General features: G+C 43.8%; 6 protein-coding genes and 24 non-coding genes across 41 annotated transcripts; 9 read left to right on the top strand and 21 right to left on the bottom strand.

The window, feature by feature from the left end:
- Positions 1–8,925: 8,925 nt before the first annotated feature.
- TRNAK-UUU (transfer RNA lysine (anticodon UUU)) lies at positions 8,926–8,998 on the bottom strand. Its single transcript has one exon. It is a non-coding gene; the product is annotated as a tRNA-Lys (tRNA).
- A 2,744-nt stretch (positions 8,999–11,742) lies between these two features.
- Positions 11,743–11,815, bottom strand: TRNAK-UUU (transfer RNA lysine (anticodon UUU)). Its single transcript has one exon. It is a non-coding gene; the product is annotated as a tRNA-Lys (tRNA).
- A 2,483-nt stretch (positions 11,816–14,298) lies between these two features.
- TRNAK-UUU (transfer RNA lysine (anticodon UUU)) lies at positions 14,299–14,371 on the bottom strand. The gene has a single exon. It is a non-coding gene; the product is annotated as a tRNA-Lys (tRNA).
- Positions 14,372–16,402: 2,031 nt separating this feature from the next.
- On the bottom strand, positions 16,403–16,475 carry TRNAK-UUU (transfer RNA lysine (anticodon UUU)). The gene has a single exon. It is a non-coding gene; the product is annotated as a tRNA-Lys (tRNA).
- Positions 16,476–19,221: 2,746 nt separating this feature from the next.
- TRNAK-UUU (transfer RNA lysine (anticodon UUU)) lies at positions 19,222–19,294 on the bottom strand. The gene has a single exon. It is a non-coding gene; the product is annotated as a tRNA-Lys (tRNA).
- A 1,770-nt stretch (positions 19,295–21,064) lies between these two features.
- TRNAK-UUU (transfer RNA lysine (anticodon UUU)) lies at positions 21,065–21,137 on the bottom strand. The gene has a single exon. It is a non-coding gene; the product is annotated as a tRNA-Lys (tRNA).
- A 2,687-nt stretch (positions 21,138–23,824) lies between these two features.
- On the bottom strand, positions 23,825–23,897 carry TRNAK-UUU (transfer RNA lysine (anticodon UUU)). The gene has a single exon. It is a non-coding gene; the product is annotated as a tRNA-Lys (tRNA).
- Positions 23,898–29,793: 5,896 nt separating this feature from the next.
- On the top strand, positions 29,794–45,970 carry ATG4D (autophagy related 4D cysteine peptidase). Of its 2 annotated transcripts, none has more exons than XM_075206820.1 (11): positions 29,794–29,814; positions 38,156–38,400; positions 39,255–39,338; positions 40,732–40,905; positions 42,043–42,331; positions 43,091–43,155; positions 43,237–43,379; positions 43,540–43,618; positions 43,693–43,769; positions 44,584–44,703; positions 45,117–45,970. In XM_075206820.1, the coding sequence occupies exons 2-11, from the start codon at positions 38,205–38,207 to the stop codon at positions 45,288–45,290; spliced, it is 1,401 nt and encodes a 466-aa protein (XP_075062921.1). In that variant the 5' UTR covers positions 29,794–29,814; positions 38,156–38,204; the 3' UTR covers positions 45,291–45,970. The 2 variants fall into 2 exon arrangements, with proteins under 2 accessions (XP_075062921.1, XP_075062920.1); XM_075206819.1 differs by lacking the exon at positions 29,794–29,814 and adding an exon at positions 35,871–36,075.
- On the bottom strand, positions 35,285–35,425 carry LOC142155857 (U4 spliceosomal RNA). Its single transcript, XR_012691943.1, has one exon. It is a non-coding gene; the product is annotated as a U4 spliceosomal RNA (small nuclear RNA).
- KRI1 (KRI1 homolog) lies at positions 45,915–60,497 on the bottom strand. Of its 2 annotated transcripts, none has more exons than XM_075206816.1 (19): positions 60,380–60,497; positions 59,002–59,078; positions 58,804–58,909; positions 58,502–58,592; positions 58,333–58,387; positions 57,939–57,988; positions 56,605–56,698; positions 56,027–56,104; positions 52,899–53,014; positions 52,165–52,291; positions 51,533–51,628; positions 51,274–51,444; positions 51,090–51,165; positions 50,860–50,972; positions 50,545–50,695; positions 48,367–48,497; positions 48,086–48,150; positions 47,340–47,450; positions 45,915–46,571 (listed from the first exon to the last, which is right to left on the bottom strand). In XM_075206816.1, the coding sequence occupies exons 1-19, from the start codon at positions 60,453–60,455 to the stop codon at positions 46,034–46,036; spliced, it is 2,322 nt and encodes a 773-aa protein (XP_075062917.1). In that variant the 5' UTR covers positions 60,456–60,497; the 3' UTR covers positions 45,915–46,033. The 2 variants fall into 2 exon arrangements, with proteins under 2 accessions (XP_075062917.1, XP_075062918.1); XM_075206817.1 differs by having other exon boundaries at positions 47,340–47,435.
- Positions 60,498–65,817: 5,320 nt separating this feature from the next.
- TRNAH-GUG (transfer RNA histidin (anticodon GUG)) lies at positions 65,818–65,889 on the top strand. The gene has a single exon. It is a non-coding gene; the product is annotated as a tRNA-His (tRNA).
- Positions 65,890–69,064: 3,175 nt separating this feature from the next.
- Positions 69,065–69,137, bottom strand: TRNAK-CUU (transfer RNA lysine (anticodon CUU)). The gene has a single exon. It is a non-coding gene; the product is annotated as a tRNA-Lys (tRNA).
- Positions 69,138–69,678: 541 nt separating this feature from the next.
- Positions 69,679–69,750, top strand: TRNAH-GUG (transfer RNA histidin (anticodon GUG)). The gene has a single exon. It is a non-coding gene; the product is annotated as a tRNA-His (tRNA).
- A 1,667-nt stretch (positions 69,751–71,417) lies between these two features.
- On the top strand, positions 71,418–71,489 carry TRNAH-GUG (transfer RNA histidin (anticodon GUG)). Its single transcript has one exon. It is a non-coding gene; the product is annotated as a tRNA-His (tRNA).
- A 2,325-nt stretch (positions 71,490–73,814) lies between these two features.
- TRNAK-CUU (transfer RNA lysine (anticodon CUU)) lies at positions 73,815–73,887 on the bottom strand. Its single transcript has one exon. It is a non-coding gene; the product is annotated as a tRNA-Lys (tRNA).
- A 9,275-nt stretch (positions 73,888–83,162) lies between these two features.
- TRNAK-CUU (transfer RNA lysine (anticodon CUU)) lies at positions 83,163–83,235 on the bottom strand. Its single transcript has one exon. It is a non-coding gene; the product is annotated as a tRNA-Lys (tRNA).
- A 3,997-nt stretch (positions 83,236–87,232) lies between these two features.
- TRNAK-CUU (transfer RNA lysine (anticodon CUU)) lies at positions 87,233–87,305 on the bottom strand. The gene has a single exon. It is a non-coding gene; the product is annotated as a tRNA-Lys (tRNA).
- A 1,517-nt stretch (positions 87,306–88,822) lies between these two features.
- Positions 88,823–88,894, top strand: TRNAH-GUG (transfer RNA histidin (anticodon GUG)). The gene has a single exon. It is a non-coding gene; the product is annotated as a tRNA-His (tRNA).
- A 1,398-nt stretch (positions 88,895–90,292) lies between these two features.
- TRNAK-CUU (transfer RNA lysine (anticodon CUU)) lies at positions 90,293–90,365 on the bottom strand. Its single transcript has one exon. It is a non-coding gene; the product is annotated as a tRNA-Lys (tRNA).
- A 1,331-nt stretch (positions 90,366–91,696) lies between these two features.
- Positions 91,697–91,768, top strand: TRNAH-GUG (transfer RNA histidin (anticodon GUG)). Its single transcript has one exon. It is a non-coding gene; the product is annotated as a tRNA-His (tRNA).
- Positions 91,769–93,166: 1,398 nt separating this feature from the next.
- TRNAK-CUU (transfer RNA lysine (anticodon CUU)) lies at positions 93,167–93,239 on the bottom strand. Its single transcript has one exon. It is a non-coding gene; the product is annotated as a tRNA-Lys (tRNA).
- A 1,329-nt stretch (positions 93,240–94,568) lies between these two features.
- Positions 94,569–94,640, top strand: TRNAH-GUG (transfer RNA histidin (anticodon GUG)). Its single transcript has one exon. It is a non-coding gene; the product is annotated as a tRNA-His (tRNA).
- A 2,423-nt stretch (positions 94,641–97,063) lies between these two features.
- Positions 97,064–97,136, bottom strand: TRNAK-CUU (transfer RNA lysine (anticodon CUU)). Its single transcript has one exon. It is a non-coding gene; the product is annotated as a tRNA-Lys (tRNA).
- A 1,702-nt stretch (positions 97,137–98,838) lies between these two features.
- Positions 98,839–98,910, top strand: TRNAH-GUG (transfer RNA histidin (anticodon GUG)). Its single transcript has one exon. It is a non-coding gene; the product is annotated as a tRNA-His (tRNA).
- Positions 98,911–108,124: 9,214 nt separating this feature from the next.
- TRNAK-CUU (transfer RNA lysine (anticodon CUU)) lies at positions 108,125–108,197 on the bottom strand. Its single transcript has one exon. It is a non-coding gene; the product is annotated as a tRNA-Lys (tRNA).
- Positions 108,198–112,102: 3,905 nt separating this feature from the next.
- Positions 112,103–112,175, bottom strand: TRNAK-CUU (transfer RNA lysine (anticodon CUU)). The gene has a single exon. It is a non-coding gene; the product is annotated as a tRNA-Lys (tRNA).
- Positions 112,176–118,865: 6,690 nt separating this feature from the next.
- On the bottom strand, positions 118,866–131,501 carry CDKN2D (cyclin dependent kinase inhibitor 2D). Its single transcript, XM_075206815.1, has 3 exons — positions 131,291–131,501; positions 126,620–126,788; positions 118,866–121,941 (listed from the first exon to the last, which is right to left on the bottom strand). The coding sequence occupies exons 2-3, from the start codon at positions 126,758–126,760 to the stop codon at positions 121,597–121,599; spliced, it is 486 nt and encodes a 161-aa protein (XP_075062916.1). The 5' UTR covers positions 126,761–126,788; positions 131,291–131,501; the 3' UTR covers positions 118,866–121,596.
- A 9,791-nt stretch (positions 131,502–141,292) lies between these two features.
- On the bottom strand, positions 141,293–155,942 carry AP1M2 (adaptor related protein complex 1 subunit mu 2). The gene is made up of 12 exons (XM_075206814.1): positions 155,766–155,942; positions 151,800–151,956; positions 151,039–151,106; positions 150,669–150,799; positions 149,603–149,750; positions 147,683–147,809; positions 147,189–147,331; positions 146,575–146,646; positions 145,338–145,496; positions 144,967–145,092; positions 144,156–144,231; positions 141,293–142,412 (listed from the first exon to the last, which is right to left on the bottom strand). The coding sequence occupies exons 1-12, from the start codon at positions 155,805–155,807 to the stop codon at positions 142,390–142,392; spliced, it is 1,272 nt and encodes a 423-aa protein (XP_075062915.1). The 5' UTR covers positions 155,808–155,942; the 3' UTR covers positions 141,293–142,389.
- Positions 155,943–178,325: 22,383 nt separating this feature from the next.
- Positions 178,326–230,074, bottom strand: SLC44A2 (solute carrier family 44 member 2 (CTL2 blood group)). 3 transcript variants are annotated; one of them, XM_075206812.1, is made up of 22 exons: positions 229,806–230,071; positions 205,391–205,439; positions 196,054–196,127; positions 195,723–195,807; positions 193,714–193,798; positions 192,830–192,946; positions 191,184–191,244; positions 190,530–190,656; positions 190,335–190,418; positions 190,132–190,244; positions 189,757–189,888; positions 188,692–188,791; positions 188,209–188,301; positions 187,306–187,390; positions 183,933–184,195; positions 183,425–183,519; positions 182,747–182,850; positions 182,253–182,326; positions 181,857–181,927; positions 180,579–180,667; positions 180,360–180,444; positions 178,326–179,002 (listed from the first exon to the last, which is right to left on the bottom strand). In XM_075206812.1, the coding sequence occupies exons 1-22, from the start codon at positions 229,846–229,848 to the stop codon at positions 178,896–178,898; spliced, it is 2,136 nt and encodes a 711-aa protein (XP_075062913.1). In that variant the 5' UTR covers positions 229,849–230,071; the 3' UTR covers positions 178,326–178,895. The 3 variants fall into 3 exon arrangements, with proteins under 3 accessions (XP_075062913.1, XP_075062911.1, XP_075062912.1); XM_075206810.1 differs by lacking the exon at positions 178,326–179,002 and adding an exon at positions 179,009–179,532 and having other exon boundaries at positions 229,806–230,074; XM_075206811.1 differs by lacking the exons at positions 178,326–179,002; positions 229,806–230,071 and adding exons at positions 179,009–179,532; positions 215,685–215,841.
- A 30,927-nt stretch (positions 230,075–261,001) lies between these two features.
- Positions 261,002–280,061, top strand: ILF3 (interleukin enhancer binding factor 3). Of its 8 annotated transcripts, none has more exons than XM_075206804.1 (20): positions 261,002–261,147; positions 262,821–262,881; positions 263,008–263,237; positions 263,998–264,181; positions 264,261–264,417; positions 265,658–265,749; positions 266,155–266,250; positions 267,309–267,420; positions 267,542–267,660; positions 268,102–268,213; positions 268,306–268,416; positions 268,953–269,152; positions 269,227–269,370; positions 269,451–269,588; positions 269,749–269,925; positions 270,093–270,228; positions 270,457–270,516; positions 277,251–277,631; positions 278,250–278,366; positions 278,770–280,061. In XM_075206804.1, exons 2-20 carry the CDS (start codon positions 262,879–262,881, stop codon positions 278,904–278,906), a joined length of 2,706 nt encoding a protein of 901 aa, XP_075062905.1. In that variant the 5' UTR covers positions 261,002–261,147; positions 262,821–262,878; the 3' UTR covers positions 278,907–280,061. The 8 variants fall into 8 exon arrangements, with proteins under 8 accessions (XP_075062905.1, XP_075062908.1, XP_075062906.1 ...); XM_075206807.1 differs by having other exon boundaries at positions 263,995–264,181; positions 264,261–264,408; positions 267,563–267,660; XM_075206805.1 differs by having other exon boundaries at positions 263,995–264,181; positions 264,261–264,408.
- Positions 280,062–288,358: the final 8,297 nt, after the last annotated feature.

Raw genomic sequence — 288,358 nt, 5'->3', positions numbered from 1 at the left:
ATCACTTTTCCTACTGAATATCAGTATAGATCATGAATAATGATAACAAATAACATGCAGACTGTTTTAAATAACGGGAATGCGATAAGCTGGATCTCTCCTGCTGTTATAATATCAGCAGGAAATGGCTGATGAAATATGCCTTCCATAGTGTTAAGTTGTCAAAGTAATATTACTTGGCAGATCAGAAAATCTATATAGGGAAAACCCTTCTAAGTGTGATATAAGAGAAAGAGGGCATCAAACTGGAGGAATAAAATATGTACATTCTTGATGCACTTGGATTAAATAGCAGATCAAATAGAACAGGTATACATGTGACAACTGGGATTGTACTGACAAAAGATAGTACTTGTGACAGTTCATATAGTCACAGACCTGTCTGAAATTTTTTTTTTTTTTTTTTTTTTTTAAGATATCAAGAATGCTTATAATAAATTCCAGAAATGCCACCAGGAAAGTTGGAACTGTTGCTGGATTGCCCAAGAGAGAATGATAAAATGTTTCTCCTTTTCATAGGCCATTCTGGCCAGTAATTAGGACAATAATCTTCTGAAGCAGTAACACTTGATGAATATCATAGAAAGCAGGCATAGCTGTTATTTTCATTGAGGCCGAGAGGTTGTACAGAATTAAGCATAAATATCTATTTGTTTTCTGTCTGCAGGAGTATTCTGTCTTGGTCTCCGCCTCTAATGCCCATTTTTATGCTTTCAATTCCTGTGACAGTGAGCAAACGAAAGTCACCGTTGTGTGTCAGATGAAAATGTTTGGCAATAGGTGTTATGTTTCTCATTCGTTCCTTATCACGTGTAAAGTTCCGAATGCAGCCAACATGTTCTAAAATGCGCTGTTTCAGTGGGCGATTGGTCTTCCCCACATACTGTTTATTACATGGACAGGAGAGTAGGTACACCACTCCCTGAGTATCACACGTTATGAAGTTGTCTATCATATGTGTAGAACCATACCTATCTATGACTGTATAGGTTTTTTTCATATAAGGACAAGCTTTACACCTGCCACATTTATGTGAACCTTTGAATTTATTTTCAGGTTTTTTGCTGGTAAAGTGGCTGTGTACTAATCTGTCCTTTAAGTTCTGTGCCCGTCGCCAACTGAAATTAGGTCTATTATTTAGAGCTTTGCACAACACTTCATCTGTCCTGAGGATGTGCCAGTGTTGCTGTATTATGCTCTGTATAGAGCGCCATTCTTGGCACAGATCCCCCACGAATCTGATAGTGGTGGGATTAGCCTCTTTCTTCTTTTTATATATAATCTCATTGCGGGATTTTCCCTTGCTCTCTGCCCAGGCCTTGGAGACCACTTTGTTACTGTATCCTCGGTCTCGTAGGCGTTGACCAAGTTCTTTTGCGCGAATGTTAAAATCAAAAGCATCAGAACAGTTCCTGCGCATTCTCAAAAACTCTCCTTTGGGGATATTCCTTAAAGTGGGTGGAAAGTGGAAACTGGAATTGTGTAAGATGCTGTTGGTCGCAGTGGATTTCCTGTAAACATCTGTTGATAATCTTCCACAGGAGTCTTTCTTGATAATGAGATCAAGAAAGCAGATTTCATTTCTGTCAATAGAGTGTGTAAGTTTGAGATTAGTATCATTATCATTAAGGCAATTGATGAATTGTACGAAGTTGTCATGGGTACCACTCCATATAATCAGAATATCATCTATATACCTAATCCACAAGGTAATAGATTCGGTGTAATGATTATAGTTTTCCTGGAAGACAGTTTCCCGTTCCCATTGGCCCAGGTAGAGGTTTGCAAACGTCGGAGCACAAGCCGCTCCCATGGCTGTGCCCCGCGTTTGCAAATAAAATCTGTCCCCAAAAACAAAGAAGTTATGATTCAAAACGAAATCTAAAAGTGATAGTAGAAAGATATTGAACTGTGTGTTATCTTCTGATCTTAAAAAATATTCAACAGCATTCAAGCCGTTTTGATGTATAATGCTCGTATATAATGATTCTACATCACATGTAGCTAAGAATGTCTCCTCATCCAATACTATGCCATCAAGGATCTTGAGGACATCCGTTGTGTCTTGAACATAAGAAGGAAGAGTCATCACATGTTTACGCAGATGTTTATCAAGGAAAACACTCGCTTGTTCTGTAAGGGAGCCATTCCCAGAAACAATAGGTCGACCTGGGGGATTCTCCTTATTTTTGTGTACCTTAGGGAGGAGGTAGAAGGTTGGGATGCGTGGGTGTTCAACGGTTAGAAACGCATGTTCTGTTTTGAGTATGGTTCCTTCATCTAAAGCTTTTCTGATTAGAGTGTCATATTTTTTCTTAAAATCGTGAATGGGATTGTTAAAAAGGAGTTGATAGCAGGACTGATCATTCAGTTGTCTCATGGACTCCTTTTTATACATCTCAACAGGCCAGATCACAATGTTGCCCCCTTTATCAGAGGGTTTGAAAATTACATCAGACCACTTCTCTATTTCTGCAAGAGAGGATCTCTCTTGTTTAGTAAGATTATCCATGTTGATTTTGGATTTTCTACGCGCGAGTTGGTCCAAATCTCGTGACACTAAGTTTTCGAAGACAGTTATTTGTGGACTGATTTGCTCCTGGGGCCAAAATTTGGATTTGGGCTTGCAAATATATCTAGATGAAGAGAGTTGTTGACTTAAATCTATTTCTTGTTCTGATGATAGATGTGCTAGATTATCTAAGGCATCCATTTCTTCTGCTGTAGTTAGCAACGTGTTAGGATTAACAGGTCCACCTTCATCTTCTTTGTCAAAGAACCTCCTCAATCTAAGTTTCCTTGTGAACAGATTGAGATCTTTCTCCCACCTGTATCTATTGAATCGTTTGGAGGGAGAGAAGGATAGGCCCTTAGAAAGTAATTTGATATGTGTTTCGTCTAGGGTTCTATTTGATAAATTAATAATTTGGAGGGATCCCGTGGTAGTTATCGCCTCCTTCCCGAGCGTTTGTTCGGTGGGCGATGGGTCTGCCATCCCCATTGTTCCCGATCCCGCAGGCTTCTTCCGCCCCCTGCGGGTGGGTTTGGTCCGCCTGTTCCTCCTGGATCTTGTACTGGTTGAATATTCTCTAAAAAATCCCCTGTAGTTGATGGTAAGTTTTTGAATGATCTACCCTTTGACCGCGAGCTGTTATGTTTTTCAACATCAGATATATCAGTATCTGAAGAATCACAGCTAGTAGAGACTTGAAATCTATTGTGATTTCGTTTAAATTGTCTCGGATTTTTGGTCCACTTAAATACAGTACCATCCAAGAAATCTTTTGAATCTCTAGTAAACTTACTTCTCTTTTTAGAGATAATAAATTGTTCGAAATCATCTAGTTCTTTCTTATCATTTTCGTATGCTGAGAGAAAGATATCATCCTTCTCAAACTCTTTTAGTTTTTGACTCACCGATTCGATTTCTTTGGTAAGAGAGTCATATACTAAGGTATTGTGTTTCAAAGTCAGTTCTAAAAGGTCTTTGGAGCATTTTAAGAGAATATTATCCCATTGGGTTTTCAAATCCTCGGTTGCCAGCTCGTATGTAGGAAACAATTTAGGACGTAGTCCCCTAGGGGTGATGGCTTTTTTGATATAACTCTGGGTAGTTGTCATTTCCCACCATACTTTCATTTGTTTTTGCATCAATTTTTTAAGATCTAGTAAATCATTTTTCCAAATGTCTCGTTGGGATGTTCCCAGACCTGATCCATCATTGGAAAAAATATCGTCTAAATCATTTCGTCTTCTCTCCTGCCTCTTAGTGATGTCTGCAGTGAGGCTGAAACCTGCCATATTAGACTGCGAGGTTTGAGGTTTACACAGTTCTACACTTTACAGGATTCAGATTCATGCCTGAATTATTTTTATTATCTCTCTGATTCTCACAGGGCAGAACGGGATTAAATTTAAATTCTGGAAATTTTGTTCCTGTTCCCAAAATAACCGGGGAATGTTGAGAATATATGGTACTCAAGTGTTAGTATCCCGTGCTAAAGAATGAAACCGGATGTAATTCCGGATTAAGATAATTAAAGTGACTAAAGGCGGAAATGCTCTGCACAGGGATTAGAAGAAAACATCCACATGCAATGTATGTCAAGATATAAATCTATAGCGTATAGCTTGTGGGGGTGCTGGTCCTGTTATATTTGGACAGAACGAATAATGAACAGAGGTTCATGTTAGAAGGACAAATTAGCACTCCTTATGTTATTTAAAATATAACTTTTAATGGTTATTGTTTAATAATGACATCCTCCCGGAAAACAAGGTGAAATATATTAAAATAACTTACAAATACACACATACACACGTGTGATAAAAACAAAAACACCAACTGATAGGGATCTATTATATAAGGAAATAGTCTGGTGGATACAACGAGTATCTTGTATAAAACCTTTTTTAGCAAACCATTTACTGGTAAGTGGTGGTTGGTAAGAAGACAAAAATGATTTAAAGAGTAATTGAGAACCGTGTCTCTTATTGTGTTGGTGTTACAAGCCTTCTAGTCACCACTATAACAAATGTAGCAGGCAGATAACGGAGTAAGGTACTGGATCTTGGTGAATTTAATAAGGGGAACCCCCTAGCTCAAAAAGGTCTTAGCTTGTGTGATGCTATTGGTAAGTTTGAAATACAAGGCTTAATCTGGATTATTGGCAGTATGAAGCACTACACCATAGCACATCTATACTGAGGCTGGTGTGCTTCCTGCACTGTGTAATATTGTCAGCAATGATAAAGGCAGATAACTTATTGCCAGTAATGGCTCTATGTTACCAGAAAAAGTCCCTGATGTAAAACAAATGACAGTCTCTATAGTAGATACTGTTCACAGCAATTATACATTCAGGTGCATCTATGATAAGGCTGGTGCAATTCCTGCAATGTATGACCTTGTCAGCTATACCACATGTAATTAGCTCATTACCAGTAACAGCTCTGTGGTACTGAAAGAGTTCCCTGATATGAGTGAGCTTATGTGTAGTCTCTGTGAAAGACACTAGTCTCAGCAGCTGAGCTATTTTTATCTGGCTAATAAAAGATCCCCTATTGTAGCTAAAAAACGTTTTTTTCTGCCTGCCACTAAATGGAAGCTATCACTGAAGTTATCTGCCTTTATCATTGCTGACAATATTACACAGTGCAGGAAGCACACCAGCCTCAGTATAGATGTGCTATGGTGTAGTGCTTCATACTGCCAATAATCCAGATTAAGCCTTGTATTTCAAACTTACCAATAGCATCACACAAGCTAAGACCTTTTTGAGCTAGGGGGTTCCCCTTATTAAATTCACCAAGATCCAGTACCTTACTCCGTTATCTGCCTGCTACATTTGTTATAGTGGTGACTAGAAGGCTTGTAACACCAACACAATAAGAGACACGGTTCTCAATTACTCTTTAAATCATTTTTGTCTTCTTACCAACCACCACTTACCAGTAAATGGTTTGCTAAAAAAGGTTTTATACAAGATACTCGTTGTATCCACCAGACTATTTCCTTATATAATAGATCCCTATCAGTTGGTGTTTTTGTTTTTATCACACGTGTGTATGTGTGTATTTGTAAGTTATTTTAATATATTTCACCTTGTTTTCCGGGAGGATGTCATTATTAAACAATAACCATTAAAAGTTATATTTTAAATAACATAAGGAGTGCTAATTTGTCCTTCTAACATGAACCTCTGTTCATTATTCGTTCTGTCCTATGATAATTAGAGCAAGAGATTTGCATATTTAGTCAGTCATCTCCAATCAAGAAGAAGTAAATAGATATTAAGTTAAAAAAAGAGAATGTCAAACGGTAGAAAGGGGTGGTTCTGCTTCATTAAAGGATGTCCAGGGGTTCCACACAGCTTTGAATTGAATTGGAGTATCGTTGAGGGTGGCGGTTTTACTTTCCAAGCGATATGTTGACCATACAAAATTTATGGTCGCAGTAAGTGAGGGTGGGATCGAGCTCTTCCAGTGCGAAGCAATCAGGCAGTTAGCTGCATTAAGAATATGTCTAATTAGTTTTTGGGTTGGGCGGGATATATTAGGGAGAGGTCTAGGGAGTAATGAAAAGAGCGGTGTGTCAGGAATTTGGATGTGAGTAATGGAGGATATCAACTTATGGACTTGCTGCCAGAATGAGACTATCTTGGGGCATGACCACCAAACGTGCAGCAGGGAGCCTCTACAACCACACTCCCTCCAACATCTGTCTGAAGAGGCTGGGAATATAGTATGAAGACGCGATGGGACCAAGTACCATCTACTATATATTTTGAATGAATTTTCTTTGATTCGAACAGAGATAGAGGTTTTAGCCAGATTAGTTCTAATCTTGGTCCACTCTTTAGGATCTATAATCTCTCCTGTGTCTTTTTTCCACGCAAGTTCATGTGGTTCTTTAGATGGAAGGCCATAATTATTTAATAGTTGGTATAATGAGGATATGAGGCCTCTCGTTGAATTTGGGTACTTGCAGAATGATTCTAGGGGAGAGCACTGATATGTGAGGGCTGGTTTAGGTAGGGAGTTGTCTAATTTGTAGGTACTGATAAAAAATTGAATTGGGAAAATTGTATCTTTTTTTTAGCTTCGCAAATGTAGGGAAGATATTCATGCGAGATGGTGGTGAGTCCAGTAATGGAAGGCTTTATGATTTATCCCTGGGGGGAAATCAGGAGAGTTCCATAATGGGACGAGCAGCGGATATTGGGAACGAAGTTCATAGATACGTGTCACTCGATCCCAGATAGCTAATGAGAATTTAGCTGTGGGGATATGGTTCAAGAGTTTGGTTCTGTGCTGGGGCTTGGTCCAAATCAACGAGGAGGGTGAGTATAGGTTAAGTAAATAAGCTTCTATATGTGTCCAGACACGCCGATCTGGGGGAGAGTGCCAAAGGACGCATTGTACTAGTTGAGTGGCTTGATAGTATTTTATTAAATTTGGTAAACCCAGGCCTACTATAATTTGGTGTTTGAATGAAAGCCAAAGTCGAATTCTTGGTTTACGACCGGCCCATATGAATTTTGACAGGGATTGCTGTAAGTTTTTAAGTACATGCATGGGGACATGTATGGGGAGGGTCTGCCATAAATAAAGGAGGCGGGGTAATATATTCATTTTTATAGTGGCTATACGACCAAACCAGGAGACCGTAAGTTTAGACCACTGTGTAGGGTCAGCTTTTATTGTGTTAATGAGCTTTTGGAAATTAGCAGCATAAAGTTGGGAATAAGATTTAGTTAGATATACACCTAGATATTTGAGTTGCTTGGATTGCCACCTAAATTTGAAGTTAGTTTTAAGTGCCTGAGTTTCCGCGGGCGCAATATTTAAACTCAAAATCTCGGATTTGTCATCGTTAATCTTATAGTTAGAAAGGGAGCTGTATGTGTCAATTTCTTTAATAAGATTTGGGAGCGTAATATGAGGGTTAGTCAGTGACAAGATGACATCATCAGCGTACAAAGCAATTTTATGGTCCCTAGTGGAGGTTGGTATACCCGTAATATCAGGGTTGTTTCGTATGCGCGCTGCAAGGGGCTCCATAATGAGGGCAAATATAAGGGGGGAAAGAGGGCATCCCTGTCTGGTGCCATTGTGTATAGTAAAAGGAGTAGAGGTGAAGCCATTGGCTAATACTGAGGCTGTTGGGTTATGGTATAAAGCTGAGATACCACGACAGAAGTCTCCCTGAATTCCCATAGAAACTAATGTTTGTTGCATGAAAGGCCAAGCGACCCTATAAGAGGTGGGTTTTTAAGACCCGTTTGAAGCTGGATAAGTTGGGTGATGTTCTGATTCTATAAAAGAATGGTTTGCACGCATAGACTTCTACATGTCAATGGATGAGATAATTTATTCTGCGGCTGACAAATATAGCAAATAATACCTGTTGTGGTCGGAATGGATAGAGAACCGAAGAAAATGTAGAAAAAAAATCAGTCAGATTGTTTGAAAAGACCACCGACTCAGTGTTTGAATGATAGCTGAATCCGTGAACATTGACAAAGACGGCATACTGAAAATTTTGCGTGATGATCTTAACATGATGAAAGTTTGTGCAAAGATGGTCCCAATGGGTCTCACACCAGAGCAAAAAGAACGTTGCAAGGAATGTTGTGTTCACAATCTGCAGCAACTTGACACAGATCCAAACCTGTTTCATAAAGTAATCACTTGTGATGAGACCTGGATCTTCCAGTACGATCCTGAAACCAAAAGACAGTCAATGCACTGGAAAACACCGTCATCAACAAGAATGAAAAAAGCTTGTCAAAGCAAGTCAAAATTCAAAGCAATGCTCCTTGTTTTTTTCCATATCAGGGGTATAATTTTGGAAGAATGGGTTCCAGAAGGCACAACAGTTAATCAGCATTATTATAAGGAAGTTTTTCAAAAGCTGAGAGAAAGAGTCACAAGGAAACGGCCGCAACTGTGGGAAAATGGTTTCTTTCTTCACCAGGACAATACGCCTGCTCACACAACACTTTCTGTGAAGCAGTTTTTGACTGACAAACACATTACTACACTTGAACATCCTCCATATTCGCCCGATTTAGCACCTTGCGATTTTCATCTTTTCCCAAAAGTTAAATCGGTGCTTAAAGGGACACATTTTGAGTCAGTTGATGCTGTAAATAAGAAAACAGCAGATATGTTGAAACAAGTGACAGAAATTGATTTGCTCCATGCCCTCGACCAGTGGAAAACAAGACTACAGCGATGTATTGGTGCAAATGGGGAATATATTGAAGGGGACAAACAATAAATTTGTAATAATAAATAAAGGTGAGTTATTTAATCATTCTTTAATAGACATACCTCGTACTATTTCTGGATTTATCTGTGATTTAATTTTAAGATACGTGAGGGTTTGTCTCATTCCTATAAATATAAACTAAAGGTTAACGCCCGAACAGGGACTTGAACCCTGGACCCTCAGATTAAAAGTCTGATGCTCTACCGACTGAGCTATCCGGGCTCTGGTTTACCTGTCTAAAGTAAACAGCAGCTGGTGAAAGACAATTTCAGTAATCTGATACTCACTGCTTTTCATTATCCCCATTTCCGTGATTTCAGTTTTTGAGTTTGTTTTCTGTGTAATAACTTAGAGCATGTAGTTGTTTATCTGAGATGAAGAGTGTGTCCAGCCAATATGTGGTTTTGCTATATATATTATTGTTTTGGTACAATAGGAAACTACATCTGCAAGTTCACATTCCTAGCGCTCTATACACCGATCAGCCACAACATTAAAACTACCTGCCTGATATTTTTTTATTGAAAAAGTTCAGTTTTACAAAATGAAAACCAATTGAATTACATATGAAAAGAATTGTGTTTTACCAAAACAGAATATAGAATGATTTTGAAACATTTACAGAATTGTACGTAATAATTAGGTATATCAAAACTACAATAATTCAAGCTTACAATCATGAGTATTATAAAACGTATGTAACGGCTGTAATATTTGTTATTGGATAATAAAGTATATATTTTTCAAGGAAAATCAAGGCAGTAATTCTTATTGATTTGTATGGTGCAGGGAGACCGGAAGTGGAAGAATAGTCTGAAGGACAAGGTGTAACACCAAAAAAGTACCCCAAGATGCAGCAAACTTCATAAATAAATTATTGCTAAGTGATCACGTCCTCATGGCGGAGATATTTAAAAAACATTCCCGCCCAGCCATAAAGTCGAAGCAAATTTCACTGCTTTTTTTATTGAAAAATGTATACGTTATTATGCATAAATATACAAAAGAACCCAGACATAGTACATTATATTCAAGTGTGCTGCATTGCAGCTGAAAGCACCATACACCATGAAACATAAATCAGACATATTTTATAGTACAATAAAAGACATATGAAAAACTATAAGACATCCAACACTTCACATTAAATACTGCACTATTCATGCATCACTTCAACAAGACAACTGTTTATTATTATTATTATTATTATTATTTATTTATAAGGCACCACAAGGTTTCTGTAGTGCCGAACACAGTACAAACAATGGACAGTACAGGGAATAACAGTACAGAACAATAAACAACTAGGACCAAAATTTCAGAGGCTCCAGGCAAAGCAGATGTAATGGAGTAGGAGCAGAAGAGAAGGTAGAGAGACAGGAGGGAGAAGGGCCCTGCTCAAAAGAGCTTACATCCTAAAGGGAGGGGAAACAGACAGCCGGAACAAAGGGAGTCAGAGGGGGGGAGCAAGCGTGCACCCCAACAGAGGAGGAGCAAGGGGATGGGAGCGAGCATGGAGAGAGGGTTAGGTGGAAGGCTGGTAGGCTTTAAGGAAGAGATGGGTTTTGAGTGCCCGTTTGAAGGAGCACAAGTTAGGGGACAAACGGATGGAGCGTGGGAGGTCATTCCAGTGGAGGGGGGCAGCTCGGGAGAAGTCTTGAATTCTAGAGTGGGATGAGGTGATCAGAGTGGACGAGAGGCGACAGTCATTGGCCGAACGCAGGGACCGGGAGGGAGTGTGGATGGAGAGAAGGTTGGAGATATAGGGGGCAGTAGAGTGGGAGAGGGCCTTGTAGGTGAGGGTAAGAAGTTTGAAAAGGATACGGTAGGGGAAGGGGAGCCAGTGAAGGACAAGGCAGAGAGGTGAGGCAGAAGAGGAGCGGCGAGAAAGGAAGAAGAGCCTCGCAGCTGCATTGAGTATAGCACGGAGGGGGGCGAGGCGAGAGCGGGGGAGGCCGGTGAGGAGAAGGTTGCAGTAGTCCAGCCTGGAGATGATAAGAGCATGGATAATGGTTTTGGTTGCTTCATGAGAAAGGAAGAGCCGGATGCGGGCGATATTGCGAAGTTGGAAATTACAGGATTGGGCAAGGGATTGAATGTGGGGGGCAAAAGAGAGCAAGGAGTCGAGGGTGACGCCCAGGCAGCGGAGTTGGGGAACAGAGGAGATGGTGGAGTTATTAACAGTTATGGAGAGATCCAGATGGGATGAGGATTTAGATGGAGGGAAAACAATGAGTTCGGTTTTAGCGATGTTAACAAACAATGGATGTAAGAGAATGTAGGTTAAGGGAGGGTGTTCAAAGGCCCAAAGCTTTATTGGTAGACAGAAACATATAAGGTGAGAGTGCATAAATAGGCAAGACAATCAACAAAGTTCAAGCACTGGGATGGGGGAATGGGATGGAGGGGGAACCGCAGGTCCAAGTCTTTATCGAAAAACAGGGAACAAAGGGAGAAGGAGAAGTGTTCAGTCCACTTCTTGTTCCTCGGGACTGTCCACGATAGAGTAGCCTCTGTATAGACATCTTCTCCCTATTGAAAATGAGATTCCTGGCCATCCAAATAGTGTCCTTAACACTGATCATAAGGTGCCAGGCCTCCTGGATTGCTCCATATGTGGGTACGTACGATAGGCAGTTCCTGACCACATTGTCTCAGAGTTCATGTTCCAGGGCATTCAGCAATGCCTGTGCTGATGCTCACTCCCAAAAAGAGATGCTTGGATGTGTCCTCATGGATAAAGCACCAAGCACAGTGTCTGTATCTGCCAGACAAACTTTGCAGTTGCGGCAGAGTAAACAAATATGTGTAAAGAGTGTGTCCTGTCACAAGGTGATATTACTATATGTCTCCCTAAACCAAACCTACAAACCCTCTGCAATATTTGTTGGAATTATCTGTGATTTTTTTTTTTATTTAATACAGATGAGGGCTTTTTTTTCCTTATTATATGAACTAAAAGCTTACGCCCGAACAGGGACTTGAACCCTGGACCCTCAGATTAAAAGTCTGATGCTCTACCGACTGAGCTATCCGGGCTCTGGTTTTCCACTCAGAGTAAGCACCAACAACTGAAAAATCCCCATTCCAGCCTTCTTCATTTCCACCGCATTTCATTATTCACATTTCAATTACAATAATAAATATTCTATGTAAGAAAGGAAATACCCAATATTTATATAAGCTGTTTCCCCTGGGATCCACTGAAGCTTCACCTGGGGACAAGAAAATTGGGCTTTAGATGGGTTAGGGGAGTGGGAGCCCCTGTATAGACAACCATTCCAAGTCTTTGCATCTGTTAGTGAGCCACGCAGGTTCCCTAAGCCCAACCTATAACTGGAACCTACAAACCCTATACCAGTGGTTCCCAAACTTTTGCAGTTCGCTGCACCCTTAGAGTCTCCATAATTTTTTTCAAGGCACCCCTCCAAAATAATTACTGAGCAGTCCTGTTTTATAAGCAGTTGGGTCAAAAAAAACGTAATAAGTATTTAAGTCAGGACAGAAATACTTATTTAGTTGTATGCAAAGATACACATAAATCCAAGAGAAAAGAATATTTTTATATAGTTTTTTTCAATTATATTTCTGTCAGAATTATTTACAGCTAACTCACACTGTGCTCCTTCATCCACACACTATGCCCTCCTTCATCTCCACACACTCTGTGCCCTCCTTCATCTTCACACACTCTGTGCCCTCCTTCATCTTCACACACTCTGTGCCCTCCTTCATCTCCACACACTGTGCCCTCCTTCCTCTCCTCACACTCTGTGTCCTCCTTAATCTCCTCACACTCTGTGCCCTCCTTCATCTCCTCACACTCTGTGCCCTCCTTCATCTCCTCACACTCTGTGCCCTCCTTCATCTGTGCCCTCCTTCATCTCCACACACTCTGCGCCCTCCTTCATCTCCACAAACTCTGTGCTTTCCTTCCTCTCCTCACACTCTGTGCCCTCCTTCATCTCCACACACTGTGCCCTCCTTCCTCTCCTCACACTCTGTGCCCTCCTTCATCTCCTCACACTCTGTGCCCTCCTTCATCTCCACACACTCTGTGCCCTCCTTCATCTCCACAAACTCTGTGCTTTCCTTCCTCTCCTCACACTCTGTGCCCTCCTTCATCTCCTCACACTCTGTGCCCTCCTTCATCTCCTCACACTCTGTGCCCTCCTTCATCTCCACACACTCTGCGCCCTCCTTCATCTCCACAAACTCTGTGCTTTCCTTCCTCTCCTCACACTCTGTGCCCTCCTTCATCTCCTCACACTCTGTGCCCTCCTTCATCTCCACACACTCTGCGCCCTCCTTCATCTCCACAAACTCTGTGCTTTCCTTCCTCTCCTCACACTCTGTGCCCTCCTTCATCTCCACACACTGTGCCCTCCTTCCTCTCCTCACACTCTGTGCCCTCCTTCATCTCCTCACACTCTGTGCCCTCCTTCATCTCCACACACTCTGTGCCCTCCTTCATCTCCACAAACTCTGTGCTTTCCTTCCTCTCCTCACACTCTGTGCCCTCCTTCATCTCCTCACACTCTGTGCCCTCCTTCATCTCCACACACTCTGCGCCCTCCTTCATCTCCACAAACTCTGTGCTTTCCTTCCTCTCCTCACACTCTGTGCCCTCCTTCATCTCCACACACTGTGCCCTCCTTCCTCTCCTCACACTCTGTGCCCTCCTTCATCTCCTCACACTCTGTGCCCTCCTTCATATCCACATCCTCTGTGCCCTTCTTCATATCCACATACTCTGTGCCCCTGCATCCACTCACTCTGCCCCCTCTGCATCCCGGGGGCCAGAAAGAGAAAAAAAAAACTTGCCAATCCGGCGGCGCCCAGGACCCAGCATCCTCCTCTCTCCAGTCACTTGTCACTGAATGTCGGGCATGATGACGTTACGCCCGACATTCAGTGAGAAGTGAGGAGGGAAGATGCTGGGTCCTGGGCGCTGCTGAATTGTTAAGTTTTTTGTTTAGTTTATTTTCTCTTCCTGGCTGCGGAACCCCTGTGACAGCGCACACTTTGGGAAACGCTGCCCTATACAATGATTGTTGGATTTATCTGTGATTTTTTTAATTTAATACAGATGACAGCTTTTCTATTCCCTATAGTAACTAAAAGCAAACACCCGAACAGGGACTTGAACCCTGGACCCTCAGACCCCCATATGTGGGTATGTACGATAGGCAGTTTCTGGCCACACTGTCTCAGAGTCCATGTTCCAGGGCATTCAGCACTGCCTGTGCTGATGCTCACTCCCAAAAAGAGATGCTTGGATGTTTCCTCATGGATAAGGCACCAAGCACAGTGCCTGTATCTGCCAGACAAACTTTGCAGTTGCGACAGAGTAGACAAATATGTGTAAAGAGTGTGTCCTGCCACTAGGTGATATTACTATATGTCTCCCTAAACCAAACCTACAAACCCTCTGCAATATTTGTTGGAATTATCTGTGATTTTTTTTTTTATTTAATACAGATGAGGGCTTTTTTTTCCTTATTATATGAACTAAAAGCTTACGCCCGAACAGGGACTTGAACCCTGGACCCTCAGATTAAAAGTCTGATGCTCTACCGACTGAGCTATCCGGGCTCTGATTTTCTACTCTACTTTTCTAAGCACCAGCAACTGAAAAATTATCATTCCAGCCTCCTGCATTCCCTCTGCATCTCATTATTCATATTTCAATTAAAATAATAAATTCTTAAATAATAATAAATATTCTATGTAAGAAAGGAAATACCCAATATTTATATATGCCATTTCCCCTGGGATAAAGCACTGGTACTGCGCAACGAGATCCTTCCCATTCTGCAGTACATTGCCCAAGCTTGGCCACCTCTTGCTACCATCTGCAAGACCATCACGAGGACAGTCTTCCACTTCATTCAGGGCTCCAAAATGGACAGATTGAAGCGGTCGCTTATGTACAATAAGATTTGGGAGCGTAATATGAGGGTTAGTCAGTGACAAGATGACATCATCAGCGTACAAAGCAATTTTATGGTCCCTAGTGGAGGTTGGTATACCCGTAATATCAGGGTTGTTTCGTATGCGCGCTGCAAGGGGCTCCATAATGAGGGCAAATATAAGGGGGGAAAGAGGGCATCCCTGTCTGGTGCCATTGTGTATAGTAAAAGGAGTAGAGGTGAAGCCATTGGCTAATACTGAGGCTGTTGGGTTATGGTATAACGCTGAGATACCACGACAGAAGTCTCCCTGAATTCCCATAGAAACTAATGTTTGTTGCATGAAAGGCCAAGCGACCCTATAAGAGGTGGGTTTTTAAGACCCGTTTGAAGCTGGATAAGTTGGGTGATGTTCTGATTCTATAAAAGAATGGTTTGCACGCATAGACTTCTACATGTCAATGGATGAGATAATTTATTCTGCGGCTGACAAATATAGCAAATAATACCTGTTGTGGTCGGAATGGATAGAGAACCGAAGAAAATGTAGAAAAAAATCAGTCAGATTGTTTGAAAAGACCGCCGACTCAGTGTTTGAATGATAGCTGAATCTGTGAACATTGACAAAGACGGCATACTGAAAATTTTGCGTGATGATCTTAACATGATGAAAGTTTGTGCAAAGATGGTCCCAATGGGTCTCACACCAGAGCAAAAAGAGCGTTGCAAGGAATGTTGTGTTCACAATCTGCAGCAACTTGACACAGATCCAAACCTGTTTCATAAAGTAATCACTTGTGATAAGACCTGGATCTTCCAGTACGATCCTGAAACCAAAAGACAGTCAATGCACTGGAAAACACCGTCATCAACAAGAATGAAAAAAGCTTGTCAAAGCAAGTCAAAATTCAAAGCAATGCTCCTTGTTTTTTTCCATATCAGGGGTATAATTTTGGAAGAATGGGTTCCAGAAGGCACAACAGTTAATCAGCATTATTATAAGGAAGTTTTTCAAAAGCTGAGAGAAAGAGTCACAAGGAAACGGCCGCAACTGTGGAAAAATGGTTTCTTTCTTCACTAGGACAATGCGCCCGCTCACACAACACTTTCTGTGAAGCAGTTTTTGACTGACAAACACATTACTACACTTGAACATCCTCCATATTCGCCCGATTTAGCACCTTGCGATTTTTATCTTTTCCCAAAAGTTAAATCGGTGCTTAAAGGGACACATTTTGAGTCAGTTGATGCTGTAAAGAAGAAAACAGAATGAATGAATATATATATATGAATGAATATAGCACATTTATTATTATTATGCTTTAATGTAATCATGTAAATTCCGTCATTTAATTCCGATATGTATGCGATTGTTTTTCTTTTCTTTTTGTTGTTTAGTATGTTTATATCTTAAAAAATTTCAATAAAAGTACTGGATTTAAAAAAAAACAAAAAACAGCAGATATGTTGAAACAAGTGACAGAAATTGATTTGCTCCATGCCTTCGACCAGTGGAAAACAAGACTACAGTAATGTATTAGTGCAAATGGGGAATATATTGTAGGGGACAAACAATAAATTTGTAATAATAAATAAAGGTGAGTTATTTAATCATTCTTTAATAGACATACCTCGTACTATTTCTGGATTTATCTGTGATTTAATTTTAAGATATAGGTTTGTCTCATTCCTATAAATATAAACTAAAGGTTAACGCCCGAACAGGGACTTGAACCCTGGACCCTCAGATTAAAAGTCTGATGCTCTACCGACTGAGCTATCCGGGCTCTGGTTTACCTGTCTAAAGTAAACAGCAGCTGGTGAAAGACAATTTCAGTAATCTGATACTCACTGCTTTTCATTATCCACATTTCCGTGATTTCAGTTTTTGAGTTTGTTTTCTGTGTAATAACTTAGAGCATGTAGTTGTTTATCTGAGATGAAGAGTGTGTCCAGCCAATATGTGGTTTTGCTATATATATTATTGTTTTGGTACAATAGGAAACTACAAATGCAAGTTCACATTCCTAGCGCTCTATACACCGATCAGTCACAACATTAAAACTACCTGCCTAATATTTTTTTATTGAAGAAGTTCAGTTTTACAAAATGAAAAAAGAACAATTGAATTACATATGAAAAGAATTGTGTTTTACCAAAGTAGAATATAGAATGATTTTGAAACATTTACAGAATTGTACGTAATAATTAGGTATATCAAAACTACAATTATTTAAGCTTACAATCATGAGTATTATAAAACGTATGTAACGGCTGTAATATTTGTTATTGGATAATAAAGTATATATTTTTCAAGGAAAATCAAGGCAGTAATTCTTATTGATTTGTATGGTGCAGGAAGACCAAAAGTGGAAGAATAGTCTGAAGGACAAGGTGTAACACCAAAAAAGTACCCCAAGATGCAGCAAACTTCATAAATAAATTATTGCTAAGTGATCACGTCCTCATGGCGGAGATATTTAAAAAACATTCCCGCCCAGCCATAAAGTCGAAGCAAATTTCACTGTTTTTTTTATTGAAAAATGTATACGTTATTATGCATAAATATACAAAAGAACCCAGACATAATACATTATATTCAAGTGTGCTGCATTGCAGCTGAAAGCACCATACACCATGAAACATAAATCAGACATATTTTATAGTACAATAAAAGACATATGAAAAACTATAAGACATCCAACACTTCCCATTAAATACTGCACTATTCATGCATCACTTCAACAAGACAACTGTTTATTATTATTATTATTTATTTATAAGGCGCCACAAGGTTTCCGTAGTGCCGAACACAGTACAAACAATGGACAGTACAGGGAATAACAGTACAGAACAATAAACAACTAGGACCAAAACTTCAGAGGCTCCAGGCAAAGCAGATGTAATGGAGTAGGAGCAGAAGAGAAGGTAGAGAGACAGGAGGGAGAAGGGCCCTGCTCAAAAGAGCTTACATCCTAAAGGGAGGGGAAACAGACAGCCGGAACAAAGGGAGTCAGAGGTGGGGAGCAAGCGTGCACCCCAACAGAGGAGGAGCAAGGGGATGGGAGCGAGCATGGAGAGAGGGTTAGGTGGAAGGCTGGTAGGCTTTAAGGAAGAGATGGGTTTTGAGTGCCCGTTTGAAGGAGCACAAGTTAGGGGACAAACGGATGGAGCATGGGAGGTCATTCCAGTGGAGGGGGGCAGCTCGGGAGAAGTCTTGAATTCTAGAGTGGGATGAGGTGATCAGAGTGGACGAGAGGCGACGGTCATTGGCCGAATGCAGGGACCGGGAGGGAGTGTGGATGGAGAGAAGGTTGGAGATATAGGGGGCAGTAGAGTGGGAGAGGGCCTTGTAGGTGAGGGTAAGAAGTTTGAAAAGGATACGGTAGGGGAAAGGGAGCCAGTGAAGGACAAGGCAGAGAGGTGAGGCAGAAGAGGAGCGGCGAGAAAGGAAGATGAGCCTCGCAGCTGCATTGAGTATAGCACGGAGGGGGGCGAGGCGAGAGCGGGGGAGGCCGGTGAGGAGAAGGTTGCAGTAGTCCAGCCTGGAGATGATAAGAGCATGGATAATGGTTTTGGTTGCTTCATGAGAAAGTAAGAGCCGGATGCGGGCGATATTGCGAAGTTGGAAATTACAGGATTGGGCAAGGAATTGAATGTGGGGGGCAAAAGAGAGCGAGGAGTCGAGGGTGACGCCCAGGCAGCGGAGTTGGGGAACAGAGGAGATGGTGGAGTTATTAACAGTTATGGAGAGATCCAGATGGGATGAGGATTTAGATGGAGGGAAAACAATGAGTTCGGTTTTAGCGATGTTAACAAACAATGGATGTAAGAGAATGTAGGTTAAGGGGGTAAGGGAGGGTGTTCAAAGGCCCAAAGCTTTATTGGTAGACAGAAACATATAAGGTGAGAGTGCATAAATAGGCAAGACAATCAACAAAGTTCAAGCACTGGGATGGGGGAATGGGATGGAGGGGGAACCGCAGGTCCAAGTCTTTATCGAAAAACAGGGAACAAGGGGAGAAGGATAAGTGTTTAGTCCACTTCTTGTTCCTCGGGACTGTTCACGATAGAGTAGCCTCTGTATAGACACCTTCTCCCTATTGAAAATGAGATTCCTGGCCATCCAAATAGTGTCCTTAACACTGATCATAAGGTGCCAGGCCTCCTGGATTGCTCCATATGTGGGTACGTACGACAGGCAGTTCCTGACCACATTGTCTCAGAGTTCATGTTCCAGGGCATTCAGCAATGCCTGTGCTGATGCTCACTCCCAAAAAGAGATGCTTGGATGTGTCCTCATGGATAAAGCACCAAACACAGTGTCTGTATCTGCCAGACAAACTTTGCAGTTGCGGCAGAGTAAACAAATATGTGTAAAGAGTGTGTCCTGTCACAAGGTGATATTACTATATGTCTCCCTAAACCAAACCTACAAACCCTATTCAATATTTGTTGGAATTATCTGTGATTTTTTTTTATTTGATATGGATGAGGGCTTTTTATTCCCTATAAATATGAACTAAAAGCTTACGCCCGAACAGGGACTTGAACCCTGGACCCTCAGATTAAAAGTCTGATGCTCTACCGACTGAGCTATCCGGGCTCTGATTTTCCACTCAGTGTAAGCACCAGCAACTAAAAAATCCCCATTCCAGCCTTCTTCATTTCCACTGCATTTCATTATTCACATTTCAATTACAATAATAAATATTCTATGTAAGAAAGGAAATACCCAATATTTATATAAGCTATTTCCCCTGGGATCCACTGAAGTTTCATCTGGGGACAAGAAACTTGGGCTTTAGATGGGTTAGGGGAGTGGGAGCCCCTGTATAGACAACCATTCTAAGTCTTTGCATCTGTTAGTGAGCCACGCAGGTTCCCTAAGCCCAACCTATAACTGGAACCGACAAACCCTACACCAGTGGTTCCCAAACTTTTGCAGTTGGCGGCACCCTTAGAGTCTCCATAATTTTTTTCAAGGCACCCCTCCAAAATAATTACTGAGCAGTCCTGTTTTATAAGCAGTTGGGTCAAAAAAAACGTAATAAGTATTTAGGTCAGGACAGAAATACTTATTTAGTTGTATGCAAAGATACACATAAATCCAAGAGAAAAGAATATTTTTATATAGCTTTTTTCAATTATATTTCTGTCAGAATTATTTACAGCTAACTCACACTGTGCTCCTTCATCCACACACTATGCCCTCCTTCATCTCCACACACTCTGTGCCCTCCTTCATCTCCACACACTCTGTGCCCGCCTTCATCTCCACACACTCTGTGCCCTCCTTCATCTCCACACACTCTGCGCCCTCCTTCATCTCCACACACTCTGCGCCCTCCTTCATCTCCACAAACTCTGTGCTTTCCTTCCTCTCCTCACACTCTGTGCCCTCCTTCATCTCCACACACTGTGCCCTCCTTCCTCTCCTCACACTCTGTGCCCTCCTTCATCTCCACACACTCTGTGCCCTCCTTCATCTCCACACAATGTGCCCTCCTTCCTCTCCTCACACTCTGTGCCCTCCTTCATCTCCTCACACTCTGTGCCCTCCTTCATATCCACATCCTCTGTGCCCTTCTTCATATCCACATACTCTGTGCCCCTGCATCCACTCACTCTGCCCCCTCTGCATCCCGGGGGCCAGAAAGAGAAAAAAAAAACTTGCCAATCCGGCGGCGCCCAGGACCCAGCATCCTCCTCTCTCCAGTCACTTGTCACTGAATGTCGGGCATGATGACGTCACGCCCGACATTCAGTGATAAGTGAGAAGGGAAGATGCTGGGTCCTGGGCGCTGCTGAATTGTTAAGTTTTTTGTTTAGTTTTTTTTCTCTTCCTGGCTGCGGAACCCCTGTGACAGCGCACACTTTGGGAAACGCTGCCCTATACAATAATTGTTGGATTTATCTGTGATTTTTTTAATTTAATACAGATGACAGCTTTTCTATTCCCTATAGTAACTAAAAGCAAACACCCGAACAGGGACTTGAACCCTGGACCCTCAGACCCCCATATGTGGGTATGTACGATAGGCAGTTTCTGGCCACATTGTCTCAGAGTCCATGTTCCAGGGCATTCAGCAATGCCTGTGCTGATGCTCACTCCCAAAAAGAGATGCTTGGATGTTTCCTCATGGATAAGGCACCAAGCACAGTGCCTGTATCTGCCAGACAAACTTTGCAGTTGCGACAGAGTAGGCAAATATGTGTAAAGAGTGTGTCCTGCCACTAGGTGATATTACTATATGTCTCCCTAAACCAAACCTACAAACCCTCTGCAATATTTGTTGAAATTATCTGTGATTTATTTTTTTTATTTAATACAGATGAGGGCTTTTTTTTCCTTATTATATGAACTAAAAGCTTACGCCCGAACAGGGACTTGAACCCTGGACCCTCAGATTAAAAGTCTGATGCTCTACCGACTGAGCTATCCGGGCTCTGATTTTCCACTTAGAGTAAGCACCAGCAACTGAAAAATCCCCATTCCAGCCTTCTTCATTATACCCCCATTTGTTTTGGGTTGTTGGAGTTTAAGAAGACTGATCGAAGGGTGCTTTTTTTTCCATATAAATTTGCGGAACAGATAGTTAATTTGTTGTGTATGTTTTTGTGTTAAAAGGAGTATCAATGTTTGCAAAGGGTGCAATAGGCGAGAAAACAATATCATCTTCAGGAGTTTTGCCCAGCCCAAGTAAGAAAGATTAAGTCATTCCCAACCATCCAGTTCCTTTTAAATATCAGTTATGGCTTTGCCAATATTAAGATTGTAGAGAGTGGCCATGTTCTTCGAGAGCCGGACCCCCAAATATGGTATTGACTTAGCAACCCCTTGTAACCTAAGGGATTGGGCCCATGGAGGTTCTACTGGACTTCTACCTAGGAAAATAGCCATTGATTTTTCAAGGTTCACTTCAAATCCTGATACTGATCGAATTTCCCCAATTTTCTCCATTAATGCGCTCAGGCAAGACTCTGGGTTTGAAATATGAAGTAGAATATCGTCTGCAAACGCTGTAATCTTGGTACATTTTAACTTATGATGTTCAGGCGTACTGAGCATCCCCCACCACTAAGTGGCGGCAGAGTCACAGCACGTTTGTGTATCATCCTGTTCAAAACCACTTAGCAAAGTTCTATCGCATACAAGTATTAATACAGTTAAGAAAAAATTTGACAGGTATGCAAGATGTTAAATCTTATGAGCCAGCTACTCAATTTTAAATGAACAGTATTGGTCATTAATTATGTTAACTGTATGAAATAATTAGTTAACTTGAGAGTCCTGAAGGCAAACAATATATGGCATCACTATCAGCTGAGAACGTTGCCCAGAGAAAATAGATAAATACTTGTCTAATGAGCCATAGACCGTTTTACCCCCGATGTTAAATAATGCCAAGAATGGGCAGTCTAGTCAAAATTTGTCAGTGTATCAGATAAAAAAAAAAGAAAGGGAAAAAACGTAATAAAACTTATTACGATTATAAACCTACTTCATTACGGCTGAATAGAGAGTCTCAAGAGAATCTTGTAGAAAGGCGTATGAGGCCAATTGTAGAAGGTTTGCCAGCAGAGGTGTAAGAGGAAGATGTAGAGGTGTCCAGTGCTTCTAGCTTGTTCTGTGCATTTGCCTCCCTGGAAGCTCGATGCGCTGAAAGATATTAAATACCAAGACCTCCTGCAGCAGGGTATTATTATTATTATTATTATTAATTTTTATTTATAGGGGGCCACAAAGTATCCGTAGCGCCGTACAAGGACAAACAATGGCACAGTACAAGGTGAAAAAGCACAGTACAAGTAACAGTAAGCACTATAACTCTGGGGGCTCAGGCACAGCATGAAAGAGAGGGAGGGAGGGGAAAAGTGAGTATAGGCAGGTAACTATGGCCCAAGAGGGTGGGCACGGATGACAGGTTGAGAGTCACTGAGGGGAGCGGAGAGAAGCGAGAGGAGACAGAGGGCAGAGGGACTGAGAGGAGGTGAGCTGAGCAGCTGGAGAGCGCAGTTAAAAGTGATGGAAACAGAAGGTAGGAGAGCCCTGCTCAAAGGAGCGAACAATCTAAAGGGGGGGGGAGACAGACAGACACATGGATGAGACGGAGAGATGGGAGAAACGGAGACGGAGTCGAGGAAGGGGGAGAAGGGAAGAAGGGATGAGAAAGAGAGGTAGCCGACCGGTGAACGGCAGTTCCCTGCATCCACGATACCGGGCACAATCCAGGCGCGACTCGGGCTCTATTCTCCACTCACCTCTACTCGATTCCGGTGTGCAGCTAAGAGCAAGCGAAGCCTCCGCAATATCTGTTGCACCCACTGCAAGAAGCAGCTCTTCGCTCCACAGTCCGCCGTTCAAGGTGATTCCGTGCTTCAGCTCTCTTCAAGCACCAGGAGTCTCGTTGGGCGCTCCTCTCACACCCACCTCCCGCAGTCCTCCGCAGGGACAGGACCTTCCGATAAGGTTACCAGGTAAGTGTCAGCACTTTCAGCTTCGCGGCGACTCTCTGTCGGGTCGGCGCTATTCTCTGCTGGAGAAATTAAAGGGATTAGTTTGGCTTTCACTCCGACTCGATTTGCTTTAGGTGGTCATAGTATTCTTCTCCACTTAGATGATGTTCGAATAGGCAAGGGCTTTCACTTCAGCCTGTGAAGTTGTCTTTGCCGAGTGGCGGGAAAACCGGCGTGGCTCTCACACAGAGCCAGACTTTGGGGAAATGAAACAGATGAGCTCCGTGATGTTATATGGACCTCAAGCATGTCCTCACACTCCTCGGCTTGAGATGAGTCAGATATTGTTTTATTAGTGTGCCGGTCCACTAATGTTAATAGATAACAAGTAGCTGCATGGAGGCGGTCTAAAAAGCGGCCATTCCAGATACCCCTCCCCCACGGGAAGTTGTTATATTATTTTTACTTTTCAAGTAACTTTTTTTTTATTGAATGCCTGGGATCGGTGCTGTCGGGAGGTCCCCTTCCCCCGTGATCCCCAGAAGCTGATCTATTGTTCTTCTAGAAAATTATCCTTGTAATAAAATCATCTAAAAATTCTATGTATGAAAGAAAATACCCAACATTCATTTAACTTAATAGAGACAGGTGTTTTTTTTCTATGAACAAAAACATCCGCCCGAACAGGGACTTGAACCCTGGACCCTCAGATTAAAAGTCTGATGCTCTACCGACTGAGCTATCCGGGCTCTGAGCATGTACCTCAAGGTATAAATCACCTGTTGGTAGTTGACCACTTCAGTCATTAAATCATTACGTATTTGTTAACATACAGTTTCATTATTTAACTTTTTGGTTTTGGTTCAAAGTGTAAATGTGTTGAAATTGCCTGTCTGACGTAAAGAGTGTGTCCAGCCACTAGGTGGCATTTCTATAGATCTTTTCTTTTTCTTTTCATTTAGATCAACATTTTGGTTTCAGCATATTTAGAAGACATTGTGGACAAAATATTTTTCCTCCACAGTTTTGTTTGCTACATTTTTAATTTTAGAATAATAAATACTTACATTTAATATTAAACCTGCACCAAATGTTTTTATATCTCTCCAAATATTAAGCCACTCTCAAGTCAATACCAAGCCCCTCAAAATTAAAGAGAACCTGTCACCAGCTAAGGAAACTGCTATTTAGTGCATTAAGTAAACTAATGGAAAAACTTGAGTCGCTTCTCTGCCTTTTGGGTAAGATCAAGTGTAGTTCCTGTCCTAGAAGCCGTGACCGAACGCCCTGGAAGGGATGGGGCTCCTTGGTCTGATGCCAGAAGGCAGGTGGTGACTTGGCGGCTCGGGGTGTCTGTGCCTCCGGGGGACAGGGCCTGGAGGTGACCTGAAAATGCACGGGTGGTGGTGGCCCCACAATCACGTGTAGAGAGTAAGGCACAGAGCACAATACACTGAGAGCGAACCCTGCACCACTATTTACTTTCTTGGTCCCAGCCTTATGGCTGGGCCAGAAAAAAATTTACACCCTTGTGGGCACTTTTTTATTTTTAATTTATTGAATATGCACATTTAGCACTTTTTTATGCACGGATTTCAGTTGGTTTGATTTTTGTTTGCACGTTTTTGGGTTTGGGTTTGACCCTAACGGGAACCCCTCTCCCTCAGTCATCTGAGACTCTCTCCTTATGGGGAGAGTTGAAGAACTAGTCCACCGGGGAAAGCTTTGGCTGACCCTGGGGTAAAGGGGGGGGGGGGCCTTTTGGCTCCGGGAGTCAGGGATGTAAAGGGGCACTCCCTAGCTTCAGCGAAGAGGTGTCTGAAGAATCTTCTCCTAAGGGGCCTTTTGGTTTTGGGGGATAGGAAGCAACGGGGCCCTTTCCTTTTTGGGAAGGGTCTAAAGTCCCAAGCCCCCAGCACTGTTTTTGCACGGCACTGGGTGATTGGAGCACGCACCTCGAGCTTCATTAAAACTGAAAAAATCTTTAGTTGAGCTTCAGACTGTTCTATAATCCCAGGCTGGCCTACTGGATACTTCACAGATCAGCTGCCTTACTAGCGCTGGCAAGGTATGGAGGAAGCTGAGAGAGCGTATAGTGCTGCCTGATGCTTGTCTTGGAAGTCAGATCAAGCAATTAGCATACACAGGTCATAGGCAGGAGGGGGACAGAAGTTATTCTGAGAAATCAACATTACTGTAACACAAACATTTCTCCACATTGCCCCTTCATTCCTCCACTCACTCCAAGTTAACACTCACTTTTGTTCTATTTATTTTCTCTAACTGGAACTGCCAACTTCTCCCGTCAGAAAATAAAAGGTCGCACATTTTACAATCCTCTCAACTAATTGTCCAGCATATAAAATATCTCCCACTTTGCAGCGCTGCAAAGTGGAGTATACAGCTAAACACGTGGGAGAATGTGGCCTCTAAGAGGCCGACTAATAGACACAAAGGGCCTGAGTCATTAAGGGACGTATGTCCCTTTTCAGCGCGTACCTTACACAAAAGTGTTGTACGCATGCTCAGTAGCCGAGCTTACACTTTTCCGAACGTGAAAGGTGTACGGGTGCGAACGCAATTGGCATTTGCGACGACCTACGACTTTTGGGCGTGAACAGGGTGGTACTGGGGCGTGGTGCCGTAGTCAATTCACAATGGGGGCGTTCCCGTCTAACCACGTCAAAGGCAGACTTGTGCGAACGCATGCAATCGCGTGTTTGGTGGCGTATTCTATGCACCTGCTCGGTGTCTAGTTTATCTAGCATTGCTGAACCACTAACACACAGAAATTGGCCTCAGGATCGCCATGTGATCATGACGTATGCTGACTCTCGCCTGCATACTCTAAGCAAATTAAACACTGCTATAAAGCTCTGAGTACAACATGTGCCCTGGTCACTGCTGACTGATTTACTGGTATGTTTGCATGATATATTTTAAGATATTACTAGGGTTTATTTGGTTGATTTATTTTGAAAGTGTCTGTTTACTGCTAGCCTATTGTTTATCATTTTATTATTTTTTGGGGGGCTTTCCCTCTAACTTATGTATTATTTTGGGTGTAATACTTTGTTTCATGTAATAGTTTCCTTGTTTGGGGCTGTTTACTAGTTTTTTAATTTTTTCTATCTTTTCTTTAGTTTGCCATTGACATTTGTGTAAATCAGCACAGGATAACCCTGCTCCATTTTGAGGTAAGTAACATGGGCCTAGGTCTGCAACCTGACATAGCATAGAAGGAGAAGGAATAATTCTTCTACTTTCTACTTCTTATTATGGTCATTTTGTTTCAAACGTTACCCATTTCATTTACTTGACATGACTGGCATTTACCATTGAAAGCTACCATTAGCTGCAGGTTTGTGTATGTTGAAGAAAATAAAAAATTAAAAGTAAGATAACACATCATGCTCTCCAACAGGACGCCAACGCAGCTCCCGACACCACCGCCGCAATGATCAAGAGGTGGTCACACAGGAGGTGGCAGGTGAAAGAGAGGAGCCACAGGAGGAGTCAGCGGTGGCGGAGGAGTCGCTGGTGGAGGAGGAGTTGGCGGTTGGTGATGACCCCACCACTTCACCACTACTCTTCCAGAGCTAGCCTGAACCCCCCTCTCAGCAGCCACAGGTGCTGGTGGAAGAAAGTAAGTACATGGTCATTTTCATATAGTTGAGTTTGGAATTTTTTTATTTTTTTTTACGAGATAGACGTAGGACATGGGAAACAGTTTTCCCTGCCCATTCACAGTACAGGCCATCCTAAGTTCCCCCAATGGGGAAACTGTCCCCCCCCCCCCCTCCCTCCCAACTTCTTGTCTTGTGCACAGCTGGCTGGCTTAAAAATGCACCCTAGAGGGTGAGACTCTGCTTGCCAACATTTGCAAGGAAGTAAATGTATAAAAAAAAGCAACACACAATTATACTATATACTTCGTATTACTTGTGTCCTCCCCTTCCCTTTAGGATGTAAGCTCTCATGAGCAGGGCCTTCTTTCCTTGTGTGCTCCTTCTACTATTCCATCACCCTCTGTACCTCTTAGCCTGCTTCCCTAGCCCTGTTTTCCCTGTTTTCTTAAGCTTCGGCCTACTTCTTGCTGATTTCTACTATCCCTTTCACTGTCTGTCAGATATAATCTGATTTGCTTTACCCTGTCACTTGTGTTTGTATATATTTGTGTATTATGTTGTGTCTTGGTTCTGTTTTCTGTATATGTAATGTACGGCGCTGCGGACCCTTATTTTAATAATAATAATTACTCCTACATTCATCAGAATTAAAGAAATGGGGCCAGTTTTTGGGTAACATCCATTTCTGCACTATACCGAGCTTGAAAAATGCATATGTACAGGAACCTAGACCTAGCATTTTACCACATGAATGTATTAAGAGTGCATTAACTAAATTGTTGTCTTTCGTTTTTTTGCAGCTGATGAGGAGTTGATGGGTCCTGCCAAACCACACAGCTAGAGGCTGCTGAGAGAAATTAAAAAAGAAGAAAAAAATATATAAAAAATATAAACAAAAGCCAAAAAAAGTAAAAAAAACAACAAATATCTTAAAGAAATCTTAATTTTTTTTTATTGACTTTGGCAATGTTCCATGTTTCAGATTGTTTTAGTTTCTACACAAAAATTGTTTAGTTAAACGATAGGAACATTTACACCACAAGTCATTAAGCTGTGTATGTGACAATACGCGTCTTGATGACTTTGGCCGTTCGCAGCCACGATATACGTGCATCAATGCACGTATGTGCGCTGCGCGCAGTATGCGTCCCTTAATGACTCAGGCCCAAAGACCCTGCATGGATGGCTATCTGCCTCTCAGGACATTCATGCACTCCCGGAACCTGTGCAGATATGTTCACTGCCCCTTCTGTGTAATCAGAAGGGAAACAGCACAGCATGTTTTTTGGGACTGCCCCACTGCACAGGCACTGTTGGATGCCTTGGAACACGAACTTAAGGACAGTGTGCCCAGGACTTGCCTTTCATACCATTCGTTATTTTACAGATTATTTCCTGGGACCCACACTATTGGGGCAATCCAGGAGCCTTATAAACTGCTTTAAGGACGCTATATGGCTTGCAAGGAATTTCCTCATTTTGAAAAGGGAGAAGATGACCATCCAGGACTGTCGCAGGCTGATCCACAGCCTACTAAGAGACTATAACACCATAGACAGTCCTGAGAAAGAGGAAGATGATTGATTGTTTTCTCCCTCTTCTCCTCCCCCCATGTGTCTGTTTATTCAATAAAGCTTTGGGATTGTATCTCCTCCTCCTCTACCTCCTCCAACTCATCCCCCATCACTGTTTGAAGTTATGCTAAATTTCATGCCTTAATTTATGCACCCTTCCTTATATTTGTGTCTGTCTCTCAATAAAGCTTCGGGCTTGTGAGCCCCACCCTTACCCTCTCATCTACCTTCCCGTCCCATCCATTGTTTGTTTGAATGTTATGTTGTTTAAGTTTTGTACGGTTAATGCAGTACTTGATGTGTAGTGTACAGCTGAATGTAATGAATCGTGTGTTTTTTTTACTTTTATTCAAATAAAGATACTTTTTCAATCAAAAAATTGGGGAATGCAGAGTCCAGAAGGACCTACTGCACCCTTTCCATTCTAGTGAAAACAACACAAAAATAAAAGTGCAGTGACAAAACAGGTTGGTGTAATAAATATATTAGTAGTGAGTGAGTAAAGCCACAAGGCCAAGGCAAATTTCATTTCTGAAGCTCTAGACCCCACGACCTTACCCCATCAAAGCACTCATCCGTTACTGCACACACCAGTGCCAGGTGCGTGCAGCACCCGTTTACCCCACTGTACCGCTAGGCAGAGCAGCGGTGAGCGGGACAAACAACTTTCCAATCTTTTGGAAAAGCCCTCACATCCGAACTGTCCTGACTAAATTGTTATAGTTGAGAGGTTTGGATTTAACAATGAGATTCAGTGACATATTTATCTTGCAGGAACAAAATCTTCACTACAAGAAAATGTTATCCATTCACTAGCACACAGATGGAAGTCATTACTTATTCTTCTCTTAAGGGGTTCCTGGAGATAAGTGGCTTTTGTTCTACACAGAGAATATTAGAGTGAGTTTCAGCTCTAGATCTATACTGTATACAGAATATTGCTTTATTTACACTGAGGTATTTACCAGGAACAGGTGTGCTACAAGAAAATGGCCTCCTACACTGAGGACAGATGTTATGACATGATGCCAGACCGTGCATTGAGCAGGCTCTGGTACTGTGTGTGACGTTAGCACAAGGTGTACTATATTATTGTGTAGGTATATGGAGGCAGGGAGATAAGGCAGAATTTAAAAAAGAACTTAATAAATGCAAGAATAATAATATTAGTTACTCCTTTGTGCTGGAGTACCCTGGATGTTGTGTATATACATGATATAGATATAGTAATACAGCTTACAGGCTTACCACATGGCACTGAGAGAGAGGGTTAGGCTGCAATCAGCAGTCATTAGCAGGCTGTCTATGAGAAGCAGAACACAATCTGTGATCATTAAGGCTTGGATCTAGGAAGTAGCTAGAAGGGACGTGGGAGGAGTCACAGACTTTAAAAGAAGGCATGGATGGTGTGGGCAGGGTGATCAATGCTGGACTAGCTGACTGAAGCAACTAAGGCCGGACAGGTATGACTTGTATCTGGAATGTGCTACATTAGCGTGATTCTTATTTTTATTTTATTCATTTAAATTTTTTATTTCTTATTATATTGGGGCATTTTTTATTTTTATTTTATTGGTTTTTTAATTTCTTATTACATTGTTCCTTTCTTATTTTGTGTGTAATCAAGTCTGTCCTATATGTACTTTTTGTTAAAATCAATGTAATCTAATACATTCACTCAGCTTTGCACTTATGACCCTTGCACAATGCTTTTTACACTGTACACTCCTTATTAATACAAACAATGGTATTCATCTGCTCAGCATAAACTCCATACATTCCCTGCACTCTCCATATACACTCCCCTGGTTCTTTATACCAGCTGGCTCCCTGATGTGCGGGGTCAACATTAAAACCATCTGCCTAATATTGTGTATGTCCCCCTCCTGCTGCCAATACAGCTCTGACCTGTTGAGGAATGGAATCAACAAGACCTCTGAAGGTGTCCTGTGGTATCTGGGACCAAGACGTTAGCAGCAGATCCATTAAGTCCTGTAAGTTGTGAGGTGGGGCCTTCATGGCTCGCTTTTTTTGCCATCAGGGAATACCATTGCCATGAAGGGATGTACTTGGTCTGCAACAACGTTTAGGTAGGTGGTACGTGTCAAAGTCACATCCAGACGAATGCTAGAACCCAAGGTTTTCCTTCAGAACACTTCCTAGAGCATCACACTGCCTCCAAAGTGCATCCAGGTGCCATCTCTTCCCCAGGTAAACTATGCACTCGCACCCAGCTGTCCACTTTATGTAATAGAAAATGTCATTGATCAGACCAGGTCACTTTCTTTCATTGCTCTATGGTCTAGTTCTGGAGTTCACTTGCTAATTGTATGTGCTTTTGGCAGTGGACAGGGATCAGCATGGACACTCTGACTGGTTTGCGGGTACGCAGCACCACACGCTGCAAGCTGTGATACACTGTGTGTTCTGACACCTTTCTATCATCGCCAGCATAATATTTTTCAGCAATTTGTGCTACAGTAGCTCCTCTGTGGGATTGGACCAGATGGGCTAGCGTTTACTCCCCACGTGCTTCAATGAGGCTAGGGTGAACCTTGGGTGCCCATGACCCAGTCTCCGTTTCACAGGTTTTTCTTTATTGGCCTACTTTTGGTAGCTACTAACCACTGCATACTGGGAACACCCCACAAGTTTTGGAGATGGTCTGTCCCAGTCGCCCACCCACTACAATTTGGCCCTTGTCAATCTTGCTCAGATCCTTACGCTTGCCCATTTTACCTGCTTCCAACACATCAACCTCAAGATCTGACTATTGTTGCCTAATATATCCCACCCCATTATAACAAGATACATTATGTTATTCACTTCACTTCTCAGTGGTTTTAATGTTGGGGCTGATTGGTGCATACAGACAACATCCAACTGACTGATGTAGAGAGCATCCTAGTGATCGATATAGAATGTAATGAGCTTTCTGTTGACTAGTATATATTGCAGTGTGCTTTCTAGTGTTCAATATATACAATGCAGAGAGCTGTGTATTGAGCTTCTAGTGACATATACAATACATGATATACATCATAATGACAGGTACACAATACAGAGAGCATCTAAATAAACAGTATACAATACAGACAACATTCTAGTTATCGCTATTAAAATACTGAGCATTCTAGTGCACTTGACACAATACAGAGAGCATTCTCATGACCACTTGTAAAAACACAATGCATATTTGTGGCTACTGTTTAATGACAGCCCTATTCTGATGGCAACTATAAAATACAAACCCTCAAACCTCTGGTTTTACAAAGTAGGGTCCCTAAATCATTGTTGGCTTTTCAATGCAGGCTCCCCATATCTCGGGTGTACACAGATCCCATGCCCACGGTGTCTTTACTCTTCAGACCTCAGACTGATTGATTTATAATGAAGACACCTCCCCTCAATCTCTGTTGGAGACAAAATCAATCCCCAGATCTTTGGTGGTGAACCAAATGGATAAAATCCACCTCCCATGGTCCAACACTGTGTCCCTGCGCACATCAGAACAATTATGGCTCTGATTGGATGCTGTCATACACTGTAGCCAGCTTCCTGCACTCTGATTGGTGGATGGTTAAATCCATCCACCAATCATTGTGTGGGGAACTTCAAACATTCTGGTGAATTGCCAGCTCCATCCACCAACCGGATTGCTAGCAGCTGTCTACTGGGTATGACAGTATATCCAGTAACTGTTTGGCTGCACAGGTTATGGTCACAATAGACAGCAGTGAGGCAGGTAGAGGATTCTCCAGAACAACTACATATGTGACATACACAATCTGAAGAGCCGAGTTGCATCCTGTGCCTGCCTCAAGGCCATTGGCTCCAGCCTGAACTACCCAGACATAGGCAGCCTGGCCCAAAACTGTACCGGGCCAGCCCGCCCCTGCAACCCAGACTAGACCAGCACCCAAACACAAGGTTAAATATAATAATATTAAGTGTAAATATGTGTGCGTGTGTATATATGTGTGTGTGTGTATGTATATATATATATATATATATATATATATATATATATATATATATATATATATATAATCTCCATGTAGAAAGCATACATGAGAAAAATCTATGGCACTTAATATTAATCCAAAGCCTTTAAACAGTAGCTGTAAACACATAAATTGAAACCAGACAAGTACAGTTTGGAGCATATACTGACATATGTCCACCACCTTTGCAGTAGGTTGCTGTGTTAAGAGAAAGGTGCTTCTTTGTCTTGCATCACTTTCAGTCAGCAACATTGTTGCTGACTTGATCTGCAGGAATTGACTGTCTGGATTTATACAAGGGCTTGAAGAGTGCTGTTAACTGACAGGCTCTGCTTTGAAATGTCAGGTTTTAATACTCTTATTGGATCCTGTTGTTTGTTTTTTTTTTTCAATTTTTATTGAAAGCCTGGGATTGGTGCTTTCCTGTTTCAAGTGCAAAAAACAAAGTGCAAAAGGGTGCAGTACCTTCAGGCTCTCCTCAAAAGAGGAAGGGCTTCTCTGTCCTCGATCCCCAAGACCAGAAGGTTCCTAAAGGAGCAAAAGTCTTCAGACCCCCTTAGGCAAGAATTTCCTACATTTTATAACCAAAGTGTAAAATGAAGTTGATACTGAATAAGTTATGTTATCATGTTACTACACATCAGTCCCTGCCCCATTAGGGCTTACAGTCTAAATTCCATAATATAGACACACTCACACACAGACACAGACAGACAGAGAGGGAGAGACTAGGGTCAATTTTGATGGCAGCCAATGAACCTACCAGTATGTTTTGTGAGTGTGGGAGGAAACGGGAGCACCCGGAGGAAACCCACGCAAACACAGGGAGAACATACAAACTCCACACAGTTTCAGATATTAATCTGATAAACATAGAATTTTTAGTAAAAATACACTTTATTTACATAATATATATATATATATATATATACACACTGATTAATGTCAACAGACGGTCAAACATACACTGTGTCACAGAGCAGCTGAAATACATATAAATTATGTGTACATTCTAACACTATACATGACATTTAGTACGATATATAATATATTCATCATACATTGTGCTATTCAAACCTTACTGAGCAGGGTTGCAGGGAGGATTAAAAAAAAAACAACAAAGAAAAAAAACAGAGAGCTGCTGTGCAGAAGCTCCGTTTAGGCAGCACTGTACTATACAGCAGCCGCGGCGCTGTCAAAGAAGCGTCCACCGCGGACGCTTCTTTGACAGCGTCATGGCTGCTGTATAGTACAGCGCCGCTATGTAGGGGCACGTCTTGAGGGGAGGGGTTTCTGGAGACCCAGAAACCCCCCCTGCGTGCGCCCCTGCTGAGAAGGAAAACAGAGTATATAATGGGGGCAAAAATCACATATAGGTCCAAAAACTTAAAGACAGACACATACAGCAGATGAGTCCTTGCAAGCCCCAAAAGTGTACCCACTGGTATCGCACTACATGGTTTTACAAGCTGACATTGAGACTCCCTGTGCTGTCAGGAACCACTGCCTAATTGATTTTTTTTGTGTTCCTGACCACAAGTACAAGCACTTGTTAAACGCCATGTGTCAAATGCATTCATGTTCAACACATACGTCCCAGCTGTCCCGATTTGAGGGTCTTGATGTACAGATAAGGAACAGCTTTGACCAGTGGATATATCCACCGATCATTGGAGCAGTGTAATGCATAGTGTTAGGCAAGTGAGCGAGGCCCCCAGGGGGAATGTCTTAGTGTAATGAGGCTAGGGCCACATTACAGCAAGGAGCCAGTGATATGGGCAACTCCATCACCGCCACTGGGCAAAGTTCAGCAGCGCAAAAGCACCAGTGCTGGCTTTAGCTAGCTCACATAGGGGGCCTCAGTCTATAAAAACTCTGCTTCTCACACAACTTAGTAGAGAATAGCCATTGTTAAGCCAGGACCTGGGGACGTATGTGTTTGGTACTGGGTCCCCGACAGAGGGGTGTATGTGCGTCGGGTTCCACGGGGCCATGTATTGGAGACTCCACTAGAAAGTCAAAGCCTCCAGGAGTACAAGACTACTATAGTAAAAGGGGGATGCATGGAAGATGTCACACCTACCATGTGTTTGACCCCATTAGGGGGTGTCTTCAGACCCCAACTAACAGGAGGCACCAGAGCGGTGTTCCCCAAAGCCTGGGATGACCCCAATACATGGAAAAGGGCTGCCACGATCCAGACATAATTACTGGGGTTCTCTTCTCCTCTAATCTAAGATGCCAAACAGTTTAATAAAGCAGGGGGATCCTCACCTTCAAGGGTAACCCAGAAATACCACCACAGCAGACACAGGATGGCACTACAAGGGAAAGAGACAGTAAGAGTCTGAGACCCCACAGACTGACCCCCTTAGAAATACCCCCATACCTTGAGGGGGGATTCGCTGCACGGTGCTTCACGGCTAATTAGGAGTGCGGCTGGTATGGAGGTTGAAGACTGCATGGCAGAGCAGATCCTGAGGACCTGTAATTGTACATCTGCATGCATGCGACTGGGTGAGATTAAATATTTTGAAGAGCCTGTGTGATGCACCTGTGGTCTGTGGAACCACTTCTGCCAGCAGCAGCAGCTGGTATGTAACATGTGAGTGTGGAGAGGAGATAGTAATAACATCTACTGAAGAAAATGTACAGAAGGAGAAGAGGTTTATATTATCAATATTCTTGCAATCATTATGGTTTTCTGCGCTGGAAGCTGAAAAATTGATGTATAGTTTGTATGTCATGTCTTCAATTGAGACGGCTTGGTAACCAAATTTCATTGAACACACCTGTGATAGACAACCATGTATTCGATAGTAAATCATTGTTATACATATGTTTACCGCATTTATTTTTAATACAAACTCTACTTCTCAGGATATTGAAATTAAAACCAATCACATCTATTATTCAACGTCTTATTCAGTCTCCTGGGAGACTGTCAAAAATTGCCAATGCTGACTATATTTCAAGTCATCATGGCGGGGTATTGGGAAAAGTTTTCAATAAGCAATAATCACGCCTCGGATAAACCTCATTGGCTATGATACTGCCACTGCGCAAAGCTAACATAGCATGAATTCAGGGAGGACCAGACTCCTAGCTGTACTGATTGAGCTCATGGAGAGATACTGCATCATTTTATGTTGCCGCTGAGGCTCACGGGAGTAAATATGCTAATAACGCAGCCACAAACATTCATGTTTGATGAAGCCGTTCATTACATTCACTATAAGCACAGATGATGTAAGGTTGTCTCTGAATGTGAGTACTATGAACAAACATTACATTGATCAATAAACATTCGAAGCCAAATCTCCGTGGTTATTTTATCTATCTGCCCGTCATTTGAAGAACGTAATGGAAAATCCTGTGTCACAAGTATTCTATTTATAAAGGTGCTATAGTGTCCACGGTTTTAAATTGGAACACTGGCTGTGCGGTGTTCGTTTGTCACAACTATAAGTCGCAAATAAAGCTATTCAATATTTTTTTTTTTTACCAATCACAATATGGCTCCCAATGAACGCACTGAGTCAGGGAGGATAAGATGCCAACCAGGCTCAGGGATGCTTTGACAAGAGCCTTTCTGACGTCACTGGTATCCAGGAAGTGTCCTTAGGGTGCGTCTGCTCGATATTGGGGTTGAAGGGCGGAAGTTCTGCTGGCTGAGTGTGGTATCTGACTTCCTGATGGCTTCCTGCTGGGAGAGATGAGGTGAGAGTACTGGGCCTGGGCAGTAAGACTACTTCTATGAGTCTTGAATATATATATATATATAATTGAATTTTTTTTTCAGGGGTGTTTGTGATATGTGTCAGTACATTGGTGATTAGGATATAACATAAATGTAGTTATTTCCCCCGATACACTTAGTGACCAGACAACTCCTTCCTTTATATGCTATGGTTGTCATCATGTCTTTTTTGCTTTGGTAACAGAAATTACCACATAACCACCATTAGTTCTGTGACTACCTGTCTGCCCCTCTAAACAGTCACTCTCTTAAAAGACAGGTGCATGTTATGGTTTGAATGGGAAAACCCTGTCACCATTGGGATCAATGATCCCTTTGTCATTACTCAGTTTGCTTGCAGTCAGTGCGCAAGCTTGTGTGAAATAAGGCCACTTTTACGCCATGAATGTTGGTAAGACACTAGCAAAATAACAGTAGCCATGGTCAAGTTAATGTAAAAAAAAAAACCCAACCAGATTTAAACCAATACTGTGTGCAAGTTTGTATACTACAACATAGGTCTCTCTCTCTCTTTCTTTCTTTCATATATATATATATATATATATATATATATAATATATATCTCCACAGTAAAGACATGGTTTAATTCCCATAGGGAATTCACAGCTTACCCATTCTGGGAAGTGACAGGGCTGCGGGATAGAGACCTGCCCCTTAGCTCTCTGTAGGTCCAGATTCCTGCTCTGCTGGTCTTTATTGAGAAAGTGAAGACCTACCATTTGGTCCAGCACCCTGTTCACCAGTGGGACTTTCGTTTGATCCTGTCTGCTTTTCGGGTGGAACTGTTCAATCCTCTCTCAGAACTTTAGATATTTGTTTAGTGTGGCAGAGCTGGAAGCACATCCCTATGTCCTGTTTGCACAAAGATATGGTTATGTTACATACACATCAGACCTTGGTGACCTGTAGGATGTATTCCTAGGTGATGTGTTAAAGGTCTTGCAAATTTACCTAATCATCCTGCAGGTACTCTGACTTGCTCCTGGTCCAGTTTCGTGATCAGGGGGTAAGGAGAGGCTCCATCCATCTAGAGATGGTTATATGAAGCCAATTCAGGACGGTCTGCTCTTTTTCAGGATAGGCCGTTCCAGCGGTGTAGATGGCTCCTCTTGGGCATGGAAACGTGCATGTTGTCTGTTCTGTGGAAGTGAGCTTTGGAGGGAAGGTGCAGAAGGCAATGGTTTCCATAAGGACCTCCCCTTCTCCCTCCCGTAACAGGATCCTTTGGGACATCCCCATGGTCTTTCTGTGTCTGCCAGATGGGTGCAGTAGAAAATGGTACTTTGTTCTTACCATTAAATTTATTTCTCTGAGTCCAATGGCGGATGCAGATACCCCTCCTTGGGGATGGATATTCTGCTTCCTGTTTTCTTAGTTGGTAAGTAAGCCTTCCTGGGTACATAAACTGTGTGTCTCATGGAGGATTCCAAATCTTCTTTTGTTTAAGGGCCCAGCTACTTGTGTCTGCAGGTTAACCCCATTGTCAATCTGTGTCCTCTCTTGTCAGTCTAATCACAATATATCAGATTACAGTTCCTTGTGGGTGTGGCCTAGTGCCAAGGTACAAATGTAACATTGAGAGAGGGATATAAAGTCATTTACGTGTGACCAGCTCTTAAAAGGGACCAAAAACCTTGCAGAGAGTAGGCAGAGGTAGGAGATACAATCCTATTTTGTATGCTCATAGTCTGAACAAAAGGATAACCTATAAAACCATATCTAGCATATACTATTGTGCTAAGCACAATTGGGAAATACCATCCTTTGAGTTTACAGCCCTTTTAAAGTAAGATGAAACAAAATTTCAAGACTGTCCTCCTTCTACAAGTGTCATAAGGAAACTCTCCTAAATGATAGGCCGGATGCCTCATAGAGATGATTATAAGCCGAAAAAACATGCAGTAATACACAGAGTGCACTATGTCAGGGCGTAATACAGATATAAATATGTCTCCAATAAAGCTGCTGTGCTGCCGTAAGATATGTCCAAACCGAATGGCGACAGAATATATCTTATTGATGGACTCTTCTTCTCCCCAGAGTGACTTCGGTCATGCTGTCCCCCTCTTTGGGAAGCCAGAGCGGATAAATGAATTCCGTTTCTCCAGCGGGCACTCAGTATGGCAGCCCCCAGGGTCGACGACGGGCAAACGCCCTCAGGAGCCTGAGCGAAAGCCCTGATCAGCCTAAGATGGGTTACCAAGGAGCAAGCCGAGATGGGGAGATAGATGAGGTGGATAAATTGAAGAGCAAGCTACAGACTGCATGGAACAATGTCAAGTATGGTAAGAAAAAGAGGACTATGTGATCATGGGCAGCAATCACGGAGGTGGGATTTTTAACATTTACAGAGTGTTTTTATTATTTAATTTTATTTAGAATTGGTCTATTCTACGGAAGGGTTACACATTTATCCTCACACTGCTCCCGGCATTCCTTTCTTCATTATATTGTTTAGCAGAGCTCCTCATAGTGCCTCCAGGAACTTGCTCATTGTGTGTGTGTGTGTGTGTGTGTGTGTGTCTGTCACAAATGCAGAAAATCATCAGCAATAGATCACAATTTAGGGTAAATGTATCAAACCTTCTAAAAATGAGAAGTGGCGGTGTTGCTCATAGCAACCAATCAGATTCTAGGTATCATTCTCTAGAATGTACTAGATAAATTATAGCTAGAATTGTATTGGTTGCTATGGGCAACAACTCCACATTTCCTTTTCAGGTGGTTTGATACCCCAAAATGTGATCTATTCTAGATTAAGTCGGACAATACAGACAAATTTCAGGTTAGCTATATAATACATATGTATTAACGAATAATAATAATATGCTCAAAATGCTTGGCTATCCTATAGAGTTAACAGTTAATGGTATTTATTTTATTTTGGGTAGTGATATTTTACCCACTTCAGTGTTACTAGGCAGGCAGACAGGCACTGCTAGTCTTGTGCTTTGGTGAACCATTGATGCTGCATTTGTTACAGCAGTTCTCTCTTAGTGGAGAGATGCTTATAACGTCAACCTGTCTTTAGTCAATGCAGCAAAACAAATTCTAAGTGTTTGTAAAAGATCATATTACTGGCTGGGAGATATGAATTAGGAGTGTGCCATGTCCTCTGACCTAGTGTTTTGTTTGACAGGCTGGACAATAAAGGTGAAGACAAATTTCAACAGAGCATCACCCTTATATTTGTTGGGCAAACCCTATCAGTGCGGGCGTGAAGGTGAGAACCATCGCTAGGTGGTGTGGTTTATCTGTTGTAGAGTTTGAACTGCAAATTAAAAGAGGGTAATCCCAACATTTAGAAGTTATTGTAAAAATCCGTTCTTGCAGTGCACCGTCCTCTCCACTAGAGGCTACCTCTGTGTCTTGGTGGGGGGCAGTTTCCAGATAAGCTATTTACATTGCCAGCTACACCTGTTTGTGCTATAGACAATGGAATCGCAGCTTGGCTGATTTCTTTATTGGGCCGCTTCCACATTTAAGCCAAAATATATCTTATGTAGGATTCGTGTTTATATCATCTCGCCCTCTGCGTTCGGTCAATGACCGTCGCCTCTCTTCCCCCCTGGTTACCTCCTCCCACGCTCGCATCCAAGATTGCTCCCGCGTGGCCCCCCTCCACTGGAACCAGCTCCCCCGCTCCATCAGAACATCCCCCAACTTGTCCAGCTTCAAACGGGCCTTAAAAACCCACCTCTTCCTTAAAGCCTTCCAGTCCCCCACTAAACTGCCCTTCTTCCAGTCTCCCACCTACCCCCCACCCACTCCTGCCCTCCTTCCTGTCCCCCTCTTCCCCCCCCCCCCCCCCCTCTCCGTTCTCCCCCTTTCCTCCTCCTTCCCTTGCGTTTCTGTCCGTCCTACCCTGCCCCTAGATTGTACGCTCCTTCGAGCAGGGCCTCCTGTTCTCCAAGACCTTAACTCTGCTCTCCAGCTCCTTGTCTCTTCCGTGAGGTCCTTCTGCCCTTCTACCCCTTGTAGAAGGGCAGTGTCTATGCCTTCATTCATTCATCTGATCTATTTGGGGCAATACCTTAAAATACTCATCCCTGGACTCCAGTGGTACATTCCCTTTGTTTACATTTCTCATTAAAACCACAGAATCGTGGCTTGGCTTTACTGGTAAATAATGTTAACCAAATGTTCCGCAGATATGTGTATACCATTGTTTTAATCTCGACAGTCCTACACGTATATTAGGTGGCCTTTAATTTAAAAAAAAAATTAAAAAATGTTTACAGTGTTGTCCCTGGAATTATCTACCTACATTTAAAGTGGACATCATGACTTAATAAAATGGAGGCATACGTTGTGTCTAAGCAGCTTATCCATTTATTAGGAACCAGTCACCTGACCCAGACACAATATTCATGAGGTAGTGGTTCCAAGTGGTTTCATCCACTATATTCTTGTGACTTAAGCACACAATGGCTGCCTCCGCTCTGTGTAGGTGAAAGGTCCACCGTACAGTGACTGTACACTAGAGCGATGCATACTTAAAAATTATATATTTCGTAGCTTTCATCTAGCTGAAGTAAAGAGGGACTCTGTCATGTCTGAGAGAAATTCAGCCTTTTATTTCTTTGCTTAGTCCGGCTCTTCTCCTGTGTTGACAGCTGACATAGAACAGTTCCAGAAGGATTTCGTGTCTCGGGTTTGGCTGACGTACAGACGGGATTTTCCGGCTCTGGAAGGGACCCAGCTGACTACAGATTGTGGATGGGGCTGTATGATCAGGAGCGCTCAGATGTTACTGGCTCAGGCTCTGCTGGTTCATCTTCTAACCAGAGGTCAGAATCGCCCCTTCCCACCACGGGGGTGAATGTCTTATGTTTTGGGGTAAAAATGTTGCTGCCATCAGTGTTACATCTCTGCTTTAGAAAGCCATTTACCAGTATGTCCCTTTCTATCTGCAAATATACACCAACTTTCTCATGCCTCTCCAACCACGTCCTGCAATTGTTTGAGGCACTGGGACAATGCAAAGGAACATGGCAGTGAGTTGGAACTGAACTCTAGAGAAGGGGGAGTATGATGGAAGTGAGGTGGACCCTAGAGACCAAGGGGAAATCTGATGCAACACATCGGTGAGATCCAGGGACAAGGTGCAGTCTTAGAAACTGAAGGAGCGTCTGTAACCTTAGATGCTGGGGAACAGTGTGGCTGTCAGAGACTGGGGGAGACTCTGATGAACATGACTGACTTCCTGGTGTGAGGGGATTAAGGTAAGAAGCTGATGGGGCGAGATAGTGAGCTGTAAAGATGAGGTGTAGCCATGGAGCATGGCCCACATTAAGATGGCGTGAGGCATAGAGCTCCATAGGTAAGCTAAAGACCTAGAGACGGAACTAGAGTGATAGAGGCAGGCTTAGCATGCCATTGGTGAGATGAGCGCATCTTGAAGGGATGCATGGGAGGTGATGATGGAGGTGAAACGCAACAGGTTCACTTTCCTGTTGAATATAGCATCTTCTTAGCAGTGATTGACAGGTCAGCTATTTACCAAATAGAAGATATCTTTTCCATATTTTTTTATGCGTTGGAACTGCCAGTTGCTTGCCAAGTCTAGTTGTTCAACTCCAATTATAGTGACCCATTTGATTATGGAAAACGGTGTTTGCTATAAGATGGAGTAGAGCATGAAGGGCTAGAATTACTAAGCTGCGGGTTTGAAAAAGTGGGGATGTTGCCTATAGCAACCAATCAGATTCTAGATGTCATTTTGTAGAAAGCACTAAATAAATGAAAGCTAGAATCTGATTGGTTGCTATAGGCAACATTCCCACTTTTTCAAACCCGCAGCTTAGTAAATCTAGCCCAAAGTGTCTCTGCTGTGTGGATACCTATGTCAGTTTTATAGCACAGGAGGGAATTATGGGACATACAGTCTTCTGATCTGTCTTGCTCTTCTTATTTTGGTCACTCAGATTGGTTCTGGCCGGAAGCATCAAACTTAATTGAAATGGAATCCCTCCAGTCATCTTCCCCATCCAACTTGAATCCATTTCAGGTCAAGTCCTCAACTCCCTGTCAATCAAGGTCCCTCCCACGCCAACATCTTTCACCGCAAGAGCTGATCCACAGGGACATCCTGCGCTGGCTGTCAGACAATCCTGATGCCCCCTTTGGTCTGCACCACATGGTTAAATTAGGGGAAAGCCTGGGCAAAAAGGGTGGAGACTGGTATGGCCCAAGTATTGTGGCTCACATCTTGAGGTGAGATATATGTTCTAGAGCAGATCTGGTGTGATGTGTGGGGGATAGATCTCGCGTTACATCATTTATCCTAACAATTTCTGCTACTTAGCCTTTCGATTGCACTTGCATACTACAAGGGTATATAAATATTTGTGCATATAACAGAGGTGGGAGAATACTTGATCTTTTATGGATGAGATGTGATCAGTGCTTATACCAACACCACAAGGTGCTCAGTCATTGCGACTTTCAGGGCTCGTCCACATGAGCTGATTACTTGAGTTGCACTTGGTATGTGGTACAAGTATAGCGCCAGCAAGTGATCTATAAATCCCTATCCTGTGTGGCATACGTTGTCCACATGGACAGCAGTCCCAGGAATCGAACTCTAGTCTCCCATACACCAAATCTGTCATTTTTGGTGGTGCATCCCAGATACGTCTGGTGCAGATCCCCAGTTTTAAAGCCAAGTCAGAAAATATACAGTAGATATAAACATATACATTTGTGTTAACTACGTTGCCTTATACCTAACCAGGAAATCGGTGAAGATCTCAAACCTATTCCTGAAATGCGGCATCGCTGCCTGAAAAGTAATTTAGTGTAGAATCCATCTGACATATGATGTGGTGACAGAATTTAGAATGTTGACCTTGGTGACGTCACATTGTAACTGACCAATAGCAGAAGGCCATCAGTTATTGACATCACAGTTCCCAGCAGGGCATCACAGGTGCTGTCTCTGCCCTCACGTGTCTTGTATTTTTGGTCCATCAGAAAAGCATTGGAAACAGCATGTGAAGTCCCGGAGCTATCTGTCTATGTGTCTCAGGACTGTACAGGTAAGACGAGCAGTGTTGGCTCAGTACATGTTGTGATATGGGGGAACTAGACTGAACTGGTAACCTGTGTATGCTGCTCAGTGTACAGGGCAGATGTGGAGCGGTTGCTGGATGCATCGGATTGTGCGCCGGGGATGAGCAGCGCTGGGAGGGCGGTTATCATCCTCGTACCTGTACGTCTCGGTGGAGAGCACTTCAACCCAGTATATAAGCAGTGTATTCAGGTAATGGGACCTGTGACCCAGAGGGAGGAAGAGGTGGAGAGAAACTTGGGTCATTTGTTAAGACCACTAAACTACAAGATTTATAAAAGTACCATTGAGCAATAGTGACTGTGTGAACAAGGCCCCAGAGCCTCCATCCTGATCGGTTTTTCTTTTTCAGGAGTTCCTGCAGATGACATCTTGCCTAGGCATTATAGGAGGAAAACCCAAACATTCGCTGTATTTCATCGGCTACCAAGGTTAGCGTTGACGTAATGGGGCTATTCCTTTATTGCCATTGTACTCTTCTCATTTATCATTCTTATTTTGTCAGATAATGATCTGTTATACCTGGATCCACATTATTGCCAGAACTACATTGATACCAGTAAAGAGAACTTTGGTTTAGAAGTAAGTAGGTTTGTGTCCTCAATAAAATGCATTTTAAACATGTGCGTGTGTGTGTCCCGATGTCTGGGTATTAGGAGGAGGAGAGAGGTCTGTGTCCTGATCTCTGGGTATTAGGAGGAGAGAGGTCTGTGTCCTGATCTCTGGGTATTAGGAGGAGGAGAGAGGTCTGTGTCCTGATCTCTGGGTATTAGGAGGAGGAGAGAGGTCTGTGTCCTGATCTCTGGGTATTAGGAGGAGGAGAGAGGTCTGTGTCCCGATGTCTGGGTATTAGGAGGAGGAGAGAGGTCTGTGTCCTGATCTCTGGGTATTAGGAGGAGGAGAGAGGTCTGTGTCTCGATATTAGGAGGAGAGAGGTCTGTGTCCTGATCTCTGGGTATTAGGAGGAGGAGAGAGGTCTGTGTCCTGATCTCTGTGTATTAGGAGGAGGGGGGAGAGGTCTGTGTCCTGATCTCTGTGTATTAGGAGGAGGGGAGAGAGGTCTGTGTCCTGATCTCTGGGTATTAGGAGGAGGAGAGAGGTCTGTGTCCTGATCTCTGGGTATTAGGAGGAGGAGAGAGGTCTGTATCCTGATCTCTGGGTATTAGGAGGAGGAGAGAGGTCTGTGTCCTGATCTCTGGGTATTAGGAGGAGGAGAGAGGTCTGTGTCCTGATCTCTGGGTATTAAGAGGAGGGGAGAGAGGTCTGTGTATTAGGAGGAGGGGAGAGAGGTCTGTGTATTAGGAGGAGGGGAGAGAGGTCTCTGTCCCGATGTCTCCTAGTGGAGTAGAGCGCCTTTCTAACAGTTGTGCTTTGTGTCTTTTCTTACTATCTGCAGACTTTTCATTGCAAATTCCCACGGAAATTGCCCATCATGAAGATGGACCCTAGCTGTACATTTGCTTTTTACGCTAAAAATCGGGATCATTTTGGAACACTTTGCGATCTGCTAGTAAAGGTACAACATATGGCTTCTATCACCCATTTGTTTGACCTACATATGTTTGAGATATACATGTACAGTGTTGTACTATAGAGAAGTGTTGTCACAGAAGCGGCCATGTTTATCACTGCTAGAGGGATAGTAGATCTAGGAGCCAAGGGAGGACTCTAGGTTGGATTGTGACATTACAGTATAAAGATATCCGGTTTTCCTCAGAAAAACTATATTGTACATTATATGTATTGTATCTACTTTTAGTGCTAGCTTTTTGGTTTCTGTTCTTGGTAGACTGGCAGCTCCCGAAGCCCTTATCTCTCTTCAGTTCCAAAAATTCACTGCAACGTTTATCGATATAATTTTGAATATTAAGTAAGTGTCTGGTTGCTACTGTGAATTTCTAACTAATCTTAATCTCTTTCGTCCTGTAGGTGTTGAGCTCTCAGTCAGGGGAGGAGAAGTACCCAGTGTTTAGTATCTCAGATGGCCATGCTCAGGAATTCTTCAAGGCAGATGGACTGGCACTCTCCTCTAGTGCCCTTGCCCGCAGTAAGAGGGGGACAATGGCTAAGAGACCCAGCTCAGACGAGTTTGAGTTTCTATAACTGGGGGGAGATGGTGGATTTCCCCCAGTGTGGTACTCCCACCACTTTAATGACCTGCTGTTTAGGAGATAGGCGAATCAGTCCTTCATAGGAGAAGTTACGCTGATGTCCCAACCTTGCTGTCCTACTGAGCTTTTTACTTAAGGCACTTGCTGGACTAAAGAGTCATGGCTGTGTGCGTCTGTCACCTTTAACCTTCTGGCCACGGCTATAGGCCGGAGAACAAAAGAAAGTCTTGTGACATTTTTAAATCTTCAGAGACTATGATCTCTGAGACAACTAGGCAGCTTAAGACCCCATTGACAATGGGCTCTCCCTTTGCTCTGTACAATATATATGGTCTGTGTGCACTGATGGCCCTCCCACTTCTTTTAAAATGACGCTGGTAAAATTAAACGTGGCTCAGACTTTATTGCCAGTTTGCTCACTGGAGTAGAGAAAAGCCACGTTCCCGTGAGATCTTGTGGAACATTTATATACTGCTAGCTCTAGTTTATTTTAAAGAAAGTGCGGTATTCTCAGGATTGAACTGCTGCAGATGATCTACAGGTAATACACTGTATACATGTGAGTGTGTCTTCATGTATGTTTTAAACTGGAACAAAAACAAACATTAAATCTGTATATTGTGAAAAACATGCTTTATTTATGTAGAGAAATAAAGCTTTTTTTTTATTGGGCTTATTTATTGTGAAAGTCCCTTTTATTGGATTGTAGTCCTCACTACACGAATTGGTGAATGCTCATGTAGATTTCGCCTTATTTTTCTTCTTGGCCTGTTCCTCTTTTTTCCGTCTCTCCCGTCCAAGTTGCCTATACCGCAACCTCTTGGGGTTCAAGCCATAGGCCCACAACCTCTGCCCACTAAACTCTCGCCCGCCCAGTCGCAGTTTGGTACCCAGCAAGCGACCACCCTTTCGTTTTAGTTTCTTCTTCTCGACTTTCAAACACAAGTCCGTAACCATGGCCTCTGTAGTCGGGACCGCCGTTGTGTCTTTTTCCATCCTTGGTACGTTATTGGCAGTTAGCTTGTCCTGCCCATCGGCCACTTTAGAGAGCGCCTTCTTTACAGCTGGCAGTTGATCTACAATTGCAGCCTTCACTTGGAGCGGAGGCTCGGCAGCTGGAGAAAGTTTGTGGTCCGGTTCCACCTGCGTTTCTGGTTCCGGTGCAACAGATTCTGGAGCCAAGTTACTGTTCTCTGTTTGGTTCTTTAATCTGTCCCTTCGTTTCTTTCCTACTTTAGACATGGATGAGGTGGAAGTCTCGGGGTTGTCATCACTGAGGAAAGAATCAAACAATTATACTAAACACATGTACAAATGACACAACGGGCACAGGATACCCCCATAAATAAGCCCGGCCAACTGATGGACACAGGAGAAGGAGTTACGCAACCAATGCCTTTATTAATCAGTTTAATACCTTTATGTATTATTTAGTTGTTACACAGTGCAGCTCGGAGGCAGAGGATTTTGGCACACATGCTATATAGTAACGATTAATCTTTAACATGCACACGTGCCCTAGCTCTGTCCCACCACAACCCCCTCCTCTGGGCACACCCCTGGTGGACAGCCACTGAAAACAGTCAAGAGCCCACATTGAAATTGATAAATTGCCCAGTCTTGTCCTGCTCTACAACACTTTTATTCCGCTGGTCAGTTGCTGGCACAGGGTGGGAGACGAGCTTTCATCACCCACTTAGTGTCACTGCACCACGTAAAAGTGTCCAAACACCTAACAGAACCACATCAGCGGTGCCTGCTGTTCCTGTATGACCATTGTGCCATGTAGGTGGCTCTTCTGTCCCCAACTGCACAGAGTAACATTTTTTGGTCTCTCCGGAGAATGCAGATGGGGTTTGGCAGAAAGGCCTCATATAGCGCTCTAAGCTGTGCCAGCACTAACAGAATTGTAGCTCTTCCAAATACAGAAGTGGTCTAACCTAGCTAAACCCCACAAACCATAACGACTAAACAAGTACGGTAACAACTCAATCTATCACACCACCGTTATCAGAGATACTCTTGTGTACAAGGAGCTCACCTCTGGGACAAAGACTTCAAGATATGCTGTTTCTTCCATGAATTCTGTCCTTTCTGGGTGTAGATGGTTTGATCGAAAAGCTCCTCTTTTTCAGACCTGTAACAGCCAATCCTGACACATCACTATCAGACACAAGCAGTCTGTCCCAGTACAGGCTAAACAGGCTCTAACTCGGTCTTTTAGTTTCTTTTTCTTTGGCAGCAATGTATTCACCTAGATTCTATAACTGTATATACACAAGTGTTATTGCACTCCATTGCTGTATGTTAACCCCTTCCATGCACTTTTGGTCCTTTTAGGTAAATAAAACAAGTTAAGTGGGAAGGGGGGTAATGATTACTCAAGCAAAATGTTGCTTGAGTGCTGCAGGACATAATAGTTAATTATTTTGCCGAGCCCATCGTTCAGTAGAGTTGCTGTTGTTTGTCTTCTTTCCCCATGATCCCTCTACCACCTTACAGAGTTATTTTAATAGATTTATTTAGACATTGTATTCCTCTTACAATAAAATAGGCATGGACTTGTCTACCCTGTCATATTTTTATTCTTTAGCACAACTCCCTGTTTGCTCATAGTTTTACTATACCTCTGTCATATTAGCATATAAATGTTGGATGCTGGCACAATAGAAGGCTGCTGTCTGTACTGATTGCTCAATGCTCAGGCTTAAATCTACCATGACCGCTGCTAAGTTACATTCGCCATTCTCAGCTCTGAGCACGACTTGCACCAGTACCCGGACTCACCTGTACATACAAGTCTTCCTTAGGGAGCACCACCTGTTCAAGTCCTTATCATCTGCTTTCAAGATCTACGGCAAAAGAGGAAACTCTTCAGTTATATCATAGCGTTTAAAGTTGTCATGGGGACATAACGTGTGTGCACCACCACCAGAAGAGGTGTAGCCATCCCATGTAACACATTTCATCTCCCTCACCTCTGCAGTAATACACCCCTCTCTATCACAAGATTAACTTACAATCTATAACAGGCAGATCATAGACCTACATCAGTTACACATCCATACCTCTTCTGTGGCCAGTCCAAAGTCACAGGGAACCACCTGACGGTACTTGAATCGACATGGCAGATCATCCACTATGTCCTCATAGTCCAACTTGTAATACTCCTCCACATATTCCTGGAATGTATTATCATCTGCAGGAGACATGAGGCTTAGTATTCAGTCATCAGAGTCATCCACGAGACATGGCATTTGGCATCTCCGTAGGAAAGATCGTTTAGAGAACAACAAAACACAAAAAGTGACTTTTCACCAAACAAAATGTGCAATTCACATCCACTGCAGTCCTGTCTACAGGTGGAGCGAGTTTCATTATTCCTCCCCCCTTCACCACAGACAGCAAATCCATATTCCACAGCTTGTATGTATGCCTCAGAGGAGGGCGATTCAGTGACAAAACGGAAAGAATAGAATGTCAGTATTGCCTTGGTTTGTCTCCAATCTAGGATAAGTATATCTGTTACCTATGAGGCAGCAAGCCTATCACAGAAATTAAGAGTGATGCAAGATGCTTTAATCTCCAAGCACCTTTTTGCGACATGCAGGACACATAAAGTGAAGCAGTCGCTCACACTCACCAGATATGGCCAGATTTCTTACCTAAACCGATATGAATTACAAGCATACCGCATTTCAAAACTTATTTTATAAAAGCAAGAAATACCTTTTAGCTACTGCCCAATGTTGTATGTTCATATTGAAAGTGGTTACCCACCACAAGTTGAGTAGGGTATCGGGTAGTACAGTCCTGCATACGTTTACTACAAAACATTCTTCTATATCATCAGCTATTTATATAGCGCCACTAATTCCGCAGCGCTGTACAGAGAACTCACTCACATCAATCCCTGCCCCACTGGGGCTTACAGTCTAAATTCCCTAACATACAGACACGGACAGACAGATCGTTATAGCTTTCCTTTTACACCTCAATACAACAGTTGTGGTAGATCATGGTATTATTATTATTATCCTTTATATAGAGCTTACATATTACGCTTTAGAGACCATTCATTCACGTCAGTCACTGCCTCAGTGGCGCTCACAATCTATGTTTCTAATCATTATATAATCTATTTAGTCAGCAGTCAATTAACCTACCAGTATGTTTTGGGGAGGTGGGAGGAAACCCGAGCACCCGGCGGAAACCCAACGCAAACACAGGGAGAAGATACAAACTCCACACCGACAGAGCCCTGGTTGGAATCAAACTCATGGCCCCAGAGTCAGCAATGCTAACCACTGTGCTAAAACCTCACTTCCCAAAAACTCCTTATACCATTGTATTATCCTGTAAACTTAATGAAGGAAATTCCCTCTTGCTGCCTAAATGCACTACCCAATAGACTGAAGGACTTTCATAATCATAATCACTTTTTCGTTTTGTACAAAGATTTATGTATTCTTTACTGGTGGTTGAAATATGTATCTTATCGTAACTGCATTATTGCAGAAGAAATTGGCAAAATATATCACTATTTCCCACCATTACAATCACACTCCCAAAAATCTATGCAAAAATAAATCTGCTAATGTTTTTAACTATATGAATACTAAGTGTTTGTTACTCCAGGTCTGATGCAGTAATAAAGCATGGACAAGTGACCTACTTCCAGTACAATCTGAATCTAATAGGAGTCAACATGTTATATCTCTGGCATTTATAGATCCAGTGTAACCTGGATCTAAGTTTTGAATCTTTTTCTAGTACTTCCAATGAACAGCACAATCAAGTAATTTAATTTTCCTGTAACAAGGTCCATCAATCTAAACATTAATTTAAAGCAGTGTCATTTAGGGAAAGAAAGAAAGTCCTTTAACCATTAAACATTCCTCTAAGGTGGGCTTGTTCTAAGTCAGTGTTGGCTAACCTGTGACACTCCAGGTGTTGTGAAACTACAAGTCCCAGCATGCTTTGCCAATACATAGCAGCTTATTGCTGGAAGGGTATGCTGGGACTTGTAGTTTCACAACACCTGGAGTGTCACAGGTTAGCCAACACGGTTCTAAGTCTTACCCTGTAAAATTGCTCTTGCATGTCCCCAGTAGTAGTAAGTAGGTGACCCATGAGTCTCAGACTGTTGTGGACCCGCATATCCCAGCCTGAGGCATGGGTTGACTAGTCCTGCTGATCAGAAGTTTGGACCCAGTCTCCAGCGTGACACGATCGTTCCTACTGACCTGGGTTAAAAAGGGGCTTCTTTCTGCTCACAGCCTCTGCAAATTTAGATTTCCTCCTCTTCTTAGCGCTCTTCTCTTGCTCTAGTCGCAGCCTCTTCTTTCCCTTACGCGATGGGCCAGGAGGTGCCTGGGGGTCATATTCTGCATCCATCTGAGAGGAAGAGAGGAATTATTTTGGCAGGTTCCCATGTAATTTCTGGCAACTACAACTAGCTCCGCCACGGGCCACAATGAGATAAATATATGAGCTGCCATTGCAGGTAATCACACAGGCCCCGCACGGAAACACCAGGAGAGGAGAGAAAGCTATTTTACCACAAAGTTTGGGTCATCGCAGTGAGGCTGGTAATGCCCGTCTTCTCCCCCCTCCTTATCCTCAGGCTCGCCCTCCTCTTCAGCTCCAGTCCAGGTGTCCCAGTTCCACTCCTCTGTGAGACACAAGTGGTATACATCGGAGTGTGACGTGAACAGTGTGTAGCCGTAGAGGTGCACAGTGTAAGCAGACTGCGAGGTAGTTGAGGGAATATAGGAAATAGCTGACTCACCTTCCAGTTCATCTTCATCCTCAAACTGCGGCTTCTGATCGTCTTCTATCCCATAATAATCATCACCAAAGCATTTCTGTCACAGAGAAGGGTCGCTGGTTAACCATGTAATATGCAAATCTCTCTCTTCGCAGCAGCCGCCTGTACCCATTGAACCAGCCATAAGTATCTGGCAGACATTTACCTGCATAATTTGATCATGTTTCTCCGGGTCAAAATCTTCCATCAGATCCTCCTCAGTCACGCCCAGGTGCTGCTCTCCCGTCAGCTTGTGCAGCTTCTGCAGCTTTTCCTGCAGCTCTCTCCGCTTCAGGTTCTTCAGCTGCTTCATCTCCTCCTGCTTCCTCTCTTTCTCCTGCGGACAGAATAAGTTGGCTGCTTCAGCTCTGCCACCTAACACCCCATCCATGCCGCTCTGATAGAAACCAGTGTCTGGTTCTCACCTTAGTTTTCCTCTCCTTGATCTCTTCTCGCTTCCTCTTCCTTCGATCATCCTTTCTTCTCACCGAATGAGCAATGGTTCTGGGAAAGGTCTTGATCTGGGAATGGATACACAAGGTACATGACAATTAGCCATACTGCATTAAAAGTGCACACCCATACACAATGCACACAGCTTGGGGAGAGGGAAGGTATAGGTGGAATTCCTCGAATTAGGTACGGATGACCAATAGAGTCCACTAACCAGCTTGCCCAATATTTCAATTCCTTAATTAGCGCTTTGTCTTATACCCCTTTCTCTATATTAGTACTTCTTACTAGAGAGGCCCAGAGCACTGCCAATTAATTGCTGCTCATGCTACTGGGCAGATCCTTTCTAGTGAAACGGATGGAAGTTTGAAGGTTTTGTTAAAAAGATTTTAGCAGCATCTGTGTAATTAAAAACTTTCCATCCCATGGGTGACAGGACCTTCTTAAATGCTTCCATGCTGCAGACAGTGATTGAGGGGGACAAGCCCTTATCGTACCCTGGAGCACGCACACAGAACATGGTAGAGATGATCATACATGACACACACATAGGCACCTGTAAGAGTCACACACACGTATGCAGGGCAGTGACAGATATACATACCAAATCGGCATTCGGTTCCTCAAATCTAAAATTGTATTTTCTCTCAAAATCTTCCTGTTTCTTCAAGAAAAGCTCCCCCTCGTTCTCCGAATCAGAGACTTGTGGTGCTTCCTCCAACGCTGGAGGGCTGATGGAAACAAAGAACATTATTTCTCTATGTAATGTTACACAAATCAACTCTGTACTAACACAGGAGACAAAGGCTTTATTGTCCTATGCCCAAATGCACGTCCTACAGTATGTTCAGGCTGGCTGCAAGCACGAAATACATTATGGTTTCTTATGCAGGACATTCCTAAAGACAATCTATTTAAAAAAGCTTCATTTACACAAGGTATAAATTGTCATTAGTCAAATGGCATAAATAACTCCTCATGAATACAAATTATTTAAAAAAAATTAAAAGCATTATTGAAGTACAAGACGCATGTTTTATTACGGTTTAGAATGAACACCCTTTCGCCACAATAAGCAGAGCCCAGCGGCTAAGGAGAGACTGGTACCCGCCACTGCCTGCTGTCCCAGGATGCCCCAGGGAGTATCCAGTCTGCAGTGTGACTATGAATGGCTGCCGATGAAGGTTAATGTGGCTTGTCCCACAGACCTACCTGCAGTTTATAGTCACACTTCAGCTTGAAAGCCCTGGAGCATCACAGGTAAGTTTCTTTCGATTGCTTGGATTTTTAGGATTGGTTTATAAAGATCAGTATGATTACGGATACGGAGCATCTCACCATTCCTCATCATCACCAGACTCCTCTTCCACGTACTCTTTGTTCAGTATGTAATTTCTCAGGAACTTCTCTCCTTCATCCAGAGCGGGGTCAGTCCAGTATTCTTTCAGATAACTCTGTACAGACAGAACACTGTGATCACTGCTACACCCGGCATCATTGCTGTAGTCACTGTACTGTACAACCCAGGCACACACTGTACAGCACAATGGCACTGCGATCACTGCTACACCCGGCATCATTGCTGTAGTCACTGTACTGTACAACCCAGGCACGCGCTGTACAGAGCAATGACACTGATCACTGCTACGCCCGCATCATTGCTGTAGTCACTGTACTGTACAACCCAGGCACACACTGTACAGCACAATGGCACTGCGATCACTGCTACACTCGGCATCATTGCTGTAGTCACTGTACTGTACAACCCAGGCACACACTGTACAGAGCAATGACACTGTGATCACTGCTACACCCGGCATCATTGCTGTAGTCACTGTACTCTGCACAACCCAGGCACGCGCTGTACAGAGCAATGACACTGCGATCACTGCTACACCCGACATCACTGCTGTAGTCACTGTACTCTGCATAACCCAGGCACGCACTGTACAGCACAATGACACTGCGATCACTGCTACACCCAGCATCATTGCTGTAGTCACTGTACTGTACAACCCAGGCACACACTGTACAGAGCAATGACACTGCAATCACTGCTACACCCGGCATCACTGCTGTAGTCACTGTACTCTGCACAACCCAGGCACACACTGTACAGCACAATGACACTGCGATCACTGCTACACCCGGCATCATTGCTGTAGTCACTGTACTCTGCACAACCCAGGCACACACTGTACAGAGCAATGATACTGCGATCACTGCTACACCCGGCATCATTGCTGTAGTCACTGTACTGTACAACCCAGGCACACACTGTACAGCACAATGGCACTGCGATCACTGCTACACCCGGCATCATTGCTGTAGTCACTGTACTGTACAACCCAGGCACACACTGTACAGCACAATGACACTGTGATCACTGCTACACCCGGCATAATTGCTGTAGTCACTGTACTGTACAACCCAGGCACACACTGTACAGCACAATGGCACTGCGATCACTGCTACACCCGGCATCATTGCCGTAGTCACTGTGATCTGCACAACCCAGGCACACACTGTACAGCACAATGGCACTGCGATCACTGCTACACCCAGCATCATTGCTGTAGTCACTGTACTGTACAACCCAGGCACACACTGTACAGAGCAATGACACTGCAATCACTGCTACACCCGGCATCCCTGCTGTAGTCACTGTACTGTACAACCCAGGCACACACTGTACAGCACAATGACACTGCGATCACTGCTACACCCAGCATCATTGCTGTAGTCACTGTACTGTACAACCCAGGCACACACTGTACAGAGCAATGACACTGCAATCACTGCTACACCCGGCATCACTGCTGTAGTCACTGTACTCTGCACAACCCAGGCACACACTGTACAGCACAATGACACTGCGATCACTGCTACACCCGGCATCATTGCTGTAGTCACTGTACTCTGCACAACCCAGGCACACACTGTACAGAGCAATGATACTGCGATCACTGCTACACCCGGCATCATTGCTGTAGTCACTGTACTGTACAACCCAGGCACACACTGTACAGCACAATGGCACTGCGATCACTGCTACACCCGGCATCATTGCTGTAGTCACTGTACTCTGCACAACCCAGGCACACACTGTACAGCACAATGACACTGCGATCACTGCTACACCTGGCATCATTGCTGTAGTCACTGTACTGTACAACCCAGGCACACACTGTACAGCACAATGGCACTGCGATCACTGCTACACCCGGCATCATTGCTGTAGTCACTGTACTCTGCACAACCCAGGCACGCGCTGTACAGCACAATGACACTGAGATCACTGCTACACCCGGCATCATTGCTGTAGTCACTGTACTCTGCACAACCCAGGCACACACTGTACAGCACAATGGCACTGCGATCACTGCTGTAGTCACTGTACTCTGCACAACCCAGGCACACACTGTACAGCACAATGACACTGCGATCACTGCTACACCCGGCATCATTGCTGTAGTCACTGTACTCTGCACAACCCAGGCACACACTGTACAGCACAATGGCACTGCGATCACTGCTACACCCGGCATCACTGCTGTAGTCACTGTACTATACAACCCAGGCACACACTGTACAGAGCAATGGCACTGCGATCACTGCTACACCCGGCATCACTGCTGTAGTCACTGTACTCTGCACAACCCAGGCACACACTGTACAGAGCAATGGCACTGCGATCACTGCTACACCCGGCATCACTGCTGTAGTCACTGTACTCTGCACAACCCAGGCACACACTGTACAGCACAATGGCACTGTGATCACTGCTACACCCGGCATCATTGCCGTAGTCACTGTGATCTGCACAACCCAGGCACACACTGTACAGCACAATGGCACTGCGATCACTGCTACACCCGGCATCATTGCTGTAGTCACTGTGATCTGCACAACCCAGGCACACACTGTACAGAGCATTGACACTGCAGCACAAGCACCAAATCATAGAGGATCCAGGAGACAGACTTACTCCATGTACATTACACATCCAATTAGTATATTGATGCGTTATTCTTTACTACGGAGTGTTAGTGCTATTGTGCGTTATATGTAACAGATTAACGCACCACCCCAATCTGGGGAGGTCTGCAGACCTGGCCACGGACACCAGGGTTTATGCTGCGGTGGCCTCTGTAATGTTCCATCTCACAGATACTTTGTGGCCTTTGCCATTCCCTGTGAGTTGGCAGACGGAGAAGACCGTGGTACTTAAGCAATCGTAGGGTAAACAAGCATGAAACATACAGGTACCATCCCGACTGCGCTCCGCACAATTAGTTACAATCTCATAGAAGTCTGTCTGTCTCCTGCAAATTTTATTCCTAACGTGCAGTATTATTGTGCTTTTAGTTGCGATTACTTTAAACCATTGTAGCCCCGATTAATTTGTTTCCTATCATACAATACATTTACTTGCACTTTTTATTTCTTGTGCTACAAATACCCACCATTTCCTTCACATCATCTTTTTCGTCTACGTCCTTCTGGCCTTTGAGCCATGAAATGTAGTCATCCTCTTCCTTATCCTGCAGGAAAATCATGTAACATGTTACACACTTGTATAGGTAGTCATAATCCAGAGCCACAGTGAGTACATTGCTTTCAGGGAACACTGGCGCCCCCTAGTGATTGTGTGTAAGGAAACCTTGCTGAGAATAGTTTAATGAAAGCGATAATAAGACAGAGGTCCAGCTGATTAAAGATTGCAAATAAATAAATAAACGTTTCATGGCCAAGTGCATCTTGGATAATACATCCAATTAAGTGGTATCACAAGGAGCCTGATGTCCTGAGATTGAAGCCTGCTACTCAGAAAGAACATATAGGGGTAAATGTATTATAGTTCGGTTTTGTCAACTCGCGGGAGTTCGGCGAGTTTGCCTTTACAAGCCAGCGCCGCTTTAAATTTTAGCTGTCAACTCGCCGAACTCCCGCGAGTTGATAAAACCGGACCATAATACATTTACCCCATAAAGTACTAAATAACTGGATAAAAATGAAATATACATTGTATATTGTTACCCACTTGCTCTTTCTTGGTTTTCGAGCGTTTTGTTAATAGATTTGATGTAGTTTCATCATCTTCATCATTGTCACTGTCTGCAACAAACTTGGAAAGACTGCAAATGCAAAACATACACAATTACACTAGTGTTATACATGTGTGTAGTTCCATAACGTATAATAATTATGTACAAAAATGTTCCTAACATCACTCTGTGATGGAGGTGGGAGGGACAGGCGCCATGTCACACAGCTCCCTCCTGTCTGTGTCACCCTGTGGTGGGAGGGACAGACTCCACGTCACATAGCTCCATCCTGTCTGTCACCCTGTGGTGGGAGGGACAGACTCCACGTCACATAGCTCCCTCCTGTCTGTGTCACCCTGTGGTGGGAGGGACAGACTCCATGTCAATGTCACCATGTGGTGGGAGGGACAGACTCCATGTCACATAGCTCCCTCCTGTCTGTGTCACCCTGTGGTGGGAGGGACAGACTCCATGTCACATAGCTCCCTCCTGTCTGTGTCACCCTGTGGTGGGAGGGACAGACGTGTCAACCTGTGGTGGGAGGGACACATGCTACAAACATACCAGACAGATAACAAGAAAAGTGCCTTGGCATCAAAAGATAGAAAGTCTTTTCTCTGAACTAGAAGAGGAAGAGGGTTTGCTTAATGTAAATGAAAAAGGACAGTCATAGAGCCACACATCATAGATAGTAAGCTCATTTGGGCAGAGCCATCTTTACTTTCTGTTTTATGTAGTTATACATAATGGGCCAGATTCATTCAAGAATTTTAAGTTTTCTTACTTAAGTTTTCTGGTCAAATCATGTTTTTTCATGTAGCACACAAATACTTGATAGCTTATTTGTACACTAAAATATAAAGTTGATATTTGTGTGCTACATTGAAAAAACAGCCAGTATTTAACTTATATGAAAAATAATAAACTAATTTACACCCCTTGCATTGTAACATGGTTTTGACCAGAAAGCTTAAATAAGAAAACTTACTCAAATTCTTGCCTAAGTTCTTTATAGTATGATCCCCTCAAGGTACAGCATAATAAGTCACCACTTTATAGATTAAGGATAATAATAAAAATAGTTCCCTCCTCTATTTATCTTCCTGTCGCTGGAGGGAGACCATATTTCTGCCCTAAAAACGACTTTGTCCCACCTCTCTTAACAAACAAAATATAACTTTACAGCAATCATCCACCATATCCTAAGTTACACTTACAAATGGATTTTTTTAATAGCTATTAAAAAAGGGGGAACAAAAAAGAAAGTTAAAAAGTTCCTTATATTAATTCTTATGTAATTTGAATGAATACAACGCAACGTCTTATTCACCTTTCTTGGATCTGTCTCTGTTCCTCTAGATACGTTGGGGATCGAGCTCTCTGTGGAATAGAAAAAGGGGTTAACAGAGGAATCCACTCCCAAAAAAGGGTTTCCTATCTTTATTTTTAAGTGTAGCCGTCATCATGAAGACTACTGGCGCGGTTTGTGGTTCAGGGATGCTTATAGGATGCTAGTTTAGTTTTATTGAGGATCAATCTTAGACAGACTAGAACTTTAAAAGGTACCCGCTGCCAAATCACGGTGGAGGCAGCCATGGTGTTAGCTAAAATAAACTGACGACTATTCCCCTAAGAGATGGTGACACCACGGACACATTCAACCTCCACTGTAATAAAATCACTGTACTTCTATTACGAGATGACAACCCTGCCCTCATCTCTACCTGATCCCGTAGAAACCCTTCTTCTCCATCCGAACTTTCCTCATCCTCGTATTTCCTACAGGAAAAAAAGGAACAATATTGTCATTTGGCCACGTGATTAAGTAACACGTGCGGAATCATTTACGGGCGCGACGATCACTATGATCATGCTGTTGTGCGTTGTACTCACCCTTCCTTCTCCAGGATCACTTTCCGTTCATAGTCTTTCAGATACATAGGCTTCTCCTTGGAGGAATTACTCTGACTGGCCACAGGGGAACCTGAAAAGCAAAAGTGGTATCTGTAGAACCGAGATATGCATGACAATATAGGAATGAGTGTAACTTTGAGGTCATTTATATCACAATATAGGAATGAGTGTAAAAGAGACTTTGAGGTTATTAATATCATACAGCAGATCTGAGGAGTGGGTGAGCTGTGAGGTACTACGTTAGGTTAGTACAGTAATACATCCAAGGTGCCCAGTGGTACCTGTTTCATTGTAAAATGTAACGTCCTCTTGGTATATCCTTGGATCTTTCTTTTTGAGCAGAGAGAGGGTCCGATAAAAGTCTTTGTCCAGCTGTGGATCAATCGCCTAGTGAGACAGTATGTAAACAATCAGAATCTTCATCTCAAACGTGTCACAAAACAGACAGAACAAAGGTAGTGGAAAGGTGGAGAACTCACCAATTCATCTTCACTGCCTGACTCTGAGCTTGAAGAACCACTGTCGTCGTCTTCTTTATCCCCATACCGATCCTTCACTATGAGAGACAGAATTCCCCTAAACATTAGCCACACAACACAAACATTAAAAAAAAAAAAGTTGGCGATATCTTACACAGATACACAATATCCAGATGTTTCCAAGAACAGGAAAGGATACATCATGAATTATTACAGCTGTTCAGTGTGAACGTCCTAGACACAGATGATTACCAAGAGGAATCTAGTACAGACACTGAGAGGAGAACTGCTAAACCTTAAGATGAGGTGAAGGCCGAGAGTGGTTTAGGGCAGATGGAGGTAATTTTTTTTATATATAACCAAAGCTTCATTCACACTTCAATATCCCAGTTATATGAACCCGGGATATTGCTGGTTGACAGAGCCTCCCACCCCAGCAAATTCCCTGGTCGACCAGGTTCACATTGAACCCGGGTCTCCCTGGTAACTTCACAAGAGGAGCTTTGATTGTCTCCTCTTGTGATTTTTTTGTTTTTTTTCGGGGAGACTCGAGTTGCTGAGGTTCGCCCCCGGCAATAACCCAGGATTCTGAGGCAATGTGAACGGGGTATAAGTGTACATTACCTCATCAGTAGCGCAAAGAAATTTAAATATACCCCAATAGGGATGTAGAAAAAAAAACTTTAAGGATTTATTCTGAATCATTAACCAAATACAAACTAATTTGCATATTAAAATAAACAGAACCAAAATTATTAAATCAAATTTAGCAACTACAAGCAAGACATCCCTGTTCTGTATACTAGACAGGAAATTAGGATTCAATGGGACGAATCCTAGGGTAAAGAAAAAATCCTTAACAGATGTTTAACTGAATCCTAATGGAATCCTGAAGTCTCAGTATTTATGATAAAACCCTTGTGTGTGGGGCCTGTAACAGCCATATGGCAGAGATACTTGTGGAAGATCAAGACTAGGCAGGTCAGAGGGTGGAAGGGCATGCTGGTACTTGTAGTTCCACAAGAGCTGGACAGTCACAGGCTCCTAAGCCTAACAGATTAAGCTGTTAAATGGAAAATAACGACCAGTAATCACTACTAGTATATTTATTTGCTGTGCACCAATTATAAACCAATATATGAATTACTACAGACCAATCTGTGGCTCTCCAACTGGTGTGGAACCACAAGTCTCAGCATACCCGTACAGCCTCTGGCTTGCTGGGACTTATAGTTCGACAGCACATGGAGAGCAGCAGCAGGTCCCCACCTCTGCTAGAGATATACTGGTAGGCCTGAGCCTGGGCATGTAGTAATGGGCTCTACCACTAAGGGTTACATGGCAGGGTCCGGCTGGGCACCCGCCGGAGGTGACTTACGCCGCTGCAGCTCCTCCTTCTCCCGGTACCGGTCATACTGCTCGGCGAACTTTCGGTTAATCCTGAGCTCGGCCATGCTGCTCCCGACCAGGAAAGGGTTACACCGCAGGATACGCCCACCTCCACGTGACGTCATGCGGTTCAGCTGATTCAAGAGCCAATCAGCTGAGCGCTCTCTGCGGTTCAGCCGTGGCAGCCAATCGTCAGCGGGTGGGCGTGGTCACGTGGTGTCCCAGTTACTTATGGACACATTGATGATGGAAACTGTGGCTGGAATGTTCCTCAGAGAAATATATGTAATTATGGCAGTTTTCCTGGCTCTGTGTTATATGCTCTCTGATACTCACTTATACCCTCTATATATGTCTCCCTTTAAGGGTCATTTACACACACACATATATATATATATATATATATATATATATATATATATATATATATATACATATATATATGAATATATATGCTAAATGGGTGCTACACCTTTATTATTATTTACATAGTACCAATCAAGTTAGGCAGTATACACTTGCCATTATTGTCATAAGATAAAAGCTAAATCTGTTCAGTGCAAGTTTTGACTGTAGGTGCCATGTTAGTAAATGAACCAACTACTAATACCCCTTTCATACTGCCTAAAAGACCTGGGTTTTTGCCAGGGTGAGCCCTGGCGGCCCGGGTCTAGGCTTAGTGTGAAAGGGGGTCCCTGCATCTACCTGTATTTGGCCAGGTCGGAGGATCTGTCCCCTGGCAATATCCCGGGTTCATATACCCGGGTGGAAATCTGAAAGTGGTATTAGAGAGGGAAGGGGATACGCAGATCAGCTGTGAAATACTGGTTATGAAGGTGCCAATGGAAAAAGGGATTAGAAAGTTTTAAACTAAATGAATAAAGGATTATAGGGTAAAATTGTTTTTCAGAAGTCCCCTCCACCCACACTACAAAAGTTTTATAGGTTATATTGTATCCCAACGTACTTTATTTGCAGACGAGGCACTGCAGGCAGTGGTCTTGGGGATACCGTCCTTTGAAAGTGTGGCTGAAATTATTATTATTATTATCATTTATTTGTTAGGCGCCACAAGGTATCCGCAGCGCTGCACACAGTACTAACAGTAGACGATACAGGGTGAAACCATAAAGAACAATGAACAAAAAGTACCAATACTTCAGAAACTCCGGCCAGTTATATGCAGTAAAGACGGAGCGGAAGAACAGGTATGGAGACAGGAGGGGAGGGGGCCCTGCTCATACGAGCTTACATCCTAAGGGAGGGTAAACAGACCAGGCACAAGAGGAGCCAGTTGAGGCAAGAGGTAGAGAAGGGAGGACGAGCTAAATGGAGGAGATGAGGGTTAAGTAGATGGTTCTATCCTGGTTCTCATCCTACCTCTCTAATCGCTCTTTCACTGTTAATTTCTCTGGAGCCACCTCTGCTCCGCTTCCCTTATCAGTTGGAGTACCACAAGGCTCGGTGCTAGGTCCTCTGCTGTTCTCTATCTATACCGCTTCTCTTGGAAATCTAATAAGTTCCTTTGGCTTTCAGTATCATCTCTATGCGGATGATACCCAAATCTATCTATCCTCTCCTGATATCTCGACATCTGTGTTGTCCCGTGTAACTGACTGTCTTTCTGCCATATCATCTTGGATGTCCTCTCGTCAACTCAAACTTAATCTTTCTAAAACAGAGTTAATAATATTCCCACCCGCCAACAAGAGCATACCTGACATTTCTATCTCTGTTGATAACATGACCATAAATCCCACCCCACAAGCTCGCTGCCTAGGTGTAATCCTTGATTCACGCCTATCCTTTGTTCCCCACATTGACTCTATATCTAAATCATGTTACATACATCTAAAGAACATTTCCAGAATCCGCACATATCTCACACAAGACACTGCTAAAACCTTAATTCATGCACTAATCATCTCCCGCATTGACTATTGCAATTCCCTCCTTACTGGTCTTCCCAAAAACAGACTCAAACCCCTAAAATCTATTTTGCATGCTTTGGCAAGACTGATTTTCCTTGCAAATAGCTATTCCTCTGTTGAATCACTCTGTATATCTCTACACTGGCTGCCTGTCTTCTACCGAATCCAATATAAAATACTTTTACTAACCTACAAGGCCATCAACAAAGCTGCACCAACATACATCTCCTCTCTTGTCTCAAAATATCTCCCAACTCGGCAACTCCGTTCTGCAAAAGATCTGCGTCTCTCATCCACCCTCATTACATCCTCCCATTCCCGGTTACAGGACTTTTTTCGGGCTGCACCCACTCTATGAAACTCTCTCCCTCGCACAATAAGACTCTCCTCTGGTCTACAAACTTTCAAGCGTTCTCTGAAAACCTACCTATTCAGACAAGCTTATAATATTCCTCAACCACCCTCTTAACCTCACTACCTTTAGCCTGTTACACACTTTCACAGAAGACAACTACCCCCGGACCAACATTGTTGTGTGATAGGATCATTTTTAGCTTATGAGTCACCTTACCTTTGCAGTCTGGCTGGGCCATGATGCAAAATGTATACTTAACCTCATGTGTCAATCTCCCATTGTCCCATAGATTGTAAGCTTGCGAGCAGGGCCTTCTCACCTCTTTGTCTGTTTTACCCAGTTTGTTTATTAGTTTTACGTTTGTCCCCAATTGTAAAGCGCTACGGAATATGTTGGCGCTATATAAATAAATGATGATGATGATGATGATGGTTGGTAGGCTTTGAGGAAGAGGTGAGTTTTGAGTGCACGTTTGAAGGAGCACAGAGTAGGAGAGAGACGGATGGAACGAGGGCAGTCGTTCCAGAGAAGGGGGGCAGCGCGGGAAAAGTCTTGGATTCTGGAGTGGGAAGAGGTGATAAGAGTGGAGGAGAGGCGGCGGTCGTTGGCTGAGCGCAGGGAGCGGGCAGGAGTGTGAATGGAGAGGAGGTTAGAGATATAAGGGGCAGTAGAGTTGGAGAGAGCCTTGTATGTGGTGGTGAGGAGTTTGAAAAGGATTCTGTAGGGGAAGGGGAGCCAGTGTAAGGCAAGGCAGAGAGGGGAGGCAGAGGAGGAACGGCGTGAGAGGTAGATGAGTCTTGCGGCCGCATTGAGTATAGAGCGGAGGGGGGAGAGACGGGAGTGGGGGAGGCCGGTGAGGAGGAGGTTACAATAATCGAGGCGGGAGACGATGAGTGCGTGGATGATAGTTTTGGTGGCATGCTGAGAGAGAAAAGGACGGATGCGGGTGATGTTGCGTAGTTGAAAGTGACAGGCTTGGGCAAGGGAATGAATGTGGGGGGCAAAAGAGAGAGAGGAGTCGAGGGTGACACCCAGGCAGCGAAGTTGGGTGACAGAGGAGATGGTGGTGTTATTGACGACAATAGAGAGGTCATGGTGGGATGGCAGTCTGGATGGAGGAAAGACAATGAGTTCAGTTTTAGAGATACTGATTTTGAGAAAGCGCTCGGACATCCAGGAGGAGATGGCGGAGAGGTAGTCGGATACCCGAGCGAGGAGGGTGGAGGAAAGATCAGGAGAGGAGATATAGAGTTGAATGTCGTCAGCATAAAGGTGATATTGAAGACCGAAGGAGGAGATGAGAGCACCAAGGGAGGAAGTGTAGAGCGAAAAGAGTAGAGGGCCAAGAACAGAGCCCTGCGGGACTCCTACGGGGAGAGGGTAGGGGGAAGAGGAAGAACCAGACGTGGATACAGAGAAGGAGCGATTAGCGAGGTATGAGGCGAACCAGGCGATGGCTGGAGTGCTGTTTTCTTTGCCTCCTTTCAAAAGATTGATTTTAAAATAAAGCTGTGACCTTTTTCGCCAAACACATATGTCTTTGTTTCAAGAAAAAAATGGGGGCATCAGTCATTAAGCAGTATATGTCCAACAACCAGTCTCCTCCACCTCAGAGGAATACCCTCATCAAATGAGCAGTCTCCACCTCTTGATGTTCATTTAAATATTTTGTCCCAGAAATCAAAATATAATTTTTTAATTTGGGGCATATAATCAGGTGGCCTGCAGCAGTTATCAGACACAAACACCCCAAAAAATGGAATATGATGCCACAACATAAAAAAAAAGAAGCATTTAATTGAAGACCACTTCCAACTGAAATACAAGATGAAAGAACAAATATAATGAAAGATTGTTAACTGAACATTAATTATATCTAGTATATTTAATTGCCCGACTCAGATCTCTCCGAGTGCTTCTCTGCCTTTTGTCTAAGATCAAGTGCAGTTGGGTTTGAGCTGTACTTTGTCCTCTGGCCAGAGGGCTGGGAAGCTGCGTTGAAAGACCAGACTAATGGGCCCTCAGAGTGGCGACCCGGGGCTGCCATAAATCACTAGTTCACCAGAAACATGTGATTTTGTTGGCACCTTGCACGTTAGACCACTTTCTCGCCTTCTTTTTTGTTCGCCTTATGGCTGGGCGGGAACATTTTTGTAATAGCCCAGCCATGAGGATATTTTTGAATTTTCTACTTGTTACACCTTTTGTTTGTCACCTTTACTTTTATGTTTCTTTCGTTTCACAGATTCTTCGGGGGGCGGGTAGGCCCTTATGGGCTCTGCATCCCCGAAGATCTAAGGGGGGACTGTGTGGCCCTTAGGTTATGGCCCTCCCTTCTGAGGATGGCTAAGTTTGTTGTGCCCTGGGTAAAGCTTCTGCAGATTCCTGGGGCAAAAGGGCCCCCCTAGCCTTGCTGTGAAATTGGTCTGAAGTCCCTTGCCCCCTGAGGAACCTTGTGGTTCCGTGGGTCGAGGATTAGGGCCTTTATTCTTTAGAGGAGGGATAGTTCCGTACGTTTTTGGTTTTCACACCTTTTTTCGGCACTTGAGGCACGAAAGCACTGTTCAGGAAAAAAATAAGTGCTATTAACAGGTGACATTAGTTGAATAAGTTTTTTTTATTCTGTCCTTTTGTAATTTTATATTGCACAAATGTATTTTATGTATCCTTCAGTGTCCCATCTAGCAGAGCACACTCATATTCATCACCACATGTATCTTCACATTGGCTTCTTGTTGAATTTGGGAGTACGCACATTGTGCTAAGTTTGTGTCCCTTAATATATCAGGCCTACTGTGTCTTGAGAACCCCTCACACCCATATAGGCACCATTCATGCTCTGGTCAGCCTGGGGTCATTTTTCAATATGGCAGGGGACCCCATTCTGCTTATAGAGATAACTATAGTGAAAAATGGATTCTGAAAGTTAACGTAAATCAAACAAAACACAGCATACAAAAGAACATAATTTACATATTTTCTATATATCGGAATCTGAAGATTCCTTATCCCTGAGGAGCGGTTGAGCATCCAGAATAACATAACTATTCAGCCTGGATATTTTCTTTCATGTGTGCTGTGTCTGGGATACAATCAGAAAGGGAGTAGTCACAAGTTTAGGACACATCCTTTGGGTGGCTCGCCGTGATCGTATAGTGGTTAGTACTCTGCGTTGTGGCCGCAGCAACCCCGGTTCGAATCCGGGTCACGGCACTTCCTTTTTTTTTTTTTTTTTTCATACTTAATAATTCTTCTTTAAATTATGTCCAGGTAAATACTATTGAAACCAATTCAATGCTCACTTTTCCTTCCAAATTCACTAATTTTAGTAACTCTTTTCCAAGGTGCATATTTGTCTCATTTACATGCATAGTAAGTCATGCTGAAATCAGTAAAATTCACCCATTAAATAAAATATATATAAATAAATATATATTAAATGAAATATATAATTGCATTTTGTCTCTTCTGTTCTAATTACTGCGTGTGGATGATAGCTTACTATTGAAACGCTACATAAGTGAAATAGCGGTGACTGTTTTGGTAACGATAACTCAGGCTGCTGTAATATTCGATTATAGTTTTGAGATTCTCTGCCATTCTCGATGTGCATCATACAGAACCAAGAGGTAAGCGGCCAAATGCTGTGGAGAGGAGGCGGCCCTGAAGTGTTATGAAGAGAGACTGGCGACAGTCAGACAGAAAGTGGGTTTGCGGAGCCTCAGAGACCTCACCATCGAATGGTAAGCGCTGGTGCTACACAACGAGATTCTCCCTGTTCTGCAGTACTGTTAGGGTCACCAGGAACCTTCTACCAGTCTGACCTTCCTAAGGCGAGGAGTCTAAAGAACCTCCCGGTCTTTACCAAGAATGGGATGGATTTTGCTGTCAGAGGCCCGCAGGTCTCAGCCCTTAGGTTGGTCCCCTGACATGGTAGAGGAGTGATGGATGGCATAGGCAACAGTAGCAGATCAGAACCAGGAATATTGATCCGGAGGAATGCCAGTTAGTAGCAGCTAGTAGTGAAGTATACAGGATATTCCTTAGCCGTAGTCCGTATGGGAACACCAGGACTGGTACACAGAAGTGGTGGCGGAACACAGGGAGAGAACGGAAAACTTAGAAGAAATGCCGGAACTGGTACACAGAAGATTAGCAGCACAAGGGATGTCCAGTCGCAGAGTCAGACGAAGCCAAGATCATACACAGGGAGACAGAATGCATGTAGTATCAGCAGATGTAGGGAGCCAGACGCTGAGGATGTGAACATGTTGCTCTGACACGAATTCAAATTCCCCGCCCCAGTGTCACATGACCAAAGCCATGTTGCCTGCACGAATGTTAACAGCGGGCGTCCGAGAGCGGGAGCAGGAGCGAGGATCAGGTAAGTCTCTTATAAGTACACGGACCAAGCTTGGCCACTTCTTGCTGCTGTCTGCACGACCATCTCAAGGACAGTCTTGCACTTCATCTGGAGCTCCAAAACGGACAGAGTGAAGTGGTCAGTTATGTACAAGGATCCCCTCTAATGTGGGTAAGGGATATCTGATATCCCCACCATGCTGCGAGTCTTCCTTGTTTGTAACTGTATCCACAGGACTCTGATTGAAAAGAACATTTGCTCTGCTGGGAAGTCCATGTCTCGCTTTTTCTTCCTGCCTCTTTAAAGGTCCCTTGGTTGGGACAAGTGGGACAGCTCCTTCCCTTACAACTGGACTACACCTTGGTTATACCTGGAAGCTGGACAATTTATGAGGGAGCACCATCTGGAGGCACTAAAACCAGACTTGTGGAAGCCAAAAACTCATCAGAGCTAAAGATGTTCCAGTGCTCCCCGTTGCTACAGTAAAACAAGTCTGGGAGAATGTGGGCTCTAAGAGGCTGACTAATAGACATAAGGACATTGCATGGGTGGCTATCCAGGGGGGTCTGCCTCTCAGGAGATTCATGCTCTCCCGGAACCTGTGCAGATATGTTCACTGCCCCTTTTGTATCACCAGAAGGGAAACAGCACAGCGTATTTTTGGGGACTGCCCCACTGCACAGGCACTGTTGGATGCCTTGGAACATGAACTTAAGGACAGTGTGCCCAGGACTTGCCTTTCATACCATTCGGTATTATATGGATTATTTCCTGGGACCCACACTATTGGGGCAATCCAGGAGGCCTGGAGCCTTATGAGCTGTTTAAGGACGCTATGTGGTTTGCCATGAATTGCCTCATTTTGAAAAGGGAGAAGATGACCATCCAGGACTGTCGCAGGCTGATCCACAGCCTGCTTAGAGGCTATAACACCATTGACAGTCAAGAGGAAGATGATTGATTGTTGTCCCCCCTCTTCTCCTTCTCCCCCCATGTGTGTGTTTTTTCAATAAAGATTTGGGCCTGTTTCCCCTTTCAACCCCCTTCCCCATCACTGTTTGAAGTTTTGTTGATATCTTGCCTTTAATTTATGCACACACATTATATATATATATATATATATATATATATATATATCTATCTATCTATATTTGTTCTTCAATAAAGCTTACGGCCTATGGTCCCTCCCTCCATCCCCTTCACCTACCTCCCCCCTCACATCCATTGCTCATTTTAATCTATTGTGTTGCTTAAGTCATGCATGGTTAGTGCAGTACTTGATGTATATTGTAGGGTGTCATATATTGTACCTCATGTTGTGTACTAAAAAGTATGTCTGATTATGTTTCATGGTGTATTGTGCTTACAGCTGCAAGGCAGTACACTTGAATGTAATGTATTGTACGCTGTTTGTACCTTTATACAAAATAAATATACTTTTTCAATGAAAAAGGCACTCTTGAAACAAACCTTTGCGGTGGCTGTTTTTGAATTAATAATGAGCCTGTGATATAAAAAGGGGATTTAAATATTTTTAGACAATGTAGGTGGTTCTTTGTCACACACAGACATCACATCGGCACAGGTGAGTGCTATTTGTCACAACTTAAGTCAAACAAAAACAGCATTCAAAAAAATATTTATATACATTTTACTCACTTGAGATTTAATATCCCTTAGGAGCAGTTCTGCATCCAGAAAAACAGCCTATTGTGCCGTCATCGATATTAAAAAAAAAAAAGTGAAAATATTATATTACAATATATTTTAATTAAATAAAACAATTATTATAAGCAAGTAAACATTGAATTTAAGTTAAAAAGCTTTACTAAAAAATAGTACATACACATAGAATGTAATGTAAGCTTGCGAGCAGGGCCCTCTTACCTCTCTGTCTGTAAGTATTACCCAGTATTGTTTTATTAATGTTTGTTCCCAATTGTAAAGCGCAACGGAATTTTCTGGTGCTATATAATGATGATGATGATACACTGAAGACTAACTAACATACAAACAAAACATGACCGCCCAATGTGGGGCTCGAACCCACGACCCTGAGATTAAGAGTCTCATGCTCTACCGACTGAGCTAGCCGGGCAGATAAGACCTTTGGTGAACACTTCCTGCTGAAATCCAAAATGACCAATTTAGATGAAAAGCAAATTTGTTGACTGTTAAAATGAACATAAATTATATCTATTATACTTAATTACCTGATTTAGGCAGCTCTCTGAGTGCCAGTGCTTTTCAGTGTGGTGCTGAAAGCCTCTGGGAGAGCAACAAACACACTGTTTTTTGAGAACCCCTCATCCCCATATAGACACCAGCCATGCTCTGGCCAACCTGGGGTCATTCTTCAATATGACCGGGGGGCCCCATTCTGTTTATAGAGATAACCATAGTGAAAATGGATTCTGAAAGTTAACGTAAATCAAACAAACAAACACAGCATACAGGAGAACACTATTTAAATATTTTCTATACATCGTAATCTGAAGATTCCTTATCCCTTAGGAGCAGTTGAGCATCCAGAATAACATAACTAATCAGCCTGGATATTCTCTTTCATGTGTGCTGTGTCTGGGTTACAATCAGAAAGGGAGTATTCAGGACTCTTGGACACATCCTTTGGGTGGCTCGCCGTGATCGTATAGTGGTTAGTACTCTGCGTTGTGGCCGCAGCAACCCCGGTTCGAATCCGGGTCACGGCACTCATTTTTTTTTTTGTTTCAATACTTTAAATTGGTTTTAATAGTATTTGTTATGATTCTTCTATAAATAATGTTCATCTAATGTCCACTTTTCCTTGCATATTTGTGTCATCTACATGTATACTAAGCCATATTTAAATCAGTAAAATTCACCTATTAAATAAAATTATATGTATATATACCTATATCTATAGTTGATTAAGGAAATAATTACATAATCCATAAATAAATAATTGAAAATTGATGTATAAAAATATTTTGAAATTATTTTCTGAAAATATAAAATCACTGTTGCCACAGAAATCTTTCAAATAAGGAGTTTCTTTATGAGCAACACATTTTTATATGCTGCATGATGGAATTAAATAAATAAAAGCGTCATACATCAGAAAACAATTTAAATATTTCCTGCTGACCTCAATTTCAAGATTCCTTATACTTTGTGAGCAGTAATGCTCAAGGGAACTGTCTTTCATAATATTACTGTATGTCATTTTGTTAGCTTGTTCTGTATACCTGAAGCATTGTGGTTATTTTGACACATTTAATTTGATTTAATAATGTCCCAGTCACTGTGGTAATTGGATCCGTGTAGCCTGTCTGACTAGGAGTTACTTAGCCCAGAGGTGCAGAGTCCAACAAGGCAGATGGTTTTCACCAGCGACCCCAGCATGGAGTTTTGGACTTTGCGGCCTCTGCCCCGCAGGTCGTAGTCCTCTGAGTGAGTGCCAGATGAGACCAGTAGAGAGAACCCAGAGACTGGAAAAAGTGATGATCCAATAGAGACTGAGGAAGGCCTGGTGGTCTGCAGAGTTGCTGGAGCCAAGGAGCAATAGTCTGCAGCAGGTGTGGTGCAAGAGCACAAACGGAGCCACATCTGCATATTAAAGAGCTCTGATTCAAATAACAGGCACCTTACCTGTGGAACAGGTGCCTTAAATATCCTGAGGGATAATTAGTCTCCCAATGAATGGGAGCAGGAGGTGATAAAAGCTGAGATGGCACATGTGCAGTCCAGGAAAGTAGACCAGTGTTGTGAGTTGCTCAGGGAGCGAGGGCAGGTGAGTGCGCCAGATACCAGGTGTTAGGCTCGCGGGTCCGATGTGACAGGCAACATTCTGTGTTTGTGATCTAACTAATTCATGTGCTAGATACCTTGATTATTGAAATGCTACATAAGTAAAATAGTTATCTGTGTTTGGGCAATGATAATTTGGGCTGATGCAACTTTTGATTATAATTTTGGGATAGGGCAGGGAGTGACCAAAGGCTTCCTGTAAGAGTGTGCGCTCCTGAAACAAACCTTTGTGGTGGCTGTTTTGAATTAATCATCAATATTAAGAAAATATTAAAGTGTAAATAAAATAATAAAGCAAAGTTATTATAAGAAAGCAAACATTTAATTTATTAACGTAAAAATCTTAACTTAAAAACAAAATGCTTACACTGTGTGCGTGAGGGGCCAGTGTATTGTGTGGCCTGTGTATTGTGTGTGAGAGAGGGGTCCAGTATATGAATATAATGTGTGAGGGAAGGAGGTCTTAATTTAATGGTGGAGTGTAGGTGGGGGCTAATTATGGATGCTATTCGCTTTCATGTGTGCTGTGTCTGGGTTACAATCAGAAAGGGAGTATTCAGAACCCTTAGACACATCCTTTGGGTGGCTTGCCGTGATCGTATAGTGGTTAGTACTCTGCGTTGTGGCCGCAGCAACCCCGGTTCGAATCCGGGTCACGGCACTTCCTTTTTTTTTTTTATTTCTTTTAATAATTTGTTGTGATTCTTCTATAATTTATTTTCATCTAAATACTATTAAAACCAATCAAATGTCCAATTTTCATTCCAAACTCACTAATCTGAGTAACTCTTTTTCAAGGTACATATTCGTCTCATTTACATGCATTCCTACCTCTCCAAACACTCCCTCCTTGATCCTCTCCAGTCTGGCTTCCGCCCCCTTCACTCCACTGAAACGGCCCTAGCTAAAGTCACCAACGATCTCTTCTCTGCTAAAGCCAGGGGCCACTTCTCCCTTCACATCCTCCTCGATCTCTCTGCAGCCTTTGACACCGTCGACCACCCCCTCCTCCTCCACACCCTCCAGTCCTTTGGCCTCTCCGGCCCAGACTTGTCCTGGTTCACCTCTTACCTTGCTGACCGATCCTTCTCTGTCACCCCCTCTGGATCTCTCTCCCCCCCGTCCACCCTTCCAGTCGGAGTCCCCCAGGGCTCTGTCCTGGGACCCTTACTCTTCTCTCTCTACACCTCTACCCTGGGTGAACTCATCAGCTCCTATGGCCTCAACTACCACCTCTACGCTGACGACACTCAACTTTACCTCTCCTCTCCTGATCTCTCTCCCTCCCTCCTCTCTAGGGTGTCCGCCTGCCTCTCTGCCATCTCATCCTGGATGTCCTCTCGATTCCTCAAACTTAACCTTGCCAAAACTGAACTCATAGTCTTTCCTCCCTCTCACACCTCGCCCCCTTCTGATCTCTCTATCACTGTCGACAACACCTCTATCTCCCCTGTCCCCCAACTTCGCTGCCTCGGTGTCATCCTCGACTCCTCTCTCTCTTTTGGCCCCCACATTCTCTCTCTCGCTAAATCCTGCCGCTTCCAGCTGCGTAACATCGCTCACATCCGGCCCTTCCTCTCCCAAGATGCCACTAAATGTCTTATTCACTCTCTGATCATTTCCCGCTTGGACTACTGCAACGTCCTCCTTACTGGCCTCCCCCACTCTCATCTCGCTCCCCTTCGATCTGTCCTCAACGCGGCCGCTAGGCTTATCTTCCATTCTCGCCGCTCCTCATCTGTCTCCCCCCTCTACCTATCCCTTCATTGGCTCCCCTTCCCCTACAGAATCCTCTTCAAGCTCCTCACTCTTACATACAAGGCCCTCGCCAACTCCACTGCACCCTACATCTCCACCCTCCTCTCTATTCATGCTCCATCCCGCCCGCTCCGATCTGCCAATGACCGTCGCCTCTCTTCCCCCCTGATCACCTCCTCCCATGCGCGTATCCAAGACTTCTGCCCCCCTCCACTGGAACAAGCTCCCTCCCTCTATCAGAACTTCCCCTAATCTGTCCAGTTTCAAACGGGCTCTAAAAACCCACCTTTTTCTTAAAGCCTTCCAGTCTCCCACTTAATTTCCCACCTTTTCTTCTACCTCTTCCCCTTCCCTTATCCTTATCTCTCCCTCTCTCCCCTGTGTCTCTCTGTCTGTCTACCCCACCCCTTAGATTGTACGCTCCTCTGAGCAGGGTCATCTCTCCTCCTGTCCTCACCACTCTTACTCGGCTCTCCAGCTACTTTGCCCTCCTCCTCGAGGACCCTCTTCACCCCCCGTCCCCTCTCGCTCCTTCCTCTCCCCTCTGGGGGTTTCCCTATCATCCGGGCCCTCCCTCTCGGGCTCAGACGTATGCAGAACCTTCCCCTCTCCCACCCCTCTAGCTGTGCTTTGAGCTCACCGAGTTACTGTGCTTATTGTTTACTGTACTGTGCTGTCTCACCTTGTATTGTAACTTTGTTTGTCCCTGTACGGCGCTACGGACGCCTAGTGGCGCCCTAGAAATAAAAATTAATAATAATAATAATAATAATGCATAGTAAGTAATTCTGAAATCATTAAAATTCACCCATTAAAAAAAGATATAGTTGATTAAGTTTCCTTAATACATAACTACATACCCCATAACTAAATGAATAATGGAAAATTGATGGATAGAAATATTTTGTGATTATTTTCTGAAAATATAAAACACCTAAAACATTATATATCGCCAGAAAAAACTTAATTCATCTACCTGGCCATTATATGTATACGTGTGCCATGCCTGGACTACTAATACTGGCCTTTTATGTGCAATAAAAATTTAGATAAAAAACAAACTAATTGTGCCATCATCAATATTAAGAGAATATGAAAATATCAAAGTGTAATTAAAATAAAAAACAAATTTATAAGAAAGCAAACATTAAATTTATCAAGGTAAAAATCTTGACTTAAAAACAAAACGCTTGCACTCAAGACTAACATCATATATACAAAACATGACCGCCCAACGTGGGGCTCGAACCCACGACCCTGAGATTAAGAGTCTCATGCTCTACCGACTGAGCTAGCCGGGCAGATGAATTAAATCCCCTCATCCGGGCAGGCTGGCTCGGGGGAACACATGCCCCTGGGGTCCGAACAAAAAAACCTATTTGGGCCTGTGCTATTCCTAATAATTACTTGGTGGCTGGCCCCTCGTTCGGGACCAGCCACCTTCTCCCATTGGCTGCAGATCCTCAGCCGACCGCCCTCCCTCCTTTCCACTAATTGTCACCGACTATTGCTGTCACATGGGTCACGCACCACGTCATAGGTGCCGTCCCATGTCTGAAGACTGCAGAGCATGAGGCGCAGATGGAACTAGGTAAGTGCGAGGGGTGTGTGTGGGGGGGGGGTGGGGGTATATTAATATAGCATGTTTGTGTGTATGTGTGTGTGACAGCATATTGTATATGTGAGTGAGGGGCCAGTGTATTGTGTGTTAGTGAGGGGCCAGTGAATTGTGTGTTGGTGAGGGACCAGTGTATTGTGTGTGCGAGTGCAGGGCCAGAGTATTGTGTGTGCAAGTGCAGGGCCAGAGTATTGTGTGTGCGAGTGCAGGGCCAGAGTATTGTGTGTGCGAGTGCAGGGCCAGAGTATTGTGTGTGCGACTGAGAGGTCAGTGTATTGTGTGTGTGAGTGAGGGGCCAGTGTATTGTGTGTGTGAGTGAGGGGCCAGTGTATTGTGTGTGTGAGTGAGGGGCCAGTGTATTGTGTGTGTGAGTGAGGGGCCAGTGTATTGTGTGTGCGAGTTAAGAGCCAGAGTATTGTGTGTGCGAGTTAAGAGCCAGTGTATTGTGTGTGCGAGTGAGGGGCCAGTGTATTGTGTGTGCGACTGAGGGGCCAGTGTATTGTGTGTGCGACTGAGGGGCCAGTGTATTGTGTGTGAGTGAGGGGCCAATGTATTGTGTGTGTGAGTGAGGGGCCAGTGTATTGTGTCGAAGTCAGCAAATTGGATAAAGTCATTTCAATTAAAATCGAGCAAACTTGGTTGTCTTTGTTTGAAAAAGATGCGTACGGTACGCTACGGCGTACAAGGGCACGCTACGGCGTGGAAGGGCGCACGCAGCTTCAACACGTGGCAACAACTATTTAGTCTTTTACATACATTCGCACAAACATGCACACTTGTAAAATAGTACACATTAATGGTAGTTGCAACACATAGTCATTTATGTCGAAATATAGTAGTATTTATATGTAATATTATAAGTTATAGGCATATCAGTAAAACATATGGTACACGTTGAAGGAATCTAGTGTTGTGTGGTATCATACTAATCCTCTTCGCATTTGCAACTGTCCGGTTCACTCTGCGAAGGGATCGCAGAGTGCATACGCAAGTTATTAATGTTAAGGAATTATGGACTATTATGATGAGTAATCTTGGCGGGAAGATCAGAGCTCATCCCCTGGAGAGATGACCCCCTCCTTTGGATTCCTGAGCTTAAACTAGCCTATGATCTGCAACCCCCTGGACCCTCCTGATGCCTGGACCAATAGAAGCAAGCCACACCTTTGCATTGTTTTACTGTATCTCTGTTTGCATATAAGCAGCAGCTCCTCATCCAGAGTTCAGTCATCTAGACCACAGACTTCAGGACTGGATCCAGAGCGCCTGCGATAAGTAACTGCTGTACTTACTATTATTTCGCTAATATATATCTACTGCTGCATTTTGAGAATAAATCTTTGTGCGTTGGAAACACAAATCGAGATTCGACAATCGTTATTGGATAGCGAGAAAACGCTCTTAACAATTTGGGGGCTCGTGAGTTTGGAAGTTTCGTTGCCGGATAATACGCAAGACCAACGGATTTCGGTTCCCCAACAAAGGGTGGAGACGCGTCATATACGGGTAAGAACGCAATGTGTTCAAAACCTGAATTTTACTCTGTGTTGTGAAACCGAATGTCCGTTTTGCATTATCTAAGGTACGCTAACTGAATCTAGGGACAAAAGAGAAAACTGTTTCTTTTTACTGTCATATTGCGTTTTGATGTATTGTATTGCTGTGCGTATGTGTACTTCCTGCTTTGCGTACGCGAACTTCCGGTAGATTTTCCACGTGGTTAAACAATCATTTTGATAGTTATACATGCATAGTATAATTACTTGTTAAAACCTCTGGGACATTATTACTATTGTTGGGAACTTTGATTTTCTGCGCAGAAAAGGTGTATGTCGTGTGATTTGTTGACTTTCAATACACTAAGGTTTGATCTATTGTTAAATAGAGTGTCAGTTGCTGTTTGACGAGACAGGTGCCCAACTGGTGTACGGTATACAAGGCAGGTATACCGGGGGCGGAAACTAAGCGATTTTTCGCGACGTGCACCCAAGGGTAATCGCATCGCTTACTGATAACCTTTAAGCATTGCGATTGCACCGCACGGCAAGGAAAGCCGTGATTGTGACTTGGAAGTAACGGGGAGGAATTACGTTGCTAAGGCTGGTAATTGACTTTACCGGGTGCTACCAGTTGTAATAAACTCAACAGATTTTGTTGGAGAGTCAGGGGTGATCAGGGAGCTGATAACTCTTTAGTCCGCATTGATAGTTCTGTATTAGGGGTCCTCGTTCAATACGAGAGGAAGCGAGTGGACGCGGCTTGTAGCAAATACGTTCACGGGCCGGTAAAATATCTCTAGCGGTAGTGTTGAAATTAGTGACAGGATATTGTGTTATTTCTGGAACCCTATTTTGTGGCAGGATATTGTGATATTTCTGGGATCCTATTGTTCAACATGGGTGCTAAGCAAACGCTAAAGAAGGCCAAAGTACTACCTAAGGGAGGGCCTATTGGTTCAGCGAGATTTCTCATGTGTAAGAAATATGGTGCATACGCAACTGCGTATTGCGACACGTGGGTCAAGATGACCAAAGATTGTGATAGGCCTTTCCCAACAATAGGGAGTTTTAATGCAGAGGTACTAAATACTGTAAAAGATAAAGTATGGTTGATTAAGTCAACGAAAGTGAGGAATAAAAATAATGATTGTTTGAAATTGTGGCAAATGGAAGGTAACACGTGGCAGAGTAGCGAATGCACAGCGGAAGTAGGCGTGGCAAAAAGCGCTCGTGCGGTGGAAGTGGCCGTTGAGAAGCGTGGCGAACTCAGCGCAAGCGCGCCCCCGCCACCTTATGTGGCGGGAGGGTTAAGTACAGCCGTTATTAAAACTGAAAAGAGAGAAATTGCTACGTTATATCCTGTTTTAAGTCAGTTTAAAACAAGTGTATCAGAAGACGAAGATGAACCCACTGTAATTTCAGCCATTGCTCATGCTGTTAATATGCTAGAGGTTCAGCGTAAGTATGGGAAAGGAGCAATGGCTGAGATAGGTGAGAGTAGTGTGACCACTAGAAGTGATAGCATTCAAAATACTGAAACAGCAAACCCTGTAGTGTCTTCTGAAGACAGTGAACCAGTGGGTGCGTATCCAGTCCGCACAATGTCAGTTCCCAATGGGAAGGCGGACAAGGATGGTGTAGTTCCTTTAAAGAATGTTACAATGCATTGTCCCTGGACTAGATCAGAATTACGTTCCATTATGACTGAATTCCTAGATCCTAGAAAAGAGTTGGCAAAGTGTCAGAAATTTGTTAAAGACTTAGGAAATGCACACAAACCAACTAATAAGGATTGGTGTGTAGTGTTGAGGGCGTGTCTTCCTCCCAATACCGACATACAAAAATTTGTAGATGACACCTTGACTGATGAGATTAACCAAAAGAATATAGAACAAATTGTCAAACATTTAGCCATCTATTTTCCAGTAGTGGTAAACTGGAGTTAGATTTTCACCATAAAACAAAAAGATAGTGCAGCGGACTATTTTGGTAGAGCTCTTGCATCAATAACACGGTTCACTGGGATATCAAACATAGGAGAGGACCCACATCACAGGGAAGTAGCTGTAGGAGTACTGATGGATGGTTTAAAGGAAAATCTAAAAACAAGAGTACAAACCTCAACCCCTGGTTGGAGGGGCAGCACGGTAGATTCTCTTAGAGAAATTGCTGTGGAACATGACAAAAATATTTTTAGGAAAAGGGAAGAAAAGAGTGACAAGTTAATGACGGTGAGAATACAAGCATTAGAGGGAATGCATACACGACCACCAGCCTATAACCCACATAACAGGAAACGCAGAATGTTGAGATGTTATAATTGTAAAGAAGAAGGACATATGAGAAAAGATTGTACAAAGGGAAGGTATAATCCTAATGAAGGGTCACATAGATATCCTCCAAGGAGGGATCCACATAGACTAGAAGACTCACACCTGCCTGCGCATATTACAGCAGCAAATGCTGTGCGGGAAAGCAATAGTCAGCGCTAGGGGTCAGGTCATACCTGTAGTCTACAGCCAGTGAGGTTAACTGAGAGTCAGAGAGAAGAACCAACAATGATAGTTGACATAGCTGGTAGGAAACAAACTTTTCTAGTAGATACAGGGGCGGCCAGATCTGTGATAACCTCTCCTTTTAATCTACAGGTGACCAGTAAAACTGTTCCAGCTATGGGGGTAACGGGAAGAGTGTTACATTATCCTCTAACTAAACCCGCTGATGTTACTATCGGGCCCCTGCATACTAAGCATTCGTTTCTCTTGGCTGCAGCGGCTCCTACTAACTTGCTAGGGAGAGACTTGTTATGTAAAATGGGATGTGTCATATACTGTACTTCAGATGGTGTGTTCCTAGATATACCCGAGAAGGTCGCTCATGAGGTACAGGACATATTGGACACCCCTCAAAGGTTAATGTTACACTCTACTGTTATAGAACAAAGTCCATCTCAAGTAAAGGGGATGTTGCTGGAAATACCAGGTTCACTATGGACCAGAGATGGACAGGACACTGGACTGATGGCAAACGTAGCCCCTGTCATGGTAAATCTAAAAAGTGGTAGGATAGCTCCAAAAATCCCACAGTATCCATTAAAACCAGAGGTGGAACTAGGGGTATATCCTGTTATTGAAAGGCTGTTGCAACAGGGGATTTTAATTCGTACATCAAGCACAGCAAATAGTCCCATTTTCCCTGTGAAGAAGAGTGGGGGGAGGGGCTATAGATTAGTCCAGGACTTAAGGGGAATTAATAAAGTTGTTGAGAGCCAATTCCCCGTAGTGCCGAATTCAGCTGTCATCCTCATGCAGATTCCACCGTCTGCTAGTTATTTTACTGTCATTGACCTATGTTCTGCTTTCTTCTCAGTCCCTCTTCACCCTGACTGTCAATACCTATTTGCATTCTCCTACAGGGGATTGCAATACACATGGACCAGACTGCCCCAGGGGTTCATTGACAGCCCCAGTATTTTCTCCCAAGCCTTACATGACTGTTTGCAATCCTTTCAACCCCGCAATGGGTCTGTTCTAATTCAATATGTGGACGATTTGTTGCTGTGCTCTGATTCTTTTATGTCATGTTTACATGATACTAAATTGTTGTTGCTTCATCTCTCACAAACAGGGCACAAGGTGGCAAAGGATAAATTACAGCCATGTCAGACTAAGGTCAAATACTTAGGACACTGCCTCACCAAGGGGCTAAGACACCTGACAACCGACAGGATTGAGGCCATACAACACATGACTCTGCCGCAGAGCCAGAAGCAGATTCGTACTTTCCTGGGGATGTGTGGATATTGTAGATCCTGGATCCCAGGTTTTTCTATTCTGGCATTACCACTGCAGGAGCTAGTCTCTTCCTCAAAACCAGAACGTGTCGTACACACAGAGGAGTCAGAGCAAGCGTTCTTTAATCTTAAAGATAGTCTGACTAGAGCACCTGCATTGGGAATACCTGATTATGAAAAGCCTTTTGAGCTATACTGTACAGAAGCTGATGGTTGTGTAGCAGGTGTCCTCACACAGAAACATGGTGATGCTAGCAGACCAGTAGCATACTACAGTGCACAATTGGACACTGTGGCTAGATCACTCCCAACATGTCTCAGAAGTGTAGCAGCAACTGCTCTTCTGGTAAGTAAGAGCGAGGACGTAGTATTAGGACATAATTCCACTGTCTATACACCCCATGCTGTATCAACTCTGTTAAATTCAGCTCAAACCAGACATGTTTCTTCAGCTAGATTCACAAAGTGGGAACTAGCCCTGATGGCACCCTCAAACATCACCATCAAACGATGTAGCACCTTAAATCCAGCTACATACATTCCATATGTGTCTCTAGAGACACAAAGGGTGGGAGGTGAGGAGACCCTGGTTGATGATGAGTTAGGCAAGAGTACTGACACGCATTATTGTATGGAACACCTGAACCAGACCTTTACTGCAAGGCCCGACATACGTGACACCCCCTTAGAAAATGTAGATTTTACGTTTTATACAGACGGGAGTTGTCATAGACAGACAGAGACGGGAGAGCTATGTACTGGTTACGCTGTTGTAGATGATCAGGATGTGGTAGAAGCTGAACCCCTTGGCCCACCTCACTCAGCCCAAGTGGCGGAACTAGTAGCATTAAGGAGAGCGTGTGAGTTGGCAGAGGGTAAATCAGCCAATATATATATACTGACTCTAGGTACGCCTTCGGGGTAGTGCACGATTTTGGGGTCCTTTGGCGTCTTAGAAACTTTACGACAGCAGCAGGTACGCCAGTGGCACACTCACAACACATAAAAGGACTTCTGACAGCGATACAGTTACCCAGAATAGTAGCCGTCATAAAGAGCAAAGCCCATACCTTTGAAGAAGACCAAGTGTCATTGGGCAACAACAGGGCAGACGAAGCTGCTAAATGGGCAGCAGGGCAACCTATGACTGTATCGACCGAGACTATGATGGTTTTTCAGACATTAGACATGCAGAAATTAATTGAAATACAAAATGTTGTGTTCCCTGCAGGAAAAGGCGGTCTGGAAGGCGAAGGGATGTGGTCAAGAGTCCTCAGGACTCTGGAGGGATGGACAAGGTAAGCCTGTAGCTCCCCGAACATACTATCCGAGCCTGGCTGAAGCAGCACATGGTCTGACTCACCTGGGTAAAGAAGGTATGTGCAAACTGGTGAGAGCATACTGGTGTGCTCCTGGATTTTCCTCTCAGGCTGGTAAGAAAGCAATGTTATGTCTTGTTTGAGGAAAAATGTCGGGAAAACTATTCCAACTGAGCCATCCCACATCCCTCCTACAGACGGACCTTTTCAGGTAATACAAATTGACTATATCCAATTACCACCGTACAGGAATCTAAAGTATGTGTTAGTGTGTATTGATGTGTTTTCCGGTTGGGTAGAAGCATATCCGGCAGCCACTAATACTGCTGTGTTCACTGCAAAGAAAATTGTACAAGATTTTGTGTGTAGGTTCGGTATCCCTAGAATCATTGAAAGTGATAGGGGTACCCACTTTACTGGTGATATCTTCCAGAATATGTGTAAGATCATGGGAATCAGTAGCAGACTTCACACCCCTTACCGACCACAAGCCAGTGGTAAGGTGGAAAGAGTAAACGGTACTATAAAGAACAAGCTTAGTAAGATAATGGCTGAAACTGGGTTGGCATGGCCTGAGGCTTTGCCATTGGTCCTCCATAGCATTCGAACCACTCCTAGACCTCCTCTTAATCTGTCCCCCTTTGAGATACTGTTCGGATGACAACCTCATTTGATCGTGAGTCCGCAAGACGACTTAAAGTGTAATTATGAAGTGACTGTGCAATATCTTATAAAAATGAGCAGACAGCTGAAACAACAACAACAAAAACTCAAAATGCTGTCACCTAGTATGCCAGAAACGAATTGTCATGATGTTGAACCTGGGGACTATGTTATGATCCGTAATTTCTTACGTTCAGGTTGTTTAACAGACCGTTGAGAAGGCCCGTACCAAGTGCTGCTGACCAGTACCACATCACTGAAGGTTGCAGAGAGAGACACTTGGGTCCATTCCACCCACTGCAGGAGAGTCAATAACCCGGAGAAAGTGCAAGATAAAACTGAGACCGACGACACCGATCTGTCACTCGTAAATCTGTTCCGGGAGACCTAAAGCCTGCAGCCAAGACACCTGAGCCAGAGACGTTGCATCAGAACTATCTTTCCAGCTATGGAGTGGCGGTTTTTGTTTTTCTTTTGTTCCAGGATTTTCCTTGTTTTTACTTTTTCTAGGACATTCTATTTTTGTGAAGGAGGATGGAGGATAGAGGAAGGCTCTGGCAGTGATACGGATGAAATGGAGGTTGAGGAAAAGTTATTAAAATACCCAGAGCAGTCCATCATCAAGCTTGGTCCAGGGATTATGAAAAGGTCTGCTAGCTCGGGAACTCGGAGACAGTGTGAGGGGCTATTGTCTGATGAGTATTGTATCTGCAAGTTCTGTGACTCCCTAGTTGAAGAGAGACGCATCCAGCGTCGCTGTTGCCACAAAAAATATTTTAAATATGATACGTTTTTAGATGCTGCATAATGGAATCAAACAAATAAAAGCATCATACATCAGAAAACAATTTAAATATTTCCTGCTCACCTCAATTTCCAGATTCCTTATACCTTATGAGCAGTTGTGTTTACAGAAACTGTTTTGCATGATATTACTGTATTTCATTTTCTTAGCTTGTTTTGTATACCTGAAACATTGTGGCTATTTTGCCATATTTAATTTGATTTAATAACATTCTGTGTCTGTGTTCTAACTAATTCATGTGCTAGATAGCTTGGCTATTGAAACGCTACATAAGTGAAATAGTGGTGACTGGGTAATGATAACTTGGGCTGATGCAACTTTTGATTATAATTTAGTGACCAAAGGCTTCCTGTAAGAGTGTGCGCTCTTGAAACAAACCTTAGTGGTGGCTGTTTTGAATTAATTGTGAGCTTGTGATACTAAAAGGGGATTTAAACATTTTTAGACAAACCTGGTGGTTCTTTGTCTTACACAGACATCACACAGGCTCAGGTGAGCGCTGTTTGTCTCAACCCAAGTCAAACAAAAACAGCATACAATGGAAAAATATTTAAATATGTTTAACTCACTTAATATTTAATATCTCTTAGGAGCAGATATGAATCCAGGAAAAAATTAATTCATCTGCCTGGCCATTATAAGTATACGTTTGCCATGCCTGGACTACTAATACTGGCTTTTCATGTGCAATAAAAATTTAGATAAAATAAAGATAATTGTGTCATCATCAATATTAAGAAAGTATGAAAATATTACAGTGTTATTAAAATAAAAAACAAATTTATAAGAAATAAAACATTTAATTTATCAAGTTAATAATCTTGACTTAAGAACAAAACCCTTGCACTGAAGACTAACATCATATATACAAAACATGACCGCCCAACGTGGGGCTCGAACCCACGACCCTGAGATTAAGAGTCTCATGCTCTACCGACTGAGCTAGCCGGGCAGATGAGTTTATTTCCCTCACCTGGGTAGGCTGGCTCGGGGGGGGGGGGGGGGGGGGGACATGCCTCTGGGGTCGGAAACACAAAAACCTATTTGGGCCTGTGCAATTCCTAATAATTACTTGGTGGCTGGCCCCTCATTCGGGACCAGTCACCTTCTCCCATTAGCTGCAGATCCTCAGCCGACCACCCTCCCTCCTTTCCACTAATTGTCACCGACTATTGCTGTCACATGGGTCACGCACCACGTCATAGGTGCCGTCCCATGTCTGAAGACTGCAGAGCATGCGGCGCAGATAGAATAAGGTATGAGCGAGGGGTGTGTGTGTGCATTAATATAGCATGTTTGTGTGTATGTGTGTGTGACAGCATATTGTATATGTGAGTGAGGGGCCGGTGTATTGTGTGTTAGTGAGGGGCCAGTGAATTGTGTGTTGGTGAGGGGCCAGTGTAATGTGTGTGTGAGTGTTAAATATGATTTTTTGTTAAAGCCTCATAAGGCCTATGTTCAGCCATTTTATTGTAACTTGCATAGAAATATTATTTGCTAGAAGAGATTATTCACTTTTCTGCTGACTTGCAGTTTTGCAATATGTGGGCCTATGGCCTTGAAGTTGAACTAATAGAGAACACCAAAATAAATGTATCAAGGTATGAAACAATGAACATTTTCATACCCAGCTGGCAGTATGGGAGCTGTGCCCCTGATGTTGCACATAGCATATCTCCAACTCCCCTTGAGATAAGAAACAATAGGCTCATCTGTCCTTAGAAGGAGGAGACTAATAAACGCTTCAAGAATACGTGAGAAAGTTAATCAGTAGTGCCTCTCATAGACTAATGGTATAGAATTGTATGCATATGACGTAGGATTCATTTATTCAGTAGCCTATAAAAACTTGTATCTTTGTATCAATAAACTAGAGAATATTCCTTGTATACAGAACTTTATCTGTGTCAATTCTCTCCAGCTGATTGAAGCGCTTACAGATATACTTGACACCACAGGCAGACTTGGGTCAGAATTTTAGATCTAACAGTGAGTGAGGGGCCAGTGTATTGTGTGTGCAAGTGAGGGGCCAGTGTATTGTGTGGGAGTGAGGGGCCAGTGTATTGTGTGGGAGTGAGGGGCCAGTGTATTGTGTGGGAGTGAGGGGCCAGTGTATTGTGCGTGTGAGGGGCCAGTGTATTGTGTGGGAGTGAGGGGCCAGTGTATTGTGTGCGAGTGAGGAGCCAGTGTATTGTGCGTGTGAGTGAGGGGCCAGTGTATTGTGCGTGTGAGTGAGGGGCCAGTGTATTGTGCGTGTGAGTGAGGGGCCAGTGTATTGTGTGGCCTGTGTATTGTGTGTGAGAGAGGGGGCCAGTATATGAATATAATGTGTGAGGGAAGGAGGTCTTAATTTAATGGTGGAGTGTAGGTGAGGGCTAATTATGGATGCTATTCGCTTTCATGTGTGCTGTGTCTGGGTTACAATCAGAAAGGGAGTATTCAGAACCCTTAGACACATCCTTTGGGTGGCTCGCCGTGATCGTATAGTGGTTAGTACTCTGCGTTGTGGCCGCAGCAACCCCGGTTCGAATCCGAGTCACGGCACTTACTTTTTTTTTTAATAATTTGTTGTGATTTTTCTATAATTTATTTTCATCTAAATACTATTAAAACCAATCAAATGTCTACTTTTCATTCCAAACTCACTAATCTGAGTAACTTTTTTTCAAGGTACATATTTGTCTCATTTACATGTATAGTAAGTAATACTGAAATCATTAAAATTCACCCATTAAAAAAATATATAGTTGATTACACCTCGCCCCCTTCTGACCTCTCTATCACTGTCGACAGCACCTCTATCTCCCCTGTCCCCCAACTTCGCTGCCTCGGTGTCATCCTCGACTCCTCTCTCTCCTTTGGCCCCCACATTCTCTCTCTTGCTAAATCCTGCCGCTTCCAGCTGCACAACATCGCTCGCATCCGGCCCTTCCTCTCCCAAGATGCCACCAAATGTCTTATTCACTCTCTGATTATCTCCCGCATGGACTACTGTAACCTCCTCCTTACTGGCCTCCCCCACTCTCATCTCGCTCCCCTTCGATCTGTACTTAACGCAGCCGCTAGGCTCGTCTTCCTTTCTCGCCGCTCCTCTTCTGTCTCCCCCATCTACCAATCTTTTCACTGGCTCCCCTTCCCCTACAGAATCCTCTTCAAGCTCCTCACTCTTACATACAGGGCCTTCGCCAACTCCACTGCACCCTACATCTCCACCCTCCTCTCTATTCATGCTCCATCCCGCCCTCTCCGTTCTGCCAATGACCGTCGCCTCTCTTCCCCCCTGATCACCTCCTCACACTCGCGTATCCAAGACTTCGCCCGTGCTGCCCCCCTCCACTGGAACAAGCTCCCTCCCTCCATCTGTCCAGTTTCAAACGGGCTTTAAAAACCCACCTTTTTCATAAAACCTTCTACTCTCCCACTTAACTTCCTACCTTTTCTTCTGCCTCTTCCTCCCCCCTTATCCTTATCCTCCGTTCCTCCATCTCTCCCCCGTGTCTCTCTGTCTGTCTACCCCACCCCTTAGATTGTACGCTCCTTTGAGCAGGGTATTCTCTCCTCCTGTCTTCACCACTGTAAACTCTGCTCTCCAGCTACTTAGCCCTCCTCCTTGAGGACCCTCTTTCCCGCGTCCCCTCTCGTTCCCTCCTCTCCCCTCTAGGGGTCTCCCTGTCATCAGTGCCTTCCCTCTTGGACTCCGTCATTGGTGGACCTTCCCCTCTCCCCTCCTCCGCCCCTCTAGCTGTGCTTTGAGCTCACTGAGTTACTGTGATTATTGTTTACTGTACTGTGCTGTCTCACCTCGTATTGTAATCTCGTTTGTCCCTGTATGGCGTTACGGACACCTAGTGGCGCCCTATAAATAAAAATTTAATAATAATAATTAAGTTTCCTTAATACATAACTACATACCCCATAAATAAATGAATAATGGAAAATTGATGTATAGAAATATTTTGTGATTATTTTCTGAAAATATAAAACACCTAAATCATTATATATCGCTGTTGCCACAAAAAATATTTTAAATATGAAGATTGTTTGTGGACAACACGTTTTTAGATGCTGCATAATGGAATCAAACAAATAAAAGCATCATACATCAGAAAACAATTCAAATATTTCCTGCTCACCTCAATTTCCAGATTCCTTATACCTTGTGAGCAGTTGTGTTTACAGAAATTGTTTTGCATGATATTACTGTATTTCATTTTGTTAGCTTGTTTTGTATACCTGAAACATTGTGGCTATTTTGCCATATTTAATTTGGTTTAATAGCATTCTGTATCTGTGTTCTAACTAATTCATGTGCTAGATAGCTTGGCTATTGAAACGCTACATAAGTGAAATAGTGGTGACTGGGTAATGATAACTCGGGCTGATGCAACTTTTGATTATAATTTAGTGACCAAAGGCTTCCTGTAAGAGTGTACGCTCTTGAAACAAACCTTTGTGGTGGCTGTTTTGAATTAATTGTGAGCTTGTGATACTAAAAGGGGATTTAAACATTTTTAGACAAACCTGGTGGTTCTTTGTCTCACACAGACATCACACAGGCTCAGGTGAGCGCTGTTTGTCTCAACCCAAGTCAAACAAAAACAGCATACAATGGAAAAATATTTAAATATGTTTAACTCACTTAATATTTAATATCTCTTAGGAGCAGATATGAATACAGAAAAAAATTAATTCATCTGCCTGGCCATTATAAGTATACGTGTGCCATGCCTGGACTACTAATACTGGCTTTTCATGTGCAATAAAAATTTAGATAAAATAAAGATAATTGTGTCATCATCAATATTAAGAAAGTATGAAAATATTACAGTGTTATTAAAATAAAAAACAAATTTATAAGAAATAAAACATTTAATTTATCAAGTTAATAATCTTGACTTAAGAACAAAACCCTTGCACTGAAGACTAACATCATATATACAAAACATGACCGCCCAACGTGGGGCTCGAACCCACGACCCTGAGATTAAGAGTCTCATGCTCTACTGACTGAGCTAGCCGGGCAGATGAGTTTATTTCCCTCACCTGGGTAGGCTGGCTCGGGGGGGGGGGGGGACATGCCTCTGGGGTCGGAAACACAAAAACCTATTTGGGCCTGTGCAATTCCTAATAATTACTTGGTGGCTGGCCCCTCATTCGGGACCAGTCACCTTCTCCCATTAGCTGCAGATCCTCAGCCGACCGCCCTCCCTCCTTTCCACTAATTGTCACCGACTATTGCTGTCACATGGGTCACGCACCACGTCATAGGTGCCGTCCCATGTCTGAAGACTGCAGAGCATGCGGCGCAGATAGAACAAGGTATGAGCGAGGGGTGTGTGTGTGCATTAATATAGCATGTTTGTGTGTATGTGTGTGTGACAGCATATTGTATATGTGAGTGAGGGGCCGGTGTATTGTGTGTTAGTGAGGGGCCAGTGAATTGTGTGTTGGTGAGGGGCCAGTGTAATGTGTGTGTGAGTGTTAAATATGATTTTTTGTTAAAGCCTCATAAGGCCTATGTTCAGCCATTTTATTGTAACTTGCATAGAAATATTATTTGCTAGAAGAGATTATTCACTTTTCTGCTGACTTGCAGTTTTGCAATATGTGGGCCTATGGCCTTGAAGTTGAACTAATAGAGAACACCAAAATAAATGTATCAAGGTATGAAACAATGAACATTTTCATACCCAGCTGGCAGTATGGGAGCTGTGCCCCTGATGTTGCACATAGCATATCTCCAACTCCCCTTGAGATAAGAAACAATAGGCTCATCTGTCCTTAGAAGGAGGAGACTAATAAACGCTTCAAGAATACGTGAGAAAGTTAATCAGTAGTGCCTCTCATAGACTAATGGTATAGAATTGTATGCATATGACGTAGGATTCATTTATTCAGTAGCCTATAAAAACTTGTATCTTTGTATCAATAAACTAGAGAATATTCCTTGTATACAGAACTTTATCTGTGTCAATTCTCTCCAGCTGATTGAAGCGCTTACAGATATACTTGACACCACAGGCAGACTTGGGTCAGAATTTTAGATCTAACAGTGAGTGAGGGGCCAGTGTATTGTGTGTGCAAGTGAGGGGCCAGTGTATTGTGTGGGAGTGAGGGGCCAGTGTATTGTGTGGGAGTGAGGGGCCAGTGTATTGTGTGGGAGTGAGGGGCCAGTGTATTGTGCGTGTGAGTGAGGGGCCAGTGTATTGTGTGGGAGTGAGGGGCCAGTGTATTGTGTGCGAGTGAGGAGCCAGTGTATTGTGCGTGTGAGTGAGGGGCCAGTGTATTGTGCATGTGAGTGAGGGGCCAGTGTATTGTGCGTGTGAGTGAGGGGCCAGTGTATTGTGTGGCCTGTGTATTGTGTGTGAGAGAGGGGGCCAGTATATGAATATAATGTGTGAGGGAAGGAGGTCTTAATTTAATGGTGGAGTGTAGGTGAGGGCTAATTATGGATGCTATTCGCTTTCATGTGTGCTGTGTCTGGGTTACAATCAGAAAGGGAGTATTCAGAACCCTTAGACACATCCTTTGGGTGGCTCGCCGTGATCGTATAGTGGTTAGTACTCTGCGTTGTGGCCGCAGCAACCCCGGTTCGAATCCGGGTCACGGCACTTACTTTTTTTTTTAATAATTTGTTGTGATTTTTCTATAATTTATTTTCATCTAAATACTATTAAAACCAATCAAATGTCTACTTTTCATTCCAAACTCACTAATCTGAGTAACTTTTTTTCAAGGTACATATTTGTCTCATTTACATGTATAGTAAGTAATACTGAAATTATTAAAATTCACCCATTAAAAAAATATATAGTTGATTACACCTCGCCCCCTTCTGACCTCTCTATCACTGTCGACAGCACCTCTATCTCCCCTGTCCCCCAACTTCGCTGCCTCGGTGTCATCCTCGACTCCTCTCTCTCCTTTGGCCCCCACATTCTCTCTCTTGCTAAATCCTGCCGCTTCCAGCTGCACAACATCGCTCGCATCCGGCCCTTCCTCTCCCAAGATGCCACCAAATGTCTTATTCACTCTCTGATTATCTCCCGCATGGACTACTGTAACCTCCTCCTTACTGGCCTCCCCCACTCTCATCTCGCTCCCCTTCGATCTGTACTTAACGCAGCCGCTAGGCTCGTCTTCCTTTCTCGCCGCTCCTCTTCTGTCTCCCCCATCTACCAATCTTTTCACTGGCTCCCCTTCCCCTACAGAATCCTCTTCAAGCTCCTCACTCTTACATACAGGGCCTTCGCCAACTCCACTGCACCCTACATCTCCACCCTCCTCTCTATTCATGCTCCATCCCGCCCTCTCCGTTCTGCCAATGACCGTCGCCTCTCTTCCCCCCTGATCACCTCCTCACACTCGCGTATCCAAGACTTCGCCCGTGCTGCCCCCCTCCACTGGAACAAGCTCCCTCCCTCCATCAGGACTTCCCCTAATCTGTCCAGTTTCAAACGGGCTTTAAAAACCCACCTTTTTCATAAAACCTTCTACTCTCCCACTTAACTTCCTACCTTTTCTTCTGCCTCTTCCTCCCCCCTTATCCTTATCCTCCGTTCCTCCATCTCTCCCCCGTGTCTCTCTGTCTGTCTACCCCACCCCTTAGATTGTACGCTCCTTTGAGCAGGGTATTCTCTCCTCCTGTCTTCACCACTGTTAACTCTTCTCTCCAGCTACTTAGCCCTCCTCCTTGAGGACCCTCTTTCCCGCGTCCCCTCTCGTTCCCTCCTCTCCCCTCTAGGGGTCTCCCTGTCATCAGTGCCTTCCCTCTTGGACTCCGTCGTTGGTGGACCTTCCCCTCTCCCCTCCTCCGCCCCTCTAGCTGTGCTTTGAGCTCACTGAGTTACTGTGATTATTGTTTACTGTACTGTGCTGTCTCACCTCGTATTGTAATCTCGTTTGTCCCTGTATGGCGTTACGGACACATTAATTTATCAAGTTAATAATCTTGACTTAAGAACAAAACCCTTGCACTGAAGACTAACATCATATATACAAAACATGACCGCCCAACGTGGGGCTCGAACCCACGACCCTGAGATTAAGAGTCTCATGCTCTACCGACTGAGCTAGCCGGGCAGATGAGTTTATATCCCTCACCTGGGTAGGCTGGCTCGGGGGGGGGGGGGACATGCCTCTGGGGTCGGAAACACAAAAACCTATTTGGGCCTGTGCAATTCCTAATAATTACTTGGTGGCTGGCCCCTCGTTCGGGACCAGTCACCTTCTCCCATTAGCTGCAGATCCTCAGCCGACTGCCCTCCCTCCTTTCCACTAATTGTCACCGACTATTGCTGTCACATGGGTCACGCACCACGTCACAGGTGCCGTCCCATGTCTGAAGACTGCAGAGCATGCGGCGCAGATAGAACAAGGTATGAGCGAGGGGTGTGTGTGTGCATTAATATAGCATGTTTGTGTGTATGTGTGTGTGACAGCATATTGTATTTGTGAGTGAGGGGCCGGTGTATTGTGTGTTAGTGAGGGGCCAGTGAATTGTGTGTTGGTGATGGGCCAGTGTAATGTGTGTGTGAGTGTTAAATATGATTTTTTGTTAAGGCCTCATAAGGCCTATGTTCAGCCATTTTATTGTAACTTGCATAGAAATATTATTTGCTAGAAGAGATTATTCACTTTTCTGCTGACTTGCAGTTTTGCAATATGTGGGCCTATGGCCTTGAAGTTGAACTAATAGAGAACACCAAAATAAATGTATCAAGGTATGAAACAATGAACATTTTCATACCCAGCTGGCAGTATGGGAGCTGTGCCCCTGATGTTGCACATAGCAAATCTCCAACTCCCCTTGAGATAAGAAACAATAGGCTCATCTGTCCTTAAAAGGAGGAGACTAATAAACGCTTCAAGAATACGTGAGAAAGTTAATCAGTAGTGCCTCTCATAGACTAATGGTATAGAATTGTATGCATATGACGTAGGATTCATTTATTCAGTAGCCTATAAAAACTTGTATCTTTGTATCAATAAACTAGAGAATATTCCTTGTATACAGAACTTGATCTGTGTCAATTCTCTCCAGCTGATTGAAGCGCTTACAGATATACTTGACACCACAGGCAGACTTGGGTCAGAATTTTAGATCTAACAGTGAGTGAGGGGCCAGTGTATTGTGTGTGCAAGTGAGGGGCCAGTGTATTGTGTGTGCAAGTGAGGGGCCAGTGTATTGTGCGTGTGAGTGAGGGGCCAGTGTATTGTGTGGCCTGTGTATTGTGTGTGAGAGAAGGGGGCCAGTATATGAATATAATGTGTGAGGGAAGGAGGTCTTAATTTAATGGTGGAGTGTAGGTGAGGGCTAATTATGGATGCTATTCACTTTCATGTGTGCTGTGTCTGGGTTACAATCAGAAAGGGAGTATTCAGAACCCTTAGACACATCCTTTGGGTGGCTCGCCGTGATCGTATAGTGGTTAGTACTCTGCGTTGTGGCCGCAGCAACCCCGGTTCGAATCCGGGTCACGGCACTTACTTTTTTTTTTAATAATTTGTTGTGATTTTTCTATAATTTATTTTCATCTAAATACTATTAAAACCAATCAAATGTCTACTTTTCATTCCAAACTCACTAATCTGAGTAACTTTTTTTCAAGGTACATATTTGTCTCATTTACATGTATAGTAAGTAATACTGAAATTATTAAAATTCACCCATTAAAAAAATATATAGTTGATTACACCTCGCCCCCTTCTGACCTCTCTATCACTGTCGACAGCACCTCTATCTCCCCTGTCCCCCAACTTCGCTGCCTCGGTGTCATCCTCGACTCCTCTCTCTCCTTTGGCCCCCACATTCTCTCTCTTGCTAAATCCTGCCGCTTCCAGCTGCACAACATCGCTCGCATCCGGCCCTTCCTCTCCCAAGATGCCACCAAATGTCTTATTCACTCTCTGATTATCTCCCGCATGGACTACTGTAACCTCCTCCTTACTGGCCTCCCCCACTCTCATCTCGCTCCCCTTCGATCTGTACTTAACGCAGCCGCTAGGCTCGTCTTCCTTTCTCGCCGCTCCTCTTCTGTCTCCCCCATCTACCAATCTTTTCACTGGCTCCCCTTCCCCTACAGAATCCTCTTCAAGCTCCTCACTCTTACATACAGGGCCTTCGCCAACTCCACTGCACCCTACATCTCCACCCTCCTCTCTATTCATGCTCCATCCCGCCCTCTCCGTTCTGCCAATGACCGTCGCCTCTCTTCCCCCCTGATCACCTCCTCACACTCGCGTATCCAAGACTTCGCCCGTGCTGCCCCCCTCCACTGGAACAAGCTCCCTCCCTCCATCAGGACTTCCCCTAATCTGTCCAGTTTCAAACGGGCTTTAAAAACCCACCTTTTTCATAAAACCTTCTACTCTCCCACTTAACTTCCTACCTTTTCTTCTGCCTCTTCCTCCCCCCTTATCCTTATCCTCCGTTCCTCCATCTCTCCCCCGTGTCTCTCTGTCTGTCTACCCCACCCCTTAGATTGTACGCTCCTTTGAGCAGGGTATTCTCTCCTCCTGTCTTCACCACTGTTAACTCTTCTCTCCAGCTACTTAGCCCTCCTCCTTGAGGACCCTCTTTCCCGCGTCCCCTCTCGTTCCCTCCTCTCCCCTCTAGGGGTCTCCCTGTCATCAGTGCCTTCCCTCTTGGACTCCGTCGTTGGTGGACCTTCCCCTCTCCCCTCCTCCGCCCCTCTAGCTGTGCTTTGAGCTCACTGAGTTACTGTGATTATTGTTTACTGTACTGTGCTGTCTCACCTCGTATTGTAATCTCGTTTGTCCCTGTATGGCGTTACGGACACATTAATTTATCAAGTTAATAATCTTGACTTAAGAACAAAACCCTTGCACTGAAGACTAACATCATATATACAAAACATGACCGCCCAACGTGGGGCTCGAACCCACGACCCTGAGATTAAGAGTCTCATGCTCTACCGACTGAGCTAGCCGGGCAGATGAGTTTATATCCCTCACCTGGGTAGGCTGGCTCGGGGGGGGGGGACATGCCTCTGGGGTCGGAAACACAAAAACCTATTTGGGCCTGTGCAATTCCTAATAATTACTTGGTGGCTGGCCCCTCGTTCGGGACCAGTCACCTTCTCCCATTAGCTGCAGATCCTCAGCCGACTGCCCTCCCTCCTTTCCACTAATTGTCACCGACTATTGCTGTCACATGGGTCACGCACCACGTCACAGGTGCCGTCCCATGTCTGAAGACTGCAGAGCATGCGGCGCAGATAGAACAAGGTATGAGCGAGGGGTGTGTGTGTGCATTAATATAGCATGTTTGTGTGTATGTGTGTGTGACAGCATATTGTATTTGTGAGTGAGGGGCCGGTGTATTGTGTGTTAGTGAGGGGCCAGTGAATTGTGTGTTGGTGATGGGCCAGTGTAATGTGTGTGTGAGTGTTAAATATGATTTTTTGTTAAGGCCTCATAAGGCCTATGTTCAGCCATTTTATTGTAACTTGCATAGAAATATTATTTGCTAGAAGAGATTATTCACTTTTCTGCTGACTTGCAGTTTTGCAATATGTGGGCCTATGGCCTTGAAGTTGAACTAATAGAGAACACCAAAATAAATGTATCAAGGTATGAAACAATGAACATTTTCATACCCAGCTGGCAGTATGGGAGCTGTGCCCCTGATGTTGCACATAGCAAATCTCCAACTCCCCTTGAGATAAGAAACAATAGGCTCATCTGTCCTTAAAAGGAGGAGACTAATAAACGCTTCAAGAATACGTGAGAAAGTTAATCAGTAGTGCCTCTCATAGACTAATGGTATAGAATTGTATGCATATGACGTAGGATTCATTTATTCAGTAGCCTATAAAAACTTGTATCTTTGTATCAATAAACTAGAGAATATTCCTTGTATACAGAACTTGATCTGTGTCAATTCTCTCCAGCTGATTGAAGCGCTTACAGATATACTTGACACCACAGGCAGACTTGGGTCAGAATTTTAGATCTAACAGTGAGTGAGGGGCCAGTGTATTGTGTGTGCAAGTGAGGGGCCAGTGTATTGTGTGTGCAAGTGAGGGGCCAGTGTATTGTGCGTGTGAGTGAGGGGCCAGTGTATTGTGTGGCCTGTGTATTGTGTGTGAGAGAAGGGGGCCAGTATATGAATATAATGTGTGAGGGAAGGAGGTCTTAATTTAATGGTGGAGTGTAGGTGAGGGCTAATTATGGATGCTATTCACTTTCATGTGTGCTGTGTCTGGGTTACAATCAGAAAGGGAGTATTCAGAACCCTTAGACACATCCTTTGGGTGGCTCGCCGTGATCGTATAGTGGTTAGTACTCTGCGTTGTGGCCGCAGCAACCCCGGTTCGAATCCGGGTCACGGCACTTACTTTTTTTTTTTAATAATTTGTTGTGATTTTTCTATAATTTATTTTCATCTAAATACTATTAAAACCAATCAAATGTCTACTTTTCATTCCAAACTCACTAATCTGAGTAACTTTTTTTCAAGGTACATATTTGTCTCATTTACATATATAGTAAGTAATACTGAAATCATTAAAATTCACCCATTAAAAAAATATATAGTTGATTACACCTCGCCCCCTTCTGACCTCTCTATCACTGTCGACAGCACCTCTATCTCCCCTGTCCCCCAACTTCGCTGCCTCGGTGTCATCTTCGACTCCTCTCTCTCCTTTGGCCCCCACATTCTCTCTCTTGCTAAATCCTGCCGCTTCCAGCTGCACAACATCGCTCGCATCCGGCCCTTCCTCTCCCAAGATGCCACCAAATGTCTTATTCACTCTCTGATTATCTCCCGCATGGACTACTGTAACCTCCTCCTTACTGGCCTCCCCCACTCTCATCTCGCTCCCCTTCGATCTGTACTTAACGCAGCCGCTAGGCTCGTCTTCCTTTCTCGCCGCTCCTCTTCTGTCTCCCCCATCTACCAATCTTTTCACTGGCTCCCCTTCCCCTACAGAATCCTCTTCAAGCTCCTCACTCTTACATACAGGGCCTTCGCCAACTCCACTGCACCCTACATCTCCACCCTCCTCTCTATTCATGCTCCATCCCGCCCTCTCCGTTCTGCCAATGACCGTCGCCTCTCTTCCCCCCTGATCACCTCCTCCCACTCGCGTATCCAAGACTTCGCCCGTGCTGCCCCCCTCCACTGGAACAAGCTCCCTCCCTCCATCAGGACTTCCCCTAATCTGTCCAGTTTCAAACAGGCTTTAAAAACCCACCTTTTTCATAAAACCTTCTACTCTCCCACTTAACTTCCTACCTTTTCTTCTGCCTCTTCCTCCCCCCTTATCCTTATCCTCCGTTCCTCCATCTCTCCCCCGTGTCTCTCTGTCTGTCTACCCCACCCCTTAGATTGTACGCTCCTTTGAGCAGGGTATTCTCTCCTCCTGTCTTCACCACTGTTAACTCTGCTCTCCAGCTACTTAGCCCTCCTCCTTGAGGACCCTCTTTCCCGCGTCCCCTCTCGTTCCCTCCTCTCCCCTCTAGGGGTTTCCCTGTCATCAGTGCCTTCCCTCTTGGACTCCGTCGTTGGCGGACCTTCCCCTCTCCCCTCCTCTGCCCCTCTAGCTGTGCTTTGAGCTCACTGAGTTACTGTGATTATTGTTTACTGTACTGTGCTGTCTCACCTCGTATTGTAATCTCGTTTGTCCCTGTATGGCGTTACGGACACCTAGTGGCGCCCTATAAATAAAAATTTAATAATAATAATTAAGTTTCCTTAATACATAACTACATACCCCATAAATAAATGAATAATGGAAAATTGATGTATAGAAATATTTTGTGATTATTTTCTGAAAATATAAAACACCTAAAACATTATATATCGCTGTTGCCACAAAAAATATTTTAAATATGAATATTGTTTGTGGACAACACGTTTTTAGATGCTGCATAATGGAATCAAACAAATAAAAGCATCATACATCAAAAAACAATTCAAATATTTCCTGCTCACCTCAATTTCCAGATTCCTTATACCTTGTGAGCAGTTGTGTTTACAGAAATTGTTTTGCATGATATTACTGTATTTCATTTTGTTAGCTTGTTTTGTATACCTGAAACATTGTGGCTATTTTGCCATATTTAATTTGGTTTAATAACATTCTGTATCTGTGTTCTAACTAATTCATGTGCTAGATAGCTTGGCTATTGAAACGCTACATAAGTGAAATAGTGGTGACTGGGTAATGATAACTCGGGCTGATGCAACTTTTGATTATAATTTAGTGACCAAAGGCTTCCTGTAAGAGTGTACGCTCTTGAAACAAACCTTTGTGGTGGCTGTTTTGAATTAATTGTGAGCTTGTGATACTAAAAGGGGATTTAAACATTTTTAGACAAACCTGGTGGTTCTTTGTCTCACACAGACATCACACAGGCTCAGGTGAGCGCTGTTTGTCGCAACCCAAGTCAAACAAAAACAGCATACAATGGAAAAATATTTAAATATGTTTAACTCACTTAATATTTAATATCTCTTAGGAGCAGATATGAATCCAGAAAAAAATTAATTCATCTGCCTGGCCATTATAAGTATACGTGTGCCATGCCTGGACTACTAATACTGGCTTTTCATGTGCAATAAAAATTTAGATAAAAAAAAGATAATTGTGTCATCATCAATATTAAGAAAGTATGAAAATATTACAGTGTAATGAAAATAAAAAACAAATTTATAAGAAAGAAAACATTTAATTTATCAAGTTAATAATCTTGACTTAAGAACAAAACCCTAGCACTGAAGACTAACATCATATATACAACACATGTCCCGCCCAACGTGGGGCTCGAACCCACGACCCTGAGATTAAGAGTCTCATGCTCTACCGACTGAGCTAGCCGGGCAGATGAGTTAATTTCCCTCACCTGGGCAGGCTGGCTCAGGGACAGACATGCCTCTGGGGTCGGAACAAAAAAAAACCTATTTGGCCTGTGCGATTCCTAATAATTACTTGGCCCCTCGTTCGGGACCAGCCACCTTCTCCCATTGGCTGCAGATCCTCAGCCGACCGCCCTCCCTCCTTTCCACTAATTGTCACCGGCTATTGCTGTCACATGGGTCGCGCACCACATCATAGGTGCCGTCCCATGTCTGAAGACTGCAGAGCATGAGGCGCAGATTAATTAAATTCCCTCACCCTGGCAGGCTGGCTCGGGGGGGGACATGCCTCTGGGGTCGGAAACAAAAAAACCTATTTTGGCCTGTGCGATTCCTAATAATTAATGGTGGCTGGCCCCTCATTCGGGACCAGCCACCTTCTCCCATTGGCTGCAGGTGTGTGTGTGGGGGGGTATATTAATATAGCATGTTTGTGTGTATGTGTGTGTGACAGCATATTGTATATGTGAGGGGCCAGTGTATTGTGTGTTAGTGAGGGGCCAGTGAATTGTGTGTTGGTGAGGGGCCAGTGTATTGTGTGTGTGAGTGTTAAATATGATTTTTTGTTAAGGCCTCATAAGGCCTTTGTTCAGCCATTTTATTGTAACTTGCATAGAAATATTATTTGCTAGAAGAGATTATTAATTTTTCTGCTGACTTGCAGTTTTGCAATATGTGGGCCTATGGCCTTGAAGTTGAACTAATAGAGAACAGCAAAATAAATGTATCAAGGTATGAAACAATGAACATTTTCATACCCAGCTGGCAGTATGGGAGCTGTGCCCCTGATGTTGCACATAGCATATCTCCAACTCCTCTTGAGATAAGAAACAATAGGCTCATCTGTCCTTAGAAGGGGGAGACTAATAAACGCTTCAAGAATACGTGAGAAAGTTAATCAGTAGTGCCTCTCATAGACTAATGGTATAGAATTGTATGCATATGAAGTAGGATTCATTTATTCAATAGCCTATAAAAACTTGTATCGTATCAATAAACTAGAGAATATTCCTTGTATACAGAACTTGATCTGTGTCAATTCTCTCCAACTGATTGAAGCGCTTACAGATATACTTGACACCACAGGCAGACTTGGGTCAGAATTTTAGATCTAACAGTGAGTGAGGGGCCAGTGTATTGTGTGTGCGAGTGAGGGGCCAGTGTATTGTGTGTGAGTGAGGGGTCAGTGTATTGTGTGTGCGAGTGAGGGGCCAGTGTATTGTGTGTGCGAGTGAGGGGCCAGTGTATTGTGTGTGCGAGTGAAGGGCCAGTGTATTGTGTGTGTGAGTGAGGGGCCAGTGTATTGTGTGTGTGTGAGTAAAGGGCCAGTGTATTGTGTGTGCGAGTGAGGGGCCAGTGTATTGTGCGTGTGAGTGAGGGGCCAGTGTATTGTGTGGGAGTGAGGGGCCAGTGTATTGTGCGTGTGAGTGAGGGGCCAGTGTATTGTGCATGTGAGTGAGGGGCCAGTGTATTGTGTGGCCTGTGTATTGTGTGTGTGAGAGGGGGCCAGTATATGAATATAATGTGTGAGGGAAGGAGGTCTTAATTTAATGGTGGAGTGTAGGTGGGGGCTAATTATGTATGCTATTCGCTTTCATGTGTGCTGTGTCTGGGTTACAATCAGAAAGGGAGTATTCAGAACCCTTAGACACATCCTTTGGGTGGCTCGCCGTGATCGTATAGTGGTTAGTACTCTGCGTTGTGGCCGCAGCAACCCCGGTTCGAATCCGGGTCACGGCATGTTACTTTTTTTTAAAATTTATTTTAATAATTTGTAGTGATTTTTCTATAATTTATTTTCATCTAAATACTATTAAAACCAATCAAATGTCTACTTTTCATTCCAAACTCACTAATCTGAGTAACTCTTTTTCAAGGTACATATTTGTCTCATTTACATGTATAGTAAGTAATACTGAAATCATTAAAATTCACCCATTAAAAAAATATATAGTTGATTACACCTCGCCCCCTTCTGACCTCTCTATCACTGTCGACAACACCTCTATCTCCCCTGTCCCCCAACTTCGCTGCCTCGGTGTCATCCTCGACTCCTCTCTCTTCTTTGGCCCCCACATTCTCTCTCTTGCTAAATCCTGCTGCTTCCAGCTGCGCAACATCGCTCGCATTCGGCCCTTCCTCTCCCAAGATGCCACCAAATGTCTTATTCACTCTCTGATTATCTCCCGCATGGACTACTGTAACCTCCTCCTTACTGGCCTCCCCCACTCTCATCTCGCTCCCCTTCGATCTGTACTTAACGCAGCCGCTAGGCTTATCTTCCTTTCCCGCCGCTCCTCTTCTGTCTCCCCCCTCTACCAATCTCTTCACTGGCTCCCCTTCCCCTACAGAATCCTGTTCAAGCTCCTCACTCTTACATACAAGGCCTTCGCCAACTCCACTGCACCCTACATCTCCACCCTCCTCTCTATTCATGCTCCATCCCGCCCTCTCCGTTCTGCCAATGACCGTCGCCTCTCTTCCCCCCTGATCACCTCCTCCCACTCGCGTATCCAAGACTTCGAATGTGCTGCCCCCCTCCACTGGAACAAGCTCCCTCCCTCCATCAGGACTTCCCCTAATCTGTCCAGTTTCAAACGGGCTTTAAAAACCCACCTTTTTCTTAAAACCTTCTACTCTCCCACTTAACTTCCTACCTTTTCTTCTCCCTCTCCCTCCCCCCTTATCCTTATCCTCCGTTCCTCCATCTCTCCCCCGTGTCTCTCTGTCTGTCTACCCCACCCCTTAGATTGTACGCTCCTTTGAGCAGGGTATTCTCTCCTCCTGTCTTCACCACTGTTAACTCTGCTCTCCAGCTACTTAGCCCTCCTCCTGGAGGACCCTCTTTCCCGCGTCCTCTCGTTCCCTCCTCTCCTCTCTAGGGGTCTCCCTGTCATCCGTGCCTCCCCTCTTGGACTCCGTCGTTGGCGGACCTTCCCCTCTCCTCTCCTCCGCCCCTCTAGCTGTGCTTTGAGCTCACTGAGTTACTGTGATTATTGTTTACTGTACTGTGCTGTCTCACCTCGTATTGTAATCTCGTTTGTCCCTGTATGGCGCTACTGTTACGATCTTGATGCCTTAGTCAGTATTAGCACAGGCTTACCTAGGGCGCGGAGTCTAACGGCCTTCCGGTCTTCACCAAGAACCACCGCAAGGTAGTGTGGGCTTAGCTGCCGAAGAACCGCAGGTCGCGGCCCCCAGGTTAGCCGTGAATTCCAGGCGTAGTAGGTCTGGAACAGTAACCGGTAGATGCACGGAGGCAATGGGTGCGTGGCAGGATCCAGAGAATAGTCAATAACACAGCCGGGTCGGTACACAGAAGGTATCAGGTATACGGTGCCAGAGGGAGATCCAGAGAATAGTCGGTAACACAGCCGGGTCGGTACACAGAAGGTGGAGGAATAGAGGGGTAAACAGGGAGCAGGATCACAGGAGTCAGGACACAGGAACTGTAGCCAGGAACAGGAAACACATTGCTCTGACACAGGCAGCGTGTCAGAGCAGGGAAGATATAGTAGTTTGAATTCCCCGCCCAGGAGTCACATGATCAGCAGCAGAGAGAAGCAGGAAGTGCGGCAGCACTAACAGAAGCAGCGCTGAAGATATGGACACCGCTGTCAGCTCCCGCTGACAGCGCAGCGGAACGGGGACAAGGTAAGTTCCTAACAGTACCCCCCCTTCAGGGGTGGCCTCCGGACAACCTATAAGGCTTTAGAGGGAACTTGGTATGGAATTTCTTCAACAAACTCGGAGCATGAAGGTCTCGTGCAGGAATCCAAGAACGCTCTTCAGGACCGTAACCTTTCCAGTCAACCAGGAACTGCAAGGAACCTCTGGAAATCCGAGAATCTAGAATCTCCTTCACCTCAAATTCCTGATCTGGTGCAGAAATAGCAGCAGGAGGTCTTCTTGAAGAGAAGAATTTGTTAACAACAAGTGGTTTGAGAAGGGAAATGTGGAAGACATTGGGAATCCTCAAGGTAGGGGGTAATTTTAATCTAAAGGCCACCGGATTAATGACCTCAATGATCTTGAAGGGACCGATAAATCGAGGAGCGAATTTCCTAGAAGGAACCAACAGGCGAAGATTCTTTGTAGACAACCACACTTTGTCACCAGGAGTGAGTAGTGGAGACGGTCTTCTTCTTTTGTCAAATGCTTTTTTACTGATGGCAGAGGTGTGAAGTAATTTGCGTTTGATAAGATCCCACCTAGACGAGAAGTCCGATAGAAGGGAATCCACTGCAGGAACCCCAGAAGCGGTTAACTCTTTGAAGGGTGGAACTTTAGGATGAAATCCCTGAAGAGCAAAAAAGGGAGAAATGGAGGTAGAGTCATGTGAATTATTATTGTGGGCGAATTCTGCCCAAGGTAATAAATCAACCCAATCATCATGTTTAGCTGAAATGAAACATCTGAGGAATTTCTCCAATTCTTGATTCGTTCTTTCCGTGAGACCATTACTTTGCGGATGATATGCAGAAGAGAAATTTAACTTAATTCCACAAAGACGAGAAAAGGCCCTCCAAAATCTTGCCACAAACTGAGTTCCTCGATCAGAAACGATAATATCTGGACAGCCGTGTAGGCGGAAAATTTCTTTAATGAAGAGTTGAGCCAGAACAGGAGCAGAAGGGAGACCTTTTAATGCCACAAAATGAGCGGCTCGGGAAAGGCGATCGGTGACCACCCACACTACTGAGAACCCTCTGGAGGAGGGTAAATCTGTGATAAAATCCATGGAGAGATGACTCCAAGGTCGATCCGGAATTGGCAGAGGCTGCAGCAGACCGTATGGAGCTTGACGAGGAACTTTATTCTGAGCGCAAGTGGAACACGCCGTCACAAACTGTCGAACGTCCGAACGGATAGCCGGCCACCAATAACTACGGGAGATAAATTCCAAGGTCTTCTTTATACCGGCATGACCAGAAAAACGGGAGGCATGAGCCCATTTAAAGGAGTTTACTTTGGAGATGTGGAGGAACCAAAGTCTTCCCGTGAGGAATGATCACCCGAGTAGGAGTAGTAGCCAAAATACATTCTGGATCTAGAATAGGCCTAACACTCTCTTCTTCGGTATCCATAGAATCAAAGGAACGAGAGAGGGCATCAGCCTTCTTGTTCTTGGACCCTGGTCTGAAGGTAATGATCATATTGAATCGTGAAAAAAATAACGACCATCTGGCCTGACGGGGATTGAGGCAGGATGCAGTTTGTAGATAAAGCAGGTTCTTGTGATCCGTAAAAATAGTAACAGGAAATCTGGCTCCCTCCAAATGATGTCTCCAGGCCTCCAAGGCCAATTTGATAGCAAGTAGTTCTCTGTCTCCAATGCCGTAGTTTTTTTCGGTGGATGAGAATTTACGAGAAAAGAAGCCACAGGGAGAAAACTTTCCAGTAGAATTCTTCTGAGACAAAATAGCTCCTACTCCAGTGGAGGATGCGTCAACTTCGAGAAAAAAGGGGAAGGAAGAATCTGGCTGTTGAAGAATAGGTGCCGATATGAAGGCTTCTTTAAGATACTTGAAGGCCTCTACCGCCTCTGGTGGCCAGGTCTTAGCGTTGGCAGATTTCTTGGTCAGGGAAGTGATGGGTGCAATAACAGACGAAAACCCTTTGATAAAGTGGCGGTAATAATTAGAGAACCCAATAAAACGCTGGATGGCCTTAAGTCCAACCGGTTGGGGCCAATCAGAAATCGCCTTTAATTTCTCAGGGTCCATACGTAATCCGGAGCCAGAAACCACGTGACCAAGAAAAGGAAGATGTGTTTTTTCAAAGACACACTTGTCCACATTACAGTACAGATGATGCGACCGAAGGCGTTGAAGAATCAAGGAGACATGATGGCGATGAGTAATAATATCAGGTGAAAAAATAAGAATATCGTCAAGGTAGATGACAACAAATTGATACAGGAAATCCTGAAAGACTTCGTTAATAAAATTTTGAAAAACCGCAGGAGCGTTACAAAGTCCAAATGGCATGACAAGATACTCAAAATGCCCATCGTGCGTATTGAACGCCGTCTTCCATTCATCCCCTTGTTTAATACGGATAAGGTTGTAGGCCCCTTTCAAATCCAGTTTAGAAAAAATTGAAGCTCCCTTGATCCTATCAAAGAGTTCAGAGATTAATGGTAAGGGGTACCTATTCTTTTTCGTTATGGCGTTGAGGCCACGGTAGTCTATGCAAGGACGCAATCCGCCGTCCTTCTTTTTTACGAAAAAGAAACCTGCTCCTGCTGGTGACGAGGATTTCCGGATAAAACCCCTGTTTAAATTCTCCTTAATATATAGGGACATGGCCTCTGATTCGGGTAGAGATAATGGAAATACCCGTCCTCTAGGTGGTATCTTATCCGGCAACAATTCAATGGAGCAATCCCAAGGTCTATGAATCCTGGGAAGACATCGGGAATGACACTCTGAACCCCATGCAAGAACTTCCGGTTTCTGCCAATCTAAAATGGGGGAGTGAAGTCTGAGCCAAGGTAGGCCTAAGATCAACGGGTTGATAGCCTTTGGAATGACTAAGAAGGAGATTTCCTCAGTGTGCAAGGCTCCAATGCGTAGAGACATGTTAACAGTTCTGTTCTTAATGGATCCTCCAATGATACGACTGCCATCTATAGCTGTAATGGCAATAGGTGGATCTAAGGGTTGCCTAGGCAATGATAACCGCTCTACAATGTCAGCTCGTAAAAAGTTCCCCGCTGCACCGGAGTCAATAAGCGCTGGAAGAGACAATAAGGAAATAATATAGGCGACTTTAGTTTTCTGTGTGGGAAAGTTCCCGGGCAAAAGTTCGAATTGAATAGCACACTGGTTCAAGAAGCCTCGGCATTCCTTAGGATCCCCACTGAACTTGGGTGGGTTAGGTATGCGGAGTTGAGAGGTGGTGGGAGCAGATACAGCTGAACCGCTTGGAGCGGGGGCAGGCTGTGGGGCCGGAGCAGGTGGAGGATTAGGAGCTGCCACCTGAGCTGCTTGGAGCGTATCCAACCTGTTAGACAGAGTCTGCAAAATCTGTAATAACTGTTCTTGATTTTTCCCCTGTTCCTCAACCTGAGCCGCTAAGTTATCCAGTAGTACTCTCGCAGTGGGATTCCCTGTCGCTTCCATCAGTTAGATAAGGGGTCAGAGCAAACTGTTACGATCTTGATGCCTTAGTCAGTATTAGCACAGGCTTACCTAGGGCGCGGAGTCTAACGGCCTTCCGGTCTTCACCAAGAACCACCGCAAGGTAGTGTGGGCTTAGCTGCCGAAGAACCGCAGGTCGCGGCCCCCAGGTTAGCCGTGAATTCCAGGCGTAGTAGGTCTGGAACAGTAACCGGTAGATGCACGGAGGCAATGGGTGCGTGGCAGGATCCAGAGAATAGTCGGTAACACAGCCGGGTCGGTACACAGAAGGTATCAGGTATACGGTGCCAGAGGGAGATCCAGAGAATAGTCGGTAACACAGCCGGGTCGGTACACAGAAGGTGGAGGAATAGAGGGGTAAACAGGGAGCAGGATCACAGGAGTCAGGACACAGGAACTGTAGCCAGGAACAGGAAACACATTGCTCTGACACAGGCAGCGTGTCAGAGCAGGGAAGATATAGTAGTTTGAATTCCCCGCCCAGGAGTCACATGATCAGCAGCAGAGAGAAGCAGGAAGTGCGGCAGCGCTAACAGAAGCAGCGCTGAAGATATGGACACCGCTGTCAGCTCCCGCTGACAGCGCAGCGGAACGGGGACAAGGTAAGTTCCTAACAGCTACGGACACCTAGTGGCGCCCTATAAATAAAAAATGAATAATAATAATTAAGTTTCCTTAATACATAACTACATACCCAATAAATAAATGAATAATGGAAAATTGATGTATAGAAATATTTTGTGATTATTTTCTGAAAATATAAAACACCTAAAACATTATATATCGCTGTTGCCACAAAAAAATATTTTAAATATGAAGATTGTTTGTGGACAACACGTTTTTAGATGCTGCATAATGGAATCAAACAAATAAAAGCATCATACATCAGAAAACAATTCAAATATTTCCTGCTCACCTCAATTTCCAGATTCCTTATACCTTGTGAGCAGTTGTGTTTACAGAAATTGTTTTGCATGATATTACTGTATTTCATTTTGTTAGCTTGTTTTGTATACCTGAAACATTGTGGCTATTTTGCCATATTTAATTTGGTTTAATAACATTCTGTGTCTGTGTTCTAACTAATTCATGTGCTAGATAGCTTGGCTATTGAAACGCTACATAAGTTAAATAGTGGTGACTGGGTAATGATAACTCGGGCTGATGCAACTTTTGATTATAATTTAGTGACCAAAGGCTTCCTGTAAGCATAGCCGGATTAAGGGGGGGGCACAGGGGGCACGTGCCCCGGGCCCCCCTCTCTCCAAGGGCCCCCCGCTGCCGCATGAACTTTCCTGCTGTCATTTTATAACTGACAGCAACCGCTCCGGGCCCCCCTCTCTCCGCGACTTCCCCCCGTCGCCCGTATGACCTAACCTGCCCCCGCTGTCAGTTGCTGTCTGACAGCTCTGGGCATGATTTATTTATTTTTTTGCGGGGGGGGGTTGGGGGTTTTGCCGGCAGGTTCTGGGCTTCTCCTCGTTTGTGGGGGGAGCAGGGTAGCAAAAAAAAAAAAGATTTACTCACCTGATCTCAGCGCCGGCGTGCCTCCTTCCTCTCTGCTCTGTTAATGTTGAATGACAGGCGTGACGTCATCAAGTCACGCCTGTCATTCAGTGAGGAGCAGCGCGGAGAGGAAGCAAGAAGAGAGAAGACAGAAGAGAGGAGAAGAAAAGAAAAGCTAATAGAAAGGTAAGTGAAGAAAGGCAATTAAGCAGAAAGGCGAACTATGAGGAAAAAGGAGATGAGAGAGGCACTATGAGGAAAAAGGAGATGAGAGAGGCACTATGAGGAAAAAGGAGATGAGAGAGGCACTATGAGGAAAAAGGAGATGAGAGAGGCACTATGAGGAAAAAGGAGATGAGAGAGGCACAGTAAGGGAAAAGGGGAGAGAGGCGCAGCAAGGAAAAAGGGGAGAGAGGCGCAGTAAGGAAAAAGGGGAGAGAGGCGCAGTAAGGAAAAAGGGGAGAGAGGCGCAGAAAGGAAAAAGGGGAGAGAGGCGCAGTAAGGAAAAGGGGAGAGAGGCACAGTAAGGAAAAGGGGGAGAGAGGCACAGTAAGGAAAAGGGGGAGAGAGGCACAGTAAGGAAAAGAGGAGAGGCACATTAAGGAAAAGGGGGGGAGAGGCACATTAAGGAAAAGGGGGGGGGAGAGGCACAGTAAGGAAAAAGGGGGGGCACATCATGAGAAAAAAGGGGGGAGAGGCACAGATTGAGGAAAAACGGGGAAACAGGTACAGTATGAGGAAAAAGTGTGGGAGAGAGGCACAGTATATAGAAAAAGGGGGGAGAGAGTCACAATAGTGGGGACTATTAATTTAAGATGGGGTAGTTTGGGGGTGAGTTTGGGGAGAATGTGCCTATGAATTATTTAATGGCAGTGACAGGTTCGAGAAATAGGTATATTTCTGAAATGCAAATACTATTAATTTATTGCTGGGGCTGTTTGTAGGGAGGGAAATAGGTTTATTTATTAAATATGAATACTATTATTTTAATGTTGGGGCTGGAGGAAGGCTTAATTATTAATCATGGGTGGTATTGATTTAACGCCAGGGCTGGCTGTAATTTTCTAAATGTCCCCATTTTTTTTCCAAATAGGTCCTCCAACATTCCAGAATCCAGACAAGCCGCAACTAAGGAAACCTGCAGCACAGGTGGTGAAAGTGAGAAGAACAGGTAGGAGAGAGCAGCAGAGTCTGTGAAACGTTGTTATTCTAGTGGGACAATCCTAATTTTTGGTGACCGTTCAATGGTGTACACAACAATGCAGGTCTTTTTGTCTGTAGGAGGGTGCATCAACACATCCATTAGCAATTTTGAATAAATATTGAATAAAATTGTAGTACATTATATATATATATATATATATATATATATATATATATATATATATATATAATTAGTCAAAATTGGCGTTATGTTATCAATGTTTATTTTTTGTGTTAGTTTTAATGTGCGGTATCATTGCTAGTTTTAATGTGCATTATCAACGGAATTTTTAATATGCGGTATCATTGCTAGTTTTATTGTGTGGTGTCAATACCAATTTTAATGTGGTGTTTTGATGATTGTTTTAATGTACAGTATTTTAGTTTGTGGAAACAATGATTTTTCTTATGCAGACAACCTAGGCGAGCCTTCTGGGAGAGCTGTAAGTGTCATACTGTGGGCTGTAGGTGATGTAATGCAGGATGTGTCACTATGCCCTTAATTTTAGATCTTAGGGGCCCCCCTGTCTTAAGTGCCCCGGGCCCCCCAAAGCCTTAATCCAGCTCTGCCTGTAAGAGTGTGCGCTCTTGAAACAAACCTTTGTAGTGGCTGTTTTGAATTAATTGTGAGCTTGTAATACTAAATGGGGATTTAAACATTTTTAGACAAACCTGGTGGTTCTTTGTCTCACACAGACATCACACAGGCTCAGGTGAGCGCTGTTTGTCGCAACCCAAGTCAAACAAAAACAGCATACAATGGAAAAATATTTAAATATGTTTAACTCACTTAATATTTAATATCTCTTAGGAGCAGATATGAATCCAGAAAAAAATTAATTCATCTGCCTGGCCATTATAAGTATACGTGTGCCATGCCTGGACTACTAATACTGGCTTTTCATGTGCAATAAAAATTTAGATAAAAAAAAGATAATTGTGTCGTCATCAATATTAAGAAAGTATGAAAATATTACAGTGTAATTAAAATAAAAAACAAATTTCTAAGAAAGAAAACATTTAATTTATCAAGTAAAAAATCTTGACTTAAGAACAAAACCCTTGCACTGAATACTAACATCATATATACAAAACATAACCGCCCAACGTGGGGCTCGAACCCACGATCCTGAGATTAAGAGTCTCATGCTCTACCGACTGAGCTAGCCGGGCAGATGAGTTAATTTCCCTCACCCGGGCAGGCTGGCTCGGGGGGGGGACATGCCTCTGTGGTCCGAACAAAAAAACCTATTTGGGCCTGTGCGATTCCTAATAATTACTTGGTGGCTGGCCCCTCGTTCGGGACCAGCCACCTTCTCCCATTGGCTGCAGATCCTCAGCCGACCGCCCTCCCTCCTTTCCACTAATTGTCACCGGCTATTGCTGTCACATGGGTCATGCACCACGTCACAGGTGCCGTCCCATGTCTGAAGACTGCAGAGCATGCAGTGCAGATAGAACAAGGTAAGTGCGAGGGGTGTGTGTGTGTGTGGGGGGGGTATATTAATATAGCATGTTTGTGTGTATGTGTGTGTGACAGCATATTGTATATGTGAGTGAGGGGCCAGTGTATTGTGTGTGTGAGTGAAGGGCCAGTGTATTGTGTGTGTGAGTGAGGGGCCAGTGTATTGTGTGTGTGACTGAGGGGCCAGTGTTTTGTGTGTGTGAGTGAGGGGCCAGTGTATTGTGTGTGTGACTGAGGGGCCAGTGTATTGTGTGTTAGTGAGGGGCCAGTTTATTGTGTGTGCGAGTGAAGGGCCAGTGTATTGTGTGTGCGAGTGAGGGGCCAGTGTATTGTGTGTTAGTGAGGGGCCAGTGTATTGTGTGTTAGTGAGGGGCCAGTGTATTGTGTGTGCGAGTGAAGGGCCAATGTATTGTGTGTGCGAGTGAAGGGCCAGTGTATTGTGTGTGCGAGTGAGGGGCCAGTGTATTGTGTGTGAGTGAGGGGCCAGTGTATTGTGTGTGAGTGAGGGGCCAGTGTATTGTGTGTGCGAGTGAGGGGCCAGTGTATTGTGTGTGCGAGTGAAGGGCCAGTGTATTGTGTGTGTGAGTGAGGGGCCAGTGTATTGTGTGTGTGCGAGTGAAGGGCCAGTGTATTGTGTGTGCGAGTGAGGGGCCAGTGTATTGTGTGTTAGTGAGGGGTCAGTGTATTGTGTGTTAGTGAGGGGCCAGTGTATTGTGTGTGCGAGTGAGGGGCCAGTGTATTGTGTGTGCGAGTGAAGGGCCAGTGTATTGTGTGTGCGAGTGAGGGGCCAGTGTATTGTGTGTTAGTGAGGGGCCAGTGTATTGTGTGTGCGAGTGAGGGGCCAGTGTATTGTGTGTGCGAGTGAAGGGCCAGTGTATTGTGTGTGCGAGTGAAGGGCCAGTGTATTGTGTGTGCGAGTGAGGGGCCAGTGTATTGTGTGTGCGAGTGAGGGGCCAGTGTATTGTGTGTGCGAGTGAGGGGCCAGTGTATTGTGTGTGCGAGTGAGGGGCCAGTGTATTGTGTGTGAGTGAGGGGCCAGTGTATTGTGTGTGCAAGTGAGGGGCCAGTGTATTGTGTGTGCAAGTGAGGGACCAGTGTATTGTGTGTGCGAGTGAGGGGCCAGTGTATTGTGTGTGTGAGTGAGGGGCCAGTGTATTGTGTGTGAGTGAGGGGCCAGTGTATTGTGTGTTAGTGAGGGGCCAGTGTATTGTGTGTTAGTGAGGGGCCAGTGTATTGTGTGTGCGAGTGAAGGGCCAGTGTATTGTGTGTGCGAGTGAGGGGCCAGTGTATTGTGTGTTAGTGAGGGGTCAGTGTATTGTGTGTTAGTGAGGGGCCAGTGTATTGTGTGTGCGAGTGAGGGGCCAGTGTATTGTGTGTGCGAGTGAAGGGCCAGTGTATTGTGTGTGCGAGTGAGGGGCCAGTGTATTGTGTGTTAGTGAGGGGCCAGTGTATTGTGTGTGCGAGTGAGGGGCCAGTGTATTGTGTGTGCGAGTGAAGGGCCAGTGTATTGTGTGTGCGAGTGAAGGGCCAGTGTATTGTGTGTGCGAGTGAGGGGCCAGTGTATTGTGTGTGCGAGTGAGGGGCCAGTGTATTGTGTGTGCGAGTGAGGGGCCAGTGTATTGTGTGTGCGAGTGAGGGGCCAGTGTATTGTGTGTGAGTGAGGGGCCAGTGTATTGTGTGTGCAAGTGAGGGGCCAGTGTATTGTGTGTGCAAGTGAGGGACCAGTGTATTGTGTGTGCGAGTGAGGGGCCAGTGTATTGTGTGTGTGAGTGAGGGGCCAGTGTATTGTGTGTGAGTGAGGGGCCAGTGTATTGTGTGTTAGTGAGGGGCCAGTGTATTGTGTGTTAGTGAGGGGCCAGTGTATTGTGTGTGCGAGTGAAGGGCCAGTGTATTGTGTGTGCGAGTGAGGGGCCAGTGTATTGTGTGTTAGTGAGGGGCCAGTGTATTGTGTGTGCGAGTGAGGGGCCAGTGTATTGTGTGTGCGAGTGAAGGGCCAGTGTATTGTGTGTGCAAGTGAAGGGCCAGTGTATTGTGCGTGTGAGTGAGGGGCCAGTGTATTGTGTGTGAGTGAGGGGCCAGTGTATTGTGTGTGCAAGTGAGGGGCCAGTGTATTGTGTGTGCAAGTGAGGGGCCAGTGTATTGTGTGTGCAAGTGAGGGGCCAGTGTATTGTGTGTGCAAGTGAGGGGCCAGTGTATTGTGTGTGCAAGTGAGGGGCCAGTGTATTGTGCGTGCGAGTGAGGGGCCAGTGTATTGTGTGTGAGTGAGGGGCCAGTGTATTGTGTGTGTGCGAGTGAAGGGCCAGTGTATTGTGTGTGTGCGAGTGAAGGGCCAGTGTATTGTGTGTGCGAGTGAAGGGCCAGTGTATTGTGTGTGCGAGTGAAGGGCCAGTGTATTGTGTGTTAGTGAGGGGTCAGTGTATTGTGTGTGAGTGAGGGGCCAGTGTATTGTGTGTGTGCGAGTGAAGGGCCAGTGTATTGTGTGTGCGAGTGAAGGGCCAGTGTATTGTGTGTGCGAGTGAGGGGCCAGTGTATTGTGTGTTAGTGAGGGGTCAGTGTATTGTGTGTGCGAGTGAGGGGCCAGTGTATTGTGTGTGCGAGTGAAGGGCCAGTGTATTGTGTGTGCGAGTGAGGGGCCAGTGTATTGTGTGTGAGTGAGGGGCCAGTGTATTGTGTGTGAGTGAGGGGCCAGTGTATTGTGTGTGCAAGTGAGGGGCCAGTGTATTGTGTGTGAGGGGCCAGTGTATTGTGTGGCCAGTGTATTGTGTGTGCGAGTGAGGGGCCAGTTTATTGTGTGTGAGTGAGGGGCCAGTGTATTGTGTGTGCAAGTGAGGGGCCAGTGTATTGTGTGTGTGCAAGTGAGGAGCCAGTGTATTGTGCGTGTGAGGGGCCAGTGTATTGTGTGTGTGAGTGAGGGGCCAGTGTATTGTGTGGCCTGTGTATTGTGTATGAGAGGGGGGGCCACTAATTCACGTGCTAGATAGCTTGGCTATTGAAACGCTACATAAGTGAAATAGTGGTGACTGGGTAATGATAACTCGGGCTGATGCAACTTTTGATTATAATTTAGTGACCAAAGGCTTCCTGTAAGAGTGTGCGCTCTTGAAACAAACCTTTGTGGTGGCTGTTTTGAATTAATTGTGAGCTTGTGATACTAAAAGGGGATTTAAACATTTTTAGACAAACCTGGTGGTTCTTTGTCTCACACAGACATCACACAGGCTCAGGTGAGCGCTGTTTGTCTCAACCCAAGTCAAACAAAAACAGCATACAATGGAAAAATATTTAAATATGTTTAACTCACTTAATATTTAATATCCCTTAGGAGCAGATATGAATCCAGAAAAAAAATCATTCATCTGCCTGGCCATTATACGTATACGTTTGCCATGCCTGGACTACTAATACTGGCTTTTCATGTGCAATAAAAATTTAGATAAAAAAACAGATAATTGTGCCATCATCCATATTAAGAAAGTATGAAAAAAATTACAGTGTAATTAAAATAAACAAAATATTTATAAGAAAGAAAACATTTAATTTATCAAGTTAATAATCTTGACTTAAGAACAAAACCCTTGCACTGAAGACTAACATCATATATACAAAACATGACCGCCCAACGTGGGGCTCGAACCCACGACCCTGAGATTAAGAGTCTCATGCTCTACCGACTGAGCTAGCCGGGCAGATGATTTAAACACCTCACTAGGGGCAGGCTGGGTTGAGGGTGCACATGTCTCCGGGGTTCGGAACAAAAAAAACCTATCCCTAATAATTACTTGGTGGCTGGCCCCTCTTTCGGGACCAGCCACCTTCTCCCATTGGCTGCAGATGCTCAGCCAACCGCCCTCCCTCCTTTCCACTAATTGTCGCCGGCTATTGCTGTCACATGGGTCATGCACCACGTCATAGGTGTATTAATATAGTATGTATGTATGTGTGGCAACATATTGTATATGTGAGTGAGGGGCCAATGTATTGTGTGTGAGGGGCCAGTGTATTGTGTGTGCGAGTGAGGGGCCAGTGTATTGTGTGTGCGAGTGAGGGGCCAGTGTATTGTGTGTGCGAGTGAGGGGCATGTGTATTGTGTGTGCGAGTGAGGGGCCAGTGTATTGTGTGTGCGAGTGAGGGGCCAGTGTATTGTGTGTGCGAGTGAGCGGCCAGTGTATTGTGTGTGCGAGTGAGGGGCCAGTGTATTGTGTGTGCGAGTTAGGGGCCAGTGTAATGTGTGTGCGAGTGAGGGGCCAGTGTATTGTGTGTTCGAGTGAGGGGCCACTGACCAAATTGTTTTCGAATATCCCTTGGGACTGCAGTACCATCCGCCCCCTTCTTCATCCCACTACCCCTCTTCACTTACCTTAAACACACAGGGCCTGACTCACATTTGGCTATATCCCCACTTACATAGCGTATCTTACGTGACATAGCTCTGCACTTGCTCAGAAACAGGCTTCACGCTAATGAACCCAAATGACCTGACTATGACTTGAGAAGAGTAACAGGAGAGGGAAGAGGCAGCGTAACGTATGCAATGTACAGTAAGGGCATGCCAAGGGCGTTGTTACGGAGATGCGGCTGATTCAAGTCCTGGGTTACACGTAAGTACGCTTGGTTCAACTGTATCATTTGCCCACTGATAAAGTCATGACGCGGCTTTGATTTAAAAAGTTACACTAATGCGTGCCAAAAACTTGCACACAATATGTGTATGTAAGTAATATAGACTCTAAAAATGAATTGTATGTACAGTATGCACTGAAAGCATCATTATGTATTTAATGTAAAAAAAAAGAAGTAAAAAACGAATTGTAAGATCCGCTTTAATTTTGTTACGGTCGGAATTATGCTGAAATTCTGTGCGTTTTTTTTTTGTTTTTTTGAAATGCAACTTGTGTGCAAGTTGCGTTCGGACTTAAATCCAGCATATATTGGTTAAAAGAGTCTTGTCCTCTTCCCAACGCTTCTCTCTCATAGGACATTAGAAGAGCTGAATCATTGCACCAGATCATGTGATAAGGTGGCTCTCAGGCACTGATAGGTGGGGAGTATGCAGGGCTGTGATGAAGGCTAATTAACAACATATACACAAAACATGGGTTCAAGCCTAACGTGTTGAAAAGCCTCTGGGAGGGAAACAAACACACTGTTTTTTGAGAACCCCTCACCCCCATATAGACACCATTCATGCTCTGGTCAACCTGGGGTCATTCTTCAATATGACCGGGGGACCCCATTCTGTTTATAGAGATAACTATAGTGAAAATGGATTCTGAAAGTTAATGCAAATCAAACAAACAAAAACAGCATACAGGAGAACACTATTTAAATATTTTCTATACATCCTTATCCCTTAGGAGCGGTTGAGCATCCAGAATAACATAACTAATCAGCCTGGATGTTCTCTTTCATGTGTGCTGTGTCTGGGTTACAATCAGAAAGGGAGTATTCAGAGCCATTGGACACATCCTTTGGGTGGCTCGCCGTGATCGTATAGTGGTTAGTACTCTGCGTTGTGGCCGCAGCAACCCCAGTTCGAATCCGGGTCACGGCACTTACTTTTTTTTTTATATATATTTTGTTATGATTCTTCTTTAAATTAGGTCCATGTAAATACTATTGAAACCAATCCAATGCTCACTTTTCCTTCCAAATTCACTAATCTGAGTAACTCTTTTCCAAGGTGCATTTTTGTCTCACTTACATGCATAGTAAGTCATACTGAAATCAGCAGCACAGGAGTGTGGAGCAGCAAGTTTTGTGACACCCACCAGGCACAATGTTTCTTATGGCACGTTCCACCTTTCAATTTGGGTCACGATTGAATCAGAGGTTATCAAATATCATTCGATTCTCACTTTATTAAGAGTCCATCCCCCACTACACAACTCCATGCTCCAAATTGTTCGACTATACCTCTACAGTTCCATGTAGGACTCTGGTACCAGACAGTTGAACTTGCTTTTGGCGAACTAACAAATTTTCCCAATATGGGACAGTCTACCCTTCCCCCAGCCCTAGAACCCCCGATGGGACAACTCCTCTCACTACTTCTGTGAACCCACGTCTAATGCAGGGGTCAGGGAACTTTTTTACCTTTTACCCCCAAATATATTTAGATACGCCGACGTTACCCTCTTGATTTGAAAGGAAGGAAATCATATATTATTAATTATTGGAATTCAAAATTTTATTGAATCTATTAAAAAAATTCTTTGAAAGCTTCAACTTCAAAACTTCAGGTTTTGGAGAAATGATGTTGCTTCATTTTTGATACGAGAGCATCAATATTGGGGCATTTTGATGTCAGAGCAATTTGGATACAGTCTTCAGCGTCCAATCGATTTCTCCGCTTTGTTTTTATGTTCGTTACAGTGGAAAATCCTTGTTCGCAAAGGTAGGTTGTTGCAAAAAGGCAGCAACTTTTTGACTGCCTCCTCATGTGCAATTTTGATGCCTTTGCAGCTGTTGACATCCAAAAATATGACAGATCTGCTTTGTTTTCAAATGCAATACGTGCTTCATTATTACATAGAAGCTCAAGAAGTGCCTCTGCCAACCCTTAAGGCTCTTCTGGTACAACAGCAATTTCACATTTAAAAGGGTCTACAATCCAACTGACAGCATGTGAATCGGCAGCATTACCCCCAGGAATTTTATTTTTACCCCATTTGGGGTAATTTACCCCTGTTCCCTGACCACTGGTCTAATGCATGTATTCAACTTGCCTCTCAATAGCATTATGTACTTGTCTGGCATAGATGTACTCAGATTATTATGTTAAACTGTAATCCCACTTTCCCTGTGCTGTGCCCTCCCCCCCCCCCCCCCACTCTCCTAGGAAATCAATAATAATATATTGGGCAAAAAACAAAAAACAAAAAAAAACCAAAACTCTAAGGGGCATATTCAATTACAATTCCAGTCCGCAAACTCAATCCACGCTACCGCAATAACGTGGATTTTCGTTCGCAGCCCAGAGCCGGATTTAGACCTCATAAGGCCCTAGGCAGGATACTGTTTTTGGGCCCCCTCCCTGAAACAATCCATAGCACTATATTTTTGCAGCCTACCATATACCCCTATAGTTACGTAGAAGTGAAAGCATGTGCCACCGCATGCCTACCACATACCCCTATAGTTAAGTAGATATGAAAGCATGTGCCGCCGCCACCAAAGGAGGTGGGGGTGTGGCTTGCCTCTTTGGGGGCGTACCTAACATGTGAAAAGAGCAAGGCCACCCTGCTGCAGAAAAAGGCACCCCTAAATAATTACCGAGCAGTCCCGTTTTTTTAAGTAGTTGGGTCAAAACAACCTAATAAGTATTTAAGTCAGAACAGAAATATTAAATATTAATATTAAATTAAGTTGTTTGCAAAAATAATACGCATAAATCCAAGGATGTGCCCTTGTCACTTTTGTCCCTCAATCATCACACTATGCCCATTTATTGCCACTTTTGTCCCTTCACAATATCACCTCTGTGCCCTCTCACTGTCACCTCTGTGCCCCCTCACTGTGTCACCTCTGTGCCCTCTCACTGTGTCACCTCTGTGCCCTCTCACTGTGTCACCTCTGTGCCCCCTCACTGTGTCACCTCTGTGCCCCTTCACTGTGTCACCTCTATGCCCCTTCACTGTGTCACCTCTGTGCCCTCTCACTGTGTCACCTCTGTTCCCTCTCACTGTGTCAACTCTGTGCCCCTTCACTGTGTCACCTCTGTGCCCTCTCACTGTGTCACCTCTGTGCCCCTTCACTGTGTCACCTCTGTGCCCCCTCACTGTGTCACCTCTGTGCCCCTTCACTGTGTCACCTCTGTGTCCCTCTCACTGTGTCACCTCTGTGCCCCTTCACTGTGTCACCTCTGTGTCCCTCTCACTGTGTCACCTCTGTGCCCCTTCACTGTGTCACCTCTGTGCCCCCTCACTGTGTCACCTCTGTGTCCTCTCACTGTCACCTCTGTGTCCCTCTCACTGTGTCACCTCTGTGTCCCTCTCACTGTGTCACCTCTGTGTCCTCTCACTGTGTCACCTCTGTGTCCCTCTCACTGTGTCACCTCTGTGCCCCTCTCACTGTGTCACCTCTGTGCCCTCTCACTGTCACCTCTGTGCCCCCTCACTGTGTCACCTCTGTGCCCCCTCACTGTGTCACCTCTGTGCCCCTTCACTGTGTCACCTCTGTGTCCCTCTCACTGTGTCACCTCTGTGCCCCTTCACTGTGTCACCTCTGTGCCCTCTCACTGTGTCACCTCTGTGCCCTCTCACTGTCACCTCTGTGCCCCCTCACTGTGTCACCTCTGTGCCCCCTCACTGTGTCACCTCTGTGCCCCTTCACTGTGTCACCTGTGTCCCTCTCACTGTGTCACCTCTGTGCCCCTTCACTGTGTCACCTCTGTGCCCCCTCACTGTGTCACCTCTGTGCCCCCTCACTGTGTCACCTCTGTGCCCTCTCACTGTGTCACCTCTGTGCCCCTTCACTGTGTCACCTCTGTGTCCCTCTCACTGTGTCACCTCTGTGTCCCTTCACTGTGTCACCTCTGTGCCCTCTCACTGTGTCACCTCTGTGTCCCTCTCACTGTGTCACCTCTGTGTCCCTCTCACTGTGTCACCTCTGTGTCCCTTCACTGTGTCACCTCTGTGTCCCTTCACTGTGTCACCTCTGTGTCCCTCTCACTGTGTCACCTCTGTGTCCCTTCACTGTGTCACCTCTGTGCCCTCTCACTGTGTCACCTCTGTGTCCCTCTCACTGTGTCACCTGTGTCCCTCTCACTGTCACCTCTGTGCCCCCTCACTGTGTCACCTCTGTGTCCCTCTCTCTGTGTCACCTCTGTGTCCCTCTCACTGTGTCACCTCTGTGTCCCTCTCTCTGTGTCACCTCTGTGCCCCTTCACTGTGTCACCTCTGTGTCCCTCTCACTGTGTCACCTCTGTGTCCCTCTCACTGTGTCACCTCTGTGTCCCTCTCTCTGTGTCACCTCTGTGCCCCTTCACTGTGTCACCTCTGTGTCCCTCTCACTGTGTCACCTCAGTGCCCCTTCATTATCACCTCACACTATGTGCCTCCGTTTTACTTACCTGTCTTTTTCTCTTTTGTATTCCACTTTTCTGTCTTCTGGTCTTCTTGTCTTCCTGTCTTCTTTTTTCTCCACCACGCAGCTCCTCGGTTAGTCCTCACACAGTGGCCGGAAACAGACTTTAAAAAAAGAATGAGGAGGAGAGACTGCCGGGACCTATCATGCGATCACGTGACTGTTTTTTTTTTTTTTAAAGTCTGTTTCCGTCCGCAGTCTCTTTTACTATGTCGGCGGACAGAGAAGTATGGCAGGCGGAGGGGAGCACTTCTCCGCCTTGCCTACCCTGCTCACCGCCAGTCCTGACTGGGCCCTCTGGGGACCGCTAGGCCCTAGGCAGTTGCCTAGGTTGCCTAGCGGGAAATCCGGCCCTGTCGCAGCCCATAGGGTTGCGTACGAAAATCTGCGTTATTGCGGTACCGTAATACCGGCAATGACGCACACTTTCCGCGGTAAGACCGGAACCCTAATTGAATATGCCCCTAAATCTATAATGAAGGACACCAAAGCACTGGTAGGATTCTCTCTTCATTATTTTGTTTCTACTTTGTTTTGTTTGTTAGAGCTGTTTACTGAGACAATCATTCGCATAAACTTACTGCTTTATATATCTATATCCCTCTTAGTGGCTATAGTTTAATTCAGGCATGCCTGACAGAGATTAGACTACTAATAAGTTTTTCTTGCAGGCACTGAATGGGATAATCTTAGAAATCCTATTGAACAAGCTCAACTAATTTTCAACGGAATCCTGAATTGTTCTGGAGTCAAAGTGCAACGACACAAAAGACCTAACACGTGAAAGTGGTAAGATTGTAGTACATACAGATTTATCTGTGTTAACTGTACCAACCCACAGCTTTAAGCCATCTATGGCCGTAACATGCAATCCGTGTAAAACTCCCCGGGGGCTCAGTGTGGTGAATAGACATCGTCAAGCCCTTCCCCAAATTTTCTGCCCCGTCAATTACTTATGAGGTCTTTTCACAAACCCAGGTCTGCTACAATAACTCAGGTTTGGTTATAAGCAGTGGAGAGCTGCTATGTTGATATCTGTCAGAGTTGACCGTACTGTTCTGGATATACAGAGAGCAAAGCACATTATTATATGTTACAGAGAGGCTTTGTTCTGATTGTCTGTGTGATAACCTATGTTACATCATAATGCAACTTCTGAATGCAGAGCACCGACTTAGGTACAGAATAAACACACTACATCAGCGACAGCCAGGGGTAAATTGGACTCCTCAGAAAAGAGCAAACAACATATAGAATAAAATTTTATTTTATTTTTTTAAAGTTAAGCCAGATATAGAAAATGAAAATACTTCTATTGAAACCATTGAAACCAGTATTAGAATTCAGTAACTATTTGCAGACAGACATTTGCCTCAACCTTTCTGTGCATGGTGAGAAAGAATATATTTCCAATCAAATCTTGGGAACGATAAAAAGGAAAAAAAAAAAGTGACAGATGTGATCGCCAAATAAATAATTTGTTGAAAAACCAGAATGTTTAACCATACATTGTGATGCAGCGATCAGGACAAAGCTGTGTGCAGTTGCCTCCCACACCATACCAAACATTCATCTAAACCTACTACATCCCCAAACTACAGACTTCCCGCATTTAATGAAATTCAGGCAAGCAGACTTGTATTACTTTTCTTGTATTTATTTCAATCATGTTTTAACATTGGGTAGTGTCAACACTTAAAATAGTACAAGAATTTCACAGGCTGCTCTTTAAAGTTAAAAACACCAAGCGAAAACATTCAAGTCATACAAGTATTAATTTAATAGTTAAAAACATATCACAAGAATAAACAATTCCTTCAAGTGTTTAATAAATAGAATTCATATATATATATTATATATATTTTTTTTTTTCAAAACAGCTCTAGGGAAAGACTTAAGGGAGAAAAATTCATATTAAAAAGTATTGAAAGTCATTAAATACAGCTTGTAATGTATGTGCCCTGCATGGAACATACGTGAGCTGATATTTCCTGTATATCTTCTACAGTGAAACAACAAAAAAAACAAAAAAAAAAAAATTGGTCATGGAAAGCCAGAGGTTTCTTAGGAAATAATTACATTTAATATGGTTATCCCCACAAAAGAAATGGATGTTCACACCGCTTTCCAAATGAGCATAGGTGTTCAGTAACTCTTAGCAACCCCATTATAGCAGTAATTTTTCAAACCGCAGGTCAGAAAACGCAAGTTAACTTCTGATTTGTGGCTGTACGTTACATTACCATTAAGTTATTTACCAAGACCCAGGGGTAAATGTATCAAGCTGAGAGTTTTCCGGCGGGTTTGAAAAGTGGAGATGTTGCCTATAGCAACCAATCAGATTCTAGCTGTCATTTTGTAGAATGTACTAAATAAATGATAGCTAGAATCCACTGCCGGAAAACTCTCAGCTTGATACATTTACCCCCCAATGTGCTTTAAAATATCAAATTAAGATGTATAATTAGGTTAATAAACGGACAGGAACAGTCTTAACAGCCCTCACCCTGAAGATGAAGCAGGAAGGATAGTGTCCTTTTCAAATAAAAATTTATGAATGTGTTCTCCTTATTTGCATAGAAAGCCACTGGCACCAGATAGGCATTACCAGCAAGAGAAAGAGTAACCAAAAAAAACAAATATAAAAATCTAAAAAAAAAACAAACCCCCCAAAAAAAACAAGAGACCAGCTTGCTAAATACAGTAAGTAGTTTGCATGTACTATTACATGAAAAACAATGTAATCCATGAAGACATGCTGTTGAATAATAATAAATAGACTGATTATGGGGCACACTATAAGCTAATCATTTCATAAGATCGGAAAGATTTCAATGTCCAAAGTCTATTTGGACCACTGGACTTTACGCAGTATTTTCTTAAAGTGCAGTTGGAATGGAAAGAACATTTAAAGCTTAAATGGCAACGGTGGATTTACTATGTGTAGAAGAAAGTCAAGTATGCTTGGTAAAGCAGATGTTTATTCTGAATTCTTTATCTTAGTTTCTACGAGCATGGCTTACGCGAATAGATCAGATCTCTCTGGTGCACAAAGGGTTATACGTTATAGAACATTCAGGATTCCTATTGTCCAGAAAACACTGTATAAGCAGTCTGGACATAATAACGCTCTCCCACACTGGGATACCGGGATCTATGGAGTTTATCTGTGCAAGCAAATCTCAGAATGGCATTTAGTGGGAGGATTGAGAAGAAAAATTCTTTGTTTCTCAGGCCCGCCTACCCCAGATTTTAAACCCTTTGTCCGATTAGGAAATAGCAGTAAAAAACGAAAAATGTTCCCCCTGTAAGGTGACTTTTTTTTCGTGGGATCAAGAGATGCAATATATTATTAATTGCTGTTTATATATTATAAAGAAGTAATGACTGCATTAAAACCTTATATACAGTCATTGTATACATAAATATTTAGTGAGGAATAGATAACTTCAATTTTAATGTACTTCCGTAGGGAAAGATGTAGTACTTGAAAGAACGAAAAAAAAAAAAAGTTAAAATGCAAAGATTTACGTATTACCTGAGTATTAAAATGAAAACACAACACCTAGACATAACTGGCCATACATAAAATATATACAAACATATACAAGGAATGTACACCTGCACCCTGACTGAAGTGTACTGATAAACTCTGACAAGAATGGATGGTATTGGTATTATAAGTACATCTCTTACCTACACAGTGTATGGAAAAAAATACAACCAATCAAATCACTGGGAACTAGTGACATCACATCATGTCATCAGTGTTGTCACTTGCTCATAGTCATCGGATTGGCTGTAGTCTCCTAAATGACTCCGCCCATAAAATGGCTGCCTATACTGTGGTTAGGCAGCAGGTGCAGGTTTTAAAGCTGCGTTGCACACCGATGAGCAGATTACGTCTACCACTGCACTATATAATGAGGCAGAGCCGCTGCACAATACTGAACATGCTGCATTATGTAAACTGAGGCACTGCACCGATTGTTCATATGGCCCATTCTACATAAGGCGTCTTTCCTACGTATGCAGTGCCAAAATGGCTGCAAGGCAAGGATCCAGTATGGCAGCCAGATGTGCAGGCGTTCGCCCCTCTCGGTCACGATGCTGCAAGTTAGAACGCGGGGCGAGGTAGACAATGACAGGAATATGACCTTCACGGAGAGCCAGGTGGACGGGGAGAGAGCCGGAGGAATCGGGAACGTTGACGTCTGCTCCGTACTGAACCAGGACCTGCAAGGTGTCTAGGAAACCTGTGCGTGCAGCGTCATGAGCAGGGGAAATGCCAAACGAGTCCTGAATGTTGGGAGAGGCTCCCTGTTTCAGAAGCTCCGACGCCACCAGTGTGCTGCCAAACATCATGACCTGGAAGAAAAACACAGGCGTCATTGGTGTGTGTGTGGGGGGGGGTCACAAATATACAACGGGGAAGAATAAGACATTGGTTGTGACAGGGACGGCTAGCAACATGAAATGATAGTTGATTGAGCTCTCATTCTGGTAGGGAAAGTGCCTGATCGTTTTAACAGTCATCCTACTCACGTCCTGATCCCTGGTCCCCAGTTCATCTAAAGTCACTTACAGTCGTCCTACCCACGTCCTGATCCCTGGTCCCCAGTTCATCTAAAGTCACTAACAGTCGTTCTACCCATGTCCTGATCTCTGGTCCCCAGTTCATCTAAAGTCACTTACAGTCGTTCTACCCATGTCCTGATCTCTGGTCCCCAGTTCATCTAAAGTCACTTACAGTCATCCTACTCACATCCTGATCCCTGGTCCCCAGCTCATCTAAAGTCACTTACAGTCGTCCTACCCATGTCCTGATCTCTGGTCCCCAGTTCATCTAAAGTCACTAACAGTCACCCTACCCACGTCCTGATCTCTGGTCCCCAGTTCATCTAAACTCACTTACAGTCGTCCTACCCACGTCCTGATCTCTGGTCCCCAGTTCATCTAAAGTCACTAACAGTCGTCCTACCCATGTCCTGATCCCTGGTCCCCAGCTCATCTAAAGTCACTTACAGTCGTCCTACTCACGTCCTGATCCCTGGTCCCCAGCTCATCTAAAGTCACTTACAGTCGTCCTACCCACGTCCTGATCTCTGGTCCCCAGTTCATCTAAAGTCACTAACAGTCGTCCTACCCACGTCCTGATCCCTGGTCCCCAGCTCATCTAAAGTCACTAACAGTCATCCTACTCACGTCCTGATCCCTGGTCCCCAGCTCATCTAAAGTCACTAACAGTCGTCCTACTCACGTCCTGATCCCTGGTCCCCAGCTCATCTAAAGTCACTAACAGTCGTCCTACCCATGTCCTGATCTCTGGTCCCCAGTTCATCTAAAGTCACTTACAGTCATCCTACTCACATCCTGATCCCTGGTCCCCAGCTCATCTAAAGTCACTTACAGTCGTCCTACCCATGTCCTGATCTCTGGTCCCCAGTTCATCTAAAGTCACTTACAGTCGTCCTACCCATGTCCTGATCTCTGGTCCCCAGTTCATCTAAAGTCACTTACAGTCATCCTACCCATGTCCTGATCTCTGGTCCCCAGTTCATCTAAAGTCACTTACAGTCATCCTACCCATGTCCTGATCCCTGGTCCCCAGTTCATCTAAAGTCACTTACAGTCGTCCTACCCACGTCCTGATCCCTGGTCCCCAGTTCATCTAAAGTCACTTACAGTCGTCCTACCCATGTCCTGATCTCTGGTCCCCAGTTCATCTAAAGTCACTTACAGTCATCCTACCCATGTCCTGATCTCTGGTCCCCAGTTCATCTAAAGTCACTTACAGTCATCCTACCCATGTCCTGATCTCTGGTCCCCAGTTCATCTAAAGTCACTTACAGTCGTCCTACCCATGTCCTGATCTCTGGTCCCCAGTTCATCTAAAGTCACTTACAGTCGTCCTACCCACATCCTGATCCCTGGTCCCCAGTTCATCTAAAGTCACTAACAGTCGTCCTACCCATGTCCTGATCTCTGGTCCCCAGTTCATCTAAAGTCACTTACAGTCGTCCTACGCATGTCCTGATCTCTGGTCCCCAGTTCATCTAAAGTCACTTACAGTCGTCCTACCCATGTCCTGATCTCTGGTCCCCAGTTCATCTAAAGTCACTTACAGTCGTCTTACCCATGTCCTGATCTCTGGTCCCCAGTTCATCTAAAGTCACTTACAGTCGTCCTACCCATGTCCTGATCCCTGGTGCCCAGCTCATCTAAAGTCACTTACAGTCGTCCTACCCATGTCCTGATCTCTGGTCCCCAGTTCATCTAAAGTCACTTACAGTCATCCTACCCATGTCCTGATCTCTGGTCCCCAGTTCATCTAAAGTCACTTACAGTCATCCTACCCATGTCCTGATCCCTGGTGCCCAGCTCATCTAAAGTCACTTACAGTCGTCCTACCCATGTCCTGATCTCTGGTCCCCAGTTCATCTAAAGTCACTTACAGTCGTCCTACCCACGTCCTGATCCCTGGTCCCCAGTTCATCTAAAGTCACTTACAGTCATCCTACCCATGTCCTGATCTCTGGTCCCCAGTTCATCTAAAGTCACTTACAGTCGTCCTACCCATGTCCTGATCTCTGGTCCCCAGTTCATCTAAAGTCACTAACAGTCGTCCTACCCATGTCCTGATCTCTGGTCCCCAGTTCATCTAAAGTCACTTACAGTCCTCCTACCCATGTCCTGATCTCTGGTCCCCAGTTCATCTAAAGTCACTTACAGTCGTCCTACCCATGTCCTGATCTCTGGTCCCCAGTTCATCTAAAGTCACTTACAGTCGTCCTACCCATGTCCTGATCCCTGGTCCCCAGTACATCTAAAGTCACTTACAGTCGTCCTACCCATGTCCTGATCTCTGGTCCCCAGTTCATCTAAAGTCACTTACAGTCGTCCTACCCATGTCCTGATCTCTGGTCCCCAGTTCATCTAAAGTCACTTACAGTCGTCCTACCCATGTCCTGATCCCTGGTCCCCAGTTCATCTAAAGTCACTTACAGTCGTCCTACCCATGTCCTGATCTCTGGTCCCCAGTTCATCTAAAGTCACTTACAGTCGTCCTACCCATGTCCTGATCTCTGGTCCCCAGTTCATCTAAAGTCACTTACAGTCGTCCTACCCATGTCCTGATCTCTGGTCCCCAGTTCATCTAAAGTCACTTACAGTCGTCCTACCCATGTCCTGATCCCTGGTGCCCAGCTCATCTAAAGTCACTTACAGTCGTCCTACCCATGTCCTGATCTCTGGTCCCCAGTTCATCTAAAGTCACTTACAGTCATCCTACCCATGTCCTGATCTCTGGTCCCCAGTTCATCTAAAGTCACTTACAGTCGTCCTACCCATGTCCTGATCCCTGGTGCCCAGCTCATCTAAAGTCACTTACAGTCGTCCTACCCATGTCCTGATCTCTGGTCCCCAGTTCATCTAAAGTCACTTACAGTCGTCCTACCCACGTCCTGATCCCTGGTCCCCAGTTCATCTAAAGTCACTTACAGTCATCCTACCCATGTCCTGATCTCTGGTCCCCAGTTCATCTAAAGTCACTTACAGTCGTCCTACCCATGTCCTGATCTCTGGTCCCCAGTTCATCTAAAGTCACTAACAGTCGAAGTTAAATGAAATTTTCAGGAAAGTGTTATTAAATGAAACAGTTCAACTAAATAAATGTTCTATACTATAATACCACTCAAAGATTACTACATTAACAAAGCCCAAACATGAAATGTAGGAGTCCAATGCCAAGAACCCCTTCGACAGCCAGTGGTGGTACGCCCCTTCTCAGTCACATAATAAATGGGCAGCGCTCAAGTGCTGTAAGGTGATGTTACTCACAAAACATTTAATAATTATTTTATTGGGTGGAATAACCCTTTCAATGCTTCTTGGTAAAAGGAAAACATTGGCTAAAACACAGTCTGGTAAAAAGAGGTTAATTTTAAAACTGGCACGACATGGAGCATACATGTATGCACTGGAATTAAAATGTTCAAGGGCTGCAAAGTGGGAATCAGTGGTGGGCATCTGCCTGGTAGGAATATAACACATGCTTATTCCAATGCAGACGTAATGGTTACCTGCATTGTGTGACTGTACTCTGGGTGTGTGGATAATTAGCAGAGTGCAGGGAGTGGTGCCACATCAGTGATAATCACCTGTTCCACTGCAATGGATTAAACAAGCCGTCTCAGGCACTGAACTCCTTGACACATGGAGAGGCTAGTTACAGTTCCTGCCCCAATGTATTGTTATCATGCAGAATGAGAACAGTCACAAACGCACACAGAATTAGAGGAGTGGCACTGTGCCCTCGTTCATGCATGTAGAATTACAACCAATAGACAAGATAATACAGTGGTACTGTGCACTTGTTCATATCTACTGAAGAGAACAAATGCTGAGATTTGCACACAGAATAATAGAAGTTGGACCTTGCACGTGTCATAAGAACAGTGAGAATTACGTCCACTATACAGTACAACAAACCTGGCACAGCATTGTGGCATTTATGGGCAACAGGCAGCCCTCCGAATCTTCACCTGCAGATTCCCCGCCCCACCAGCCCTAACTCTTATTCTTTGCTCTATGTCCCACAGAACCTGCGGCCCTGGCTATAGTGCCGAGACTAAAAGGAACTAGGTTAGAGGGCCGTACATCTGGCCCTTGAGGGGATAACTGGTTGCCCATTACCGACCTACAGAACACAAATAATTACTGAAAGTTGCATCGTCACAAAAGCGATAAAGCGACAGGGGCTGAGTATAACATGCAGCATACAGATAGTAATACTGCGATACTGATAAATATAAACAGAACATGGAGAGGAAAAACGTACAAGGAGAAGACTGCACCTAGTGACCAGGGGCTGGTGGTAATAAAGGTTCCTTTGTCTGTTACTTCTAAAGAGTGAAATCTAAATGTTGGTAGTTTGTCGGAATTCCCTCCCATGCTCATTCAATTGGGCCTCCTAAACAGATTGCAAGCTCTAAAGTCCGCTCTATTTTTCTGTGTGTTTATAGAGAGTGTAAGGTCTCAGTCGCACCTGCAAGGCAGTCTTTCCAAAACGGTTTAGACAGTCGGGATGAATCCTTTCCTGGTGGAGCAGTCTCTTCACCTCCTCAAGGTCTCCCTGAGCCGCTGCCCGTGTCAGGAGGTCCCCTGCCCCCGTCTCTTGTACCAACATGGGGTGGTGTAGAAGGGAGCAGTCAGTGCTGTGGATGTACAGAAATATACATACGGACATCAGTCACTGTACCCTACATGCAACATCTCACATTAATAGTCTTCTACTCTGCTCAGTGCAAGTTATTTAGAAGCAAATAAGTTGTAATTAAGTTCAGTTAACAAGATATGACCAGGACTGTAGGACATGAAGGTCCACCAAGATGATGTTGTCTATGGCGAAGGCTAAATGCTCCTAATTGGCAGCACTTATATTAAAGTGTTTTTAAGTATGATAATACAACTTCAGTAAAAACCTAAATGCAATGTAGTTAGTAACACAATCAACTATAAAACTGTATTCCGATCTCTTGTCTTGTACTTTGTGCTATGATCAATGTGGGCTGTCCTGTGGACTGAAGATCCACCAGCACTAATCTCATGTGATAGGCTCCTGATTGGCTCTGAACCATTTTCAAACTTTTCCTTACTGTTCTATGAAGTTACAGATAGATTTTCAAAACACAGCAATCGTATTCCTGCCAATACACGGAATGATCACGTCCTCATTAATACTCATGAATATTCATAAATCTGCCCAGGCGGCTATCTGCATGCAGACAACTACGCTGAATGTAACATTTTTATATATGGTGTCTGTTTGGATATCAACATTTGAATACACTTTACACACATCTGCTGCTAAACACTCCCATTTAGTTTTGTCTAGGTAAACGCTGGTGCACTACAAAGCCCATCATGTCCTGCTTTCTGACTGCAGATTTTTTTCTTAATTTATATTTTAAATACAAATTTGTTTCTAGAAAGTGTACTGCACATTTGGTCAGAATTTCAAAACTGAGACATTATCAGTCCTTATAACATGGGACTATCCCTAGAAATGAATGACAGCTGGTAATTACAATTCAGTTGTATTGATCATACATAGTTCCAAGATAACATTGAAGATTACTGTATTTGCATACAGTCAGACGGACTATGCGACAACTCATGAGTTACAGTATTGACTTTCTAACCATACAGCTGTGCAAGAGAGGACAACTCTCCGCAGAGTATACAAACAGAGAACATTACGGAAAACCAGATGTCATCTCAGCCTGCTGAGAAATGAGGAAATACATTGTGGTTTTTGTACAGAGAAAGCAGAGGTGAATACCCTGTGATTTATTGTAGCTGCCTGTGTTTACTAGTACCCTAGTGGCTTACCCAGAAAACAGCATAAATACAGATTCCTATAGAAAGTACAGACAGCACCTGTGCATCTGGCGACTATTTTTCAATCCGCAACCGCAGGATGTCAGAAAACAAAACACTTCAGTCATGTTTTGCAAATGTCTAGTAAGAATTTATACTGAATACACTTTTTTTTTTAAATTGTATTAAAGGAAATATGAAAATTAGTTTGCCTTCAATTTCAACTAAGTGCTCGCAACATGGGCTGTACCGTTACATACGTGACATCATCATCATCATCATTTATTTATATAGCGCCACTGATTCCGCAGCGCTGTACAGAGAACTCACTCACATCAGTCCCTGCCCCATTGGGGCTTACAGTCTAAATTCCCTAACACACACTGACAGACTAGGGTCAATTTTGTTAGCAGCCAATTAACCTACCAGTATGTTTTTGGAGTGTGGGAGGAAAAACCCACGCAAACAGAGGGAGAACATACAAACTCCTCACAGATAAGGCCATAGTCGGGAATTGAACTCATTACCCCAGTGCTGTAAGGCAGAAGTGCTAACCACTGAGCTACCGTGCTGCTCTAACATTTTTGTATGTGATGAATGCAAGAAATCATTCAAAATCAGCTGTTTTAGGACAGCTCCCATGTAAATCCACTTTAACTCTTCCATTCGTACCCAGGCGCATACTTTTGGGCTTCTGTGTCTGACCAGTGGGGCGACAGAAGCCCTAGGGTAGTGGAAGACTTGTGATTTCTGCGCTGTAGATCAGCCACCGCAGACGATTAAAAATTTGTGGTTCCCGACATTCTACTCAGATAAGCGCCAATGACATTTACAAAATGCTCGTTAAAGGTAAGCAAAAAAAAATAGAATATAAAATCCACGTTGGGGCAACTTAAAATCCATACATTTCTTTCTATAGAATATCTCTAGACGCGAGCTAGAAACGCGTTATGTGAGCAGTTTTAGAAAGTGAAATAAGAAAAATATGTATTTCTTATTTCACTTTCTAAATCTATAGTTTAAATATTTCACCATGATGGATCTTGTGACAGCTGGAATGTGAATATATCATCTGAGGTATTTAAAGAATTTTTAAATTGCGAAAACAATAAAAGGGTTTTATTATTAGGTACTTTGAACAGGAGTGCCGTCAGTAGTTCCAGAGCCGTAATTTAGAATTCTAGCGCCTGGGGCGAGAAAAACAAACGCCGCCCCTCTAGCCCTCAATTTTAATCAAATGAACCTAAAACATTCCTAAACTGCGCCCCCCTTCTGCGTTGCGTCCTGGGCGGTCGCCCCTATCGCACAGCCCTGAGTAGTTCTTCTTTTCTGTGACTTCGGTCCTTAGGTTTGGATACCTTTCTATCATAGACAGCATTAACGTTTGCGCTACAATAGATCTTCTGTGGGATTGGACCAGCCGGGCTAGCCTTGGCTCCCAACGTGCCTCAGCAAGCCTTGGCTCCCGACGCGCCTCAGCGAGCCTTAGCCCCCCGACGCGCCTCAGCAAGCCTTAGCCCCCCGACGCGCCTCAGCAAGCCTTAGCCCCCCGACGCGCCTCAGCAAGCCTTAGGTGCCAATGACCCTGTCGCCAGTTCACTGGCTGTCCTTCCATGGACCACTTTTGGTAGCTACACTCCACTGCGTACCGGGAACAAGACCTGCTGTTTTGGCTATGATCTAACCCAGTTGTCTAACCATCACAATTTGGCCATTGCCAAAGTCGCTCAGATCCTTACACTTGTCCATTGTTCCTGCTTCCAACACATCAACTTCAAGAACTGACTGTTCACTTACACCTTAATATATACCACACTGCCATTGTAACGAGATAATCAATGTTTTTCACTTTACTTGTCAGTGATTTTAATGTTGTATCTGATCAGTATATATACTGTATTACTGTATGTGTATAGACATATGTCACTAATTATATATATATATATATATATATATATATGTTGTGTGTATGTTTGTATAGGAAAATGTATATAAATGTGTCTATATGTACGCATCACGTATTGTATACACATCTATAGTAGTATAAGGATATGTATATAAATATGTGTGTGTGTGTACGCATCACGTATTGTATAGACATCTATAGTAGTATAAGGATATGTATATAAATATGTCTGTGTGTACACATCACGTATTGTATAGACATCTATAGTAGTATAAGGATATGTATATAAATATGTCTGTGTGTACACATCACGTATTGTATAGACATCTATAGTAGTATAAGAAAATGTATATAAGTATGTGTCTGTGTGTACACATCACGTATTGTATAGACATCTATAGTAGTATAAGGATATGTATATAAATATGTCTGTGTATATGCATCACGTATTGTATAGACATCTATAGTAGTATAAGGATATGTATATAAATATGTCTGTGTATATGCATCACGTATTGTATAGACATCTATAGTAGTATAAGGATATGTATATAAATATGTCTGTGTGTACACATCACGTATTGTATAGACATCTATAGTAGTATAAGGATATGTATATAAATATGTCTGTGTATATGCATCACGTATTGTATAGACATCTATAGTAGTATAAGGATATGTATATAAATATGTGTGTCTGTGTACACGCATCACGTATTGTATAGACATCTATAGTAGTATAAGGATATGTATATAAATGTCTGTGTGTACACATCACGTATTGTATAGACATCTATAGTAGTATAAGGATATGTATATAAATATGTCTGTGTGTACACATCACGTATTGTATAGACATCTATAGCAGTATAAGGATATGTATATACATATGTCTGTGTATACGCATCACGTATTGTATAGACATCTATAGTAGTATAAGGATATGTATATAAATATGTCTGTGTGTACACATCACGTATTGTATAGACATCTATAGTAGTATAAGGATATGTATATACATATGTCTGTGTATACGCATCACGTATTGTATAGACATCTATAGTAGTATAAGGATATGTATATAAATGTCTGTGTGTACACATCACGTATAGACATCTATAGTAGTATAAGGATATGTATATAAATATGTCTGTGTGTACACATCACGTATTGTATAGACATCTATAGTAGTATAAGGATATGTATATAAATATGTCTGTGTGTACACATCACGTATTGTATAGACATCTATAGTAGTATAAGGATATGTATATAAATATGTCTGTGTATACGCATCACGTATTGTATAGACATCTACAGTGGTGCCTATCTCCCAGTGTTGTTGTGGCTGTGACAGGAGTAACGCCCAATGACAGCTGCTCCCCACTGCTGCCCGTCTCCTCCACAGCCAGCTCACACACTGCTGCTCACCTCCTTTTATAGTCCGCTTTCCCGCCTCTGCCACCGGGTGACCAGCTCGCGACAGGTTGCCTCAGGTGTCCGCGCGGGGCTGACCAACGGCCGCAGCTCTCTCTCGCGACTGGCCGGCTCGCGATCTCTCCCAACCGGTTATGTTTCTCTTTCGGGTCTTTGACGTCACCGACCCACGTGGTACGAGTGTGTTTTATTTTAAAAAAAGCAACTGTGTATCCTCATCCAGGGGCAACCATAGGTCGCTGTCTGTCAACCTCTGGACACGCCCATCCTCGGCACGTCAGCGAATGGGCAGACGCTTCGCCAGAGGGCTCGCCGTTGCTAGGAGGTAACCCGCATTACACTCAAAGGTAAATACAACTGGAGCTGCGCCCATTAGGCAAGCAGCATCCAATCGGAGGACGCGGATTGGCGTGGGCGGGGCTTATGTTGCTTTTTTAAAACCAGAGAGGGCGGGGCTCACATTAGTTCCCTGAGGTAAAGAGGTCACAAGCGCATGGTCACCTTTATGTAACCTCAGGAGACAGGAGAACTGTAGTCCTGTATAGTGACCCCTGCCACGTATACCTCAAGTTATATAAACTAAAGTAATCACGTCACATAAATCAATGTTATTTGAACAAAATGCACATAAATCTCCTTAAAAAAAAAAAAAAGCAAGCATGCTTGCTGAGACTTGTAGTTCCCCAACAGCAGGAAAGCCACAGGCTGCCTAACTGTTCCCTATCAGGCTGCCTAACTGTTCCCTATCAGGCTGCCTAGTCTCCTCCTTTTTTTTTTATACTGCTGCTGGACCATGTTAGAAAACAAGACAAGAAGGCTTCCATCTTGTTTATGTTTTTGTTTTTTTTTTACAAGGGGGTGGGGTGTGTATATTTTGTGTAAATACAAATTATGTAATGGTTTGGGTGTGATTAATTTATATAACTTAAATATTAAGTTATACTGGACAGGGGTCATGTTCCTTATCCATGGACCACGATAAGGGGGGGTGAAATGCTGGTAACCTGGGGGTTTTGACATTTTTTTATTATACCTAAAGTATAAGTTTGAATAAACATTTCCATGGCATTTATATTAATACATTTCAACTGAACAAATAAGCACCCCCCCCCCTTTAAAAAAAAAAAATCATAAGAAAAATATATATATATGTTACGGTTTCCTGTTTTGGATCCATTGGAGCCTGGCCCTGACTGTGCTGGTGTCCGACTCAAGGCTGACGGGGAATGGATAAACAAATCCTGATAATAATAGTAAAAATAACCAAAAAGCTGTAAAAACAGCAATCTCGATAAACAACATGGGCACTCTTAATGACTCTCAGTTTAAACGACTGGACCAGCTGACCAATCAGAAACTGTGCCGTACATTAAACTAACGCAGACATGAAAACAGAGGGTATGGAGGACCCTGCTCATTAGGGGTTGGGTATGGTATCCCGACACCGACTATACATCATCAACATTTATTTATATAGCACCAGCAAATTCCGTGGCGCTTTACAATTGGGAATAGACATTAATAAAACAATGTATACCTTAAAAAAAAACACGAACAGTGAAATAATGGAATAATTAAAATGTGCACTTCCCTTGACACCAATTGAGGACATTACCAAAAGACCTGCTATGCGACTGCTTTAAAATCCGTAGATGCTGGATGCCGGCGCTTCATTGTGACGTGACCGACAACAGCGACGTTTGACACAGTGTAACCCTAACCCTAATTCTAACCCTCACTTTAGCATATTCTTTAAATGTACATGCTGCTGACTTCGGTGACATCACAATGAAGCGCCGGCATCCAGCATCTTTGGACTTTACAGCGCTCGCAGAGCAGGTCTTTCGGTAATGTCCTCCGTCATTTTCAAGGGAAGTGTACATTTTAATTATGCCGTGATTTCACGGTTCGTGTTTTTTTTGTAGGCATAGTTGATGTCTGTATCCCAAACATCGGTATACCAATTACCACCGCTCATTTGAGAGCTTACGTTCTAAGTGGAAGAGAGCACAACTGAAACAAGAGGAGCAAATGTGGAGATTGGGACCGCTGTGAGGGTGTATTAGTATTATCAGGGATAAGATAAGCTCTAAAATGGGACAAGTTTTCAGAGAGCATCTACAGATTTGAAGGCTGTGGGAAAGTCCGATTGGGCGTGGTAGAGAACTCCATAAGTGTGGAGCAGCACGGGAGAAGTCTTGTAGGTGAGACTATTAGAACACGATGACAAGCACTGAAACTGGAGGGAAGTAGGTTTGAGGAAAGTAGAGGAAAGATAACTTCACAGAAAGGGTAGTGGATAAGTGGAAAAGCCTCCCATCAGAGGTGGTAGAGGCTAATATAGTAGAGCAAATTAAGAATGCTTGGGATAGACATAAGGATATCCTTTACAAAGAACTAAGGATCAAATAGGGTTTAAGGTTAACATAGGTTAAAAAAAATTGCAGACTAGATGGGTCAAGCGGATCTTATCTGCTGTCAAATTCTATGTTTCTATGAGAGAGGTGGTTACTAGAGATGAGACAAGGCACAGGTCAGCAGTAGATCAAGGGGGGCGGGAGGGAGAGTATTTTGATATAAAATTTGAGATGTATGCAGGGGTGTTGTTGAGGGCTTTTGTAGGTAACTGTGAGTCATTTGATTTGTATTCTGGAGGACACAGGGAGCCAGTGTAGGGATTTGCAAAGTGGTGGAGCAGTGAGAGGGGAATATCAGTCTTGCAGCAGCATTTAGGATGGATTGAAGTGTGGATATATGGGTGTCAGGAATGCCAGATAGCAGGAGGTTGCAGTAGTCAAGACAGGAGATAAGGAGAGAATGGATAAGACTTTTGGTAGCATGTTGAGTATTCTGGCAATGTTTCTAAGGTGGAGTCAACGGGATTGGGAGAGAGTCTGGATGTGAGGAATAAAGCAGAGGACGTAGTTAAATGTGACATCAGGGCTTGGGAAACAGGAAATTATGGTGTTATTGACAGTGAGGGAGATCTGAGAGCAGGTGGTGATTCTGGCAGGAGAGACGGCCTGATTATGACAGGACAATGCAGTCATTGGAGAAAATAGTTGTTTCAGTAAACATGAGTAGTGGATCGGGTTAAGACTACTTAGGTTCCGTTGTGTATGTGTGGATTTGGGTGCAGGCGGAATGGCATGAGGTAAGGTGAGGCTGAAGGAAAGGAGGTTGTGGTCGGAGAGTGGGAAGGATAAATTGAAGAAACTAGAGATGGAGCAGTAGTGGGAGGAGTCAAGAGAGTGTCCATCACAGTGAGAAGGAGATGAGGTCCACTGGGAGAGACCAGAGGAGGAAGTAAGTGAAAGAAGTTTAGTGGCAGATGAGACAGTGGGATTATCAATGGGAATATTCAAATGGCGTAGTATGATAGGTCAAAGGATCGGAAATAAGTGATCCAGGCTGCAAAGTTGTCAAGGAATTTGGAAGCTGGACCTGGGGGGCGATAAATGATAGCAACACGAAGGTGGAGAGGATAAAATAGACGGATATTGTGGACTTCAAAGGAAGAGAATGGGAGGGAGGGTTTAGAGGGTATGACTTGGAAGGTGCAGCTTGGAGAGAGTAGATTGCCTACTCCACCACCTTGTCTGTTTCTGGGTGTGAGAGTGTGGCTGAGGGAGAGTCCTCCATAAGAGAGAGCTGCAGGGGATGTAATGTCAGATGAGGTGAGCCAGGTTTCTGTATATGGCAAGAAGATTGAGGAATTTAGAAATTAATAGATCATGAATGGATGTAAGTTTATTACAAACAGATCTGGCGTTCCATAGCGCACAGGAGAAGGGAAGAGAGGATAGTGGAGATATGTGGATAAGTTTGATGGGATTGCATGTACTGGGTGGATGAAAAGGTTTGGGGTGGAGGGAGGAGTGTGGTCAGATAGTGGGAACTGTACCAGCAGCCATGAGAAGGAGAAGGAGGACATGCGAGGAGGATTTGTGTGTGTGTGAAATTTATTTCTGTCTATGTAGGCTGGTAAGTGTGGTGGGTGCAGGAGACAAAACAGTTCATGTGAGCAGACTAATGAGAAGGGAATTAGTGAAGGGGAGATCACAATAGGGGAGAGAGAAATAGCATGATGGAGAAAGAGAAGGGTTTGGAGAGAAATCTGGTGACAGTCAATAGGAGAGAGTGTAAATGGAGTAGGTGCACAATGGAGATATGTGAGAGATGCGAATGAATGTGTATTAGCCAGATTAAGTAATGATAGAGTGAAAAGGAACAAAAGGATCCAAAGTGTGCAGATCAATGGAAGAGATGAAGGATACTTTTGTGGTAGTGTTTCTTTAACCAGGCCAAATATCTAGTATTTAGCGCAGGTGTATGATTACATCATCTACACATGTTTAATTTTTCAGTAGTATCCAACGGTTTTTAAATAGGTACCCTGTCTGCTCCTGTTTTCCATTGATCTGAAGTCCTGGGTACAAATATAACTGTATGGACATCAAAAAACTCTCCCACTGTTACTTTAGATCAATTCAAGTCAAACATGGCATAATGGGTCTTCAGAGATTAATCTTTCCACTGCGAGTGGGGTGGAACGAGCCCTCTTCACTTCAACTTGGCACTACAAGAGATAGAACACTCTAAATATTATCACAGTGGTAGAGTTCCAAGCGCCCATGTGTCACCACTCTAGGACTCGCGCAACACAGGCCTTTTGTGTGCCCACATATTCCTAACCAACGACATACATTTAGAAGCTTGGTTATTGGCACATGATGTTCGACAGGAAATGTTCAATTCCAATCTCTGAAGACTCAGGAAGATTGTGACAGACAGATCTCCTAATAAGCAGTGCACAAGCACTCACAAGGATCACCAACTATATAAAGGTTCAATCTGAAACAGAGGTATTCAGACCACACTAAACAGTGCAGATCACTGCTGCTTTGTTTAAATGTAGTCACATTCAGATAGGAGCACTTCAATCACTTTTACAGTGACTCAGTGATTAGCACATCTGCCTCACAGCGCCGGTGTTGGGTCTTATCTGTGTGGAGTTAGTATGTTCTCCCTGTGTTTACGTGGGTTTCGTCCAGGCACTCCGGTTTCCTCCCACACTCCAAAAACATACTGGTAGGTTAATTAGCTGATGGCAAAATTAACCCTAGTGTGTGTTTATACATTAGGGAATTTAGACTGTAAGCTCCAATAAAGCAGGGACTGATGTGAATGACAAATATTCTTTGTTCAGCGCTGCGGCATTCGTGGCGCTATATAGATGGTGATGATGATTAATCCTCCACAGTCAGCCTTGAAGACATGCACACAAGTGTGAGAAGCGGACTACTGAGGATTAATAAGTAACTCCAAATAAACACTAATTTCCTCCCTCACCCATAGTCTTTACATTTCATGTACAGGGCTGATTGCAATTAGCAGAGGAGAGCAGACAACTTCCGGTTGTCCTCTGCCTAAGGATGCTATGATGCTGCCGGCTATCCCTGCCTCAATATACCACTATAATACCAGTAGTCAAAATGGAAATATAGAAGTGGTATGGAAAATGTAATGGGATTGTAAGTGATGTGGAATGTGATAGTGTTGTAACGCCTGCGGGGGAACAGAACAGACGCACACAGATGTCTTACCTTCTAAACAATGACCACAAACCGTCCACTTAGGATTCTTGCCAGCCGCTCTCCGTCTCTGCACCGTCTCCAGTGAAGGACTGACTCCTGGACCCTGCAGAGGACTACACTAAAGGCAACAGGTGAGTACAAATAACAAACGGTTGGATATGTCACTAGCCAATGGCCACCATCTACTTACCGGGAAACAGATCATTACCTGCTCTAATCCACCCGTGTCCGCTGGAACACAGCTGCCCCGCAGGCCTCCGCCAATGGCCGGAACCTCGGCTCAGTGTACTGCTAAACCAAGGCTTATCGCCTGCTATCAACTATAAGGGCCTACTGCTCTGCTAACAACCAGGACCTACTGTCCCTGTAACCACAAGGATCTAATGTCCTTCTAACAATCAGGGCTGCTGCCCTGCTACACTATCAGGAGCCTCACGCCCCACTATCTTAGAGGCCTGTGCGCCCTATTCAAACTCAAGGGCTCTTGCACCCACTCTACTTCTAAGGGCCTTGTGCCCTGTCTCTACTATTGGGCCTTGTGCCCAAATAACTACTGCTTATACTCCCTCCCTAACTATGGGCCCTAGTGCCCAGATCTACCAAATGAGCCTACTGCCCACAGAAACCCTGCCTATACCATAACTGCGCCAGGGCCTTGTGCCCACTACTGGTGCCACGGGCTTAGTGTCTGAATTCTGCCCACGGGCCTTGTGCCCGACCTAACCAGAATATTTATACTCACCTGCTCCGCGCAGGATACTCTGCTTGCCCCGGCGTCTTCGGATCTTCCAGACCCTCCAGCTGGCAGCGCTGCTTCTCCTCTTTGGCACTGGGGTCCCTGCTGACTTCTTGGCGGGGCGCTCTTAGCTCTTAGAAGGACTCTCCGCCGTTGATCTCTTCTTTTTCTTGTTCTCTGCGTCTTTTGACTTGCGCTCCGTCTTTCCCGTCGTATTGTCGTGGCAGGGTAGCTCCTAGCCCTTACACGGGCTGCCTGCCACTTCCACCAGCGTCCGCATCTTCTTTTCTTCTGGACATCCCACAACGTCCTCCTCCATCGACTCCGCCACCGCACTGACCAGAAAATAGCAGCGCCCGGCGGCTTAAATAGCCGCAGGTACGCTCACGTCACTCGACGTTTCCGCAAGCCCTGATTGGCTCGCCGTGGCGCCAACAATTCAAATGGATGGAGGTGAGCCGATTGGCCAGCAGGGGAAGGTGAGCCCTGATTGGCTCACTCACCGTCTGCTGCCGGGACCTGCAGGAGAAGAAGAGAAGTACTCACAGCTGGAACGCAAGACTGGTGAGTAATTTCCAATCTCTTCCTTCTTCACGGGCACGTCCTCGGGCGCATCTTCTTCGCCCTCTTCCTGGGCATGGCAGCTGCAGGGCACATCTCCACAGTGTTACAGGGAAGGCTGTAGGAGAAGTGGCAGTATGGAGACTGTAAGTGAATGGAATCTTGATAGTGTTACAATGAAGGCAGTAGGAGAAGTGGTGGTATGGAGGATGTAAGTGAATGGAATGTGATAGTGTTACAATGAAGGCAGTAGGAGAAGTGGTGGTATGGAGGATGTAAGTGAATGGAATGTGATAGTGTTACAATGAAGGCAGTAGGAGAAGTGGTGGTATGGAGGATGTAAGTGAACGGAATCTTGATAGTGTTACAATGAAAGCAGTAGAAGTGGCGGTATGGCATACCACCGTATACACCCCCACTTCCACCACTGTATAATACTATACTATATTGTGTTATCACATATAGACATTGAGGAGTTTGGGCTGAGTTTGGAGTACGCCCATTTGTTTGCCAGGTGTACGCCTACATTTGTATGCAGATTTGTGCACATCTGCCACTCCTTACGCTTGTAGAGCAGGAATTGGAGAGGGAAGGAACAGTCACAGTACAGTAAAGGCGTGTTCACGTAATTGTGAACTGAGGCAGTCGTGTACAGGGACACAGGTGCGCCTGTCAATAGCAGTACTACTTGAGTGTACCTGAGGGCTGGTGTAAATACACCTTGAGGATGATTACAGTGATACCCCTTTCAGATTGCCGCCCCTGAAATATCCCGGGTGTATGAACCCGGGATATTGCCGGGGGACAGAGCCTCCCACCCTAGCAAATTCCCGGGTCTGCCCGAGTCTCCCTGGTTCTCATTGGCTCCTCTTGTGATGATGATTTTTTTTTTTTTTTTTTTAAACTTTTCAATGGTGCTCGGTGAGACCAGAGTTAAAAAAAAACCTGGGTCTTAATGTTCACACTGGCGGTTACCTGGGTCGGACCCGAGAAAAACCCTCCAAAAGACCTGGGTCTAATTCCCAGGTCATCCTACCCATACACACTAAGCCTCGCCCCGGCAAAAGCCCAGGGGCTAGATTTACTAAGCTGCGGGTTTGAAAAAGTGGGGATGTTGCCTATAGCAACCAATCAGATTCTAGCTGTCATTTTGTAGAAAGCACTAAATAAATGAAAGCTAGAATCTGATTGGTTGCTATAGGCAACATCCCCACTTTTTCAAACCCGCAGCTTAGTAAATCTAGCCCCAGGTCTTTTAGGCAGGGGAATGGGGTATTAGCAACACTAACTAACCCTTTCTTGCAGACACACCATTGAAACGGATAGTTGCTTTCTTCATTGATCGTGCCTATATTGTATGTTTTGTGGCCGTATGCTAGAATGTATTTAACGCTACTTTCTTTTGCACACCGGATATTATATCTGCTGTATTTTAGAGGTTTGTTATTACATCAAACCTAATAGGGGATGTGTTTTTTTGCTATCAAAATAAATGCTAATTCTATAATAATAACATCTAAAAAGTAGTGGGGAGAAATTTGCTTTTATTTATGAAAGTTACTATTTAATACAAGGTGAAATTGATTAAACATAGCATTGATAACAGAATAGATCCTATAGTTCCATCAAGTCTGTCCATTTTGTGTGGTTTTTTTAATCATTTTGTGTTGGTCTTATAGGTATGTCCCAGGCATTCTTGAATTATCTTTACTGTACGAGTTCTCTCCACTATTGCTGGGAGACTATTCTGTGGCTCTGATCACTCTTTCTGTAACACACGTCTTTCTTATGTCTTTCTCCCTTTAGTTTTATAGTGTGTCTCATTGCTCTAGAGGTTTTATGAACTATAAACTTTTGTCTATCTGTACTCAAATAATACTTATGCAGCCCATGCACCATTGTGATAGCCCCTCTCTGATTTTTTTTCCTTTGCATTAATGTATTTTTGGAGATGCGGCCTCCAGAACTGTACACAGTACTCTAGGTGAGGTCTAACCAGTGAGCTATAAAGTGTCAATATAATCTCCAACTTTCCGTTACGAATACATCTTCCTCTACAGCCAATTATTCTACTGGCTCCTGCCACTGCTTGCTGACCTTCATACCATCTGATATTGTTGTTACTACATCACCATTCATTATGTATTCTATTGGCTCCTGCCACTGCTTGCTGACCTTCATACCATCTGATATTGTTGTTGCTACATGACCATTTATTATGTATTCTACTTCTGAATTTTTGTTTCCCCGCGTACATTGTTCTACATTTTGAAGCGGCCCCCGATTGTATGTTTCACATATGGACAGTTGACCAACCATTGTAAGATAGTTGAAAATACAACTGCATATCTAATCTAACACCCAAAAGTTTTTGAAACGCACATCTCATTATGGGAGGTTTACGCCTTTTTAATATGAAGGTACAGTGACCAACAAGGTGTATGTTCAGGATTATGGGGCCTTTTAGTATCATATGACTCAGAAATCAACACGGACTACAAAGAACTGAATTGGCAGCACGGTGGCTTAGTGATTAGCACTTCTGCCTCACAGCGCTGGGGTCATGAATTCAATTCCCGACCATGGCCTTATCTGTGTGGAGTTTGCATGTTCCCCCCCGTGTTTGCGTGGGTTTTCGCCCACATTCCAAAAACATACTGGTAGGTTAAATGGCTGCTATAAAATTGACCCTAGTCAATTTGAACGGTGGTCAGTAAAGACCAAGTATTGAATAAAACACAAATCTACTTATATAGCCATTAAAATGACTTTTAGCTTTAGAGCCTGTTTAAAAATATAAACTCAGAGACTTAACATTTCATTATGCTGCAAAAGTAAAACATGGCAATAGGAATTAATATTTCATAGCCTGAGAAACAGACACTGATGAGATACTTTTCTAAAAGAGTGATTTTAATTCCAGCATACCAAATCAGGTTAGGAGAAAATAAACTAATCAATAGAACTAGTCTTTTCATGTGTCACCTCACTGGACTTTGGGAGTCAATAGATCCGCTAAGCTGGCGTTAGTAAGTTATCCTCTACATGCCTCATACAATGGTCACAATACATAATATAAAATAGATAGACATAATACAAATATATAGAATATCATTTTAATCATAAGTACCATTTATTTCCCTTTATAAATTGACAGAAAACATAGAACATGGATTTCTTTTCTGTAATATATTATTACATATACACATCACGCTGGGAGCTGCCATTTTGACAATTCATCTGTTTTGTCAGAGCAAAAAAAGAATCAAACAATTAGCTCTAAATAAAATAGCAAAAGCGTCCACAATGTCAACCAATGAAGAGCGCTAAAAAAAACCAAACAAACACCACACAAACCTAAAGCGGGCCAATCACACAGACACACAACGATGGCAGCCAGTCCTAGAAAGTTCATCAACTACAATCCTGTGAATGTTGTCTCAGCCACAGAATGGCTGCCTGCATTGTGTGTGGGCAACAGGCCCACTTTAAAGGAAACACAAGAAAACAAGGCAAACGAAAAAAATAATGACAAACAATTTTTGGAAAAACAAAAATACCTATTACTGCAACTGCATACATTTTTCCATTATTTTTACCTCACATTCAAATATTTCTAAAAAGAAATAACAGAATTATATTGTTCTAACTTTGAAAAGGAGGACATTTTCTATTTTGCTTTATAACATATGTGTACGGACTAAATAAAATCACGTTGGGATTTGATATTCGGGGGAGACATTTTGATAAAACGCAATGAGATTTATAATTAGTTGATTTAGCAGCTTGGGTGTTTATGTACAGGGCTGTCCTTTGTGTGTGTGACCAGCAGAGGGCATCATTCAGTTTATGACTGTGATAAATGACACCAGCAATGACTTGCCCTGACTACAAAACAATATGAAGACTTCAATGTAGAAACTATTTCCGTGGAGAATCATACGAAATATCAGATTAAAAGACATAATTTAACTGAGTTTAGAAGTATGTCACTGCAGGCACACAGTCTTTCAAAATCAATAAAATATATTACTTAAAAAAGTATTGTAACAATCTAACTTTCAATGCAACATCTTCCATACGTCTCACAAATATTAGATTTTTTTGTTTTTTTATGTATTCTTGTACAAATTTAGTTTAAGATGACAGGAGTATTTCACACACATGCTAAAAATGGATTCTTAGGTGCAAGTGTTGCGTCAGTTTGTTCGAAGCTGGTAATCTGTAAAGGAAAAGAGAAATTGTTCAGTGTTTGTACAAGAAATGTCCAAAGAACGCGACATAAAACCTGAAGTTCTGCTGTGATGTCATAAATAATGTATTTGTGGACAATGCATCTCCTTGTACAGAAGCCGAGTCTGGAATACATGGCACAGTGCAGAAAGACTACATTCTGCTTAGGAGTATGGTGGACCTATAAGTGTTCCTAGCCGCTTTGGAATATGCACAATGATGGTCTTACTGTGCACTCGCTCGGCAAAAATTAGACTTTGTTTTGGATGAGATATTTTTATCGCCTGCTGTGATATTTTCTCCCAACCTTCCATCCACTTCTGTCTCGCAAAGGATGATACCTCATGGCAGCAATCATCTTTTATTTATATAGCACCAACATATTCCGTAGCGCTTTACAATTGGGGACAAACACAGTAAACTAATAAACAAACTGGGTAAAACAGACAAAGAGGTGAGAAGGCCCTGCTCGCAAGCTTACAATCTATTGGACAATGGGAGTTTGACACATGAGGTTAAGTCTACATTTTGCATTTCGGCCCAGCCAGGCTGCAAAGGTAAAAGTGACTCATAAGCTAAATGATCCTGTCACACAACAATGTTGGTCAGGGGGTAGTTGTCTTGTGTGAAATTGTGTAACGGGTGGTAATAGGATAATGTAGTGAGGTTAAAAGGGGTGGTTGAGGAATATTATAAGCTTGTCTGAAGAGGTAGGTTTTCAGAGAACGCTTGAAAGTTTGTAGACCAGAGGAGAGTTATTGTGCGAGGGAGAGAATTCCATAGAGTGGGTGCAGCCCAAAAAAAGTCCTGTAACCGGGAATGGGAGGATGTAATGAGGGCGGCACAAAGCACTGGCCATGTAAACCAGTAAGCTAAAGACAACAGTAGAGAAATATAACCAGCCCCTGATGTCCGGTACTGTCAGGATTTATCATTGAACTGGAGTGTGTTGCAGACGCCTGTTCAGCAGTTTCATGGTTCAGCTGCAGGTCAGTAACAGCTATCAGGACAGACTACAGGGGCACTTACAGTAAACACAGGTCTCAACAAATATGCTCAAAATCTAGGACACAGCTGCAAAAGCTCTGCTGCCCAGTATACAGAGCTAAACCATATCCGATCCCAAGTACAGCCATATACAGTGCCCTGTCTACTATGAAACCTCTGAACCCCGGGTAATATGGAGATCCATACCTGGTACCCAGGAACCTGACAAGCTGACAGTCAGCTCCATCACTGGTAGTTCAGAAGACAGTGGAGGGCACAACGATGCAAGAAGAATGATCAGAAGCGGCTCCAAGAAAGGAGGTGACAGATGGCAGATGTAGAACTAGCGAGTCTCTGTATCTGCCGCCATCGTCATTTTGCCTTATAGTGCAGAAAATTGGAGCAATTGTGCAATACAGAAACGTTCAGAACACAAAGGCTGCTCTTTGTAAATTACCGCAGTGTCTTCATTGTGTGTAACATTACCCTGTCACTAGACAGGGCAACAAGCTTGTTGGGCACAGGACTGATCACATGGTTACAAATGACAGCATTTCCCTGACTGATTAAGAGATGCACCTTATCCGACAGGTAATGAGACAGTAACAGACTTCTCGGACGTTGGGTAACCTGCAGCATTTGTAAATGTTATTTATCTTCTGACAATGTTTATTGTGCTACAAATCAATGTTTAGTATTAATTCCTTATATAGATATGCAGTATCCTTCCATTTGTGTCACTTACCTCCACTTTGAGTGATATATCTAACCCATGGAAGTGCCTGATAACCACTTTTCTCAATAATTTTCATGTATCGAACCTTAAAAATAAATAAAAAGAAAGAAGGAATGAGAGAAGTCTCACATACGGATCAACACATCAGATGTCTCAATAGTCAGGTCACTTTCACCCATTACATATGAATCATGTCACCCATGACAGTGGATTGTACATGACCTAGTATAAAGAATAAAAATATATTACATCCCCTATTCTACAAGGACTATATTGTATGTACAAACTTTGAGAGAGAGATGGGTTAAACACCTAAACTGTGCTGCTGGGGACCCCACTCCTTCCACTATATAACTCTCAGTCTGTGGCTTCCTCCTGCCTCCATTCCTGTCCTCACATTATGTTACTGCCCCTGTCACATGCAGCTCTGTTCTCACTAACACATCACTAATCTCCTGCCATACTCTGTGCTGCTGTGGGAACCCTGCTCCTTCCACTAATCACACCAGTGGACAGGTCACTGGCTCCCATGAGATAGACAGCTTCTGAAATGCTCTGTGCCGCTGTGAACATTCTACAGGGCATTCTATTCCTGCGCACTTCGCAGCTGGGTACACTCGGACATGCGGTAGATGACTGATACTGCAAAGTGCTCGGTCATTGGCGAGACGCATCTTGGAAAGGCCACTTGTATATGACAGACAGGGAACTTATTGATAGTTATTATTATGACAGCCGTACAGTGATAACGGATTACATTACTAGTATCTTCTCATCACAGTACAATGTTTCCTGTGCATCATTCAGTTATTGGACTTACTTGGATTCCAGAAACTGTGAAATAGGGGATTTCGAACTTGACGCTAATTGGAGGTTTTCCTTCCAGCTCCTCTCTCTCCACACTGGGCAGTCCAAAGTGGGCCCTCATCAGGTACTCCTTACCCCCCTATGGGACCAAAAGCGGATGTTTACCTGACAATCTCATGCTTGGACAGTTTTATAAACGTTTACGGACAAACATATTTTAGAAGCTGACAACCTAGCTGAGAGGGAAAGCAGTGATGTGTGAGATGTACATGGGAGAGGATTGGTGCCCACGTTGAATTGTGTATCTCCTGAAGACAGATTATAACATGACTGTATAAGTGGTTCACTGAACGAAGGCCAAACAACGGTCTATGTCTCGCTCACCGGAAATGATTTGATAGTCCAGATGACCACATTCTTCTCCGGGACGTATTTTGCACTACCCACGCTGGTTTTAAATTTCGGAGAATCGGCATCGCTCGGAACAGGGACTGCAATTTCCACGTTATTCGCTACAGATTGTTTCTTAAATTGACCCTTTGCCTGGTGAAAGAGAAGTCCGTTCAGTAGTCAGACAGAGACAATGATACCAAAGACGAGAGGAGGTCTCGGCTCTGAAGGACAGCTATGTGCGACACTGAACAAGTCACAATTAGGATTGTAAGAAGAAAGATATATAACCTGTGCCTGAAATGTCAGTAAGAATACAAAGGTTAGCACAATAGTACAATTACAGGAAAATAGAGAATGTGATGTGGTACAAATAATACTACACAACATAAAAGTGCAACAGACCCACTTTCTGATCCCATCCACTTGTGTGTTGAGAGGAAGACAAATCCCAGTTATGGCAACAGCTCCCTCCTGTCTGTGTCACCCTGTGGTGGGAGGGACAGACCCCATGTCACATAGCTCCCCCTCCTGTCTGTGTCACCCTGTGGTGGGAGGGACAGACTCCATGTCACATAGCTCCCTCCTGTCTGTGTCACCCTGTGGTGGGAGGGACAGACTCCATGTCACATAGCTCCCTCCTGTCTGTGTCACCCAGTGGTGGGAGGGACAGACTCCATGTCACATAGCTCATCCTGTCTGTGTCACCCTGTGGTGGGAAGGACAGACTCCATGTCACATAGCCCCCTCCTGTCTGTGTCACCCTGTGGTGGGAGGGACAGACTCCATGTCACATAGCTCCCTCCTGTCTGTGTCACCCTGTGGTCAGAGGGACAGACTCCATGTCACATAGCCCCCTTCTGTCTGTGTCACCCTGTGGTGGGAGGGACAGACCCCATGTCACATAGCCCCCTTCTGTCTGTGTCACCCTGTGGTGGGAGGGACAGACCCCATGTCACATAGCTCCCTCCTGTCTGTGTCACCCTGTGGTGGGAGGGACAGACTCCATGTCACATAGCTCCCTCCTGTCTGTGTCACCCTGTGGTGGGAGGGACAGACTCCATGTCACATAGCTCCCTCCTGTCTGTGTCACCCTGTGGTGGGAGGGACAGACTCCATGTCACATAGCCCCCTTCTGTCTGTGTCACCCTGTGGTGGGAGGGACAGACTCCATGTCACATAGCTCCCTCCTGTCCATGACTCTACATGTTATAACTCTATATCATGTTACCTTCACCATGATCTCCAGTCGACTATGGGTGAATTTCTCAATCACTGATTCAATCCAGATTAAAGGCTTCACCTGTATGATTTTCAACAAAATTAAAAGTTAGCCAACACTAGAACTGTAAACAAATTCACAGTATAGATTTCCTAGATTTATGATTAGAACCCAGATTATGCAAATAAATATATAAACCCTTTGGCATGAATGAAAATTATTTGAGTTTATGAGCAAAATAAATTATTTTCTTTATTGACTCCTCAACAGAGGGCAGTTTCCAATGGTCTTTATATATTTTTTTAAGCATTTTAATCAAAAGTATTTATTTGCTCTCCATTTTATGACTAAAATGCCGATTTTCATGGATACATACATACATACACATTATATATATATATATATATACACATACATATACACATACATATACACACACACACACACCAAGGCTAGCATATCTTCCTTATGCAATACCCATATACTTTAAATAACAGCCATCTACATTCTACAGTGGTATATTATCTAATTTTCTACCATATGCCCAGAAACTATGAGTAATAAAATTGCAGACTCTGGTGCCCTCAATCTGCCGCCCTCTGGTATTTTATTCAGACTGGTACCTGTGTATTCAGCCGGTAAGACATTAACTCAAAGTCCCCGTCCGGAGGAATAAATGAGATGGTGCGATCGTTCTCAAAGCGGGAGAGACGGACGCACTGGTGAAATTTCACATCTTCGAGCTCCACGGTCTTATTCTTGGTACCTGCATATTAAACCAGGGTATGCCAGTCACATGGTCTAGTTCAAGGTCTCAAAATCATTAAGGGGGTTTACATTGGTATTAGCCCAGTGATTAGTGTTGCTGTATCACATGTCTGGGGCCACTGGTTGTATTCTGACCACGGCCCTATCTGTGTGGAGTTTGTATGTTCTCCCTATGTTGGCGTGGGTTGATTTCGGGTGCTCCCGTTTCCTCCCACACTCCAGTAGATTAATGTTAGTGTGTGGTGAGGAACTGGAAAGTCCACTAGGGCAGGGACTGATGTGAATGATTAAACATTCTCTTTAGAACACTAGGTATTATCCCCTTCCTATTGCATTGACCGGTACTTACGTCCTGTTAGCTCGAAGAGGACTCTGTCATTCAGTCCAAGGCGTAGCTCGGGCATCCCCGAGAGGAAGACTTTCAGCTTCACGCTTCCCACTATCTCACTTAGCAGTACACTGCCGTTAGTGTTCACCTGAAATACACACCTGTATTATACACTGCATTGCGTTTTATGAGCCGACTGGTGCTACATACTATAGATTAGCAGATACAAACCTGAAAACCACTGTTCACTTCAAGATATCCACTGGGGACTTTTATTGTGCTCCCAACTGAGATATTTGGTTCCTATCTTAGTGCTACATTGTTACTTCACAGACAAAGCAGCGTACAAATCCGGCATGGACACAGGTGTTAAGAAAATGCAGCAACTAAATCGATGATAAAAGGATCATATCAAATGTCACATTCCTGTCGGTCGCTGGGTGCATGCATAGGATGTCTCTGATCCTGGGACTCCAGCTTGAAATGGGTCTCACTTTGCAATTAGTACGCAAGAGTGTTCCTTCAACTGTGCTCCCTGATATCTACAGCTCCATCCTACACTACAAGAATCCCTCCTCTCTCTCCTCCATCAGTCACGGTTCCTGTAACATTAGCCGTAAGAGGAAGAGCAGAGTGACAATAATCACCTGCACTTCCTCCTGCAGTCAGTGGCAGTGCGGCCACCTACGGTTCAGGTATAGTTAACAGGGTGGGAAGGAGCAGTCCCGATTGGCATTGGCTAGAAGGCCCTGTGTGCTTGAGTGCATTAATACAGTGCGCTTTGTCAGCCTTGATGGCAATAGATGGGCACAATCGCCAATCGGGAATTACATTGTGGAATGGGCTATGTACATGAATGTGGGCTGTTATGTCTTATATGTCATGGCTGCTTTCTAGTCTCAATCCTGCCCTTGAAGAAACCCCTCTGTATGGATGCATGAGAGTGGGATACTGTCTTAAGGGGGAAGGGGGTCAATTTCACTAGTTTCCAATGAATTCATAGACTGCATCCTCATATAATGATTGCATAAAAATAATAATATGCTGTCCTATAGATATGAAAAGATTCTGCCTAGAGGGTGTCAAAGAATATGTTCTGCTCTCACAGCTACTAAAAAGCTGTAAGCAGCATATGGAGAAAAAAAACAAACCAAAAAAAATTACTCAAAGAGAAAATTCTGCACATAATTGGTTTTCCTGGTCCTATATTGATCAATTACTGGTCCAACAATCAAAATTTTATTTCATTGCACCCACTTCTAATTTCAAATACCCCGAAACTTGATTGATAAGTTAATTAAGCATTTATGCAATGCAGCGTGCTGTCAACGAGCTGCTTCCTGGAGGAGCTCAGACCCTCCTGCTCTGGCTTTAGGTCTCCGCAGGATAAATTATATGTATAGTATGATGTGTAAAGAATCTTTCAGGACCCACCCTCCTCTTTTTAGAAAATCTGTGATCCTTGGTTGAATCACTTGAAAGCTTAGTCACTATTCTAATTGGCATGATGAATTAATAAATTCTGCTCTTCTTTGCTTATCTTTTATGTGCCCAACCGATGGCGATAGTTGGTTTTTGGAGATGGTGCACGTCTCTTGGCCCCTGTCCCTCGCACCCTCCTCTTGCCTCATACTTGTTCACCTAAATACTCCCTTGCACAATTTTCCTTAAACGTGAGACATCTATTACATGCTATATATGTAATCTGGTACATTGGGGATGTATACAGAGTGTATAATGCATATTGTATTCTGTATTTTCACATGCGTCAAGTAAAAGGAGATTCAATTACAAAAAAAACAAAATAAAAAAAAATAATGGCTGAATTGCTCAACTTTTCTTGAAAACAGACATTTCACAAATAGAATTTATTTGTTTGTTTCCAAAACAAGGTTTTCGGCAATTAAAACTCAATGGAAACGGACAAGCCATGGCACTCACCAGCAAGTTAACAGACTCTATCACATCAATGAAGACCTCATTCTTCTTGTATTTCAGCCCCTCGGACCTCCAGGATACTGCATTTGTCACTGTGGTGGGGACACGAGACTTGGCCGTTTCCAGCTTGTTACTTTGCTGTGTGATGTACCTGTGTCGGACAAGACGGAGGTGAAGAATTAATATGACCGTCTCTGTGAACAATCCATGGCTCATCTCATGGAGAGCCATCATCCTGAGTGGCCTAGCGTTGTCCTCAAGGGATTAAGCACCATAATTACAGAATGACACAGGGGGTTTCAATCATCAATAGAACTGGATAGTGAAGGCGATAACCAAGCCATGGAGTCCAGGACGTGACCTTTTCTGGCAGTATTTTAGGACATGGACCCCTGTTGTTCACAGTTTTACGAGAGTGGAAACAGTATTGGGGGACCTTAAGGTTATGTTTTTGTCTGCAAAGATGATATGATTGACCATTTATTTAAGACACATCTTCCTGGGCATGGTCTGACTTGTTAAAGGGGATTAGAAAATAATATAATAGTTTACAATTAGCACATGTTCTGCAGCCTTGCTGGACAAAGTCCTTTTATAGCGCTACAATAGAGCTCTATTAAAAAGAGCCCCAGTATGGATGGCATGCAGTGCACTGATTTAGCCTGCAGCCTTCAGTTTTCAGAGAAGGACCCGGCAGGGGCTGGGGTGTTCTATTGAGAAAGAGTTTCCCAAACGTTCCTCCTCTTCATTATCTATGACTGCTGCTCACCAGCTACACTGTGCACTTCCTCTTTATGTTCTCTGCCCCCTAACCCACCCCCCATTGTCATCACACCTATATCAGTGGCTCTGTGCTGAATATAACCCTTGCACCTTCATTGCCCATTTAAGCCATTTGAGCTGTGCTGAGACTTGTATTGATATTTGTTTACTGTTATGTCCTCTGATACCACGTACTGTTTGATGTTTGCCCTCTGTAGGGTGCTGTGGACCATTTCTGGCACCCTATAAATAAGGTTGATAATAATTATCCGGTGAAGAGAACTGGTTGATGGTGCTGAGAACTTACTCTTGCAGAATCTTGCTTTCGGTGGTCTGGGGGAACCCAAAATCCATGACCTCGTCCAACAGCTCGTACACAATGACAAAGTTGTCCCGGATGCTCTCTTCTTCCAGCTCCTTGAAGTACTCGGTGAACACCTGGGTATGGGAAGAGCAGAGATGTATGAGAGGGGAAGAGGATCCTATCTCTCTGCTTTCAGTAGCTGCGTGGTACAGGCCTCCTCTGAGCTGCAGAGAACCCATGGTCAGCATTCTATTAAGTGGTTTTTTTCCGCTTAATGGGATAAATACAGGATGATACATACATCATCCTACTTAGAGAAGAGGGTTTTCCACATTTTGTGTAATACTTCTCGCCACAATGAGCATCCGCTTACCTCTACCACTTTATACAGGAAGGAGTACACCAGCGCGGCGTTGGCATTCTTATTGGTTAATGCGACCACTGACAGAGCAAAGAGTTAAGGGTCAAAGCCATATATTCTGCAACACTTTCTTTGCATCGATGTATTATTCATTTACCTGATGTCTTATTACAAAACTATAATCACAAATAGAAAGAGTATTCCAAGCAGCGTTCTATATGTGTAAGCTCCTTACTGCTCTTCTGAACTAGTTGGAAGATAGTGCAGGGCCAAATGCGGCCTTCTCGACTACAGACATTTCCCCTAATTTGACCCTCTTTCTAGTGACTCCAACATCACCCAGTGCACCCCCAATGGCACAAACGTTTGTAGGAGGATAGTCTATAATTGGGTGGTGATGTCTTCTCTACGGCCAACACAAAACCTACTGTTTATATTAACATTATTTAAAGTTGTTGCTCTGATCTCATATAGTCATCCGATGGCTCTCTGCAAACATTATAGGCAGAATAAGTGCTGGTAAAATATCAGGTTGCCCACCACTCAGGGGCAAGCTGGGCTAAGGGGCATCTGCCCCCCCCCAGGCTGGTCCCGTAGTGACCTGCCTTGCGCTGGGTCACTGGTACACCTGCATTTGGGCTGCTGAGTCGAGACGTGCCCCCCAGGGCTAAAATTTACAGCCCTAACCTGCCACCACTGATATAATATATAGGACTATTGGTCGATGTTACATGGATCCTGGATATGGTGCAAGCTGCAGTATAGTAGGATACAGTAGAGATTGCTGTGTTTGATCCATAAGAAATGGACTTTCCCATGAGTGAGAAGCGGAGTCAGATTCCCCTCTTCCTCTCTCTGGACCAGCAGAGGCATAAAGTGGTCGATCTCCATCATGTTAATGTCTCCCTTGTAATTCCGGCAGATGAGAGGCTGCAGAATACAGAAGAACATTTTAGTCCTGCAATAGTAATACGGGACTGTGATACGCAGACTTACCTGGGCAATGTCCGTCAGCATTAGTCACATTTCACATATTTCTCCTGTATAAAAATAAAGGCCCCTGATGCACATTTAGAAACATGGTTCACAAATGGATCCTCTGGTAGCTTTATATCCTAGTCCATGACGGTACACGGCTTAGACCAGGAGCAGTTTATAATACAGGATATCACACATTAAAGTGTTAGACCGTTCTTTGAGCAAGACAAAAGCATAGAATTTGTGGTCTGTTATGAGAAATAGTCTTAAAAGGTGGTTACAGTAACCACCTCCTCCTCTATAGACAGTCCCCCTGATCACCCACCTTCTCCTCCTCTATAGGCAGTCCTCCTGATCACCCACCTCCTCCTCTATAGGCAGTCCCCCTGATCACCCACCTCCTCCTCTATAGGCAGTCCCCCTGATCACCCACCTCCTCCTCTATAAGCAGTCCCCCTGATCACCCACCTCCTCCTCCTCTATAAGCAGTCCCCCTGATCACCCACCTCCTCCTCCTCTATAGGCAGTCCTCCTGATCACCCACCTCCTCCTCCTCTATAGGCAGTCCGCCTGATCACCCACCTCCTCCTCCTCTATAGGCAGTCCTCCTGATCACTCACCTCCTCCTCCTCTATAGGCAGTCCTCCTGATCACCCACCTCCTCCTCCTCTATAGGCAGTCCTCCTGATCACCCACCTCCTCCTCCTCTATAGGCAGTCCTCCTGATCACCCACCTCCTCCTCCTCTATAGGCAGTCCTCCTGATCACCCACCTCCTCCTCCTCTATAGGCAGTCCTCCTGATCACCCACCTCCTCCTCCTCTATAGGCAGTCCTCCTGATCACCCACCTCCTCCTCCTCTATAGGCAGTCCTCCTGATCACCCACCTCCTCCTCCTCTATAGGCAGTCCTCCTGATCACCCACCTCCTCCTCTATAGGCAGTCCCCCTGATCACCCACCTTCTCCTCCTCTATAGGCAGTCCTCCTGATCACCCACCTCCTCCTCCTCCTCTATAGGCAGTCCTCCTGATCACCCACCTCCTCCTCCTCTATAGGCAGTCCTCCTGATCACCCACCTTCTCCTCCTCTATAGGTAGTCCTCCTGATCACCCACCTCCTCCTCTATAGGCAGTCCCCCTGATCACCCACCTTCTCCTCCTCTATAGGCAGTCCCCCTGATCACCCACCTTCTCCTCCTCTATAGGCAGTCCCCCTGATCACCCACCTTCTCCTCCTCTATAGGCAGTCCCCCTGATCACCCACCTTCTCCTCCTCTATAGGCAGTCCCCCTGATCACCCACCTTCTCCTCCTCTATAGGCAGTCCCCCTGATCACCCACCTTCTCCTCCTCTATAGGCAGTCCTCCTGATCACCCACCTCCTCCTCCTCTTTAGGCAGTCCTCCTGATCACCCACCTCCTCCTCCTCTTTAGGCAGTCCTCCTGATCACCCACCTCCTCTTCTATAGGCAGTCCCCCTGATCACCCACCTCCTCCTCTATAAGCAGTCCTCCTGATCACCCACCTCCTCCTCTATAAGCAGTCCTCCTGATCACCCACCTCCTCCTCTATAAGCAGTCCTCCTGATCACCCACCTCCTCCTCATCTATAGGCAGTCCTCCTGATTACCCATAACCAAACATCTCTTCCCGTTGTAGCATTTTAGGTGAGCGTCTTTTCCCTGGGAGCAACTGAACGGGGTCATTCAGATATCGACCGGGGCGGCTATCAAGTCAGTGTTTACTGTATCCTCTATGATCCAATCTGGGCCCAGAGTAAGGGCATCCATGGGGTGGTTATCCTAAACTGGAAAACACCCTTTTTTTCTTTTAACAGTTTTTTTATTGGAAAATATATACCTCCTTGCCATGCACAAGTATGGACAATGAATAGAAAGAGAGAGAGAGAGTGTAATAGAAAAGTGTAAAAAGAAAACAAGAAAAAACAAGTGAAGTGAGTAAACAGGGAACATATCACCAGGAGTACAAGTGGTCCACCACACTGGCAACAAGATGGAGGTTCGTAGAAAAGTCCATAGAGGAGGCAGGCCCAGAACTTTAAGGAATGTTTTTGTTCATGGACTGAGAAAATAAAAAACAACCATTGGAGTCCACAGTGCGCCAGAGAGGAACCCCTGTGGCAGGCTGCCAGGCAACTTGAAAATAAAAGTTAAGCCCGCTTGGCATCCCCTTTCACCAGTAAATATTACATTGTTATGCATATTGCTACACGTGTTTTAATGGTTGCAAGTACACTGTTCTTAAATGTTGCCAAGTGGGTTCTGTAGGTACCACTAGATTACCTTCACAGGAAGTCATCAGGGTGCCCAGCCAACTGGCAGCACCCAAGAAGTTGCACCAACTACTGGCATAATACATAGCGGGAACTCTTCTGCAAGCAATTGGCCACAGTGTACCAGAAGTGACCGTCACTCCAGATGATGTATTCACCTAAATAGGCTGTAAAGTGTTAAACTGGGGCATGACTCAAGATGCCCAGCTACTAATTAAGGTGATCATGCTCTTTTGTCTGGATAAGTTGCCGACCACTGTTTTACACCAAGTCCAGCTAGAAAAATATTCTGACTGAACACAATCATTTTGGGGGAACTTGACACCTCCTGGGATCATTGCTAAATTTATAAATTATATGTTAATTATTTTTAAAACAACATATTCTTTGTTTGACCCTCTGCCCACATGTGGGGTTCCAATCTATTGTTACGGTTGGTAAATCCTGGGTGGCTTTATTGTATTGTAGACGTTTGTTCCTAGGCAGGTGACACAACATAGCTTTCACTCACATTAATAGTGGACGTATGCAGAGAGAGTTAGAATATCTCTAGCTACAGTACAATGATATGGGGCAATGACTCCTGGTGGGCAAATTTTCATGTAATAAAGTGCAATATTTGCTTAACTACAATAAAAAAAAGAACTGAATTAAGCCTCTCTCAGACAAGTGTGTAATATTGTTTTATTTCAGCAACAAAGAGCACTAAAGTCACACTACATTTAGAGCAAAAATATTTCAATATTTATAGGGCTGCTCAGAGTCACTGAATATTGCAGCCAGGGGGATCCATAGAGAATTGCTGCAAACACCAAGACAACAGCAATAGTTTTTTTTACATTTTAGATCTCCCTGTGTCTCTTTACATACTCTATAGCACCTATAGGTGGGAAGAATAAATAATGCCTTGACTATTTTCTCAAATTCAACTTCCAGAACTAGTTTTGCCTCCAATTGTGTGTAGGGGCCCTATAGAAGTCTAAAATAATATATTAAACAGTTGTGCAAATAAATAAACAAGAAAGAAAGAAAGAAAGAAAGAAAGAGAGAAAGAAAGAAAGAAAGAAAGAGGAAACTACACAATAAGGTCCCATTTTGTAATGTCTTACCACAACATGATACAATCTGCAATGATCACGACAGCTGTGGCCACAATTCACCATATATCAGTGTATTCATGATTAACACAAAGATGTCATACTGTGCTATAGTTATACTATATATAAAGTGTATGTGTGCAGGTCAGGAGCTCTCCCTGCAGCTCCCTGCCCTACATACACGATGTCATACACCGATCACCTACAGTGTTATCACTTCCCCCAGGGTCAGGCTACCTAACTCACAGAACTACATCTCCCAGCATGCTCAGCCAGTCTGAAGCCTACAGAGGATGATGGGAACTGCAGCCAGAGTGGCCACAGCTCTCCCCCGCACTGGCAGGCTTTGCTGCACGGTGTGAGTGCTCACTCACCTTTCCCTTAAGATCCAGGAAAAAGACAGCAGAGGCCGACATGGTGCTGACACTGGTTGCAGAGTGAGAGGATAGATCGGTTTAGGGTTATAGTGCAGGTCTGCTGAGGAGTGACTGCCACCCTGTCAGGTCAGGTACTGCTGAGCTCTTCCTCTTCCTTCTTCCTGTCTGCACCTGTCCTACGTCACCTGTACAGGTACAGCCAGGTGTAGCCCTGACTCCCAGAGACCTCCCCCTGCATGGTACAGCAGCCCTGCCCCCCCTGCATGGCACAAGACCCCTGCCCCCTGTGCATGGTACAGCACCCCTGCCCCCTCTGCATGGTACAACACCCCTGCCCCCTCTGCATGGTACAGCACCCCTGCCCCCTCTGAATGGTACAGCACCCCTACCCCCTCTGCATGGTACAGCACCCCTGCCCCCTGTGCATGGTACAGCACCCCTGCCCCCTGTGCATGGTACAGCACCCCTGCCCCCTCTGAATGGTACAGCACCCCTGCCCCCTCTGCTTGGTACAGCACCCCTGCCCCCTCTGCATGGTACAGCACCCCTGCCCCGTCTGCATGGTACAGCACCCCTGCCCCCTCTGCATGGTACAGCACCCCTGCCCCCTCTGAATGGTACAGCACCCCTGCCCCCTCTGAATGGTACAGCACCCCTGCCCCCTCTGAATGGTACAGCACCCCTGCCCCCTCTGCATGGTACAGCACCCCTGCCCCCTCTGCTTGGTACAACACCTCTGCCCCCTCTGCATGGTAGAGCACCCCTGCCCCCTCTGAATGGTACAGCACCCCTGCCCCCTCTGCTTGGTACAGCACGCCTGCCCCCTCTGCATGGTACAGCACCCCTGCCCCGTCTGCATGGTACAGCACCCCTGCCCCCTCTGCATGGTACAGCACCCCTGCCCCCTCTGAATGGTACAGCACCCCTGCCCCCTCTGCTTGGTAAAGCACCCCTGACCCCTCTGCATGGTACAGCACCCCTGCCCCCTCTGCATGGTACAACATGCTCTGCAATCCATGATACCAGTCCTGTAAAGGTGATTCTCTATACATTATAAAGTTCCTATTCTGGTTTCTCAGCTCATTTTAACATGGGCCCTTGTGGTTTAATCCAGTTCTGCAGGTATCACAGAGTACATAACAGGGGAGTTGTTTAAACATTTAATGAAGATAAAGAATACAAAATAAAATAATCACTGCTTATGCAGGTAAGCGCATTTCTACAAGTGTTCTTTGGTGGGAAAAAAATAGAAAATTATAATGTCTTTTTAAAAAAATGAGACATATTAATGGAAAATCGCAGAACCAGTCTTAAATAAGGAGCAGGCAGACAGAAATAATGTTACTCTCAGGTACCTGCTGCTTTAAGGCTGCCACACTTGTTTATGGAGTGGAAATGTTGCAACTGTATGTGGCTCATCTACTATGTCACAATGTCAAAGCTTGTTGCAGGGGGCGGATGAAGGGAGAGAACATATCACAGGACAGTTGGTAAATATGGGGGAGAAGCCAAACTGAAAGGAACAATTTTACACTGCAGACACTTACATAAATGTTACCCAGGATATTTATTCACTGGATATGTAGACAGAGTTAAAGCTATTGTTCTCTGTTATCAGTCACTTCAGTGTACTTCAGTTGACTTATTGGAAGGTTAAGGTCACACCTACTTTTCATAACTTCCTTTCCGACATGATTTGCATCATCAAGTGGGTGGGACCAGGCTTATGACGCCACTGCTTACTCAGGGCATGTTTGCGCATCTTGCGAAAATGTGCACTGCCCATAAAGAGAGCACACGTATAAGCACGCAGACTTGTGTGCGCCTGACACCTGGGCTCCCTTATAGCTGGAGAGGTGGAGCAGAGGAAGGAAGGACAATTTAACGCAGGCCGAGTACAGTCGGGGCGTGAATGCGGCTGAGGCAGACCGGCACGGAAACGCATAAATACGCCGTATCTTATGCACCAGCTAGAGGGCAGATACACGCTGGTGACGATGGCGGTCTCCAGCACAACTAGCCGCCTCTTATTGGTTGGTTGTGGATTCACCTCTGCAGCTGATGCAGCTGATAGGTGCATTTTGCATTGCATATATTATAGGATTCAGGAGTCTCCAGGACACTGCGGGAGATTAGGCAACTATTATTATTATTATTATTATTACCATTTATTTATATAGCACCACTAATTCCGCAGCGCTGTACAGAGAACTCACTCACATCAGTTCCTGCTCCATTAGGGCTTACAGTCTAAATTCCCTAACACACACACACACACAGAGACAGACAGAGAGAGACACAGACTAGGGTCAATTTGATAGCAGCCAATTAACCTACTATGTCTAAGGTGCATGTAAAATACAGCTTCACAGTGATCAAACCCATTCCTCAAATTATCTGTGTTAGGCTCTTTTATATGAATCCACCTATATGTTATACACAGGACTTCTGTAATATAGAAGAATCATAGGTCAAAATTAAATCCTAAATTGTGCTGAGTGGATCAGTCCATCCAACCAGTCCCCTGATGTTTGTGACGGCTGGAGCCTCTCATGGATCCTCTCCTATGGTCAGGCAGATCTTGTTTTGGGTTAACAAAGCCCCTCAGCAGGAACTTCTCCATCACATGAATGTAATCCAGGTTTATCTAACCCATACTTGCCTACTTTCAATAGGCGACGTCTGGGAGAGGGGCATGACTAATGGGCAGGGGGGGGGGGGGGGGGGGGCGCATAAAATCGCGTCATTTTGGCCCCGCCCCCACAAGTAAAGTGCCGTTTTGTAACGAGGGCGGGGCCAAAATGACGCGCTTCACTGTGAATCGCGTCATTTTGACAAGGGAGTTCCGGGATGCGAGAGAAATGCCAGCTCTCGCGGGAGCCCGAAAGACTGACCCGAATTTCGGGAGTCTCCCGGACTTTCTGGGAGAGTTGGCAAGTATGATCTAACCTGTAAATGCAACTAATATTTACACACGAGTAGATCAAGCAGCAGCAGCAGCTAAACCGGGTGGCGTGGTTTATAAGCTTATCAACCTCATTACAAACTATTGTGCTCTGTCGTCAGCCATTATAGGAGCAGGAAAGCCTGTTATTGTTCAATTAGCTTACTGTCAGGTAAATATTTGTAAATGATTGAGGTGGAGCAACCACCTTGGAGGTGGTACCTGGCATTCCCCTCACCTCCAGGCCCGCTATTGGCCACTCGCCCTGCATCCACAGTAGTTTCGTCACTATAATAGTGCACAGATGTGCACTGCAGCGCTAGCATTCTGTTCACTTTTCGACCAGAGCACTAGCTGCACAAAGTTTAAAAGTTCTCCTCATGTGCGTGTGGGTTTCCTTCCACAGTCTAAAAACCTCCTTGCGCGTTAATTGGCTTCTAATAAACTTGGCCTTATATTGTTGTCCTATGGGAAATTTCTGGAAGGCTGTAGCTCTGTTGTCACAGGCCTTTTGGTGGTCTCTCTAATAAGTGCCCTCCTTCTCGCACGGATGCTTGCTTTTGGAGAATGACCTGTTCTATATAGTTATTACATATTGTTAACATTTCCTATTGAAAGTCTTTGAATCTTATTGTGTCCTTCCCCTGATTGTTGCTTTATTTTTTTAAATATTTCCTCAATTTGCTTTGAATGTTCTTAGATCTTCTCGATGAAGCTTTTACTTCAAATAATTAATAGCTAACCAACAGGGGACCTCTCACTGACAGGTGTATTTATATTGATATCAATTGAAACATTGTATATAGCTGGACTAAAGTTAGTTATTTCACTTCTGGAAATTACTGCTTTATCAGGGTTTATTTATCTACAAATGCCAACAAAACAACTGTGATTATTAAATAACACCTGAAAGCATTAGTACCCTTTAAAATATAATAAACAGAGATCGTATTCCGCTCTATTCAGAATGCAGACAGGTGAGAAGCAAAAGTGTGGTCTGGGCTGGTCATGTGACTGACTTACATCATAAACACACTCTGTGATGTCACTAAGCTTGGATGTAAGTGTTAGTACTTGGCCCAGAACAGACAGTTAAGAGCTGTCTATGAGTGGGTATGTAAGAAAAAATTATTTTACCCCATGTTTTATAAGATGTAGGAGCAGAATGTTAAAATTAACAACCAAAATAAAAATCAGTCACCCATTTTGGATATATATGTAAAAAATACAGCTTAACTTCATCATAAAGGACAAACTTCCAAATTGTTAGGTTTACAAAATACATTTCTGTGTGTATATCAATCTATCTATCTATCTATCTATCTATCTATCTATCTATCTATCTATCTATCTATCTAAAATAGTTACAGAAAGAAGTTTCATCTACCTAAGGGCAAAACTGGGGCCTACAAGTTTAGGTGAACTTGACTAGTGAGGTACCAAAAATGTGCACGTTCTGATGGGAGGAGCCACGTGGATCAGGGGAATTGCTCACTAATAACGGGCGAGGGGACCTGTGTTACCCCCACAAGCAAAAACCTGTTTTGTAGGAGTGTATGTAACTGAGAATTACATATAAGTTAGCGTTTCTATTTACAAAATATTACCTACACAACTAAAATATTGTGATGTTTTCCTTGTCACTAGTTTTCATGATGTGTGTAATTGGAACTGTAATATACTTAGGAACTGTAATAAACTAAGAGCCAGGTAAAAATCTGAAACGGTTCCAAAAAAGTTAACACCGTCAGAATTGTTTTTAGCTCTATTGGCCACCACCTGGTTGATGGGATGTGCCCATGGCATGTTTAGCAGTGCTCCTAGCAGTGACTACAGGAAGAAACACCCAATGATTATATCTGTGTATTACATATTCACTAAATTATTGCAATAATTCACTTTATTTTCTTTCATGATAATGTGTTTCCGGCTAATAGGTTTCATACCTGTATATCAAGCAGGACAATTATTATTATTTTGTGTGAGGGCTTCTTAAGTTATTACAGTTTAGGGGCCTATTTAGCATTATTCACATTTTTGCCCCATTAGGTAACATCTGTCAAAGCGCTATTTGCAGCAATGACAGAGGACTTAACGGAACAAATTACCATTGTTCATCACTAGTACCATTGTACCAGTGGTGATGGTGGTCCATTGACATTTCTTTCGCCACTTGCCTATCACAGAGGGACTTAATATTCCACAGAGCTGGATAGAATAGGTCTGCACCGTGAGCAGCAGCGGCTACCTAGAGGTGGCGCAACTACCCCCACTGCAGAGAGTGCGGCTGCCACGGAGCCCGGTGTTGAGAGTGGCCCCAGCAATGCCGGGTCACCACACACTCCAAGGCTTCCCGTGTGAGAGTGGGGGCTCCGGTTGCTAGAGCCGCATCACCGGGCACTTTCCTAAATTTTGCTATGGGGCCAAGCAATGTACTATTCCTGATAAACCGCATGGTCCAGTTACCCAACTCCAGGTGGGAATTCCGAGGGCAGGGGTGGGAGAATGTGGTGTTTAGCCCAGGGGTAGCCTGCTAATTTGCTAGGTGGGGCAGCATTTAAAAAGTTGGGGTTGTGCAGAGGTGTAGATCCCCTTGAACTGTATTATTAAAGCATAGTGTAGGTTCAGTTGGGCAAATGTTAGGGAGATGTTAGGGTTTGCATTATTTAATTTTTATGTTACTAAGTGTATTGTATTTTAGTTTGAATTGATAGATCTCACAGTTATCTTGATCAAGCAGCGTCTCACTCAAAACATAAGACACCCGTCTTTGAAACATGGGACTATTGTGTTTACAACATATTCTGTCTAAACTGCATTACAAGGAAGTGTCATTTTGGGACCACAGTCCATGGTGGGTGCAGGGTAAATGCCCCTTTATTAACTCATCCCTGAAAACCAACAGTGAGGAACCGTTAGATCATCATCATCATCATCATCAACATTTATTTATATAGCGCCAGAAAATTCCGTTGCGCTTTACAATTGGGAACAAACATTGATAAGACAATACTGGGTAATACATACAGACAGAGAGGTAAGAGAACCCTGCTCGAAAGCTTACAATCTATAGGACAATGGGAGTTAGAAACACAAGGGCATGTGCTACATCATATTGCACACTGGACCAGGTAAAAGTACAGAGTGGGCTGTGTGTGTGGCAATGTTGGTCAGAGGGTTGTTGTCTTGCATTAGCTGTGTAGAGGGTGGTAATAGGGTAGTCTAGGGAAATTAAGATGGTGGTTGAGCAATATCATAACCTTGTCTGAAGAGGTGGGTTTTCAGTGAACGCTTGAAGGTTTGAAGACCAGAGTAAAGTCTTACTGTGCGAGGAAGGGAATTCCACAAAGTGGGTGCAGCCCGGAAAAAATCCTGTAACCGAGAATGGGAGGATGTGATGACAGTGGAGGAGAGACGTAGATCTTGTGCAGAATGGAGGTGTCGAGTAGGGAGATATTTCGAGACAAGTGAGGAAATGTATTTCGGTGCAATTTTGTTGACGGCCTTGTATGTTAGTAGAAGAATTTTATATTGGATTCGTTGAAATACAGGCAGCCAATGTAGAGACTGACAGAGTGGCTCAGCAGAGGAATAACGGTTTGTAAGGAAAATCAATCTAGCCGCTGCGTGCAAAATAGATTGTAGGGGTTCAAGTCTGACTTTGGGAAGACCAGTAAGGAGGGAATTGCAATAGTCGATGCGGGAGATGATGAGTGCATGAATTAATGTTTTTGCGGTGTCTTGTGTCAGATATGTGCGTATTCTGGAAATGTTCTTTAGGTGTATGTAACATGATTTAGATATAGAATTGATGTGGGGAATAAATGACAGTTGTGAGTCAAGGATTTGACCTAGGCAACGAGCTTGCGGGGTGAGATTTATGGTCATGTTATCAACAGAAATAGAAATGTCAGGCAGGAAGCTTCTGTTTTTGGGTGGGAATATTATTAATTCAGTTTTTGAAAGATTAAGTTTGAGTTGGCGAGAAGACATCCAAGATGAAATGGCAGAAAGACAGTCAGTAACGCGAGACAACACAGATGGTGAAAGATCAGGAGAGGATAGATAAATTTGTGTATCATCCGCATAGAGATGTTACTGAAATCCAAAGGAGCTTATTAGTTTTCCAAGAGAAGTGGTGTAGATAGAGAATAGCAGAGGACCTAGGACTGAGCCTTGTGGAACTCCATCTGATAAAGGAAGTGGAGCAGAGGTGGATCCAGAGAAATTAACACTGAAAGAGCGATTAGATAGGTAGGATGAGAACCAGGATAGGACAGTGCCTTCAAGACCTAGGGATTGTAGCATTTGTATGAGGAGAGAGTGGTCAAGAGTGTCAAATGTAGCAGAGAGATCCAGGAAAATTAGAAGAGAGTAATGGTTATTATTTTTTGCTGTGATCAAATCATTGACAACCTTGGTCAGGCCACTGGAAACTTCCCTTTACAAGGCAGCGCTGCTTTAAATTTAAGCTGCGAAGATGCCGAACTCCCGCGAGTTGAAGAAACCGGGGTATGATACATTTACCCCTAAGAGAGATAGTATCTAATCTATGAATGAAGCCAGACAGCTAATTGTTTTTTATTCATATATTTCTAATTATCTATGAGTCTAAGGGGTATATTTACTAAACGGCGGGTTTGAAAAAGTGGAGATGTTGCCTATAGCAACCAATCAGATTCTAGCTATCATTTATTTAGTGCATTCTACAAAATGAAAGCTAGAATCTGATTGGTTGCTATAGGCAACATCTCCACTTCTTTAAACCCGCAGTTTAGTAAATCTAGCCCTAAGGGTTTCCTGAGTAAAACATGAATATGCATTGGTTACAAATGTATCTGGAGGGCAACTTTGTGTCCTATGCATTGGCAAAGACAATAAACTCTGCCTGATGATATAAAGTCATGCCTGGAAAGCAGAGAAAGACACTTGCAAGACCTGTTCATGGAAATAAATCGGCCAACATTCCAGGACAATATAATAAAATATACTGATGGTGGGGTGCCAGGATTGATCAGGAGCCAGATCCCAATTTGTGGAGATGCCACATAGACCTGGATCCATGGAGGCAGATTTGCAGGGGTAAAACTGAGAGCCAACTAATAAAGGTCAAGCTCATCCAACACCCCTTTCCTACCTGCTATGTTCCATTACAATGGTTTTAGAATCTTTTGTGTCCCAACTGTTTCCTGTGGGTCCTGTGCCCCACTCCTGCCATAACACACAGTCCCCCTAGGCATGGCTTTCATAGCAGTGCAATGTGGATGGACTAGAGACGTAAGGTCACAGTCCTGGAGTGGAAGCAGTCATTTTGTGCTCAGTGGTTAGTATTTCTGCTCACAGCGCTGGGGCCATGAGTTCAATTCCCGACCATGGCCTTATCTGTGTGGGGTTTGTATGCTCTCCCTGTGTTTGCGTGGATTTCCTCCCACACTCCAAACACATACTGATAGGTCAATTGGCTGCTGATAATATTAACCCTAGTGTGTGTGTGTGTGTTAGGGAATTTAGACTGTAAGCTCCAATGGGGCATGGACTGATGTGAGTGACAAATATTTTCTGTACCGCGCTGCAGAAATGGTGGTGCTATATGTGTATATATATATATATATATATATATATATATATATATATATATATAATTATAAATTCACTAGAAACCAATAGCTCGTGAGTATCAGACGTCTGCCTTAGTCTAACTAGACTGATCACAGCTATTATCTGGTTGTAAACAAGTGACATGTAGCATATGTGATCCTTCCACTCGCTCCTCATCTCATAGGATAAACATTTCTCTGCTAATTTTCTCCCACCTCTGTGTCTTTTGCCTTTTCCAAATGCAACAGAGACGCACAACTCAATCAGGTTGTTAGGAAACTGATATTAAGCATGGTCTCAGAATCTGGCCACATGTGCAAGTCTGATCATTGGGCCAAATGTCCCGAATGCACAACACCCCATACTTTCTAGTAAGCTAATGAACTGACGCGTTTCACTGGTGGGACAATTTGGTCTAAAGCACTGAGTTTGGCTATAGGCAATTTGATCTTTGTGAGACATTTTATTAGAAAGAAACTGGCACGGGTATGATTACAGTGCCACGTGTGCTGACCAAAAAACTGACCCAACAGAAACCAATTGACTCATTTTCAGGCATAACCATAGAATCCAGCAGATTACTGCTTCTGGCTGTACGTATGATGCCGTTATCCGCCAACCACACCAGTAAGCTCTCAGTTGATCCAACCACTCTTCACGAGTGCTGAATGACCAGATCTGTCAATTCACATGGTAATGGAACCTCTTGCTGAGGCCCAGGAGCAGAATCGGCCAACCGTGGTCCGCTTCAATGACATCTGAAAGTTGTTATATTCAAAACATACAAACATGAATAACAATAGTATCGTTCATGATACAGTAGAATGTGGTGGCAATTTTTATTTCAATATAAAATAGATATCTGTAAAATTCTATGTACCTGTCAGAGGAATCATTTTGTAGCTGATGCTGAGTGACCTTCAACTTTCAAGCAATAGTATTCAGAAGACAGTGATTGGCTGAGCGGTTAAGGGGAGTCCCGGTCAGTCATTTAGTAATAAGTATTCGTAGCAGAATTTTGGGAGCAAAATAGAGCGCTATTTTAACGTGACAAAAAACTCCACTTATCACGCCAAGTTGAAATAGACTGAGCTGCCATGACAGAGTTTGAGAAACTGTATACAGATTCTTATGTATTAAACTATTTTTAATAACATTGGAGGAGAGAGTATTCTGTGAAAGACAATAGGCTGTGATTCCCCTAAAGTAGAACTAAATGTATGTATGACCTTCGTTTCACATACAGCACAATCTTACAGCATCGATTTGCCGCTAAGAGGCCACAAGTCTAAGATGCACACAAAGCTTGATACAGAGTAGAAAAGCAGTGCTTGCTCAAGGCACGTGCAACCGAGACTTAGGGGGCACCCTGCACGGTGCAGATATACCCAGTGCAAAGTATAGTCGGAGCCTCGCTCCCCCCTTCTGCATTTGTGGGGGGCCGTGCCCTCTTTCTTACTGACTGTCGGGGGTGATGGCATCATCACTTCCCGACGCTGTCAGTGAGGAGCTGCAGCCAGCAGAGAAGACAGAAGAAAATAAGCTTTTTATAAAGGGGAGCAGTGTGATGAAGGGGGCAGCAGTGTGATGAAGGAGAGGAGCAGTGTGATGAAGGAGGGGTGGAGCAGTGTGAGGAAGGAGGGGTGGTGCAGTGTGATAAAGAAGGGGAGCAGTGTGATGAAGGAGGGGAGCAGTGTGATGAAGGAGTGGACCAGTGTGATGAAGGAGGGGAGCAGTGTGATGAAGGAGTGGACCAGTGTGATGAAGGAGGGGAGTAGTGTGATAAAGGGGGCAACAGTGTGATGAAGGGGGCAGCAGTGTGATGAAGGGGAACAGTGTGATGAAGAAGGGGAGCAGTGGGATGAAGAAGGGGAGCAGTGGGATGAAGAAGGGGAGCAGTGTGATGAAGGAGGGGAGTAGTGTGATGAAGGGGGCAGCAGTGTGATGAAGGAGAGCAGCAGTGTGATGAAGGAGGAGGGGGTAGCAGTGTGATGAAGGAGTGGAGCAGTGGGATGAAGGGGGCAGCAGTGTGATGAAGGGGAACAGTGTGATGAAGAAGGGGAGCAGTGTGATGAAGGAGGAGGGGGTAGCAGTGTGATGAAGAAGGGGAGCAGTGGGATGAAGGGGGCAGCAGTGATGTAGAAGAGCAGCAGTGTGATGAAGGAGGAGGGGGTAGCAGTGTGATGAAGGAGGGGGTAGCAGTGTGATGAAGAAGGGGAGCAGTGTGATGACGAAGGGGAGCAGTGTGATGAAGAAGGGGAGCAGTGTGTTGAAGGAGTGGAGCAGTGGGATGAAGGGGGCAGCAGTGTGATGAAGGAGAGCAGCAGTGTAATGAAGGAGGAGGGGATAGCAGTGTGATGAAGGAGTGGAGCAGTGGGATGAAGGGGACAGCAGTGTGATGAAGGGGGCAGCAGTGTGATGAAGAAGGGGAGCAGTGTGATGAAGGAGAGGAGCAGTGTGATGAAGGAGGGGAGCAGTGTGATGAAGGAGTGGAGCAGTGGGATGAAGGGGGCAGCAGTGTGATGAAGGGGGCAGCAGTGGGATGAAGGGGGCAGCAGTGTGATGAAGGAGAGCAGCAGTGTGATGAAGGAGGAGGGGGTAGCAGTGTGATGAAGAAGGGGAGCAGTGTGATGAAGAAGGGGAGCAGTGTGATGAAGGAGGAGTGGGTAGCAGTGTGATGAAGGAGTGGAGCAGTGGGATGAAGGGGGCAGCAGTGTGATGAAGGAGGGGAGCAGTGTGTTGAAGGAGTGGAGCAGTGGGATGAAGGGGGCAGCAGTGTGATGAAGGAGAGCAGCAGTGTGATGAAGAAGGGGAGCAGTGTGATGAAGGAGAGGAACAGTGTGATGAAGGAGGGGAGCAGTGTGATGAAGGAGTGGAGCAGTGTGATGAAGGAGGGGAGCAGTGTGATGAAGGAGAGGAGCAGTGTGATGAAGGAGGGGAGCAGTGTGATGAAGGAGTGGAGCAGTGGGATGAAGGGGGCAGCAGTGTGATGAAGGAGTGGAGCAGTGGGATGAAGGGGGCAGCAGTGTGATGAAGGAGAGCAGCAATGTGATGAAGGAGGGGAGCAGTGTGATGAAGGAGTGGAGCAGTGTGATGAAGGAGGGGAGCAGTGTGATGAAGGAGAGGAGCAGTGTGATGAAGGAGGGGAGCAGTGTGATGAAGGAGTGGAGCAGTGTGATGAAGGAGGGGAGCAGTGGGATGAAGGGGGCAGCAATGTGATGAAGGAGAGCAGCAGTGTGATGAAGGAGGAGGGGGTAGCAGTGTGATGAAGGAGTGGAGCAGTGGGATGAAGGGGGCAGCAGTGTGATGAAGGGGGCAGCAGTGTGATGAAGAAGGGGAGCAGTGTGATGAAGGAGAGGAGCAGTGTGATGAAGGAGGGGAGCAGTGTGATGAAGGAGTGGAGCAGTGGGATGAAGCGGGAAGCAGTGTGATGAAGGGGGCAGCAGTGTGATGAAGGAGGGGAGCAGTGGGATGAAGGGGGCAGCAGTGTGATGAAGGAGGGGAGCAGTGGGATGAAGGGGGCAGCAGTGTGATGAAGGGGGCAGCAGTGTGATGAAGAAGGGGAGCAGTGTGATGAAGGAGAGGAGCAGTGGGATGAAGGAGGGGAGCAGTGTGATGAAGGAGTGGAGCAGTGGGATGAAGGGGGCAGCAGTGTGATGAAGGGGGCAGCAGTGTGATGAAGGAGGGGAGCAGTGGGATGAAGGGGGCAGCAGTGTGATGAAGGAGAGCAGCAGTGTAATGAAGGAGGAGGGGGTAGCAGTGTGATGAAGAAGGGGAGCAGTGTGATGAAGGAGTGGAGCAGTGGGATGGAGGGGGCAGCAGTGTGATGAAGGAGAGGAGGAGTGTGATGAAGGAGGGGAGCAGTGTGTTGAAGGAGTGGAGCAGTGGGATGAAGGGGGCAGCAGTGTGATGAAGGAGAGCAGCAGTGTGATGAAGGAGAGCAGCAGTGTGATGAAGGAGGAGGGGAGTAGTGTGATGAAGGAGGGGAGCAGTGGGATGAAGGGGGCAGCAGTGTGATGAAGGAGAGCAGCAGTGTGATGAAGGAGGAGGGTAGCAGTGTGATGAAGAAGGGGAGCAGTGTGATGAAGGAGGGAGATGAACAGTGTCATGAAGGACGGGAGCAATGTGATGAAGGGGAGCAGTGTCATGAAGGAGGGTAGCAGTGTCATGAAGGAGGGGAGCAGTGTTATGATGGAGGGGGATGAGCAGTCTCATGAAGGAGGGGAGCAATGTAATGAAGAGGAGCAGTGTGATGAAGGAGAGGAACAATGTCATATATAGGTATATTATAATAAATCACATTTGTATTATTTCATTTTGTTACATGCTTGAGAGGATCTGGTTTTTCCGTTATTATCTTTAGTTACATTCTTTTAGTTAATTATTTTTTCAGTTAGTAATAAAAGTGTAATTTCTAAACTTTTATTTTGGGAGGGGTGCACCAAAAATTCACGCACATGGTGTTGCTAGACCTGCAGAAATGGATTTCATTTTGTAGGAAGTGATCATGCAAATGAGATAAGAGTGTGGGGAAATGACCCTCAGTGACCTGTGATGGACACTCGTAGAAATAAGACAGCATGTTTTGTGCAACTTCAGAATGATTCTGTGATTAAGCAGAACTTTTCTTAGCTTTAGTGAAAGAAGAGACAACACTGCATTTTTTTTAATGAATTTCCACAGGATGTTTCATCAGCGTCTCCTCGTCCTTTACAACTATTAGCAGTTAACCACAAGATTAGGGAGTTTGCTGACTTCCAGTCACATCTTGGTACAGCGCAGAGATCACGTAATACCATTTCATGAGAAATCTGGCAGACATTGTTTACAGGCAGCTGTCATGTCAGACAGGAAGATGAGGTTTAGCAACCGGCTGATTGGATGGCCGATAAGAGAACATGTGTCTTACTGGCACATGCTGCATACAAACACACACTCATATATGGCACCCGCTGATGCTGTTATTTCTTTATAAACTACATACTGTTGACGTCCCTCTTCATTACCCAATCTAATCTACTTGTTAACCTTAATACTCGTACCAATAAATAAAGACACTGACACAAATGTAAGGTTTGGCAAAAAGGTCACAGTTTATTAATTAACATAAATTATGGTGGCGTCGAAAGGTTTTGCAGGTCAGCTACCAACTAATACTCGAACCAATACAGTGAATGGCCGTTTGGCACTAACCACTGGTCCTAGGCTATATTCCTTTACGATTTGGCCGATGATAAATCTGGCGTCAGAGTGACTACTCCCCTTGTGGACTCACAATGATGTGCCCACACAAAGCAGGACAAGGGGCCCCCCACACAATAGGACCAAGAGCCACGTTGCTTTGAAAGGGACAGTGATCTGCTGCCAATCTGCAATAACACTGCATGTATTAGTCGCTGACCGCAAAAGCTTTCCTGCCTAATGTGCCTCGACTGTAAGTAGGAAAAAAGAAGGGGTTAATAAATCCGCCACGGATCTGCACCTAAACCGGGATAAGGGAGGGTGGGAGGGAATTTGTGCAGAAAAAGAGGCCCATCAGCCACTGGGGGAAGAATATATAGGGCAGTCACAGGCCCACCCCCTTGAATAACATTGGCTGGAGTATAGAGTGAAACCTAACCCCTTATAGGTAAGTAAATGACTTCGCACAAACAAATGCATTTAAGTACGTTCGTCTTATGGCCTCACTTGTCATTCTTGTTACTTGTTTTCCAACTGGGTTTAATTAATTAATCTTAAATGTAATTTTTAGGTTGAGTTTGACAATAGTTCTCATAGACAAACAGAGGGGGTTTCCTAGTGCCTGGAAACCCCCCTCCAAGCCTGGGGCACTGTATAATTGAGGTGGCTGGACCCTGCTCCCACTTCACACAGCTCTGCTTGAAAAGGGAGAGCCGCACGCAGCATTGCCCAAGTATATTATGGGGATAGGAAGAGTTGGAGAACAGCCAAGCACTGTCTAATATTATAGCCACGCCCCCATGCATGCTGGTCACACCCATTGGCGTAGTAGCGTGGAAACCCCCCTCTACAAATCCTGCATTTGCTCCTGGTTCTTGTATCCATTCTTCATTTCATGTGCACCCAGTTTTGAAGTGGGTGGGGCTAGAGCATACTCTAACCAATCGGAGCGTTAGAATGGAAAGGCATCCTGCACAGTGCATAGAGTGGAGATTCCAATTGCATAATTGTCTTGGCACCACTACTAAGACATATAACCATGCAGGCACTGTATGATAAAGTTTGGGGAAGGGAAGTTACTTCTCCCTCTGTTTTTCCTTTGTCAGGACATCGCACTCCTCACATAAGGCCTGATGCAGAGTTGGTTATAAATTGTGTGTAATATACGTTAAAAGATACACAGAAATAAGGTATTTACGCCCATATGATGAATCGGAGGCATTTTAAGAGGCATGCAGGTCAGCATCAGCAGTACATGCGACCCGGTTATACCAGACGCTCACAAACACGCCCATGTTTTTAACCATTTGTTTTTATACTGGCATCAATAAAAACTTCAAAGCCCTCTCTAATACATCAGAAACTTCTCCGTCTCGTGTATGGAAAAATTGCTTTAACGCGCACACAGAAGCGTTTTATATGGCCGGGCAAAGAAGAAAGCACCAATCAGTCAGTGGTGCATTTACAAACAGCCAATCACAAGCGTATCACCAGGGCTGGTGACTGTCATCTTCTTCCGCTATTTGTACTTGTCTTGAGCACCCGCAAATAGTACGGCTCTATCAGATGTATATGCGTGTCCCAGGCTGCGTGTGTTACAAATTGCACCAACGTGCCCTGGCTGTACTCGGCCTACATAAGAACGCCCCCTCTTGGTCTATATGCCAGAATTCTGTAAGTCAGATAGATATACGTGTGGCCACTTTCTGGACATTCCTAGAGCAATTACTCTAAATGTACGCTACATAAACTAGCATAGTACTCACACTGCATCAGGCCCATAGTCGCTGCAGGAAAATTTCATTTTCAGCCTTTCTACAGTGACTACAGGAGACAAGGCATGGCAACCGTAAGGTGGTAGCTACTGGCATATAAAGAGCAGTGGGCAGTTTTGTTATTGGAAAAACTTTAAAGGTCTGTGAATTGTGTAGGAGAAGCTTAGAAAACCATTCCATCAGAACATTAAGGAATGTAACATGACACACATACTTTATATAACGTTTCCCTCATACTTCCATATTTTTTCACTGTTTGAAATGCACTCTGATAGGAGCCTGTCCTGGCCAATAGTTTATAGTAAAGTGATCCCAAACTGCTGGGGCCAGGGAGACTTTGCGATGGGGGAGCACGAAGGCTACCAGGGGGGAATCTAAAGATCTCTCTCTCTTACGAGGCTCTATCCAGATATCTGCTGCAATCCTATAATAATAAATAGCCTTGTTACTAATGCTATTTTAAAATCTTTGAAGGTTGATAAATAGGTCCCTGAAAGAGAAAAGCTACGAAGCAGCTCTGACCAGTAACTACATATAGCTTAATAATTTTATTCAAAGCTGCAACTATATCATAGGCAAACCAAGGGGGTGGGGGGAGGGTTCCTAGTGCCGGAAACTCCCCCTCCAAGCCTGGGGCACTGTATAATTGAGGTGGCTGGACCATGCCCCCGCTTCACACATTTCTGCTTGAAAAGGGAGAGTTGTGTGCACCTAACAGTAGTGCACGCAGCATTGCCCATGTATATTATGGGGATAGGAAGAGTTGGAGAGCAGCCAAGCACTGTCTAATATTATAGCTATGCCCCCATGCATGCTGGTCGCGCCCACTGGTGGCGTGGTGTGGAAACCCCCCTCTAAAAATCCTGCGTTTGACCCTGTATATCATCCATAAGAGGTCAGTGAAAGGATTGGCAGCCAGTTTGGTGACACCTGTGGGTGAATGAGATCCAGTTGCCGGCATCCCTGGTGTTCGTTAGGGTGCTGTACAGATGACCGCAGGCACCCAGCCACCTCAGGGGTGATATTGGGACAACAGCCCTACATGGCAGGGCGTGTGGCCAGCGTGTGTGTGGGTTTTAATGCAACTCAATGAATGGAGGTCAGCTTAGCACATTAAAAATGCATTTGATATGGATTCGTTGTCCAGTTGTACTCCGGTCAGTTAAACCACGTTGAAGACACATAGGCCCTCACGCGTTTTAGATGCATCAGAAGCATAACTCCATTGATTGAATGTAGCTTTGCAGGTGCCTATCTCCATCTCCCTTCCTGTAACCTTCATCACAGATAAGTGGCAGGTGTGAAAGAAAGTCCATACAACTAGTTTGATTTTCTTTGGAGGATCATTACACAAGGGCGTCCAAAGTGTTAATAGATCCTCTGCCCTCTAGTGGTGAATGCTAAACACTATGGGCCTGATTCATTAAGAAAAGTAAGGCAAAAATTGAGTAAGTTTTCTCCTGGAAAAAACTATGTCACAAATCAAGAGGGGCAAATTAGTTTATTAATTTGCACATAAGTTAAATAGAGTCTGTTTTTTCATGTAGCTCACAAATACTAGATAGCTTTAATTGTACACTGAAATGTAAAGTTAATCTAGGACATGCCCTATCCTAACTATAAATCTGTCCTCACATTTTAAATTTACTTCCCCCTCCAATGCAACATGGTTTTACTTAGTTGAAAAGTTACTGATTTTTTTTGCTTTACTTTCCTTAATGAATCAGGCCCTATGTGTGTGTAATGATTTCACTGTAGCTATTTTTAGTGGCATAGTGAGAAATTAAATGGAATTTATTTTCAGATATGTCAAAGTAAATCAGCAACATTCAGCATCTCAATTCACATAGAATTAGTGAAACACAACAAATGGATAGTGGTGTAGGCTGATAGGATTTTTGGGATCTTTGGATATATATACATGGGTTTTGCACTTTTAAAGTTTCACCCTAGAGTGGGAGTCCTGGGGGTATATTTACTAAACTGTGGGTTTGAAAAAGTTGAGCTGTTGCCTATAGCAACCAATCAGATTCTAGCTGTCATTTTGTAGAATGTACTAAATAAATAACTAGAATCTGATTGGTTGCTATAGGCAACATCTACACTTTTTCAAACCCGCCGTTTAGTAAATATACCCCTTAGACTCATAGATAATTAGAAATATATGAATAAAAAACAATTAGCTGTCTGGCTTCATTCATGGATTAGATACTATCTCTCTTAGGGGTAAATGTATCATACCCCGGTTTCTTCAACTCGCGGGAGTTCGGCATCTTCGCAGCTTAAATTTAAAGCAGCGCTGCCTTGTAAAGGGAAGTTTCCAGTGGCCTGACCAAGGTTGTCAATGATTTGATCACAGCAAAAAATAATAACCATTACTCTCTTCTAATTTTCCTGGATCTCTCTGCTGCATTTGACACTGGTGACCACTCTCTCCTCATACAAATGCTACAATCCCTAGGTCTTGAAGGCACTGTCCTATCCTGGTTCTCATCCTACCTATCTAATCGCTCTTTCAGTGTTAATTTCTCTGGATCCACCTCTGCTCCACTTCCTTTATCAGATGGAGTTCCACAAGGCTCAGTCCTAGGTCCTCTGCTATTCTCTATCTACACCACTTCTCTTGGAAAACTAATAAGCTCCTTTGGATTTCAGTAACATCTCTATGCGGATGATACACAAATTTATCTATCCTCTCCTGATCTTTCACCATCTGTGTTGTCTCGCGTTACTGACTGTCTCTCTGCCATTTCATCTTGGACGTCTTCTCGCCAACTCAAACTTAATCTTTCAAAAACTGAATTAATAATATTCCCACCCAAAAACAGAAGCTTCCTGCCTGATATTTCTATTTCTGTTGATAACATGACCATAAATCTCACCCCGCAAGCTCGTTGCCTAGGTGTAATCCTTGACTCACAACTGTCGTTTATTCCCCACATCAACTCTATATCTAAATCATGTTACATACCCCTAAAAAACATTTCCAGAATACGCACATATCTGACACAAGACACCGCAAAAACATTAATTCATGCACTCATCATCTCCCGCATCGACTATTGCAATTCCCTCCTTACTGGTCTTCCCAAAGTCAGACTTGAACCCCTACAATCTATTTTGCACGCAGCGGCTAGATTGATTTTCCTTACAAACCGTTATTCCTCTGCTGAGCCACTCTGTCAGTCTCTACATTGGCTGCCTGTATTTCAACGAATCCAATATAAAATTCTTCTACTAACATACAAGGCCGTCAACAAAATTGCACCGAAATACATCTCCTCACTGGTCTCGAAATATCTCCCTACTCGACACCTCCATTCTGCACAAGATCTACCAATCAGATTCTAGCTGTCATTTTGTAGAATGTACTAAATAAATAACTAGAATCTGATTAGTTGCTATAGGCAACATCTACACTTTTTCAAACCCGCTGTTTAGTAAATATAAAAAAAATTATGTGTGCGGAGGAAAAACCAAACTTAAGTAGGACTATATGGTGCTCCTCCCACCTTAGTTTGCTTGCAGGTGGGCGTTCTAATCCAGATAGCCTAGTACCCTACTGGACACAGGCGGTTGAGCAGAGACTATGCTTCCATCTGGTGTCGGCATTCTGATGTACTGTTATGTGGGCATGTGGGTTAGGACAATTTTGTATTATAGACGTGGGCGGTGGGTGTTAGTCTGAGAGCAGAGCAGCTCTACTTGGGTGTATTGTCAGCGGCTTCCCTTACCGCTTATCTGTTCTCTGATTGTAATTCTGCTGCTCAATGGGCTCATTCATGAGATTGTCCACCCAGATCAGACCTGGCAAATCTACACTTATTAATGTTAGAAGACTATTTACGCAGATTCAAAGGACCCGGCTGGGGAGAGAGCAGTGGCCGTGTCCTTGGATGCGGCCAAGGCCTTTGACTTGGTTGAGTGGGACTATCTCTGGCATGTGCTAGAGCGATTTGGCATAGGACCCAGGTTTATTAGTCTTGTTAGGCTGTTTTATTCTGCACCAGCGGCAAGAATGATTGTTAATGGATTCACAACAGCCCCGTTTTGGTCTGGGTCGGGGTACTCGACAGGGCTGCCGCTATCCCCTGCCCTGTCTGCTTTAGCTATTGAGCCCTTGGACCGTTTGATCCACTCCCATGAGCACCTTAGATGCATAGAGATGGGAGGAGTCACTGACAGCACTTTACGCAGATGACATGTTGGTCTTCCTTGAGGAGCCTGATGGATCTTTGTCTCACCTTTTAGAGGTGGTTCAGGACTTTGGTTCATATTCAGGAATCAAGATAAACTGGGACAAGTCTGTGGTTTTTCCAATGAGGTGGTAACCTCCGCCAGGTGCTGTGTACTGTCAGTCACTTCTGTGGACCAACAGGTTTAAATATTTAGGTATCTTGATTACAGCCCATGCATCGGAATATATTGCTCTAAATATTGACCCAATAACAGAATATCTAAAGACCAAAAGCCACACATGTCGTAAGCTCCCTCTCACTGTCAATGGCAGGATCAACTTGATAAAAATGGTGATCCAACCGAAGTACTTATACCCCTTACAACACTCCATGGTGTATATACCGTTGAAGGTTCTCCAAAACATTAATAAACATCTCATTTCCCTGATCTGGAGTGATAGGAGAGCTAGGGTGTACATTATGTAGAACCAAAATTCAGAAGGACTGGCCTCCTGCCCAATCTTAAAATGTATTATCTTGCTTCCCAGCTTACACATTTGGTCCCCTGGTTGGGCGATACACAGAACACCAGTCTCGGACACTTCTTGGGCGAGCAGGTGGACCCTTCCCTGGGAGCTTTGGAGGTTTTGTTATCTAAGCACTGACCTAGTGAGGTGGCCCCTATAATACGACAGGCATCAATGATTTGGACAATATCCCATGCTCTTATGGGAGGTGAAGGATTAGACCCGGACACTCCCTTGTGGTTCAATACTGTTTTCAGGAAGCTGGTGGGGTTGGAGGGTTCAATGATGTGGAAGGATGCGGGAATTCACCCCATTGGTCAATTAGCTACATATGAACAATTGAGAACGACCTTCCCATTACGCAACAACCAATTCTTCCGGTTTCTACAGCTGAGACATGCACTGTATGTCACATTTCCTGAAGGTTTGCTTCATATGTCAGATTATCTGATTAAAAACATATTACGATTTGTAGGGTCCTATAAAACTTTCTGTGCTCTATGCCTTATTGTTACCTCAGGTGTCCCCGAGAGGATTAAATCTGCTCAGAATAAAATGGGAAACCGATCTAGGGGCTCTTTGTGAGGAGTGAAATATGCTGGTTAGAAGTACTATACATGCCACATCTTGTCTTGGATTACAGCAGATCCATTTTTACATTGTACACAGAGTATACTTAACACCAACCAAGATGCACACGACGGGACTACGCACCTCTTCGGAGTGCCCCAGGTCGGTTCATGTATGAAAGTACAAAGGCCATACATAAATACCATAAGATATGGCACCACTGGTATGATTTAAGTGGGGCAGCATGGTGGCCTAGTGGTTAGCACTTCTGCCTCACAGCGCTGGGGTCATGAGTTCAATTCCCGACCATGGCCTTATCTGTGTGGAGTTTGTATGTTCTCCCCGTGTTTGCGTGGGTTTCCTCCGGGTGCTCCGGTTTCCTCCCACTCCAAAAACATACTGGTAGGTTAATTGGCTGCTATCAAATTCACCCTAGTCTGTCTCTCTCTATGTCTGTGTTAGAGAATTTAGACAGGGACTGATCGCGCCACTGAAAGAAAGAAATCTAGCCTTCATCTGATGTCACTACAAAGTAGAAGAGCGAATACATCTGACGATGCCCAGTGCTAAGTGTAAATCTCACAGCAAAGATCAACCTCCGACCCCCTTTACAACCACCACTAAATAATATACAATATAATATGGGATGAGACATGCGTCCGTGTTTATTACGTGTCACTTTTGTGCATTTGAAGCTCTTGTTTTATGTTGGACAAAGTGCATCTAGAAATATCTTTCTGCGGCGACTGGACGGCAAAAAACTTCTTCCACTAAGAGTATAGGACAAGATCTGATCTGCGCCAACTCCTTTTGCGGTGTAGAAATGGCCGTGTGTCCTTCTGCATGGCAAGGAACGCCCCTAGAAACGCACCCTCCCCATCCTGTTATGTAAATTTCTCTCTCTGTAAAATTAAATCTTCTTTTTGCACTTCGCCACGAATCTAGGTACATAAATGAGGCCCGCTATGTCAACCAGTGGTGGATCCAGCCCCCCAGCAGCACAAGTCCTTTAAATTTGGATCCAAGCCGCCGATCAAAACGGGTGGAGGGGGCGGCGCCAATCGCGGGTGCTGGGCGGGTTTTTCCAGGGCCAGCCAATCAGAATGAAGGAGGGGTGTGATTATGTAAAATCCCACCCCCTAAAATTACATCTAGGTCAGCCCCTGATGTCAACTGAACAATCTTTTACATAAACTAAACCTAAAAGTACCAGACGCCTCTATCTACATCTCACCAGAAAACATACCGTATTTCCCCATGTATAAGACGCACCTTTTTCCCCCCCAATTTTGGGTCTAAAAAAAAGGTGCGTCTTATACACTGCAAGTCTTACTTACCTCAATGAAGAAGTCGGCACCTGGATGTGAGAGAGGAGAGGAGTCCCCGCTGGCTGTATGGAACAGCGTGTCCCTGCCGGAAGTCCCACCGCGTAACCGGAAGTAGCGGGTCCGCCGGGCTGTTCCAACTCCAGCCCCTGGTCTCCAGCGGAAACAGGCCACAATTGCCGTGATAGGCGCTCCGAGAGGTAGCGGTAAGGCACTCAGCTAGAAACCACCAGGGCCAGGGGGGACGCTCAGAAGGCGGGGGCACCCGGGAATTTGGAAACCGCCAGGAGGGCAGCATGCTCAGAGCATGAGATGGCGCGGGACGTCCAGCAGGCAGTGGGAGACCCCAGTCGTCTCGGGAAGCTTTTTTTTTTCATTTTGGGCCCCAAAACTAAGGTGCGTCTTATACTTGGGGAAATACGGTACTTTCAGTGCACAGTTTCAATGACGACACAACGGTACAAAAAAAGTTCTTTATTGTTTAAGTTTAGTTTCTGCATACGGTTTCAAAAGCTCAAGTTTATACAAATTGCAGGGGTGCAATTAAATTTGGTATTTCAGTAAACATTGCAGACTGTATTATGCTTATATATACACACACACATAAAAACACACAACTTTCCATGCAATTATATATAAAACATTAACAAAAACAAAATCCAGTTATGTATAAATATATCTTTGAGCTGAGCAGTGTCCGGGGCCCGGATTTGGCCCCTAAGAGACAGGAAATTCGTATAAAAGATGGCTGTCATCTCACTGAATTTCATTAAGAAAATTTAAACACTTTTTTTGTTTTATGTCTTTATACAATATACGTGGCTGCGTCTCTCCATACATACATATATATACCCCACACGACACCACCAACCATCATGTGTAACAAATATAGGTCGATTATACATATATGTAAAACTGTATGCATTTTGGAAGGTACACACAAATACATGTCTTGCAGTACCCAAGATGTCCACCGTTAATTCAGGTATTGTCCTGGGGAATTAGGAGCGGTGGTGGTACGAAGAGAGGTCATTTCTCAGTCTGGTCTTTGTTCTTTTTGTTTAGTAGTTTTTGTAGGTTGGTGGACATGTAATAAGGTCTCTCTGTGGATCCGTCGTTCCGTTCCAAATCTTCCACTGTGCAGAAGGGAATGAGGAGGGGACATATGAAAGAGGCTCAGGAGTGGGGGGTGGAGAGGAAGAGGTTCTTATAGAAACACAAAGCGGGGCTTATTAAATATGAGAGCAGGTCATGCAATATTGAAAACAAGGCACTGGGTGATGGCAGGTTACATACTACAGGTGTCCTGTACACACATGGAGAAAGGTAGAGGTTAACCCTTAGTTTGCAGGAGGCTTTAGCAGGCCTCTGCTACAAATATCAAGCTCGGTTAAGGCCACAATCTGTCACACACTGATGGACCTATCGGCATCTTGAAGTGCCCTGGTGTCTACACACACTGGTCTCTTTCCTGGGTACGAGGTACAGAGGAGGTGTTAGTGGTTTCAGCAGAAAAAGGAAAGGTTATTGGAACCGGTGAAGTTTCAGCTTTGGCTCTCGCTGGATTTTAAGAGTTCTTGGTCTTTTTTGAGGAGGATGTGGCTGAGTTCCGGGGACATGTAATATGGCCGCTCCAAGGAGCCATCATTCCTCTCCAAATCTTCACCTTGTTTAGTATCAGGCCCGGCAGCAAGACAGAGAGAATAAGAGACAGAGACAGAGGGGATGGGGAGGGCAGGGCAGAAGAGAGACAGAGGGGTTGGGCAGGGCAGGGCAGAAGAGAGACAGAAGGGGTGTGGGAGCAGGGCAGAGAGACAGAGGGGGTGGGTGGGCAGGGCAGGGCAGAAGAGAGACAGAGGGGGTGCGGGAGCAGGGCAGAGAGACAGAGGCGGTGGCAAAGCAGGGCATAGGATACAGAAACAAAGAGGAAAGAATAGATAAAAGGAGAAGAGGATTAGATAGAAGTTTGGGGATTAGATAGAAGTGTGGAAAAAATGGAAACATAAAAAGATTAATAAAAGGACAGACCATCAAGACATTAAAATGTGGTTTCCACTTTGGGAGAGCACCCTGTAATTAGGGCCCATATAGCACTAATGGCGAACGGATCATTGACACTGAAGAGCTGTGAGAGGACAGAGCAGTCAGCATTGCTAGACAGGAGTTTCAAAACTGCCTATGAGGACGTGAATGCAGCAACGGATTATACAGAATCGCCCAATCAATCAGATGCCTCATCCTAGTAAACAGCTCTTTTAGGACTGGAAAAGCCCTCCAATCTTCCTTCTCCTTTCTGCAAAATACTGTACCCAGCACCCACAATGTGCTACATGAAAAAGCCCTCACAAAAAAGATGGAGGCCTGTCCCAAAGTGGAAGCCCTCTATGTAACAGTCAGAAAGAGAAAAAAAAGGTTAGATTGGAAGCATTTGGAACTAGATCTCTTGCTGCGCCTATTTTTTGTAAAAAGGTGTGTACAGGCCGCAATACTTACAGAAACACAGGAACAGTGTGTCCACGCACATCCCGTACACGCTGAAGAACCCGTGAGCAATCAGGTACGAGCCCACGATCACGGTCTGCGGGGGAAGAGACAGACAACAGTCACATTACCAGATGATCGTGGTGCTCAACCTGTGGAATCAGCTCATACAGGAAACTAGTTTGTCGGTGTTATTCACAGATCTCTGTTTTTCAACTGTGGGAAACTCACCAGGATGGGTACCCAGTAATAATTGAGAGTGGGGGCTGTGTCCTGCACAATACGGATGCGATGAGTGAAGAAAAAGAAGGCAAGAATTCCTACGGAACAAGCAAAAAACATTTTTCAGATTTATTAATGAAATTCTGCAGAGAGTAAAGCAATGTGAAAGTGACCAGTTATCCCTCCTATAATCCTTTATGTCTATAGTGCTAACACTGTCTGTAGCCATGTACAAGTCAGGGAGACATGCTGGCACAGTGGTTAGCATTCTGCATGGAGCTTGTATGTTCTACCCATGTTTGCGTGGATTGCTAAAGACATACTGGTAGGATTGTGTGGGATAGAGTTCTCGGATTGTACAGCGGCACAGATTGTGTAGATGCTATGGATAAAAATGTACAAACGTAATACACAATACAAGTGGAGGACTTGGATTTCAAGTCATATCCTCAACGAGACAGCCAGCGTAATGATACCCAAGGAATGAAAACACCAAGGATTTGATGAGCTGACTGCATAGTTATATATAGAAATGAACATTACAGTGCAGTATCCATTCCTCTTCCCAAGGGAACATCTTACTTTCTGCACTACTAGATATCCGGCATGTCTTTTCCTACATTATACCGTTGCTCTAGGGAGGTCATAGGCAAGTGAGAGGGCAGATGAAGAATTTCTGGAATAACCAACTATTGTGATATCCAAAAACTTTGTAATGTAAAAGTCAATATATATTCATGATGACTATGCACTAGGTACTACTGTGTTTACAGCTACATAATTATTACGAAACTGAACACAGCAACATGTAAAAAATACCTACTTACCTGTAAACAGACACAGCCTAGTTCCGATGTAGGGAGAGCTCGACACTTCAAAATTATGCCCCTTGCAACCGCGACTTGGACATTTCAGTTTTTAAAGCGGCAACGCACAGACCCATGTAAGTACTACCTTTACGTTAGGGATAGGCTGCGGGTTACGGTTAGGGATACAATTACCATTACCATCATCAAATGGGTCCGTGCGTTGCCGCTTTAAAAAAAAAATAGACCTCCAAGTCGCGGTTACAAGTTCCGTCATTTTGAAGTGTCGGCCTCTCCCCACATCGGATCCATCTGTTTGCAGGTAAGTAGGTATTTTTTACATGTCGCTGTGTTCTGTTTCATAATCATTATGTCACTGTTTACAGCATCGTGAATTCGTACTACACCCCACTGCAGTGTATCCATTGCATATATGGACTGCAGACATTAACATGCACATTGTACATAATTATATACTTACCCACACAGCCCACCACCAGCAATTTTCCTAGGAAGAGCAAGAAGTCAGTGACTTTATCGAGGACAGCGACACTGCAGAGAGAACAGAAGATCGGTGTTACTGAGGATGATGTCAGGCACCACCAGGGGGCAGTGTTATGCAGCAATTTATTGTGTAACAGAAGCCACTTCAACCTTTCAGGTGTCGATGACATAGAGCTTTTGGTGAGTAAAGAGCAGACCAACAATAAATACCTCACACGACCACATTAGCTTAGATTTGCCTAAAGCAAATGAGAAGGTGGAAGATTTGCATGCTAGATAGCAGATGTCTTATTGGTATACCTGTGTTGTGGTTCGTTTGTATGTAATCGGGTGACCATAGGACATTAAACTATAATTACTTGTATTCACTCACCGAATGATGTTTCTCATGAGCAGGAAAAAGGCATTTCGAGCCGATGTGCAGAAGTTGGTGCCGTAGATGGCAATCTGTCACCGGAAAGACCAGTTATTCTCTGAGATGGCAGATCTACGTCATCACAAGTATAACATACTCCTGTCTATACCCATAGTCACCATACCCTGCAGTATAGCTCAGTCTTGCTTCGGAAAATATCCTTAAACCCGGCCTTTAGAAGGCACCCGTTACCTATACACCCTGGAGGCAGCCCCTTTATATTGATCTGAATCACAATTCATGACACAAGGGTACGAGGGACCGTCCGCAATGGACTCTGGACTCTAATTGAACATTGTCCCCAGAAGCCAGATGCTCAGAGAAATCGGGGTGCTAGCTTGGCTTCCATGCCAGTACCTGCACTTTACACAGGGAGAGGATTTCTAAGAAACATAGAATCACCGCCCACCCGCCTCCATTTACACTAAGCCCCCTCACCGCCCTCCTCTTACCATGATGTATGCGTTGCGGTTGAGGAACTTGATGAATTTCTCCAGACACCAGAAACAGCACTTCAGACAGCACAGGAGGAAGCGAGCACATTTATTATCCACCCCTGACAGGAAAGAGACAGAATTATGGGTCAAAGGCCATTTATCAGCCGTACCGTACGGCACCTTCGTCCGGTTCAGGGACATTCATGAAAGCTGTTGTACCGGTAGCGGCGCAGAATGTGTGGAGGCGCCAATATCAACCAGATTCCGTCATGTGTTCTAGTAAAGTACAGACATCTGATGGGTGTAACCAATAGTAACCACTTATCCTCAATTATCCTCCTCCATTATGAGTGCAATGTGAAAAGGGTATATATTTTTTTTTAAAAAAAATTGCATAAGGGATTTTTAGTTGGAAATTAGTTAATTACAGTTTTGCTGTTATAAATTGCATGCGATTTTTTTCTCTATTGATCAGTAAACATTTTTACTTTTACTTACTGAATGAAGCAATTTATTTACGTCATACAGACTGTTCATACGTTTATAGACATGGACATTAATGCCAGAGCTGGGGCAGTGTCTGAAATGTTCCTGGTCAACTAGGATACTGCTGGGAACTATGAAGCATACAGACAATTTCACGAACCCCCAGACAGAGGCCGGTCAGCAGCTACAACAACTTCCTGGCCTCACCTTTCAGTTTGTGATCCAAGTATTCCAACATTATCCTAATCAGCTGTACGATTGCAAGGATAAGAGAGCCGAATGCCAGAGACCCCGTGTGATACCTGAAATAGGCAACAAATAGGAATAAATGGGAAAAGTAATGTTGAATCGCAGCCTGTGCGCAGCTGGATGGAGCCACTTGTATTAATGTTACTTAGTGGGAGCCACATTCCTGAGCCAAGGATTGGAAACCTTACAAGCAGCAGACCATCCTGATAGGAGAACCATGTTTTATGAACATAAAGATGTCTTTACACAACGGTGCTGCTGTGAAACTCCATGACATATAGACACGTATACATTACATGTAAAACAGGGCCAAACTGCTAAGACACATGGATGATCTGCCCAGCCAATAGGGAGCAATGTGTGCAACCATCCGTCCAATCAGTTACCACCAACTCCTTGGACAGTTACCTCTCATGCTTGAACGTTGGAACCTAACCCTTAAACCCGTCTCTTATTAATCTCTCACCTGATCGCCCGGCCCAAGGAAGAGAAAATGGGAAAGGCCGGCATGTCGTCTGGTTTCTTGAAGGCCCAGTAATAGGAGGCGAAAGCTCCGGCCAGAGTGACCTGCCCCAGTGCGATGACAAAGTTCGCTAACCAGAGGAACATGAACGCATTGTAGATCTGGAAGATGATCAGGTACTTGTGATAATAGGTCTCTCCACCATAGAAAGCAAACTGGCAGGTGGCGTCCGGACACAAGCGCGTAATATTGGTGTTGTTAAATGTCTAAAAGGGAACAGAGGCTGGTTTTAGTCTTATTTTTACAAAAATACAGTTACATATAAAAAAAAAAAAAAAAAAAAAAACCTCCCAAAAAAAACCCAAACAAAAACAAAAAACACCACACCATAAATAGAATACATCACTACAAATATTTATTCCCAGACTATTACCCCATTATTTTAAAGGCTCTAAAGCATGGGTAGACTTCGGGCCAACCAGAGACCTACAGCCGCTATGCCACCTCTTCCAGCACAGGAGGTTTCAGGATTAAACCCACTACTGAAATCTCATTAAGAAGCATTAGGAGTCGTTACACAGACTGCTCTGGCTTCAAAGTTTCGGCAAACCTTCCCTTTAAAGTGGATCCATCTCATATACACAGTGGAGCCAGTCATTTTGTTGGTTAAACCAATATTCTATTGAGTCGAGTAGGAACATTTTTTGGGAATTCTAAGAATATCGGGTCAGGCCACAGAATGACTGAGCTCAGTCTTAAAGTGGCCCTGTTGACTACAGACGCAAAAGGGAGAGCAATCTCCGAGGATGTTGTGGATCGTATTCTGTATGTAAGCGGGAATCATTTTCACGGATACCGTTAGTACCACGGCAAGGAGAATTAAATCTACACTTGTGGCCCTTTGGAAGTGGAGGGGAGCAGATGTTCATTTTACGTTTAGGTCTCTGAAAGGGTTAAAGATTTCAAAGGTTGAAGAGAGTCTAACAGGGCAGGAGGGGGGTTGTGCAGGAGAAGTCTTGCATACCACAGATCATTGGAGAAGTACAGTGAGCCCAGAGGGTGGTAGGGACTTGTAATTGTGCTATAGAAGTGCTGAGCCTGAACTACAAGGATGTAATCGGGAGCTGGGTGGCATATTGTGTGAGGGAAGGGTGTATTTGTGCGGGTGGAACTAACATGACTAGAGATTTTCGGAATGTGAGGAATAAAGGAATGTGCAGAGTTGAAGACAACACCAAGAAAATGAACTTGGGAATGAAGGTTCCATTAGAGACTTACATGAGGAGATCTGAAAACTGTATTCAGCTAATGCAGAAGGAGTGATTTTAGGGGTCGAGAGGTGAATCTGGCTTTCATCTACATATAAAATGGTTAGTGGAGCTCATATGTAGCTATCAGTTTATCAAGATAGGTGGAGAAGTGAGTCAAGGAGCTTTACTCACCCAGAGATAAGGTTGGGGGGAGGATTCTACTTAAGGAAAATGTGAGTGATCAGTTGGACAAGCATGATGAAAACCACTAGAGGGCAGTGTTGCACATGCCAAAGGAATGGAGAGTTTACAGAAGTGGTAGCTGGATAATAGTGTTAAAACAAAGGGCAAGAGACAGATCCAGGAGAAGTAGGAGGGAAGATTCACTGTAGGATATAGATGCAAGGAGGTTGTTTTGCGAGCACGGTTCCTGTCAAGTGTGTTTAACAAAAACAAGATGGAGAATAGAAAGTCAAGCATATGTGTGTGTGTCCCCCCCCCCCCTACCCCACATCAGGGGAAGTAAATATACTGAGAGGAGATCACGAGTCACTCTATGATAGTCTGTAAATAGGCCGGTTTAGGAAGTGCTGGGGTGGTTAGAAAGCAGGTATTAACGCTAAGCAGCTTAATATTAAGGCCAATGCTCCCTGGTACAGTTGGATGTGCAATACAATAGAGTAATCTGGAATTATGTCCCAAAAAGCATTAACACAATATAAAGTTCATCATTAGGAGCAAGGTTAAAGTTGGGGGCAGCCTAGGGTTTAGGTCTAGGGCTAATTTTAGGGACATGGGTTATGAATACTACTATTAGGCTAAGACTGGGGTTAATACTTTTTTATACATGAACATTTAGCCAACACGCACAGACACAGAGACACAGAGACACGCACAGACTAGTTATTAACAAATAGAAAAATCTATAGGGCAATAGGAGTTTGATACGTGCGATGAATAACCACATACTACACATAGATCCAGCCAGATTGCAATGGGATAACGTGCTTAGTGGGGCTACATGATCCAGTCACTCAGCAGTCCTAATTTAGACGTCAGTAGGTAGTTTGAATCTAGAAGGATAATAAATGTAAGTTTGGGTGAACTGTATAGAAGGATGGACACAGGTACAGTACACTAGGGAGGTTCAGCTGGTTCAGGAATTTGATAAGCTTGCCTGAAGAGAGGAGTTTTCATGCAGCGTTTGGAGGCTGGGGAAAGTCTTGTTGTACAAGAGAGGGAATTCCACAAAGTGGGTGCAGCAGCGTGAATGAGGCATTTGGATCTTGTGCGGAGGAGAGTTGGGGGATATTTTGAGTTGAGTGGAGAGATTTATGTTGGTGCAGCTTTGTTAGTGGCCTTGTATGTCAGTAGATGTACTTTATATTGGAATCTGAAAAATTCCAGGCAACCAATGCAGTGCAGAGCGGTTTTGTGGAGAAGAGGAGTCTATCTGCTGCATTCATAACAGCTTGTAGGGGGTGAAAGTCTGCATAGAAGACCAGTCAGAAGGGAACTGGAGTAGTCAAAGTGAGAGATTACGAGTACATGAAGTTTTTGCAGTGTCTTGTGAGAGATGTGCGTATTCTGGAAACGTTTCTTAGCTGTATGTAACAGGATGTGGGTGCAGCCTGACGTGGGGAACAAAAGACTGTTCTGAATACAGGATGACACCTAGGAAGTAGTAACATTTATTGCTGTGTTGTCAAAAGATACAGATGTCTGTTGACTGGTGAAAGATGTATTAGCTTGTGTGTGACACTGGTCTTCATAAGCCACCAGGAGGCCGAGAGAGAAGTTCTCCAATGGCCTCCGACCTAGTCCCTGCTAATAGACCCTGTCCTGGTGGACCTGTAGTCCCACTCTCTTATTTATTAATAAGGCTCTGGTTCCCCCACAAATCTATAAACAGCGCTTTGGACGATAAGCAGAATATAGTTCTTCTGCAATTTCTAATTCTGAAAGAAATGATGATTATTACAGACCCTGAAGGATGTTTCAATAATCAGGTGATGGACACTAAAGTCAAACAATACTTCCCAGATTCAGATCCACTGAAACACAACACAATGAGCAGACACACACACTCACAAAAGTATCTGAAATGTTGACTCTGGGGCACTTACCTCGGGGTTACAGGTTTTGCCAGCAAAGTCACACTGCGTTTCATTAAAAACCTTATAGACGGCTTCATTAGAGGTGGAGAGGAAGCTGTGCGGAGGAGTTAAGGGATAGGGCTGTCTTTATGTAATATCAGTCATAAAGGTTATACATGCCCCCCCCCAAAAAAAGTATTTATTATTTATATATATATATATATATATATATATATATATATATATATATATATATATATATATATATATATATATATATATATGCTATAGTGGTTTTCTGGCTTTGTTCCTCTTTAAAATGCAGTTCTAGTAGGGGAAGGCAGCAGTGATGCCACAGTACTAACCCAACCCAGCATTGCCCTGTGGCATCACCAAGTGTTGGAATCTTCCATAGCCTGCAAAGAACAAAGAGCTGCAGACAAGGTAACACAAAATGGAGCGAGGACAGACCGTTTCAAACTACATAGCATCATGCTAGGCAGGTCAGTCAGGATAAAAAAATATTGCTCCACAAGAGGCCAGGTGTTGCTGGATCACCCACTGTAAACATAGGTTTGGGCATAATATGCAATGCTTACCTCTCAGCATTGGTCCCGGTTCCAATTGGGACCATGTGGGGGCGCCACTGCTTCCAGGTGGTGCGCATATCAAAAAAGGAGGCATGGTCACCCCAACCTCATCCCCTGAAAGACCTTTGAATGGCGGCACGTACCAGTGGCAGGTGCACGTGGCATCCGTTGACCATGGTGAACGGTCCCAGCAGTCTGGACAATGGTACAAACTCATGGAACTGTTCCATCTAAACCGGGACAATTAATAGTTACAGTAACGGAAGCCACTATTGTGAAATCGGAATAGTCCTGTAGCATGGACTCCAAAGACGGGGCTGAGATCCAGAATAAGAAAGGATACACTGCGGTGATGGCCCAGTAGGCGATACAGAGACACACCAATACAAAGGTAAATAAAGGGAAAACCAATGAACACATCACATGTCCGACCGCCCTGAGAAGAGAGGAAAGACAAACACACAATGACCACCTGTTCTTCAGCGGGATATAAATATTCTCACATACAAAGACTGCCTGTTCTTCACCTGCTGGGTTTAACATTCTTACACAATGACTGTCCATTCCTCCCTGGTTGTGCATAACACACACACACACACACACACTCACGTCTGCAGATTGGGTATAAGTCACAAAAGCAAAAACGAACATTTTATTTTGTACCTGCCAGCTGTAAGGCAAACTAAACCCACTTCTCTCGCACAGGAAATCTCACAAGCGATGAGCTGAACCATGCACCCTGGAACAATCTATTCCTCACCTTCACCTGCCAGGTGCAATGTAAACACACAGACACACACACTCACACAGACACACTCTTCCTCACCTGCTGGATTCTTTAATGAGTGCAATGGCAATTAGGATCCTCTTCCTGAGGAATATCAAGAGCAAGATGACAATGACTTCCATAATACACAGAATAATCACTGTTGAGACAAATAGAAATGTGAGACTTTGCTGAACTCCGGAAGCGTTCCACAGCTGAATACATGAGGCGCCAGTATCCCCATCCCCCGCCAACCTGTATACACGCAGTGCCAGCATCACCCCCCGCCAACCTGTATACACGCAGTGCCAACATCACCCCCCGCCAACCTGTATACACGCAGTGCCAGCATCACCCCCCGCCAACCTGTATACACGCAGTGCCAGCATCACCCCCCGCCAACCTGTATACACGCAGTGCCAGCAACGACCCCCCGCCAACCTGTATACACGCAGTGCCAGCAACGACCCCCCAATCAACCTGAAAGCACACAGCGCCAGCATCACCCCCTCCCCCAATCAACCTGTATACACGCAGTGCCAGCATCACCCCACCGCCAACCTGTATACACGCAGTGCCAGCATCACCCCGCCAACCTGTATACACGCAGTGCCAGCATCACCCCCCTCCCCCCCAATCAACCTGAATGCACGCAGTGCCAGCATCACCCCTCTCCCCCCCCAATCAACCTGAATGCACACAGTGCCAGCATCACCCCCCCCAATCAACCTGAATGCACGCAGTGCCAGCATCACCCCTCTCCCCCCCCAATCAACCTGAATGCACACAGTGCCAGCATCACCCCCCCCAATCAACCTGAATGCACTCAGTGCCAGTATCTCCACTGTCGCCAAACTGCATGCACACAGTGCCAGTATCCTCACCCTTGCCAACCTGGATATACTCAGTGCCAGTATCCTCACCCTCGCCAACCTGTATGCATGTGGTACAGATATCCCCAACCACTGCATCTTGTACACACAGTGCCTGTATTCTCACCCCCCAGAACCTATATGTACAGATAACCATCCTCCCCACTCACACCACTTGCACTCAGCACCACCAGCCCCCACTCCAACGTAAACAGCCCCTCCCCACTGTATAAATAGAGGAGACAGGACTTACTGAATGCCAGCCATGTCTGCCGTAAGTGTAAATATACCCGTACATCCGCCTGAAACCCTATGTCCGTCAGACTGACATCAGACCCAGCTGTTCCCTTCAGCTGAGCATATTCCATGTAGCAGTGGAAGATTCCTGCAGGGGGCAGAAGTGAGTAGAAACTGTACAACATGCGACAGAAGCAAGATATACAAGCTGTTGACATCTCATAGGGCAGTGTTGGCTAACCAGTGACACTCCAGGTGTTGTGAAACTACAAATCCCAGCATGCTTTGCCAATATATATCAGCTTATTGCTGGAAGGGTATGCTGGGACTTGTAGTTTCACAACACCTGGAGTGTCACAGGTTAGCTAACACGGTCATAGGGGTTACTCACCATATCCCATTACGGCAATCAACAAAACTATCATCACCCAGACCATAATTCCAGCCAGGAACCTCAGTAAGACCACAAATATCAAGCTGATCACCATGGCGATGAGAAGACCGCTGTGAAGAATGAGCATCAACGTGAGACTATGTACTATGTATGGAGATGGGAATATGTCCCCAGAGGCAGCAGACACTGAATGGTCTTACATGATTATCCAGTACCACGACACGGTGTAGTCCTCAAATATCTTCATAGCCACCTGCCGCGCCTCTAGTACCACATTGGCCTTTCTGTGAGGAGAAAGTTATCCACTTACTGGAAAAATACTGTGTAAAGAGCCAAAGTGATTACCAGTGTAGGTAAATCTCCAAGATGTGAGAGAGGCAACGCTCTGTACTCACTTGGCTCCTTCTAACAGGTCAGACACATTGCGCTGTTTTTGATCTCTTCCGTCATCGAATGTTGTGGCATTCCCAACCGTGACCACCCCTTTGTTTATGTTAATGGCCGGGAAGCACCTTCTGGTAACTGCAAAAACAAAATATATAAAAAAAAAAAAAAAAAAGTCTGATGAAGTTACAAAGGATAACACATACACTAAGACATTATGCAACATGGAGTCTGTCCCTCCCACCACAGGGTGACGCAGACAGGAGGGAGCTATGTGACATGGAGTCTGTCCCTCCCACCACAGGGGGACACAGACAGGAGGGAGCTATGTGACATGGAGTCTGTCCCTCCCACCACAGGGTGACACAGACAGGAGGGAGCTATGTGACATGGGGTCTGTCCCTCCCACCACAGGGTGACACAGACAGGAGGGAGCTATGTGACATGGAGTCTGTCCCTCCCACCACAGGGTGACGCAGACAGTAGGGAGCTATGTGACATGGAGTCTGTCCCTCCCACCACAGGGTGACATAGACAGGAGGGAGCTATGTGACATGGAGCCTGTCCCTCCCACCACAAGGTGACACAGACAGGAGGGAGCTATGTGACATGGAGCCTGTCCCTCACATCACAGGGTGATAAGGGTGAGTTTAGCCCCTACTCACATGGCTTGCTTGGAGTGATCATGGCTGGACAATCTCTATCTCTCAGCACCTCCACAGAACTCTAGAAGATTTAAAAAACACTAATTGAGGATAAACGGTTACTCAGTTGTTTCTCAACCCCATAAATCCCACATCACTCGCTGTTCCATATTGCTGGCTGTTTAATAGATTATCGCCGACAAGGCTCAGCGAGGTGAGGGAAACACATAGACTGTGACATTTGTGCTCGACACAAATGCCTCCCAGATGTGAATCCTCATGTGAAGTTGTAAGACCTCTAATCAACTGAGCAACAAGCAGTACAAAGTATCATGATATTCCTTTGCCTGTACCAATATCACTTTATAGTATAGTGTCCACGAGAGAGATTAGAATATACATACACTCATGGCCACTTTATTAGGTACACCTTTCTAGCACTGGGTAGGACCCCCATCCCCCTTTGCCCCCAGAACAGCCCGAATTCTTTGTGGTATGGAGTCAACAAGGTGCTGGAAACTTTCCTTAGACTCTGACCCGTGTTGACATGATAGGATCACGCAGTTACTGCAGATCTGTCAGCCGCACATTCATGCTGTGAATCTCCCGTTCCACCACATCCCAAACCGGCTCTACTGAATTGATATTTGGTGACAGCAGAGGCCATTGGAGTACACCGAACTCATTGTCATGTTTGTGGACCAGCTTGAGATGACCTTTGCTTTGTGACGTTATCCTGCAGGTAGTAGCCATTAAAAGATAGGTAGACTGCGACCATGCACACGGTCAGCAACAGTACCCCGGATGGCTGTGGCACTTAAAAACATTGCTCAGTTGGTATTAAGGGGCCTAACGTGTGCCAAGAAAACATTCCCCGCACCCTTACTCCACCACCAGCTACAGCGTGGTCACAAGGGACGATGGATCCACGTTGTTTATGCCAAATACTGACTTTGCCATCTGCATGTAGCAAAGAGAAATCGAGATTTGACAGACCAGACAATGGGTCTGAGTCATTAATGAGAGCAATCCAAAAAATGGGAGTAAATTTGCTACTGAACAAACCATGCTACAATGCAAGGGGTGCAAATGAGTTTATTATTTTGCACATAACCTAAATACCAGATGCTTTCTTATGTAACACAGAAATAATTGATAGCTTTATTTTTACACTGAAATATAAAGTTGATCTAAGACATGCCCCTTACCCCAACTATAAATCTGTCCCACACATTTTAAATTTACCTCCCCCTCCAATGCAACATGGTTTTGCCCAGGTGCAAAGTTACTCCTTTTTTATGTTTTGCTCTCTTTAATGACTCAGGCCCAGTGTGTTTCCAATCTTCAGCTGTCCAGTGTTGGCGAGCCTGAGCCCACTGTAGCCTCAGTTCCCTGTTTGTAGACGTCAGGACTGAAACCCAGTCTGCTGGTGTAGAACATCCACTTTAAGATTTGAAGTGCTGGTGTTCAGAGATGGTCTTCTGCATACCACTGTTATATATATATTTTGTTTTCAAATGGGCGACTTGTATTTTTTTTTGATGCTATATAGGTGAAGGTCTTCCTTTTTGTCATCCAATTATCTATAACATTCCGTATTTTGATACGAGACCATTGTGACACTGAGATGGTCTGGCCCATAGTCTGAGAGACTTCTGGATAGTTACCTTGGAGAAGTCATTGAAGCCGTCTCTGCAGAACTGCTTGTAATAGTTAAAGTTCTCCTGGGTTGCAGTCACGCTGAGATAGGTGAGGAACTTGTCCGGACATTTCTCCACACAGATCTGTCAAAGACACAGCAATCAGCACTAAACTCACAGATACAATTATTCAGTTATGTTTGATGGGTTCACGTCTCATAACACCCACGGGACTGTCATTGTCGTGTAGCAGGGACGGGCAGAGTGCATGTTGTATAGAACATTTCATCAGTGGGAGGGGCTGGGCATGCATTCTATCATCTACCTGTGTGGCCCAAGAGTGGGAGGGGCTGTGCATCCATTCTATCGTCTCTTTTCCACTGTGTGGCCCAAGAGTGGGAGGGGCTGGTTTTGCATTCTATCGTCTCTTTCCCACTGTGTGGCCCAGGAGTGGGAGGGGCTGGTTATGAATTTTATAGTCTATTTCCCTCTGTGTGGCCCAGGAGTGGGAGGGGCTGGACATGCATTCTATCGTCTCTTTCCCGCTATATGACCCAGTACGGGGAAGGGCCAAGTATGTGTCCCCTAGCCAGAGAGATAAAAGGTACTAATTCATCTACAACAGCCGCAGTAGTTATTACTATCGGAGCCACAAAGTGATATATTGTTGACAGACGTGCAACCCTAGACATAGTGCTAATTGCTCTTATGCAAAACTCATCTTGTACATATGGTCCTGTCGTTATAAATGTACGGGAAAGACAACCTTGCATCCGATGCGACCATCATGTTTATCTTACAGCTGTAGTCATTTATGAACTGTAGATAAATATAGAACTGGCCGTGTGGTTCATGCGAGGGCACGGAGGACACATCTCTAACACACACACACACACACACGTGTCACTCACTTGTGTAGTTGGACACTGGAATTCCAGGAGGACGAGTGGGCTGGCGCACTTCATGATGTTGAAATAGAACAAGAAAGGTTTCTTTCTGTAGAGAAATTAAAGGCACTTTAAACATATAACTTGTTAAGTTACGTTATGCTGGCTCAGGGTAAGGGGAGTGCGAACAAAAAAAAAAAAAGAAAAGAAAAGAAGAAATCTCTATGGCATCTCTGTGTGATCCCTCCCCGTCACACAGCCCATGTGTGGAGGGGATCACATGATCCCTCCCCGTCACACAGCCCATGTGTGGAGGGGATCACATGATCCCTCCCCGTCACACAGCCCATGTGTGGAGGGGATCACATGATCCCTCCCCGTCACACAGCCCATGTGTGGAGGGGATCACATGATCCCTCCCCGTCACACAGCCCATGTGTGGAGGGGATCACATGATCCCTCCCCGTCACACAGCCCATGTGTGGAGGGGATCACATGATCCCTCCCCGTCACACAGCCCATGTGTGGAGGGGATCACATGATCCCTCCCCGTCACACAGCCCATGTGTGGAGGGGATCACATGATCCCTCCCCGTCACACAGCCCATGTGTGGAGGGGATCACATGATCCCTCCCCGTCACACAGCCCATGTGTGGAGGGGATCACATGATCCCTCCCCGTCACACAGCCCATGTGTGGAGGGATCACATGATCCCTCCCCGTCACACAGCCCATGTGTGGAGGGATCACATGATCCCTCCCCGTCACACAGCCCATGTGTGGAGGGATCACATGATCCCTCCCCGTCACACAGCCCATGTGTGGAGGGATCACATGATCCCTCCCCGTCACACAGCCCATGTGTGGAGGGATCACATGATCCCTCCCCGTCACACAGCCCATGTGTGGAGGGATCACATGATCCCTCCCCGTCACACAGCCCATGTGTGGAGGGATCACATGATCCCTCCTCGTCACATAGCCCATGTGTGGAGGGATCACATGATCCCTCCCCGTCACACAGCCCATGTGTGGAGGGATCACATGATCCCTCCCCGTCACACAGCGCATGTGTGGAGGGATCACATGATCCCTCCCCGTCACACAGCCCATGTGTGGAGGGATCACATGATCCCTCCCTGTCACACTCCGCTCTCTGCAACAGTGAAGTGCAGAGAAGTTATCAGACGGAGCCTGCGCACAAGGCTTCTATGCATCACACAGCAGCTTTGGGAACGAAGAGACAGTGAAAAGGTAAGTTTTTAACTTCACAGGAACAGCAGTTTTTCGTGACTGTTGCTCCTGTGGAGATTTTTTTTTTAATAAATATGAGAAATAGTTCAATCCTTATCAATGTGATAAGGATTGAAAACTATTTTTCATTTTATGTGGCTGTTGAAAAATGTGCCCCTAAAGCTGATGACAAATCTGGGTTGTATGAAAGATTGACAGTAGTTTGTAAAATTTCGATTTGGGCATAATTCATGTTAAACATAAATGCAAAATATTATTAAACCTGTGTTTTATCAAAGCACGTGATCTGGCGGATACCCCGACATCTGCCGCGGTCAGGGGGAGGCCCGCGCTCGCTAATACCAGCAGTGTTTTCTACGGACAACGCGCTGTCTGTATGAAATAAAAGTGGTGTCTCCACCGGAGTGGGGAGTCTCCTGATGTCAGCTATGGTCTGGAGATGCACTGCTAGACCCGCCTGATGACAGCGAAACAGGTAAATAATATTCTGCAGTTATATTTAACATTCAGGATTTCTTTTCAACATTGGTCATAACACTCAATGTAGCACGTGTCATAATGACAAAGCGTTGCTGAAGAGTTTGCAATCTACAGCCCTTTTGGCTGAAAGTGTTACGCACAGCGTCCATATTTATCATATTATAACTAAATAAAAAAGCAAAAAAAAAAAAAAACAACAACTTTGAAATACTTTGCACAATAGAGAGAAAAGAGCTTTCTTCCTAGTCACTAAAAAGGACACATTATCTTCACTATAAACACCAGCGTGGTCACTCACTCATTGGGGGTGCCGACTTGTCCACAGAACTGCCCCTTGCTGTCGGTAGGATATATAACCTTCCGTGGGTCCCCATATGTCCAGGCTACAGAAACGACACAAATTTAGTAAGAGGCACTGACGCATTTGCATAGCTAATGTATAGCTGTGAGCTATACATATAAATACATTACACAACAATATATATGGTTTGATTTTATTTTACATCTTTGGAATTACGTTTGCTGGCCCGTGCGGTGGAGGGTTAGATCTCTAGGTCCCCGTAATCAAGACAGCCACCTGGGGTCCCTATGTTACATTGGAAATACATACAGAGGACTAAAATACTCACCCACAATTCCCACGGCCACATAGGCAACGATGGCAAGTATTATGAGGATGCAGCACACGATGTCCGTACAGCCTCTGTAATACACAGACAGGGGTTTGGTTGTAAAACTATTCATGTTTAAAAGGAATATGTTGTGAAAATATACAGCGCCTCCATTATACAGGAATAATAGCAGTAAGTACATAATATAACTCTGCCTGAAACCCCATCAGGCATCGGTGTAAGTTAGACTTCTGTAACTGTAGCTTGGTTTTAAGTGCCGAAATCATAAGAGGAAATCAATACTGGAACAAGAAAAATATATATAAGTGATATTTTTAATATATATTAAAATCTCAGCATTACAGAGAATAATAAATGATCTGTACTTGATGAAATCTATCCACCATGCTGGGAAGGAGATGCTTCTCTCAGTGAGCTCTGCAGACATACATTATGTAGATGGCGGAGAGAGGAGACATTCGTCAGAAAGATTACGTCTCCTGTTCCTTGACGGGAATAGTCATAAGTGGTGGAAGACAAAGGTGCCCAAACCCAGTCAGAGAGCTACCAACAGGTCAGGTGTTCAGGATTTCTGTTTGCAGAGACAGGTGAGATAATTACTGACCCAGCCAAATAGATCAATTCACCTTTGTACGATTAAAGAAGTCCTGAAAACATGAACTGTTGGTAGCTCACGAAGACGGAGTTTAGGTACCTCTGGTGTAAGGTGTACATTTTGCATCAGTGGTATAGGGCAGTTTATGGTGTTAAACTTCACAGTTAACCCTTTTTTTCCCCTCCATCTCTGCCGTCTTACCCCCTCATGAAGAAATAACTACCCCTTTACCCTGGTTAATGTCCCAATGCCCCATGAGGCTGAGGCCTGTACTTCCAGGGACAATCAGATGGGTTCAGTTAGAATCGTAGACACTACCGGTCACTAATGTGCTTTGGTTCCCCAATGTTAAACAATTACACAAGTCTGTCATGAAGCTGTGGACCGGATGTAAAATCAAATCCAACCTTTCTTTAAAGGCTTGTTTGTTATTGGTCATGAAACGACCTAAAACGCTGACATTTTATGTCCTTCTGTTTCAACAGATGCTGGGGGAGCTCAATAAAACAATGACTACATTATAATCCGATGATCCATTTAGTCAGTTCAATCCTGATTGGTCCCCGGCTGCAAGAGATCACTTTGTATTTTGAAGCCCTTTGTAGACAGATGAACCTTTCTAAAGGGTTAATGATAAACTGATTTCACAGTCTGACTACACAGGACTTAAACCCACAGACTTCACCATCAGATCTTCAACATACTGACTTATGGACCCAGCTGGGACCATATCTGGTTAGCTATTAAAAAGTAATCAAGGAGCACTTGCAAATGTTAAAGTAATGTTTAGTTGCTATCATACTCCCACCAAAGTATAAATCTACCTTCATGGGCCTTTAGGTTTCCGTTATGCAATAAAACGCCTACCTCTGCTGAAACCGCCAATTATTGAGAAAGTGGAAGGAGAAACGCGTCAGTAGACGCTGACGTGCCGACAGTGAAATTAATGCCTGTCTCTGTGGTTAATGTTTATCCCGTGGTCTTGATCTACACCGTGGCTCAATTATACTTGCAATGAGCTTGTTTTGCCGCTTGACCGTGAATAAAGGAAAAACAACGCTGCAAATCCAAAGTCATCGATTTAATTGACTGCAGTTATTAAGACTGGCATCTCACGAACACTGTGCTGCGGACCTGTTCCTTCACCCGTAGAGGTTACCCTTTACAGTGTAGCACTACACAGACTGTCTCATTAAACAAATTGGAGAGCATATAAACTGATTCTAACATCTAATATATAAATGCTTAGTGGCGTCTGTGTGTGAAAAAAAAAAAACCAAGTTGCAGCGCCACCTGCTGGGCAGAGTTATACACTGACCTACTAAATTCTTAGTGTGTGTGGGGAAAAAAATTCAAAAAGGGCTGAAATTTGGTAGGGCTCAAACTCATTTTCGTGAGGTAATTTTACCTCATGAACACACATGTGTAGAGGCGTGCGTTAGTGTGTGTGTGTGTGTGTGTGTGTGTGTGTGTGTGTGGGGAAAAACTATTTTCTCAGAAAGGGCTCATCCAATTGGTATACTGACATTATTTGACAAAAAAATTAGAATAGTCAGGTCAGTTAACTTCCATCATCCCCCCTTCCCCCCGTGGGAGGGGTAGTAAAGGCTAAATATATGAGTTGAGGGGTCAAACTCATTTTCGTGAGGTAATTTTACCTCATGAACACACATTAAAAAGGCCGCTTGCGTCGGGAAGTAACGCTCTTCCCCTGAGGAGGCCTGGGCTAGGCCCAAATGCATGACAAGAACCTTTTTAAGACCTTAAGTATCTTGATTTGACTAGAATGCATGAGTATCATGCACGGGTTAACTTGTCTTTAATATTCAGCCGCCATCTATATTCGGAATGCTTACGGAAATCTATTTATGTGTGGATCATTAGCACCATTCCTCTGGGGATTTGGAGTGGACTGCCATCTTTTCCACATAAGGAATACCTTATCGGTGACCTTTAATCTATTATGTGTATTTACACATAGATATATATATATATATATATATATATATATATATATATATATATAATTGGTATTGAAATGTACATTCAATGTGTGGGCAATCATAGACAAGTGGGTTAAATCTAGCGTCATTTATTTTAATAACCAATTTTAATAAATTGGCACTATATCTGTCAACAGCGCTGTTTTTCGACTTTTCACTATGTAATAAGATAGGCAGTAAGTGCCATCTATGGTGGTAATGCGAGCTACAACAACCTTTTAGGCACAAATTTTCAAATGGACATCAATGGTACTTAGATGATCCACTAAAATGTACCCTTGGGCAAGTTTACGCTGGTTGTAAAAGTTGAAGTTACAAGAAGCTGCATATAAAACAGTACGACCACGTTTGCTGAAAATGGGGTATTCATGGTCACTAACCGGCTTACTACAAACACTCATTCTCAAGTCTTTTTTTTTCTTAGCGTGGATTTCCAATTACATTTTGAGGCAAAATGGACTTTGAATGGTCCGTAAATAAGGTGGCTAGTTCTCCTTGAAGGAGCGACTATTAAAATGTTCTTTTATCGGACTTTACCTACTTACTATGATAAAGTTAATAAGCCTTTTATAGAGCTCACGATTCAGTACAGTGGCAATAGTTTGACCCCTCTTAATCTGGAAAGAGAAGCTTGTAATGTAGCTTTAATGGCACAAACAATGACTAGAACTGAAAAGGTTAGGACATATGACAGAACAGGTAGAGAGCCGACAGACACAACCCGATGGATGTTCTCACAGCTTGTATGGAGCGAGAACATAAGACTATATCAAGCATATACATTTCTCTACGCTTGGCACAATTAGGTTGTAAGGACAAGAGGGACTCGGCAATTTTGAAGTGTATGTTGATGAGAAGAACGAGTCCCACTCATCCTTGACACTACACTAGTCGAAATATGATTTAAAAAAAAAAAAAATTACCTACTTTTGGTAAGTGCAGGTGGTGGATAGTGGTTGAGAGAGGAAATGGGGCTTTAGGAAGTCCTAAAACTCTGCCACTACTCAACCACTGCACTACAGAAACTTCTGAAGAGCCCCTATACTACGGAAAACATTAAGGAGCCCAGGGTGTGGGAGGGGTTTTGTAACACCCATCCTAACTCCAAGAAACTATGGTGACTCCTCAATAGGGGTCACCAGACCAAAGCAAAGCACCAAACACTACTGAAAGCATTAGGAAGTCCAGAGATAGGGGTGGGGAAGAGTTATACTACCTCCATCCTGGCTTATATAGATTTAGTGGTCCCTTTATTGGGTGAGGTAGGTTGCCTAGTTTTCAAAATAGTATGCGTTGTTAGGCTGCCATATTGTCACATTTTATGCGTTTCATTAAAGACAGTGCAAACTAGCAAAAGACAGAAAAAATACATTATCATTTTCAAACCTATGTGTAGAATATTGCTTTTTACTGTTTTGGACAGGTGGATTGGTGCCAAACTTTATAACGTGCTTATAGCTCACTTTCTTGTAATTTCAATTACCCACCCCACACCCCCAAAAAAAGATAAAAAACTTCATTGGCCATAATCGGCAAATTATACCTTGTAAAAACAAGGTATACTTTGTGTGGGTACTGCACAAACAAGTTACTTACGTTGGAAAGTGACCAGCTCAGAAAAGTACCAAAATAGGCTCAGCACATGGGTGAGAAAAGTTTCAGCCGGGAAGTGGTTAAAGGCGATGGTACAGTCTCACGTTAACATGAAATATTTGGAACACTGTGAGTCAGAGACATATTTCTCAAGAGGTCTTTCTCATGTGAACGTGAGAGACTGGAAGTGTATTAAACATCTGACTAGTGGATTCCGATTGACCGACAGATCTATGGATGTGCACAACAACCCCAGATAACAAGAGAGTATCATTAGGTGCAAAGAGAGAAATAAAATACTATTCCTCAAGAATTGTACTACATGTTGAGAATTTACAGAAGCTGTTGTTGAGGGGTATTATTTCTTTTATATCTTTATGCATAGTTTTAACCACTTCATGACTGGGGCAGCCTGACCAAGCCAAGTTTCTATCCTTTACCTCAAGAATAACTTTTTTTCCCCCCTTTGACTTAGTCAATTTTAATACGTTTAGTTTACTTTAATGTTGAAGGGGCAATAGGGCTGTAAATGGAAGCTGTGGACTTGTGTTTATTTTTACAGAGTGATCCTCCCCTCGCTTGTGGCTACTGTCATTGGCTCGTCACGGTGATGCAAACAACATGTTTCTGCATTAACTCTATTTAACGGTTAGTACTGGCTATATATCCGTTATTCTAAGCCCAAGCTAAGGGACTCAATGGGATATCCTACAAGATAAGGTTTCCACTGGCAATTACATTGGTCATTGTAAACCTAGATGGTCTGAAAGTCATGGTGAGAGAGTTTTGAAAAGGACTACCTACACCCTCCTATCCCCAAAACACCCCCCCACCACAAAACCAAACAACCCAGAAAACCGATGATAGGACTTACTATATCTACACACCACACTCTGGTGTCATCGTGTTCCTCCAACACTACCAGTTAATAAGCCACAACACAGCTAGGTCTTACTAATAACTAGAGATGAGCGCACTCGGATTTCTGAAATCCGAGCCCACCCGAACGTTGCCGATCCGAGTCGGATCCGAGACAGATCCGGGTATTGGCGCCAAATTCAAATCTGAAACTGAGGCTCTGACTCAATCCCGTTGTCGGATCTCGCGATACTCGGATCCTATAAATTCCCCGCTAGTCGTCGCCATCTTCACTCGGGCATTGATCAGGGTAGAGGGAGGGTGTGTTAGGTGGTCCTCTGTCCTGCTATATCTCGTGCTGTTCAGTTCTGTGCTGTGCTGTGCTCAGTCCAGTGGTGCTGTGTCCTGTGCTCTGTGCTTCTAAGGGCATAGTTATTTCCCCAATATTCCCAAGTTTTTAAAAAATAAAAAAAATAATTATAACCAAATTTGCAAAAACAATCCAGCAATATAAGTCCAGTGGTACTGCTATTACAAAGTTCACTGATTCAGCAGTATAAGTCCAGTGGTACTGCTATTACAAAGTTCACTGATTCAGCAGTATAAGTCCAGTGGTACTGCTATTACAAAGTTCACTGATTCAGCAGTATAAGTCCAGTGCTACTCTCCTGTGCCGCATATAATTTTTAAAGGCTTTGCAGAGTGTGTGTGGCTTAGGGGTGCGCTCTCTTGTGCTACATATAATGGAAAACCAAAATTTGGAGGATAAAGTAGGGAAAGATCAAGACCCACTTCCTCCTAATGCTGAAGCTGCTGCCACTAGTCATGACATAGACGATGAAATGCCATCAACGTCGTCTGGCAAGCCCGATGCCCAATCTCCTAGTACAGGGCATGTAAAATCCAAAAAGCCCAAGTTCTCAAAAAATAGCAAAAAGAGAAACTTAAAATCATCTGAGGATAAACGTAAAGTTGGCAATATGCCATTTACGACACGTAGTGGCAAGGAACGGCTTAGGCCCTGGCCCGTGTTCATGACTAGTGGTCCAGCTTCACCCAAGGATCTAAGCCCTCCTCCTCCCCCCCCTACAAAAAATTTATGAGAGTTATGCTGTCAGCAACAACAACAAAACAGCAAAGAACTCTGCCTTCTAAACAGATGACATCACAAATCCCCAAGGCGAGTCCAAGGGTGTTGTTGGTTGTGAACCCTGACCTTCCCATCACTGTACGGGAAGAGGTGACTCCATCCAGCATTTGCAGCATGCCCTCTGCATATGCTGGAAGGATCACCCACAGTCCAGTTACAGATTTGGCTAATGAAGGTGTGAATGTTGTACACTGGGAGGAGGATATTGATGTAGCTGGCGCTGAGGAGGATGTTGACGATTATGATGCAGACAGATACCAAATTGCCTTTCTCAATTTCTATTTATATTCTAGATTATATAACGGCTGAATAGTTTTCTATTTTACCCCTAGTGGAGAGGGGATCTGATGCGGACAGATACCAAACAGCCTTTGTCCATTTCTTTGTATATTTGAATTTCTAGTTCTACAGTCTATGCAGGCTGCTTTTTTTTTTATTCAACTACAAGTGTAGGGCGGGGGGGGGGGGGAGGGGGGCATAGATAGCCACCAAAGTAACGTGGTCCATTTAATTACACTTTCTAGCTCCACAATCTGTGCAGCCTGCTTTTTTTATCTTCAAAGTATTTATATTTACAAGCCTTGCAATCTAAATTAACTAGAGGTAGTGACGTGGTAGAACTCCAAAAGGCAGTTTGGAAGCCCCTGTACAAACTGGCTCTATTTTTTAACTGAGTTGTCCCCCCTCCAGTGTGTACTCGGAAAGAGTTTTTAGTGCAGCGGGGAACCTGGTCAGTGAGCGGCGAAGGAGGTTGCTTCCTCACAATGTTGAAAAAATGATGTTTATAAAAATGAATAATCAATTCCTCAATGAAGTACAGCACTGCCCTCCAGATAGTACAGAGGGACCTGTGGTTGTGGAGTCCAGCGGGGACGAATTGATAATGTGTGAGGAGGAGGAAGTACACACTGTAGGGGGGAGAGGAATCAGAGGTTGAGGATGAGGACGACATCTTGCCTCAGTAGAGCCTGTTTAGTTTGTACAGGGAGAGATGAATTGTTTTATTGGTGTGGGCGCCCAAACAAACCAATCATTTCAGCCACAGTTGTTTAGTAGGCCCTGTCGCTGAAATGATTGGTTTGTTAAAGTGTGCATGTCCTATTTCAACAACATAAGGGTGGGTGGGAGGGCCCAAGGACAATTCCATCTTGGAACTTTTTTTTTTGCATTATATGACCAATCAACAGTCGTTTGCCATGTTCAAAAAGTAAAACCAAATTTAAACAAATTCAAGAAATTAAACCAAAAGTAAAATGCCCTGTCATAATTTAAAACAAGAGGTATTGACGTGCTCTAAAACTACTGTATTGTTGTTTATATTTTATAAACACTACACTTGAAAGCTTGAGTCTTTCAATGAAAAAGTAACTCTCCATTGCACGAATATTTGCAACAGGGACAATTTTAGGGTTAAGAAAGTCAACAAATAACACTTCGGCGCTGTCTGTCTTTATAAACACTACACTTGGAAGTTGGAGGAGGTATTGTGGCCCCGGCACCAAATTTACTACCGGGGCCACTCCACTGTGCAGTCCATATTTAGGTGTATCAGATATTAAACAACGGTGACAGTTGATGGCCAATTTTTTAATTATATTGTTGGCGCTGTAAAAAATTGTGTTCCGGGCACACCACACTACGCAGTCCATACCCTTTTTTGGTGGAATTCTGACCCGTGGAGGGTTTTTTAATTATATTGTGGCCTCGGTACCAAATTGTGTACCGGGGCCACCACACTACGCAGTCAAGATAGATAGATGCGTATCATAGATAAAGTACATTCAGTGTTGTGGGGCAAATTGAAAAATATTCAAAATGCACTGACATTATCAAAAACAAGAGGTTTTCACACGCTGAAACTCCAACATGTATATGATGGAGAGGATGGAGGAGCAGCCATATGTGCAGTGTAATGCAGACCTGTTGAAGGTTTTCTATATATTTTTTATTGTGGTGCCCAGTGCCCACTACTCTACGCAGTCCAGATACTATTTTTGGGTGTAATTCAGACCAGTTGATGGGTTTTTAATTATATTGTGGGGAACACTCCTCTACGCAGTCCAGAAAGATACCTCGTTGCAACGTTTTGTACTAAAAAAAAAAAAAAATATTGTGAGGTGTTAGGTGTTCAGAATAGCCTTTAAATTAGTGGAAATGATTGTTATTGAATGTTATTGAGGTTAATAATAGCGTAGGAGTCAAAATAAGCCCAAAAACTTGATTTTTACACTTTTTAGTTTTTTTTCAAAAAAAATCCGAATCCAAAACCTTAAATCCGAACCAAAACCTTTCGGTAGGTGTTTTGCGAAACAAATCCGAACCCAAAACATCGCGAAAATCCGGATCCAAGACACAAAACCTCAAAAGTCGCCGATGCACATCCCTACTAATAACAGCTGTGAAAAGTGACACGTTGTTCACACCATTGGAAAAAAAATAATAATACAGACTTGTGTTGAGCTGTATCTTTACAGAACCGGTCACATCTTGTACAACAGCAACCATAGAAAAGCTGCAGGTGACCGGTTCAAGTTATTCCCAGAACGAGAGCTAGAAAATCAAAGACCTGGCTTTGTGCTGCAAAAAGCTACCGCGTGTATTTTACTATACGAATAAAGGGACGTGCACAATTTTTTTTATGGAAGCCACAGACCCTACAGAGAGTTGTTTAAATGGATACAGTTCTCTAAATGATCACCAATGGTTTATTTATGAGCCACTTTGTCCATTTGAAGCAGTAGCGTATAGTTTATGTACTGTCTCTGGCCAAATAAATTCTTATTACCCAGCAAAGTAAAATACATTAGTGAAAATTGTATTATTTAGCAGCAGCCATTTTGACATTATGCCCCTACTCACTAAGAAAGCTGGTATGTATGTTTTACTGAACGAAAACAGCAAAATAAAAAGTAAACTATACATAAAATAGTATTACAAAGTGTCCATCGCCTACAGACAGTGGAGAGGACCATTTTGTGGGCTATCAAGTCACTAGTAACATCACCAGTTACAGGTGTCACTAGTTACTAGTGAGTGGATAGTCTTCATTCTCACACAACGAATTCCATGACGAGTATGAAACCAGTACATTATAATGCATTACAAAGACCAGCCACACCTATCCCGGTCAATTACCTGTTATGTATAGGGCCCTTGAAAGTTGGATCGTACTTCTTTGGTTCTCCTGAAACAGAAGATAGAAAAAGATAAAATTGGTTAAAATCTTCATAACCAGCCACTCCTTTAAAATAAATTAAAGACATTTTTTTGTTACTGCCAATTTGGAGCAGCTCCCTGTGTAAGCTGGGTGCCCTGTGTGTTAATAAACAATCTCCTTCTCTCTGGGCAGTAGTGTCACCTGGGTGGTTTCCCCTCTTCTATTCTGACCCTGCCGTTTTCAGAGAACTGTGGGTCTCTTACACACTGCTTTTTAGGACTGCGCGCACGCAGGTGATTGAGGAATATTTATGCACAGAGGGATTTTACCATCCTTTATTGTGGTACTTTGTGTACACAGTAGCAGTGTGAGATGTATGTGGGATTTTTATTTCAATTTGTTGCCAATAAGTTGGCCGGTCATAATCGTGATCTTTTTAACTATACTTGCCCACTCTCAAAGAATGTCTGGAAGACTCACGAATTTCGGAGAGTCCTTCCAAACTACCGGCAGAGTAGGCTTCCTCCCAAGTAAATAGTCACTTTCTTATGAAGAGTTGGCCTTGATGATTTAATGTGAATTATATAATGGCAACACCCACCCACCGAACTGTGTCATGATGGGAATTGCTCCCTGCACATGTCCCATGGACATCACCTCCGGGGAGGTTCAAAAAAGCGAGCATGACTACAACTCATAATGGGATTTTGTCAAAACTGGCTCCAACAATTCCCAAGAATACTACGCTTGCATAAAGAAACAAACAGAAAACATCAATGTAGGGAAGTCAAAACATGTTCCATTCCTCTTCCATTGTGTGTAGGTGCATGTGTGCATAATCTTTGGTTTGCAGATTCTGGACCAATACATTGTACCAAAAAAGCAAAAAACAAAACAAAAAAACATTTGGCTAAAATTAGAGAGAGTGGAAGAAAAACTGGGAGGGAACAGAAGCATCCAGTTATTTGGCAGCAGCTAAAGATAACTGATGGAGCTACAGATGAATAAAATTATGCTTTGCAGAGCTAGAGACAAGCCAAGTACACATGCTGAGCGATGTACAAAAACAGAGAGCGAGCCGCATTGTCTGCCTTAGCTGCCAAGTCACAGTGTAACTGGTACCTTATCATTGTAATATCGGAGGCCAGTATATTGCATAACTGCATACAAACCAGTCCATTCTTCCCTGGTCCCTAGTTGTAGTGAGAGGGGTAGAAACCCTACCAAGACCAACACAATGACATGAGACCATGTATAACACATCTGAAAGCTACAGATACTCTGCACTAATTAAATGCATTCTTACAGTATACTTTAATTTTGAATTTGCATTTCACTAATGTAACAGAAATATTAAAGGGACAAATGCGTACATTTTCTTGTTATAGGACTAGTTTCTCCAATGTGCTAATAAATCTGCAGGCAGAGGCCCCCATTTAGTACAGATGCCATTGTTTATCTTCTCTTACCCATCTCTCCACCCAGAATTCTCCTGGCAATTTTATAGTGGTTTTGGGGCAGGGTGTAGGGGGGCGAGAGATGTGTGCGAGGTCATTGGGGGATGAGCGGTGATGTTATTGTGAGAGCGGACAGGTACGTAAATGACTGAAAACACAAATCAGTGTCCGGCATAAACATTCCTTTGTACTAGGCACAATTAAGATTAAAAAAAAAAAAAAAAGTTGACAAAAACAAACACCTAACAAACTCAACAAACAACCCAGAGAGAATACACAGAACCAAGAATTTGTTCCACAGTCACTGGTCATGAGATAATAAACCCATATAAACAATCCTGCAAAGGCTTCTAGAGTACAACACACAATAATCCAAACTCTGCACTTTCATTGAGCCACATGTTCATGTAAGAAATGTCGCTGTGGCATATACACACTATAATTATGTATAAACACAGGTCAGAGCTCACTTAACAGAAAGCTATTTTTTTGTTAACATGTATTCAGGCATTACCGTGTTTACTGAGGAAACACCCTGTGCTTATAGTCTGTTTACAGCCGGTGCCTGGGGCATATCTGCAATACAATACCAGGCCGAGACCTTGGATTTCTCACTCATGTACAGTCGTCTCCTCGCTAATGACTAATATAGGGCAGGGCTAAGAGGGCGGGAGATGCAGCAGCCTCGATTACAGAAATGTATGGGACTCCTGCTAATGTAATACACACACTTTTGTGGTGACCTCTTAATCATGGGGAGTGACCTGGGGGTACATATTAAAAAGGGAGAACAGTTGGCAACCTTGACCCTCCTTCACCATTTATGTTACTTCCTGTTCTAGAGAAGGCTGGTGAGGGACACTCTGTGGTCTGGTCCTCTGTGTGCAGCCTGTTTACCTTTAGTATCATGCCCGCTGCTGGACACATGTTCCCCATGTTCGGGGGCAGCAGCCGCCACCAAGGGTGCGGCTGAGATCACCAAAGGAGGAACCGGGGTGGCAATGGCAGTGATAGTTAAACTAACTGGATCCAGATATTCTGCAGATCTTCTAAACAGGACTGTCCCCGGCTACTCTAATTTCCCACCACCTACACTAGTTTTCATGGTTTTATACGTGGGAGGTAGGACGAAGAGCAGAGCTAGAGTGCAGCCCCCTCCAGCTGCCCTCGGCATACTATAACATTACCTTTTCTTACTTGGTGAACTAATGACACAGGTGGCATTTCAAGACTGAAATCACTTCAATCTCCATCTTTCTACAGCCCAATACATTAGCTGGGGGTTAGCAGGGTTATTATACAGAGATTATTTATAATCCTTCCCACTAGACACCTCTAGCTTGTCAGACTCACCGACATTGCTGGCATTTAAGTCAATTATCTGAGGGTCGAGAAATTACAGAAAAGAGGAAGTCAGTCAAGTAAACGAGGCAGCGTTGCCTTCACCAGCTGCATAGTAGTTTTATTTTTTTGTGAACATTTATCTTGGGTTCACCTGGGTCCTCTTCAGTGACATTTCTAGACCTTATACTGTCTGCGACAGCAAATATTGTCCCCACCAATCACTGTGCGCCATGCAAATGGTATTTCCCATACCTCTTCTCTCCTGATTTGCATACTGCCCTGATTCATTCTCATGGTTTCCATGAGATTTGGTGAAAATACCGAACCTCCACTAAAGAGTCCCATCAAGGGCAAAACAGTCCGTCGGTGGGAGTTCCGTTTCAGCATGGGCCTAGGACGTGCTCTATGTACCCATTGGATAAAACATGGACTCAGAGTACTGCCAGATAAATACATATCCCAGAAGCCTCTTTTCCTGATTAGCAGTAGCTTATTTACTATAAGGAGAATCCAAATACGCTCAGTTAACTTGTTTGCCGAGACCACTTTATCAATGCTAGCCAGGATCTAGCTAAGGGAGATAAAGCAGGTGCTGGCCGAAATTCAGCACTTGGCACAACCCAATCTTTCTATTACGTTCCACATTTCTTACATATTTTTATACATCTACAGCGACACACCCATCTACTCTCAGTCTGGTGGTTTACACAATATGGATTTATATATGAGTTTTGAATTTAGATAAAAGGAATGTGCGGTGAATTCTTAAAACCACATAGGGTAGTCATTGCCCCAAAACTGTGACTTAGTGGGATGGAATCTTATATGTTCAAAGTAAGATGACCAATATCTCAATCATTAGGAACCCCTGTTCCTCTCTCCCGGGGCTCCTAGCCGCCGATCTGGATAATCATGGAGATAAACTAGAAGTTCAGATTATTAATGCAGCCAGGGGCCCGACAGCCACCCATTGCAAACACTTTGATGCTCCCTCCATGCAATTGGCCCTCACCAATATTTGACACCTGGTAGCAATGGGGAAATAAATTAAAATCATGGCCTAACTTAATAATAAATCCCATAAATACGATGCCTATGGTATCTTTTTAATAGGTCCCCTTCCCAGACTCCTTATTCTCAGGGGCCATAAGACCTTATGTTCTAATGCTGTATGCAAGAGATCCAATTAGATCTTGTACAGGTTTTAAAAGTTCTCTTGCGTGCAGGACAATGCACAAATGCTATTTACATTGTTCTTTAGACCACAGGTGACCCCCAATTCTGCCCATAAACTTCATTTGCACTCTAGTTATACCACTACCCTTTCAAATACCTATCCTAGCATTAGAGGGATTCTATGTGTAATCTTATGCTATGTACTAAACCAACACACCACCGGTACCTGTCTTGACATGTTTTGTTGATTTACAATAAAAAAAAAATATATATATTTTTTTTTTTAAAAAAAACCAAAACATTTGAATTACATGTTAATATGCATCTATTGTCTGCACAACAGGGGCTGCTTTTTTCTGAGCTCAAACAATCAATGAGAATCACTGAGGTACATTGAAGGCAGCCATTTTGTGGGTGGAGCCGATATTCCACACACTGCAGCCTATTCACTCACTAGAATGTAGAGACATCACTAAGGCTTCGTCCCTTGTAATTTGAAATGCTGTATTCCCACAAATTTCTTCTCATGGTTTAGCTCTCAAAATGGTTAAACCCCCCCTTTCCCTATAACATTATGTAAAAATATTTAAGTGCTGTCGCAATGCAATACCTTTTGCTGCATTGTTAATGTATCCATCTATTTCTTGGGATATTCCTTATTATTACAGTATTATAACAGCATCCTTCCCATGAACAATCTACCAGATGCTTCTGTTACTGGGGTGTTGTCTGCACCTACTAAATGATCTCTCGCTGCCACTGACCAGAATTGTGACTTTCACTTAGACCAGCTTTTTCCAAAGTGTCCGCCACGGCTCCCAGGGGTGCCGCGGCGCTGTCACAGGGGTGCCGCGGCCCGGGGACAGAAAAAACAAACAACTTGTCAAACCGGCGGCGCCCGCGACCCAGCATCCTCCTCCCTGCTTACGTCAGACATATTCAATGAGGAGCTGCAGGAAAGAGGAGGATGCTGGGTCCCTGGCACCGCCGGATTGGTAAGAAGATAGAAGAGAAGACAGAAGAAATAGAAGAAAGAAGGCCAAGTATGGTAAGTAAAGCAACAGGGGGGGGAAGGTGAAAGGAAACAGCAATGGAGGGGCAAGAGGATAAAGAGGGGCACTGAGCGTGTGGATGAAGAGGGGCACTGAGCGTGTGGATGAAGAGGGGCACTGAGCGTGTGGATGAAGAGGGGCACTGAGCGTGTGGATGAAGAGGGGCACTGAGTGTGTGGATGAAGAGGGGCACTGAGTGTGTGGATGAACAGGGGCCCAGTGTGATGATTTTTGTACATGTTGTTGTTTTATTTTGTTTGATCTTATTCCTCTTAATATTAGCTGTAAATTATTCTTTGACAGAAATATAAGTGAAAAAAATATATAAAAATATTCTTTTCCCTTGGATTTATGTGTATTATTTTTGCAAACAACTTACTAAGTATTTCTGTCCTGACCCAAATACTTACATTGTTTTGACTCAAAAGGGGCATATTCAATTGTCGGCGGAAACGCCGAAAATCTCGTGGTCCGCGCATTATTACCATTATTACGGTAATAGTGTGCGAAAAAAACTTTATTACGGTAGTTTTCTAGCTGGATTTCATTTTGCAGCTCCCTGAGCTGAAATCCAGCTAACTATACGGTAATAGTTTTAACGCGCCGCGGAAACCGGACAATTGAATATGCCCCTAAGACTTAAAAACGGGACTGCTCGGTATTTATTTTGGAGGGGTGCCTTGAAAAAGTTATGGAGACTAAGGGTGCCACAAACTGAAAAAGTTTGGGAACCACTGACTTAGACCCTTGAATTGAAAGAGCGCTGGTGTAAGATTACATCCTGGCTCCTTGTAGCTTATGGCTTTTGAATATGCACAGCCGATCTTGTGAGTGGGAAAATAGTAGAAGTTGTGTAAAGGTCTTGACCAAGTGTGAGAAACAGCTGCGTCACGCCTCTGAATCAGCGTCCTAAGACTTAAAAACTCTGCTGGGACACTCAGAGGCAGGTGGCCCGGGGCTAGCCCCAGCAATTTAAAAAAAAAAAAAGAAAATATCACCAGGCACTAAGACCGCTCAGGAGGAAAACATTTATTAAAGTTTTAGCACATTTAAATCAGTTAATTAAAATCCACAACAGCTTTTCTGTAGCCAATGCAGTTCTTACCATAGTGCAAAAGCCGGGCTTTCTTCAACCACATAATATTATAAATACACTGAATTGTTTATCAACACACACACGCAAAAGCAAACAAGAACACAACAATTCCGTTAATGACTGATCCAAAACGATCAAACGTAAAAGGGCAAATCAATTTAACAACGTGCAATTAAGTCCAATTCCACATTGCACGTGGGCTGAAAAGTTCTTTCTGCTCTTTAAGATCAAAACTGTAACGTGTGCAAAACAAAGACTACATTTTTAGTGGAAGGGTCAGATTATGGCAACATTCATAGAGCTCGTCAATGTAGGTGTAGAACGTTTATACTGGTTGCCATGTGCAGGGAAATAAGTAGAGTAAGCACAGAGTTAAACATTCTGGCACTCAAATCTCCTGGTCTATAAATAATTAGATTGGTAGGAATGTGGGTGCAGCATGTGTGCACATTGAGGTGATTGTAGAGGTGCAGAAATATACAAGCGTGTCCACTTTTCAGAGGGTGCTTGTTTTTTTGTCATAAAAAAAAATATTCATTTTTATTATAAAGTAAAAAAATAAATAAAAAAAACAGACAAAACAGCCTCCTCTTCCCTAATGTAACCTGATTAAGCCACCAGCCCCATCCCTAATATGAGAATGTAACTACCTGGACCAACCTGTGGCTCTCCGGGTGTTAAGAAACTACCAGCATACCCTAACCTATATGCTGGCAAAGCATGCTGGGGCTTGTAGTTTCACAACACCTGGAGGGACAGAGGTCGTCCATGCCTGTCTCAGACCACATTCGCAGCCCCTAGTTAGGTACACAGGCCGTCCGTGATCTATAGTTTTGTTTACCAGCCATACCAAATTATGAAAGCTTGAACTTTCCTTAGCCATGTATGGACTTGCTATAGCCACTTTGGTCAATGCAAGTACATTCAGCGGATGTTCTAGATCCTCTGGCCAGTTTTCATTTTCCGAGACAGCCCAAACAGACCCACCCGAGGGGCGTACACATAGGCCGAAACACCAGTCCGGCTGATACAACAGGTCACCTCAAACCAAAACCTAATCATCATCATCATCAACATCAGCTATTTATATAGCGCCACTAATTCCGCAGCGCTGTACAGAGAACTCATTCACATCAGTCCCTGCCCCATTGGGGCTTACAGTCTAAATTCCCTAACATACACACCACACACAGAGAGAGACTAGGGTCAATTTTGATAGCAGCCAATTAACCTACCAGTATGTTTTTGGAGTGTGGGAGGAAATCGGAGCACCCGGAGGAAACCCACACAAACATGGGGAGAACATACAAACTCCACACAGATAAGGCCATGGTTGGGAATCAGTATTGGACATTCCCATACCAGATGCAGAAATGTACCTACATCACACTTAGCGCAAACTGCGCTAGGGCATCCTCTAAATCTCATCAATCTTACAGGAGTGAGATATCTCTATGTAGATTGTACAACTGAATGTGCAGATTTTCTGCGCATAGTGTTGATATGCTAATCTCAAAAACGTAAGATCTGTAACAGATCCTAGGCCCTCTCCTCATTTTGCTCGAATCATTGGGAGGCTTTCAGCATTAACATTCCTCATCAGAACAGCATATACTGTATTCCAGAAATTAGTTTGAGTACCTTGGTTCTGATGGGTGTTTTTCATGGGTGAACTAAAAGCCTTGGCTTGCCACAATCAAACGGAATCTCCAGAACATAGGGAAGCTGAAGATATCCATAAAAAGCTGTTTCTGGAGAACTAAACTCTGCCTATGTTGTCGTAAAGGACTTTAAAAGGTCTTGAACATAAAGCTGACCCACCTTGGTAACACCATAATTAAAACAGGACCCATTATCCTCAAATTTAAGAAGTTTCCCCATTTTTACATTGTTCGAAACTTGTTAATCCGAGTCAAGTCCTATGCCACCCGATAATGTTTTTACTCAACTCTAGATGCAAACAACCTGGACAATAAGTGGAGCCAAGTTTTTCTTCCGTGTATGACTGAACCCCACCTGTTCCATAAGGAACTGTTGCAAAACATTATCAGGTGGATGCCCCGTCCAATCAGGAAGATGCCCCACTTGTAACACATAGTAGCAGGAAGGGACAAGATGTAAGAGATCCAATAAGGTTCATTTAATTCTCGTTCTTTATTTGTCCGCCCAGACCAGTAGGAGATATGCTGATCAACTATGATGGTATCCCCAGGGATATAGACTGGTGACCGATTGGTGAATTTTGGTTGAATTATTTTAATTCTACCAGTTACCGTGAGCCTATTCCATGTGTGGGTTTTTGCATGCAAGGAGTCAAGCAAGGGGGATAATATTGTGCTTATTAGTTTTGTGTAGGAGGATCTCCCAGATGCAGAGTAGCAGGACAGGCTCAGCCAGTGCTGGCTATTAGTTTAGTGTAGGATGAGGACAGGCTCAGCCAGTGCTGGCTATTAGTTTAGTGTAGGATCAGGACAGGCTCAGCCAGTGCTGGCTATTAGTTTAGTGTAGGATGAGGACAGGCTCAGCCAGTGCTGGCTATTAGTTTAGTGTTGGATGAGGACAGGCTCAGCCAGTGCTGGCTATTAGTTTAGTGTAGGATGAGGACAGGCTCTGACAGTGCTGGCTATTCGTTTAGTGTAGGATGAGGACAGGCTCAGCCAGTGCTGGCTATTAGTTTAGTGTAGGATGAGGACAGGCTCAGCCAGTGCTGGCTATTAGTTTAGTGTAGGATGAGGACAGGCTCAGCCAGTGCTGGCTATTAGTTTAGTGTAGGATGAGGACAGGCTCAGCCAGTGCTGGCTATTAGTTTAGTGTTGGATCAGGACAGGCTCTGACAGTGCTGGCTATTAGTTTAGTGTAGGAGGAGGACAGGCTCTGACAGTGCTGGCTATTAGTTTAGTGTAGGAGGAGGACAGGCTCTGACAGTGCTGGCTATTAGTTTAGTGTAGGAGGAGGACAGGCTCAGCCAGTGCTGGCTATTAGTTTAGTGTAGGATGAGGACAGGCTCAGCCAGTGCTGGCTATTAGTTTAGTGTAGGATGAGGACAGGCTCAGCCAGTGCTGGCTATTAGTTTAGTGTTGGATCAGGACAGGCTCTGACAGTGCTGGCTATTAGTTTAGTGTAGGATGAGGACAGGCTCAGCCAGTGCTGGCTATTAGTTTAGTGTTGGATCAGGACAGGCTCAGCCAGTGCTGGCTATTAGTTTAGTGTAGAAGGAGGACAGGCTCTGACAGTGCTGGCTATTAGTTTAGTGTAGGATGAGGACAGGCTCAGCCAGTGCTGGCTATTAGTTTAGTGTAGGATGAGGACAGGCTCAGCCAGTGCTGGCTATTAGTTTAGTGTAGGAGGAGGACAGGCTCAGCCAGTGCTGGCTATTAGTTTAGTGTAGGATGAGGACAGGCTCAGCCAGTGCTGGCTATTAGTTTAGTGTAGGATGAGGACAGGCTCAGCCAGTGCTGGCTATTAGTTTAGTGTAGGAGGAGGACAGGCTCAGCCAGTGCTGGCTATTAGTTTAGTGTAGGATGAGGACAGGCTCTGACAGTGCTGGCTATTAGTTTAGTGTAGGATGAGGACAGGCTCTGACAGTGTTGGCTATTAGTTTAGTGTAGGATGAGGACAGGCTCAGCCAGTGCTGGCTATTAGTTTAGTGTAGGAGGAGGACAGGCTCAGCCAGTACTATTTATACATTGATCAGATTCATAGTATAATCTCACTACACAGTATATCAGGACAACAGATTATCATACAAATACTAGTTACATTTTAGCGCACACACACATCTATTTAATGCCTGCAAAGTATCAGGACAGGTTATCAGACAGTATTGGTTGTAATATGACCTATAGACTGCTGGGAGGTTAGTAAGACATATCCTTTGTTAGCTGAGGTCAATCTGCTGGCTGCAAGCTATAAGGACACACTATTAGACAGGACTAATTACTAGTGTAATAAAGTACGACCTACTGACCACATTAGTGTAGGATAGTAACATAACTGCAGGCTCTCAGGCAGCACTGGTATTTGTGCACAGTTACCATGATCAAACCAAGATGCACAGTGTTTACAGCAGGCCAATAAGTGAAAACACCTAGATTATCTACACCAGACACACCGAGCATGCACCATATCACTGCCAGCACCTACTTACCGTGCTTCCCATAGTAATTCTCCTGATCCCCCATGCTGTGCTGTCTCCCCTGCCGTTACCCGGATCCTTCTTCTCCTCCTCCTCCAGCAGCTCACTCCCTCTCTCCCTGCAGCTGCCTCCCTCACTTGCCTGCTCCTTCTAAGCTCTATTTTCACTCCCTCTCTCTCCCCCACCCAGGTCAGCTGGTCCCAGTCACCCAATTGCACCTCCCAAACTGGTCTAACCAGTGTCAAGTTCATGAAGGCGGAGGGGGTGGATGAGAGGCACTCTGCTGTAATGATGGAGATGGTAGGAAGGTGTGTAAGGAGGACACAGTCATTTCCACCTGTCCAGTGATACATGAGACCTGATGGCAATGATATTAATAGGACAGATAGACAACAGGGACAGGCTGGTGTTTGTGGGTGAGTAAAGGGAGATGGTGAAGACTTATTACACTCCATGCACTTCTCATACTTCTCAGTTTAGGCAGACTGTAACTACCCCCAACCCTCACACACAATTCCTTACAGTCGTACATACCCCAGGCCATGTATTTTCTCCCTGATTCAGTAACCACACATTTATTTTCTCACAATTACCCACAGATGAACACAAGCCGCTGTTCTGTGTACACAGATATAAAACTGTCTGCTGCCTCTGATTGTGTAGGTTCGCCCCCTTATGTTTAAAAGACTGCACAGTAGCACAGGCTGTATAGAGGAAACCTGCTGTCTGCTTTCTCTTTATGTCCAAATGCACAGTGACCCTGCTCTTGCCCTGGATCATGACATTCTTGGTGTCTGTTCTTATTCTGCCAATTACACAGTCTACAAGTCAGGACAGCTTGCCTGTGTGCTCAAACTAAACACTGATCTTGTTACTCCGCACTACAGATGAGTGACTGTATCTGCCCACAGGCTTGGATCAAACTGTTTTTCCTTGGATATTGTCGTCCTTTTTCCTTTAGTCACAGAGCTCTTAGTCCCAAACTCCATGTCTTCCAATGACATGTTGCTCCCAGACAACAGTTTGATAGAACAAGGTGCATCCTGCAGGCCCCTGAATTTATGCCACCCGAAGTCCAGGACAATTTGGCCTCTCCACAAATCTGGGCTTGCGTGTCCAGCCTGAGATGCGATCACCGCAGTATGAACAGCTGTAGTGATAGCAAATCAGGCTGAACATACTGCGGACGTAAAGCAATCACTTGTGTATATATCAGGTGGCCACGCTACACAATATAATATAGAACAGTGTTTCTCAACTTTAGCCCTCAGGACCCCTAACAGCGCATGCTTTCCAGGTGACAAGGGAAATACTTATACCACCTGTGGATCTGTTAGAACAGGGTTGTCCAACCCGCGGCCCGCGGGCCGCATGCAGCCCAGCACGCCTGTAAATGTGGCCCAGAAGGAGTTTTGGTTGTGGCAAGGGGGCAGCACTGTTAATGGGGAAAAAAAATCCTGCAAAAAAAAGAAAAGAAAATACTTACCTTGCGGTCACGCGGTCACGTCAGCTGGTACTCCGGCTCCCTCCCTTGTCTCCTCCTCCTTGCGGTGCTCGCAGTGAATGTCGGGCGTGATGTCATCACGCCCAACATCCATTGCGGAGCGCAGCACAGAGAAGTCACCCGCGCGAGAAGAACAATCAGCAGCAGAGAATTGGAGAAGAGAAGAGGACAGGAGAACAAGCCGATTAAAAGGTAAATAAGGGGGATTTTTTCTATTATTTCAAGGGACGCTGACCAGTGAATAAAAGTCACCTGGTCCTGGAGCATCATGGACCTTATCTCCCTGCTACATACTTCTACTTGTATTACTAATGGGGCATTATATATTATTCTCTTTGGCCCATTAACTAACAGTGGTGTAATTAGCAAAACAGGTCACAATTTGGGGTCACAGTGATGTATATGTCAGGTGCCGCAGGCCTGGTCAGGGCACCCTGATATACAATGCCTGGCTTAAATGCACTTTATTGATATTGCATCGTAACAATACAAAAAGTGATTATAGTATAATAACTAGAGAGGATTTTTTGAACAGGGCGCTTGAAAGGTAAGTATAGGGGGATTTGAAAAAAAAGTGATATATATATATCACTTTTTTTCTCATATACATATGTTAACTATGTTTTCTATGGTTTTTTGGATGATCAGCTATCGTTATTGTTAGTGTATCTTATGTGCGGCCCAAACCAACTCGTCGTCTTCCAATGTGGCCTAGGGAAGCTAAAAGGTTGGACAGCCCTGTGTTAGAATGTGTCAGTCAGTAATGAACACACCTGTGCTTAAGCAAGGAGATATGGAAAACATGCACTGTTAGGTGTCCTGAGGACTGGAGTTGATAAACACTGATATAGAACTATGTAACAGAAAGGGAAACTTCTCATGCTGCTAGCAAGCTAAAGCCTGTCTGGAAAATAAGTATTTATAGTGAAAAGAAATTGTGACGTTATTGTTATTTTTTTTTATCCTTTATTTATAAAGCGCTGACATACTTCCTAGAGCTGTACACTGGCGACTGGCATTTCTGTGCAGGGACTGGTGGTGAGACATGATGGTTGAAACGAGGAGAGGCAGTGCGTGGTGAAAACATGAAACCTCTTAAAACAGTTGCTGATAACACTAACTGTCCCTTTATCTTAACGGAACCTCTTTCAATTTTTAGTTATAGAGAAGGCTGCCACGTTTATGGTTATTAGCTAGCTTAGAGTAGCTGCGTTGTTGTTCTTTAGCATCCTGCTCTCTGCAGGATACAGAGCCAGGACATTTGTTCCCCATGTTCGGGGGCAGCCACCAAGGAGGCCGCAGAATTAACCAAAGGAGGAACCAGGATGGCAACAACAGTGGTCGTTGAACCCTATGGTTCTAGCTGAACTGTGATGATAATCAGAAGATCTTTTTAAACAACCCTGTCCATGGTTTGCTGAGGCATCTCTATCATGTAATTTCCCACTGTCTACACACATTTGTAACTTTTATATTTGTGAGAAGATGTAGGAGCGAAGGTGTAGAGCTGATCTAAAGTGCAGCCATCACTAACTAATCCATTTCTCGCAAAGTGATCTCAAAGTGAATGTTATACATAGCAGCCTATCATACAATTTCCAGACCGCAAACATAGACCCATGGGTATATTTACCAAACTGCGGGTTTCAAAAAGTGGAGATGTTGCCTATAGCAACCAACAAGATTCTAGTTATTTAGTTAATCTGATTGGTTGCTTTAGGCAACATCTCCTCTTTTTCAAACTCGCTGTTTAGTAAATATACCCCACAGTCTGAAGCTTGCATTTAATAGAATAAAGTGGAAGTATTCATTTGCATATCTTATAAACTGATTGAGCAACTTGCCTTTTTATTTTTTTTGCCTTATGTGGTTTTCAGTCCTCGATCGCATCTCAAGGTGGGCATAATAATTGTTTGCGCAGGATGAGGATCTCTACCTCCGTCAGCAAATAACGCTGCTCTCTTGGAAAATACTGATTTTAGATTTGGTAAAGATGCCTTTGTTAAATACTAATTAAACACTTGGTCTGTTTCTGTATCTTATTATATAATCACTCCCCCCTTTACCTAAATTGTGGGGGTCACACCCCAGAGTTCTGTGCTGTTGGGGTCCCTGATAATTTCAGATGGAGGGTCAAATTACTGAGCAGGATCAACGTTTATGGGGGTATTCAATTAGGGTTTCCGTCGTTACCGTGAAAAGTGCGCAGTACTGACGGTAATATGGTACCGCAATAACGTGGATTTACCGTTGAAACCCTATGGGGTGCGCAAGAAAATCCACGTTATTGCAGTACCGTGGATTGCCTTCGCAGCCCGTTCCGGTGCGTTACTACGGACCGCAAACCTAATTGAATAACCCCCTTAACGTTCCATTAACGTCCCATTGGGATTTCCGGATGCCAATGCAATAATCTTTCTAAGTCGCAGCATGAGGACTATTGGCGCTGGGATTTTGATAGTCATTGGCTAAAAGCCGTGTGATGACCTGGGAAGAGGCAGGGATGGCAGAGCCTCTGCTGCAGCCTATATGCTGCCTTGAAAAAGACCTCTACAGGACGAAACGCGTTGGGTAAGTGGTCTCTTCATCATCTCAAGGATCTCCACCAGACCTATCCTGCATCACAGTTGCTTTTTTGGGCCCCATAGAGGAACTATTATATGTGAATAAGATCTACAAAATCTGGTAGGCGGCGAGAATACCCGAATATGATATGAGAGACACCATACCTGCATGTCGATGTTATTATTTATTTTCATAAACGTTATAATATACAAGTTTCTAAAAACATCAAAACAATGAACAATTTATATAACTCAAATCTTTTATACACTGTAGTTTTCTTATAGAAACTAAAAAAGCGGATGTCCAGTCCACTTACATAGAGGAATAAGCATATATTGTATATATTACTTAGCATTCAAATCTTGTTCCGTATTTTGCAATTGCTGACGGAAGGATTATACTTTCTGAATGACCAAATACATTCGCGATTGACTACATTCGGTTTCCCCCGAAGATTGCTACCACAAGCGGTGACAGATGTCTTGCTGTTATCTTGAAAGTAAGCGCACTCACAAAGGTGTGCGTTGTCACTTCATTTTATATGTCACTGGCTTTATTTGGTTTTTGAGATATATACTAGTATATTTATTGAGAAATATTAATAGGACCAACAAATAAATGTTGAAATTATGCCACACAGTTGTACCCTAAATTCGTATTATGCTGGCTAGTAGAGCCCTCAGTTCATATTATGCCACAGAGTAGTGACCCCAGTTCATATCATTCCACAGAGTAGTACCCTAAACTCATTCTGCCACACAAGTGCCCCCAATTCACATTACGCCTCACATAAGTGCCCCCAATTAATGATGCCACATTAGCCAGCTGTGTGCGTGACTTACCCAGGGGCAAACGCAGGATTTGTAGAGGGGGGTTTCCATACCACGCTACCAGTGGGCGTGACCATCATGCTGGGGGCATGGCTATAATGTTAGACAGTGCTCGGCTGCTCTCCAATTCTTCCTATCCCTATAGTATACATACATGCTGCAATAAATACATGCGACAATGCTGCATGCACTACTGTTAGGTGCACGCAGCTCTCCCTTTCAAAGCAGAGCCATGTGAAGCGGGGGCAGGGTCCAGCCACCTCAATTATACAGTGCCCCAGGCTTGGATGGGGGTTTCCAGACACTAGGAAACCCCCCCCCCCTCGGTTTGCCTATGTTACCTCTTGTAGACACACAAGTCATCCGTTTCTCATTGGAACCCGGGAGGAACTGCTGCTTATGCACCATTTCCGTTTCGGTGATGCGCTGCAGTGAAGGCAGCTCCGGCACTCATGTCGGAGGTGGGGGGGGGGGGGTTTCCGACCCCTGTGCTACACTATACACACACGCTCCTTCTTTTTTTGTATACCTGTGACCAGGGCCGCCGAGCGGGGGGTGGGTACTAATCACCTGGGATCGGGCATGCCCTTTCTGCCGACGGCTTTTTTTTTTTTTTTAAACTACTTGTTTCTCTTTTTTGTGTTTTTAATTTATTGTTTTTTTCATCTGCGCAGGGGGTGGGGGGAGCTCCCGTTCGTTGGTGGGGTGAGCAGGGTGGTTGAAGAAAAAAAGTACAAAAAAACACCCGGTGAGTAGCGGCGCAGAGAGGAGCCAGTAAGCAAGTCAGAAGAGAAGTAAAGAGATGAAAGAAGCCAATAGAAAGGTAAGTAAAGGAACGGAGGGAAAGGGAAGGAAAGCAGAAAAGCACAGTGTGTGTGAAAAAAGGGGGGGGGGCATAGTGTGATTGAAAAAAGGGGGGGGGGAAGGGCACAGTGTGATTGAAAAAAAAGGGGGGTACAGTCTGATTGAAAAAAGGGGGGGTACAGTCTGATTGAAAAAAGGGGGGGGAAGAAAGGCACAGTGTGATTGAAAAAAAGGGGGAGGCACAGTGTGATGAAGAGGGGGGGGAAGCAGCATAGGGGGTGCAGTGTGATCATAAGGGAGCACAGCGTGGTGATGATGAAGGGGCCACAGCAATGTGTGTGATGGCACAGGGGCCTTGTGGCAATGTAGTGTGTATGAGGTAGGTGGTGGCTAATTAATGGGTGCTATTTTGTTTGTGGGGCAATTTAATAGTGGGAAATTATTAATTTAAGATGGGGTGGTTTGGGGGCTATTGAATGTGGGGGTGAGTTTGTGGAGAATGAGGTCTCTTTATTAAATGTGACTGAATTATTTAATGGCAGTGATGGTTACGGAAAATAGGTATATTTATTAAATGTAAATACTATTAATTTATTGCTGGGGCCGTTTGGAGGGAGGGAAATAGGTTAATTTACTAAATGGGAATACTATTATTTTAATGTTGGGGCTGGAGGAAGGCCTGATTTTTACTAGTGGGTGCTATTGATTTAACGCCAGGGCTGGTTTGAATTTTCTAAATGTACCCATTTTTTTTCCAAATAGGGCCCCCAACATTCCAGGATCCAGACAAGCTGCAACTAAAGATACCAGCAGCCACAGGTGGTGACAAGAACAGATAGGAGAGAGCAGGAGTCTGTGAAATGTTGTGATTCTAATGAGACAATCCCAATTTTTGGTGACTGTTCTGCCCAATGTAAGGGGCAGGTCAAGATTGTTAACTCTGTATATACACACTGCATTCTTTATATGGTGCTAGAAGCACTATGGTGCTAGAAGTCCTTAAAGCCAGGAGTGCACAACAATGCAGGTTTTTATTCCGTAGGATGGTGGCCTAGCAATTTTCAACTGTTAGCAATGCCCCAATGATGCATAGCCACGCCCCAATCGTATGAATACACCCACAGCTACTTTTGTGGTGGGGCATTTTTTTTTTACCATGCTCAACTATAAGGGGGCCCCCATGAAGTTGTTATACCGGAGCCCTGAATTCCTCTTGGCAGCCCTGCCTGTGACCCATAAAATTTGGGAGGATATCACCTTCTGAGGAAAAGATAGTTCATAAGAAGAAAAAAAAAGATTAATATGGACTTTACCACTATTGGATATCTTTTGGAGTGTGTATGTATGTAATGTATGTATGTATGTATGTATGTATGTATGTATGTGTGTGTGTATATATATATATATATATATATACATACAAGTTAACCCGTGTATGATACTCATGCATTCTAGTCAAATCAAGCTACTTAAGGTGTTAAAAAGGTTCTTGTCATGCATTTGGGCCTAGCCCAGGCCTCCTCAGGGGAAGAGCGTTACTTCCCGACGCAAGCGCCCTTTTTTAACGTGGTTTTGTCCACATGTCACCACCTCATAATTTTTCTCCATCACCTCATCCTTCATCTTCATCGCCACATCCTTCATCAAGCTACTTAAGGTGTTAAAAACTCCCCACTGTCACCCCCGGCAACCACCAACCACTCCCAACTGTCACTTCTCCTTCAAGAAATATATAGGTCAGTGTATAACCCTGCCCAGCAGGTGGCGCTGCAGCTTGGTTTGTTTTTTTCCACACACACCACTAGGCATTTATATAGTAGATATATATATATATATATATATATATATATATGTATATAATATGAGAGATATATAGATATAACTTGGCGTGACTATAAAGTTTTCTCTGCAAAATTTGGGAACCTATGGTTCAAACTTGACATATTTCTACACATTTTAATGTGGAATTACTGTTCATTTGCTGAAATTTGCGTTTTTGTGGTGTTGGGTCGTGTGCTAGATTGTTGGCACCCGGTCCGTCAGTGCTTGGTGACGCCTCCTTTGGCAAAAATCACAGCTTCTAAACATTTCTTGCAGCCAGCTGAGAGACTTTCTATTCTTAGTTTAGGAATTTGTTCCCACTCTTCGTGGCAGAACTGTAGCTCAGAAATATCCTTAGATCTTGTTATATACACTGCAGGTCTGAGAGAGATCTCTATATCACTACAGATCTTCACTAACATTGAAATCAAGGGACTGTGAAGGCAATTCCAAATACTTCATCTTTCGTTCCTTTAAGTACTTCATGGATTATTTTTAGATGTTTTGGATCATTGTCTTCCTAAAATATTGTTCTGCATACTTCAGTTTTGGTTTTTTTTTGTGATAAGGTCATAGAAAAGATTTCGTTCTTACAATTTTTTCATATCCTGGATGATTGCTGTGTTAGCAGAGCCGTACTGTGGATTACTACTCAGTGTCAGCAGATCCTTTCTGCAGATTCTCTGCAGTGATACGTAGTTCCTGCTTTGCATATCTGACCAGAGGACGAGTCAGATATTTCTGAGTCTTCCAGATCTTGCCTTGACTTCACAAGTTCCCCTTAACTTCCTTGTCGCAATCATGCTTTTCACCGTGAATGTTCCAAGCTGGACGTGTTTAGATGTCTTTTGATCACCTTGTCCGGCTTTATAATAGTTACTTATCTTTATTTTCAAGTCCACAGTCGACTGCTTAGAGGAGCCCATGGGTTTGGAGAGGAGGCACAACAGATAGAGGTTATAAGGAGCTATGTATTCAACTCTCGAATTTACCTGGCTTAAATATAGGACCTTACAAGGCAATCGAGCTGAAAAAAGCACCTCTAAGGGTACCCAAACGTCTGCACATGGCACATTTGTGCCCTGCATCCCTGGTTAGGGATGCCCAAAGTTTTACATATAATTGTATATCAAAGGCTGTGTATTACGGAGCTGAATAAGATACATGATATAACTGTGTTTTATATTTAACTAAATCTGTTCATCATGCTCTCTACTACTGCTCTCCAGGCTCCTTCCATGTTGGGAGAGAGGAGCTTTTCCAACTCAACAAGCCGACAGTGACTGACAGCTATGCAGTATTACGTTGGAGGAATGCTCCGTGTGGATTGGTTGATTCGTTGGTGCAGTGATGTTAACTCCACTTGTTCCCTGCTCAGATCCTTTAAGGACCCTGTCCTAAAGATGTGGAAGTAGTAACTATTTTATGTAATGGAGTGAGGAGATAATGGATTTCGTTAATCATGCACAGGCAAGTTAATCTATTTTCTGGGTCAATAATTATCTCACCTGTTTCTACAGACAGAAATCCTGAAAACATGACCTGTTGGTAAGTCTTCTGGACCTTAGTTGAGCACGCTTGGTCTAAGGTAATTCAGTGAACTGTGCTGGAGTGTAAACTTGGAAGATGTAAACAAAGTCTGCTTAATTAGGAAAGGTGATCTGGCACCCATTAATTTGAATACTGGTAAGTATATCCAACTACACTTTCTGCACCTGCACTACATGTACTATTATTATTCCTAAACCTGCCTGTGCATGGGGCAGATGTTTGTAGATTCATTCACAGGTGGGTGAGATAGAGCCCATTGTTGGGTCCACCCACCGGGCAAACAGCAGGTTACATCTAAACAATGTATTTTACCTTCGCATCCCTTTAAATTGGGGGTTTAGTGGTCCCCCTGTTAAAATGACTGCTGGGATTACCCCCCCCCCCAGAGAGAACTTGTATCACAGTCACTCTCAACACAGCCCTCACAAGGGAGCTCCTGAGCTGGGCTTAGAGATGGCAGCCACTATAAATGTAGGTGCCAGGTCCGTATGAGGGGCAGTAGATGAGTATTTCCATACACATGGCAGGGATCAGTCTGCCAGCAGATTAATAGGGAGCAAGTCATAGGAAATCATTAGGACAAATACCAGCGAAACACAGCTCGTCTTTACAATGGAAAAAGTTGTTCCGTTTTTTTTGGCAATCAAACACCACATTAGTCATTTCTATTCAAAAGAAGATGCTCCCTGTCCCACCTTTATAAATGTCAGCATGATTTACATAAATGCCTCCCGACCTTATGGAAGGAATCGCTGAGCTCCTCAGTGCTGTCACTGGTCCCCACAGAATCGATAGGCTGCATTCTTATACATACTGGTGCAGCTTGCAAAATGACTGCCTCCACTGTCTGTATATAAGAGGCACATTGAGCCCAGCATTGTGGAGCATTCATGAAAACTGGGTGTAATGAATTAGATTGTAGCTGCCATTTTTCTGGTGCAGGCTTGTACATGGTTTTTATACACGATCATGAAATCTAATAACATCTCTTATTCATACCTCCCGGAACTAGCGAACTGTGGGCCCCGGTGCCATGCAGCGGGCCCCATTATCTCCATGGGCCCCGTGTACGGCACCTGCCGTACCAATGGAGTTCCGCCACTGCCCAACATTGGTCTTCTGGGAGCCAGGACAAATGGGTGTGGTCAGAAGCACTAGGCCACCCATCCTTCGGGGCATATGAGAGGTATGTTTGTTTCCTTGTTAAATGCTTGTCCTCAGGAGAGCTTTAGAGAGCCTCCGCTTTCCTGGAAAGCTCTCCCTCCTTCCATTAGACCAGTGGATTCCAAACTTTTTCAGTTCCAGGCACTCTTAGGGTCTCCAACATTTTTTCAAGGCAGCCCTAAGCCAAAATAATTACCATGTAGTCCCCCATCTTGCTTACCACAGGCCCTGGCTGAGGCACCCCTGTAAGATCTCCAGGGCACCCCAGGGAGCCTAGGCGCACAGTTTGGGAACCACTGCATTAGCCTTTCAGCATTTACATGTTCATTAAAAACTCAACTTGCCTTCCAGATTAACTCACCCAGGTTCCCCTTGGCCCACCACCTCCCTCCGATTCTTTCTAATCTCAACCCCTTCCACCAGTTTTCTCGGGCATTCTTTATCCTTTTGTTTCGGTTTGTACCACAGCAGCGTATAAAATATTGACGCTTTATAAATTCGAGATAATCATTTCTAAGTATTAATTAAGGATATATGCATGACCTTTTATACAGCAGTTTAAATGAACTATATATAGACGATCCTGTTTGTTCAAAACGTAACTTTAGCCCGTTGCCTGAAGAGATGAGATGTTACCAGCCATCTCCTGAATGAGACACACAGACAAGAGCTCTGGCAAAAGACAAACACTGACACACCTAGTAATATAAACCTTCTGTAGAAAAAATATATAAATGTTTTATGCGAGTGTGAAACTATGCTAGTTTAAATGAACAAACTCTGGCAAAACACTGTATATTATTAAGTAACTGTGAAAAAAAGTTTTTTTGGACACACGTTCCAATTGATGCATTTTTTCCATACAACAGGGGGGCTCATCTTTGAGCAGGCTGAAAGCCTGTGTCTTAATCCGAAGGGGGGCATTGGAGATGAGGACCACTACACCACAAGACTCCTCTAACAGAGACCTTCTATGTATAATAATCGCACAGTCGACACTTTGGGCCTTAGGGGAATTCCAGGTTGAAGGTGCAATTTTGCACCTTAGGAAAAATTATGGTGTCCTGTAGGGAGTACAAGTTTAAAACTTGTGAACAGATTTAGATTTGGGAGAGGGGTGTGTGCCCTAGTGTTAAACTAAAGATACAAAAGCAGGCAGTAACCACCTGAGAAATCAGGGCAGGTAGAGGAACAGTTCTGAGACAAGTAAAGATTCCGTTACGTGAAACAGGAAATGGGTTTCTTTCTATTTTAGAACGTTATCTTTGAACATCTGTTTCCTACAGAAGGGCACACTCTGCCCTGTATTCTAATGACAGGCTCTCAATGAGGGAAATATTATTATCTTGAAAGGAAGCGGGAAACATGACCCCCACCCTCTCCAACTCTCATGATTCACGTTTTATATAGCAAAACACAAACTCTTCAGACTCTCTATAACTCCTTCCAGAGTGGAGTCGGTTTACGCCACAATGACCGGATCCATTTATATAATTTTCCTGGGAATTGCTTTTGCATTTCTTATTCTACCAAAGCAAATTTTAGATTTTTTTTTTTATTTTTTTTTAGATATCTAGCAATTTATTTTGGTAACATATTAAAATGGATAATTTATGTACTTTCTTTTCTGATAGTAACTTTCAGACTTAAAGCAAGTGCAGAGAATTCATCTGATGTGTATTTGTCTGGTTCTCCCGAAGACAGGTATACCAGATGCGTATTTTTTTATTTAAAGTTTTTGTTATGGGGTGGCTGCTTGAGAACCGGAGGCAATCCTTAGCTTGGTCACATGGTGCCAGCGGTAGCATTTTCTGTGCCAATGAGGAAGCCCTCCAGCGCCTTCACATGTACAAAACATGTTCAGCTCAGAACGCTGTTTGTAATGAGGAACTCAACAAGAATCTCCGTCAGTTTGTTGAGCTGTAGCAACTAACCTGAAAGAAAATAATAAACATAGAACTTCCAAGGAGGCTATTTCTCATCTTTGCCCCTCTATACCAAAGGGGCAGAGTGGCTGCCGACTGCTTTCACTGTAGTGTCACAACACAAAAGAACTGGCTGCTGCAGTAAATTTGGGTCCTGCTGTAGCACAGGACTTCACTGAACAACAGTCTGACAAGTAACAGCTCGCAGGGATGGGCTGCATCTGTCTCTAATTGGTCAGAGGTCTGGGCCTGCATCTTCTCTCCCTGTCACCAGCGGGGCCCACCACAACACCACAATGAGCTACCAGATGCCGGTACTATTGGGGAGGATACAAACGCCACAGCATGAATAGGTTGCAAACTAGCACCACCTAGCTTCCAGTTGTCATACAGTCTACAAGTTAAGAAATGGTAATGTTCCATTGTACCAGGATACAGAGTAAAAATAGAATATATTTTTACACCCATCATGCAGAATGAGAGAAGTGGTAAAATGCAGTTGACAATGCATGCAGTTGAGGAAAAAATATTTATAATTGCGGCTAGCATACACAACTAAGGATATAGGTATGGTGCAATTGTCATATCTACAGAGCAAGATACTGAGATTTACACACACTACAAAGAAGACGTGAGGTGGCTCTGTATAGTGATATAATGAGTCTGGAACCCATAGACCTTCATACTGTGATATACAGAGCCTGCAAACTGTACATTGTGATATATAGAGCATAGAACCTCTATCTCACACAGTGATACATACACAGTGGAACCTCTAAATGCTATGCTGTAATAAACAGACTACAGTGAGGTAAAGAGCAGAACCTCTAGATGTCACACTGTACACCTATAGCCTATAAGTCTACACTGTGATACACAGATCCAGGAATCTATAAACCTTTATTCTGTGATATACAGAGCCCAGACCTCCCACTTTTCACTATGTGATACACAGAGCCTGAAGCCCACTTACCCTTGTGTATCAAACCATTGTCCCATAGATTGTGAGCTTGCGAGCAGGGCCCTCTTACCTCTCTGTATGTATTACCCAGTATTGTTTTATTACGGTTTGTTCCCAGTTGTAAAGCACTACAGAATCTGGTGGCGCTATATAAATAAATGTTGATGATGATGACCCCACAGATGTGTTAGTCACGTCAGTCAGTGGGATATTAATGACCACTGTGTACAAGCAGAGCAGCATGTGTCCTGTGGTTATAGTTTGGCACCTAAAACATGTGTATCAACATCCTATCATGTGACGTCTTTCAATTCCCTATTCTCACGGTCTGTCTGCATGATCTTATTAACTAACAGTCTCTATCCTCCCACAGAGGTCCGGTTCCACTGCCCTGTGACTTTAACATTGCCGATCAACAGTTCATAATCAATAGATGGAGGCAGAGCATGAAGTCATCTCAAGATAGGAACAGAGCTCTAGGACTTGTATGTGGCCCTAGCATCTTGAGTCTCCAAAGCCTCTTCTGTATGACATCATCATGTTTACAAGATCAAGCCAACGTGCAAAAAAAAATTAATAATATATTTTTAGCCTACCAGTGGCTGTCCTGTATTGGACAACCTATTCTCAATAACAAATGCCCCATCCCCATAGAGCAAATAAGAGGACCCACCCTGTCAGATGCCACCTCTGTTCTATAGTGCCAAGAGCTGGTTGTCAAAGAGGGTGGCAATTTGCGTGTTTTATTTGTAGCCTTGTTATAGGGAGAGGTTATATAGAGTAATAGAAGGTGTTATATGGAGTAATAGGAGGTGTTATAGGGAGAGATTATATGAAATAATAGGAGGTATTATAAGGAGTTGTATATGGAGTAATAAGAGGAGATACAGGGAGAGGCTACATGGTTCTAGAAGAGGTTACATACAACAGTACATACATCACTCTACTGATATCCATGTATAACAGTTCTAGTTGTGTTTTATATTCACCAATATAAGAGAATCTTACCATAAGCTCCATCTGGGGGACTCTTCTCTGAGTCATCCTCCATATCAGCGAACTGTGATTCAGTGCTGTTCCAGATGTCTTCTCCTCAATGCACAGCAGTTCCCACTATTGCTTCAAAGTGTTTGTAGCTCTATAAATCCAGCAACTTACTGCACATAGTCTTCCTCTGCTGCTGTTGTTGTGGGAAGCCCCCTTATCCATACATAAGATCACTGCCCCCCAGGCTATGCTGCCCCTCCTCCCCTTTCTGATGTATTCTTCAGCCCCTCAGCAGAACACTGCATATCCAGACGTCACATTTACTTCTGCAGCATCCTGACCACGCCCAGACCCTTCACAATGAATGCACACCCTACAGACCCTTTGGCCAATAGGAAAGGAAGAGGGGCAGGGCTAAAGTGGGCGTTGCACTGATGGAATGCAATCCGCTACCTTCATACAGTTAAAGAGAAGGGGGGGGGGTCTGTCTTTTAAAGGAGCAAGACCCCGTGTAGTGCTAAGAATTAAAGGGGCAATGTTCATTCATTCTCAGTTCCCAGTCTGATTGCAATATGATCACTAAAATCTCTTCATCTTTAAACAGTATGCAGCCCTCAAATGGATAATAGAAAGGAATGCCTAATGATACTTTTATTTTTATAGGTGACATTTGTTTTTCAATTGCTTTTTTCAATTGTAAAGCAGTACGGAATCTGCTGCCACTATATAAATAAATGATGATGACCACAATTTTTTTCCTTCATAATTGCCCAACTAGTGTACAGAACTTTTCAAAGCATGAATACAACTGCAAGTTGTGACAGCAAATTTGCAGCTACTCATTTGTTCCTATTACCTTTTGAGTGTTTAAAGGTTATATCATTTTACAAACAGGCCTGTTACTCTATATGACGGTTAAGCAACCTGTGGCTCTTCAGCTGCTGAGGAACTACAGATCGCAGCATGCCATACCCTTGAAGAGACACCAGGGGCGGGCTGGGCAGGGGGGCATCGGCCCCCCGGGCCGCTCAGAATCACGGCTGCTAGGGCCGCCCGCCCCCCCGGAAGTAATATAAATGTGATGCGGCCGCTCATTGACGACGCGGCCGCATCACGTGTCATGTGATGCGGCCCCCCGGGCTGACGTCCGTCAGCCCGCACCTGAGAGACACAGAGGGCTTGATTAAGGAACTTAGGCAAGAATTTGAGTACGTTTTATTGACAAAACCATTTTGCAATGCAAGGGGTGTAAATTAGTCTATTATTTTGCACATAAGTTAAATACTGGCTGTTTTTTTTTATGTAGCCCACAAATACTTGATAGCTTATTTGTACACTGAAATTTAAAGTTGATATTTGTGTGCTACATGAAAAAACAGCCAGTATTTCACTTATGTGCAAAATAATAAACTAATTTACACCCCTTGCATTGCAAAATGGTTTTGTCAAGAAAACTTACTCAAATTCTTGCCAAAGTTCCTCAATAGAATCAGGCCTGGATTGCTTATCCCTGATGTATATTAATTGTGTACTGTAACCATTCAATTTCACTCACAGTTGAGAACTGTGGATTATTTGAATTATTTAGTGTGCTTGTATCTACACGCAGAGGTCCGTTTTATACAAGAGCTGGAAATATTAAATTACAGTTACCCGTAGAGCTCATGATGTTGTCATATCCTCATGTATAATTCATATTTGATCTGTCAGGGAATTGTAAACAAGATCCCTCCTGTGAGTGTGAATCACAAAAGAAATTCGGGTCCCGCATATGACATTAATCCAGATGTTCTCCTTTGTTACCGAAATGTCCGGGTGTGTTGACATTTCGAATAGAAATGCAAGGACAACATTCATACAGTTCAAGCAATTATGGCACCTGACTGGACGATTAGATAGTAAAATAAACGTGTCTAGTCCCAAGACCCGGCGGCACCATTAGGCGAACCTGGGCAGTCGCCTAGAGCGCCAACGTTTTGGGAGCACATAAAACAATGAATGAGCAATGTCGTATTTTTGTTTTTCCGACGCCACCATAATGACAATAACGATTGGTATAAGCCCGATAATAGTAAAAAGACTACTTGCTATATAACCGAAAACCACTTTTTCGAACATTTAAATGAGCGCCCATTAATATCCGCATGGGCTAAAGAGCTACACTAGGAAAGTACGTCATTTAACATAGACAGAATTAAAATGCCGGTTTTTTAAAGCGGCAATACTCGGACCCCACATCTGTGTGCCATTATACATGGCGTGGGATCTGGATATTGCCGCTTTAAAACCAGCATTTTTAGTTTGTCTAGGGTAAATTACATAATGTCATAGTGTAGCTCTTTAGCCCATTCGGATATTACACTGGGCGCTCATTTAAACGTTCTGAAAATGTGGTTTTCGGTTATATAGTAAGTAGTAGAATGGCTACAAAGCCAGTGATGGCTGCATAGTTAGTGTGTATAGCTCTAAGTGTATAGATACAAGTGTGAAACAAAAAAAATTTAAACAGCATAATTCGGAGTTATACCGGAGTACTTATAAGTTATCAGTTTCCTCTACACCAGGCTATGAGAAGTGTCTAACCTCTGCTTCCTCTTTCATCAGCAGGTAATTACTACAGCCTTTTGCAATAGAGTATTATCTGAAATTAAGAAAGTGCAATTTTATTTCTAATGGTAATTACTACAGCCTTTTGCAAGTTGTCCTTTCACTGTTTGTTTGTTTAAACCTTTTATTGCTAAGGTTTGTTGGGGGGGGGTTATTGAGGGCTTGATTGAAAAACACTGATCACATGTGTCTGTTAACCAGATATATTCTTTGTAGAATGGCTGCAAAGCCAGTGATGGCTGCATAGTTAGTGTGTATAGCTCTAAATGTATAGGTACAAGTGTGAAACAAAAAAAATTTAAACAGCATAATTTGGAGGGGGCGTGACTGGAGGGCGGGAGGGGGCAGGGCGAGGCAAATCGCTTCATTTTGGCTCCGCCCCACAGCGGGGTCGCGGGGGTTGAGCCAAAATGACGCGATTGGCCTCGTCCAGCCCCCTCCCGCCCTCCAAAATGACGCGATTCTCAGTGAAGCCTGGGGTGCGGGAGAAATGCCAGCTCTCCCGGGAAGCCCGGGAGACTGACCCGAATTTCATGAGTCTCACGGACTTTCCGGGAGAGTTGGCAAGTATGAGTTATACCGGAGGAAACAGGAGAACATTCTGCCTATTAACACAGCTACGCAAGGAATACAGTCAGTATTCACTTGAAACTCCATATTCCACCTCTGATGTCTTCAACTCACCCTGGCTACAAGCTCCATGCAGCATGAGGCCTATTTTGGACTCAGATCTTAATTTCTTCTCATCTCATGAAAGTTTGTTTGATCTGTCAGTTTCCACTATGTTTAATCAACCTGCTGTACTACTTGCTCAACCACTCCCTACCCATGCTACAGCTATTTCAGTCCCCTATCTCATCACTGTGCTCTCAGTTCTACTAAATGCTTTGTCTGCCATCACAAGGAGGAAGAATTGATACTGTTTTTGAACCACTCTCCTCTCTCATGACTCTGCAAAAACTCAGCTATTCAATCACCTGCTCTTTATTTCTCTCCATTCCACCCATTCCCCCACATGGCTCCCACGTCATTACTCTATACTATCCAGACATCCATGGATAAACTACATTTGCTGCAGCATAGCTCTACACTACTTTTCTGACTACACTGGACATTGTAATTAGGTAATTCCTTAATTCCCTAATTTTTGCTATTTAACTCATAAATCCCAATGCTTGCCAAAATATTTTTCTTTCTCTCTTTTCATGGCATTATCTTTAGGACTATATCATCCCTCACCCATCCTGCAACACACACCTCTGTCCACATTGCCCCTTCATTACTTTACTCACCTCTAGTGAACACTCATTAACTCTTTTCCTATTTAAATTCAATAACTTTAACAGCTGCACCCTGTAACCAGAAACTAAAAAACACACATCTTACAATCATCTTTCCTACCTTTCTTCCTCCCTGCTTCTACTAGCTGGTGATATATCACCTAATCCAGGTCCCCCTCACTTCTCCCACACGCATATATCTGAACACTACAGAAATCCAGCAAACCTTAAACACATCACCTGTCTCCCTTCTCTTCCAAAGTCCTTTAAATGTGCCCTTTGGAATGCACGTTCTGTTTGTAACAAACTTACCTCCGTACATGATCTCTTCCTCTCATACAACCTCAACCTTCTAGCAATAACAGAAACATGGCTCACGCAATCAGACACTGCCTCACCTGCAGCCCTTTCACATGGTGGTCTCCATTTCACCCACACCCCAGACCAGGAGGCAGACAAGGAGGGGGGGTTGGACTACTTCTCTCCCCACAGTGCACATTCACAGTTCTACCAAGTGTCCCATCACTCACGTTCACATCTTTTGAGGTACATGCTGTTAGGATGTTTAACCCATTCTCTATGCGTGTTGCTGTCATCTATCGCCCCCCTGGTCCACACCAACAATTTCTTGAACACTTCTCTGCATGGCTCCCTCACTTCTTATCTACTGATATCCCCACCATCATCATGGGTGATTTCAACATCCCTATTTCTAATCCACGTTCAAATGCTGCTTCCAAACTGCTCTCTCTAACCTCCTCACTTGACCTCTCCCAGTGGATTGAATCCGCTACTCATCAGGATGGCCACTGTCTTGATCTTGTTTTCTCTAGACTATGCTCAGTTTCTCATTTCCTTGACACTCCTTTCCCCCTCTCAGATCATCACCTTATTAGCTACTCACTCACCCCCAGTTCTTTACTCTCCCTAGTGTCAAACTCTTCCAAGCCTCCTCACAACTGCAGGAATTTCAACTCTATTGATTTTCAACAGTTTTCCACATCTCTCCAACACCTTCTCTTCCCAATTTCTACATTCTCCTCCCCTGATCGGGCAGTACCCCGTTTTCATCAAACCCTAGCAACTGCCCTGGATCAAGTGGCTCTAGCGACACTACATACTTCGCGTAGAATTCATTGCCAACCGTAGCACACAACAGTAACACGAACTCTACAAAAACGTTCTCGTAAAGCAGAACGTCACTGGCGTAAATCTTGTGCCTCTAATGATTTCATCACATATACTGATATCTACCACTCCAACAGAAATGCTCTGGACACTGCTAAACAAAAATACTTCCAATCTCTCATCTATGCTCAGGCTTCTAACCCCAAAAGCCTCTTTAACACATTTAACTCTCTTCTGAATCCTTCTGCTCCAAATCCTCCAACTAACATCAGTGCACAGGATCTTGCTTCCTATTTCAAGGACAAAATAGATAAGATCAGACTTAAAATGGTATCATCTCCCTTGACAAGTAATCGGCTCAATTCCTTTGTAGCACCCTCTAACACTCTCTTCATTTGATCCCACAAATGAAGAGGAAGTTTCTACTCTCTTCTCATCTTCCTACTCTACCTCCTGTCCTCTTGATCCCATTCCCTCACAAATTGGTATGTCCCTGTCTCCTGTGCTCATTCCCCCTCTAACTAAAATCTGTAATCTATCTCTTTCTACTGGTATTTTTCCATCACTATTCAAGCATGCAGTGATTACTCCCATTTTATAAAACACAGAATTCTGACCCTAACTCTCTCGTAAATTACCGCCCCATCTCCCAGCTCCCATGCCCCTCCAAGCTTCTCGAGAGAATTGCCTACACTCGCCTCACACACTTTCTTACAGCAAACAACCTATTGGATCCTCTTCAGTAAGGCTTTCGCTCTCAACACTCCACAGAGACTGCGCTGACCAAGGTTGTCAATGATTTGATCACAGCAAAAAACAACAACCATTACTCTCTTCTAATTCTCCTGGATCTCTCTGCTGCATTTCACACTGTTGACCACTCTCTTCTCATACAAACGCTACAATCCCTAGGTCTTGAAGGCACTGTCCTATCCTGGTTCTCATCCTACCTATCTAATCACTCTTTCAGTGTTAATTTCTCTGGATCCACCTCTGCTCCGCTTCCTTTATCAGTTGGAGTTCCACAAGGCTCAGTCCTAGGTCCTCTGCTATTCTCTATCTACACCACTTCTAATGGAAAACTAATAAGCTCCTTTGGATTTCAGTATCATCTCTTTGCGGATGATACCCAAATTTATCTATCCTCTCCTGATCTCTCACCATCTGTGTTGTCTCGCGTTACTGACTGTCTTTCTGCCATTTCATCTTGGATGTCTTCTCGCCAACTCAAACTCAATCTTTCAAAAGCTGAATTAATAATATTTCCACCCAAAAACAGAAGCTTCCTGCCTGACATTTCTATTTCTGTTGATAACATGACCATAAATACCACCCCGCAAGCTCGCTACCTAGGTGTAATCCTTGATTCACAACTGTCGTTTATTCCCCACATCAACTCTTTATCTAAATCATGTTACATACACCTAAAGAACATTTCCAGAATACGCACATATCTCACACAAGACACCGCAAAAATATTAATTCATGCACTCATCATCTCCCGCATCGACTATTGCAATTCCCTCCTTACTGGTCTTCCCAAAGTCAGACTTGAACCCCTACAATCTATTTGGCACGCAGCGGCTAGATTGATTTTCCTTACTAACCGTTATTCCTCTGCTGAGCCACTCTGTCAGTCTCTACATTGGCTGCCTGTATATCAACGAATCCAATATAAAATTCTTCTACTAACATACAAGGCCATCAACAAAATTGCACCGACATACATCTCCTCACTTATCTCAAAATATCTCCCTACTCGACACCTCTGTTCTGCACAAGATCTACGTCTCTCCTCCACTCTCATCACATCCTCCCATTCTCGGTTACAGGATTTTTTCCGGGCTGCACCCAATTTGTGGAATTCCCTCCCACGCACAATAAGACTATCCTCTAGTCCTCAAACCTTCAAGCGTTCACTGAAAACCCACCTCTTCAGACAAGGTTATGACATTCCTCAACCATCATCTTAATTTCCCTAGATTACCCTATTACCATCCTCTACACTGCTAACGCAAGACAACAACCCTCTGACCAACATTGCAACACACACAGCCCACTCAATACTTTTACCTTTGCGTTCTAGCTGGTCCATTGTGCAATATGATGTAGCACATGCCCTTGTGTTTCTAACTCCCATTGTCCTATAGATTGTAAGCTTGCGAGCAGGGTTCTCTTACCTCTCTATCTGTATGTATTACCCAGTATTGTCTTATCGGTGTTTGTTCCCAATTGTAAAGCGCTACGGAATTTGCTAGCGCTATATAAATAAATGTTGTTGATGATGATGATAGTCTTTTTATTATTATCGAGCTTATACCAATCGTTATTGTCACTTCGTTTAAAAGTATGTCAGCTTTCCTGTAGCCGTTTACCCGTACCCCACACACACATATATATATATATATATATATATATATACACACACACACACACACACACACACACACACACACACACACACAGGCTTAGTGGTTAGCACTTCTGCCTAACAGCGCTGGGGTCAGGAGTTCAATTCCAGACCATGGCCTTATCTGTGTAGAGTTTGTATGTTCTCCCCATGCTTGCGTGGGTTTCCTCAGGGTGCACTGGTTTCCTCCCACACTCCAAAAACATACTTGTAGGTTGATTATTAAATTAAAATTGACTAGTCTCTCTCTCTCTCTTTCTGTGTGTGTGTTAGGGACTTTAGACTGTAAGCTCCAATGGGGCAGGGACTAATGTGAGTGAGTTCTCTGTACAGCGCTGCGGAATCATTGGCGCTATATAAATAAATGATGATATATATCTACCTGTGAAGGGTACTAAATAGAGGAGCCACACAGCTTGTTTGTGCCTGGGCAGAATCAAGTGTTTTAGTGCCTGTTTTCTGTTTCCTGTGTGTAATAATTTGTATAATATCACGCAGCAATGGTTTACATACCACTTCCTACCAAGGCAGACAATGTGTTCTCACAAGAAAACAAGTCTTTCTTCACCAACTCCATTGTAGCAAATAATTAATAGGTGTCTACCATTACTATGTAAAACTACTTCAACTAAGAATTTCTGCTGATAAGATTGTGAATGAAAACCAAAAGGGGCCTCCGCAATTATCTCATCATCTCTTCAAACAATAGTGACAGACATCATCTTTTTTATTTTTATACTACTAGAAATCAAGCTCATTCTGTCTCCTCTCTCTCTCTCACTTTCTGGCACCTGTCAAGAAATGCTACCAGGGAGACTGATTGAAAAAAGATATAGGGCTAAAAATAAACATGTATGGAAGAAAGCACAGGAATGATAAGTAGCAGAGGATCTCAAAACACATAATTATACAGACTTAAAAAATGGTATTTAACGGTAAAGCTTAATTACGTTTCAGTTAATCATATATAATGATTCAGAGAGGAATGTAAGTGTAACTTGCATTTGAGAAACGTGCAAGTAAGTGAATTTGTATGTACGCTGTATTCAGAGTTGAAGATGTGCCCAGGTGTGAATGAGCAGCAGATGCGTCTGGTAGGCAGACACACCCTTCAGACACTTACGTCTAACTTGTGAACATGTACAGAAACCTTTTATTTTATATGTTATGAATGCAATTGCTATGAAGCATCATTTTAACTTGAATAACCTAATACATGCGTAATACATTTTTTACTATAACACGCTCAGCAATATTAATCTATGGCCGAATTACTACTAAAGTCTCAATAAGTGTCTGCTAATCATTGGCTACCTCTAATTATTAGCAGGGGATTAGGGAGGGAGTGAGATGAGCAGGGGATTAGGGAGGCAGAGGAGCAGAGTGTTAGAGAAGGAGAGGAGCAGGGGGTTTGGGAGGGAGAGGAGCAAGGGGAATAGGGACTGAAAGGAGCAGGGTCTTAAGGAGTGAGAGGAGCAGGGGATTAGAGAGTGAGAGGAACAGGGGCTTATGGAGAGAGATGAGCAGGGGCTTAGGGAGGGAGAGAGAGGAGCAGGGGCTTAGAGAGAGAGGAGCAGAAGCTTAGGGAGAGAGGGGATCAGGGAGTTAGGGAGGGAGATAGAGGAGCAGGGGTTAGGGAGGGGGAGAGAGAGAGAGAGAGAGGAGCAGGGGTTAGGGAGGGAGAGAGGAGCAGGGGTTAGGGAGGGAGAGAGGAGCAGGGGCTTAGGGAGAGAGAAGAGCAGAGGCTTAGGGAGAGAAAAGAGCAGGGGCTTAGGGAGTGAGAGGAGCAGGGGCTTTGGGAGTGAGAGGAGCAGGGGCTTAGGGAGTGAGAGGAGCAGGTGGTTAGGGAGAGAGAGGAGCAGGTGGTTAGGTAGGGAGAGAGAGGAGCAGGGGCTTAGGGAGAGAGAGAGGAGCAGGGGGTTAGGGAGAGAGTGAGAGGAGTAGGGGGTTAGGGAGGGAGAGAGAGGAGCAGGGGCTTAGATAGTGAGAAGAGCAGGGGCTTAGGGAGTGAGAGGAGCAGGGGCTTAGGGAGTGAGAGGAGCAGGGGCTTTGGGAGTGAGAGGAGCAGGGGCTCAGGGAGTGAGAGGAGCAAGGGCTTAGGGAGTGAGAGGAGCAGGTGGTTAGGTAGGGAGAGAGAGGAGCAGGTGGTTAGGGAGAGAGAGGAGCAGGTGGTTAGGTAGGGAGAGAGAGGAGCAGGTGGTTAGGTAGGGAGAGAGAGGAGCAGGGGCTCAGGGAGAGAGAGAGGAGCAGGGGATTAGGGAGAGAAAAGAGCAGGGGGTTAGGGAGGGAGAGAAGCAGGGGCTTAGGGAGAGAGAGAGGAGCAGGGGCTTAGGGAGAGAGAGAGGAGCAGGGGCTTAGGGAGAGAGAGGAGCAGGGGATTAGGGAGAGAGAGGATCAAGGGGTTAGGGAGGGAGAGAGAGGAGCAGGGGGTTAGGGAGAGAGGAGCAGGGGCTTAGGGAGAGAGAGAGGAGCAGGGGCTTAGGGAGAGAGAAGAGCAGGGGATTAGGGAGAGAGAGGAGCAGGTGGTTAGGTAGGGAGAGAGAGGAGCAGGTGGTTAGGTAGGAAGAAAGAGGAGCAGGAGCTTAGGGAGAGAGAGAGGAGCAGGGGATTAGGGAGAGAGAGGAGCAGGGGGTTAGGGAGGGAGAGAAAGGAGCAGGGGCTTAGTGAGAGAGAGGAGCAGGGGGTTAGGTAGGGAGGGAGAGAGAGGAGCAAGTGGTTTGGGAGAGAGAGAAGCAGGGGCTTAGGCGGCGATAGGAGCTGGGGCTTAGGGAGTGAGGAGTGTGATGCTATTGCATTAGATATGCTTAATGTTTGTAGACACTCCCTTATGTGTTTAAGCTTGGCTCTTTAGTGATGGTCCCTAAGACCATGGGGAATGCTGGGAAGTGGGGGTGGGGGCAGTGTGCAATGTACCCGGAGTCTGCAAATGGCACTTTTCTACAAGGGTGTATCACTGGAGGAACTTGCGTGTCTAGATTTATCTTATGCTCACCAGGCAGACAACCTAAACCTTCAAACATGTCTCTGTATTCTGTAAACACTGATTTGCATTCATCTTCTACTTGTGATGTCACCATGAAAACTTTCTTTATCAAGTTAAGCTTCTCACATGAACTTAATCCTAGAATCGGTTGTACATCTTTATCCACAATCAGTAGAGATGTTTTGAACTTTTGTCCTTTGTAGCTCAGGGTCACTAGGCATGTACCTTTCACAGGAATTTCCTCCCCAGTGTAGCCTGTAACTTTCACATTGGCTGGATGAATTTTAGGTTTTACTCTAAAAGTCTTATAGTCTTGAAACGATATCAAATTCACCTGCGCACCAGTATCAAGCTTAAAGGGAATGACAATCTCGTTCACTGTTAAAGGAACAATCCATTCTTTCTTGTCTGTACTGCAAAGTTCAATACAATTCACAAAAAAATCTTCAGACGTAGCTTGTTCAACGGCATGCACTTTGTTTGTTTCACTATTGGTTCTACAGCATTTGGCAAAGTGATTAAGTCCAGCACATTTCATGCAGGTTTTACCATAAGCAGGGCACATTTTAGGATTGTGAGTATTTCCACATCTACTGCAGATTTTCCTATTAGATTGCATTTTAGACTGCTTCATTTTAGAGAATGGTGGTTTGCTTGGCTCTGTTTTCTTCACCACATGTACAGTAGTATCAGATTCCTTGTGTAACTGTTTGGCTTGTAGTCTGATCATTTCTGCAGATCTGCACATAGTCATTGACTTGTCTAGTGTTAGGTCTTGCTCTCTCAGCAATCTTTCTCTGAGTCCATTATCAGGTATTCCACAGACAATACGATCTCTAATCAGTGAGTCCTTTAAATCACCAAACTCACAGGTTTTGCTGAGTGATTGCAGTTCTGTAACATACTGATCAAATCCTTCTCCAGACTTAGTTATATCTTTCATATGTCACATTTTTCCTTGGCACAAAGTAATCTTCAAACTTTTGCATTATAGAAGATAGCACCATATTCTGCCCTTCAGCAAACTGAAAACTGTTATAAATGTCCAGCACATCCTCTCCTATCACATGGAGGAAGATGGATGACTTTGTTTTATCCTCCATTGCATCAGCTCCACATGCAGCAAGATATATATTAAACCTTTGTTTAAATCTTTTCCAGTTTTCGGACAAGTTGCCAGACATGAGCATGCCTGCTGGAGGAGACAGCCTATCCATAGTTACTCACTGTTCGATGTGACCAGAGCACAAGGCAGATATTCAGACACTGCGTGTCACAGCTTTACAGACTTCTGCAGGATCCTTTCACACTCTGAGCTCTAGCAGTGCAGTTAAAACTTCTTCTGACACCATGTTTTGTTAATATACTTGTAAATCAGTTCATCAGGACACTGAAGCATGGGTGGGCACTGCTGAGCTCTTTATTCAGCCATTTGCAGACTCCGGGTACATTGCACCCTGCCCCCACCCCCACTTCCCAAGATTCTTTGATCCTACAAAAAGAATAAGAATTTCAACAGATGCCTCGCAATTTGGCCTAGGCTCAGTGTTGTTACAAGAACATGAGGATACATGGCAACCGGTAATCTATGCATCAAGAGCATTGACAAGTGCTGAAACAAGATATGCTCAGATTGCTAGAAGTTCTTTTTCTATCACATATGCATGTGAGCGATTTCATCAATTTGTGTATGGTCAAGCGTTTACAGTGGAAACTGACCACAAGCCATTGGTAGCTATCATGGCTAAATCGTTACATGACTGTCCCATGAGAATTCAACGAATGCTTATAAGACTACAGAAATATGATGTCCAATTGCTGTACTGTCCTGGTAAATACATGTACATTGCTGACACACTTTCCCGTGCTGTGGACAAAAGTGAAGGTTCCGAAAGTCTGATGGATAAAGAGATAGACGCATATGTTAATTTGATTGTAGCTTCTCTACCTGTGTCTCTTGCAAGACAAGAACAGATAAGAAAAGAAACAGAGACAGACATCACAATGAAAGTGTTACAAGACATCATTCTGAAAGGCCAGCAGAAAAAAATGCGTGCCCACTGTCTATTCATGATTATTGGATGTACCGCACTGACCTTACGGTTGTCAATGGTATTATTTACAAAGGCAATAGAATTGTTATACCTGCACGACTAAGAAAAATTATGCTGTGCAAGATACATGAAGGCCACTTAGGAGAAGAGAAATGTAAACGGAGGGCGCGTGAAGTGATGTATTGGCCAAGAATGAACCAGGACATAGCACAGACAACAGCTACATGTGAACTGTGTCTTATGTACAGACCAAAGCAACAAGTCGAGCCGCTGAGTCCTCAAGCAGTGCCAGAGAGACCATACCAGAAGGTAGGCGCAGATTTGTTTGATTGTATTGGAAAAACGCACATTGTCGTGACTGATTATTATTCTAATTACTCTGAGGTGCAGACTCTACCTACAACTACTAGTAAAGCCGTAATCAGTTGCATGAAGTCAATCTTTGCAAGGCATGGTGTTCCTATGGAAGTGTTCACCGACAATGGACCTCAGTTTTCCAGCGCTGAATTTAGACAATTTGCTGAAGAGTGGGAATTTGTCCATACAACATCGAGTCCCCACTATCCACAGTCAAATGGGTTGGTGGAAAGTTCAGTAAAAACTGTAAAGAGTCTAATGAAAAAAGCACAAGACGGCAAAGAAGATTTCTACAAAAGTCTTTTAATCTACCGTAGTACACCTTTACAGAATGGACTCTCTCCTGCACAAATGCTGATGGGAAGGAGGATTAGAGCAAATCTTCCGATAAGTGATGAACTACTTAATACGCATAACTCAGCATTGGTGAGACTGAGTAAGGTACGTCAACAGGAGAAACAGAAACTGTACCATGATAGGCGAGCAAAAAGCTTATCTGATCTAAGATCAGGTGACCAAGTCCGTCTCCGAGATCATGAGAAAGGCATTTGGATGCAGAAAGGTATTGTGCAAGCACAAGTAGCACCAAGATCTTATATTGTACGTACAGATCGTGGAACAGAAGTAAGAAGAAATCGGGTCGATTTAAGATCTCAACCCAACCATAGTGATGGCAACACGACTGAAGAATACCCTTCATCTGACATATATGATGGACTTGATAATGGTGAACAAACCATGATGGAAGAAAGGTCCAACATGGTTGACGAAACACAGACTTTGTGTGAAAGACCCAAAAGAGAAATACACAGACCTGAGAGACTCATTGAAACGTGTTAGATGATGTTCTTAATGTTATATCGTTGAATTGTTATACTGAAGGATACAGGGCTAATCTTTAAAGAAAAGAAGATGTGATGTTATTGCATTAGATATGCTTAATGTTTGTAGACACTCCCTTATGTGTTTAAGCTTGGATCTTTAGTGATGGTCCCTAATGCCATGGGGAATGCTGGGAAGTGGGGGTGGGGGCAGGGTGCAATGTACCCGGAGTCTGCAAATGGCTGAATAAAGAGCTCAGCAGTGCCCACCCATGCTTCAGTGTCCTGATAAACTGATTTACAAGTATATTAACAAAACAAGGAGCAGGGGCTTAGGAAGAGAGAGGAGCAGGGGGTTAGGGAGATAGAGAAGCAGGGGTTTAAGGAGTGAGGGGAGCAGGTGATTTGGGAGTGAGAGGAGCAGGGTGTTAGGGATGGAGAGGAATAGGGTGTTAGGAGGGAGTGAGAAGAGCAGCCATTGAGGCACAGAGATGAAGATAGGGGCACATGGGTAGAGTGACCAGATAAAGGAAATGAGACAGAAGATATGGAAGATAAAAGGGAGATGTGAAAAAACACTGAGAAGACATTTAGGAAAGCTGAAGGAACACAAGAGATACAAAGGAAAATGTAAGTACACAAAGAGACATGAGAGAGATGTAGGAACAAGGGAGACATTAGGGAAAAGTGAAGTAACACAAGACATGAGGGAGAGTTAATTATACACAGGAGAGGTTAGGGACAGAGTGGATAGCCTGGCATCATTTAATTTGTTTTATTTTATATTATATTGTGTTAAAAACAAAATTGTACACAATGATAATCTTTATGGCTTCTGGGCAGCTACCAGGTCCCGAGCTATTCTGCTAAATTTTCCATACTAACATGTCTAAATTCCCACATTGAAAGTTGCATATTGCTTTGATCATTCTTAGTGTGAGGGTAGGTGTTTTATTTTTAATGGAGATTTTATGTCCGTCCCCCCCCCAACATTGTACCATTCTTGACAATTTTTTGAGGTGACAAGAGCAGAGGGGATGTGCTGATGTGATCACGTCACTGTGGCTCCATCCTTGCTGTGCAATTGCGTGATTTGCAGTATTGCACAATAGGGGTGGGTTCATGATTCCACAATGCATATCATTAAGCCCTGCTTCCACCTGGAATCGGGTAGGATTCCTGCCTGCTCGTCCTTTTCCAAGGGTCAATGTCTTGTTAATTAGCCTGGTCACCCATTTAGGGCAAGGAATGCCCCTAAAAATGGCATCCTCCTTACTACTTTATTATAATATTCACACCATACTTGCCAACTTTTAAATTCACCCCTCCAGGATATCCCAGAGGGGAAGTAATGTGGCAAGTGCAGGGGCAGTAGTACTGCAAAGTGCATCATTTTGGCCCTGCCCCCACAGTGTGATTGCACGCTTTCATATTTGGCTGCAGGTGATGAGGCCAAAATGACGCGACTAGTATCGAATTATGTCATTTAGGCCCTTGTCCAACCCACTTCATTAGAAAGTGGTCGAGATGCAGGAGAAAAGCCTGGTCTCTGAAATCTGAAGTCATCTGGACATTTCGGGACAGTAGGCAAGTATGATTCATACTCTGCAAAATAAGCTAAGAATATGTTCCCTATATCCAACTCCTCCACTCTACCTGTGCATGCAAACATTTACACAAATCGAGTTGGACATACGAATTCAAGGTGCAGGGTTGCATTCTTTTTGTTAGTTGCTGCATAGACTCTGGTGACACCTTGTGGCCATTATTGATATCCCATTTGCTCAAACCAAAGCATCATTACGGTTTTCAGATTTAAATCAGAGGTGGGCAACCTTATAGGCTGTGGGGCCTCTCAAGTGGTCCTCAGTTCCTCCAAAGGGCACTTGACATTTTTTTGAATTGTGCTTTGTGACAGGGTCCCCCCACATGCTGAAAATGGCACACAGCCTTTCAGTACTGTGGCACTGCCCAAGTGTAAAACTGTAAAAATAATTTGTTTACTAGTATAGATGCAGGAGCCTGCACAAGTTGACCCCCAATAAATGATTTCACCAAAACTAGCCCAATCAATAAGAGGATTATGGTGGTGTAGTCATGGATGACCTAAGATAAGAGGAACCGTGGAACAATGAATTAAAACAGGGACAACTGTTCTGCATGTAGACTTCCAATGTACAAACGTGTAAGTGGAGACTTGCTTAAAATTATACCCACAACTAAGAGATTACCATCCAGACCACTTACTCTGATGACAGGGTCCATTTTATAAAAAGTTTCCGGCTGCTCCACTATCCAAGAAAGCAAGGACATCAGCAACATTGGTAGCGGAGGAGATGCGAGCTGGTACCAATAGAGAATTATCGTAAGAGACTAATTGTAAGCCTAGATGGTCCTCTTCCAAATCCTCTAGGCTTAGTCTTTTTCCAGCTTATTGGGACAAATGAGAGCCATATGACCTTTGCCTCCGTAATATAAACAGAGACCTAAAAAGCCTCTTAGATTTTTCCTCCTGAGGAAGTTGTAAGCCCCAAGCTACATGGGGTCTGCAGTATCCGTTACAAAAGTTCAAAGGAAGATAAATCCTAATCCATTTTCCTTTCTTAATGTGTAAATTTTCATAGCTAGTTGCATGATTTTTTCCAGAGTATCAGGGACAGAATTTTGGACCAATGAGTGCTTGATCTGCTCGGAAAGACCTAGGGGTAAATGTATCAATCTGCGGGTTCTTCAACACCCGCGTGTTCAGCCTCTTCCGCGATTAAATTTCAAGCGGCGCTGCATTGTAAAGGGTTAACTTCCCTTTACAATGCAGCGCCGCTTGAAATTTAATCGCGGAAGAGGCTGAACACGCGGGTGTTGAAGAACCCGCAGATTGATACATTTACCCCCTAAGTGGAATTGGCTGTATAATGCACGTTCCACTCGCTCTTAGTGGGCCAGTGTCTGAATGCTGCACAATCTTCTTCCGCCGTCTTGTGACCTTGTTTGAAGAAACACAGATGAGTTTTGCCAGAAGCTACCCTGTCAGAGTCATCATAAAGCAGACCGAGAGCTTCAAAGAATTTGTCAACGGACACTGGTTGTTAGGACCGAGACGAAAGCCCACATTTGTAGATCACCTTGAAGTAATGAGATGATGATTACTACTTGTTGTTCTACCGAAAGAATGGGGTCTCAGCCTTAAATTGAATTTGCAACTCTCTTTACACTTTTGGAATAATTTCTGTTCTCCAAAGGATTGGTCTGGGACGTTCAATTTGGGTCCTACCACTGGAGCTCTCGTAGCCTGGCATGCTCTAGAAGCCTCTTCCTGGACAGATAATTAAACTGAAAACTTTTGTAACGCTTGAGACAGTGTCTGGTTTTAAACCGCCAGAAGTTCAGCTAGACTTGGTGGTCCTAACTTCTATTTCCAATGGCCTGTGATATTGAAAGGGCTCCCACTGGACACAAGATACATTTTTAGAGCAAGGATTCAGAGAGGTCTTCACTTGGCAAGCTACCTTTTCCATAGAGAGAGATATTCTCACAGGTACTCGGATGCCCCCAGCTCATAGTAAAAATGTACCTTAGGTGCCAGATAGCTATGGGGTATAGAGACTGGAGTACTGTGTAGTTGTATGCCAAATTAAGTACAAAAGAATAACCCAGGAGAATGCAAATGGTTGAGGCAGGCAGCTAATAAGGGTAACCAGGAAACAGGCCAAGGTTCCCATCGAGCAGTGAGCAAGCAGGTCCAGAAACTAAGCCAAAGGTTAACATGGGCAGCAGACCGATAATATCCAGGGACAGGCAACAGGTAAACAGCAGACAATTTAACAGCAACACATCAGGGTTTACAAACGCAAGAACACAATCACTGACAGGGAGGCTAAGTCCTAGAGATGGTCACTGACCCCCGTGTTTTGGTTTTGGATTCGGTTTTGGATCTGGATTACCGTCGTGTTTTGGTTTTGCAAAACCGCCATTGCGTGTTTTGCTATTTTGTTGTAAAATCCATGTTTTTGGGCCTAAAATAACCCAATTTAGTGCTCCAACTGTTTTAGAGATAAGTAATCTAATTGTTGAGGTAATAAATCATCCAAAAAAACAGTTTAATTCTTCGTTGGTAGGCCTTCATTTATTCTACACACAAAACAGATTGTCTTCCTCTCCATCTATGCATATTGGCAATGCAGCCATCGTCTTTGGATGTATATTACACCCTACACTTATAGTTAAATATGTAAAGAAATGGAAAAAGCCAGTTTGGTTTCTGTCTCTCTAGGCCCCCATCCACTTGTATAAAATACTAATAAATTCAGCCGTTATATACTATACAATATAAATTGAAATGGACAAAGGCAGTTTGGTATCTGTCTGCATCAGATCCTCTCTCCACTAGGAGTAAAATAGAAAACTATTCAGCCGTTATATAATCTAGAATATAAATAGAAATTGAGAAAGGCAATTTGGTATCTGTCTGCATCATAATCATCAACATCATCATTAGCGCCCTCGTCGCCCACACAAATCTCCCCCTCATCCTCTTCTAATTCCAAAGTGGCATCCTCAATTTTGGTATCACCGGCTACACTCGGGCTATTAAGGCACACATCAGCAGAATGCTCACAATTAGACATCCCACTGTTGGATGGACTCTCCACAGGGATTGTTGTCATTTGTGAATCAGAGCAAACATTCTCCTCTAATGCCTTACTGTAATCTTGCAGCTCAGCTTTGACGCGTAAGAGTAGTTGTGCACCAATTGTAGGCTTGGTAACTTTTTGGGATCTGCCACTAATAGCCAAAGGTGGAGGCCTCATTCTCTCTTTGCCACTGCGTGTGTAGAATGGCATGCTTGCAATTTTTTTTTTATCGTCACTTAACTTTTGCTCAGTTACACTTTTTTTTCGCTTCAATAAGTAAAAAATTTTTGGGTTTTTGTTTTTTGCACTGATTTGGAAACACTCTGTTGTTTGACATCGCCTTGGCCAGATGACGTACTGGGAACACTAACATCAGGACTGGTGACAGAACCTGGTTGCTCATTCTGATCATATGTGGACTGCTTTGAATCCATTCTGAGCGCAAAGCACTTGTAGTGGTAAAAATTATTTGGTAGATACTGCTGACAGATATGACTTTTGACAGCCAGAAATATTTATGCACAATTATGGGGGACACCCCAAAAGCACTGAGGAGTGGTAAAAATGATGTGGTAGATACTGCTGACAGATATGACTTTTGACAGCCAGAAATATTTATGCACAATTAGGGAGGACACCCCAAAAGCACTGAGGAGTGCTAAAAATTATTTGGTAGATACTGCTGACAGATATGACTTTTGACAGCCAGAAATATTAATGCACAATTAGGGAGGACCCCCCAAAAGCACTGAGGAGTGCTAAAAATTAGTTGGTAGATACTGCTGACAGATAGTAATTTTGACAGCCAGAAATATTTAGGCAAAATAATGTGGGACACCCAAAAAGCACTTGGAGTGCCAAATATTGAAGAACAAAAAAAATCCTCTATCCTCCTCTTTTCTCTAGCGATTTTGGTTAGAGCAATTGCAAGAACAATATTGTATTCTCTGTCCCTGCTCTAATCAGCCTGTGACTACACCCTGCTCTCTCCCTCTGTCAAATGGCGATGGATTGCTGTGGAGGCGTGTATTTATAAAGTTGAAGTATCGCGAGAACCGAGCCCCGAGATCCGACGACGTCACGATGACGTTCGGCCTCGATTTGGATTCGGAACGGGCGGGAGAGTACCGAGCTGCTCAGCTTGGTACTCGGATACCCAAAGTTTGGGTGGGTTCGGTTCTCAGGGAACCGGACCCGCCCATCTCTACTAAGTCCTCACTGCCATTTATAGTACTGGTGCACAATCACAGAGCTTCCATGAAGACAAGCCCCTCAGATACGAGGAGAAAATCATATGACCCCAATAGCGGCCGGAAGAAGCTCCCCAGCTGCTAGGTGACCAGCTGGAGCAGTGCAGCATAAGGTAATAGAAAGTGTCCTGCGGACTAGCATCAGGATATAACAGAGCTAGCAGTTGCGAATAGCATGGCGGCTCATTACACATGAGAGACTGCCCCTCAGCACCCCACCTCATCACTTGTGGGACTGTCCTGCCTAAATCAGTGCTGTCCCACAAACATTGGTACAGTTGGGAGTTACACTTCTAGCCTGCTGTTGAGGATGGTTACATGCTCACTGTGCTCCCAAATTTGGAACCACACCCAAAGCCATCTTTCCTTTTGTTACTGTTTTTTGCACGTATACCCCTCTATTATCACTCAGAACGATTGGCCAAACATTTTGAGCAGACTTTAGAACTAATCTCGATTTCAAGGCCTTTCTCCACACTGCAGATGGAAGCTACCAGCTATGGACGTTACCCCAATACTGTCTAGTCGCTGTACTCTCAGGACTAACCACCTGGGCTAAGATTTTCAGCAAGTGATAGAAGGTCTGCAACCTGAGGCAGTTTGACTGGCTCTGAGCTCAAGTCACCTCTTGGGGTTCCTTCTGCAAGCAACATTGCCTAACCTCTGTACAACTCTCGGTCTCTGGTACCTTGTCTTACCCTTGCTTCACAGTTAGCTCTTCCTGAATCATATTCTGATTTTCTTGACATTTTCAGCAAGACTGCCTCCAAAACCTTACCTCCTCACTGACCATGGGACTGCCCCATTGATTTATTGCCTGGCAAAAACATTCTTCGAGGCAGAGAATATCTATTATCCTTACCTGAAACTCAAGCCATGTCAGAATATATTTCTAAAAACCTTTGTATGTGTTTTATCCGAAAATCCTCGTCCCCTGCTGACACTGGTTTCTTTTTGTTGAAAGGAAAGACTGTACTTTTAGACCTTGCATAGATTACTGCAAACTGAATGCCATTATGATAAAAAATCAATACCCTTTACCGCTCATTTCTGAATTGTTTGATCGTATTCGTGGAGCTCATCTTTACCAAGCTGGATCTCATAGGTGCTTAGAATCTGATTTGAATTCGTCAGGGCGACAAATGGAAGACCACATTTAATATTCGGGACGGACATTACAAGTATCTTGTGATGCGTTTTGGACTCTCTAATGCCCCAGCGGTCTTTCAAGAGTTCATCAATGAAATATTCCGGGACCTTTTGTATCAATCTGTAGTTGTCTACCTAGATGACATCCTGATTTTCTCTCGAGATCTCTCTGCTCATTGAAAGCATGCTAGAAAATTCCTTTTCCGACTACGTCAAAACCATCTGTACTGTAAGTTGGAAAAATGCCTTTTTTGAGGTTCACCCTAGTACCCTTTTCGGGATATCTGGTCTCGGGTACAGGTCTTCAGATGGACCTTAAGAAAGTAGAGGCAATCTTCAACTGGCTCCAGCTTATTGGGAAAGCCACACAGTGTTTTATCGGCTTCACCAACTACTACCAGCAGTTTAAAGGATTTTCCACACCCATTGCCTCTCTCACTCGTAAAGGGGGACAAGCCAAGACCTGGGCTCAGAAAGCGGTTCTTGCTTTTAATGCTTTAAAGAAACCCTTCTCAGTCACCCCAGTTCTCAAGCAATCTGACCAATATAAGCCATTCTTTCTAGAAGTCAACGCCTCCTTCGTGGGTGTAGGGCTGTACTTTCTTCGAAGAATGCCTCTGGTGTTTTCATCCCTTGTGGATTTCTCTCCAACAAATTTTCTCCCTGTGAAATCAATTATGGCATTGGGGACATGAAACTCTTAGCAATTAAGATCGCTTTAGAAGAATGGTGATACCTCCTGGAGGGAGCTCTCCATCCTATTACTGTTTCCACGAAACACACAAATATCATCTACTTACAAACTGCACAATGCCTTAATCCGTGCCAGGTTCGTTGGTCTCTGTTCCTTCAAAATTCCAATTAATTTTGACTTGCCATCCTGGTACGAAGAATTCTAGGGCCAATGCTCTGTCCATAGCCTTTGACTGCCTGGATACCTGCCCACCTGCAGAGGCTCAGCCCATTATTAGACTACTCAAGGTCCTCGCTTTGACCAAGCCCACAGCCAAAACTCCACCCTTCGGTCGGTCTTTCATTAACCTCACCTTTGTACCAGAGTCTTAAAGTGGGCTAATGACTCCAAGTTTGCGGAACATGCTGGCATCAAGAAAACTATCGCCCTCCTGTATCGTTATTACTGGTGGCCCTCCTTGGCTTCGGATGTCCGTAAATACATTCAAGCTTGCAATGTTTGTGCCCAACACGGTCTCTAGACAACTTCTGGCCAGGTTCTTCTTCCCCATCCTGATTCTCCTTAGACAAGCATCACTATTGATTTCATCACTGATCTTCCCAACAGCTATGGCTATAATACCATCTGGGTCGTGGTGGACCGTTTCCAAAACAGACCGAGTGAATCAATCAGGACTTTGGGTCCTTTCTTCGCTGTTATTCCTCTGAACACAATTCTTCCTTGAGTGACCATCTCCCTTGGGTCCAATTCACACATAATAATACTCAACATGAGTCCACAGGAGTTTCTCCATTCTTCGCTTGTTTGAAAGACACCCTGTTCTACCCATCTTTTCTGAATTACCTGACTCCAAGTTCCTTTGGCACAGGACATGGTCAGTGACTTCTCTCAGATTTGGACCCAAATTGAACGAGACTCCTGGAGACTTTGAAACGGTACAAACATTTTGCTGAAAGTCACTGTAAAAATCTCCCTGTACTCCACGTTGGGGACAAGGTGTGGTTATTTACTCATAACCTAACACTCCAAGTTCCTTCCATGAAATTTGCACCATGGTTCATTTGTCCTGTTTGGATTTCCCATGTTATCAATTCAGTTTCGTATCAGCTTCAGCTGTCTCTTTCTTAAAATCCGTAATTCTTTTCACATATCTTTATTAAAACTGCTTGTACGCAACAAATTTTCCAAGAAACCTACCTCCCCTTCTCCTATTAAAACTGTTACGGGTGACAAGTATGAGGTGGATCGCATCCTGAAATCGCAAACTCTCTGGGGCAAGACACAGTGTTTGGTTAACTGGAAAGGCTACGTCCCAGAAAGATCATGGGTCGATAAGAAGGATCTTCATAAACCTTGCCTTTTGGTCAGTCATCTAAAGAAACATGCTTCTAATTTCCTTCCAACAGGGAGGGGGGTGGGTATTGCCAGGCAATGTCCCCACATTTCCTCTGTGTGCTAGGAATGGCAGCCTGCCTTTTCCTAATGGACGCTTGACTAGCAGTGGGACTCCTCTTCTCCTCTCGGCACTTTACATAGCAGACACATGCGTAGCAGGCGCTGTGTCTTGTTCGCTAGGCAACGAGATGCTCCTTTGCTTCCTGTATAGTCACGTACTGAGTGTCCGAATTCGTCCCTGGCCAATGAGGACTCTCTCTCCTTCCTATAAATAGAAGGCTCTGGCACCACTAGGGTGCTAGAGTATTAGGTCAAAACCTAGCTCGAACGTTCTACCTGCTTGTTCCACTCTCCGGAAACCTGCGCTTTTGCTCCAGTGTATTTTGGCTCCAGACCCACCTTGTCTCCTGACCTTCCATTTGGATTGCGATTTTTGCACATACTGATCTCTCTGGTTCTGACACCTGGCTTACTCTGACCATTCTCTGAACATCCTCTTGTACCTCACAGCAAAGCTGGTTCTGATCCATATGGTTGACTACTCAACTCAATCTACTACTTTGCTGGTGACTATCTCTGAGAACCGAGATCTGCGCACCCTTTGCAGTTCATACTCCCTTGTGGGGGTCCCTGGTGAATACCAAGGGTGCGTTAGACTCTGCACCTCCTTGTTCAGTTGCGCTAATACCAGCAAGTGGCCAATCCGATTCTCTGCTCATGACACATAGCTTGTAACTGAATCTGCTCCTATGATTTATTTAAGATTATTTAAAATTATTAGAATAGTAGTGAATAAGGATAAATTTAGGCATTATTGTGCAATCAGATCTTCTAATTTTTCTAGTGCAGCTAAGAAAAATAAAGCATAGGTCTGGTTGCTTTGTCCAACACTAACCTTTCACATTAACAAAAAGACAGTTGTTGTCAGCGCTTATCCTTAACACTGTATATCTGTGTGTATCAAGCAAAATGAAAACATCAGGTATTGGTTCATATTTTAATGAAAACATTTAAGCCTGCATCCCAGTGTCAAGGGCACCTCATTATATGCAGGTCCTACACTGACCTATATGCATCAAACACCATTAAAATGCAGTTAAAATCAGATGCACTCATCTCCTTAGGGGCTTATAGCAAGAGCTGGCTTGTAATTCTTATTTTTATTTAAGGATAGTCTTATGTCTATCCCGAGCATGTTTAAATTGCTCTACTGTATTGGCCTCTATCACCTCTAATGGGAGACTATTCCACTTATCCACTACCCTTTCTGTGAAGTAATTTTTCCTCACATTTCCTCTGCACCTACTTCCCTCCAGTTTCAGTGCATGTCCTCGTGTTCTAGTACTTCTCAACCTTTGAATAATGTTCCCTCCTGTACCTTATTCAAACCCTTGATATATTTGAAAGTTTCTATCATGTCCCCCTTTTCCCTCCTTTGCTCCAAACTATACATATTAAGATGTTTTAGTCTTTCCAGGTAAGTTTTGTGATGTAGGCTATGCACCATTTTAGTTGCCTTTCTGTGTACAGTCTCTAATATATTTATTTTTTATTATTTAACATCAGCAATACAGTAGGGATATACATTTCCTCCTGATAGTCTTTGAAAAAGAGGAAACGCGTTGAGGATATATATGCGTTTTGATTGTACTCTTTTATCCAAATTGGATTTGATATTGCCTATCTGGATATCTTAAAGAAAAGTGTCTTTCAGTGTTGTGCACTGCAGTCTTACATTTTGTCAATCATCAAGTGTTTTATAACCCAAAACTTAAATAAAATGTAAGACTGCAGTGCACCATGTTGAAAGCCAGTTTTCTTTCTTCTTTATGATGTTTTCTCTAACTGGTTGGTAGCACCTTCAAGTATTTTGTCAATGAAATGATAAATGATACCTAGGTAAATGAGCAAAGGAATATTTAATACAATCAATAAAACACATTTGTGAGTTGCAGTCTTTTGGATAGATACTAGTGCAACATTAATATCCGAAAAGTAATATCTGGATATCTACCTGAGCAGCAGAATATTGGAACCACCTTAGGGGAAACAACAACAACAACTCCAACACCATCTATACATGGACTGTAACCTCAGATAAGCATTTTTTATAACTGTTTTGTGAGTGCATTAACTATATACTTTTGTGTTTAAACAAGTCAGTGGCAAAAACAATGCACCATATGGTCTTTTCACCTTTCCTTATTGGAGGTACTTTGAAACATGAAGATGTAGAGCAATATTCAGGAATAATACAGATAAACTCTTTTTCCTTTTATCTGGTGTGCTTAAGCACTATCGACGAGTGGGTGTGTGTAAGAACACGCTTTCCAGAATGTTATCACACTGTCTCTAGTGTTTTTCTTATTTCTATGACCCCGCCATCTGCTGCGGTGACCTTTAAGATACAAGGTTTGAAATTTGGAACCATAACATAGACGCTCTTTATTTTTACATATATCTGGTACGCATAACTACCATCACTACGTGTATTAGGCATCAGTTCCTAAATACTACACTATTAGGCGCCCTATTCCTTCTCTTTCTTTGTAGACATTCTTTCTGGACCTACCATCCTGCGTATTGAAGGTTGGCAGTCGCCTGTACACAAGGCTGTGTATTAAGGTGTACTATTACACAAACTTTTTAATATGCAGTTGAGCACCATATTGTATCTGTGTCCTATTTGCAATTTGGTCCTATATTCATGTTAATGATTACAACTATGCAGGGAAATAGGTTTACTGAAGTTATTAAAATAAGAGCTATTTATAAGAAATATAATCACTTTAAATTAGAATGTTAGTCTGTGCTGTAAACCTGTATCATTGACTGTACACATTCACATAACAATAGACTCTAAACTTTGCAAAGCTGCATGTGCAACAAAGGCCTGAGAGCTGATACAATGCTATTTGAATGAGATGTGCCAGAGGCATAAAATACAATGGACATTAGGTGGCACCAGTACATGCACTGGTCATCACCAGACAATGAATTAACATTTTATTATTACCAAATCACAGAAAAGAATGAGGGATAGATATAAACCTAACACAGTCACAAAATACAATTCTCAATGTCCAGAGAAGTCCACCATTTTTAATCAGGTCCACTGAAACTGTCCTGGCTAAAGTCACCAATGATCTCCTCTCGGCTAAAGCCAGGGGCCACTTCTCCCTTCTCATCCTCCTTGATCTCTCTGCAGCCTTCGACACCGTCGACCCCCCCTCCTCTTCCACACCCTCCAGTCCTTTGGCCTCTCCGGCCCAGTCCTGTCCAGGTTCACCTCTTACCTTGCTGACCGTTCCTTCTCTGTCACCACCTCTGGGTCTCTCTCCCCCCCGTCCAACCTTCCAGTCGGGGTCCCTCAGGGCTCTGTTTTGGGACCCTTACTCTTCTCTCTATACACCTCTTCCCTGGGTGAACTCATCAGCTCCTACGGCCTCAACTATCATCTCCACGCTGACGACACTCAACTTTACCTCTCCTCTCCCGATCTCTCTCCTTCCCTCCTTTCTAGGGTGTCCGCCTGCCTCTCTGCCATGTCCTCTTGTTTCCTTAAACTTAACCTCGCCAAAACTGAACTTATAGTCTTTCCTCCTCCTCGCACCTGTCCCCCCTCTGACCTTTCTATCACCGTCGACAACACCTCTATCTCCCCTGTCCCCCAACTTCGCTGCCTCAGGGTCATCCTCGACTCCTCTCTCACCTTTGGCATCCACATTCTCTCTCTTGCTAAATCCTGCCGATTCCAGCTGCGTAACATCGCTCGCATCCGGCCCTTCCTTTCCCAAGATGCCACTAAATGTCTTATTCACTCTCTGATCATCTCCCGCTTGGACTACTGCAACCTCCTCCTTACTGGCCTCCCCCACTCTCACCTCGCCCCCCTTTGATCTGTACTTAACGCAGCCGCTAGGCTCATCTTCCTTTCTCGCCACTTCTCTTCTTTCTCCCCCCTCTACCAAGCCCTTCACTGGCTCCCCTTTCCCTTCAGAATCCTGTTCAAGCTTCTCACTCTTACATACAAGGCCCTCGCCAACTCCACAGCACCCTACATCTCCTCCCTCCTCATGCTCCATCCCGCCCTCTCCGATCGGCCAATGACCGTCGCCTCTCTACCCCCCTGATCACCTCCTCCCACGCACGTATCCAAGACTTCTCCCGCGCTGCCCCCTCCACTGGAACAAGCTCCCTCCCTCCATCAGAACTTCCCCTAATCTGTCCAGTTTCAAACAGGCTTTAAAAACCCACCTTTTTCTTAAAGTTTTCCAGTCTCCCACTTAACTTCCTACCTTTTCTTCTGACTCTTCCCCTTCCCTTATCCTCCGTTCCTCCTTCTCTCCCCCGTGTCTCTCTGTCAGTCTACCCCACCCCTTAGATTGTACGCTCCTTTGAGCAGGGTCTACTCTCCTCCTGTCTTCACCACTTTTAACTCTGCTCGCCAGCTACCTAGCCTTCCTCCTCGAGGACCCCTTCCCCCGTCCCCTCTCGCTCCCTCCTCTTCCCCCTGGGGGTCTCCCTCTCTTCCGTGCCCTCCTTCCTAGGTGCCGCTGTTGGCGGACCTACCCCTCTCCCCTCCCCCACCTCTCTAGCTGTGCCCTGAGCTCACTGAGTTACTGTGATTATTGTTTACTGTTCTGTGCTGTCTCACCTCGTATTGTAATTTTGTTTGTCCCTGTAAGGCGCTACGGACACCTAGTGGCGCCCTATAAATAAAAATTAATAATAATAATCACTTCATTCAAGAACATAGGGTGGCAGACATCCAATAAACAGCTTTGCGATCAGGTTAAAATCTTATGTCGTATTTTTGGTGATCAATCAATGGAAAAATTAAAACTACATACCAGATAGGTACTTAATAACAGCTTATTAAATACCTTATCACATACATCCTAATATTTTAGTATCTGGCATCGGGACAGGGGGCATGACTACGTCAGTATGAAGGCATGGCCATTCCTCCAGAGGGCTGCCTAGCGCTGTAAAGCACTATAGAAACCTCCCTTCCTTTTCTTACACAGCAACACCCACCAGTAGCAGGTGTGTGGCACCCGTTCACAGCTAGAGCAGCAGCTGTAAGTGGAAGATACCTTCTAATGACAAAGCCCTAAAATCGGGACTGTCCAGACGAAATTGGTACAGCTGGGAGGTATGTGTCAGGCGCCATCCCCGCACTGTCCCGTTGTGCCGGACGCCTGCCTCCTTTACAGAGCCGCGCAACGTACTTCCCGCCACGATGCACACACAAGCGCAGTAGGTTTGCGTCCCGTTGCCAGGTGCCAACGCTACTTTCACCAGCTAGTCGGCGGTCAGGTGCATCTGACCGCTGAAATCACTTGCACCTATCGGGGCCCACATTTTACTATTTAAAGCACCTCCTCCCTACAGTCTGTGCCAGAGCATTGGTTCCACCAGCCCTAGCGTCCTGCTCCCTCCTGTTTTTTGTACCTTGGTTCCTGATTTTTGGCTTCGTTGCTGACTATTCTCAGTCCTGCAATTTGGCTCTGTTGTTACCTGGTATCTGTCCCCTGGCTTGCTTCTGACCTTCCCTCTAGATCACCCTTCTGTACTGCACCATCGTTTGGCTTCTGACGCGGACCATACGGCCATTCCTGTCTTCCCTGCTGCCCTGATTACTAACTGGGTGAACCGCGACCTGCGCACCTCACTCAGCTAAGCCCATCAATCTTTGCAGTGGTCCCTGGTGAATACCGGGGGGTGCGTTAGACTCCGCACCTCCCTGATTAGTAGCGCCAATATCAGGCAGTGGCATCCTCTAAAGTCATTATCGTGACAGTATGCTTATTGTAGAAGGAAACTCTCCTTGGAGCCACAAAGGAAGTGAAATCGCCAAACTCCCAGATCTGGCACACTGGATTCTACTTGTCCCAAGGTTTCTTTCATCCCAGAAATTCCCATTCACATAAATGCAGGCAAACACTAATATAAGAGGAACATGTGAAAAAAAAAGGGACACCTCATTGTGTAGTAATTTTTAAACCTAACCAATATTTTTATTGTGTATAAAAAGGCGTACATACAAAAGTCTTGAACAATAGCTTATCTATGATTCCAGTCAGAGACTGGATTCAAATGCCCTCTCAAGAGTGGAAAAATTTCTGCCTTGAAATTGAAAAGGCAAATGAGATGCTACAAGGAAGAGAGGAAAACTTCCAAACTAAAGTATCAGACCAATCAGGGACAGCAACACTCCTGCTATTGGATCCAAGAAACATACACCACTGGGACAATGACAATCCAGTGTGCTAGATATGAGACTTCGGTGATTTCACTTCCCATTTGGTTACAGCAAGAGTTTCCTTCTGCAGTACATTACTTATCTGGCACATTGATGATCCAAAATTCAAACTGAGTGCGCCTCCAATTCTGCAAAACTACTACATTTCATTATTAATATTTATTTATATAGTGCTAATGTGGCATATATAGATCCCGGGAGTGAAGTGCACTTCAGTAAAAGTTATGGACAAATTAAAAATGCTGAGAGAGCAGATATAATCAGAACGAACTTTTCCAAAATCACAATACAGAAAAATAAAATTGGTTGTGACTTGTTAAAGGGGAAACACACTACAGCATTGTGTAATCTAAACTATATTCATCAGAATGCAGCATATCACTGCATTAGAAACCATTGATAAAGGCTATATATTCAGTATATATAAGAATTGGACTGTGAATAAGCTCTAAACCTGGGTACACATGAATGCAATCTTACTTCAGATTCAATGTCTGTAACAATTTTACCAACCATTGAAAGTCGAGATAGGCATGCTGATTCATGTATACACACCTACACAATTTACCATCAGATCTGTGATTTTCATCTTTCATAACAATCTGCTGAAAAGATGTGACTCTGTGCACTCTATAGAGATCTGCTTACACAGCTGGTCGTGACTGTGTACACCCTTCCACATTTGTCCGACATCGTTCCATTGTTGGTTGTGATTTTTAGGACGTTTCTAAAACCAAATCAATTCATACAAAGTGCTTTGATACGATAAAACATGATTGTGGGAGTGTACACATTCTTGCAATATTGTTTATCATGTGATCTGCACGATAGTTGCATTAGTGCGTACCCAGATTAACTCCCATGTGGTCACTTTATAAAAGCATATAAATCATTGTATGGAACCTATCTTATCCAAACCCATATTTCCCAGCTTTCCTTCTGCCCTATTTCCTAAAGCCTCTCTTATGTTTTATATTTTTCCATTTTTTAAACTCCTATATGCTTCAAACGGTCACAGCTATTCTGCTTCATACGGCTGCAAATAAAATGCTACATACACTCAAATATGGAGTGTTAAGGACAAGCGCCAACAATTGTCTTTTTGTTTTGTATACATATAGGGCTTTTATGTTGCTGTGCAGCTACTACGATGTTTAATATTGGATTAACCAAGCACTGGCTTATTTCTTTTCTGATTTTGCAACTAAAATGGTAATCTTTTCATTCCATAAACAGGCACCAGGCAATAAGATATTAGGCAACTGGCAGTATGCCCAATATTCATGTTTCCTACCAGCGTCAGCCTGATCTCTGAACACCTGGATATTGTCCAATTTGGCCACCTGAAGTGGACTGATCAGGCAGATTGACGCTCATGCTGAGCAGAAAGCTCCCCCCAATGTGAAGTCAGCCTTACACAACATTTGTATTAAATGCAATGAGCACCATACTAAAATAGTGTCACTTTAGTCATGTTTATACCTATCAAGAAGATAGATAGTACACATTTAGACTTTGGCAGCAAATTCCCCACAATTAGGTACCTCTCCTGTACTGTGTGTGAAGTATGTTGTGCCTTTATTAATAATAATAAACATCATATCCACATAATACTTCACATAAAATGCAAAGATAATACAGAAATTACATATGTCATGTGTGGTCAGGGCTAATACACTGTAATGTGTTGTCCTTTAGGTTCTGTCATTCACCCTGTGGAACTAAAAAGCTATACATAATCTGCCAGCTGGGCATGCTGAGACTTGTAGTTCCACGGAGGCTGCCTGGGTATGCTGAGACGTGTTAGGAGAAACTCAACATCCTCACGTTACATGTAATATATATTTTGCTTCATTCACTCAACTTAATAACGCAACAGTCAGTTTGGTTACTGTATGTATATTCACCAACTATCTGTGTTCTGTAGAATAACCTCCACTGAGAAGCGAATAATCTCCGCAGATATAGTATTTACCAACAAACCCCACCACCTTCATTGTCCTCACGCCTAGCGTGATTATGTCGCCATCTTGTTAAGCCTGGCCAAGTTGTGTTCGTCCTGGCCAATCACGACGCCCGTGCGTTCCAGGCCTCGACACCGAGCCCCCAGCGACCAATGAGAGCCTCGGACGTCGAGACCGGAGGGCGGGGCGTGAAAGCCGCTATATAAAAGCTCGCGCTCCGGCTCTTCCGTTCTAATCCCATTTAGCCGGGCGCTTCCACCTTTTCGCGCCAGTTGTTGGAACCACGTGAGTGGGACTAGCCAATCAGCCAGCAGCCCCGCCTCCTCCCCCCAACCGCTTAGCTGCGCAGTCGGGCCGTACATCGCCTAACCGGTAAGTCTCACGGATTGCAGCGCCTGTGGATTGTCTATGGTAGCGGACTCACAGACGGACGATACAAACGCACAGTGTTATCGAGATTACTGTCGGGCTGCGCGTGGCCTTGCCGCCGCCATTTTCTTCTTCTTCGCCGGACGCCATTTTGTCTTGGTTCGCCGGGTATAGCCGTTCCGTGAGGTGCTTTGTTTCCCTTCTATGTGGTTCGTTCATACGTCTTCCCCCTGGTTGAATGCTTAGTCCTTGTTGCTTATTGTCTATGGGCTTCGTTCAAAATGGCGGTTGGTAAATGGAGCAGCACGGGGTTTCTTGTCCCCGGCCGCACGGGCTCCGTCATGGCCTTTGTCCGAGGTTAGGGGGGAAGAAGTCGTGTCCTGCACTTGTTGTTTTTTTTTTCTATGATATGATGCGTGTCCATGGGTCTATATGGCTGATATTGTCCCTACCTTTAACGCCTTACGTCTGATTGTCCCTACATTTATTATGTCTACCACCTGGGTTGGTGTATCTGCACAGTTCTTAGGGTGGTTAGTTATTGCCATATATAACTTGTTCCAGTGCTTGGAGAGCATAGCCCCAGCATTGTGAATATTGTAATGAGAATATATAAAGACCTTGACACCCTCATGGGTTGTAGGCAATATGAATTTTTTTTATTTTTTTGCTTAAATCCTCCTCCCATAGCTTGGAAATCACACCCACTGTGTGCTGTGACCTCTATAAGCACTGACATCTAGGTGCATTAAAATGTGGTCCATCCAGGCAGATGCCTCTCGGCAGTGTTAGGGAAATCTCTCTTGGTTACAGCACCTTGTTCTGCACATGATGAGCAGGGCGAGACTGCTTGTGGTTGGTGCTTATTGTGTTTACGGTTTTGCTTTATGTTGGAGAGCAATGTTTTTATTCTGATCATATCAACACATGTGCTGGGTGTCTTTAATGTGGATGAATCTACAAAGCACAACACCTTTTTGTAATGACTGGCTTGGTAATATTATTCCAGAGTGTCTGTAGCTGCAGATGGCAAATGTTGCTAGTTATGTCCTTGGCTCTCCAAACAAACCTTGCTGTAGACAAAGACTTTACTATCAGAATACTGATGTGATTGTTCTAGTTTCTGACTTCCTTTTTTGTTTAGTTACCAGTGTTTTATATCTAATTGGTAACTATGTCTCATCCTTGCCTTGGAACGTATCTCTACAGCTAATTTAGGATTTTATTCCCCCACAATCTTTTACAGTATGCACTTGTGACCGCAGAGTAAGGACAAAGGATGGATAATGTGACTGGAATGAGTGATTAGAGTGGGTTCTATAGTAATCTGTGCTATACACTTATTTCTCATGTTGAAGCCATTCACTTACTATAAAACTAAGTATTTCTTGTGCTAGCTTTACCTTTTGATAGTCTGTTTCAGTTGACAATTCTTTTAATTTAGAAGGCCAGCTTTTAAAAATAATTGGGTGCTGTGTGCAAAATATTCTATCTAGGTACAGGCTTTGTTTTCCACACTGCTGTGATAACAGAAGGTATAAACTGGTTACTATGGGGTACAGTCCACCTGAACATGATTGAAGCGGTTGCCATATAGGACAACTAGGCTGAATGTTTACACATGTAGGGTCCTTCCTTTGAGCTATTGTATGCTAATGTAGTAACAATATTTACAGATCTGCTTGCTTCTGGGAAAGAACCCTGTTCTCTTATTGACATCACATATCTTCAACTATGGTGAGTTGAGAATCATATTTCATCATTTTATATAGCACCACTAATTCTGTAGCACTGTACAGAGAACATATGAAAGTTAGTTTGTATTTTAGAAGTATACTCTAATGTCACCCCAATAATTTCCAGCGTCCAATGCGCATCTTCCTAAATGATGACCGCCATGTCATGGCAAAGCACGCCGTGGTTTATCCAACTCAAGAGGAGCTGGAGGCTGTTCAGAACATGGTGTCTCATACGGAAAGGGCACTGAAAGCTGTCTCTGACTGGATTGACCAGCAAGAAAAGGTTCCACCTATAGAGTCTGTGCTGCCAGAAGCTGAAGACACTGAGGAGACTGTTGAAGAGGTTAAGGACAGGTAAATGTTGGTATTTTACCAGTCTTGCATTTGTTTCAAATGAGCCTATCAATTATTAGTTTCCTGTAAATTCCCTTAAAAGCACTGTTTCGGGGAATAGACGCAAATCTAAGTATCCTGCAAACTTATTAATAGTGCATCACAGCAGATATCAGATACCTGCTGATTTGCAATATATATATATTTTTTTTAAATACTGAGCAGGCTCCATAGATATCTATGGGGACTGCTCTATTCTGGAATTTAACAAGTGATGGAAAGGCATTTAGTCATACGGTAATGTACATGTGTAATTTTTCAGCTCTGCTTTATGGGGAGAGCATTGCGGTAAAGGGATCTTTGGATCCCTCACCGCATCTTACTGCTCTCCCCTCTATGGCCACTTTGTGATGGTGTCCATAGGAAATATAGTAGAGGGGTCTTCGCAGGAACTGCAGTTTTTCGTGACTGCTGTTCCTGTTGAAGCTTTTTCATAAATACACACAAACTTTCAATGCTTATCTTTATGATAAGGATTGAAAGGGATCTTGTTAAAAACGTAGATATTGATAAATAGGGGCCAAAGGGTTTTCTCTAATGTGTAATGCAAACACCCACCTGGCTCTTGTTTCATAGGGATAGCTGTCTCTCGCTTCGGGCAGATCTCCAGCCCCTTAAGAACAGAGGCTTAACTTTATAGCAATTAATTCCCTGTGCAACAGTGCATGTTACAGTTTACCATTTACTGATACTGACCATTTTGACCTATTTCATGTAGTAGCAGTGAAACAAAATCTGGAGACAACTCCACTAGAACACTTCGTGGTGTGATGAGGGTTGGTCTTGTTGCCAAAGGACTTCTCTTGAAGGGAGACTTGGAGTTGGAGCTGGTTCTTCTCTGCAAGGACAAACCCACCATTTCTCTTCTGAAGAAAGTGTCAGATAATCTTGTTCTGCAGTTTGCGGTAAGGCTGGGTGGTTTTCTCTCGTATGACATAGACATAGTGTGTTGTATGGTCATCTGATTATGTCTCTTTATTGCAGACTGTGTCTGAAGAGCTGTATGAGGTGGTGCCTAACATTAGAGAATCCAAAATTGTAATTAAAAACACAAAAGAGCCGCAGCTCACTCTTGACATTCGTCTGACATCCACTCTAGTCCGGGAGGAGGTGGAGAAGTTGAGTGCCGGAGGTACGGAAGGTAGAAAATGGTCGATCCTTAACACTATCCTAGAACCCTACCCACCCACTACCCTTCTTACATTCCCAATTCCCTGTAATGTTTGTAGCCTTCCATGTAATCAGTTTGCTGTTCTTTAATGTCTGATTTATAATGCAGTGTAACAGCATTGTCTAATTACTGTCATGCCCCCCCACCCCTTTCTGGGATTTGCTGCCAGCTGTAACTTAGTGGCCCTGTATGTGGATATTAGTCTCCTGTGCACAGTGTCACAGGTGCCTGCTGGGAAGTGATTGAGTTGTAGGCCCCTCTGACACTGTATTCTATTGCTGATACAAAATTTATCTTTTTGCATGTATTATCTGGGCTGTGTGTGTTGCAGCAAGAATTAATGACACTGTCCCTCATTGTAAATCTGTATGCTGATTTCCAGGAAGTAATGGAGTGTTTTGGATAAAGTTAGACTGCAGTCATGTAAAAAAAAACTAAATTTGTCCTGTACAAAGAATCTCCCATAGATAGGCTAGCCTTATCTAAAACCCTGGTCTTGTGACATGATCTTGCTGCAGCACAGACAGGTCCTAACATGTTATGCTTCTATGACTATTGCCATATGGTTCTGACATTTGATCTCGTATCAAGACTTCTAGTTTGTCGATTTTTAGGGACGCTGGACCTTTGACCAACAGGACTCTCTCTGTCATGGGCTGTGGCCAGGGCAGTCGAGCTGGGTGGAAGGTTTAGTGCAGAACCTGTAGATTCAGGTTGTTAGCTGCAGGGTTTTTTTTTTTTGTTTTTTTTTTATGTTTGGGCCTTTCACACTTGTTACTTTAAAGCAGCATTCTGTATTGATTAAATATGTTTTGCATGAGCTATCTCATGTAATGTTGGGGGGGGGGAAACATATGAACAAAACTGTCAATCCATTAAGGGTCTTCCTGACCAAACCAATCTGTACTTTGTGAACAGGGGTTAATGTTTTAATGGTATCCTGGAATACAGACTGCTGCTTTATTGCATTAGGCAGGTCAGTATAGACTTTGTAGCATATATCCATAAAACGTGTCAGGGTTTTTGTTTTGGGAATCGTTGAAGACTTAGGGAATTCCCTAGACTGTTAGTGCAGTTCACTACTCTGCAGGGTATTATGTGAGCTGTAGTGCAAGAAGCCCCACTGCCCTCTGGAAGCTGCCTCATCCCCTGTCCACCTGACAGACACCCCCTTGGTCAAACCGTGCCTTGTCTTCTTATCCATGAATAGAAACGATATCAGTCAGCGATCCTCCGGACGTTCTGGACAGGCACAAATGCCTTGCTGCATTGGCGTCACTCCGACACGCCAAGTGGTTCCAGGTTTGCATTTTATTATTTCTGTCTTCAAAGTAGTAAATGCCATTTGTAATTTTTATATAACTTATTGCAGTTCACATGTGTTAGAAGATACTTAAGTAAACACCAGAGCAATAGCTGTGCCGAGCTGGCTCCTGTCACTCTACAGGTGGCTGCAGAAGCAATCGGTGAAAATACACCTCACAGGATACATTATGATTAGATCATAGTTGCTGCTTTGTTCTAAGAGTAATCTTACCTTTTTTTCTACACTAATTACGAACGTAGCATACATAAGGCTTATCCTTAAACATAGCTTACATTTACCCTTGACAAAGTAGCACTACAAGAGTCTAAATTTTATTTTATCTTTTTTCTGGCTTGTGTTGGTGTAGCATTGATTGTTAACGGGTGTTTCCCTTGTCTCAGGCTAGGGCTAATGGGCTGAAATCCTGTGTCATTGTCATCCGTGTGCTGCGGGACCTGTGCACCCGAGTACCTACATGGGAACCCTTAAGAGGATGGGTAAGTAACTGCTGATGGTGCAGTTCAGAATGGAAAGTTGACTGAGCTCTAATGTACCTTCTCTACTGCCAATTGCTACTGTTAACTTCTATGTTTCTATATGACTATACTAGTGTCATATGAATTAACTTTATATGAACACTTTGCAGAAGTGCTCTTCACTTCAGGTTTGACTCCTAGCTTGCAAGGCCTTCTCCCACTCCACTGTCACCATATATCTCCAACCTACTTTCTATTCACACTATCCTGTTCCTTCCAATTGGCCAATGACCCTAGCCTCACCTCCACTCTCCCCACATCCCACGCCAGGATTTAGACTTTTCCTGGGCTGTCCCCTTCACTGGAATGTCCTCCACTACTTTTATCAGATTGTCCTTTATTCTGTGCTCCTTGAAACAGGCACACAAAACATCTGTTACTATAAAATACTCATTATATATTTTACCTATATGGTCAACTGTCTGTATTCTGTACGGCACTGCGGTAACCTTGTGATGCCTTATAAATAAAGGATAATGGCTTGAGGTGGTGGATTTGGTAATGTCGAACAGAGCTGATGTCTTCATCTCAATCACCACTTGCCCTCAAATCTCCCTCGCCAAAAACCCTCACATGCCACATTGCTCTACCAATCCCTGCACTGGCTTAGTGTTCTCCAGAATCCAATTCATACTCTACTATAAGGCCCTCAACATGACCACTTGGTACATTTGAAACCTCATCTCTTTACTTGAGCTTTGACAATCTCTTGTCTATACTACTCTAACTGACCCACACTACTCTTGTCTCAGCTATGTTTCTCAGAGTACCAGACTAGATTGTAAGCTTGCACAAGCAGGACACTACTCTTACTGTCTTGCACAAGCATTCTTTCATAATGGAACATGAAAACACTGGGATGTTATCACCTTATGCAGCTCCTTCTTGCTTGAGGAAATTAAACAAAGACTGTAGAAATTGAGATGAGTTAAAGCCCGCAGTCATAAAAATGTTCAAATGTTCAGTAACTGCTTAGCTTCTCCCTCAGATTATCCTTTTTTTTTCCCCCTTCCTTTTAGCCTCTTGAGTTGCTTTGTGAAAAGGCTATTGGAACCGCAAACAGACCTATGGGGGCTGGTGAAGCTTTCAGGAGAGTCCTGGAATGCCTTAGTTCTGGAATACTAATGCCAGGTGTGTATCTGCCTTTCATGTTTCAGTTGCTTTCTCTGACTAAAGGAGCATTATTTCAGCTACCTTGTGGATGGCAGGACTGGTATGGCAATTCCTCAAACTAAATGCTTATATCCAGCAGTATCAAAATCTGGTTTTTCAGATGGACCTGGCCTGTATGATCCATGTGAAAAAGAAGCTACTGATGCCCTTGAACATCTAGAAAGGCAACAACGCGAAGATATAACCCACAGCGCACAGGTAAGGAGCAGTCAGTATTGGCATCTACAGTTGCACAGTGTACTGTATTTGGGACAGCTGTGGTTAAGAGTTGAGTGTTACAGGTATAAATGGGGTAGCGTATTCCTAAGAAGTAAACACTTTTGGATATTTAATGGTGTTTGCTGCAGTTAGCGGTTGGAGGTGACTTATGGAAGACAATTGGTCTGTTTTCTAAGGGAATCTCCACCTCCCTCCTATTGATTTCCTTTCAGTACACCCAAAAAAAAATACTTCTATTGTGAAAAATGCTTTCATTGTTGTGTAGCTAAATGTTTGCAGGATGGCTTCATGGTTCCCTGCTGAGAACACTCCTGCCTCACCCAAATTCTAGAGTTTTGACACCAGTTTTTGGTATTGCCAGTCTCCTCCATATATAATCATGCTATGACACTTCTGACCACATTTCTCATCTTCCTACAGCATGCACTCAGACTGACAGCTTTTGGCCAACTACATAAAGTATTGGGCATGGACCCACTGACCACAAAGGTGAATAGGAACAAAAAACCAGAGCCAACCATTGATTACACAGGTATGTTTGGTTGCAAAAAAATAAAATAAACAATCTATGCACCATATAGAACATCTGCAACACTAATAAATGTTTCCTTTACTGCTCCACAGTCCAGATTCCTCCCAGCACCACCTATGTTATACCAGCCCTGAAACGCCCCATAGAGGAGGACAGCGAAGACAAATCGCCAAGTAAGAAGAAAAAGAAGATTCAGAAGAAAGGTATTTGTGGGTTGTTAGGCAGGGTGCAAATTCATGCCTCATCTGACGTTTGGCCAATTGCTTCACAGCTCATACTGCCAATCTATACTTGGCATCTGGTCTGAGAACAGTAGGATGTCTCTGGCTGCTATGGTTGGCCAGTGTAATCCCTTTCAATAGCTGTTTCAATCTCTTAATAGCTTGCTTATGTAACTACATTAATTCTGGAAGCATCCAACTATGACAGCACAGTTGAAGACTTGTCCTGCTTCATACTTTCCATTGTTTTAAACTGCCCACGTGTAAGACTTAGAAGAGATCACCTTTCCTTGTGTCTGTTAGAATGCAGTCTTCATATGTTAGCACTTGTGTGCTTCTACAGGAGATCAACTGAAATGCACACAATAGCTGGCGCGTTTATAGAACAGCTATATCTGGTAAATACTACAGTGAAATATGCACTTCTAAAAGTGACCATTCACAATTATCTGACCTAAAGTTTGGAGTAATTTTTATTGTATTTGTGGGACTATGGTTAAAGGTGTAACTTTATGCAGATGAGAAGAGCGAGCCTCCACAAGCAATGAACGCCTTGATGAGGTTGAACCAGCTGAAGCCAGGCCTCCAATACAAACTGGTATCTCAGACAGGACCCGTCCATGCCCCCATCTTCGCAATGTCTGTCGATGTAGATGAGAAGACTTTTGAGGCTTCAGGACCCTCAAAGAAGACTGCTAAACTTCACGTGGCAGTTAAGGTATGTACCCAACTTTAAGATCAAGTTTTGTTAAGAAATATGACCGCATGACATTGACGTGGTTTTAACTATAGGTTTTACAAGACATGGGACTTCCCACTGGGGTTGAAGAAAAGGAAGAAGGCTCTGAAGAAGCTGAGCAAAAACCAATGGTCCAAACTCCAGCTCAGACAGACAATGCACAGGGGGATAGTGGATCCCCGACAGACCAGGCCGAGGTTAGTGTTTGTGATGTTGGCTGAATATTGTACAAACAACTGCAGTTTCCTTTTAAACACTGGTTCCTGTGTCATTCTAGGGGGCCAAGCAGCAAGGGCCTATTCTCACAAAGCATGGGAAGAACCCAGTCATGGAGCTGAATGAAAAGAGACGTGGCCTGAAGTATGAGCTTATATCAGAAACTGGTGGCAGCCATGACAAGAGATTTGTAATGGAGGTAACTGTCTTTAAATAACTGAGTCATACTAGTGACCAACCATGTTCATTCCGTATTAGATTTTTTTTTTTCTTTACACCTTGTAAGAAATATGCTGTATCCAAAACAAGGTGAGCTTTCCCTTTGTACAACTTATAACTTGCTGTTCTACTTTCCAAAGGTTGAAGTGGACAATGCAAAATTCCAAGGCTCCGGAGCGAACAAGAAGGTTGCGAAAGCTTATGCTGCACTTGCTGCATTAGAGAAACTCTTCCCTGACTACTCAATGCACCCTGAGGCTCCTAAAAAGAAAAGGCCCCCAATGATGCCAAGGGGTGGTGGCCCCAGAGGTGGAAAAGTAAGTTGTGGTTTTAAGGGGATCTTGGTACTTGAAGTAGGCTGAAAAATGCATATTAACACAACAAATAGAATGTAAATAGCCTTTTTTGCCTTGCAAGGGGTTGTTCCCCCTGCACTCTTGTGTTGATGTGTTGCATTCTACTAATCACTCGCTGTTACCTGCAGCATAACCAGGGATTTGGGATGATGTTTAATGAAGTTCCCCCACCGCAAGTCATGCGTGGACGTGGCAGAGGAGGAATGAATCGTGGCAGAGGAAGGGGACGTGGCTTTGGAGGCAATCACGGCTACATGAATTCAGGTATGTATGAAAAGGAATAGCTTCTGTAGGAATCTATTCGCAAGAAGATAAAAAGCACTAATCTGACTGTACGCTGCTGTTTAGTGGAATATGCCAGCAGATCCATTGATCTTAGTTTGAATGCAACATGTTTCAACTTGCCCATGTTTGCACTGGTCGTTCTGTCTGGTAGAATTGAGCTTGGTGCAATCTGCTTATGTCCCACTGCTAAAAAGTTTATTTTTATAGGTGGTTATGGTGGCTATGGTGGAAACTACAACTATCAAACGTCTGCAACTGCAGGATACAGTAAGTGATGTTTGGCTTGTGTTTACTCTTGGTATATAGTGATCATGTGACAATCCTACTGTCCCTTGCCTAAGGTACTGCTTCATTTCAGCATGATGGAAAACAATTTGCTTCCTTTAAGCTTGACCAAATATTAGTCATCAAGGTGGAAAATAACTTGCTGTGTGCTATCTATGTTTAAAAGGGAAGTTGTGGGGGCAGAGACTGGAGGAGAAAATGAAGTTTGTTAAGGAGCTGAGGGTGAGGCTAAATATGGTTTAGGGAGTGTTCTACAGGAAGTCCTTACATTCTGTCCATGTGCTGAAACTGAATTGTGGTGCTAGGTAACTTGTGACTAGCTATAGTACGACTTGGGAATATAGGTTTCTGCGGAATATGACCGGACACCACAACATTGTTTCCTTACTTGGCTTCTGGCTATAATCTGCAGTAATACTTTGTTTGCTACATTTCATGTTCACCATTTAGAAAGTCTGCTACTTACAGCACTGTCATGTGATGGGTCCTTCCCCATTGATATCACACCTGGATGGAACATGATTGTCTTTGTGCTTTCTTTTACCCCACACGAGTGCTGACCTCATTTATTTTCCTTTAACCCTGCAATGGTATATGCAAGTTTACAGAAGATGCTGAACATGGATACATCGTGTTAGTAAATGCAGCCTTGCTGAGCCGCCTCTAAAGCACAGGGGCAGGAATCCTTCTGGAAAGGCCACTTCTGTCATGTCTCCAACCAAAGCGACCTTTTTTTTATTTTTTTTTTATTTATAGCCAAGAAAGTGGACATGTTACTGCACTTTATTACAGCAAATGTTTATTGCAACAATATTTAAACTGCAGTTCCCCTCTGCATATTTATGCACAACATGACAAGATGTGCAAATGGGAACTGGTTTAAAGGTAAACTAACTAAAATAAGCTGCTTTATTGAGAACATTTGTAATGGTCTTATGAAGTACACTGACAACCTTGGATATAGTCTCCTAATGGAAGACTCTTTGCACTTATTCAGCCATTTGTCAAAGTAATCTGTGTCTATAGGACACGAATCTTAGTAGTTGGTGCTATTCGTGCAAAGAATAACCATTTACACCACATACAATCGAACAGGTGTGGTTTTGTTACTGTACTTTTATCGCTCTTACAGATGTTACAAAATCCTCTCCCAAAGGAGCAGCTTGTATTTTGGTTGGCTTAAAGGTAAAGTTTACCAATTGCCTACACACAGTGAAGGTAGCCATTTTTTGAGCAGAAGCAGTGCTCAGCCTATGAAGTCACTGGGAACCAAAGACATCACTAATGCCTCTTGCACAGTGATATCATTGGTTCACAGTGAGCTGATGGGCTGTTTACTGAAAGGCTTCCTTCCCCTGTGTAGGTGATGGGTCCACTTGCACCCTTCAGAAATTTCATTGAGTAATAATGTGCGTTAATTCTGTCAGTTTTTTTACATTTCTCTGCTTTGGTTTAATATTGTGAGGAAACCGACTCACAGCCAAGTTCTTGATTTTTAGAAACGCTTCTCCCCCTCCCCTGTAACCACCTGGAGGACCCCACACTTTTTCTTGTGGGGAGACAGGAGCAGAGAAATCTAAAACCTTTGTACTGAAACTATCTATGGCACAATGGCCATTCTACAGAGGATTCTAATTTTATTTCTCTCTGCTGTCTCCCCCTTTTTGTAGGTGACTTTTTCTCAGACTGCTACGGTTATCATGATTTTGCATCTGCTTAGACCATCTGTAGCGTATTGCACCCATCCACTCAAAACCCACAAATCCGCTCTTTACTCCCGTCTGTCTTGAGCTCCACAAGACGAAAGTTCTACTGTTACTTTTGTCAACTGTTCACTTCAAGCTTACAGACTGTAACCTGCAGCAGTGTATAAATTGTGCAATTTGAGTCTTTCGTGAGACTCAGACGGAACTTGCTTTATCAAAGTCGACGTTTGAAGTGTCTCTTGGGCAGTCCCTTTTTTTGTTCCTTCATGATTGGATATTGCCCTGCTGCGGTTCATGGAGAAATTGAGGGCAACATTTTTTATTTTTAACTTAGTGTTTTTTTTGTTTTTTTTTAACTTTGGTGTTTTTATTGTTGAAAATTTGCACCTTTTTATTTTGCGTGTTCATAATGTTTTAATAATAAATCTTGTAAAAACTACTATGGAAACTGCAACACTGGTTTTTCTTGTGTAAACCATCTGTCCTAATATGCAGTTTCCCATGTTCAATAGAAGGAACTAGAATGCAGTTATGGTGTGGAACTGCCATGTGTATATTCTGTTTTCTCCGCATGGGTCCTGGGTATATTTACCTCCTATCATGCCCAGTTTTATTTAGCTCCTGACTTATTGTCTTAGTGATTGCAAATCCGATATGGGCAGTGGGCCAGAGTCCTGCATTAAAAGCTGTAAACTTGACTTCTCTAATCTATCTTGACCTTCCCATCTCTCGCCTTCTGTGAGAATCATAGCTTCACAACACAAGTCAGTCCAAATTGTGGGCATTGTGAGAATGTGGCTTGTACGACATGCTATCGGCCTGCTTGATATGACAGTCGTTATGGGTGTCAAGTGTGGGTGCTCTGGAAGTTGCCATTTAGGTTGGACTTGACCCTGCAGAAAAGGCTTGATTAAGATGCCTTTCATGGCTGGTCTTGCTCTGTCCTATAAGCACAGCTTCTATTAAGGCCACTTTCTGTTCAGGCTTGGTTAGTGTCTGCTACTGGTTCCTGTGCTTCCCTGAATCTTCCACTGCCAACACCAGTGGACTAGTAGCAAATATATGATGGCCATGTCCTCTTCTAAAGGACCATTACACCTGAAAATATACATGTTAAGTATCTGCAATAACATTTGACTTCCTGTTCATAATGCCTCTGGTCTTCTAGTGGCAAGTGATTAAGTAGGTTGTATTTTGAGATTTCACCTATTTACATTACAAAATTCTCATAACTTGGCAGAACCTGTTTGTGGACACTAGTTTACACAGAGCAGTCTGATTTATTTAAACTGGACTTGCCTAATGGCTACATTCCTATATACAGATCCTGCTTTAAGTGGTTCTTCAGCTCCCCAAAATCAGCTTATTTTTGTAGCAGGAAAATTCATTATACTAAAAATTTTGGTACGAAGCTGGAGAACATTTTGTTCCTCTGATTTAAATTTCTGTTTAAATGCAGTTGAGCAATGCCATCCAGTGTAACGCTTGAAGGATATTTAGGTTATGTCCATTATAACTGTTTCTGTAGCAGCAGCATGGTCAGTAGTGCTTTAAGTTTGGTAATAGAAGTAATGGTTTCAGTCTGATTAGAGGGCTTTGCTATACAATCTATAGTGAGAGGATTTTGATGCATGAGGTTTGTTTGTATGTGACAGTCAAGTTATTAAAGAGTAAAAAGATTGTATGGACTGTATTATGGTGGTAATGGAAAGACTAGGTAATTTTAAGAAGGTGGCTCATTAATTTAGCACTTAAAGATTTTCCACTTACCTCTAAACCTTTAAGAATGGGAGTTCAACAGAGTGGGGGCAGTACTTAAGTCTTGTAATTTGGAATGGGAGCAGGTGAGGGAGGTGCAGATCTTAAACAGGGGTCGGCAGGGGAGTAGCCGTAGGAAAACGAATTGCAAGGAAAATTTGGAATAGATTGTAGGGGTGATGTCTGTCTGGTTTGGGGAAGATTCTGAAGGGTAGAATTGAAGGATGTTATGAATACATGTAGTGGGTTTTTTTTGTGCAGTATTTTGTGAGATGTACGAATTATGGAAATGCTCTGTAGATGTATATCCAAATCCAAAGTATGATACCTAGACAGTGGGCTTGAGTAGTGTTGTGTTGTCCACAGAAACAGATCAGTTGCGCAGCTTCTGTTTGGGAATATTCACTCACCTTTTGAAAGATTGACCTAAAAAACTCAATAGCAGGAAAACAGGCCAACAAGGTTGGTGAGCGGTCCAGCGTGAATAGCTATATTTGGATGATTAGCTGTGTAGAGATTGATGCCAAAATAAAAAAAGCTTTGCATTTCACTATAGAGATTAATAGTGAACCTTGTGTAGAGCAAGGTGAGGCGATGCATCCAGTGAAACGAAGACTAGAGCAGTTTGAGATGTAGTACCACAATAGGACATTGTCTTGAAGACCTAGGGAATGTAGACGCTGACCACTTCTCATATAGAGGTCCAGGATAATTAAAAGCAAGTAATGGCGTTTAGAGTAAGCAGTGACCAAATCATAGACTTGTGTTTGTACAGTCAGGCATTTGTTCCCAACACTCTGCACTGAGTCCAATAGGTTTTGTGATTGGGGTTTGAAGGGGCATGGTGTCTGAGATGTGCTGGTGATCTGAGAAGCTACATCACTTTTGTACGCAAAACAAAACTATCCAGTTAGAACTGAATGTACAAATTGGCGAAAGGAGCAGTTCAACCCCACCTTGTCTGGATCTTCTGTAATTGGAATATTTGGTATTTGAATGTGGAAATGTAAATTAGCAAATAGGATGAGGATTGTTGCTCTAACAGATAAATATTGCATTAGACTTCTGACATGTTCACTGTTCAAACATAAAAAAAAAAATTGTGACTAAATCGCTTGGTGAGGAAATTACAATTCCACTCACCTAGACTGACTTGAAGATGGTTACTAAAGATATACCACGTGTGCGTTAATTACTTGGCTGATTAAATGAGTGGTCGGTGCAGTCATAAAATCTGCATCAGACTTTTATATATGTGGTAATGCTGAAAAATTGTGAGTACATATATAAATAACAAATTTTCTTGGCAAGATGCGTTTCGGTCAGATAAGTTGAAGTTCCTTGTACATGCGTACCTGGGGACAAAAGATTAATTGGATTCAAATAGGGGGGAGGTAGCTTAGCAGTAGAACATAACTAACTTTCTGAAAGTGTACTAAAATCAGTGATGAAACCACAATGCTCAAATGAGGGAATACAAGGGCAAAAGGTAGATGTCAAAGTATCACTGGATACTTACATGGGGGAATGCAATGGCTAGAGGTGTCAGTCATCTCCACTGTGCGGGTGATATGTATTCAGCCCTCAAAATATTTTGGCACCTAGTAACTCCATTTTAGCTCTGATATCAGAATTCAGATCAACCATCAAAGAATCAGTTGAGTTGTACACGGTCTGCCTTCTGCTTGTAACATGTCTTCAAACAGGTTTTTAAAGTATATAATTTCTTAAGTTGACTGGTTATGCTCTCTCCTTCAAACACCCTCCCTGTATGTAACCTGTCTTGCACTAGTGTGCCCCCCTCCCCACCCCAAATGGTCCCATAATAAATTGCTTTAATTGGCTCCTGAGCTTTCAGTCTGTACTTCCTCTATGGTGTGGGCTGCTTACAAAGTTCTGCTTACTAGTGGAGAATTGACATGAATGTCATGCTGTATAATTTCCCATTGCTTGGTATGGAACGCAGACAAGAGGAGCGCAAACCTGTACTCAAAGGCTACCAATAATTCATGTTTCCAGGATTTCTTTGTCTGTAGCAACAGGAGGGATAATTGCTGGTCCAGAAAAAATAGATAAACTCACCTGTGGATGGTTAAAGAGAACCTGAACTGTGGGTAGCTCTAGTGGACTGTTTATTGAGCACCTCCTGACCTACATTAGCTGCGTTTTCTGTGTTTTGAGCAACACTATTAGGATTCAACTAAAGGGTCAATCAGGAAGTATATCCATGTTGGTGTTTTCACTATAGTCTTAAGAGCAGTTGTACCTCTACCCCCTGCTTATCAGAACCCACTATAGACATGGGCTATTGATTGATTGCCCATGAGGGAAGTGACAGTTCAGTGACTGGGTTAGTCTGTGAAGGTGGATAGAACAGAGCACATGCTTACTTTAGTCTCGCCTCCATTCTTAGTCACATTTCCAAAGCAGAATGCACAGGCAACGCTTGACTTGATAGCTCTGCCTAACATTTCTCTTGCATTGTATCATTGTCACCATAGATGTAAGCTTCCTCTCTTCCATTCGCATACCAGGAACTGATAATGGAGGGATGACAAATATGTAAAGCCTGTATACACTTCTGCTTCAGGCGCTGAATGCTGTGTAACTTCTGTTCCTTAGTTTTATTATAAGCGGTTTTATAACAAGCCTTCATTTAAAACCAACTGAAGACTAATGTTAGGTCACCTGGCAGCACCGTTCATATCCTGACAAATGTCTGGTGGCAGTTTTGTAAAATACACTATAGACACCATTCTTGTAAACAGTTTACTTTGTATTAGATGTTGGCCCCAGCTGCTTAAATTGTGTAACAACTCTGGCAAATTAAATTAAGAGGCCTTTCCAACTTTCTGGACTAAAACCATAAAACCTATAGATTGTTAGGACCTCTTACCCTAAAGTAAGAAACCTTCAGATAGACTTGCCTTGCACAACTACAGCCAGTCTGTTTTTAATATCCAAACATTACCACCTGTTTCACATGAGGACTCTGATACGACACATCTGCAAATTCAGCAAATGGGGGAATAATTGTATTAACCCATGATCAATGTTTGCATTGCATGTTCTGCTGAATCTGCTGCCAGTCATTATGGTTCCTCAGATGCACATGAGTGGACAGGTTTCCTTTGAACATGTTTGCATGATATATGGAGGCTTTTTGCAGGTTTTAAAAGTATTGTGACTGCAGTATGTAGCAGAATATCAAATCCATGCTGATGTATAAAATGCACTTTCATCTTCCTGCAGGTCAGTTTTACAGCAATGGGGGTGGCTCTAACACTGGTGGAGGTGCTGGCTCTGGGGGCTACAGCTCTTATTACCAGGGGGAAGGATATTCTGCACCAACTCCTCCTAAACCCTTTGTGAGCAAGAAACCACCACCTCAACCACAGCAACAGCCACCACAACAACCACCAGCACAACAACATGTAACTCCCCCGTCCAAACCTGCTTACAACCAGGGCTACCAAGCACACCAGGCCCAGCCCCAGCAGAGCTACAGCCAGAACCAGTACAGCAGCTACGGACCGCCACAGAAACCGAAGGGGGGCTACAACCAAGCATCTCAGGCTGCCGGCAGTGGCTCTTACAGCTACTCGAACTCTTACAGCAGCGGAGCAGCCACAGGTAAGACGAGATTAAATACTGTGACAGGATGGATTAAGCTCCAATATATAGATTAGCGACAAGTCGCATTTCATTCTAACCTTTAGTGCAGGGTCTTGTGACCTTGGTCAGCTTCAGCAGAATGTCCTTTGTGACTGAAGGAACAGATAGCCACATACAGAATGGCAAAACACGTTAGCTATGGAGCCAAGGTGAAAATTGATAGATAAATTATAAAATATTCATCTTATGGGACAACTACTAGTCTTTATTTTGTTGCTAATTGGTCTACTTGCAGAGCTTGCCCTTCGGGAGAGCTGCTTTTAATTGTCTTTGCTTTCCCATAATCCTTATCTTGTCCCTAAACTCATGTGAAAATCTTCTAATACAATAGTGATGTGACGTCATTGAGTTTGGTCATAGCAGAAGCTTCAGTCCATCACAATGTACTGCACATACTAGTCGCTAAGGAAACATTTTGGCATTTGTCTCCATTTTTAAAGGTCATCTCCACCCTGCTGTGGATACAAAGCCTGATCTGTGCACTGCATAATAGTCTGCCCTTATTAGAATAGTCCAGGTATACAAACAGGCTTGCCTGGACAGAATGCTTGACCTTGTTTTTTTACTTCTGCGCAGGTTATGCGGGTGGGGATGGTTCAGGTGGGCGAGGTGGCAATTCTTACACAACACCAAGTCCTGGCTATAACACAGGCACCACCTATGGGGGTGGTGCCAGCAATACCTCATACCAAGGTAAGTGCTACTTATTTAGTAGGCAGTATAAAATATGTACCATCTGAGAACTTTGTTGTATTAAAGCAAAACATTGGAGTTGTACAGCCAGCTACGTTTACTTAACTCATGACCCAAAAAAAAAGGTAGATTCTCTTACACAGCAGTGTGCGGTCCTGATGACTTGGCCTAATATGAGTGACGTGACCAACAGTAGCCCTCTTCTAGCTTCATCTGTGTAGTCCTCTCACAGTCACTTATATGACCCACTGACACACCTGTTTAGAGCAGACATCAGTTCCAGTACTGGCCACAGGTTACACTCCTAACTAAAGAAATTTATTTCTTGGTCTGTCCACCATTGTTTGTAAATATCTAAACTTTTATCAATGCTGTCTAACAATAGACTTTAACTCACATTTAGGATACACACAATCAAACTACAATCAAGGTCCTGGACAAAACTACACCACCCCTCCTGCATCTTTCCAACCGCCCCAGGGAGGCACTGGGAATTACGCCAGAAATACGGATCACAGCATGAATTATCAGTACAGATAGACTGCCCCCCCTTCCTTTTTTTGCCCATACCCCCCCCCTCATCCAAAGGAACGTCAAGCTTTTGTTACCACTTAATGGTTTTACAGCATCTATGGAAAAAGGGTGTTCCTCCCCACGTTGCAGTGCTTTTTATTACGTGATGACTTTGCTCTTCCCCTGTACGTGGCAACATGTCTGAAATTTGTATCGGTCCCTCTGTATCTTGATCACCCTTCAATGCACCGGAAGGCTTGTTGTGCGTATACTGTAACTTTGGTTTTCAGCAAAAAAAAGTTTTGTCTTTTATTTAAGTTTGTGGCAATGAGCTCACTATGTGATTACTGCCATGGGGTCTGAAAATGGCTCTTGGCACTACAGTGTGAAGGTTCATAGGCCATGATGGTGGTCTAGCAGTCACTAGGTGTTTCTGGTTATGCAATGACAACTTGGTTCTGATAATGCGTGATCCTATGCTGGGGCATGGTTCATGGACACTGGTCTTTGTAAGTGATTAATGCAGATGTAGGCAACATGTGGCTCTTCAGCTGTTGAACTGCAAGCCCCCAGCATGCCCTACCAGGATGGTCACTACAGAAGTAGGCGACTTGTGCTGTTGCGGTGCTAGTTGTGCATGCTGGGTGTTTTGTGGCTCTGCATGAAATGGCTGGAGAGTTGCGAGTTGCCTAACTTCAGTCGGGTGAACTACTTTCTGGTAGTACCAGCATACCATGGACTACCTCAGATCTTAATTATGGTAGCCCATTGTGTACAGGTCTGGCTAAAATAATGCTGCCAGTTGTAATCTAGTTTTCCTGATATTGCATTCTGCTGCCAGACATTTATTATATTCACTACAAAGATTTCAAAGCAGCATTATCAGTTTCTGAGAAGTTTTATGCCTGAGCAGAATGTACACCTCTACACACCAGTTTATTCCTTATTAAAACAATTCTGTGAAGTGACTTAACAAGCTTTATGTATTTTAATGCGTTAGTGTTTGACTTTTTTTTTTTTTTTTTTTTCTTTTTTTGCCATTTTTTTTTTTGTTTTATAATTGAAGATTTTATTTTAAGACAGTGGGATGTGTCAAAGGGTTTTTTGGTATGTCTCGTTTCATTCAGGCAGTATCGGAGTGAGCCGAAACATAGTTTAAAATTAAAAAGAAAAAAAATTAAACAGTTTGTGATCTCGTTCTTTGACCACTGCACATAAAGATGGAGGGGGAAGTTTAGTTACTATAGCACTAGTAAATTACTTTCTCCAGATCTATATTAACATATCTGCTGTGCTGTATAGAGGAGGGGTGTTCATACAGCACAGATCCATGTGGGCAGATGTGGTCTGTATCTACTGATAACCGCTCAGGGCACTCTGCCCAGTTTCCTTCCCTCCACATGGATGTGAAGAGCAGCTCAGTCCACCAGCTATTACCTTACTTTTGGTGCTAAGGAGAGCAGCCTTCTGACACCTTTGATGGGTTTCTGGCATGTGTCAAATCCATATACACTTTTTAATTTCTTTCCACTTGCATTTCTTTAGACATTTTGGCTGTGTAAATCTGGTCATGGCTAACCCTCCAGTGAGACAGTACTAGTTTTTTTTAGAAATATGAACTGGTCTATGTACCACAGTTTGTCTGTAATCTGGTCTAATCAAAACACCACATCTGCATCGCACCATATTGCATCAGCCAATTATATTATATGCATGAAATGCGATCACCTGATTGTTTTTTTTAGAAGGATTTATTGTACACAGATGTCAGCGATTTCTCTTCCCACAAACACCTTTTAATAACCCAGATTTGTTTCTGTAACTGTACTGTGGCAATTAATCACTATTTTGGCCACAGAGGAGAATTGGAGTAAAAGGCTGATGCGGGTTTACTATAGAAGCAACGCAGAACAGTCGGTTTTGACAGATACATCTGTAAAAGGGGAGAATCCCAGAGAGGGTTTTTTCCTCAACCCCAACCCCTATCTGCTACGACGCAATGGTATGTTCCTGGACCGGGAACTGCAGACATGGCTACAGGTTCCTCTCCTATATTGTGTTGACGGTCCTTAGCTACCAGGAGTTAAGTACTTCATTATATATATTAAAATTTTGCGTTTCCCTGATAATAAAACCTACCATTCCCCCAATGGTACAAAATAAGCCCTAGCTAAATCCCCATCTCACCCGGTCCCTGCGGTACAATACAATGCCCCAGTTCCACTCCCCTTCCCCCCCCCCCCCCCCCCCAAACATGTCATGAATGCTGCTGTTCAAGATTTAACAGTGGCATCCAATCACAGCGGCTCGCTGTCTCACAGTAAGTGCGCACCCTCCCATCGGTTTCTGTGAATGACGCTGCCGTGCGTGCCAGCGTCATTTACAGCAGCACAGCTGAGGAGAGAACAGAGAAAAGTGAAGAAAAAACTAACTACAGTAAAGTATTGGGGCATGATAGGGATAAAAGCAGGACTAGGGGAGCATAAGTCATCATTTTATTTCTTATCCTGTCTATAGATTGTAAGAGCAGTACGAGAACCCTGCTCGCAAGCTGTCTGTATGTATTACCCAGTATTGTCTTATCAATGTTTGTTCCCAATTGTAAAGCGCTACGGAATTTGCTGGCGCTATATAAATAAATGTTGATGATTTGACCCCCAGACATGAGTGCAAAAAGGAAGAGCTATACTGTTGAGTATAAGAAAGCATTTGTGGAGGACTCGCAGGGCAAGAATCTTTCAGCTTTCTGTAAAGAAAAGATGTTGGGTCTGAAAATGGCGAGCGGAGTACAATAACCTCTCAAAAGGTGGATGAGGGAAAAGCTAAGAAGCGCGCAGGTCTGGATCATGTCGACAACCCTTATATCCTGAGCTGGAAGACATCATTGGTGAATAGATTGCTGACAGGAGAGCAAAGGCGTTGGTTGTACGCAGGGCGCATATTCAAGCATTTGCCCTTGCAATGGCACCACATTTCGAAATGGTCCCAGAATGATTCAAAGCATCACCACACTGGTTGGATGGTTTACTTCAGCGATATGAACTGTCTGAAGACCAACACTGTTTAAATTTAAGCTGGAAGATGTTTAAGTAATTAAACGTGCACTTGCATTTAAGTCCTTTATTGACGGAATCGACTTTTCTCTTTCATCCAGTCTGGTGGACACTGCTTACCATGGGTTGTGGAGTGAAGCACGGGAGTTGTCACCTAGCTAGTTAACTTTAGCACTGCTGACAGACCCCTCCCCTCTAAAAATCCCCCTGCCTCTTTCTCTCAGTTTTTTTTTTTTGGTGCCCATGGAGTTGGGCAGTGTTTTAGCTACTGCATGTAATTTTTACTTTTATTTTATTTATTTTTCATTTTTATTAGTCCTCAGGATCTTTTATCTAGGTGGCAGACCTGGGAGTGTGTTCTATTATAGAGAACACACTCCCAGCATAGCAGCGCAGGCACTACTCCGTCAGTGAGCGCCTCTGGCTCTCATCTGACAGAGAGGAAAGAATAGGGTGCCTGAATAGAGAGTGACAAGCGGTCTCTCCGGACTGCTGTCACTCTTGGAGCCTCCCCGATAACCGGCGCTGCCACTGCAGGCATAGAGTGCTGGTTATCGGAGATTACACATGCCTGTGGCCATCTTGGATCCGCGGAGGAGCGAGGAGAAGGTGGCTATACCAAGATCCCCTCTCATACATAGGAGGGGGCATCGGGGTGCAAACCGCTGCAGAGACCTCAACTCTTGAAGTCTCCACTATTCTGCCGCATACCATTTTTTCTATCAAAAAAACGGAGAAAAGCTGTAAAGAGACAGCATTATAGGAGAGGGGGAGCTAAGACATAGAGCTCCCCTGTCCTCCAGAGAAAAGTGGACTAGCCTGGTCTTCTGGCGCCAAGGAGAAGCCTGGGAAAATTACACAGATCAGAGGGAGCAGGCACCAGGACACTGCTGTTGGACTTTGCCCCTGTTTGGCCTGTGGGCTAAGTATCTGATTTATTTAAACAATATTACTGTATTTGCTCTGACTGCAAAGTGGGCTAGTAGGGGTTATATTGTAGTTTTCCTACTTGCCAAAAATATTATATTGTTTAACAAAATACAAGTACAACTTTTATGTCAGATTAGTTGATTACTTGTTTCCCACTATTCTCTCTACAGTCTCTCTCAGCTAAATCTAACAATTTAAGCCTGTGTGTTTGGTGTGCCTTCCTTTGTAAAAATGACAGATAAAGGAAAGGGCCCTATGGCAAAGTATTTTACATGTTCAAGATGTAATGTAAAATTACCATGTGGGCAGAAAGACCCGTTGGCGCTCTGCTCTGTCTGCGAAGCAGGGGTCCCCCCTGCGCAAACCCAGCATATTCCAGCCCCACGGATGGAGGAACCGGCCTGGGTGGCCTCCCTGACATAGTCGGTCTCCTCTTTAGCACAGATGATCTCACAATCTACTCAGTTGCTATCTAGTGTGGCAGCCTCGGCGGCTAATAATGCTAGTACACCTTTGGGCCTCCCTGCTACCACAGGTCCTATTGGAATGTCTATACCAGGACCTTTGCTTAAGGACCAGCCCCTGTTCCCACAGAACCGGCATGGTCTGCCTGCTAAAAGGAAGCTGCTTAGAATCTGAAAGGACCATAAGGGGATTAGCGGATCTGAGGGGGTTTCAGAGGAGGAGGGGGAAATAAATTCTGATCCTGACCAGGTTCAACCTTTGGAGCAGGTAGAGAACACTAAAACCCAATTTATTAATGATTTGGTTTTAGCGGTGAGACAAGCGTTGAACCTCCCAGAACCGGAGGATCCTAGTCCTAGAGACAGAAGTCTTTTTTAAGAAGGCCAAAAGGAAGGCTATTCGTTTTCCCCCTTCTGTAGAACTCTGAGATATTGCAGAGGGAGCCTGGAAACAGCCTGATAGAAGGTTCTCTGTTCCCAGAAGGTTCTCTTCTCTGTATCCATTGCAGGAGAAAGACGTGGCTTGCTGGGAGAGTATTCCTAAGGTGGATATTCCAGTAGCCCGTTTGGCCAGACACACTTTACTACCAGTCCCAGGTTCAGCAACTCTGCAGGATGCCAATGATTGCAGAGTGGAATCCCAGCTGAAATCTATATTTGTGACAGCGGGTTCTTCCTTTAGACCCACATTTGCTTCAGCTTGGGTTGCTAGAGCCTTGGAAGCATGGGCAGATCAACTGGCAGAGGCTTTACAGGACTCTGATTTACTTACCCTGGCTTTACATTTGAAAGAGCCATCGGGGTACCTTTATGAGGCGGCCCACAACACAGCGTCTATGTCCTCCTCTATTCAGGCTGCATCTATTTCAGCAAGAAGTACGTTATGGCCGAAATCCTGGGAAGGAGATTCGAAATCAAAAAAGTCAGTTGAAACCATTCCCTTTACAGCAGCAGGTTTATTCGGCCTGGAATTGGATACTATACTATTTCCCAGGCAACAGGGGGCAAAAGCACTTCTTTGCCGGTATTCTCAGGTAGGGGCCGGGGCCCTCGGTTCAGCTCCTTTCGTCAACCCTTTAGGGGGACCTCCTTTCCTCGCGACCACTCTACTCTTCTGGAGGTGGCACCAGTGGTGGGACGGCTGTCTTTGTTTCAGGAACAGTGTGCAGCGTCATCCTAAGACTCTTGGATTCGGGGCATTATGTCAAGGGGGTACACGATAGACCTGCTGGGTCCGTACCACATTGTTTCTTTGTAACCCTGCTACCCTGAGATCCAACAAGAAGACAGGCAATACAGGCTTGTGTCGCCTCTTCTTTCGCAAAGGGTCATTTGCAGGGTCCCAGACAACCAGAAGGGAAAAGGGTTTTATTCAAATCTGTTTCTGGTCAAGAAGCCGGACTGGTCCTTTCGACCCATTTTAAACCTAAAGAACCTCCAATGTGCACTTACGGGTGGACAGATTTCGGATGGAATCTCTGAGGTCGGTAATAAACGGCTTAGAGAAGGATCAGTTTATGGCTTCCATAGACATAAAGGACGCATACCTCCACGTTCCCATTTGGAGCGACCATCAGTCTCTCCTAAGATTCACAGTGGGGTCCTCCCACTATCAGTTTCGGGCCCTTCGGCCTCTCCACAGCTCCGAGGGTCTTCACGAAGATCATGTCAGTGATGGCAGCGTGTCTTCACTTAAAGGGAGTTCAGGTCGTGCCTTATTTGGACGATCTGCTCATCAAATCCTCCTCAGAGATTTGCTTACGTCAGCACTTATCCCTCACCTTGGCGGTTCTCGAGAGCCATGGGAGGCTGATAAACTTAAAGAAATCCCAGGTGGTTCCGTGTCAACGCATGGTTTTCCTAGGGCTCATCATGGACACCAGTCAGCAAAAGATGTTCCTGTCTGCCGAGAAGATCAGTTCAGTTCGGAGTATAACATCTCAGGTCTTGTCTTCTCCCAGCCCCTCAATTCACTTGTGCATGCGGCTGCTGGGAAAGATGGTGGCCTCCTTCGAGACCATCCCCTTCGGTCGAGCTCATTTGCGCATGGAAGTCAATGACTACATTGAAAATAGAATGGAAAGAAATCGGCGTGGAAACTTTGTGAAGCCCCGTCTGCAAGAGTTCGTGACTTGGGTGAAGAAGTCATGGGATAAAATTACTGACAGCTATGTCGCCAATGCACTACGGGCAGGCTACCTGGACAAGATATGCTCATTTAAGGGGAGCTATATTTCTGGACATGAGCTTGGGTCCACTTCTTCTGCAGGAAATGGAGGTGCAAGAAATCCAGGCTGGAAATCGGGGTATGGACACTTATGCTGTTGAAGAAGATGACATGCCCATTGTTGAATAAAGGTAGGTTTTTTTGTTCACACTTACCTGTTTATTGAAATTGCCTAGGGCTTATTTTAATTAACATTGACAGCAGTTTTTTTTGACCCCTCCAAAAAAAATAAGTCTTATCGGGGAAACATGGTAGTCACTATTATGTTAATCTGCTCCTATCTCATGTAGATGAATATTGTATTATACAGTTTATATACAATTTTGCTGTGTGCTAAAGTCCTATCTAGTGTTATCTGAAAATAGAAGTATACCCTAAACAGGTGCCACATACTTCTCTCCTTTCAGATTGAGATACTGTTTTGGCTGAGCGCTAAAGAAAACTGGTATCCTCTACATTCACTTAGCAGGCAACACAGTTATAAAGGTGCAGGATATGGTATTTAAAACACAAGGAACTGGCCAGTGCCGCAGTTACCTGGTTATAGCAACAATGGCTGCTATAGTGTGCTCGGGTAAAATGACTTACTGATTATAATGTAAATAAGTCTCCTGATGTGGACTAAGGACCTGGGGCCGATAGTGCACACTAGGGGGCCTTACCCGTGGGAATAAATCCAGGGTAGCACGCTCGGCCCAGGTGTGTGTATGTATGTATGTATGTATGTATGTATGTATATATATGTATGTATGTGTATGTGTATATATATATGTATATGTGTATGTGTATGTGTATGTGTATGTATGTATATGTGTATGTATATGTGTGTGTGTGTATATATGTGTATATGTGTGTGTGTGTGTGTGTGTGTATATGTATGTGTATGTGTGTATGTGTGTATGTGTGTATGTGTGTATGTGTGTATGTGTGTATATATATGTATATATAATATTTTTTTTTTTTTTTTTAATATATATAATCAGTGTGCGCAATTTAGCGGACACAGTCAGTAGCGACACATGTTCAGCTACTTGTGGCCCGGTGGAGATATAAGCTAGTGCCTGGGCCCTTACCATTACTGTACTTCACTCCAAAGTGGAGAGGTATATGTCCCAAAATTAGATGTGGGCCTGCTTGGTCACATAGCAGCGGGGGTCCTTCCAGGAGAACCTGATCGCTCCGTGGTAGGGGGAGGCATTAAGCCCGTTGACCTGGTTCTTGGTCAACACTGACACCACAGTGACTCCATGAACGTAAGTGTCAGGGGTGCCCTCGGGCCTGACCCTGAAGAAAAGTATTGAGGATTCTGGCACAAACGCTTTTATATCTGGTTGGCAGGCCACCAAGCTTAGGCTCTTTCCAAAAGGAAAAAAAAAAAAGCCAAAACAAAAATTTTTTACGCATAAGGCTCATAACACTGTGACCCTTATCCCCTGCAGCGTTGAAATATTGTACCACTGAGATCCCGTGCTTACGGCAGACATATCTAAGGCTCCACATTACCATATCCTGGTCCTGACTCATTGCTGGGTCATCAGTGGAGTGGAGATGTGGGCAGCGCCGGTATCGGACATTGGGAAAATGCTGCTCCCTAGGGCTTACCACTGTCGGCGTTTTGGGGTGATGCAGAACGCAACCTCGTTTCTTTGTAAATGGTTGAGGGCCACAAGACCAGAAACTGACTGACCTACATTAAATGGTATCCCATGGAAGAGAGTATCCCCCTCCCTATGGAGATTCTGAATACACTCTGTCTCGGAGAAAGAATTTGCCGTTTGGCCCCTCCGGTTGATCTGACAAAGAATCAGTAGTCCAGAAGTAGCCCTTTGGCCATGGACCGTCTCTGGGGGGGGATGGGGGCTGATTTTCTTTGTCATAGGAGGCTCCCAGAGACCTTGCTTCTGAAGGGGGTCAAGTGCTTGGGTTGGAGCCTACTTGACTCTGTACCAACTCTACTACTTGGGATACCACAGCAGATCGACATCCCTAGCCAGACAGGCTGGTCAGTCCCACGCTCTCCTTACACACCCTCATCCTGTAACTTCTCGAACCATGGGTTAAGGTAAACTGGGGTCTCAGTTCTTTCTTTGATATCGAATACGCCCTTATCCTGGAGCAGTATAGGAACAGGACTGGTAGTACTAGGAGAAGGTAGAAGAGCTTGCTCTGGCTACCCTAGGCTCTGATCTGGTATGGCAGTACTCCCAGGACCGGTACTCCACTTCTTAGAATTGGTTTCTTCCAAGCGAGGTCTGTATCGGTAGGTGACTAGGGCATGAGCCACATGAGTCCCTGGCTCCCAGCATTAGGAGAGATGCCTTCAACATTACAACTCCATCTGGATGGCTTTTTGACCTCTTCCCAGTTTGCTCACATGAAAAGCCAGACTTGAGAGGTGAGGCTGATGTAAAGTCAGGTCTTATAGAGACCTCGGCTGTTTTTTGTCAGCACTGAATGTCATTATCAAGGCAGGTTCAACCTGCTTGCCATAACGGCTTTCTACCCGGGGTTCATTGTTTTTGTCTACATGAGTGATAATTCTATCTCCCTCCATTCCATTTGGTTCCCTCACTGAGAATATTCTTCGGAAAATTGGTTTGGATACCAGAGCCATGGTCTTCGGAGTGTGGTTCTGGAGGACAGGCTGAGTTCTCCTCTAATGCTTCACAAGCAGGAGGATTCTTAGGGAATAGTGTTCTACTTTGTGATTTTTTTTTTTTTTTTTTTTTATTTTTTTTTTTCCCTGAAGGGAAGTTGCATCCTACTCCTGGGGGATCGGGTAAGCAAAGTATCAGTTTTCACTCA

The sequence above is a fragment of the Mixophyes fleayi genome, chromosome 4 (assembly GCF_038048845.1).
Source record: "Mixophyes fleayi isolate aMixFle1 chromosome 4, aMixFle1.hap1, whole genome shotgun sequence".
Taxonomy (NCBI): Eukaryota; Metazoa; Chordata; class Amphibia; order Anura; family Limnodynastidae; genus Mixophyes; species Mixophyes fleayi.
This window is presented reverse-complemented; position numbering and strand designations above follow the sequence as displayed.

Coding starts and splice junctions, on each gene's coding strand:
- ATG4D (XM_075206820.1), top strand. CDS start 38,205: ATGAATTCCGTTTCTCCAGCGGGCACTCAGTATGGCAGCCCCCAGGGT. Junction 43,380..43,539: donor TATATAAGCAGTGTATTCAG/GTAATGGGACCT, acceptor TTTCTTTTTCAG/GAGTTCCTGCAGATGACATC. Junction 43,619..43,692: donor GTATTTCATCGGCTACCAAG/GTTAGCGTTGAC, acceptor TTATTTTGTCAG/ATAATGATCTGTTATACCTG.
- KRI1 (XM_075206816.1), bottom strand. CDS start 60,455: ATGGCCGAGCTCAGGATTAACCGAAAGTTCGCCGAGCAGTATGACCGG. Junction 56,699..57,938: donor CAGAGACAGATCCAAGAAAG/GTGAATAAGACG, acceptor TTGCATTTGCAG/TCTTTCCAAGTTTGTTGCAG. Junction 51,629..52,164: donor AGGAACCGAATGCCGATTTG/GTATGTATATCT, acceptor ATCCATTCCCAG/ATCAAGACCTTTCCCAGAAC.
- CDKN2D (XM_075206815.1), bottom strand. CDS start 126,760: ATGTTGGTACAAGAGACGGGGGCAGGGGACCTCCTGACACGGGCAGCG. Junction 121,942..126,619: donor TTGGAAAGACTGCCTTGCAG/GTGCGACTGAGA, acceptor TTTTTCTTCCAG/GTCATGATGTTTGGCAGCAC.
- AP1M2 (XM_075206814.1), bottom strand. CDS start 155,807: ATGTCGGCCTCTGCTGTCTTTTTCCTGGATCTTAAGGGAAAG. Junction 151,107..151,799: donor CAAACACAGCAATCTCTACT/GTATCCTACTAT, acceptor TTGCTCTGTCAG/TGGTCGCATTAACCAATAAG. Junction 146,647..147,188: donor CTTACCGGCTGAATACACAG/GTACCAGTCTGA, acceptor AAAATCATACAG/GTGAAGCCTTTAATCTGGAT.
- SLC44A2 (XM_075206810.1), bottom strand. CDS start 229,848: ATGGAGGATGACTCAGAGAAGAGTCCCCCAGATGGAGCTTATG. Junction 190,419..190,529: donor GACCTGTTAGAAGGAGCCAA/GTGAGTACAGAG, acceptor TTCTCCTCACAG/AAAGGCCAATGTGGTACTAG. Junction 181,928..182,252: donor CTCATGAGAAACATCATTCG/GTGAGTGAATAC, acceptor TTCTCTCTGCAG/TGTCGCTGTCCTCGATAAAG.
- ILF3 (XM_075206801.1), top strand. Junction 269,371..269,450: donor CCCCGACAGACCAGGCCGAG/GTTAGTGTTTGT, acceptor GTGTCATTCTAG/GGGGCCAAGCAGCAAGGGCC. Junction 270,229..270,456: donor TCACGGCTACATGAATTCAG/GTATGTATGAAA, acceptor TTATTTTTATAG/GTGGTTATGGTGGCTATGGT.